This window comes from Schistocerca cancellata, chromosome 6 (assembly GCF_023864275.1).
Source record: "Schistocerca cancellata isolate TAMUIC-IGC-003103 chromosome 6, iqSchCanc2.1, whole genome shotgun sequence".
Classification (NCBI taxonomy): domain Eukaryota; kingdom Metazoa; phylum Arthropoda; class Insecta; order Orthoptera; family Acrididae; genus Schistocerca; species Schistocerca cancellata.
In genome coordinates this window covers 64,306,640-64,594,997 of record NC_064631.1, presented here as the reverse complement: position 1 = coordinate 64,594,997, position 288,358 = coordinate 64,306,640, and the positions used below count along the sequence as shown (strand labels likewise).

The following is a 288,358-nucleotide window of genomic DNA, read 5'->3' as shown; positions in this document are numbered from 1 at the left end:
TATGTGCATTTTCGGTCTTACAAGTGGCTTGTGAGTATCTTTTCACTTCTCTTTCTCATTGATGGGGTCTCAAAATTTATCGCTGAATGTTAGATGGAAGTTTGATGAATGGCTTCACAACAAAATAGCTCGACTCTTAACCCTAAATAAGAAGTGTAAAAGAAAATTCATTTTGTTTCCTATATTGCAGGGCTTCCCAACGTGTGGTCCGCGGACCCCTGAGGGGTCCGCCGGCTCTTTCTAGGGGGTCGGCGGTCACCCTTCACCAAATCGTGTAAAATAATGAGTAAAATTATTAAATAAAAATGTGAAAAAACAAATTCATGACTAATTTTTTTCGTGTGAAAAACAAATGTACTTTTACTTCAGGTCGCATTACCATGCAGCCTTTGCGGTTCCTAAGGGAGAATGCATACACAGCTTAGTGCCGAAGAATGCGGCTTCTCTGATCAACTGTTTCTCAACAATACGGGGTTCATTTGTGCGCCGGCTCATGGCGGTAGATGCGCTGAAACCCTTTCGCATGCGCGGAGCGAGCTTTGGCGACCAATCACAGTGGTCGCTGGTACGTATGCGGCCCCAGGCATCATTAAATGTTAAACTTGCTTTTTCAGTGCACTACCCATTTCATAAGTCGATTTTTGACCTTCAAGTTGTTTTCATTCATCTCTAAACCAAAGGCTATTGATACTTTGGGGAGGGTGGGGGAGGGGGTGGGGGGATCATTGGGAACATGGAATTTGCATTAAGAAGCTTTCAGTTCCCATGGGTTTTGCTCTAAAATTTAAAGTTACTGTGCTCTTGACTGACTAGGGTTCCGCCATGAATTTTCGACTGAAGAAGGGGTCCACCAGCTGAAAAGGTTGGGAAGCCCTGCTATATTGTATGCAAAAATGTTAAAATATGTGTGCATTTCTGAGGGACCAAACTGCAGAGGTCATCGGTCCCTAGACTTCCACACTACTTAAACTAAGCTATGCTAAAGACAAGACACGCACACCCATGCCCGAGGGAGACTCGAACCTCCGGCGGGAGGGGCGCTGCAGTCAGTGATATGACGCCTGTAAGCGCGCGGCCATTCCTCGCAGCCCTATACTGTAGAAGCTGGGAATGAGACCTCTACGGTAGCGGAGGAAACATCTGTGCGAAGATCAGGACGTAAAGCCATCTCCTTACCTGGGGTGTTGGTTGTGCACGGTGGTAACTGGAACTAACTGGCGAATCGCTAGTACCACATCCCTGGTTGAATTATACGTTTATTTATGTTAGCTAGAGACGTGTTGTCGCAGCTGGAGGCCACAGGACGACGTAGTGCGCTGCAGGGCCCAGCGAACCGTCGGCAGCAGGTGATTCTGCAAGGTGGCGCTCGAGCTGTGTCACCTGATTGAGTCAGGTGGATGCTCAGGGCTGGTGGCGACCGCACGTATATGATTGACGGCCCCTCCAGTTACTGACCCGTCCTGGGCCGCGTAATACAGCACACAGAAGGACCGTACTCACACCGTCTCATCCAGCATTCTCGATGCCGAAGGCTTTGGGCGATGATCAGCGGCAAAGTGGTCCACAAGGACTGGAGTGCAGCAACAAGGTAACCAGACCGCTACCATTCGGAATCCAAACAGAAGTCCCACCAGAGTCATGGACGCCCTCAGGCAGTAGTCACCTAGTAGGAGACTCGGCGATGTGAAGACGACAGTTAATCTTCTGTTCAGGTAGATGCCTACAACATCCGGAGACTAAATAGAGAGTGGGGACTGCTTTCATCACCGTGTACTGCGAGCAATATTCCTTCCTTAGTTATGGACTGGCGCTGGTGGTATAGTTCGTCATCACATATAAACCTACAGACTGTATGAGAATATCTTGGAAACTGAGCATGAGAGACAGATTTTTTTGCCGGCCGAAGTGGCCGTGCGGTTAAAGGCGCTGCAGTCTGGAATCGCGAGACCGCTACGGTCGCAAGTTCGAATCCTGCCTCGGGCATGGATGTTTGTGATGTCCTTAGGTTAGTTAGGTTTAACTAGTTCTAAGTTCTAGGGGACTAATGACCTCAGCAGTTGGGTCCCATAGTGCTCAGCGCCATTTGAACCATTTTTTTGAACATATTTTTTTTGGAGGGGGGGGGGGGGAGGTATTTCTGAAAGTGTACTGGCCATTACTTCTCCCACAATAGCATCCCCTCCCCAGGAAAGAAAACAGGTGGCTGTAGATAGATGTCTCTGGTATGGGACGTTGACTTCATATGTTCTGCTGTTCTTGTTTAGTAACCTCCTGAAGTAACCCAGCAAGAGCTGTGATATTGCCCAACATCGCTCTTCTTTAGAGGCACTGACCGGTTTCTTTCGCTTTGTCATCTTATTGAATAAGCGTTCTTGTGCTCTGAATACGTCTTCTTAGTTCGTAGTGCGTGTTCCCCATAATGTAGGAACCTCTTCCCCTATGATATCGTTTTGCTGCACTGGCCCAAGCCTGTTCAGTGTTCCATTCTAAACATTTACACAGTTCTATTCGTTTCCGTGGCTTTCGTCGTTACCAGGAAATGTATCTTCATTTTTAGCCGGCTCCACCAAGTAACTTATTCTGTGGTGTAAAAATAAAGATCACACATCAGCTGGAACTGATTTTTATGTCAGCACCAAGTACCGTTAAGGAGTAAAACTGCTGCTGACTGAGTGTAATAATTTCAAGATACTTAAAACAGCCTCTGCGAGATATGCAGTTACATATTTCACACAAGATTCTCACTGCACACTTCCTCTGATTGAATTAACTACTTTGTGTAGAAAACAACAAAAAAACATAAATATGAAATATACCACGACACGCCTGTGTTTACTTTGCCGAAAAGAGGGATAATTCTAACAAGGAACCCCTCGAGTGCCAGGTTGCAAAATGCCGATGATGTTTACGGCATCCGACGCCCCGCATACTGTCTATCATGCAACACTGGCTGCTAATAGCAACGGGGGTGGGGGGGGGGTACTGTTTGGATCGGATGATGAGCATAGCATGAGGGTGCGGAGCGTAGTTGAACTGCTTACTCTGCGAGTAACTCGCAACACCGCTATACTACTAGTGGAGAGCAGTGGCAACGGTAAACAAAGCAAACACTGCATTATATCTGGAACAACATTTCGTCGGAGTTGACATTTCGTGCCGGCCGAAGTGGCCGAGCGGTTCTACGCGCTTCAGACTGGAACCGCGCGACCGCTACGGTAGCAGGTTCGAATCCTGCCTCGGGCATGGATGTGTGTGATGTCCTTAGTTTAGTTAGGTTTAAGTAGTTCTAAGTTCTAGGGGACTGATGACCTCAGATGTTAAGTCCCATAGTGCTCAGAGCCATTTGAACCATTTGACATTTCGTCTGAGTTGACATTTCATCTGAGAGGACTCCAAGGAATTTCACAGAATAAGAAACAAGTGGTAGACAAAATAGTTGCGTTTCTGCAAAATGAGTCAGTGGAATGTATGGTGTCGTATACGCTCGACTGTGCAGACAACGTATGTGAGGAGTACAACGATGACGATACGTGCTTAACAAGTGAAAGTGATATTGAAACTAGTCTCGAGAGATGTAGTTGATCATCCATTTCGGACCGAGAGCCACAAATCCCATCTCCAGTCAAAAGCACAAAACGCCGGCCACACAGAATGCGATTTGCCCGCGAGGACTGCGACCTTGAGCTGCGGCGGGCAGGCCGTGTCGTCGAAATGGTTGTTGTTGCATCGTCGTATCAGTCGCACAGAGGGTGCCGGTCTGCCTAAACACACAGATTCGCCGCGGCCGGAGGCTGTCAGCGCCTACAGACGCATTTTTAGCTGTTTTCTCGCACCGAAGGGTACGGCATATCCAGCAGCCGCGGCAGGCAGGTCTGTTGTATCGATGAGTGTGCAGTTGCACTCTCTGCATATCACGCAAACAGAAAAACTCACCGAACAGATGAGGTAGTACAACATCCTGTACGGTACAGGCGATGCAGATTAAAAGAACATTTTTAAGAAGGCCGTAGCGTGGAGGAATATACTGATCCATAACGAACTGGTTCAAAACTGTAAATAGATAGATAGATATTCAGCGATCACAGGCCCTATAGACTACGCGGTGTTTCCACAAACTGCCTCCATTTCTTCCTGTTTTGTGACCGGTTCCTCCAGGTGTCTTTGATTCCCAGGGCTGCTAGGTCCTTCGACAGGTCGTCCATTCAGCGCTGCCTTGGTCGTCCAGTGGGGCGTTTGGTGTTTGGTTTCCCCGCTAGTGCCATCTTCGCCTGTCTTCCATCTGGCATACGGGCTACATGGCTCACCCATTGTATTCTTTTGCTCTTTATCTTCTGTAGGATAGTTGGTTGTCGCATCAGAAGGTAGATTTCCTCGTTTTTCCTTCTCCTCCATTCTCCGTTATCTAGAACTGGTCCCCATATCTCCCTCATTACCTTTCTTTCACATATTAGTAGCTTTTCCCTTTCTTGCTTTGTCATGCTCCATGTTTCTGAACCGTACATTATTGTTGGGCATATCACTGTGTTGTAATTTTCATCTTAGTGTTCACTGAGATCGATTTAGAGCCGAGCGTCTCTCTGAGGGTTTGCATGCATTTCATTTCCACTGCTATTCTTTCCTTGATGTCCATTTTTATGTTGTTGTCCGTGGTAAACCAAGATCCCAAGTATCTGAAGAGGTGTACTCTCTTGAACATCTTGCCATCTACGAGGGCAGTTCAATAAGTAATGCAACACATTTTTTTTCTCGGCCAATTTTGGTTGAAAAAACCGGAAATTTCTTGTGGAATATTTTCAAACATTCCCACTTCGTCTCGTATAGTTTCATTGACTTCCGACAGGTGGCAGCGCTGTACGGAGCTGTTAAAATGGAGTCTGTAACGGATGTGCGTTGCAAACAACGGGCAGTGATCGAGATTCTTTTGGCGGAAAACCAGGGCATCTCAGATATTCATAGGCGCTTGCAGAATGTCTACGGTGATCTGGCAGTGGACAAAAGCACGGTGAGTCGTTGGGCAAAGCGTGTGTCATCATCGCCGCAAGGTCAAGCAAGACTGTCTGATCTCCCGCGTGCGGGCCGGCCGTGCACAGCTGTGACTCCTGCAATGGCGGAGCGTGCGAACACACTCGTTCGAGATGATCGACGGATCACCATCAAACAACTCAGTGCTCAACTTGACATCTCTGTTGGTAGTGCTGTCACAATTGTTCACCAGTTGGGATATTCAAAGGTTTGTTCCCGCTGGGTCCCTCGTTGTCTAACCGCACACCATAAAGAGCAAAGGAGAACCATCTGTGCGGAATTGCTTGCACGTCATGTGGCTGAGGGTGACAATTTCTTGTCAAAGATTGTTACAGGCGATGAAACATGGGTTCATCACTTCGAACCTGAAACAAAAAGGCAATCAATGAAGTGGTGCCACACCCTCTCCCCTACCAAGAAAAAGTTTAAAGCCATACCCTCAGCCGGTAAAGTCATGGTTACAGTCTTCTGGGACGCTGAAGGGGTTATTCTGTTCGATGTCCTTCCCCATGGTCAAACGATCAACTCTGAAGTGTATTGTGCTACTCTTCAGAAATTGAAGAAACGACTTCAGCGTGTTCGTAGGCACAAAAATCTGAACGAACTTCTTCTTCATGACAACGCAAGACCTCACACAAGTCTTCCACCCGAGAGGAGCTCACAAAACTTCAGTGGACTGTTCTTCCTCATGCACCCTACAGCCCCAATCTCGCACCGTCGGATTTCCATATGTTTGGCCCAATGAAGGATGCAATCCGTGGGAGGCACTACGCGGATGATGAAGAAGTTATTGATGCAGTACGACGTTGGCTCCGACATCGACCAGTGGAATAGTACTGTGCAGGCATACAGGCCCTCATTTCAAGGTGGCGTAAGGCCGTAGCATTGAATGGAGATTACGTTGAAAAATAGTGTTGTGTAGCTAAAAGATTGGGGAATAACTTGGTGTATTTCAATGCTGAATAAAACAACCCCTGTTTCAGAAAAAAAATGTGTTGCATTACTTATTGAACTGCCCTCGTATCTCAAGAAAATCTTCCTGCTCTTGTCTTCTTCCTAATTGCATGAACTCTGTTTTGTCTCGATTCACATAGAGCCCTACCTTCTGTGCATAACTGTCCATTTTCTGGTATATTTCTTTCAACCCAAACTTTGATTCACTTAGTAGTACTATGTCATCTGCATATGCGAGACAACTGAAGCTACCGTTCATCTCTACTCCAGCCCACTCCTGTTGCCTACACTCTTTTATTACTTTAAGACTATAGTGAACAGAATACATGAGAGAGCACTCCCTCGTCTGAGGCCTATCGCAGTGTCGAATGTTTCAAGCTTGCTCCCTTCTCACTAGTTTCTCAGGGATTCTGAAGCCACGCATCGCATTGTATAGGCTATTCCTGTGGATGCTGTCATATGCACGCTGAAAATCGACGAACAGGCTGTAGATATCTTATCATATTCCCAGTGTTCTTCAAACAATTGTCTTAGTGTGTAAATGTGATCTATTGTCGATCGCTTTGGTCGAAAGATAGCTTGGTACTACTGTAAATTTTATATATTTCTGCAAAAATTTTTATTGTCACACATACAGTACATTACATAAAATGAAGTACAGCACTGGAAATCACGTGGAGTGTATTACATCTTGAGGCATCCAAAAGATATTATAGCTTGTATGTAAGCAACAATGTGATCAAAACGAAAAGCAACACATAGAAAATCGAACTTCCTGTAATAGTGTTACATTCAAATGAAAATTAATTGTCTAGCCTCACATGGTACATCTGATGTCAATTCGAATTATTTCCGTGCTTGTTTCCGACACTAACAATGGAAGATGTTATTCCATACATGAGTTTCTTGATACAATTTAAAGCAATGCCTCCTACCTTACGAGAAAGTGCATGCTTTACAATCAGTACAGAGTTTACCCACTCGTTAAAATTGAAAAAAGCCCAGGACCCGATGGAATCCCTATCAAAGTTTATGTTTCTCCAGAGTTAGCCTCCTCGTTAACTATAATCTGTCGTAGATGCCTCTAACAAAAAACCAGGCTCAGTAATTGGAAGAAAGCGTAGGTCACATCCATCTGCAAGAAGTGTAGCAGAAATCGTCCGCAAAACTACTGTCCAACATCGTTCACGTAAATTTGTTGTAACTTGGAACACATTCTGAACTCAAACACAGAGGTATCTCTAACAGAACCATCTTCTCCATGGCAACCAGCACGGATTTGGAAAACATCGATCATGTGAAACCTCACTTATCTCACATGACGTACGGAAAACCATAAGTTCAGGAGGACGACGGTTCAATCCCGCGTCCGGCCATCCTGATTTAGGTTTTCCGTGATTTCCCTAAATCGCTCCAGGCAAATGCCGGGATGGTTCTTTTCAAAGGGCACGGCCGACTTCCTTTCCCGTCCTTCCCTAATCCGATGAGACCGATGACCTCGCTTTCTGGTCTCCTTCCCCAAAACAACCAACCAACCAAAACCATGTCGGCCCCTCCCGCCGGAGTTTTGAGTCCTCCCTCGGGAAGGGGTGTGTGTATTGTTCTCAGCATAAGTTAGTTTAAGTTACTTTAAGTAGTGTGTAAGACTAGGGACCGATGACCTCAACAATTTGGTCCCTTAGGAATTCACACACATCTGAACATTTGAAAACCATAAATAAAGCCACTCAGGTAAATGTAGTATTTCTCGATATCCGAAAAGCATTTCACTCAGTACCACACTTATGCTTGTTAACAAAAGTATGATCGCATGGGGTATCAAGCAAAATTTGTGACTGCATTGAGGAGTATTCGTTAGCAAAGATGCATCGAGCTATATCGGATGGAGAGTAAAATGGTTAAAATGGCTCTGAGCACTATGGAACTTAACATCTGACGTCATCAGTCCCCTAGAACTTAGAACTACTTAAACCTAACTAACCTAAGGACATCACACACATCCATTCCCGAGGCAGGATTCGAACCTGCGACCGTAGCGGTCGCGCGGTTCCAGACTGAAGCGCCTAGAACCGCTCGGCCACACCGGCCGCCGGATGGAGCGTCATCAAGAGATGTTGACGTAAATTCGGGTGTGCCTCAGGTAGTGTGTTGAGACCCTGCTGTTCATGATGTGCATTTATGAGCAATATTGATAGAAGCCTCATATTTTTGCAGGTGACGCAGTTATCTATAATGAAGTACTTTCTGAAAGAAGCTGCCTAAATATTCATTGAGGTATGCTAAAATTTCAATGAGGTGCACACATTGGTAACCTGCTTTAAATGTTCCGAAATGTAAAATTGTGTCCGTCGCAAAACGAAAACACTGAGTATCCTACGACTCCACTATCAACGAGTCACTGTAGGGATCAGCCAAATCGTACGAATACCTGGTTGTAATACTTTGGAGGGATGTGAAATGGAACGATCACATAGACCCAGTCATGAGTAGGTCAGAGAAAGTTTCAGACCGGTATACTGGTAAAACACTGGGTAACTGCAATCAGTCTACAAAGAAGATCTCTTAGAAAAACACTCATCTGACCCATCCTCGAATGTTGCCCAAGTGTGTGGGATCCATACCAAGCAGAACTAATAGGAATCTTGAACATATACAGAGAAGGCCTGTACGAATGGTCGCAGCTTTGTTTGACCTGCGGGAGAGTGTCACTGAGATGTTGAAAGAACAATATTTGAAGATACACGTAAACTAGACCGAGAAAGCCTACTTACAAAGTTTCAAGAACTGGCTTTAAATGATGGCTCTAGTAATATGCTACAATCCCCAGCGCATCGCTACCATGTGGATCGTGTGGACAAGGTAAAGACTAATTATAGCACGCACAGACGCGTTTAAGGGGAGCCGGAACGATCCATCTCCTCCATGTTAATTTTAGCAAACGGAAGCCGGCAGCAGTGGCCGAGCGGTTCTAGGCGCTTCAGTCCGGAACCGCGCGACTACTACGGTAGCAGGTTCGAATCCCCCCTCGGGCATGGATGTGTGTGATGTCCTTAGGTTAGTTAGGTTTAAGTAGTTCTAAGTTCTTGGCACTGATGACCTCAGATGTTAAGTCCCGAACTGCCCAGAGTCATTTGAACCATTTTTAGCAAATAGAAGGAACATTTTTTCTAAAACCATTAAACAAATTGCTCTCAAGTTTGGCCTACATGTTCAGTGCATATTTCTCTTCAAAGTTATAAGCCATGTTAAGAAATATTTATGAGTTTTTGTTTTACAATTTTCTTAAACAATGCTTATTTTTTCTCTAAAATTTTGCACTTTTTCTTCTATAACTCTTGAATTACACAGTTTTTTTACAATTTCTTATAAAAATGAAGGAAAATAAGTAAACAATATTGTGTATAAATTTGATTAATATACTGTTAGCAGTTTTTGAGAAAATGTTCCCCAAAGACGAAAATTTTAAAGTTACAGGAAATGGCTTCAAAAGTTTTTTAATACATTCTTGCCCCATATGATGGAATTATCAGCATCCTCTTCTTTTTCCAGTGTTAGTTTCCTTTTAACTGGTCTTTTCTTCCCTTTTGCTGCATGTTGTAGGCTTTTGTCTCTTCTTCCTGCATCTCTCAGACTTTCTTCATCAATTAGGCACATTGTGGAAATGGTGTTGCGTCCTTGTTGGAAACCTAAACGTTTCAGCACGTCACATTTGATAATGTTTCCTTCACTGTATGTTGCCACTTCATCATACACTCCAAAATACGACGTTATTATCTGTACAAACACTCTTTTCGGAATCCTAATCCAAATTAAATTATTTACACTTTCATTTGGATTTTGTGTTTTCCCATGCAAACACTTTTCCAATAAACTTGGCTGTGATAAACCTCTGAATATGGGCTTAATTACATCAGATACAGCATTTGGCAAATTGTTTTTATGGCCATATTCCTTTTCTGATTGGTACTTACACCATGAGTGGAGCACAGTGCATGTTGTGGTTGATCATTTGTTGATGCAGTATGAAAAAATAATGCCCATACTGCTCTCCTCTTATGTTCAATGCTTCTTGTATATTGCCTAATTGCACACCCTGTGGTGTCACCGCCAGACACCACACTTGCTAGGTGGTAGCTTTAAATCGGCCGCGGTCCATTAGTACATGTCGGACCCGCGTGTCGCCACTGTCAGTAATTGCAGACCGAGCGCCACCACACGGCAGGTCTAGAGAGACGTACCAGGACTCGCCCCAGTTGTACGCCGACTTTGCTAGCGACTACACTGACGAAGCCTTTCTCTCATTAGCCGAGAGATAGAATAGCCTTCAGCTAAGTCCATGGCTACGACCTAGCAAGGCGCCATTAACCATTTCTAGAGAGAGTCTCACTTGTATCATCCAGAATGCTGTATACAAATGATGGATTAAACTTAAGTATTCCAGCAGCTACGTACTTTTTTTATAGCATTCATTACGTATCCTGTTTCAGACCTAACGCCAGCCGGCGTGTGTAAACGCGTGCCTTTCGGTTACCCGTCACTGTGGACTGGCTGTCTTGTCAGTCCACAACACACCCATAATACCTCTGCAATCTGTCAGTTGCTTCATCTGTCAATCTTCCTCTTCCTCCAAGGGTCTTCCCATCACTAAGTTTCTGGGATCCTAATGTCTGCTTTAGTTTGCGCAAGCGAGCCCCCCGTGCGCCTCTGCACATGTCCAATGCACTCCTGTTTTTTAATGCGATTTTCATTTCCATAAGGTGGAGTTTTGCTATTTGGGGAGCAAAATAACTGATGATGGTCGAAGTAGAGAGGATATAAAATGTAGACTGGCAATGGCAAGGAAAGCGTTTTTGAAGAAGAGAAATTTGTTAACATCAAGTATAGATTTAAGGGTCAGGAAGTCATTTCTGAAATTATTTGTATGGAGTGTAGCTATGTATGGAAGTGAAACATGGACGGTAAATAGTTTGGACAAGAAGAGAATAGAAGCTTTCGAAATGTGGTGCTACAGAAGAATGCTGAAGATTAGATGGGTAGATCACATAACTAATGAGGAAGTATTGAATAGGATTGGGGAGAAGAGAAGTTTGTGGCACCATTTGACCAGAAGAAGGGATCGGTTGGTAGGACATGTTCTGAGGCATCAAGGGATCACCAATTTAGTATTGGAGGGCAGCGTGGAGGGTAAAAATCGTAGGGGGAGACCAAGAGATGAATACACTAAGCAGATTCAGAAGGATGTAGGTTGCAGTAGGTACTGGGAGATGAAGAAGCTTGCACAGGATAGAGTAGCATGGAGAGCTGCATCAAACCAGTCTCAGGACTGAAGACCACAACAACAACAACAAGGTTTGAGTTCCTCTACAGCTTTATATCTCTTAGAATAACCATCTCCTAGATAGTGTATCGTACATTATACCACTCCTGTGATCTGGAAAAAACTGCTTTCACTCCACTTCCATCGCTCCACTCATGCCGTGAAAATTTGCTTCACAACTTTCACTGTGTTCGCCCTTGGTATTGCCCTTATATCTACAATGTTTTGAGAGAATAGCAACATCAATTACTTTGCAACTGTCTCGACTGGTAGCTGTCACAACTCCATTTAGAGATTTATGACCTCTATGTTGCCATGATCCATCTAAAGCAACAGTCAAATCTCTACAATTCCTATTATCTGTCACAGCTTCTTCAACTGCTTTCTTCATTGTTGGTTGAGCAACATCTTCAGCAGAAGATCCCACCAATTCATTATAAAATCCAAACTTGGTTCGTGGTTTCGGCAAGTCCATAATTCCACATAATATTGTCCCTGCAGCACTGTCCTTGCCAATGCAACGCAAGCCATACACTAGCCTAACATTCATATCATACACTTTCCTTCCACTATTACAACTACGAGGAATACTGTTAGAATTAGAAAACGAACTTCTGTTGCACATTTAATTAGAAAACGAAACTTCTGCTATACATTTGTTACACTTCAATAACATTTTACAAGCCAAACCAATATGTGAAGTTATTTTCAATTCCAGTCTTCTATCTTTGCAAACTTGGCATAATACGTTATGGTTCCAAATATTAGAGCGCAAGGGAATGTTCATTACTTCATTCAAATCATTACTGTCACTTTCATAGTTTTCTAATTTTTCTTTGGTGTCACAAAGTTTCTTGCTAGAAATAGTTCTGTCACATTCATTTGGAGTAGTCGGTGAAGCAGTCTGAGCAGAATCTCGCTTCGAAACAACAAAAGATTTCTTCTTCCTGTTATTGTGCCTTTTATTAAACACTAGATTGCTGAAACGGGGCATATTGATATCCATAAACGAAATACATAAAACAAGTACGAGCAAAATTCGTCAAATACGTAAAATTGAACAGCTTAACAACACAAAGCAAATTCCACAAGTCAACACACACGGTGTAGCGTTTATGTTTACCGATATGAACAGTCACTTGTCACAGAGATAAAGAAATACAACGTTGGAAGACAAAACACTGTCTAATTACGCAAAGATACCCTGCTTGCAGCCAGCGAGCAGCGCCGTCAGAGGTGACACACCAAGTCGCTACAACAGTTTAAGAGGCGCGTCAACTTTGAAGCGATAAAAAACACACTTAGAAGGGTGAAACTTGATTTGTTTTATTCAGAAAACTCCAAATAATTTTATAATGAAAAAACCAAAAAACGTTAATTTTGTAATTTTCATCGTTCCAGCTCCCCTTAAATAGTCATTTTTCAGCGCTCCATGCTTGAATAGAACGGAAAAATGCCTTTTCAACTGGTACAATAGGACATACCTACTATGACACACTTCACAGCGATTTGCAGAGTATACATGTAGATGTATGATTATGTCTGGATACACAAAAAAAGAAATTAGATCTTGGGTACAATTTCCAGAAGTGTCGTTCGGTTCTCTTTCCATTAAGGGGTGTACGTATGGTGAAATTGATAAAAAAGTGATATTTTTATCATTATCCCTTAATAATATTTGATCTCTCCTGAATAATTCAATGCGTCATTTGTCGATTAATTTCAATTGGAAGTGCACTTTTTATCATTTCTAAGTTAATAGTGCAAGTGTAAAAATGTCCGGTCTTTCTGCATTGACTTGCTATCTCTGGAACTATTCAATCTACAAGGCTGTGATTTTCAGCTATTATTCCTTGAATTGATGTTAAGAGGTTGGATGCACTGTGTAAACAGAAGTGGCAGTATTGCACATGCATCTTGTGAATTTACTTTGTGGGTGCAGCGTTTCATAGGTGTTGAACTGTAAACATAGTGTTATGGTGTAGTATTACACTTCTTATACCTCTTTTCAACATGACGAATAGAAAGAGTTCTTTTGAGAAGCGACGTTTCTATGGAAATCAGCACACGGCTGGATCTGAACCCAGTGATGATCCTGAAATAGATGATTCACAGACACACGAAAAGGACACACCTACTAGTGCTTCGAGGAGGAAACTTGGGAACCGTTAGGACTTTTTTATTGACAAAGGAGGTCATGTAAATAGTTTAGGTTATGTTTTATTAGATTTGTGTGTGTTAGGACAATTTTACAAGATGTTTTATTTGTGATGGGCAAATTAGTATCTTTGATGACACATCTGCAAGGACTGTACTAGCTAACAAACTTGCTGTTCAGTGCAAAGTTTGCAGGCTCTCTACGTCATTTTGGACTCCTCAAAAGTGCAAGAATGACTTGTTTGAGACCTATGTTAGATTATTGTGTGGAATGAGGTGCATGGGTAAAGGATTGACTGCAGTTCAAGTATTATGTGCGACGCTGAACTTGCCAAACACACGAACCAGACCAAGTAAGTACACAGAAGCAATTGGTGAAAGTGTCAAATCTGTTGCTGTTGCTTCTATGAAAGCCGCTGCTAAAGTAGCAGTAGAATTAAATAACACGACAGACTTACCTGTGGAAATTGATGGTAAATGTCAGAAGAGAGGCAACACATCTAAAATTGAAACAGACAGAAGGAAAAGAGAAGTTATGGGATGGAAAGACTCTAAATCATAAAGGAAGACTCACAGAGGAACTCCAGCAATATTATGGAACAGCAATACGGAACAACACACATGACCTACAAGCAATGAAAATAGCAGGGTGGGCTAGATTCTTCCAAAAATCATCCACTGATGATACACCTATACATGGGGGTATGGAAGCTGCTGTTATGCGATGTCACAGTTCATTCATTGTTGTTGGTGACGGAAGCAAACGGATTTCGGCGGACTCCTTGTGAAACTATAGCGGATGCATTTGACGTCTGTGTCAGACACTAGGGAACGACCCTGCGGTTTGGCATTACACAAACAACCTATTTCTCGTAATTGTCCATGCCATTGTCTAATGCTCTGTGCTGTGGGGGGATCCACGAAAGTCACACTGAACGGTTATTACTGACCCGCATTGCACAAAACGTAGAACACAAAACCCTTTCTGTTGTCCCGACACCATTTTTACAAAAACTAATGTGAGTGCATGCTGCTGCTACCTAGCGGGAAACATGTAAATCTCGAGAGTTTGTTCTTTCCAACACTACGTTTGAAAGGTCCCCTTAGAAAAAATTAATGAATGACTGTGCTCATAAACCTCTTACATTATTTGCTTTCCAAACAGCTGAGCAAAACTGAACGTACTCAGACATTACTCTATTTATTCTGATCAACACTAAACTGACACACAATATTTTTAGCGCAACGCAGTCTGACTTTTAATAATCCCTACAAAAGAATGGCCCTGACTAACAATAACCTATACCTTTCATGAATCACTTGCCTCACAAAAATCTTCGTTACTTAAACTATTGCAATACAGCGAGCGCCAATACTGCCAGCTAAATAAAAGATGCTAACTACTGAAGTCACGAACTACTGATAGGCATCGTTAGCAAATGAAAGATGTTGATAAAGAACAACCAATGTATTTACCTTAATAGTGTTCAAAAGTCATAATATATATATATCAGTTCATGACATCCAATCTTACAAATTTACTGTCTCTGATAGACACACGTCCAGATCATCCGCTCTCAAAACTCCGCCATCTCTCTCCCCACATCCACCACTGCTGGCAGCTCACCTCCAACTGCACAACGCTACGCGCTGTTCACCTCCAACTGCCCAACACTACAATAGCGACTATTTCAACAATGCCCACCAGCCACAGACTGCACACAGCACAGCCAATGATTTTCATACAGAGCGCTAGGTGACATTACCAACATAAAATCCGAAACAGCCTACTTGCATAGCCCCAATGCTCCCCCCAAAAAATTTTACAAATTGTTTTGGGCAGTGGCCAATACATATTTGAATTTTTTTTATAATTACAATAACAAAGAAATCAAATGCACACACTTATTGATACACTGTTCGTCAAAAGCAAAAACTGTTCTCATAAAGACAGTCCTGATCATTCATCACAGTATAGTTTCATTGCACAAAATCTGATCAGTGAAAGAAAATGCACACGGAAGTAATGGGCTTCTATGCTGCCTTGAAGAAGTAGTGTTGTCCTTCCAACGGAAAGACAGTGCTGACTCTGGACATGCAGACAGGTAATGGGCCACAACAGAGCAAACCTACCGCAGAGTCAGTCGAAGTTTTGAAGAATATTGGTAGGTAGGTCATCACAGAGCAGACGCGCTGTAGTCCTGGTAGAGATTGCGGTATTGGTGGGCCACCAGAGGTGCAGACCCACTGCAGTCCTTGTAGAGAGGGCCAGCAGCCATCTGTTGCGACTGTGCAGGTGCACAATCATAATCGAAGAGTCTTGCGGACAGTATAGCAAGTCCATAAAACACCACTTGAGCACTCACAAGGTTTTTGGAATTGTCCTTAGAACCAGCAATGCTGTTAACCAATCAATTGCTGAATTATTAACACGTGTGCAAACAGTAACAGTCCCAACTTCTCACATATTGTGCATATACAATGACCAACAGAAATGTGTGCAGTGAGATGAATACTTACAAGTTACTTAATTTGATGGACTGGTGTCAATTACAATTTTATAGCATGAGAATACAATAACAAAGGTACAAAATACATCATTAAAGAACTTAACAATACAGATAACATTTGTGGTAATACGGGGATTTACAAAAGAATCGAAATAACATATACATCAGTGTTACAGGAATTATGACATAAGTACATACATAAAAGATCAGAATAACTTTTGAAACATCAACTTCACACATGAGCAACAAAACAGAATAAATAATGTCTAAACATCTTTACACAGTAAATAACATATTATTAGAAAAATTCTACAACATAACTCTTATCAGTTAAACACATAAAGACAGGAAGAACACAAATACACAAGGGTACACAAACACATAGCGGAATAACACAAAAGGAAAGGACAGGTTTTGTTTCAGTGTAACATTTGGTACTGCAGTCCAACCCAAAACTTCATTCTATAGATCTTCCCTCTTATTTCACCATTGGTTTCCACCAAAAAAATCCTATCTAACCCTGTTAAATAAATATTTCTCATTGTACAATACCCATTTTTCCCCAAATCTTTTTCATATAATTTCTCAATGCATTATTTCCCTATTCTTCACAGTTAGTTTCTTATATAGTCTACCCCCTCTTAAGCTAACTTAAATCTACTGAGCTCAGATATATATACTAAGGGACGAGGCAATGCAGCAACACAAAAAATTAACACAAACAGGAATGACAAAAAAATGCAAATTGGCAAAGCAAGCAGCAGTATATCTAAATTAGCAGCGCAAATGCAACATTACAACTAATATGAGCCAATGTGCAGCAACAAGAAAAATAAATCTGGCTTAACAGAGTAATGCAAAGTGAAATTCAGTAGCACTATGCCTGGCACACAGCAGCAGCAAATGCAACAACTTATACCTAAATGTGACAAAGCTCAAGCAGAAAAAATATTACAGTAAATATAGGAAATGTCTGATAACTATGTCACATCTTAACAATAGAGTGATGCGTCATGATAACTTACTCTAGCAGACAAGTTACCAAGACATTGACAAAAATTATGTATGCAATTCCTGTGAAGTGGAAAAGTCTTTTTGAGCTCCCTCGTTTTTTTTTTTTTTTTTGAAGTAGATCATAAAATTATTATTTACTCGATCTGTAGACATAAAATGTCTATATTAGTACACCTATTAAATTTTATTTTAACCAATGCTGCTGTGCAACTAGAAACTAGATATTAAGCGAAATGAGAAAAAATATAGAAAGCAATGTGTGAAACGTCATTCACTAGGCAAATGGTGTCTCCAAAGGCAGTAAAAAAAATCTCTCAACTAGAAAGACAATAGATGTAAAAATGTTTCTCATCATTTCATTAGGCATTTTAGTAAATATCATAAACTGAGAGTTCCACAGTGTAATCATATGTTTTCAAGTTTGAGCATGTCGTATTTGTGATGCTTTTTACCGAAATATTTACGACAGCAGTTTGCACTACAGTGACAGTCTCATAAAAACATTTCACAGGTCGAGAATTTGCGTTACAAATGTGTAGAAACAAAATCCTACAAATATAACAGTGTCCAAAAAATTTTCGGTGGCATTGTGATACATTCCTGCATGTACACACATTTCATAATTCTTAAAGTACGAATCTTGGTTTCAGACATCCTTTTCCACAAACCAGAGTCCCTAACCACTACTCATTATTCATATACATATAAACACATAATCACATTCCTCATATACGGTAGCATCATCTTATTGATCATAAACATACATCAACAGCATAATACACATTGTCATCGTAATAATAACATCATAACAGATCAATCACATCTTAAAATCGTTGCAGTTTCTTTCAATTATTTCACGACCTTCAATAAAGTCATCTACCTCAAACGTACTTAAAAAATCATGCTCCCTTACCAAATACGACATTCAAAGCTCTCATAGTATCACAATGGTACAAAAAAATATAAACAGTTCACACAGTGCAGACAAAATACAATTTCATAAGTGTGAAGTTAGCCAACTGTGTAATTGCGTAAACATGTGTCACTGGCGTAGTAAAACAAATGTTTGTTTCTCTGTTAAATAATCAGATAGCTGTGTAATTCTGTGTCAGAGAAATATGGTACCGATGTGTAAAGTTGTATAAGCAAATACCATATTAGCTAATGCTCCTTGTGCTTGCCAAACACATGGTACACAAAGTAAGCGTGTACCCCCTTGAGGATTAATGTAATTATACCCTCAGGTGTTACAGATTAAAGCAATGGAATGAAATGTATCACGGAAAACCTTTATATCATTGTAATTCAAAAATATTTAAACATAAATGTTTTAAGTACAAGATCAATCACTCAAATATGTGTACTGTTGCGCTAAACTGTGCGTCTTGTTGTAAGACAATCTCTGTCATTACTTAAGGGTAGAAAATGTGCCAAGTGTCGTAATTATCGTCGTCCGTAAGCAAAGCTCTGTGGAAGTCAATGCACTTACCTCGTAATAAACAAAAGCGAAATGCTATGCGTATAGATATCGTAGTTATTACGTACAGTACCGTGATCAAGAAAGTACTACACTGTAACGTATTGTTGTGCTACAAAAAAGGCTGTCTCATTGTAGTTATACCACAAAAGTTACTACTAAAATATGTTTTCCTTTCCAGAAGAATTCAGGAAAACTGTGTAGATATAAAACAGATACAAGGCAAAAGCAACAATGTAAATTGTGTCACACATTAGTAGCGTCGTGATATAGTCGTGTAGCTGTCAAATAAAATAACCATTGTGTCATCTGGTATCTCTCAGAAAGCACTTTCAATCCATAATGTATTTTCAAGTAAGCCAAAATGTTGCAGTAAAGTCTCAGAACTGGTATATATTCTAAATACGTAAGCCTTATAGTCGTTACGTAATCGTGCAACTAACAAGCAAGAATGTACACACAACAACACCGTGTCGTCTGTTCACTATAACAATGCATTTGTAATTACTTGTCTAAATAAGTGCCCTAGGTTCTTGACTGGATAGTTAATTTTAAAGCATAGTTGCATGTTAACAGTTTCTAAGTGTGACAAAGAGTACTAGTAACGTGAAGTAAAAAATTTAATAGCAAAGACTAAATTAAAAAAACAAACAGATTATCTCTCAATAAACGGTTTTACGTATGAAATGTGGTGCAATCCTTTACTCTTCCTAGTACGCAGAGTTTCAGCTTCAACGTAATTATCATGTGGTATACGTCGGATTCTGTAAGGTCCATTGTAAATCAGAAGGAATTTGTGACTCAAGTGTTTCTTCTTATGTGACAATGAATGAGCTTTAATGAGAACTTTCTGACCAATATATAATTTCTTTGCATTTGCTTTACCGTGTGGTTTTCTCCTTTTGTCTGCTGCAGATTTTATATTTTTAATAGCCAAATCAATTATGTCTTTGTGGCAAAGTTTACGTATATTCGGAAAAGGTAGAAGCTCTCTGATTCTGTTTGGTGGTTCTTCATTCTTCAGTACAAGAATAGGTGGTAAAGCAGTGGAGTCATGAGGCATTTCATTCAGCACGTTTAGAAATAAGTGTAAATATCTGTCCCAATGCTGATGCTTTCTGTGACAATAAAGTCTGCAAAGCTTATTGATTTCTTTCATAATCCGTTCAGACGAGTTACAATGTGATGAGCACAATGAAATAAAAACAGGTTTGATTTTATGATTCCAAAGCATGCGTGACCAAACAGCAGACCTGAATTGCGGTCCGTTATCTGAAATGACTTTATTAACGTGTCCAACTTCACGTAAGAAATTTTTAACAAACGCGTTGGATACAGACCGTCCAGTGGCTTTACGTAACGGAGTGAAAGAAACAAATTTTGAAGTAAGTTCAACAGTGACTAGAACGTACGAAAATCCATTCGATGTTCTGACAAGGGTTCCCAAGAGATCAACAGCAGCAAATTCTTTTAATTTAGAAGGAATAATAGGAAACAACGGAGCACGATGTGAGATAGTAGATGGTTTCGCCTTTTGACAAAGTTTACAAATAGACAAGACTCTTCGAATTCGCTTTTCCATATTGTTAAAATAACAAGTCGTTCGAAGAATATGATAACATTTTCGTGGGCCAAAATGTGCGTAGCTGAAATGAATGTACCAAATGAGCTTATTAACAAAGTCGTCAGGAATTCAAAGTACCCATAGCTTGTCATCAACAGTGCAGCGTTTGAAGAGTATGTTGTTTCTAACCAGATAATAATGCCGAATTTGTGTGTGTGTCTTTTCATGCCATTTACTTTTGATGTCTTTCCAAATCGGACAACTGGACTCGCATTCGAGAGGACGACGGTTCAATCCCGCGTCCGGCCATCCTGATTTAGGTTTTCCGTGATTTCCTTAAATCACTCCAGGCAAATGCCGGGATGGTTCCTTTGAAAGGGCACGGCCGACTTCCGTCCCCTTCTTTGCCTAATCCAATGAGACCGATGACCTCGCTGTCTGGTCTCCTTCGCCAAACAATCCAATCCAATCCAAATCGGACTTTTACCTTGTTCATGAGCAATATCCTTTAAAGATGTGGTGATGAAGTTTCCAAAGGCGACTTTCTGAATGTAAAGAATACTAAAATTTTTCTCGAGGTTGCCTTCTGTGTTACTTTTCTCAAGCCCAGCCGGTGCGCGTGACAGTGCGTCCGCAACAGTGTTCTCCTTGCCGGGAATGTAGACTATTGTGAAGCGGAATTCTTGCAGAAACAATGCCCAACGTTTTAACCTGTCATGATTTAATTTTGAAGACATAAGAAATTGTAATGCACGATGAACACTGTATACTTTTACGTGCTTACCAGGAAGAAAGAAACGGAATTCGTTAAATGCCCAAATGATAGCTAAAGCTCCTAATTCAGTAACGGAATAATTTTTTTCAGATTTTGTTAGCACTCGGCCAGCAAAAGCAATGGTTTTCTGAAAGGTAGTGTCATTTTCTATTGCTTCTTGAAATAAATGGGCACCAAGACCGACTTTAGAAGAATCCGTGCTAAGGCAGAAACCTTGCGACGGATCTGGACGAGCTAGTATTGGCGCGTTAAGTAGCGCTTCTTTCAAAGAATTGAATTCCAACTGTGCTTGTACGTCCCAGTTCCAAATAGTATTTTTTCCAGTGAAAGAACAAAGATTTGATGTAACTAGAATTTGCATATTCAGAAAACGACGGTAAAAATTTACAAGACCTAGAAAACTGCGGACTTGTTTTTTTGTGGATGGGACTGTAATGGCTCTGATTGCTTCTAACTTTTCAGGATGCGGCTGAATGTCTTCAGAAGAAATAATATGTCCCAAAAACCTCACCTTTGACCTACCGAATTCAGACTTTTCCAAGTTAACTGTAATTCCAGATTCTGCAAAGATACGGAACAAACTGTTGAGGATGCGATTATGTTGTTCCTATGAGGCTTCTGCTATTAGAATATCATCCACATATAAGGTGATGTGACGTTTTAAGAAATCAGGTAATATGGAATTTAGCCTGCGAATGAATGCTGCTGAAGAAATGTTCAAACCAAAAGGAAGTTTCCGAAACTGATAACAAACGCCGAAAAAAAGAAAAGCTGTGTATTTTCCACATTCTGGATGAAGTTCGATCTGATAAAAGCTGGATCTGAGATCAATAGAAGACAACACTTTTACACCATTAAGATTTTGAAGAAGTTCGTCCAACGTTTGCGGCCTGTCTGTTTCAGGAATGATGGTAGTATTGATTTGTCTCGAATCAAGACAAGCCTGATCGATCCATTTTTCAACAACATGTAATGCATTGTTGTATAAGCTAACTGCAGACTCAATAATGCCCTCGTCAAGCATAGATTGTATTTCTGTTCTAACACGGTCCCTATAATGTGTCGGAATTACGTATGGTCTAACACAAAATTTTGTGTGCTCACGAACACGAAATTGGTATTGATCCCTTGATTGTTCCTGTTTTGTGAGTAAAAACTGTGGAATGTGCTTGTAAAATCTCAAAAAGGTCCTGCCTATCAGTGTCATTACAATTCTCAATTGTTTGAATTTTATTCTGAATTAACTCATTAGTATCAAATGCGCCGTCGATATCATCCCTGTCAGTACTTGCAGAGTGATTGTTAGTGTCAAGTTCCGTCGAATATTCCGAACTGTTGTCTAACAGAAGGCAAAGCCGATTAATTTCCTCATCATGGTTTGTCATGTGAGTCATTGCCTATAGTCTCTTTGTTGGCGCGCGTCGTCATTGGGATTTGGAGATATAACTTCTACAAATTCACGTTGTCGAGAGGGCCCTGCCCTGTCTGAATCCAACCAGTTCTGATGAAATTCAGGTCTGTCGTTTTGTCGGTAGTTTACATAGTTTCTTTTTTTTCGGTCATGTGGTAGAGAATTTCTCCCGGAATCATAACTGCACGGTGGACCGTTGCGTCTGAAGTTATTCTATCTCCCTTGATAATAATTATTTTGGTTCCCATATTGTCTGTTTCTCTGATTGTCTCTGTGATAGTCATTACCACAGAGAGGTGATCTTTCCCTGTAATTGTTACTACTGTGCCAACGCTTGTCATACGTGTGGTGTCTGTTTTGGTCACGATTTACGTCGTAAGAATAGCCTTGTCGCACCCAGTTATTAATTCTGTCATCGCGGAAATGTGACGGATGTGACCTGTAATTGTTGTGCTCCTGTTTTCGCGTTCCGTGATTGTCAGTGTCAATTTCCAATTCTTGTAACAGTCCCTTAAAAGCTTCAATGTCGTCTTTGCAACGTCCTGTCAAAATAATATGTCGCAAATGTTCAGGCAATTTGATTGAGCAAATGCTGATGAGTTCTGAGGGGCTGTAGGGGTTTGAAAGATACTGATTCTTATGTAACATGTCTCCGAAATGTTTGACAAGACTGGAAATTTTTCAGATTGTTCGAAATGTTTCATCATTATGATGCTATGTTTTACTCGGTCTTGAGTAGCTTGAGACCAATATGCTGAGAGGAAGGTATGATAAAATTCTCCTTCACTGTGACTATCGTGAATAACCGACAGCATTCTTAAAGCTGGTTAATTCTCTAAGTAGCCACACATAAATTCTAACCTGTGCTTCAATGACCAGTTGGGAGGAAAACAATGAGAGAATTGATGAAGCCATGCTTGTGGATGAATGTCGTTGCCAGAATTCTTGAACGTTTTGAATTTACATGCAGTAATAAACAGCTTATAGTCAAAATCATCATGTCGGCAAGTCGCATATCGGTCATTGTTACTTCGTTTCGGCGGTTCCATCTCAAAATTCGGTGTTCTTTTAAAATTTCTGAAGTGCCCTGTGTTATTATTTTGTGGCTGTTCCGTATTTCTATGTCCCTCTTCCTGTATTGGAGCGCGAGTGTCCTCTGAAACATGTAATTTTGTATCATCTGTGTCAACTGATCTTGTACTTCCCGGATTTCTCTTTTGTACTGTGTATTGATTTGATTTTGATTTTGTTTGAATTTTCTAATTTGTTCATTCTCTTCTGTGTCAGTGAAGGCTACGGGTCTTGTGTCATTCAGATCATCATCTACCTTTGTACATAAGTTAGTGAACTGATTCGAAAGTTCGGCTACTTTCTCCGATAGTGAACTGATATCCTCTTTTCTGAACCAAGTTTCAGAGTGTCCATTTGTGTTGAAATAGTATCTACTGTGTCCTTTAAGTTTTCCTGAGTTTTTTCTAGTTGCGTAAGCGAATCCGTAGATGCAACTGAGTCAATTTTAGCTTGCAAGGTCTCGTGATTTTCATTAACAATAGTTTGCAGTTCTTTTATGGCTCCTTCGTGATTCTGTAATAAATTTTCATGACACCAAAAAACGTTGAAAATGCTCAAAAATTTGTGTTTTTACGTCATTAGAGATTTTTCGACATTTATATTCGATTTTAAGTACCTCTGCAGTTAAATCTTCACGTGTTTGTTCAAGCGTTTGTTCCATTGAGTCTAACTTTTGAAACTGTTGCTGTGTTTGTCTCTGATTTTGTTTAATTTCTTGCATTAATTGGAATAATAATGTACTAGTGTCTGGAATCTGTTTCTCTATGCTTTTTGGCAGTGCATTTTCACCGGCAACATTCACATTTTGACAAGCAGAAAATGTGTCTTGACTCATTTGAGAAAACGGTGAGGACCCAAAACCTGAATCTGCAGTATTTGCAAGATTGTGTCCTGTCATTCCCGATTCCTGAGGCGAGCTGTTGCCGACCGATCGATCGATAATGCTTCCATGTTCACTAATTGTTTCACTGTCTACATCATTATTTGCCGCCCGCTCCATTTCCCTATGCACAATTACCCAATTACTATGTTGAACATAAGTTAATTCATTACACGGTGGCGCTAACACACTGCTTTCGTCTTCACTGTCGTTTCTCAGTTTACTTTGGACCCTAGTATTACGTTTTTCACATGCCATTATTGCCACAATATTTCACACAATAACACAGAAAATCTCAATTTGAAGAGCAAAAATAAGAAAACACATTGACATAGCACTGAAAATAATATCTAGTTAATCGCAAGCGCAGCTTGGTGCAAATCTACATGCCTGCCACAACTGTTTTACTGTACAACAATGAAAGACTACAACTACAAAGGAAATTCTCTCTGTAATTACGCGTTAGCAATAAACAATAGCTACACTAATTACACAAACTAAAAGAAAAAAATCAGAAGATTCCAGCGAGGTATCCTCGGCTAAGGGTCGACATATGAAACCTCCCCTTAGAAACATTTATGAATGACTGTGCTGATAAACCTCTTATATTATTTGCTTTTCAAACAGCTGAGCAAAACTGAACGAACTCAGACATTACTCTCTTTACTTATTCTGATCAACACTAAACTGACACACAATATTTTTAACGCAACGCATTCTGACTTTTAATAATCCCTGCAAAAGAATGGCCCTGACTAACAATAACCTATACCTTTCATGAATCACTTACCTCACAAAAATCTTCGTTACTCCAACTACTGCAATACAGCGAGCGCCAATACTGCCAGCTAAATAAAAGATGCTAACTACTGAAGTCACTAACTACTGACAGGCATAGTTAGCAAATGAAAGATTTTGATAGAGGACAAACAATGTATTTACCTGACTAATGTTCAAAAGTCATCATATATATATCAGTTCATGACATCCAGTCTTACAAATTTACTGTCTCTGATGGACACACGTCCAGGTCATCCGCTGTCAAAATTCCGCCAGTGATTTTCATACAGAGCTCTAGGTGACGTTACCAACATAAAAACCTAAACAGCCTACTCACATGTTGTTCACGCACGTATCTCAAATAACATAATAGCTATGATTTTTTTTAAAAAATCTGGTCGTGCGGTTCTAGGCGTTGCAGTCCGGAACCGCGGGACTGCTACGGTCGCAGGTTCGAATCCTGCCTCGGGCATGGATGTGTGTGATGTCCTTAGGTTAGTTAGGTTTAAGTAGTTCTAAGTTCTAGGGGACTGATGACCTAAGATGTTAAGTCCCATGCTCAAAGCCATTTGAACCATTTTTTTTTAAATCTGATGATTCATTTTGATACATCCTGTAGTTTAATTTATCTTTTTTCCCTGCTGTAGTGAGATATGGCTTCGTTCCAGCTTTAAAAACAATTTCGATATATTAGATACATATCATTCGCAGCAACATACAGCCTAAAAAGAACGAAACGTAATGTAGCCAGAGACCACATTCTTTCACTACACTTCCTTCAAAATTTATGCTCCATAGTATTTGGAAAGTAGGTTCCTCAGTAGCTATGACTCACATCGACAAAATGGACACTTCATCATCAACCTATTATGTAAAACTATAAGATACGCAAGTATCAAAAGTATCAAATTTTCGTACCAATTAGATTCTTCAGAATGGAATAAGAAGTATTTTAACTATATATGACGGTAGTAACTGTTACCGAAATCCCGAAAGAACAGTTACCGTTGATGACCATGCCGCTTTGCTAGAAATGAAATGATAATTAAGTGGACACCCTAGCTTCAAGCAGGCGTTGATGTACTTCATTGGGGAGATGTTGAAAATGTGTGCCCCGACAGGGACTCGAACCGGGGATCTCCTGCTTACATCGCAGACGCTCAATCCATCCTTTTTTTTACGTTGAGCTACCGTGCCGGCTATTGAGCCACCGAGGGCACAGAGGATAGTGCGCCTGCAGGGACTTACCCTTGCACGCTCCCCGTGAGACCCACATTCTCAACACCACTACATTCGTAGTGCGCCTAATAGAAGTATTTTATAGTGATAGAAACTCACACAACGGAAAGAAGTTTTTTTAATTTTTTAAAAGAAGAAGAAAACCTCTACCGAAAATCTAAGTAGAGGAGTTGACGTCCTTTTGCTTCATTTAGACCTACATACAGTACTTTTTACAGCAAGAATATTCGGAAAACTCCTCGTGTACCGCTCGTTATCAGACGCTGTCTGGGAACCGCTTCCCGTGTGACGTCCCTTGCCGCAGAAAGACGCTGCCAGCCGCCGCAATGGCATTAAACCGCGCCGCTAGACTGCTTTCTGTCTGGCCGGGCGGGTGCTGAACGTAATGACATACATGGAAGATCATCCGCAGCATAGTGAACAAACAATTATGAACAGATTTCTAATAAATCCGAGATAATATGACCGTATTGTCCATAAGAAAGACTACGGATATTCGGAGGACAAGCTGCACTGGTGTTCGCGACTTTCAAGGATGCTCGATAGAACCTACAGGATTTGCATGATAGTGACCTACTACATTACGCACATCAAACTCCGCGTGACGTAGATTACAATAATTTCGAGGGAAGTAGCGGATGGTTGCGTAACTTCAAACCGTGCTACAGAATTGGAAGACGTGAGATAAAGAAATTTGAAACAAAGCGTTAATTTCCCAACGCACAGGCAACTGTGGAATCGTCCAGAAAATTTGTATATGAGATAAACAAACTTATCTCATCGTTTAGTCAGGCATTGTAAATTAGAGGCACCAAGAGAATGGTACAAAGACCAACTAAAGTCAATCATTTTACACATTCGCATACACTTATGCCGACTGTTAATCTGCATGGTAAATTGGTTGGAAAGTTCTTTATTGTGCTGCGAGGAGTTGAACGTACTATTCCCTGTACTATTCTTTCTCGTGTGCTTGATATTTCAAGTACACTACCGAATATTTACGTCACAGCGAACAAGTGCGGGAAAATGGGTGGAAGAGAAATACAACTATGGTATGAGCACTGCGTTTGGCCAATAGCTGGTCACACTTTAAAATCAAATGGTTCAAATGGCTCTGAGCACTATGAGACTTAAGGGGCTCCGGAACGCCCTATACTTGCAATGTTAAAATAACGCTTATAAATTACATCTTTCCTCACAAAGTATTTGAGGTAGGATGTTGAACTTTTTACAGATTATTTATTGGAATATGGGCTACAACTTAACACAGGGATTTTACAAAATTTTAGTTCAGTTATTAAAGATGATTTTTTTTCAATTGTAATGAAAATTCACAACATTTTTTTGCAATTTTTTATTTATATATTCAAAAATATACAGTTTTTTTTGGAAAAAGGCTGTGTTAAATTATGCAGAAGGTACTGTGTAACATTTACTGAAAGTTTGAAACAAATATGTTTGGAAGATCCTTAGAAAACATGTAATTAGTATGAGAAAATAAAAGTTTTAGGAATCGAGCGACAAAGATTGGATTAACTTTTTAGTGCATTCCAGGTCCAAAGGATGGATTATCTTCATCCTCTGCAAACTCCTCCTCCAGCTACCTCTTGTTCCTCCTCCTGTTTACTCTTGCTTGTATTTCTAGACTCTTTACACCCCTGTCTGCAGCCCGAAGGCGTTCCTTGTCTAAAGCAAGCATCGCTCGTACCATGTTAGAACCTATCTTGATTCCGATATTTCTAAATACCTTGGACCTTACAATGTTGCCATCATTGAAAGTCGCAACAGCAACTTTACTTTTACTCATTATTATACTTCAACAAAACAGAGACTCAAGAAACAGAATTAATTACGAATATTTTCGAGATAACGACAGAGTAAATAAACACGAAACAATCGACAACCACACCAGTGATATATATTGAACCATCACAGATTAGCCACAACACATACTTTATCTCACATCACTAAAATGTACCTGATGAACACGGACGTTAATAATAACACCATTTGACAGCAGTTTAACAGCGCCACAGTGGGTCACACCCATGTAGAACACATTTCAAAAAAAAATTTAAAAATAGTTGTAGTCTTCGGAATTGAATAAATTATATATCTATTAAAAGGTAATAGTCTGCAGATTCAGAAAACGCAAAAAAGTAAAAATTGAACTTTTCATGATTTTGTGCCTTTCCGGAGCCCCTTAACATCTGAGGACATCAGTCCCCTAGAACTTAGAACTACTTAAACCTTACTAAACTAAGGACATCACACACATCCATTCCCGAGGCAGCATTCGTACCTGCGACCGTAGCGGTCGCGCGGTTCCAGACTGAAGCGCCGAGAACCGCTCGGCCACATGGCCAGCGTCACACTTTAGCCTGATCCCTGTTATGAGTATTAAACCACAATCCTTTAGAGAAAACTGTCCCTCCTGAAAAGTCTGTTACACTGCAATTCATACCAGCTTCGGCGACAGGACAAATTCAGCCTCTGGATGTTTGTTCCTTTCCGTAGGTATAAAACTTATTATCGCACTAGCTGCAGCTGCGCCTTAAAGGATAGCCAGTTTCACGTTAAGCTCCACGGCAATTTCGCGTTCAGTTGCAAGCTATGGGAATTCCGTCAGTTCTCATCACCCCGTTAAAGCAGTATTACTCTACTATATGCATTCTTTAAGAGTGTATACCTAGCTGAACGTCCTGCACTGTTTATAACTCCCAAGGAGTTCGCCTTCGATCTCGATGGCTCGAACCTTTGTGATCACCGTGGTGCGCCATTTTCCATTTCTTTTTCATGGCGTAAGTTAATGATTTGTTTCGAACATTATCTGAATGTGGATCATGTCCATTTTGTGCATACATCCCACAGAATGTTGATCTCTGCACCTCCCAGACATTCATATTCTGTCTACCTCCTGATGCACATGGTGAGTCTATAGCAACTAATACTTTTTTCTGTCATATTTGTTAACACAACATATTCAAATGAGAATTACTAAGATTGAACTTACTATCTCGCAACCAAGACTTGTAAGACTTGAACCGTTTTCCGTGAAGCAGTTGCAGGCCTGTGCATTTATCATCTGGAGTGTAGCCACGATTCTCCGTTAGCCATATTATTGAGACAACAATTGCCGTTACTAAATTACGAATACGAAACATAGGCCCTAATTTCATGAAGAAATTTCTGAGAATGTACGTCTGGAGCAGACCGTTCCATGCTGATGTAGCAAGGACTGTGAGAAAACCGAACAGAAGAGAATCGAACCAATTCGGATGTGGCGCTACAGAAGGATGTTGAAAATTAGGTGGACTGATAAGAAATGACGAGGTTCCCCGCAGGATCGGAGAGGGAGGGAAGATGTGGAAAACACTGACAAGAAGAAGGGAAAGGTTGATACCACATCTGTTAAGACACCAAGGAATAACTTATATGGCGGAGTGGCCGAGCGGTTCTAGGTGCTACAGTCTGGAACCGCGCGACCGCTACGGTCGCAGGTTCGAATCCTGCCTCGGGCATGGATGTGTGTGATGTACTTAAGTTAGTTAGGTTCAAGTAGTTCTAAGTTCTAGGAGACTGATGACCTCAGCAGCTAAGTCCCATAGAGCTCAAAGCCATTTGAACCAATAACTTCTATGGTACTGGAGGAGCTGTAGAGGGTAAAAACTGTAGAGGACGACAGATACTGGAATATACGAGCTAGTAATTGAGGATGTAGGTCGGAAGTGCTACTCCGAGAGGAAAAGGTTGGCACAGGAGAGGAAATCGTGGCGGGCCGCGTCAAACCAGACAGAAGACCGGTAACTCAAAAAAACGGAAATACTTGCTCAAATATTTGTGTTTAAAGTTAATTGCCATTGGTGTTTTGCACGTGAAGACCATTGACAAATGAATTAAACTTGTTTCGTTCGATTAATGTCACACTAACCTAAGCAGTTAATGATACTGCTGTATAGCAGCTCTACGGCTTCCTCCTATGTAATTGTGCTGAATGGACTCTTGTGAATGTGTCTATGATTGTCTGTACTTTCTGCGTTCCCGAACGTTTGATAATACTAATCTGTATCGGATTTAATACGGAACCGTTTCAGTTATTGCGGGGATTGTATTATCGCAAGTAGCTTAGGTTACCTGTTATCGTGTCCATCAAATTGTTTGTTGCAAAGTGTCGATTAGACAGAAGGATTTTTGTCAGCATTATTGAATAATATGACACTGAACATCACTATTGCTTTGCTTTTCATTAAAATATATTGAAATACTCGTAAATGTTTGTGGTTTCTGCTAATAGGCACAGTTCGACTACATTTCTAGATAACTTCTCCGGACGTGAGCCTGCTGACACAATTTACAGATACCGGTTGCTATAATCAACTTATTCTGTATATATGTCACTGCATTGTCGGAATTCGACACATGGTGTAAATGCAGGGATGTGCTGTATGCCGTATATATTGCGACGCGTCTACAGTGCGTTATTACACAATGACCGGAATAATCTTTTTAGAGCACAGAATTATAGGTACTTGCACCATCCTTTGTCATCTGGTGTTCAATACGGTTCACTGCCATGGTGGAAATATACTGGGTGATCAAAAAGTCAGTATAAATTTGAAAACTGAATAAATCACGGAATAATGTAGATAGAGAGGTACAAATTGAGACACATGCTTGGAATGACATGGGGTTTTATTAGAACCGAAAAAAATACAAAATTTAAAAAAATGTCTGACAGATGGCGCTTCATCTGATCAGAATAGCAATAATTAGCATAACAAAGTAAGACAAAGCAAAAATGATGTTCTTTACAGGAAATGCTCAATATGTCCACCATCATTCCTCAACAATAGCTGTAATTGTGGAATAATGTTGTGAACAGCACTGTAAAGCATGTCCGGAGTTATGGTGAATCATTGGCGTCGGATGTTGTCTTTCAGCATCCCTAGAGATGTCGGTCGATCACGATGCACTTGCGACTGCAGGTAACCCCAAAGCCAATAATAGCACGGACTGATGTCTGGGGACCTGGGAGGCCAAACATGACGAAAGTGGCGGCTGAGCACACGATCATCACCAAACGACGCGCGCAAGAGATCTTTCACGCGTCTAGCAATATGGGGTGGAGCGCCATCCTGCATACTCATCGTAAGTTCCAGCAGGTGTTTATCAGCCAGGCTGGGGATGATGCGATTCTATAACATATCGGCGCACCCATCACGGTAACAGTTTTGCTGTCCAGCTCCATCCGTCGGACATTTTGTGAACTTTTTTTTTTGGATCTAATAAAACCCCATGTCATTCCAAGCATGTGTGTCAATTTTTACTTCTCTATCTACATTATCCCGTGATTTACTAAGTTTTCAAATTTATACTGACTTTTTGATCACCTAGTATATTTCCATCATGGCAGTGAACTGTGTTGAACACCAGATGACAAAGGATGGTGCAAGTACCTATAATTCTGTGCTCTAAAAAGATTATTCCGGTCATTGTGTAATCACGCACTGTAAACGCGTCGCAATATATACGGTACATATGTAATACGTAGTCAACACCCACTGGGTAGGCAGCGGCCTGAGCTGGCGAGGCGAGCGCATCGCTGCCGTTGCGCGCTTCGCTTACTCGGCCGTTGAGAGCTCGTGAAGAGGTTTCTGTGCTGTGGGCGCTGCGGAGAGCAAATTGTCGTGCGTTGTTTTCACAACGCTTGCAGATTGTCGTGTTCCGCGCCTCGCAGCATGGGAAAGAAGGGTGCGCAGAGGAAACCTGCCGCTACGAAGGGTCCTTCGGGTGTGCAACTCACTGAGTCTGCCTACCATTCGAGGAACTCCCGTGAAGACGAGTCGCGGCCTGTTCCCCCTTTGTACGTCAAGTGCAAGGGCGGGTGGACAGCGCTGTTCGACACCATCACGAAGTGCGCTCGGAACGAGGTGGTCTACGAGTCTGTCGATACAGACTCGCTGATCTGCGTTCGAGCTGCAAACGTGGCCGACCACAGGGCTATCAAGGTTGCAGTGGCCGACCACGTCGTCGACGCGCCGCCGGCGCGTGATAAGGCACCTTCCGTCGGAAGGACGAAGACGACCGAGGCACTCCTCAGGGGGTTACCTTGGTGCTGTGACGAGGCAGCGGTCCGGGAAGGGCTGCTGCGAGCCGGGTTTGGTTGTGCAACCGCAAGGTTGCACAACCGGACCGACAGGAAGAGGGCGCCGCTCTATGCCGTGACCGTGCAAACGGTCGACGGCGGGAGCGACATCTTCGACTTGCGGAAGTTGCTGGGCTTCCCGGTGACGACGGAAGCTCTCCCCACCGCCACGGACCCTCTGCCCCAGTGCTTCAGGTGCCAGGGCGAGGGCCATGTTGCGAAGTATTGCCGCAACGCAGCGCGGTGCGCCAAGTGCTCAGGCGAGCACGACAGCCGCGCCTGCGACCGCGGCAGCAACGTTCTACCGACCTGTGTCCGGTGTGGCGGCCCGCACGTCGCCAGTTGGCGCGGTTGTGCAGCCTTCTCAAGCCGCAACCGTGCCGGGGGCGGCGAGGCGGCCGCGGCCGTACCGACGCAGCGGCAGAAGCGAAGACGACGTCGGAAACGGCGTAGGGCGCAGAACAGCCCGGCGCAGCTGAGGGACGGCGCAGTAGCAGATCCACCTGCCAGGGGCAGGGACGACCGCTCGGAAACGGGCAGCCAGGACGCAGCTCGCCCTCCCGTGAAGAAGTGTGACCTCGAACTCGGCGCCGTCGTGAAGGAGGCCACAGCAGCCCTCAAAGCCGTCATGGCGGCGGAGAGGGCTGCCTTCGCAGTCGCCGTGGCTGCAGAGAAGGAGGAGGCCTTGAGGCAACTGCGAGCAGTCTTCGCCCAAGGCCCCAGCGCAGTCGTACCTGCGAACACTCCTGCGACCTCGCAGAAGGACGTTCGCGCGCCTGTCCCAGCGGTTGCCCCAGCAGCACCGCAGGTGAAAGGTGCAAAGAAGAAAACCGCCGCCCCAGCGGAACCGGTGGCGACGCCGACCGCTGCTGGAGCGGCCCCTCCAAGGGACCGAGAAGACAGAAAGGCAGCCATCATCGCGCAAGCGCGAGCGAACGGCGTGCATTTCTCCGACGCTGAAGCGGCGCAGCTCGCTGAGCAAGCGGAGCTGATCGAAGCTACAGCGCAGAAGGGCTGCGCCGTGCAGTAGAGGAGGACGCTGAACGGCAGCCGATCGCCGCCGTTCTGCACCAGCCTGATGAAGCTGCACCAAGTCACTGACGACAAGGCGCAGCAGAGTGCCTAACAGCAGCGCATGCGTTGCCGCGCCGAACTTTTATGTTACAGGGAGGAAGCCACTGCGGCCGGCCCAGGAGACTACAAGCGAGCCCAGCCGCAGCAACCGGACTGACCCAGCTAACGACCACGCAGTACATAGGTAACGTTGCACGATACCTCACGCTAACCTTCCCTCACCTTGCATGCTCTGTCGCAGCTAGCAAGCCGCTACTGCCCTTACTACCCGTCCTACTGTCGCAGAGGTTTTTTTCCCTTGGCGCTGGCCTTGGCACTTTTTTTCCTCTGCCCTTGCAACCGCTACCCTTCAATCGTTTTCGACCACTTCTATCTCCTGATGGACCATGTTAATGAGTAATCTTACCCAGACGCATGGATAACATCACAGCCTGCATCCTGTGACGCCTGATTCAAAAACTAACATGTTTACGGAGGTGACAGTAGAACTTTTGGTTTGGTCACCACATTGGTGTGGGCGTCGAGGGGCCCCATCCTTTAAAAAACCCACTGGGTATTCAATTTAAAATATTTTTGCATACAAATACAGTTTAATTTGCTCCCTCTGAAAATGTATTTTCACAACGTTATCAACTGTGCTAACTGTGTTGTGTTGTGTGTAATCAAGAGACGAGATGAATCTACAATTACCTCGCGATGTTTTCTGATACAGCCTACACTGTAGGATACTGTCTTTCTGATAAATTTTGTTATTGCATATGACGTTTTTTGCACATGGGAGGGACTTTACAGGGTTTCCAAATTTTCTGACTTTCTCTGTTGCGTAAGAAACGAATAGTCATGCTGCTGCAGCCTTTTAAACTGCAAACCTGTGATGATTTATGGTTTAGATCAGCTGTGTCTTCCGAATCGTTTGGGTTATCGCAGAGATAAAAGCCGAAGGTCACGTAGACAGCTGTGTCTCAGTTCGCGACGCCACGATAACAGCGTTTGGTTTTGCTATAGCATCAGTGGTAGCGATCACTGTGTACAAAGACGGGAATTTAACGTATTTTTTCTCCTCGTGGCCGCTGGGAAAGAGCACTGGGCCCAGGGCAGGATGCGGGATTAGGCTCCATCTCCAAATATAGTCATTCAGTTTTATTGTTTTCTTAAAGACGATTTGACATGATTTAAACATAACATAATTCGGGGAACACTGGAAATTATTAGGAGGAAATGTATAATAAATATAAGTTCTTACTAGCTGCTTAGCTGCTCCCTACAGTATTACCCGTTGTTAAACTGTTGGGTTGGTTTGGGTTGTTTGGGGGGAGGAGAACAGACAGCGAGGTCATTGGTCTCATCTGATTAGGGAAGGACGGGGAAGCAAGTCGGCCGTGCCCTTTCAAAGGAACCACCCCACCATTTGCCTGGAGCGATTTAGGGAAATCACGGAAAACCTAAATTAGGATGGCCGGACGCGGGATTGAACCGTCGTCCTCCCGAATGCGAGTCCAGGTTAAACAGTTGTTTATTAAGAAATGTTAACGCTGAAACTCACTATCCACGCCTACTGGACATTGCAAAATTTATCTCTTGGACGTGCTGAGGCACTAGCCTCTTGCAGCGCTTCAAATCGCGCGACATGGGAAATAATTCCGAAATTCTGAGACCGTGGGAGAAGCTGACAGAGTACATGTCGTTCACAACAACCCTTCTTACTTAAGGAAAAAAAAACATTACGTGACCGAGTAGAGAATTACAAAACGTTCTAGGAAAGAGAGTACATAATTTCACGATTGTTTGCCAGATGCCTAGTACGGAAACGTTCGTAAATGTCATTGCCTGTATCGAGAGTCAGATATCTATTGTAATACGTCTCCGTAAATAACTTTCAGAGATTGCTTGTTCTCTGCGTGTATGTTTACATTTATGGCTCTCGATACATGCGAGCAGCCAACGTAGGGCTGTGCGTGCAAAAGCATGGTGTGCTCACATCAATACCTGCCACTTTTAGCGTTCGTCCTTGACTCTTATTTACAGTGATCGAGAAGGCCACTATCAAAGGGAACTGCAAGCTTTTGATTTGGAAAGGCAAGTTTTTTGAGATGACAGAAATTGCTAGTATGAATACCGTCATCCTTTGTCTCCGCCGGTGATGAAGGAGAGCTGCATGGGTTCTCAGCTTCGTGATGCGTAACCTGGTGCCACTGCACAGTCTTGGTGCATCCAAGTTGCGCTTCAGTTACTTAGCTGCGGAGTTTAGTGATGCCTTGATCCTGCAGAAATATTTACGCTGTCCTAGATTTATGTACATACCTGTTAAAAACCAATCGCTACGCGAAACATAATGCATTCATTTCATAGTTAACTTTCATGAATGAACTTTTAGTCACATTATCAAAAAAATGGCTCTGAGCACTATGGGACTCAACATCTTAGGTCATAAGTCCCCTAGAACTTAGAACTACTTAAACCTAACTAACCTAAGGACATCACACACACCCATGCCCGAGGCAGGATTCGAACCTGCGACCGTAGTAGTCCCGCGGAGTCACATTATCCATTCCACGGGAACAGTACTCACGTTGCCATCCCATGGGAACAGTGATTCTTTTTCGCAGTAAAAGGTAACCTACGTGTTAATTCTGGGTACAGGCTATCTCCAATCCATCCAAATCTGTCTAGCCGCTTCAGCGTGACGGAGTAACAAACTTACTAAATCAACGAAGAAAGCATTTTCTACTGCGATGCAGCCAAGTTTTACAATAATTGTATTTCCAACCACGTAATCTGCCCTCGTGTGTGTGCCTTTTTCCAGCAGATAATCATACCCAACCTCACTAAAAGTTCACCACGTTCTACATGTAAAGACATTGCCTTTGTCATACAGCACTTAAATGACATCGCCGTTGCGAGCCTTGAAGTATCTCGGAAGCCATAAGATACGCCTTAGGCTCGGCGGTTAGAATGCAACGCTTTTGTATAGGAGGATGAATTAAGTACTTTGAGAATTGTATAAATTTTGTATTCATTGCGTTAAATTGTATTATGCAGGACATATCAAGCAATAAAACAATTTTCACAAATGCCACACAATTCAAAGTCAAAGAGTAAATAGCTTTCTCTAACAGTAGTTATTGTTCCACTTTTCACATTCTTTCTTCAAATCAATAAATATCTTGTTTTATACACTTTTAAAAGTAGCCTACGTGTTATTCAGGGTATAAGCTAATTCCACTGCAAATTTCTTCCAAATTGGTCCAGACATTTCAGCTTGAAGGAGTCACAAACATACTCGCACACAAAATTATAATATGTATATATGGAATTAAACAGTAAGCAAAGGTTCGTTAGGGCTATGTACACTACAGTAGTATACGTTGCACACGACACAAATTTAACTAACACCTATAAATATATTTGCTATTTTCATTTACATTATTTTTAATAATCTTTAAGATCATACTCTAAATTTCACATTTGTTTTGCAGTGAAGTGCTTGCTGCACTTTTATTACAGTGTGCAGTCTTTCCTTAATTCCAATGTAATTCAAAATGACACATTTCTGGACCATTCTTTATTAATGTTTAATTTGGTACCCACTGTTGTTTCAGAGGACTAGCAGTGGTACAGGGGGGCACACGGGATACAGACGGTTTTTAATGAAATAATACTCAGACAACTTTAAAATTAATGCATGTTTATTTACACAAAATAAAAGCTTATTATTTGCCATTTTAGTTAACAAAGTTATTCGTGAAAAATAATGTCATCAAGGTGATGTCCATCATTTTGAATGCAGGACTCAAGTCTCTTCTCAAAATCCTCCATCACACGGACTAAAACCTCTGCAGGGATGGCAGCAATTTCTTGAATGACTGCATTCTTCACCTCGTCCAAATTTCGTGGTTTGTGGTTATAGACACGGTCCTTAAAGTACTCCCACAGAAAAAAGTGACATACTGACATGTCGGGAGACCTGGGTGGCCAAGGAACGTTGCCAAAACGTGAGGAAATCCGGCCAGGAAACATGCGTCTAAGAACTGTCATTGAAGTGTCTGCGGTGTGCGATGGTGCCCCATACTGCTGGAACCAAACGCATTTTAAAAAAGATTCGTCGTCGTCTTTGTTCTGGTTTCAAGAATGTTTGAAGCATACAAATGTAACGAACCGAATTAACAGCAACTGTGCCCTGTTCTCTTCAAAAAATAAGGTCCAGTAATGCCAACAGAGCCTAGAGCACACCAGACTGGTACTTTTTCTGAGTGTACAGGACGCTGGTGGATAAGGTGTGGATGCTCTGGAGCCCAGTAACGTAGGTTTTACTTATTCACGGTCCTGTTTAAATGAAAATGAGCTTCATCGCTCATCAATAAAATTTCATTTTCATTCGATCCCAAAATCACTTGCATTCTGTAAGCGAAGTCTTCTCATACAGCAAAATCAGTTTCCTTAAATTGTGGGACAATGAGCATTTTGTGGGGATGGAATTTTAATTCTTTATGCAAAATTCGTCTAACAGATTCACGATTGATTCGTAACTCACTAGCATGACATCTATCTGACCATCCTGGGCTTCTGACTGCCGCTTGCCTTACCCTTTCAACATTTTCTGGTGTTGTTACTCTGCGTCTCGGGCCAGGATGCTTCTAATCCAGTATGTTTCCAGTTGATCTGAAGTTTTCCACCCATCTGAGGATTGTGTTACGGCTCGGAACAGCTACATGTCGACCGACATTAAACCGCGCACGAAACAATCGCCGCATAGCAATAATAGACTCACCACTTTTCACGAAACTGTCATAGACAAACACTCGACGTTGCAAGTCCCACTGCTCCATAGTGACCAAGTAAATTAAATGGCGTCTTGTGTGGATCAGAACTCTCCCCACCACTACCACCTCCCACCACCGCGTCCTCAGTACTACGCAGTTCAAAACCGCCCGTCTCCCGTGTGTCACCCTGTATTATGATACGGCTTGTACAATGTTCCATTAAAATCAAAGTCATCATGAACATAGTAAACCAAAAAATTGTCGTAAACTAGTTCTGCGCACGCACATGAGGTCTCTGGCAGCTGCTTAAACGAACCTCATCATGTCTTCAATTTCCCACTACAGCACTGAAAGAACTAACATGCCAATCGGATGAAACATGAATAAATGTGTAACAGTTAAACATATCTCGAAATAATACCAACATAAATATTGGACCGAATTAGTGGTCACGAAGACGTCAGCGCCTCAAGACCGCCACAGGTAGGGAACTGGATAATAGCTCGACCGAGACCTACAGAGCAAGAGAGAAAGCTGTACGACTGATGAACCTGATGAACTCACAAATTCGATTTCACATGCTAGCCAATAATGCTTTACTTTAAAATTTCATTTTTCAAATTGCTTTAATTTACTTTCACTTCACTTTAAAAAAGTAGGAAGTATTATGCGGATTTGTACATTGACGAATGATTGGCATCTGTCCCCACGCGTTCTCTGGCGTGCCCCCAGATTTCAGTAAAGAGACATCAGCACACTCGCATGTAAACCGCAATGAGTCTTGCAACGAGTAGCGTATTATAACTTATTTGCTTATAACACTTTCAATGGCGCTTTGCGAGCCATTCGTCCAATGTTTGAATCACATTATGAAAGCCTAGCTCCTTCGACAAATTAGATTTAATTGCCAGGTCCCCAAATGTATAAGATGTGTAGTTGATCTGAGACAGTTTTTAACACGAGCCATAGTACTGAATGACCTTTCTCCTACAGTTACAGTTACTGTAACCGTGCAAAAGTTGCACAAAGCAAGACATACATTCACAAATAAGCTTGAAATTTTAAGCTCAAGTAACTCATTCAAGAAGTATAATGTTCCCAAGGTAATGTTTTCAAAGTTTAAAGTATGATTTGATTTCAAGTATTTAATTTCTCGTTCTAAATCTGTTGTGACATTATTATGGTAAACTGCTGCCTCAGCGACCTTTACGTCAGTGATCTTTGAGTAATTCCATAAAAATCCAGGTCTGTCATTTAAAATATTCACTGATTGATATTGGGTTTTCAGATTATACGCTAGATTGGCTCTAATGCCATAAAAATATCTTCGATAAATCTCCTGAATTCAAAGCTGCTCCTTCATTCCTGTTTTTATTATGAATGATTTCCTCTTTTGAAACGTACCTCCGAAAATTCAGGAGCAATATTAATAACACTGTTAACTACTTCAGACAGAATGCTTCTGAAGTCAGCTGGTATCAACAGTTGCAGCCAAAATGGTGCCATGATTAAACGCTTCAAAAGATGGATACAATCGGAATCATCCCGTACCACAGAACGTGTTTCACGTGAAAAATTTAAAGTACTGAGAGTTCAAACAGCAATGGCAGTCTTATTCAAGCAACGAGTATCAGATGTAGAATACAAAGACATTCCAGCACTCTGTTTCTGAACTGTTACTGAAAAGATTGTAAAGTTCTTGAATCACTCTGGAATAAGTATCTGCTTCATGAGAACTCTCAGCTACATGTACCCCATATAAGGCTAAGACAATCACACACAGAGAATTTTCCAAGAGGTTACTACAGCAGAAAATGTGTCTGAGTTCATACTACTTCCGTTATCATAAACCTGTCGGCGACATTCATTGATAGGAACTGAGTTCTTCACAGGGGTTGATCGAATTAAATGTGCAATAGCAACTCTTGTTTTCTGATCGAAATCTATGAATCCCAAGAACATTTATTTAATACTTATCAGTTCACTTATTGAAGTAAACATGACGCAGGATGAATTTTGTTTGTTCAAGAGGGTTTGAACCAGGAACTGCATCAACAATAACTGAATAATACTTCGCATTTTCTATGTGTTCCAAAATGGCACTTCTGACATGATGGACACAGCTATAAATAAACTCATTCTGGTACCACCAAACAGGTAATGCACTTGTAAATGCTTTCCAGCCTCTTGTCCGTCTCTGACCCTGCTAATGTGCAAGAACAGTATCGTAATAACTGAAGGACCCTAATATTCAGAGTAAATTTCTATTATTTGGATCTCCCAGTTTCAAGGTCAAACCTCTTTCACCAAGAAAGAATGTCACATCAAGTAATGGTATTAGTACCTGCTTCCAAAAAGAGGTTACATTTTCAATCTGCTTCTCGGTTCTTTGGAATACAGTACCGGAGCACTTTAACTGAATCTCAAAGTTTCGCCATTTCAAGTAATATGCTTTATGAAGATCGCTAGACTGATGTTCTTGAATACTAAGAAATAATTTTTTTTCCACTTTAGTGGTACGAATATCCTGATTCTGAACGAACAGTCTGAATTAACCGTCCCAACCCGACTAGAAAAAAGACGGCATGGTAAACAAAATAATGCTAGTTGACTTTCCTTCCTAACTAACCAGTCAGAGGACACAAATTCATCGTTCGGAAATTTACACCGAAGTAGAGATGTAGGATATAGAGGAGAATTATCATCTGCTTGAAAATGCTTGAATAGTTTTACTGCTTCTTCTACTTCCTTAGTTGTAGAATTTAAAATGTTTAAAGTTCTAACATCAAAACCATTATGAGCACTGCTCGATTGTTCATCTGGGGAAAAAGAAAACTTAAACTGCTAGATGCGACTTTAATAAACGACCTAAATCTTAACAAAATGATTATAAAATGAAGAGAATTATCTTACAGCAAATATATGAAAATGGCATCTTAAATCACTTCCTTCAGGAACAAGTTGAATTAGGTTCATCAGAGTAATGATCACAGGCAATCATGACCACAGAAATGTGTTCACTTATTCCAGAGTGTCACGATTAGCTGAAAGCTGATCGAGTGGTGGACAATGGATGGTACGACTAGTGTGGACTAGTCACAAGAATTTCTTCTGGCTGTCCCGAGGATGTTCCAACCCTGCTCTTTGTATTCAGTGTCAAAACTCTGTTCAAGAAAAACCTCAACATTGTGAATATTTAAGACTGTAGTAACCACAACCAACTGCGAGAACGCCTTGGGCTGCGGATCGGAGCCGCCAGGCGGGGAAGCCGCTGGCTGTGGAGCACACACCACCGGGTAAACACAGGACGAGTCGGACGACAGACCAACGACAACCGACAACAACCGACCACGACCGACTATGGGCGACACAACAAGGAAGAGATAAACAACGGAGGTTTGTAGAAACCACAACACCAAACACCAACAGTAAATCCACTCGGAACCAGAGCCAGGCAAAAATCAACAACGAGCAACGACAAAAACACAGTACCACCGAGATAGAAACTCAATCCAGAGCGAGTACGAGACTGACTGGACTAGGTTTTTTTTTGCTTTATTGTAATTTTCATACCGATACATACATTGGTAGGCTGGCAGCAGCATTGTACGTTGCTCTTCAGCCTTCGAGTTTCCAGTGAGAAAAAACATTAAGAAGATACATAATAGATAGAGTGATGGGTAAAAAACAGTAGACACACAAAAATACAAAACACGGAGCCGTTTGCACTCGATGAAAATTACACTGAAACACGTTGGCACGGCGCACAAACACTGATGATTCGACGGCACAGGTGAACGTTGGAGTGTGACGGTGAACACTAACACAAACACGATGGCACACACACGAGAAACTGATGGCGATGATCTCTGGCGCGCGAACGTCCACGTAATGTGTGCGAGTCTGGGGACCTGCCAAGAGGGGAAGAGGGGTGAGGGGGAGGGAGAGGTGAGCGCAAAGATGCCAATGGCGGAGGAGATGGGAGGAGAAGTAGAGGGACGGGGATAGGTGAAGCCCGGGGGACGAGTGGGGAGAAAGGGAGGAGGGAGGGAAGGAGGAGAGAAGGGAGAGAGAAGGTGCCCAAAGGAAAGAAACACAGGAAGAGGGAGGGAGGATCAAAGTTGGTAGGAGGGGTAGATGGAGGTGAGGAGGGCATCATCAGGGAGGGGGAGCTGGCGGAAGCCACTGAAACGTCCCCTTTGAACAATTTTACATGTGAAACGTCCACTTAGAACAATTATACAAGCCTGTGCTTAACCTGACACACAATATTATTTAGCGCAACGCAATCTGACTTTCAATAACCCCTACAAAACAATGGCCCTGACTAACTTTAACCTATACCTTTTACAAATCACTTACCTCACAAAAATCTTCGCTACTCAAGCTACTGCAAAACAGCGAGCGCCACTACTGCCAGCTAAATAAAAGATTCAAACCACTGAAGGTACTAACTACTGATAGGGATAGTTAGCAAATGAAAGATATTAATAGAGAACAAACAATGTATTTACCTTAATATTCATAATTGACAGATTATCAAAACTCCGCCATCTCTCTCCCCACGTCCACCACTGCTGGCGGCTCACCTCCAACTGCCCAACGCTATCTGCTGTTCACATCCAGCTATAGCAGTTCATGACAACAATGGCAGGCAACAACGCAAACTAGCCACATACTGCACACAGCACAGCCAGTGATTTTCATACAGAGAGCGCTACGTAACGTTGCCAATAAGAAAACATAAACAGCAAACTTACATAAAGAAAACATAAACAGCCTACTTACATAGCCCCCATGCTCCCCACAAAAAATTTTACAAATGTTTTTGGCCAGTGGCCAATAATGATTTGATAAAATTTTTCATAATTACAATAACAAAGATATCAAATGCACACACTTATTGATACAATGTTGGTCAACAGCTAAAATTTTTTTCACAGTCAATAAAGACAGTCCAGATTGTTCATCATAATAGTAATTACAGTTTTTGTTTTTCACAAAGTCTCATTAGTAAAAGAAATTGCACATAGAAGTAGTGGATTTCCATGCAGTCTTGAAGAAGTAGTGTTGTCCTTCCAACGGAAAGACAGTGCTGACTCTTGACATGCTGACAGGTAATGGGCCACAACAGAGCAAACCCACAGCAGAGTCAGTCGACGTTTTGAAGAAGATTGGTAGGTAGGTCATCACAGAGCAGACCCACTGTAGTCCTGGTAGAGAGTATGGTATTGGTGAGTCATCAAAGGTGTAGACCCACTGTAGTCCTTGTAGAGATGGCTAGCAGCCATCCGTTGCGACTGTGCAGGTGCACAATCAGCATTGAAGAGTCTTGCGGGTAATATAGCAAGTCCATGAACCACCACTTGTGCACTCACAAAGTTTTTGGAATTGTCCTTAGAACCAGCAATGCTGTTATCCAGTCCCTTGCTGAATTATTAACACACGTGCAAACACTATCAGTCCCTACTTCTCACATATTGTCCATATACTATGACCAACAGAAATGTGTGCAGTGAAATGAATGCTTACAAGTTACTTAATTTGATGAACTGGTGTCAATTACAATTATATAACATAAGAATACAATTACAAAGATACAAAATACATCATTAAAAACATAACAATACAGATAACATTTGTAGTACAGGCTTTACAAAAGAATATAAATAAACATATACATCAGTGTTACAGGAATGATGACATGAGTACAAAAATAAAAGATCAGAATCACTTTTGAAACGTCAACTTCACACATGAGCATTAAAACAAAACAGAATAAATAATGTCTAAGCATCTTTACAAAGAAAATAACAGAGTATTAGAAAAATTCTACAACATAGCTCTCATCAGCTAAACACATAAACACATAAAGACAGGAAAACCACAAATACACAAGGGTACACAAACACATAGTGGGATAACACAAAAGGAAAGGACAGGGTTTGTTTTCAGTGTAACATTTGGTACTGCAGTCCACCCCACAACTTCATTCGATAGATCTTTCGTCTTATTTCAACATTTGTTTCCACCAAAAAAATCCTATCCAAGCATGCTTTCTGTATTTATATGTTCACACATTGCTTACCTCATCATTTATTTCCAAGAAAATCCTACCTATACCTCGTTCCTGTATTCTATCCATATTTCTTTCAAAATAATTATTTCTGATTGTACAATACTCATTGGGGCCCAAATCTTTCTTCGCAATGCATTCTTTACCTATTCTCCATAGTCAGTTTCTTATATAGTCTACCCCCTCTTAAGCTAACTTAAATCTACTGAGCTCAGATATATATACCAAAGGACGAGGCAATGCAGCATCACAACAAATCAACACAAACAGAAATGACAAAGAAATGCAAATTGGCAAAGCTAGCAGCATAAATTAGCAAAAGTCAAATTCAATAACACTATGCCTTGCAAACAGCAGCAACTTATACCTAAACATGACATAGCGCAAGCAGAAAAAATATTACAGTAAAAACAATAATGCAGACAAGGGAAATGCATATTCACATCTTAATGTCTATGTAATTAAAGTGGTGCACCACAACAACTGATTGTAAAAAAATATTACCATGTACTTGAAAAGAAAATTATGTTTTACTGTTACGAGTTCCTTCGTATTGTTCTTTCCTTTCCAAGTGCTCCTTTTTAAAGAATGTGGATCATAAAATAATTATTTAATAGATCTGTTGACAGAAAGAGTTCACATTAGCAAATGCATCTCATTTTATAAAAGCAATGCTGCAACACAGCTGGAAACCAGATATCAAATGAAATAAGCAATTACGCAAACCAAAGCATAAAAATGTCATTCAGTAGTCATGTGACATTTCATTTCATAAGTTAATGGCTCTCAACTCTCGTAGAAAGACACTTGTCGTAATCAGGTGTGCAGATGTACGAATATTTCCCAACAATTCATAAGCATTTCAGTAATTAGCACAAAGTGCGAGTAATCATATGTTTTCAAGTAACGAGGGTGTCGCATTAGCGATGAAAGGCACACCCTAATGGCTTGTTCTCCAGGTGTTTGACCCAGCTGTGTGCCCACAACGCATTACAAAAATCATATGTTTTCAAGTAACGAGCGTGTCGCATTAGCGATGAAAGGCACACCCTAATGGCTTGTTCTCCAGGTGTCTGACACAGCTGTGTGCCGACGTCGCATTATGTGCAGGTGGTCACTTAACTTTCTTACGGAAATATTTACGACAGCAGTTTCCGCTACAGTGACAGTCTCATATACAAAATTTCACAGGTCAAGAATTAGCGTTGCAAATGTGTAGAAACAAAATGCTATTGATATGACAGTGTCCAAAAAATTTTCGTCGGCATTGTGATACATTCACGCATTTACACACACATTTCATAACTCTTAAAGTACGATTCTTTGTTTCCAACATCCTTTTTCACAAGTCTGCGTCCCTAACCACTATTCATTATTCATATACATATAAACAGGTAATCACCTTCCTCATATATGGTAGCATCATCTTATTGACATAAACATACCTCAACAGCATAATACACATCGTCGTCGTAAAAATAACACCATAACACCTCAGTCAAATCTCAAAAACGTCGTAGCTTTCTGCAATTGTTTCAAAACCTAAAGAAAATTCTCTGCTCATTTCAGTAGTGTCATCTACCTCAAACGTACTTTAAAAATCATGATCTCATGCCAAATACATCATTCAAGGCTCTCATAGTATCACAATGGTTCCGAAAAAATATGAACAGTTCACACAGTACAGACAAAATACAATTTCGTAAGTGTGAAGTTACCCAACTGTGCAATTGCGTAAACATCTGTCACTGACGTAGTAAAAAGGTTTGTCTCTCTCAGTTAAATGATCAGATAGCTGTGTAATTTATGTGTTAGAGAAATATGGTACCGATGTGTAAAGTTGTATAAGCAAATACCATATTAGCTAGGGCTCCTTGTGCTTGCCAAACACATGGTACACAAAGTAGGCGTGTACCCCCCTGAGGTTTATTGTAATTATACCCTCAGGTGTTACAGATTACAGCAATGGAATGAAATGTATCACGAAAAACTTTCTTTGTAATTCAAAAATCTTTAACAATAAATGTTTTAAGTACAAAATTAATCACTCAAATACGTGTCCTGTAGCGCTAAATGTGCGTCTTGCTGTAAGATAATCTCTGGGAAGTGTCGTAGTTATTGTCCTCCGAAAGCTAAGTTCTGCAGAAGTCAATGTACTTACCTCATGATACACAAAAGTGAAATGCTTTGCGTATAGATAACTTAGTTATTACGCTTATTGCCGTGATGAAGAAAGTACTGTGCTGTAACGTATTGTTGTGCTACAGAAAAGGTTGTCTCCTTGTAGCTACACCACAAAAGTCACCACTAAAACATGTCTCACTTTATAGAAGAATTCAGAAAAACTGTGCAGATATCAAACAGATACACCGCAAAAGCAACATTGTAAATTGTCACTCATTAGTAACGTCGTGATATAATCGTGTAGCTGTCACACAAACCAACCACTGTGTCATCTGGCATTTCACAGAAAGCACCTCAAATCCAGAATCCACTCGTAAGCAAACCAAAATGTTGCATGAAAATCTCATTAGCAGTGCTGGTATATGTTCTAAGTATGTAAGCCGTATATTCGTTACGTAATCGTGCAACTAACAAGGAGGAATGTATAAATAACAACACTGTGTCGTCTGTTCGCAATAACAATGCATTCGCAGTTACTTGTCTAAGTTACCTATGTTCTTGACTGGATGGTTAGTTAGCTTTAAAACATAGTTGCATGTTAACAGTTTCTCAGTGTGACAAATTGTACAAGTAGCGTGAAGTGAAAATTGCAAAGACTAAGCTAAAAAGCAGATTATCTGTCAATAAATGGTTTTACATGAGAAATGTGGTGTAAACCTTTACTCTTCCTAGTACGCAGAGTTTCAACTTCAACGCAATTATCATGTGGTATACGTCGGATTCTGTAAGGTCCATTGTAAACTAGAAAGAATTTGTGACTCAAGTGTTTCTTCTTATGTGACAATGAATGAGCTTTAATGAGAACTTTCTGACCAATATATAATTTCTTTGCATTTGCTTTACCGTGTAGTTTTCTCCTTTTGTCTGCTGCAGATTTTATATTTTTAAGAGCCAAATCAATTATGTCTTTGTGTCGAAGTTTACGTGTATTCGGGAAAGGTACAAGCTCTCTGATTCTGTTCGGAGGTTCTACATTCTTCAGTACAAGAGTAGGTGGTAAAGCAGTGGAATCATGAGGCATTTCATTCAGCACATTTTGAAATAAATGTAAATATCTGTCCCAATGCTGATGCTTTCTGTGACAATAAAGTCTGCAAAGCTTATTGATTTCTTTCATAATCCGTTCAGACGGGTTACAGTGTGGTGAATACAATGAAATAAAAACAGGTTTGATTTTATGATTCCGAAGCATGCGTAACCAAACAGCAGATCTGAATTGCGGTCCGTTATCTGAAATGACTTTACTAACGTGTCCAACTTCACGTAAGAAATTTTTAACAAAGGCGTTGGATACAGACCGTCCAGTGGCTTTACGTAACGGAGTAAAAGAAACAAATTTTGAAGTAAGTTCAACAGCGACTAGAACGTACGAAAATCCATTCGATGTTCTGACAAGGGGTCCCAAGAGATCAACAGCAGCAAATTCTTTTAATTTGGAAGGAATAATAGGAAACAACGGAGCACGATGTGAGATAGTAGATGGTTTCGCCTTTTGACAAAGTTTACAAATAGACAAGACTCTTCGAATTCGCTTTTCCATATTGTTAAAATAACAAGTCGTTCGAAGAATATGATAACATTTTCGTGGACCAAAATGTGCGTAGCTGAAATGAATGTACCAAATGAGCTTATTAACAAAATCGTCTGGAATGTAAAGTACCCATAGCTTGTCATCAACAGTGCAGCGTTTGAAGAGTATGTTGTTTCTAACTAGGTAATAATGCCGAATCTGAGTGTGTGTCTTTTCATGCCATTTACTTTTGATATCTTTCCAAATCGGATCTTTATCTTGTTCATGAGCAATGTCCTTTAAAGATGTGGTGATGAAGTTTTCAAAGGCGACTTTCTGAATGTAAAGAATACTGAAATTTTTCTCGAGGTTGCCTTCTGTGTTACTTTTCTCAAGCTCAGCCGGTGCGCGTGACAGCGCGTCCGCAACAATGTTCTCCCTGCCGGGAATGTAGACTATTGTGAAGCGGAATTCTTGCAGAAACAATGCCCAACGTTTTAACCTATCATGATTTAATTTTGAAGACATAAGAAACTGTAATGCACGATGATCACTGTATACTTTTACGTGCTTACCAGAAAGAAAGAAACGAAATTTGTTAAATGCCCAAACGATAGCTAAAGCTTCTAATTCAGTAACGGAATAATTTTTTTCAGATTTTGTTAGCACTCGGCTAGCAAAAGCAATGGTTTTCTGAACAGTAATGTCATCTTCTATGGCTTCTTGAAATAAATGGGCACCAAGACCAACTTTGGAAGAATCAGTGCTAAGGCAGAAATCTTGTGACAGATCTGGATGAGCTAGTATTGGCGCGTGAAGTAACGCTTCTTTCAAAGAATTGAATTCCAACTGTGCTTGTTCGTCCCAGTTCCAAATAGTATTTTTTCCAGTGAGAGAACAAAGTTTTGGTGTAACTAGAATTTGCATATTCAGAAAACGACGGTAAAAATTTACGAGACCTAGAAAACTGCGGACTTGTCTTTTTGTGGATGGAACTGGAATGGCTCTGATTGCTTCTAACTTTTCAGCATCCGGCTGAATGCCTTCAGAAGAAATAATATGTCCTAAAAACTTCACCTTTGACCTACCGAATTCAGACTTTTCCAAGTTAACTGTAATTCCAGATTCTGCAAAAATACGTAACAAACTGTTGAGGATGCGGTTATGTTGTTCCCATGAGGCTTCTGCTATTAGAATATCGTCCACATATAAGGTGATGTGACGTTTTAAGAACTCAGGTAATATGGAATTTAACCCGCGAATGAATGCTGCTGAAGAAATGTTCAAACCAAAAGGAAGTTTCCGAAACTGATAACAAACGCCGAAACAAAGGAAAGCTGTGTATTTTCTACATTCTGGATGTAGTTCGATCTGATAAAAGCTGGATCTGAGATCAATGGAAGACAACACTTTTACACCATTAAAATTTTGAAGAAGTTCTTCCATCGTCTGCGGCCTGTCTGTTTCAGGAATAATGATAGTATTGATTTGTCTCGAATCTAAGACAAGTCTGATCGATCCATTTTTCTTCTCAACAACATGTAACGGATTGTTGTATGAGCTTACTGCAGGCTCAATAATGCCCTCGTCAAGCATAGATTGTATTTCTGTTCTAACACGGTCCCTATAATGTGCTGGAATTACGTATGGTCTTACACAAAATTTAGTATGCTCACGAACACGAAATTGGTATTGAAATCCCTTGATTGTTCCTGTTTTGTGAGTAAAAACTGTGGAATGTGCTTGTAAAATCTCAAAAAGGTCCTGCCTATCAGTGTCATTACAATTCTCAATTGTTTGAATTTTATTCTGAATTAACTCATTAATTTCAAATATGCCGTCGATGTCATCCCTGTCAGTACTTGCGGAGTGATTGTTAGTGTCTAGTTCCGTAGAAAATTCCGAACTGTTATCTAACAGAAGGTAAAGCCGATTAATTTCCACATCATGGTTTGAGAGCCAGTCTTCAAATTTCAAAGCTATTGACATACCTTCTTTCTCTAAACTTATTTCAGCATCGTGAAAGCTTAAAATTGCTTTGTATTCATTCAAAAAGTCTACTCCCAGTATAATTTCCGTCGACAATAATGGAACAATAAGAAAGTTCATAGAGAAGCTGTGGCTTTGGCAAAAGAATTCTAAATTGGTTTGTTGGCGTACATCTACACTTTTTCCAAAGATTGCACCTTGTAATTTAATCTTACGTAACGGAAGTGTGGGACAATCGTTCGATTTGTTGCATTTGCTAAAAGCTGTTTCACTAATTACTGAAATGGGACTGCCAGAGTCAAGTACTGCCGTAAATTTTACGTCATTTACAGTAATATGAATCACAGGATATGCAATGTTGTTATGTTTTACGTCGTGTTCCTGGAGTAAGATGTCCCTAATGTCTTCCATTTTTACGTAATTACTAGCTACGGCAGCTGCGTCGTCAGTTTCATAAGTACGTCTTGTGGCTGCCAGTGGTGTGAGTCATCGCCTATTGTCTCTTTGTTGGCGCGCGTCGTTATTGGGATTTGGAGACCTAACTTCTACAAATTCATCGTGACGAGAGTGCTCTGCTCTGTTTAAATCTCGCCAGTTCTGATGCAATTCAGGTCTGTCGTTACGATCATATCGTCTGTCGTCATGTCGGTAGGTTCGATAGTTTCTTTCTTGTCTGTCACGTGGTGGAGAATTTCTGCCTGAGTCGTAACTGCGTGCTGGACCGTTGCGTCTAAAGTTATTCTGTCTCCCTTGATAATAGTTATATTGGTTCCCATATTGTCTGTTTCTCTGATTGTCTCTGTGATAGTCATTACCGCGGAAAGGTGATCTTTCCCTGTAACTATTACTCTGCCAACGGTTGTCATACGGGTGGTGTCTATTTTGGTCACGATTTGTGTGGTGAGAATAGCCTCGGCGCGTCCAGTTATCGTTTCTGTCGTCACGGAATTGTGACGGATGTGACCTGTAGTGATTGTTTTCCTGTTTTCGCATCCCGCGACTTTCTGTGTCAATTTCTAATTCTTGCAACAGTCCCTGAAAAGCTTCAATGTCGTCTTTGCAACGTCCTGCTAAAATAATATGTCGTAAATGTTCAGGCAGTTTGATTAAGCAAATGCGGATGAGTTCTGAGGGGCTGTATGGGTTTGATAGGTACTGATTCTTGTGCAACATGTCTTCAAAATATTTGACAAGACTGGAAAATTCAGATTGTTCAAAGTGTTTCATCATCATGATGCTATGTTTTACGCGATCTTGTGTAGCTTGTGACCAATATGCTGAGAGGAAGGCATGGTAAAACTCTCCTTCACTGTGGCAATCGTGAATGACCGATCGCATTCTTACAGCTGGTTCATTCTCCAAGTAGCCACACATAAATTCTAATCTGTGCTCCAATGACCAGTTGGGAGGGAAACAATGAGAGAATTGATGGAGCCATGCTTGTGGATGAATGTCGTTGCCAGAATTCTTAAATGTTTTGAATTTACGTGTAGTAATGAACAGCTTATAGTCAAAATCATCGTGTCGGCGAGTAGCATGTCGGTCATTGCTACGTCGTGTCGGCGGTTCCATCTCAAAATTCGGTGTACCTTGCCAATTTCTTTCATAATTTCCGAAATGCCCTGTGCTATTATTTTGTGGCTTTTCCGTATTTCTAAGTTCCTCTTCCCGTGTTGGAGCGCGAGTATCCTCTGAAATATGTAATTCTTGTATTACCTGTGTCAACTGATCTTGTACTTCCCGGATTTCTCTTTTGTACTGTGTATTGATTTGATTTTGATTTTGTTTGAATTTTCTAATTTGTTCATACTCTTCTGTGTCAGTGAAGGCTATGGGTCTTGTGTCATTCAGATCATCATCTACCTTTGTAGATAAGTTAGTGACCTGATCCGAAAGTTCGGCTACTTTCTCTGATAATGAACTAATTTCCCCCATGTGTCTTTCTACTGTGTCCTTTAAGTTTTCCTGAGTTTTTGCAAGTTGCGTAACCGAATCGGTAGATGCAACTGAGTCCATTTTAGCTTGCAAGGTCTCATGATTTTCATGAACAATAGTTTGCAGTTCTTTTATGGCTGCTTCGTGATTCTGTAATGCGTTTTCATGCCGCGAAAAAATAGGCTGAAAATGCTCACAAATTTGTGTTTTTACGTCATTACAGACCTTTTGACATTTCGATTCAATGTTATGTAACTCAGTAGTTAAATCTTCACGTGTTTGTTCAAGTGTGGTGTCTAACTTCCGAAGATTTTGTTCCATTGTGTCTAACTTTTGAAGATTTTGTTCCATTGTGTCTAACTTTTGAAGATTTTGTCCCATTTGCCTCTGATTTTGTTCCATTTGTTGCATTAATTGCAATAGTAATGTATTAGTGTCTGGAATCTGTTTCTCTATGCTTTTTAGCAGTGCATTTTCACCGGCAACATTCACATTTTGACAAGCAGAAAATGTGTCTTGACTCATTTGAGAAAACGGTGAGGACGCAAAACCTGAATCTACAGTATTTGCAAAATTGTGTCCTATCATTTCGGATTCCTGAGGTGAGCTGTTGCCGACCGATCGAGCGATAATGCTTCCCTGTTCACTACCTGTTTGACTGTCTACGCCATTGTTTGACGCCCGCTCCATTTCCCTATGCACAGTTACCAAATTACTACTTTGAACATTAGTTAACTCATTACATGGTGGGGCCAACACACTGCTTTCGTCTTCACTGTCGTTTCTTAGTTTACTTTGGAGCCGAGTGTAACGTTTTTCACACGCCATTATTGAGACAATATTTCACACGATAACACACAAAAACACAATTTGAAGACCAAAAATAAGAGAACACATTAACATAGCACTGAAAATAATATCTAGTTAATTGCAGCAGCGAAATACTTGGCGCAAAGCTACATGCATGCCACAACTGTTTTACAGTACAACAATGAAAGGCTGCAACTACAAAGGAGATTCCCTCTACAATTACGCACTAGCAATAAACAAAAAATCTACACTAATTACACAAACTACAAGAAAAAAATCAGAAGATTCCAGTGAGGTATCCTAGGCTAAGGGTCGACATATGAAACGTCCCCTTTGAACAATTTTACATGTGAAACGTCCACTTAGAACAATTATACAAGCCTGTGCTTAACCTGACACACAATATTATTTAGCGCAACGCAATCTGACTTTCAATAACCCCTACAAAACAATGGCCCTGACTAACTTTAACCTATACCTTTTACAAATCACTTACCTCACAAAAATCTTCGCTACTCAAGCTACTGCAAAACAGCGAGCGCCACTACTGCCAGCTAAATAAAAGATTCAAACCACTGAAGGTACTAACTACTGATAGGGATAGTTAGCAAATGAAAGATATTAATAGAGAACAAACAATGTATTTACCTTAATATTCATAATTGACAGATTATCAAAACTCCGCCATCTCTCTCCCCACGTCCACCACTGCTGGCGGCTCACCTCCAACTGCCCAACGCTATCTGCTGTTCACATCCAGCTATAGCAGTTCATGACAACAATGGCAGGCAACAACGCAAACTAGCCACATACTGCACACAGCACAGCCAGTGATTTTCATACAGAGAGCGCTACGTAACGTTGCCAATAAGAAAACATAAACAGCAAACTTACATAAAGAAAACATAAACAGCCTACTTACACCACCTTGGGAGAGGGTGTGGAGAGTGGAGAGATGGAGTGCAGGTGGGACATGGAAGTACAGGCGCGGCAGCGGACGGGGGTGGGAGACGATGGGAGAGACCAGCGAGTGAGGAGGATCGAGTTTGCGGGAGTTGTAGAGGATCCGTATCTGTTCGAGGAAAAGGAGGAGGTGGGGGAAGGGAATGAGGTCGTACAGGATCCGCGTGGGGGAGGGGAGAAGGATGCGATAGGTGAGGCAAAGAGGATGGCGTTCCATGATCTGAAGGGATTTGTAAAAGGTAGGGGGAGTGGAGATCCAGGCAGTGTGGGCATAGCAAAGGATAGGGCGAATGAGGGATTTATTGGTATGGAGGATGGTAGAGGTGTCCAGACCCCAAGTTCGACCGGAGAGGAGTTTGAGGAGACAAAGGCAGGAGCGTGCCTTGGCTTGGATCGCCTGGAGGTGGGGGGTCCAGGAGAGGTGACGGTCAAGGGTGATGGTCAAGGGTGACACCAAGGTACTTAAGGGTGAGGGTGAGGGCGATAGGACGGCCGTAGATGGTGATGTAGAAGTCGAGGAGGCGGAAGGAAGAAGTGGTTTTGCCTACTATGATCGCCTGGGATTCGGCAGGATTGACCTTAAGCAACCACCAGTTGCACCAAGCGGTGAAACGGTCAAGATGGGATTGGAGAAGGTGTTGGGACCGCTGCAGGGTGGGGGCAAGGGCAAGGATGGTAGTGTCATCAGCGCACTGGAGAAGGTGAATGGGGGATGAAGGCAGCGGCATGTCTGCCCTATGCAAGAGGTACAGAAGTGAGGAGAGGACAGAACCCTGGGGCACACCGGCAGAGGGGAAAAGGAGAAAGGAGGTGGCATGGGTACCATTGTCAGGGTGGTGGTAGGTGAAGGGGTGGCCTTCGACCTGGGTGGAGAGGGTATCCCAGTAGGCATTCCTGTCAGCACAGGAATAATCATGGATGTACTTTGGGGGAGGGTCATGATGGGGGTCGGGGTGGGGGCGACGACCTTCTGAAGCGGTGAGGAGATGCGGTGATGGTTACTATCAATGGGGTCCAGGACATCCACCGTTATGCGACCAAGGAGGTTAGGGGAGGAGAGGAGTTGGATTCGGGGCGGGTGTGCTGGGGAATGGGGATGAGGTCGCCTTGGAGGGAGGAGAGGAACCAATGCCACCACCATAACTGGGTGGCGGAATGACTATGGATGTTGAGGTCGGCAGCGATCACATAGGAGGAGAAGGTACGGTCAATGTGGGAGAGGAAGTCAAAAGGAATAGGGGTGTTAGGGCGGACATAGATGTTGGTGCAGGTGATGCTAAGACCAGGAAAGAAGAGACTAAGGATCAGGTGTTCAGTGGGGTCGGGAAGGAGAGGTTGGGGCCAAACTGAGATCTGGCAGTGGTGACCAATGGCAACCCCGCCACGCGCTATTGGGAAGGGATTGTCGGAGCGGTGAAGGAGGCAGGGCAAGGTGTGAACAATGTCATGGGGCTGAAGAAAGGTTTCATTATGGAGGAAGGTGGGTGGCAAGGGTGTGCATGATGAGGTTCTTGTTGGCAGGAAGGGAATGGATGTTGTTGAACAGGATACGGTGCTGTCGCGCCTTGACAGGGATTTAGACGAGGGTGTCAAGTTGGGAGAAGGTGAAATGGGCCTGGTTGTGGGAGTAGGTGGCATACATTTTTAGGTGAAAGACGTAACGGGTGGCGAGGGATATCTGTTGGAGGGTATGAGGGCGCTGGAAAGGGTGGACATTTTGCAATACAATGGTGAGGAACCTGATGATGTCCTCAGCGGTGGAATTGCCAGGAGGGGTGGGGGCGTCCAGAGGATGGACAGGGACGATGAGTTCAGGAGTGGTCAGAGGGGGTAGGGCCTTACATTTTTCGGAGTAGGTGGGATGCGGGAGATTGCAGGTATTACAGGAGGGAGGGGACTGAAGGTTAGGGCACTGCCAGAGGAAGTGCGCTTGCCTACAATGCGGTCAGATGGGGGCCTTGCAGCACTCAGCTGTTGTGTGCGTGTTGTAGTGCAGACACCTCTGGCAGCGGAGGGATTGAAGAGGGGAACGGGAGGGGTTGACCTTGTATCGCTGGTGGAAGAGGAGGGCACCCTCAGAAGGCGGTCAATGGAGGAGGCATCCTCTGAGAAAACCCGGATAAGGCCGGTGGGGCCAGCAGAGTTAAAGATGTGGCGGACCGCACGCACCTACAGTGAGGGATGCGCCTTAAGCTCCAGCAACACCTCCTCCTCCATGGTCGTCGGACTAAGCCGAGTGATCATGGCGGTGAGGGTCGGCCAGCGACGTGGGGGTTGGGGTTGGCTGGTAGGAGACGGAGAAGGCACAGGGGTGAGGGAGGCTTTAGGGCAAAAACGAGTGATGGGGATGCGGGAGAGGATGTCAGTATGGAGGGAGAGGATATGAGAACTGAGTCTCTTCTGGGAGTGAGGAGGGAGATGGGGGCTCCAGGAAAGTGTTGGCAGAGAAGGAGTGAGAGGATCTGAGCCTCGAGGAGGGCAGGATCGGGATGAGAGAGGAGGTATTTGTAGGAAGAGGGAGGGGAGGAGGAGGAGGAGGAGGAGGAGGGGGCGGAGGGATGCAGGGCCAGGCAGGGAGACATCCACGGCATCCTAGGGGGAAGGAGGATGGGGTGGGGCCTTTTTGGGAGCGGAGGTGGTGCCACTAGGGCGTTTAACGGCGACAGAAGGGTGGGTGGTGACATGAGGGACAGGAGCTACAGGGAGGTGGCAGGAATTGGCATGTCCCGGTGTGGACGCAGTAGTCAGCGGCAGAGACGGCGATGGTGAAGGTGACGGTGACGGCGATGACGGTAATGACAAAGGCGATGGGGAGAGCTGGACATGGGCAGTGGCCCGTCGGGCCACCACCCTAGCTGGAGCTGCAGTGACTGGCAGGGGGAGTGGGGGGAAGGGATCAGAGGTAGAGGAGCGGGAGGAAGAAGTGGGGAGGGGGCAACAAAGAGCGAGGGAGAAGGGAGAGTTAGAAGTGGAGGGATGGAAAGAGGGGGAGCGACTGGGCACACCATGTAATGGTGGTGGTGGCGGTGGAAGGCGAAGTATACACTATGGCAGTGGTAGTAGGGGCTGACGTGACTACAGGGAAGAACTAAAACAGTACAGGACGAAAAAGAGAGGAAAAAATCAGGGACAGACGAAGACGGACAAAGACGACGATCAGAGTCCCACGCTGCTGGCGCTGACGATGGCTGGCAGGAACGCCGCAGCTGCTGCTGCCGCAGACGGGGCCAGGGCTGCTTCTGCTGCTGCTGCTGCTGGCTGGACCACTGCGGCTGGCTGGCTGGATGGACTGCTCCTGCTGCTGCTGCTGCTGCTGGCTGGACCGCTGCTGGCTGCTGGCTGGGACCGCTGCTGACTGCTGGCTGCTTGCTGCTGGCTGGCTGGCTGGACCGCTGCTGCTGCTGCTCGGCTGGACCGCTGCTGCTTGGCTGGACCGCTGCTGCTCGGCTGGCTGGCTGGACAGCTGGACAGCTGGACGGTTGGCACCTGCAACCCTAACGCTTCGATTAGTGCATGAAAACACAAATCGAAGGGCGATACTCATAGCGAGGTACCGCCGGAGATGACTGGACTAGGTTTTTTTTTTCTTTATTGATTTTCAATTCCCCCCGAAGGGGGCGGGCTGGCAGCAGCTTAGACACTGCTCTACAGCCTACAGACTCTTTTTAAAAAAACGGAAGAAGAAAAGAAACAAGAAAAACAGGCGATAAAATGGTGACTTAAAGTGTAAAATGGCGGAAAAATGCGGAAAGTTAAAACAGAAAGCAAAAGGGCTTGGCAATGTTAATAAAAGACACAGGAATCAGACAAGTAACATAGTACACACACAATTGAAAAACATGGCGACAGTCTGGTTTCTGTTCACAAGAGATAAAAAGCACACCCAGCGACAGTATGATGGCCGTTCGCAACACTTCCCAAAAAAAACACAACACGGAACATTCACTGTAAAACACTCACTGTAAAACACTGCACGAAAATGGCGGCACAAAGATGACACTCCCAGGCCAGAGGCAGTTGGGGGGGGGGACCTGGAGGAGGGGGAAGAACAAGGAGGGAGGAAGGAAAAAAAGAAAAGTAAGGGAGAGGACTCATAAAGGGGGAGAGGGGCAGGGCAGATGCGAGAGGGGATGAGAAGAGGCAGAGGAGGGAAATGCAAAAGGACTCGGGGGAGAGAAGAGGGCAGAGAGAGGGGAGATGGGAGAAAAAGAGGATGGAAGGGGGGGAGAGGGAGCCCGGGAAATGGACAGAGGAAAGGAGGGGAGTGAGAATCAGAGTTGATAGGAGGGATAAATGGAGGGAGAGAGGGCATCATCCGGGAGGGGGAGTTGATGGAAGCCACCTTGGGAAAGCAGATGAAGGGTGTAGAGATGGAGGGTAGGGGGGACACAATAGTGAAGACGAGGGAGGGGGCGTGGATGGAAGAGGAGAGGAGCAACCAGGGGGTGAGGGGGATCAAGGCGGCGGGAGGTGTAGAGGATGTGGATATGTTCGAGAAATAGGAGCAGATGGGGGAAAGGAATGAGATCATAGAGGAGCCGCGTGGGGGACGGGAGGCATATATGGAAGGCGAGGCGGAGTGCATGACGCTCAAGGATCTGGAGGGACTAATAGAATTTGGGTTGGGGGGGGGGGGGGGTGGACTAGGGTAGAACGGGTCCCTATATACGAAACCGGAGGGAGCGGCTATTGGCCGCTGTCTGCACGTGGCTTAGCGGTGGCGCCCTCGCTGCGCGAGAGCCGCTGCGCGGAATAACCGCCGCAACCGTGGGGCCCCCTATGGGCTGACCATGTCCATTTGTCCTGGTGCGTGTTGACTTCCGCGGCATAAGGTACTAGAAAGCTATGCTAGATGTGTTTCACATGCTATATTTGTTGGTATGAATGACATGAACATATTAACTCGGCTCATTTTAAGGGGGAAGATGGCTTGGGTACCAACAAGCTTGTGGTAGTGTTAACCGCATATTGGTGAAACTCAGCGACATATGCAGATTCGTAACCAGATGGCAAATGACCACATGAAACACAATGGACTCAGATTACGGAGGCCAATGTTCCAAATCTATTCCCACCCATTCGGATTTAGGTTTTCTGCTATTTCCCTAACTGGCTCCAGAAAATGCTGGGTTGTTCCCTTTAAAATGGGCACAGCCAATATTCATCATATCCTTTCGTAATAGCTTGTGCTCCCTGTCTAATGACCTCAATGTGGACGGAACTCTAAATTCTTGTCATCCTTCGTTCCTCGTCTGACTTCACAAATCCAAAAGTTTAGAAGACGTCGGGTGTTTTTGGCAGCCGACTTCAAATTTATTTAAAATTTTTCATTGTTTTGATCATGTAGCGTTTCTTTTTAATTCACTAGCGATCGGACAGCAATTGCAGCAGTGAATGTACTGGATCAAAATCAGAAACTGGATACTAACTTCTTCTTTCTGTGCCTTGTACTAACTGAATTTCCTTGCACATGAGTTGTCTGGATGTATCCTATGCTGATGTTGCTTGCCGTGGAAAGAAACTGAAATCTTCCATGTAGCCGCTTTGCGGAGAGAAACCACCTGGTAACATAGTGTCGTGTCAGCAAGGAGCCGGGCAATTTCAGTGATCTGTAATAATTGTTCGTATCTGCTGCATGGCGCCAGACCGAGATGACGCAACAGGGAAGTTTCTCGAAGGAGATCAGCTAAACTTCCTGGCCAAAAAAGCATGGAGGTGACTGCAAAAGGCCTCTATAGGCCAGGGCATGGATGACAGACTAAAACGATGAACGAGTGCAAGGGAGTCATTGGTACAGAACTTGTGACGTCAATGACTCCAGCACGGACGGCCTGTATTTTTGTAATTTGGGCAATCTCCTCATTAGTTGGACTCAAAAGCCTAATACGACTACCGAGCGAGGTGGCGCAGTGGTAGCACACTGGACTTGCATTCGGGAGGACGACGGTTTAATCCCGCGTCCGGCCATCCTGATTTAGGTTTTCCGTGATTTCCCTAAATCGCTCCACGCAAATGCTGGGATGGTTCCTTTGTAAGGGCACGGCCGACTTCCTTCCCCATCCTTCCCTAGTCCGATGAGACTGATGACCTCGCTGTTTGGTCTCTTCCGACCAACCAACCAACCAACCTAATACGACTATTGGTATATGAAGCGAGGTGGCGCGGAAATATGGAAAAGAGGGAAGAAGACAGAGATCTTTAGGACAGCAGTAGTTAGGCAGTCGGTGTAAGGAGAAGCGATTGCGAAGTCTGCATGTAGCGGAGACATGACAGTGAGTACTGGACGCGGCGGGTTTGAGACAAGCGCTTCCGTGCAGTACTTGAGGTCGAGCGTTTCTTTAGAAGGAGATTAATTTTACTTTAATACTAGTGGTTCGATTCCTGTGGGAGCACCATAATTTGTTCATTGTGTACGTAACTGACAGTGAATGTGAAAGCCAGTCGTGTTGTGTCATATTGTGCACGCACAAGGTAGGTATACAAAGTCCAGGGGCAGGATCATAATTTCTTATTTCAAAGCGGGTACGCAGATCCGCGGTGCACGTAGTTACATTGTAACTGTGCTGCTTCTCATCGAGTGGAGCGGCGGAGGTGGAGCAGTTTCAGCGTCGCACCGGCACCAGCGTCTTGCAGCAGCAGGTAACAGTAAAGTGACACAGCTCCACGCTAATTTGTTAACATGGGAAGTTCCTGCACACTGACAAGCAGCTGGCTTGTTCCAGCTCTGGCGCTACGCTGTGTATGAAATGGTGTATCTCCGATCTGATGTTTTGAGTTAGATAATGGTTGTACGAGGTACATTCAAGTTCTAAGGCCTCCGATTTTTTTTTCTCCGGACTGGAAAGAGATAGAAACATGCGCATTGTTTTATAATGAGGCCGCGTTAATTGTCAATACGTCCCAGACATGGCAGCACCGTACGGCAGATGGAATTTTACCGCCAGCGGCGAGAATGAGAACTGTTTTAAATACTTAAAATGGCGACGTTTTCCTTACTTGAACAGCGTGCAATCATTCGTTTTCTGAATTTGCGTGGTGTGAAACCAATTGAAATTCATCGACAGTTGCAGGAGACATGTGGTGATGGAGTTATGGATGTGTTGAAAGTGCGTTCGTGGGTGCGGCAGTTTAATGAAGGCAGAACATCGTGTGACAACAAACCGAAACAACCTCGGGCTCGCACAAGCCGGTCTGACGACATGATCGAGAAAGTGGAGAGAATTGTTTTGGGGGATCGCCAAATGACTGTTGAACAGATCGCCTCCAGAGTTGGCATTTCTGTGGGTTCTGTGCACATAATCCTGCATGACGACCTGAAAATGCGAAAAGTGTCATCCAGGTGGGTGCCACGAATGCTGACGGACGACCACATGGCTGCCCGTGTGGCATGTTGCCAAGCAATGTTGACGCGCAACGACAGCATGAATGGGACTTTCTTTTCGTCGGTTGTGACAATGGATGAGACGTGGATGCCACTTTTCAATCCAGAAACAAAGCGCTAGTCAGCTCAATGGAAGCACACAGATTCACCGCCACCAAAAAAATTTCGGGTAACCACCAGTGCTGAAAAAATGATGGTGTCCATGTTCTGGGACAGCGAGGGCGTAATCCTTACCCATTGCATTCCAAAGGGCACTACGGTAACAGGTGCATCCTACGAAAATGTTTTGAAGAACAAATTCCTTCCTGCACTGCAACAAAAACGTCCGGGAAGGGCAGCGCGTGTGCTGTTTCACCAAGACAACGCACCCGCACATCGAGCTAACGTTACGCAACAGTTTCTTCGTGATAACAACTTCGAAGTGATTCCTCATGCTCCCTACTCACCTGACCTGGCTCCTAGTGACTTTTGGCTTTTTCCAACAATGAAAAACACTCTCCGTGGCCGCACATTCACCAGCCGTGCTGCTATTGCCTCAGCGATTTTCCAGTGGTCAAAAGAGACTCCAAACAAGCCTTCGCTGCTGCCATGTAATCATGGCGTCAGCGTTGTTAAAAATGTGTACGTCTGCAGGGCGATTACGTCGAGAAGTAACGCCAGTTTCATCGATTTCGGGTGAGTAGTTAATTAGAAAAAAAATCGGAGGCCTTAGAACTTGAATGCACCTCGTATGATAGTCGGTTATGTTGTGATGAGCAGTTCGAGTAAACCAACTTCATATCCAGACACATGCTGCTAAAGTCTATTTTGTTAGTATTGCTAGGAGTTACATGTGAAACACCTTGTTTCTTAATAAAGATTTTGTACAATAAATGTTCTAGGTAAATTCAGCTTTCAGTCTGCACTCATATCCCGTCACCTTTAGAGATAACCAGCACGAGGGGTCCCATTACTTGCATTTTTGGATACTTTGTTCAGACATGACTAAGTGAATAAAATCCCCTACAAACGAACGACCAGTCGAATGCATTTCTGGTCAATATTCTGGAGACTTTGGAGTTAAGGTAACTTCGTCATGTGATAGAGTCTTTTGGGTAATTATAGTATGCACTGCATCATATTCAAATCACTGTACTAAACGACTACGAGCCTTTTAGATGAAAGATGGTACAACGATTCCTCAATTTAAAGTATGGTAAGTGACCTTAGCAGCAGCCACGTGTAATGTAATTTAGCGTTATCCATCACTTGGTAAATGCAATAAATTAGAGTTCATTCAGCACGTAAAAGAGTAATTTTTGTGAGTCATTGAATATACTTTTAACAAACATTCATGGTGTAAGGAGAGTAGGTATTTCGCTGTTTTACCATTGATAGTGGGTTTTGGCAGAGTAAGAAGCAACTAGAAGAATACAAGTAAGTGGTAAAAGGAATAATCATTATCATTATCTCTCTCTGTCTGTTATTATGGAAACTTAAATTCAAATCTTTGAAATAATCCAATAAGCGTCACTAATATTCTTTTCTGGCACTGTTTACAAATAACGATATATTTCCCATTTGACCAAAGAGTCTGAATTTGCTAACATATGAGTTGTGTGGACAGAGAATAAACTTGTGTTGCCTGCCGTGGAAGGAAACAGAAATATTGGTTGCAGCCACTTTCCGGGGACACCAGATAGTATAATGCCTAGTTGTCTAGGAGCTGTACGATAACAAGGGACCTAAAATGCCTTGTTCCAACCTGCTGCAAATTTTAGTTTATAATTTAATACATACTACTACACATTGATCTTGCCAAAAGCCGAGAAGCGATTCTTCTTGGTGTTTTAGCTCTCTGGGGCACTCTGGGATGCTCTCTGGGTCACTCTGGGATGCTTTCTCTGCCAGTCTGAGATTATCTTTATCTTATATAATCATGTGTTTTTTAATTGTTTATAATTTTAAATTTAGCCTTTATTTTATTGTTCAATTTAAAGTTGCGAAGCTTCCTTATATATCCCGTAAGATTTTTTTTTTAAAGTATGTAACTCGGTCCATTTAAAAATCTTATCTTTTAGATCTATTTATTAGTTATTTATTAATCAGAACGTACCGACGGATGCGGGAGTTCCGACTCCTGAGGAGGTTGGTGGGTATTCATGCATGGCTGTGTGCGCCGCCATCTTGGCGGGTGACCTTGAACGAGATTCGCTCCGCCGCCACCAGGGCCGCGGAAGATCGCGCTCTAGCTAGGCGAGTAAGCAGGATAGCTAAACACCCTGGGGGGAAAAAGGCATGGAGGTGGCAGCAAACCGCTGTGTTGCTTCGGGCTTGGTGCATTGACAACTGGAAGCCAGAGCCTGGATGAGAGGCTAAAACGTCGAACGAATGCAAGGGAGTCACTGATGCAGAATTTGTGACATCAATGCTATCAAACACCTAATACATCTGTTCGTACATGAACTGAGGTGGCACGTAAATATCGAAGAGACAGTAGGACAGTAGGAAAGAAGCAGTCAGGGAGTTGGTATAAGAAGAAGTCATTCACAAGATCTGCCTGGACCGGAGATGCCGTTATGATTACTGGAGGCTGCGCGTTTGAGACGAGTGCTTCCACGCAAAACTCGAGGTCGTGATTGTCTTTAGAGGGCGATTACTGTTATTTTGATATTAGTGGTTTTATTCCTGTGGGAACCCCATAATTTGTACATCGTGTGTGTAACTGAGAGTGAGTTCAATGCCAGTGACACTGTGCCACACTGTGCACACAAGGTAGGTATATCGAGTCCAGAGGCGCGATCCCGATTTCTTATTTGAAAGCGGATACGCAAGTCCACGGGGCAAGTGGCTACATTGTAATTGACTGAGTTTCACCTGGTTTGGCATCACTGCAACGGTGGAGATGGAGGAGTTTCAGCGGCGCACCAAAAGCAGCATCTTACAGACAGTAGATCACGGTAAAGTGACTCAGCTCCACGCTAATTTGGTAACGTGGGAAGTCACTGCACGCCAACGAGCAGGTCACTTGTTTCAGCTCTGGCGCTACGCTGTGAATGAAAGTGTATATATCTGATCTAATGTCGTGAGTCACTGATCAATATGGCAGTTAGATAATGGTTGTATGATAATCGGTCATTTTGTGAGTGAGCAGTTTGAGTAAACGAACTTCACATCCAGACACATGTCCATTTTCCCAGTATTGTTAGGAATTAACAAGTGAAACTTTTTGTTTTTTAATGAATATTCTGTAAAATAAATGTTCTAGTTAAATTCAGCAATCTGTTTTGCAATCATATGCTATCATCGTTGGAGCCAATTAGCATGCGGGAATCCAACTGCTTATATTTTGGAATACTTTGTTAAGATATAAATAAATCAACTAAAATACCTCTAATAACGAATGGGCAGTATGATGCTAACATACTGGAAACTTTACAACTGAGATAACTTGCTAATGTGATAGAGTCTTTCGGGTAATTATAATACACACTGGATCTTAGTTTCAATCACTGTATCAAACAATTACGAGATTTTTAGGTGCAAGGGGAGACAATGATTTCTCAGTTTAAATTATGGAAAGTAACCTTAGCAGCAGTCACATATAATGTCATTTAGCGTTATCCACCACTTAGTGCATGTAGTAAATTAGGGTTCATTCAGTACGCAAAAGATTAATTTTTTGAGTAATTCGGCATTTTTTAACAAACAGTGACAGTATAAGGAGAGTAGTTTGTAACCTCCCCCTCACTTATCGACCTTAATGACAGTGAAAAATTAAACCGCGTGTACCTAATGGAAATTTGGGAAAAGCAATAGTCACCGAAGTTAATCTGACGGTAAAGAGGGACGAAAGGGTTACATCTAAATGAAAGGAAAAATGCAAATGAAATCGGTGGAAATTAATTTTTAGAAAAGGGTAAAATTAATAAAGAAAGTAAATGTGCGGTCGTTACATTAACAATTAATTGGCGTTAATTAGATATTTGAGATTTGGGGAAAATTACGGTCGCCAGTCCTATGGACAATTACTATAATAACTGAAAATGAAAGATTAATGCACATATAATTAGCACTAAAAGCGTGGCAACTGAAGGTTGACACGTGTTGTATGAAAACTGAATGTTTGTCAGAAGTAATAAATTTCGCTACATTCTGACTTAAATTTAGCAAAAGAATTAATAAAACCTGAAAATTGAAAGTTAATTTAGTGACTGAAATTAATAGTGCGATTTGTTTCTGAAGCACTACGAAATTCTGTAAAATAAGTTTAGTCTTGGGCTACATCAACAATCATTTCAAAAGCTACTTGAATCTCCGCAATTTAGAAATAAGAGATTTAACTTTGAACTTGAATTAAATGATTCTGGACAATTAACAATAGTAACATTTAGTACGTACCAAGCTGAGCTGCAGTCACAGGTAAGCTAAAATATGTTAACAAAACTCGCACTCTTAATTTGTGCTTGTGTAATCTAAATATTGTAGCCAGCTATGAATCCCTTAACTGAACTTTGAAATTAAAGCAGTGAAATGGAATGATATTACTTCAACGCTGGCGTCTGAATTTCAACGACACTCGGGTTCATTTCGGAAAAGGAAGGGACCCTGCTTGGTAATGCAATTGGGACAATGAGCAACAAAGTTTCATGCTAAGTTGCTGTAATTTTGTGATGCAACAATTTTAAAAGCTGAGGTCTGCCATACTGTTCTAAAACTTTACGTGCTTCCAGTCCTCCTTGTTGGTTGATTGAAGGTTTGCAGTCGTCGGTCGAGCAGGTGGCGACAGTCACTCATTGTCGTCCATCGCTGTTGCAGAAGCTGGATGTTGGCGCGCCTTCTTCTCGACACGGTCACCAGGCGAAACGGGCTCTTGATGTGCGCCAGCTAATGCTTCCCGTCCGCGACACCGTGTCAGAAACTATCATGGCAATTCGAGCGCAATTACATGCTGGCAGACCCCGAAAGCGCGGCATCTCGCGGGAGCGTAACACAACACACCTGCTCCACTGCACTACTCCAGCCAGAATCTCTCTGCCAGCGCTCCACGCGGCCGAGATCCTAAACACTTTGGTTCACCACACGACCTATCGATGTATTCGTTCGATAGCATAGTTTTCCCTAGGCAAGACCCAGCGTACAAATACAAATAATATTTACAAAACAAACCAATTATACATCGACATAAATGCATAAATATATACATATATATACACTCCTGGAAATTGAAATAAGAACACCGTGAATTCATTGTCCCAGGAAGGGGAAACTTTATTGACACATTCCTGGGGTCAGATACATCACATGATCAAACTGACAGAACCACAGGCACATAGACACAGGCAACAGAGCATGCACAATGTCGGCACTAGTACAGTGTATATCCACCTTTCGCAGCAATGCAGGCTGCTATTCTCCCATGGAGACGATCGTAGAAATGCTGGATGTAGTCCTGTGGAACGGCTTGCCATGCCATTTCCACCTGGCGGCTCAGTTGGACCAGCGTTCGTGCTGGACGTGCAGACCGCGTGAGACGACGCTTCATCCAGTCCCAAACATGCTCAATGGGGGACAGATCCGGAGATCTTGCTGGCCAGGGTAGTTGACTTACACCTTCTAGAGCACGTTGGGTGGCACGGGATACATGCGGACGTGCATTGTCCTGTTGGAACAGCAAGTTCCCTTGCCGGTCTAGGAATGGTAGAACGATGGGTTCGATGACGGTTTGGATGTACCGTGCACTATTCAGTGTCCCCTCGACGATCACCAGTGGTGCACGGCCAGTGTAGGAGATCGCTCCCCACACCATGATGCCGGGTGTTGGCCCTGTGTGCCTCGGTCGTATGCAGTCCTGATTGTGGCGCTCACCTGCACGGCGCCAAACACGCATACGACCATCATTGGCACCAAGGCAGAAGCGACTCTCATCGCTGAAGACGACACGTCTCCATTCGTCCCTCCATTCACGCCTGTCGCGACACCACTGGAGGCGGGCTGCACGATGTTGGGGCGTGAGCGGAAGACGGCCTAACGGTGTGCGGGACCCTAGCCCAGCTTCATGGAGACGGTTGCGAATGGTCCTCGCCGATACCCCAAGAGCAACAGTGTCCCTAATTTGCTGGGAAGTGGCGGTGCGGTCCCCTACGGCACTGCGTAGGATCCTACGGTCTTGGCGTGCATCCGTGCGTCGCTGCGGTCCGGTCCCAGGTCGACGGGCACGTGCACCTTCCGCCGACCACTGGCGACAACATCGATGTAATTTGGAGACCTCACGCCCCACGTGTTGAGCAATTCGGCGGTACGTCCACCCGGCCTCCCGCATGCCCACTATACGCCCTCGCTCAAAGTCCGTCAACTGCACATACGGTTCACGTCCACGCTGTCGCGGCGTGCTACCAGTGTTAAAGACTGCGATGGAGCTCCGTATGCCACGGCAAACTGGCTGACACTGACGGCGGCGGTGCACAAATGCTGCGCAGCTAGCGCCATTCGACGGCCAACACCGCGGTTCCTGGTGTGTCCGCTGTGCCGTGCGTGTGATCATTGCTTGTACAGCCCTCTCGCAGTGTCCGGTGCAAGTATGGTGGGTCTGACACACCGGTGTCAATGTGTTCTTTCTTCCATTTCCAGGAGTGTATATACAAGTAGTAAAACAATTACAATATATAATGACACAGAAATGTCATATCTTGACGTAACAAACAAGGAAAAAAATTATAGTACAATAGATGGAAATAGAAGGATATGCATTTCCGGTGTTACAAGCTATTTCACTGTTTGACCATTGATAGCGGATCTCGGCATAACAAGAAATAGCCACTAGAATGCAAGTAAGTGGCAAAAGAAATAATCATTAATATCATCATTAGCCCTATGCATTATTCTGGAAACATAAATCCATATCATTGAAATACTCCAATAACCCCTCTAATACTCTTTTTCTATCATTGCTTAAAAATAACATAGACCTCCCACTTTGCGAACCCTGCCATGGGATCGTTAATGTGACATCTTCTGACATACCTCGAACATATTCAAATAATTCTTGCCGTTGCTTCATACACGCTGGATGTTTCATCACAAGTCCCTGCACCCAGTTCACCTACATGTACAGAGTATTTTCCTTTTTTTTAACACTTTTTATTTACATTAGTATACCGTACCAAGTAACGTGGTGTAGCGATGTGGTAATGGGATCATATTCGAGAGGGTAGTGTTCAAGTTACTGTCTGGCCTCCCCACTTAAATTCCACATCTATTCTTTATAAAAAGACTAGAATAGGAGGAGCTTATGTCCTGCCCCCTCCTCCCCCCTCCCAAACCAGACCACTATCTTATCTGACCAGATGCTCCTGCTGAGATGATCACGTCGTAAACTGGAAACGAAACCAGAAGGTACCTTTCGTTTCTGGAACATGCTCAACTGTGAACACTTGAAACTGATGTACTTTGGAGAAAGGACGTTCGTAATGAGCTAGTTGCAAGTGATAAATACATAGACGACGCAGTGTGTTGCAGGTAATCACTGTCCACTTTGACGATAGGCTTTGTAGCAAAGGTGACAGGCGGTTATCACCTTAACGCTAGCTTCAGTTCAGCGACCGATACAGTCTTCATGTAAAGTATCTGTTTCGCTTTGCTTTTGTCTGTCAGCAAAACCTAGACACCGATCAACCAAAACATTATGACCAACCACGTACTATAGATATAAACCCGTCCACGTGACAGTAGCATCAACTGGCGGGGAAAGACTGTTAATCACACACACGATGCATGTAGCATCCGTGAGCGTGGTATCCGTGTGTAGAATGGGAAGTCGAGCGATCTATTTTAGTATTTTAGTCTGACCGATGAGCCATTGTATTGGCCCAGGAAATGAACGATTTGTCGGGTATTCGAGGAATTCCGCGGATAGTGTCCTCAAAACGTGGCTAGAGCAAGGTAAAAACTCGTCCAGGCGCTGTGGCGTTGTGTGGCAATTCCTCATTAAATATGTCGTACTTCGTGGGTAGGTGGACTGGTAAAACAGATCGGACACGAACTGTACGAGGTGCATTCAAGTTCTAAGGCCTCCGATTTTTTTTCTCCAGACTGGAAAGAGATAGAAACATGCGCATTGTTTTAAAATGATGCCGCGTTCATTGTCAGTACGTCCCAGAGATGGCAGCATCGTACGGCAGATGGAATTTTACCGCCAACGGCGAGAATGGGAACTGTTTTAAATACTTAAAATGGCGACGTTTTCCTTACTTGAGCAGCGTGCAATCATTCGGTTTCTGAATTTGCGTGGTGTGAAACCAATTGAAATTCATCGACAGTTGAAGGAGACATGTGGTGATGGAGTTATGGATGTGTCGAAAGTGTGTTCATGGGTGCGACAGTTTAATGAAGGCAGAACACCGTGTGACAACAAACCGAAACAACCTCGGGCTTGCACAAGCCGGTCTGACGACATGATCGAGAAAGTTGACAGAATTGTTTTGGGGGATCGCCAAATGACTGTTGAACAGATCGCCTCCAGAGTTGGCATTTCTGTGGGTTCTGTGCACACAATCCTGCATGACGACCTGAAAATGCGAAAAGTGTCACCCAGGTGGGTGCCACGAATGCTGACGGACGACCACCCGGCTGCCCGTGTGGCATATTGCCAAGCAATGTTGACGCACAACGACAGCATGAATGGGACATTCTTTTCGTCGGTTGTGACAATGGATGAGACGTGGATGCCATTTTTCAATCCAGAAACAAAGCGCCAGTCAGATAAATGGAAGCACACATATTCACCGCCACCAAAAGAATTTCGGGTAACCGCCAGTGCTGAAAAAATGATGGTGTCCATGTTCTGGGACAGCGAGGGCGTAATCCTTAACCACTGCGTTCCAAAGGGCACTACGGTAACAGGTGCATCCTACGAAAATGTTTTGAACAACAAATTCCTTCCTGCACTGCAAAAAAAAAAAAAAAAAAAAAAAACGTCCAGGAGGGGCCGCGCGTGTGCTGTTTCATCAAGACAACGCACCCGCACATCGAGCTAACGTTACGCAACAGTTTCTTCGTGATAACAACTTTGAAGTGATTCCTAATGGTCCCTACTCACCTAACCTGGCTCCTAGTGACTTTTGGCTTTTTCCAACAATGAAAGACACTCTCTGTGGCTGCATATTCACCAGCCATGCTGCTATTGCCTCAGCGATTTTCCAGTGGTCAAAACAAACTCCTAAAGAAGCCTTCGCCGCTGCCATGGCGTCAGCGTTGTGAGAAATGTGTACGTCTGCAGGGCGATTACGTCGAGAAGTAACGCCAGTTTCTTCGATTTCGGGTGAGTGGTTAAGTAGAAAAAAAAAAATCGGAGGCCTTAGAACTTGAATGCACCTCGTAGCGTAACTAACATCAGACTTTAATGCTGGGCAGAGTACAAGTGTGTCTGAACACACAGTGTCCCGAATAGTCCTAACGATGGGCTTCTGCAGCCGACCCCCATGAATTTGCCAGTGTCAACACAGCGACCTCGGCAGCTACGGCTGAAATGGGCACGTGACCTTCGACAATGGACGATGGCACAGTGACAGAGCCTTGCATGGTCCGATTAATCCCGATACCTTCTGCGTCATGCCGTTGGGAGGGCGCAAATCCGTCGTCTTCCAGGGAGACAGCTCCTTGACACCTGTACTGCAGCAGAGGGGCAAGCTGGCGCAGCTTCCATTATGCTCTCGGGAACAACGTGGGCGTCCATGGGACTACACAAGCTCGTGCAAGACACCATGTCGGCTAAGGAGTATCGTACACTGGCTGCAGACCACGCACTCACGTTCATGACAGTCATGTTTCTCGGTGGCAGTGGCTGTTTTCAACCAGAAAAATGAGGTATTCCACAAGGCCAAGAGTGTGATGGAGTGGTTCGAGGAACAAAGTGACGAATTCCAATTGATATGCTGGCCCCACAGCTCGCTAGATCTTAACGCTGTCAAACATATCTGGAATGAGACTGAAAGTGCATATTACAACTAATATAAGGCAATGTGCAGCAAACAAGAAAAAAAAATCCGTAGTGAAACTGGCTTAACAGAGTAATACAAAGTCAAATTCAGTAACACTATGCCTGGCAAACAGCAGCAGCAAACGCTATAACTTATACCTAAACATGACAAAGCTCAAGCAGAAAAAATATTACAGTAAAAACAACAGTGCAGGAAAGGGAAATGTCTATTCACGTCTTAATGTCTGTGTAATTAAAGTGGTGCACCACAAATTATTCTACAAAAGAAATTACCAAGTACTTGGAAAGAAAATTCTGTATGCAATTCCTGTGAAGGGAAATGTGTTTCTGTGCTCCTTCGTTTTTTTTGAAGTACATCAAAGTTATTCTTTTTTTCTGGATCTGTAGGCATAAAATATTTATATTAGTACATCTATAAAATTTTATGTTAACCAAAGCTGCAGTGCAGCTAGGAACTAGATATTAAACAAAATAGGCAAAGCAAGGAGTGAAACGTGTGCATCAGTGTTACAAGAATTATGACACAAGTACATACATAAAAGATCAGAATAACTTTTGAAACATCAACTTCACACATGAGCATTAAAAGAAAACAGAATAAATAATGTCTAAACATCTTTACAAAGTAAATGACATATTATCAGAAAAATTCTACAACGTAAATCTCATTAGCTAAACACATAAAGACAGGAAATACACAAATTCACAGAGTGTAATAACACAAAAGTACAGGACAGGGTTTGTTTTCAGTGTGACATTTGGTGTACTGCAGTCCAACCCAAAACTTCATTCTGTAGATCTTTCCTCTTATTTCAACATTTGTTCCCACCAAAAAAAATCCTATCCAAGCATGCTTTCTGTATTCTGTTCACATCCCCTATCAAAAATAGTTTTTCGCCACTGTACACTACTTTTTCGGCAAAACCATTTTCTTATAGCTTCTCAATGCAAACATACAGAAGCTCGTGCAAGGTACCATGTCGGCTAAGGAGTATCGTACACTGGCTGCAGACCACGCACTCACGTTCGTGACAGTCATGTTTCTCGGTGGCAGTGGCTGTTTTCAACCAGAAAAATGAGGTATTCCACAAGGCCAAGAGTGTGATGGAGTGGTTCGAGGAACAAAGTGACGAATTCCAATTGATATGCTGACCCCACAGCTCGCTAGATCTTAACGCTGTCGAACGTATCTGGAATGAGACTGAAAATGGCGTCAAAGTTCATCGCACCGTCCTCGGAATTAACGGGAATTAGCTGACTTCCGAATGTGAATGAGGTGCCAACTCCCTCCAGCGACTTACCAAGGCCTCGTAGCTTCCACGCCATGACGTGTCGCCGCTGCTATCCGTGCCAAAGCTGGACATATTGGCTATACTGTAGGTGGTCGTAGTGTTGTGGGTGATCAGTGTAACTCTGCATATATTGTAAGTAGGCTGTTTAGGTTCTTATATTGGTAACGCCGCCGCCACGTAGCGCTCTCTGTATTAAAATCACTGGCTGTGCTGTGTGCAGTCTGTGGCTAGTTTGCATTGTTGTCTGCCATTGTAGTGTTGGGCAGCTGCATGTTAACAGCGCTTAGCGTTGCGCAGTTGGAGGTGAGCCGCCAGCAGTGGTGGATGTGGGGAGAGAGATGGCGGAGTTTTGAAATTTGTAACACTGGATGTCATGAACTACTATATATATTATGACTGTTAAGGTAAATACATTGTTTGTTCTCTGTTAACATCTTTCAATTGCTAACTATGCCTATCAGTAGTTAGTGCCTTCTGTAGTTTGAATCTTTTATTTAGCTGGCAGTATTGGCGCTCGCTGTATTGCAGTAGCTTGAGTAACGAAGATTTTTGTGGGGTAAGTGATTTGTGAAAGGTACAGGTTAATGTTAGTCAGGGCCATTCCTTTGTAGGGATTTCTGAAAGTCAGATTGCGTTGCGCTAAAAATATTGTGTGTCAGTTTAAGCACAGTCATGTATAATTGTTCTAAGGGGACGTTTCAATATATATTGAAAGGTGTCTACACTGAGTCACAGCGCCAGAGATTGGCGCTAAAATTATTGCATTTATTCATTAATATTTCTTTTTTAATTAAGCCCCCATGCAATATCTGCATGACTGCTCTGCAATTGACGCTTAAGTGCCTGGTAGAAGGTTTATCGAATCGCTTTACGATATTTCTCTATTGCTCTACTCTCAAACAGCACGAGGAAAAACGAACCCTTCAATCTTTCCTTGCGAGTTCTGACTTGTCTTATTTCATTACGATGATAATTTCTCCCTTCGTAGGTGGGTGTCAAATATTTTACATTGGGAGGGGAAAGTTAGTGATTGTAACTTCGTGAGAAGATCTCGCCGCAACGAAAAACGCCTTTATCTTAATGATTGGGAGACCAAATCGCGTATCCTTTCGTCCACTGCTTCGTAATAGTACAAAACAAACTGCCCTTCTCTAAGTTGTTTTGATGTCCTCTGTCAAATAAATCTGTTAAGGATGCCATACAAGACAGAAATATTCTAGAAGAGAATGGGAAACTATAGTGAACGCAGTCCGTTTTGTCGATTAGTTGAGGTTGTATATTTATGCCGATTCTGGGCCAAAGATCATATTGGATTAAAAATTCCAGGATATAAACCAAGAATGTAATTAGGCAGTAGTTCCCAACCAAGTCTCGTTTGCCTATATAAAAAAAATCAAAATCTCATTTTCTCATTTAAAAATTTAGAAATCTAATAAATTTTATTCTTTATAAATGAGAAGCATCAAACCTCATCTACCTATACAAAAAAAAAATTTCTTGCTTAAAAATTTACAAATCCAATAAATTTTATTCTTTGCCTATACCGAAAATACCGAATTCTGATTTATTTGAAAAACAACAATCTAATAAATTTTCTCTTAATAAATAAAATCTGTTAAAACTTAGCAATCTACACCATCGATTTAAATTTGAATTAAAAAATCTAAAGGTACCTTTTAACCATAAAGGTTTCAAAGAAATAAAAATCAAATTTCGTTGTATATAAATACAACCAAAAAAATGAACAAAGTAGAGTTATTTGAAAACTTAGAAAATTATAGTGGAGGAAAATATCGATTAAGTTATAGAGATTTAGATAGTTATGGTAAAGGAAACGGTTATTCAAATGTTGCTAGACAAGATGTGATGGAATTTATTGATTATTTTAATAAGAAAGAATTGAAGAAAGATATAAAGAAGAGAGAACTGAAATACAAAACTATAAAAGAACTTTAAGCAATTTGTAAAACAGAAAATTTGAATAATTATGCCAAACTTAATAAACAAAAATTAATCGATTTTATTGTAAATCTTAAGGACAATATTAATAACACCGACAACGACAATGAATTGAACAAAATATCTTTAAAAGAAATTCATCAAATGTTTAAAGCTGCTTACTCCATTTATTTAGTTACGAATGCACTTACCAAGCATTACTGACTATAAGTCAGTTTTGTCACTATTTGTCTTCAATGTAGTCCTCGAGATACTTAACACTGAAAGCATTTGATTCTAATCGCACTACTATAATCCCACGAAATTTGGTTTAGCGTAAATTGGCTTCTGCCGTTTGATCTGTACGGATTGATCACTATCATTTTACTGATAATAATGGTACAATAATCATACGAAAATTGCATTAGCGTAAATCGGCTGTTGCCGTCTGATGTGTATCTAGTAATCACTGTAACGACAAGCTGTTCAAGGAGTTGTTATTTAATCCTAATTTGTTGCTTTTACTAATTGTATCTATATCAGAATTATTGTCTCAAGAGCAAACTTGTGCCTGTTTAGATATCTGGTAACCACCCATTTGGTAAACATTTTTCATCATAATTGTTATTTTAATTTATTGTTTACATGAAAAAAACTTTCTGTGCAGTAAAAGGTGAATGAATTTCTCCCTCCTCCAAAAGGTGCAGCACTTAGTCCCTTATGGGTGTTTTAAGAGGCGACGACGTATCCCCTTATCAATAACTATAAGCGGAATGAATCTGTACAATACAGACACACAGTATCTCGTCATCCTTAATGCCATGACACATAAGTGTAAATCGATTAGAATCAATTGACAAAAATCTTAAGAAGAGAAGACCACCAGATGGCACTTAATGCATGGGAGCTACGACTTATTGTATCTTGGTATCACAAAAATAATTTTCATTTTTTTAACATCATACAGCACTGGCCAGCAGATGTTCTTGCAAAATTTTGCTTTTTTTCATGATATGAGTATAAAAAATTTTAAAGCTCACTGTAAGGAACTTGGTGAGCATATTCCAAAAAATGTCTCTAAAACCTGCACTCTTATATCCATTGTGTATGGTATATTTCCGTACAGGCGCGACATTTTACATGAATGCCGCTTGCCCGGTGTCGGCAGATAAATGCGATATTGTAGTACTGTGTTATTCCGAATTACGATGCTAGACAGATAGTTGACGACGTATGGAAGTTTGATTCTGGCCGTCAGTCGAGTTCGGGTAGCGTAATGGTAAGACGACCGCTCGCTATAAGCGGGAAATCCGTATTCGACTCCCGGCCGTGCACGAATTTTCATTGTTGCCATTCCATTGTACAGCTGATGGCTGCTCACAATCGCAGTTGCGAATACGTTTCCTGTGTTTCACAACGTCTGCAGTCACTCCAGCGCCTGGCCTCTTCCTTTGGACAGACTGATAGGATGCTCTGTGCTCTTCTTACGCTTAGTAAACTTCACGGACTTGTGCGATAAATGGAAACCACTTGCTGGCAGTGATGATACATGGACTGGAAAAAGAATAAACACTGACTTACACAGTATGCACGAGGCACCTTAACGGTTCATTCTCTTCACTCATCCTATAAAATAAGCTACTTTTACGACTTTTTTGGAAAAAGTAACGTGGCAATCAACCAAAATCATTTTGCACCGTATTTATTGATTCTCGTGACACATTTTTTCATTTTTAAAAATAAATCCTGTCAACCATTAAGCCCCCCATCAGAGCTCTGTATAAAATGATATGTGTGAGTGACGGAAGTCTTCAGTCTGCAGATCTTATCTGAAATTAAATAAAAGACAGTTTTTTTTTTATCTATAGCGTACTGTGTGTGGCGTAATAGTAAGGTTTTTTGAAATACCAAAAAATAGTGAAGTGGTGGACGTTTGAAACAAAGATGTAGTTTTGTCATGTGTTCTTTGCCACGTTTTTGCAATAACTAATGAATAAATTAAAATAAAGAGATAGCCTATTTTTTCTAACAGACATGCCCGAGTAGTAAAGCAACCGAATTTCAGAATCTTTATTAGCGCGCCCGCAGTCCATTCCGTCAGTCTCAGTTACAGTGTATATCTGAAATTTGTCTGAATTACTTTCCGGTTATGTCCGCAAGCAGTAGGAGGCTAATATTTTTACTGTAGTTTATTCATTAGTTATTGCAAAAATCGTAACCAGAAACACGCGGTCTTTGCTACAAACGTCCACCGTTTCATTATTTTCTGCAAATTAAAAAAAAAGATGCTATTACTCCGTTAACAATATTCTATAGATTAATAAAATTTATTTTTCGATTTCAGGCAACAGGATTTCCGTCATGGAGGCACCACATTCTGAACAAGGCAACTTAAGCTCCTGTGATGATGGTTGCGGTTGCGATTGAATTTCGTTAAAAAATCGGAAAATGTCGAATACATAACTTGCAAAGAGATTTACATCGATTGCATCATCAGCTTTTCCAAAACAAACAAATTGTAAAAATCGCTTATTTTATACGCTTATATTCATCCATTCACTCATTCACGCTATCAGGCCCAGTGGACCGCGCCCCACAACAGTTAGAGCTCTCCATCTGTCTCTGTCTTCAGCTATCTGTCTCCAGTTTTCCGTGACTCCCAGCTGCAACAAGTCTTCTCTCACTCCATCGATCCACCTCTTTCTAGATCTTCCCACTCGTCTGCCGCCTCACGGGATGCAGTCCATTGCAATTTTGGGGCATCTTGTTGCTTCCATTCTAACTACATAGCCAGCCCATTGCAGTCTTTTGCTTCTCATCACTCCCAAGATGTTAGGCTTCTTGTACAGCTCTTCTAATTCTGTATTACGGCGTCTTCTCCATTCTCCACTAGCCTGATGTCGGATGGTCCAAATATTTTCTTGAGGACCTTCCTTTCAAACGTAAGAAGTCGGTTATGGTCTTGTTTTCGAGTGCTCCAGGTTTGGGAACCATAACGTCCTACTGGCATTATTATTGTGTTATACAATCGTAGCTTTAGTTGTTGAGAGACACCTCTACATTTTAATATAGTGTCTAGAGGGCGATAGCATCTGTTTCCCGCCTGCAGTCATGCTTTTATCTCTGCTTCAGGTGGTGTCACTACTGTAAAAATTGATCCAAGATATTTGAACCCTTTCACATGTTTATACCTGGTGTGGTTGACAATTGAATTTTGAGAGTTTTGGATCTTTCTTCCTATGATCATACACTAATTTGTAGACCGATCCTTGCTGCCAATAACTCCAAGGTCTGGATACTTCTTTTCAGATCTTCTTGTGTGCATGCTAATAGAACAATGTCGTCTGCATAGGCCAGATATGTAATGTGTCCATTGCCAATTTGAATGCCCTGGAAGTTGTCTTGGTTGAAATCTCACATTATCTTTTCAAGTGCCAGATTGAAGAGGACACCTGGATAGCCCATCTCTTTGCCGTAATCCTGTTACGACTTGGAAGCTTTCTGTCATTTTATTGCCTACCTTAACCTTAAGTTTTGTGTCATTTAGGCATACCTCTATGAGTTTGACCAATTTCTTTGGCATGCCAAACTCTGTCATAATTCTAATCAGTCTAGACTTACAGACTTACCGAAGAGAATGGACCCTCAAAGGACACATCTTATTTCATATTTCGAAATATCGCTGAATGATGCCATTTTTTTTTCAAACACATGTCCTATGTCGCTGAAACTTCATTTCTAACCAGCGAAGAGGTTACAAAGCTTCTGAAAATGATGGTTGACTATACTAGCTTTTCTGGAACATACGCTTGTAATAAAGATGCAGAAGAGCCCAAGTAAATATGTGTCATATTTTGGAAAATATTTCCACAGCTATCATCTAAAGTAAGGAACAACCGCCTTGTGAACAACAGTTGACGGGAGTTACTTACATTTACAAAGTACTGTAAGTGCAAATTTCTGCGTAGTGAATTGAGTTTTGTTTATTAAACTTTCCTTCTGAATATTTTTTCTCGTATCACCTGTGGTCGAAATTCGACCAACTGAGTCAGTGGACCTGATCTGTGATGTAAAACGTCATCTATCTCTTATTAGTACACTCGACGTAAAACTGGGAAATTTTAGCCTCAGGAGTGACCATAGCAAATGCTGTAGTGTAATTAGGAGTATTCGTGAAATAATTCTTTGATTTTTCTTTACTTTTTTGAATATTTGGAATGAGTCGTTGACACAGTGAGCTGAAAAATAAAATTTGTATTAACGAAGGCAACCTAACTTATAACAACGCAATGTGAATGCAGGTGTATCGTGAAAAGTAACCTAAGATGCATGATGATTTTCGTTACAAAATCTGGATTGCAAATTTATCAATAGGCAATTACAGCTCTCAAAATTATTTGGAATTACGTTCAGTGCACATTTAAATGCATCATTCAGAACTACTATACGATTGATCAACATCCACATTATTAGTATTATTTTGTCTATGCAAAAATTGGCTATTCAGCTCTTCGTTTTCCAGTCGAACCCCGTTAATGTTCTTCTTCGAGGCATACCGTAATACAAATTAGTTTCCATATAATAGGGAAAGACGTAGAAATTGAAAATTAGGAACACTTCGAGTTTTGTGGTGACGGCCCGCAAACGTACATGTTAATTCTGTGTAGTCTTAGACAAAAGTAAAGGAAGAAGGACGCTAATAAACGTTTGTTATCCCCGACGACTTCTTAACTAAATTTAGTTTTCCATTGATGACAACAAGCACGAAGTAGCAGCTGTGACATTGTAGCTGCCTGCATCTCGTGGTGGTGCGGTAGCGTTCTCGCTTCCCACGCCCGGGTTCCCGGGTTCGATTCCCGGCGGGGTCAGGGATTTTCTCTGCCTCGTGATGGCTGGGTGTTGTGTGCTGTCCTTAGGTTAGTTAGATTTAAGTAGTTCTGAGTTCTAGGGGACTGATGACCATAGATGTTAAGTCCCATAGTGCTCAGAGCCATTTGAACCATTGTAGCTGCCCTTTATGCGTGTATTGGTGCAAATGAATCATCTGCAACATCTAAACTTGAAAGTGCCTAAATTAGATTTTACGAAACATTGTTATTTTTGTGTGTCATTTTCACAATAGCACCTGATCGGTATGCGTGGTAAAAGTTGGTAGCAACTTGAAAGACTTTTCAGATGTTTAAAAAAATGGGTGTGAATTCCTAAGGGACCAAACTGCTTAGATCATCGGTCCCTAGGCTTACACACTACTTGAACTAACTTATACTAACAACAACACACACACACCTGTGCCCGAGGGAGGACTCGAACTCCCGACGGGAGGGGCCACGAAATCGGTGTCATGATCTCTCAAACCGCACGGCCACTCCGCGCGGCAGGAAACTTTTTTGTTTTCTCATGTATACATGCACACTTCCTTTCACCGCTCTTAACGGCTATGTACACACACCTTTCGAACTGTATAAGTTGCATTGGCCTCCTTGTATCATTAATTTTAAAAATCAGCTCTTAAATTTTCGACGTTCAGGTATTAATATCGTGATCGTATACATTACTCTTCCTTTCTCTAAGCAAAAATTGTGTCTGTCTTGCTCTGCATCTTTCACTCCGACATGTTAGCGTACTCCTTCTAGTCATAGCCTAAGACAAACACAGTTTCGGAGTAATAAAGAAAGCCGGCCGGCGTTGCCGAGCGGTTCTAGGCGCTTCAGTCTGGAACCGCGCGACCGCTACGGTCGCAGGTTCGAATCCTGCTTCGGGCATGGATGAGTGTGATGTCCTTAGGTTAGTTAAGTTTAAGTAGTTCTAAGTTTTAGGGGACTGACGACCTCAGATGTTAAGTCCCATAGTGCTCAGAGCCATTTAAGCCATGTGTGATAAGGAAAGTCAAAAGTAATAGTTATTCAAATTGAAGAAATTAAAAATTAGGAACGTACTTCAAATTTTCCGGCGACGGCAGCAAATGAACACAAAGTTACTTTTACAGAAAAATAAATGAAATATAAATATAAAACGTAATTTACAAACTTCGTCAGTACGATTATTTTGATTTCGACCGCTTATCATTGATCTAGCAGTTGTCGCAGTGTTGGTGCCCAGTATGAGTGTATTACTGCAAATGAACCAAATACACACGAACGTCCCTGGAATGCGATTCCATGAAACATTTTTTCTTCCGTATGTCATTTCTGCCGTGGCACCAGAGCGGTACACAGTGCAGAAGTTGGTAGCACTTCAGTTGCCACTGCTCACGTATTGGATATTTTAATGCTAGAGAATGTATCATCAGAGTTATGAATATAGAAAAGCCTACTTCCTTTTACCACTATTAACGGCTACCCGCATACGTGATTTTGTCTTTGTGCACATCTATGGCGAAGTCTCTTTCGATCTATATAAGTTTCATTAGCCTCCTTGTGTAATTAATATTAAAAATCGGTACTTCAATTTTCACGTTCACATATGATGATATACTGACAATGTGGAGGTCTCAGACATGACCAACCCTTTCGGTTCATACGTTTCAGGTCGCTTGTGTACAACATTAAATGAAAATTTTGGTTCAATACATGCACATTTTTAAGAAAACCACTCCAAAATTTCATCTACTCAAAACTGAGCATTTTTATCATCCGCAAACCCACATTTTCCTAAAAATCGAGGAAGGAAACTTTCACAACTGCCGCTTATTCAGCTATAAGGTAACCACTAGTCAACAAAGGCGTCGCTGGTGTAGGGATCTTGGCGACTGGCTGCAGAGTAAAGTCTTCGAATGCTTGCTGTGGTTTATTTCTTTTTTTCATTTGTAGATTTTTTCCAAATGGAAATTGGTAAGAATAGGAAGGTTAATTCGTAAAACAATAAGAAATAATACCGAGGTAGGCAAATAAATTTCTCAAATGACATTACTTACGAAAAACTTAAAGATTTAGTCTTGGTCGCCTTACAGCGGCTCTTTCACTCACTCTGTTACGTGTCCTTACTTCTCTTCGAACAAGTACATGGCTGGTATATGTTATGTAAACATTCGATGCAGATACACTCGCGACAGCAAGAACATCTAATGATTCGACGGAAAACAGACATGGTTTACTTTTGAAATATTACTTTTCCCGGAAGTGATTTTGATGCATACCACACATACGATAACATCGCCTGTAAAATCGGTGCTGACAGTTGATCGTAAATAATGCCATGAATAGTTATTACATCCGCGCTGCTGGGCAATTCCCGCTGGTTTTCCATAAGCATATTCCAATTTTGGAGCCTCGAAATAAAATTCTGTCCCGCGTCTAACTGTAAACGAGAGTCACACAGATTCGTCTCTCTGTGGTCCATCGTGAAGAATTCGCAGAAGTATTACTCGCAAATACTTTTGTACAACGAGGTTTAAAATTTTAATTCTGCCCCAAACAAAGGCTTTTGAGAAATTTATCTACCTACCTTGTAATTTGTTATTGAGTTACTGTTCTTATCAACTCTCCTATTTTCACGAATTTCGATATGAGAAAAGTTCAAAAAAAGAAAATACTGAATGCGTTAGGAGACGGGGCAGGATACATGTGTGTCCTCATCACCATTTCATCATCATCAACACGCAGGTCATCGAAATGTCGTCAAATAAAAGGTCTTGCAACAGTAGACCATATATCCCGGCTGGGGTTTCCCGGCCAATAATGCCACAGGCACATTTCATTTCCTTTCTAGCGCATGGGTTCATAAACGGCAGTAGTGAGAGTTCATTTTCCCGATTTCAAGAAAGTATGCGTTTGCGGGCTCCACCGCACATGTCGATGAAAAATGCTCAGTTTTTAGTTATCTATCGATCACGTCGATTACGAGTCGATTTTAATTTAGTGGTGATTTTCTAATAAACAAGGAAGTGTTCAGCCAAAATACCTTAGATTCTTTCATTTTAGGTTGTACGTAATCGATCTGCCAAAAGTGAAACGAATCGCTTGTCCGTATCTGATACCTCCCCACTGCGGGTGTTATAAAAGCTTTTTGACATTAATGTTCGACTTTCTATTAAATTAACGAAAAAATACCCTCTCGTCTCAGGAAACGGTAGCCGTCGCTTTTCTAATCCAGGGAACAGACTGAATTTTATCGGTTTCGGCGAAGTTAATTGAAGCCACTCAGTTGACTGTTGATACTGCCTTGTTGTGTGATAAAGGCATCTTGTTGTGTGCGGTAGTGAGAGGAAACAAATCTTCTCCATTGACGCGGTGGGTTTCTGGCGCCAGGCGGTATCGATTCTTACTTCCATCCTTGGTCGTTGTGCCTGTGCCTTGTTCTCTTTGCGTCTTTGAGGCAGGCTATTTATGGTGGCGCGCGTGCGCAAGTCGAGGAGAGTGGGTCCGTGCATGAGCCGAGTAAGTCTGTGACGTGACGGGCTTTCGATGTTCTTGTTGGGAGGTGGCGACACCATGTCTCGTGGCACGGCCGTATATCGTGAGGAACAGTTGAGTTGGAGCGACGAAGAAGCATGGGTCGCTGCCGGAAAGTATTAAAGTTGTATTGACACGGCTGGCCAGTGGCGACCAGGATTTGCTAATACCTGGAGAGCTATGTGGATAGATGGCGTGTGAATTTGAAATGAAGAAGAAAAAATTAATCGCCAAGCTTTCGTGGTGGGGTCCTCCTTCTATATATAGTGAATATTATTGTGTACTTAAGGACTGTTGACTGTTGCAGTTGCCGGCCGGTGTGGCCGTGCGGTTAAAGGCGCTGCAGTCTGGAACCGCAAGACCGCTTCGGTCGCAGGTTCGAATCCTGCCTCGGGCATGGATGTTTGTGATGTCCTTAGGTTAGTTAGGTTTAACTAGTTCTAAGTTCTAGGGGACTAATGACCTCAGCAGTTTAGTCCCATAGTGCTCAGAGCCATTTTGAACTGCAGTGGTGGCGAGGCAACTTATGTTCTGGAACAGCCATGAAATTATGTTACTAAAGTGGCTAGAAAAAGCGCCTCGCATTTTAGGTTTGGATTTGGTGCTTAGTGGCTCGCTGAAGGTAGCTGGTTCACTTGAACGTCATTTCTTAATTTAGTTATAGATTTAGAATTTTCTGGTTTTACGAATTCTGTTCATTAGTAACTTATAACATGTTTATATTAAGGTATTGCTTTTCTATATATATAGCCGGCCGGTGTGGCCGTGCGGTTCTAGGCGCTTCAGTATGGAACCGCGCGGCCGCTACGGTCGCAGGTTTGAATCCTGCCTCGGGCATGGATGTGTGTGATGTCCTTAGGTTCGTTAGGTTTAAGTAGTTCTAATTTCTAGGGGACTGATGACCACAGATGTTAAGTCCCATAGTGCTCAGAGCCATTTTAACCATTTTTTCTATATATATATATATATTACCTTGTATATACTACAGTGTGTCTGCCGCTCATGTTTTCCCCTTTTCTGAAACGTGTATAGTGGTCGACGCCAGCAAACCTCGCCCTGCGAGCTTGCAGTGTGACGCAAATCTCAGGATTTGAACTCAGGGCTGTCCGGACTCCGTTAACGCGCGATTTGTCTATTCCATTCAGCGAGAGGCTTGTTTTAGGCATTTTAGGCAGTAGATTTCCCACTGCCCGAAGTTGAATATAAGTTCTCCGTTTGGATCGAGTGTTTGTGAAATCCATCGAGTCCATCACACGTTCATCAAATTGACGTTTTGCTTTAAGCTTGCATAAGTGTAAAACTGAGTGATAATAAAAGAAGTCAGTAAATTTATGAACATAAACACACACAAAGGGCAAATTGTACCTTGGTTGTGCTTATCCCTAAGTTGCATATTTAAGGAAATTTAAGATTTTGTGATACTGCAGTATGGCTGTGGCAAGACTGAGATACGTCCTGTTTGCGAGTTAATTTAAGTTAGTGCCTGCATTGCATCGAAAAGTTTCATTCCTGTATAACATTTTTAAATTACACAGGGCTATTACAAATGATTGAAGCGATTTCATAAATTCACTGTAGCTCCATTCATTGACATATGGTCACGACACACTACAGATACGTACAGAAACTCATAACGTTTTGTTTGGCTGGAGCCGCACTTCAGGTTTCTGCCGCCAGAGCGCTCGAGAGCGCAGTGAGACAAAATGGCAACAGGAGCCGAGAAAGCGTATGTCGTGCTTGAATTGCACTCACATCAGTCAGTCATAACAGTGCAAGGACACTTCAGGACGAACTTCAACAAAGATCAACCAACTGCTAACTCCATTCGGCCATGGTATGCGCAGTTTAAAGCTTCTGGATGCCTCTGTAAGGGGAAATCTACGGGTCGGCCTGCATTGAGCGAAGAAACGGTTGAACGTGTGCGGGCAAGTTTCACGCGTAGCCCGCGGAAGTCGACGAATAAAGCGAGCAGAGAGCTAAACGTACCACAGCCGACAGTTTGGAAAATCTTACGGAAAAGGCTAAAGCAGAAGCCTTACCGTTTACAATTGCTACAAGCCCTGACAGCCGATGACAAAGTCAAACGCTTTGAATTTTCGGCGCGGTTGCAACAGCTCATGGAAGAGGATGCGTTCAGTGCGAAACACACAATGTGCGAATCTGGGCGGTAGAGAATCCTCACGCATTCGTGCAGAAAATTCGCAATTCACCAAAAGTTAACGTGTTCTGTGCAATCTCACGGTTTAAAGTTTACGGCCCCTTTTTCTTCCGCGAAAAAAACGTTACAGGACACGTGTATCTGGACATGCTGGAAAATTGGCTCATACCACAACTGGAGACCGACAGCGCCGACTTCATCTTTCAACAGGATGGTGCTCCACTGCACTTCCATCATGATGTTCGGCATTTCTTAAACAGGAGATTGGAAAACCGATGGATCGGTCGTGGTGGAGATCATGATCAGCAATTCATGTCATGGCCTCCACCCTCTCCCGACTTAACCCCGTGCGATTTCTTTCTGTGGGGTTATGTGAAAGATTCAGTGTTTAAACCTCCTCTACCAAGAAACGTGCCAGAACTGCGAGCTCGCATCAACGATGCTTTCGAACTCATTGATGGGGACATGCTGCGCCGAGTGTGGGAGGAACTTGATTATCGGCTTGATGTCTGCCGAATCACTAAAGGGGCACATATCGAACATTTGTGAATGCCTAAAAAAAACTTTTTGAGTTTTTGTATGTGTGTGCAAAGCTTTGTGAAAATATCTCAAATAATAAAGTTATTGTAGAGCTCTGAAATCGCTTCAATCATTTGTAATAACCCTGTATATTTGAAGCTGTTTCTGTGCTCTACAATTCTTTATACTCATTTTTGTGCTTTTTAAATACTAATTGTGGATAGGGCATTGATATGCAAATGTTGTTAATTGATTATTACTGCTGATGAATTCATGTGTATGTGTAATCAATAAAGAAGTGTTGCAACTACAAACTGGTTGTGCTACTCGTATACAAGGTTAGAGTATGCAATCGCCACACCACCCTTCTTGTCGATAGTGGTCAGAAAACGCTCATCCACCTCACGTTCTTCACTGTTGTTCTGTAAGTATTTTCGGTACTTTTTTAAGTTGCACTCTGTTTCAACTATCCGAATTTTCCCGTAACAATAGTCGACTAGATCACAGGCGTTGGTCGTCTTGTTGCACGTTTTCACCTGTCTGTATACGTGGCCACCCACGTCATTCTACGTCATGTTCATTAAAGTACACACACTTTCAAAGTGTTGTTTGCATTTTCTAACCTTGCCTCTAAGTGGTGTCCGCAGAAATTCTTCGAAACGAGGGCAAAATTCTGAAATAGCCATTTATGATGTATCCGATTCGCTGAGTCTCTAAACGCGCCGTATCCCAGGAGTTAAATTTGGCAAGATGTATACAAAACGTATTGTACCTCAAATGAGTGATCGTTGCGCAATAGGTACTTTTTAAGATAGCTAACCTTGATATCCAAACGGTAAACATATCCAAATGTGTATGTAATGTCATCTTTTTTGTTATTCATATGAACATCGATTACATATTTATGATTCCACTACCTAACATTTCATCTTCTTACGAATAAATCCAACGAGTCATGAAATAAAGCTAGAAAATATCAACAAATAAACTATTTATATTCCTATAATGTGGCATCTGGACAGAAAAAACTCAGAACGATTCAGAAAATCCTGTTGGACATCAACATGAATAACCAACATGAAAAGTCCTCGAAGTGAAGGAACAGGATGTAAACTTTGAAAAAAAAAAGAAAAAGTTTATTAGAGTTCATGTCATCTACAAACCTTTCTTTCGGTGCAAAACGTGTCTGATCACATTAATGGATATATTTAATCACTTTCGTGATGAATATTTTTCAGTATTTACTGACCGAACTAAAACTGAACAAAATGTGTTTCGGAAACGACGTTTTTTGCTTGTTTAAGTAAAGTGTAGCCTAGGACCTGTAGCCAACTAGTTTAACACAAGAAATCTACCAAAATAACCGTCAAACTGAGCACTAGAATCTGCTGTTAACAGCCTAGGACAGAACCAAAATTTGAGAAGCTCCCAATCCATGAAAAAGACGTCTTCTCGACATTAAAATTTTACACTTTCCCTCTCTTCTAACGCGTAGAACAGGATTTTCCGTTTCAAATTATTAAATACAGATGCCTGTGTTTTTCCGAGTCTTCTGCAATATTTCTGCCATACAAATCTGAATCTAGAGTCTTCAAGACGTCAATTCTCTTCTTTATACACAGACGATAGTTAGACTATCGTTGAGTGCAACAAGGGTAGGGGGCTTTCCTGAGGAAGCTGGGAACAAATGACAGGTTTGTCTACTGCTGCCATGCTTAGGTTACACTGGAATCCACGCTTCAGGGTACTGAATCGATTCCTTTCTGCAGCTCGACAAGGTGTGTATGAGGCAGGAAGAGATAGGTGTGACACTGAATCAGATGTGTTCAGTAAACGGTCGCATTCATCTTGACTGCAGAATAGCGTCGAAACTGCCACCGCATAAAAGAATCAGCAAAATTGCAGATGACCGGCGTCAAAAGCATAAATGTTTATAGACAATTAGTCACTGCTAAGGCGCACTATTTCCCGTCACGCTCAGCAGTATTAACTATGCAGTTTAGTAGAATTACACGCAGCCATTGCTAGAAAGTGGTGACAACTATGTACTGAATGAAAAACCCGTACCCCAGATTCGAGGAGGCGTAATGTGGCCCCCTTGCGGGCGCCTATCCTTGTCTTCCTTTATTTCTGTACCCCCCACAACCTAGGTAACACTCCACATGATATGGAGCAGCTGTAAACACTTTTGCACACAAAAGTTGCGGGAGCAGCAACTTTCGAAGCCATTGCTCCTCTGTTCCATTCCCACAATAAAACGACTACTGAATCAAAATGGTGACTTTCATGGTTTCGTAAACAATCCCCTGAGAGCGCTGTATTCGTGTAACTTTGATCGGAATGAACATTCAGATTATCTGATTTCACGTACAGGGTGTTTCAAAAATGACCGGTATATTTGAAACGGCAATAAAAACTAAACGAGCAGCGATAGAAATACACCGTTTGTTGCAATATGCTTGGGACAACAGTACATTTTCAGGCAGACAAACTTTCGAAATTACAGTAGTTACAATTTTCAACAACAGATGGCGCTGCGGTCTGGGAAACTCTATAGTACGATATTTCCCACATATCCACCATGCGTAGCAATAATATGGCGTAGTCTCTGAATGAAATTACCCGAAACCTTTGACAACGTGTCTGGCGGAATGGCTTCACATGTAGATGAGATCTACTGCTTCAGCTGTTCAATTGTTTCTGGATTCTGGCGGTACACCTGGTCTTTCAAGTGTCCCCACAGAAAGAAGTCACAGGGGTTCATGTCTGGCGAATGGGGAGGCCAATCCACGCCGCCTCCTGTATGTTTCGAATAGCCCAAAGCAATCACACGATCATGGAACTATTCATTCAGGAAATTAAAGACGTCGGCCGTGCGATGTGGCCGGGCACCATCTTGCATAAACCACGAGGTGTTCGCAGTGTCGTCTAAGGCAGTTTGTACCGCCACAAATTCACGAAGAATGTCCAGATAGCGTGATGCAGTAATCGTTTCGGATCTGAAAAATGGGCCAATGATTCCTTTGGAAGAAATGGCGGCCCAGACCAGTACTTTTTGAGGATGCAGGGACGATGGGACTGCAACATGGGGCTTTTCGGTTCCCCATATGCGCCAGTTCTGTTTATTGACGAAGCCGTCCAGGTAAAAATAAGCTTCGTCAGTAAACCAAATGCTGCCCACATGCATATCGCCGTCATCAATCCTGTGCACTATATCGTTAGCGAATGTCTCTCGTGCAGCAATGGTAGCAGAGCTGAGGGGTTGCCGCGTTTGAATTTTGTATGGATAGAGGTGTAAACTCTGGCGCATGAGACGATACGTGGACGTTGGCGTCATTTGGACCGCAGCTGCAACACGGCGAACGGAAACCCGAGGCCGCTGTTGGATCACCTGCTGCACTAGCTGCGCGTTGCCCTCTGTGGTTGCCGTACGCGGTCGCCCTACCTTTCCAGCACGTTCATCCGTCATGTTCCCAGTCCATTGAAATTTTTCAAACAGATCGTTTATTGTATCGCTTTTCGGTCCTTTGGTTACATTAAACCTCCATTGAAAACTTCGTCTTGTTGCAACAACACTGTGTTCTAGGCGGTGGAATTCCAACACCAGAAAAATCCTCTGTTCTAAGGAATAAACCATGTTGTCTACAGCACACTTGCACGTTGTGAACAGCACACGCTTACAGCAGAAAGACGACGTACAGAATGGCGCACCCACAGACTGCGTTGTTTTCTATATCTTTCACATCACTTGCAGCGCCATCTGTTGTTGAAAATTGTAACTACTGTAATTTCGAAAGTTTGTCCGCCTGAAAATGTACTGTTGCCCCAAGCATATTGCAACAAACGGTGTATTTCTATCGCTGCTCGTTTAGTTTTTATTGCCGTTTCAAATATACCGGTCATTTTTGAAACACTCTGTATAACCAAGGTGCAAGCTGCTCTGGAGTTGTGTCGTAACCAATACCCCAGTAGGCCTGCTCTGACGACCGCATGAAAGGGATCTCGAAACACCGCCATAGAGGCTGCGGCGGTGGCGCTCTTGGATTCGACTGCTTGAAATTAACGTTAGACTTCCCAAAAATTGTTGATACTACCTTGGCCAACTGCCGACAAATTGCCTCTTGGCTTCTCTCTCGGGTTCTTCGGCCGACGACTGTTTGACGATATTCTGACGTTTCGCCAACACAAGTGGCTGGGATCGTCACCCTCCATTCCTGTTGACGGACAGTAGCCTAGCCAACGGCCCTCTATCACGGGGGAAGACCAGGGAAAAGACCTAACACGTTGGGGCGACAGGTACACACAGTCTCCGGCCGCGGCCTAGACTCCGATCCACCACCAGTAATAGTGGTGAACCTCTGACAATGCCAGACACTCGCACTACCAACAGGAACGCGAGACAAGGCCAAATGTTGATCTTTTCGTAACTTGTAAGTGTGTCAGGGCATATTGGTCCTGCTATGATTGGATCCATCGTAATATTTTAACTCTCTTTTTTCACTCCCTCATCGCATTTTATAACACAACGTAAATAAGAAGGAAAGAATATCCAGAAATACGAGGGGCGTGTAATAATTAATGCTACATATATTTTTCTCAGTTTCTGTTGAAAAAATGCGGAATTTTGTTGTGGGGCATGTGGAATATTCCCGCTTCAGCCCATATAGTTTCATAAGCTTTCTATGGCTGGCGATGCTACAAAAATGGTTCAAATGGCTCTGAGCGCTATGGGACTTAACATCTGAGGTCATCAGTCCCCTAGAACTTATTACTACTTAAACCTAACTAACCTAAGGACATCACACACATCCACGCCCGTGGCAGGATTCGAACCTGCGACCGTAGCGGTCGCGCGGTCCCGGACTGAAGCGCCTAGAACCGCTCGTGACGATGCTACACGTAGGCTTCAGATTACCGTCTGTAATGGAGGAACGTTCCAAGCAGAGACCTGTCGATGAGTTTCTTTTGGCGGAAAAGAGGAGCATTGCAGATATTCATAGGCTCTTGCAGAATGTGTGCGAAGACCTGGCAGTGAACAAAAGCATGGCGAATCGTTGGACTAGACGTCGATCATTATCGCAAAAAGGTAGCGTAGGCCTGTCCGATCTCCATGGTGCAACGTGCGGATACTCTCATTCGATATGTTCGACGGACCACAATCAGACACCTCATAACTGGACGTCTCAGTGTTGACAAACTAATCTACACTCCTGGAAATGGAAAAAAGAACACATTGACACCGGTGTGTCAGACCCACCATACTTGCTCCGGACACTGCGAGAGGGCTGTACAAGCAATGATCACACGCACGGCACAGCGGACACACCAGGAACCGCGGTGTTGGCCGTCGAATGGCGCTAGCTGCGCAGCATTTGTGCACCACCGCCGTCAGTGTCAGCCAGTTTGCCGTGGCATACGGAGCTCCATCGCAGTCTTTAACACTGGTAGCATGCCGCGACAGTGTGGACGTGAACCGTATGTGCAGTTGACGGACTTTGAGCGAGGGCGTATAGTGGCATGCGGGAGGCCGGGTGGACGTACCGCCGAATTGCTCAACACGTGGGGCGTGAGATCTCCAAATTACATCGATGTTGTCGCCAGTGGTCGGCGGAAGGTGCACGTGCCCGTCGACCTGGGACCGGACCGCAGCGACGCACGGATGCACGCCAAGACCGTAGGATCCTACGCAGTGCCGTAGGGGACCGCACCGCCATTTCCCAGCAAATTAGGGACACTGTTGCTCCTGGGGTATCGGCGAGGACCATTCGCAACCGTCTCCATGAAGCTGGGCTACGGTCCCGCACACCGACAGGCCGTCTTCCGCTCACGCCCCAACATCGTGCAGCCCGCCTCCAGTGGTGTCGCGACAGGCGTGAATGGAGGGACGAATGGAGACGTGTCGTCTTCAGCGATGAGAGTCGCTTCTGCCTTGGTGCCAATGATGGTCGTATGCGTGTTTGGCGCCGTGCAGGTGAGCGCCACAATCAGGACTGCATACGACCGAGGCACACAGGGCCAACACCCGGTATCATGGTGTGGGGAGCGATCTCCTACACTGGCCGTACACCACTGGTGATCGTCGAGGGGACACTGAATAGTGCACGGTACATCCAAACCGTCATCGAACCCATCGTTCTACCATTCCTAGACCGGCGAGGGTACTTGCTGTTCCAACAGGACAATGCACGTCGGCATGTATCCCGTGCCACCCAACGTGCTCTAGAAGGTGTACGTCAACTACCCTGGCCAGCAAGATCTTCGGATCTGTCCCCCATTGAGCATGTTTGGGACTGGATGAAGCGTCGTCTCACGCGGTCTGCACGTCCAGCACGAACGCTGGTCCAACTGAGGCGCCAGGTGGAAATGGCATGGCAAGCCGTTCCACAGGACTACATCCAGCATCTCTACGATCGTCTCCATGGGAGAATAGCAGCCTGCATTGCTGCGAAAGGTGGATATACACTGTACTAGTGCCGACATTGTGCATGCTCTGTTGCCTGTGTCTATGTGCCTGTGGTTCTGTCAGTGTGATCATGTGATGTATCTGACCCCAGGAATGTGTCAATAAAGTTTCCCCTTCCTGGGACAACGAATTCACGGTGTTCTTATTTCAATTTCCAGGAGTGTATCAGTTGGAGCACTCAAAGGTATGTGTCCGCTGGGATCCTCGCCACCGCACAGAAGACCTCAAAGAGCAAACAAGGACCATCTGTGCAGAATTACTTGGGTATTATGATGCAGATCGTGAAAATTTCTTGCAGAGCGCAGTCACAGGCAATGATATATTGATTCAGCACCTCCAGCCGGAAGCAAAATGGCAATCCCTGGAATGGCGCCACACCACCTGATCTCCTAAGAAAAAGTTCAAAGCAGTAAACTGAGCCAATGAAGTCCTGGCGACAGTCTCCTGAGATTGTAAATGGGTTATTCTATTTTATTCCCACCATTAAAGTGCAACGATCAACTCTCAAGCATACTGAGCCTCCCTCAGGAAATTGAAGAAACGAGCCTGTCGCTCGCCAAAAAAATGCAAACGAACTTCTCCTTCTCTATGGTACCGCAAGGCCTCACACAAGTCTGTGCACCCAAGAGGAGCTCAAAAAAATTCATCCGCCCTACAGCCCGGATATCGCATCTTCCGATTTCCATCTGTTACTTCAACGAAGGGTGCACTCCACTGGTTGCAGTACGTAGATGATGGGGACGTTATCGATGGAGCAAGGCGTTGGCTCCGACGTCGATCAGCAGAGTAGTGCCACACGGCCGTACAGACCCTCCCAGTAAGGTGGCGTAAGGCTGTCGCATTTAACGGTGATTATGCTGAAAACTAGGACCTCGTAGCGAAAATATTGGGGAATAATATGATGTACTGGTATCATGAATAAAACCAACCTGTTTTCCGAAAGGAATGTGTTTAAGTACTTATTGAACGCCCCTCGTATTGTAAATAAGTTTGTATAAGAATTATTTTTTTCTTTCTTGTTTACGTTCATGCTTATAGATTAAGGATAATTGCAGAATGTCGTGCCACACAACGTGGCACTACACACAACTGGCGCTAATAGCATAGGCAGATAGGGAACACACACGACACAGATTTATAAGTCCACGGTATTGGTGATAACCTGAGAAAACCGTCCCTAAACACATGTGCTACAAAACGCCACTGTTTCCTGCGCATGTACCCCTACTCAGTATGGGATATGACCACCATGCACACGTGTACTAGCCGCACAACGGGTTGGCATACTCTGGGTCAGGTGGTCGATCAGCTGCTGGGGTATAGTCTCCCATTCTGGCACCAGTACCTGTCGGAACTCCTGAAGTGTCCTAGGGGTTTGAAGATGTGCAGTGATACTTCAACGGAGAGCATCCCAGACGTGATCGATGAGCTTTAGGTCTGGAGAACAGGCAGGCCACTCCATTCGCCTGATATCTTAGGTTTCAAGTTAATCCTCCACGATGGCAGCTTTGTGGGGCCGTGCGTTATCATCCATCAGGAGGAAGGTGGGACCCACTGCACCTCTGAAAAGGCAGACATACTGGAGCAAAATGACATCGTGATACACCTGACCTGTTACAGTTCCTCTGTCAAAGACATGCAGCGGTGTATGTGCACCAATCATAGTCCCACCCCACACCATCAAACCACGACCTCGATCTGGTTCTTGGTTCACACCAGATGAAAACCCAGCGTGAATCACTGTTCAGCCTATAACTGGCCTCGTCCATGAACGAAACCTGGGACAACTATCCTAATGACCATGTACTGTGTTCTTGACACCAGGCTTTACAGGCTCTCCTGTGACCAGGCGTCAGAGGAATGCATCTTGCAGGTCTTCTGGCGAATAAACCATATCTGTTCAGTCGTCTGTAGACTGTGTGTCTGGAGACAACAGTTCCAGTGGCTGCAGTAAGGTCCCAAGCAAGGCTACCTGCAGTACTCCATGGCCATCTGTGGGCACTGATGGTGAGATATCAGTGTTCTTGTGGTGTTGTACACTGTGGACATCCCGTACTGTAGCGCCTGGACACGATTCCCGTCTGCTGGAATCGTTTCCATAATCATGAGATCACTTTGTGGTGATTGAGTGCACTTTGTGGTGCACGGAGGGCCCATGCTTCGACCTACTGTGTATGACCAGCCTCCAGTCGCTCTAGTATTCTACCCCTCCTAACGTCATCAATATGTGTTTTTTGAGCCAATTTCAACACACAGTCACTATTAGCATGTCTGAGAATGTCTGCACACTTACTCGCTGCACCGTACTCTGACAGCGCCACTGTGCGACGATCCACAGGCCAAATGCACCGCATGGTCATACCCTGAGGTGATTTAAACCCAGAAACCGCCCACCAGAGCGTTGTTTCAACATGTATCGGTATTATCCTTAATTTATGAGCATGAGTGTAATTGCGCCAGTAGAAGACAAAGTATGTTCTGCCCTATTCTCTATCGTTGCCAACTGTATCCAAGATGGCGGCCTGTAGACTTGGCAACAGTGCATGGCGTCATCCAAGATGGCGGATTTTGGCGGGAAGCTAGATCAATTGGACTATCTCCACTAACCTAACACCCTTTCGCCTCACCACCCACAGAAAATTGGGGGAAGGTCAAATTAATTTAGGATGAGGCAACACACCTCTATTAACATAAGAAAACCGAAGGAAGACAGGTCACTTGGGCTACCTTCACTAACCTAAGTCATTCGACTACTACCTCTTATTAGGAACTGGTGGGAAGTTTGAATTTTGGTGGTAAAGAAAGGCCAGTTCTGCTCTCTCCACTAACCTAAGAAAATGGCAGGAAGAAAAGGAGAGTTAGGCTACCTCCACTAACTTTCGACTGCACCTCTTCCTAGGGATTGACAGGAAGATGAACTTTACATGTGCTGGACATAAGTCTTTATTTTGCATGCACTATTTATTTCAACAATTAGAGATAGTACGACCATCAAGTGTAGTTGTCATGGGGGTCAGGAGTCCAACTAACCTAGTACACAGTACTGTCACAAGACGGTGTGGTCCTCCATTCCATGACATAATCCAAGATGGCGGTCTGGGGTGGGAGAAAATGGTGGGAAACAGTGTGGTCGCCATGGGGTACAAAGCCCAACTGACCAAGTACACAGTACTGTCATCAGAGGGTGCTGTCGTCAATTCTGTGACATAGTCGGCAGTTTCGGGTGAGAAGAAATGGTGGGAAACAATGTTTAAGCCATGCGGTCCAGAGCCCAACTGAACCAGTACACAGTACACAGAGAGCGCTGTCATCAATTATGTGACGTAATCCGAGGGAAACAGTGTGGTCACCATGGGGTATGGAGTACAACTGACCCTGTATGCAGTACTACCACCAGATGACACTGTTGTCAGTTCTGTGAAATAATCTAAGATGGCAGGGGGAAACAGAGGGAAACAGTGTGCTTGGCATGGGGTCAGAAGTCCATCTGACCTAGTACACAGCACCACCACGAGATGGCGTTGTCGTCCATTCTGTGACCTAACCCAAGATGGCTGTCTGGAGGGGAAAATGACTCAGCTTCTGCTGGGCTGCTAGAGAGAGGAAGGAATGTACTACACGTTCTGTCATGCTTGGGGTCATCCCACACGACCTACAGACCTGTAAACTCTTCCTAAATAATGCAGTACACTGATGTGCAGACACAATATCAACTCATAAACTGTCCAAATAACGCATAGCACAGCTTACACCGTTCCTCGCAAAATAATGCAATAGTCACACAAACAATGTGCACAGACACTGCCCACCTCCCCCCATTCTCACTGGACCAAACAGGAGGCTACCGCACACACTCCCAGAAGTCGGGATACAACGACAGCCCCCGCAAAGCGATGCGGCGGTCAGCTGCCAAGCCATGCACAGGTGCATCCCTTTCTTACCTGACACCTGAGAAATTTCCCTTGAAATACATGATCGGCTAGGCGTCTTCGATGACGCGACCAGATGGGAGCAAAGACCTATTTGCAGAGTGTAGACACTCCAAAGGCATTCGTGTCTCAATGCCGCAGTGAGTCGCCACTGGATGCAAGCCAGCACGAGCCATCACTCTCACGCCACTGATACCTACAGTGAGCAGGGCAAAGGTGTGCCTATTTTTCCATATACAGAGTTCTTTGAGTGTTATACTGATGTCACAGAACTACAAATGCCATCACGCTGGTCCCATATGCAAAATGCCTCTGGGCAGTATGTGTGTTTACCATTGCTGACACAATACCTATGGATACTGACGTCACAGAATAGCACATTGTGCATTGTTCCTAACGATCCTAACAGAACATGCGAGCTGCATCTAGCCAACCATGCGTACCCAGCATGGCTGATGCATCATGCAAGATGTTCGTTCTGCTATCAATATACGTCTCAGAAATGTAAATCGTTTTCACCACTAAAAGCCTGTGCACACTCCTAAAAACACCGTTAATCATAAAAGCATTCTTGATGTTTGGAAAGAGAGCACTTTCTAAGCATAGTTGGGGGAAGGTAACCAGAACAATTACACAAACAGAATTAGACGCTCTGTCTTATAGAGAGAAAGAAAGTCTGGAGATGTCCTAATGCCACAGAGGTGGATGGGTTATGGCATCCCCATCAGAGATGGATGGTCTGCTTCAACTTGTTTTTGAACACTTGCTTTCTCAGAACTTTCCATACATACCATGCCTCCATCTTGTTTGAATCAGTTTAGAAATACTCCTACGTCCTGGCACAAAGGATGTCTTGTGAATGAATAGAGCATTATGATTGTACATTGTACAGATCACCATATTGCACTGACAATTAAACCCTGCAAAGAAGCCTACAGATCATCAAATACGGAAAGACTCTTACTCAATTACACTGCTCTCTCACTGTGCACAGGAGCTTGAATACTAGAGCCCGAAACAGATCTCCAACCCAGCAATATATCACTGCATACTGTGTCTATGTAGTAAATGTACAATTCGCATCTGGCTGCCATACAAAATCAGCCCTTTCACATCACTTGTTCATTTACCATGAAGACAGACAGGACTGTATACTCTCCTCGCAACAGTAGATATTTGCCTGCGAGGTCGATGTTCATTCACCCCCGATGGGTGACCAGAACACCCTCAGTGAACCAAAGTCACTCTCAAACTTGTTCTACAAATTCAGGCTCGTTCCCCCACAGCACAAACGAGTTACTGTTTCTGGTCCAGACCTGCTTACTTGCTTGCTTTTCTACACCCATCTCCGGACTCTGGGATTACAAGAACACATGCATTTTTTCATAATATTATACCATTTTCGTGGAACTTTTCGATATGAAGCACACAGTAATATCCTACCGATCGCTCACACAAGATAATTCCGAAGATATAGGCTGGAAATTATTTCTCTACTAAGCCAAAACTTTAGCTAGGTGAGGAATGCTGTAAACCACTGACTAACCAGAAACTTGTCACGCCTGCAAACACATTTTCACGGAAATCCGAAAAGAAACAGAGAAAATAGATATTTCCACTCGCAAATACCGTTGTCAGTGATGTAGCAGTTTCCAAATCGCGTACATGATTGCAATATGAGGAATCAATATGAGGAATCAATCAAATTGGCACATGGAGCCATAAGCTATTCCGTCAATGTGACAGATCAGTTTAAATGTAGAGGTCATCAATCACTTTCGGATAGCCATTTGGAAACTCTACACAATGCCGCCAAAGTCTTCCAGTTTCCTTATGTTGTTACTGTCTTTTATTTAAAATAGTCCAATGTGTGCTGCGTCTTATGGTAGGTGCAGTAATAAAATGATTTACACTGTGCAACGTCTAGTTTTCTGCGAGAAGCAGTGGATCAGAATGTGTTAATGTCAGTTTAGAATCCGACACAGACCTCGAAGAAGTGTCAGAAAAAAATAAAATGTATGGCAGTGTACAAAGCGTGTTACAGCAGAAAGAAAACGATGTTTCAAACAATGTCACAGGGTAATAGGGAGTGACATACAGTATAGACAATGTGATACTGTCATCCTCCTACAGTATAGCCGATGAAACTTTTAATTGGTCTTTGCAGTGGCTCGATACCTGTATATTTAATAGGATCATCACATGTGCCCAAAGCTGGCACACATGCGGTATTTCATTTCGATATAGGGGAGGAGAGATGTGCGGTAAAAATCTCTATCGGATGAAGTCAACGGAGCATTTATAGTTCGCAATTTTTCTCTGGTGGATGGAACAGAACAACGATTGTAGAATGTTGTGGTGATAGACGTGAATGGGCCCTGAGGGATGTAGATTTGTAGTACCTGCTCGTAGTTTGGAGAAGCACCACAACACAGTAGCAAAATCCACATACTTCCCTCAGTTGCCGTACTGTCTTTTATACTACCTCATGTTGCAGGAGCAGGCTTCGTTTCTGTTGAATGCTCAAAGCACAGTTTTGTCACAGTAACTCAGCTTCACCTGTTTCTACATGGGCTGTAGAAGGTGGTAGATATAGCTTTCTCCGACTTCTGCTCAGTTCCGACTTGGAACAATCACATGCACAAAGCCGCAGAGACAGTAGCATCAAGTCTGAGGGGTAGTTGCAAGATGCATAGCGGATACCTAAAACCATGTTGTAATTTTACTGTAGCAGATATATTCGAGAAAGGTGGTTCGTTTCGAGGTATGAGATTGATTGTAATCATTAGAGGAATTCTCCATATTGTCCAACGCAGGAATGGCGTTGAATGGAAAGACTTGATTCAAAATCATAGACGTCATTTCTAGCAGATAGCCTAAAACTAGAGATCTGGAAATCTAGTGTACATTTCTTATGACCTTAATCAGCACACCATCTACTACTGTTTGTGATCCTTCTCAATCAGTCATCGCCTACAACTCAGTGGATATATCGAAGAACCTCTGACATGATATCGAGACAGAATACGTCACAAATACTGGGGAAATATCTAGTGGCGGTGGCGTGGGCGGGTTTCAAACAGCGGTTTCATACCACATTCCTTAGCCGAATCACTTTCAAAATTCAGCAATTTTATGATGAAGTTGCATCATGGGCTACGTGTAACTGGACTGCTGGTCTTATAATATGCACTACTACGATCACTGTCTCGGTATTTGTCTGGAAAAATCACGTGATTCGTAGGTAATGCCATATGTGGATTTATATAGCCGGTATAGCTTTTAACATGGGTACTTGTGTGCACATGTAGAACCAAGACCGCTTGTGACAGTAACATACAGTAGCTGATGGGATCGGGTTTTTTAACATCTGACTGTTTACAAGACTATTAAACATTTCTTCCTAAGACAGGGTGGTGGCATTCGCAAGAAAAACTTATGACATATGTCCACCCATAGTTAATTTTCTGTCAGTATCATTTCGTATCGCCAGCGATCAGTTATTGACGAAGTATTATGTTTGGTAGTAGGGGGTGTGTTATAGGTTTGCCTTGAGCATCAGGCTTGTAAAGTTTCTACTTGTGTTACAACATGTGCAAAGGAAGTGACTATGTCCATTCGTAAGGAAGGAATGGATTTGACGTCGAGTACTGTGATAGCAAAGGGAAGAGTACTGGTATGTTAGTCATAAGAATGGTACTGATATTTCTATTTCCAGAACCACAGCTATCAACAGGGTGTATTTTCGATTCTTCACTCATTGTCGAATGTTGTTCAAGTGAGAGCGCGATCATAACATTTAGTTGCAAGTACAGGGATAAGATGTGATATGTGATAGATTTCTCAGGATGATGATTTTACTCGTGTGTGCTCGGCGTGCAGTGCCGGAGACCTGTGTAGGGAAGATTCACGTTTTCCATTAATTGTAGGAGCTGTCAGAATGGAGAGGCCTGCTGGAGTGTAGGAATCTAAATGGCATAACCGTATTGTCCTCTAGACGACCGAATAGCTAACTGATACTTGGTACGTGTTGGATAGCTTCCGTGATCACATGGAAATTTGACAAGATTAAATATGTCCTCCTTGCTCCATCCGCCATGGGTTATTTTTCTGCCTAGGAACGAGTTTTTCGCTGCTCTCGTTTATGTTACTTCATATTACTTTTCTCTTTTTTCAGGTTACTGTCAATCCATATTCTGTACACATTAGACTTAATTCCATTCATCAGATCTTATAAATATTCACTTTCACTCATGGAATTAATGTCTCAAAGGCTTTACCATACAATCAGGTGCTCAAGATGTGCACTTTCAGAAATTCCTCCGTCAAATTGAGGCCAAGGTTTGCTACTAGTGGGCTTCTGTTGTCCACCAATGCCCTCTTTGCCTGTACTAGTCTCTTTTTATGTTCTGATTTACTTCGTCCGGCATGCGTTACTGTACTTCCAAGGTAGCACAATTCCTTCACTTCGCCGTCACCTATTTTTATGTTAGTTTTGTAGCTAATTTGATTTCTGGCACATCTATTTATTTTCGTCTTTGTTAACTTTATTATCAATGCACACTGCGCGTGCATTGGCTGAGAATTCCGTTGAGAATATCTCGTAATTCTTCTTCACTTTCTCTAAGAATGGGAATTTCATCAACATTCCTTATCACCGATTTCTTTCATCCTGAATTTTAATCCCAGTTCTCAACCTATATTTTACTTCTCTCATGCCTTCTTCGATCCACGGATCGACCAGCAGGGGGGAACAACAGCATCCCTGTCTTAAAGAATTCTTATTATTCCGTTCTTATTGTTCAAATGGTTCGAATGGCTCTGGGTCACTATGGGGCTTAACATTTCAGGTCATCAGTCCCGTAGAACTTAGAACTAGTTAAACCTAACTAATCTATGGATATCACACTCACTCATGCCCGAGGCAGGATTCGAACCTGCGACCGTAGCGGTTGCGCGGTTCCAAACTGAAGCGCCTAGAACTGCTCGTCCACACCGGCTGGCTTGTTATTGTTCCTTCTAGTTTCTTACACATGTTGCTTACTCTTAGTTTGTTGAGAATTTCGAACATCTTGCGCCATTTTTCACTATCGAACGGTTTTTCTAGGTAGACAGATCCTATGAAGGTGCCTAGATTTTTCTTAAGATTTGCTGGTAGTAAGTTCCTATGGGACCAAACTCTAACCTAAACTGACTTACGCTATGGACAACACACACACGCAAGCCCGAGGCAGGACTCGAACCTCTGTAGCTGTGCGAACCGTTGCGGCTACCCCGCGCTTTTATTTTCCTAAAGCCAAACTGATCGACATCGAACAGATCTTCAATTTTCAACTGTTCTGTAGATTATTCTTGGCAGCATCTTTAGTGCAACAGCTGCTGTACTGATTCTACACAAACTTGAATAGTGGTTTAGTTGCCATTGCCCCCTAAGTTTTTAGAGATTCCGAAGGAATGCTATCAATGCTTTCTGTCTTCAACGCTGTATTCGAAGATATTTTAAGCTGTGACTCTAATACAGGATCACCTGTATTATCCATGTTGTTTCCCACTTCTTGTTCTGTGCCTCAGTTAAGATGTACGATTACTGTGTACAGAATCGCCCGCTTTGGCCCTGTGTCCCTACAGTTTGCGTTGCAGGGTAGCGACGCGCGTTTTGCGGCAACTTGCACCTCCTCCCGGCAGGCTGTGCCGAGGGAGGCCTTCCTATTTACACGGCGTGTCCTGCCAACACCGACTCAAAGGAAGGCCTCGGCGCTTGTTGGTGACGTCACGTCAGCTAGGCACGGCGAACGCCAGGACAAAATGTTTGGTATTGTTTTGGATTCTGTAGTTTTATTTAGATGAAAGATTTTCTTAGTATCGTAAAGCTAAAAATGCAGATCATACTTCTGTATTACTGAATTCTGTCGAAACAAACGTAGATCAATATGAGAAGACGCTTTGCCCCATTGCAAGCTTCGGAAATTTTACATTCAAGTAACTATATTTACTTGATCCATTTTGTTATCGAAACGTACCCAAACCCCCTTACAATGAACTCGTTTCTTTTATTTATTTATTGATTGCGTCACTGGAAATGTGAACGAATTTACATGTGTAAATGTCCAACTGTTGCCAGTCATTAGATTACAGTCGTTTTCAACGAAAGGAATTATAAACAGGAAACAAAATAGCTTCATACATCGAAAATATTGCTGAGCTTAAACTTTTTTAAACATGCACATTAGAAACCCCTCTTGCAACTGAAAGGAGAAACTTTATAACATAAAAAAATTTTATTTGATAAAACAAGTATCTCTCTTTTGCTTCTTCTTCTGTCCCCCACCCCCTCCCCCAACGTGTACAATTGCAAGATATTTCATTAACATTCAGTGCTCCTCACCCCATAGTCAACCAAGATACCTAAAGAAGAGCACCAATATGTTCACAGTTTCTTGTAAAAGCAACCCAGTACAAACATAACTTCCTCAGATTTACAAATAAGGTAAAGAAGCACGAATTTTGTTGCTGCTGGACCATAAAGTTGTTTTTGTATGTCAATCCTTAAAACAGGTGGAAATTTAAGTTCAGGAGTACACTATTTGTTAAGAAGTGTATTGAACTGCACAATTAATTGATTGCAGAAATCTCTCAGAACAATGTGTGTTGGTCAACTACCGCCAATAGTTTCACCTTTTCCTGTGTCAGGGAGGGATACATCACCATTATGTGTATGCCTGCAACAGACCTGGCGTTCGCCGTACCTAGCTGGCGTGACGTCACGAACAAGCGCCGAGGCCTTCCTTTGAGTCGGTGTTGGTCCTGCCGAGACAGCAGCGGGGGGCGGCAGGGCGCCGCTTGCTGGTCACGTGCTGGGACAATGGGCCGCCCTTCCCCCTCCCCCACCCCGCATCGCTATGGAAATGCGCCTCTGCCGGACAGCGGCTGGCGGTAAAAGTCCGCCGCCCAACTTTACGCCTCCCCTAAAAACTCTGGATTTATTGTTTTCCTGCTGCTCCGAGGCGGAAGCGGGCGCTGCTGTCAATAGCCGTAACCCTCGAGCCTCGCCCCCAACAACTCATTCTGTCCACGCATCCACTGTCACTGTCAACAGACGCTTATCACGTGTCTGGCTCCATGAGCGCTTCTCAGTGCAATACGCGTAATCCTTGTTGTCTATCTTTAATGACTTTAAGAACACGTTTAATAACGGCGAAGAAAAGATGACACATAACGCCCTGAACCTATTCCCATGAGAAATAACGGAACAGTGCACTGTTTCCTATCTTTGGTGGCACGGTTGGTACTAAAACTATATTAAAAAATTATCTCCTCACAGAAAATGGCTTTTCTCAATTTACAAACCACCTGTGACGAAGGTACATCATTCTACCTCTACTTTCTCTTACTAAATGCCTTCTAAGAGAAAAGGGCAAAGAGAGAAGGGAGCCCGTGAAAAATTTGAACACGCCATACTGAAAATTATAGTTTTTGTAAATGCTACAAGCCTTCACCAGAGAAAAAGAGAATCAAAGCATTTGTGATATGGTCCTACGGCAGGATTATCAAATTAAGTGGATGAGAAGTGAGAAGCTTCTCAACGGAATCGTCAAGTAAAAGAACATGTGGAAATACAAACTAGGATAAGGAACAAGAATAACAGTACATTTTGAAGACTTTGGTTCATAACTTCCATGGTACTAGAGGAAAATGTAGAGACAAATTATTACAGGGAAAGTCAGACATTAAAATTTACACACTAAATACCGGAACACACTCTTTCGGTATATGAAAGCAGAAGGAGTAAAGTTGAGGAAGCGGAAAGTTATCTATAATTTGTACAGAAACCAGTATGCATTCGTAGGAACCGAAGGGTATAGCAGGGAATCAGTACCTGAGAAAGGAGTGGGACGGGGTTGAAGCCTCTATGTTACGTTATTAAATCCATACATTCATCAAACAGCAAAGGAAGACACAATGGAGAAATTTGGTGAGGGAATTAATGTTCAGGGAGAAGGAACAGAAAATTTGAAGGTTTACTGGTGACGTAATTTTGCCAGAGGCAGCAAGGGGCTTGGAAGATCGGTCGAACGTAAAGGAGAGTGATTTGACAAAAGATTTAAGATCAATACAAGTAAAACAATTGCGGTGGAATGTTATCGAAATAAACATGGTGATGCTGATACAATTAGATCATAAAGTGTGATGATCTATGGAATTTGGCAGTTTGACCAGCAAAATAATTAACAATGGGCGTATCTGGCTAACCTGTTTGCCTGGAGAGGTGTACATCATACTCGTCTACGAGTGCATAAAATTTGCATATCTCAGGGAACGGATATTTTGACGCTTGTGCTCTCACTCCGGTACATGTGTTGTAGAAAATACATGAGCAAGGGGTGAAGCGGATAATAACAAACCCGCGGAAGCACAGCTCACCACTGGAGAACAAACAACCTACCAGGCCTGATCAGACTAACCTGGGAGCCCGTGGAGTACTATGACATCGCAGCCCAATCATAACAGAACCCCTCTCATCTTTCACTCGTGGAATATGAACTCAGATAGAAGTTGGAATCAGAGTGAAGCAAGACACATCGGACAAAATTATTCTTCCATTGCTCCATACACTAGGTTTTATAGTTTCGGCATTATGTTTTCCTGTTACGTTTGCTTTACTGATAAGTGTGAAAGGTGGACATTGGAATGAACATTTATTTGCGGATAGTTTCAGAATGAGTGGAAATTTTATGTTGTGGGAGTGAAGCAGTCGCGTGTGACATCTCTGGGATAGTTGACTTACGGCAGTGAGAATAGTATAACTTGTGAATCTTTGGCTCAGTTGAAGAGCGGAGAGTAGTCGGGTGTCGGACATGGAGTTAGCTGGCAGAACTTTGAGCGTAGTGCATATTGGAGCAAGACTTACTGAAGAAAATTGTTAGGAATTATTAATGTGATGGAAGGACTTACAGACGCGACGTTTATGGAACAGAGAGAATGGATTTGCATAATAAATATTTTTTAAGGTAATAATTTTTCTGGCGCGTGCTGATAATGTCAGCGATTCTTGCAACATAACAGTCCACATCCCAACCTCAGCTTAAGTCATTTCAGTTTAATTCATTTCAGCTCGCTAATCGTGAAAGCATCGCCTTGTAAGACTTTTGTAAAGAACGTGAAGTTTTTGGTTTTCTGGTCTTATGCTCTTGTGAAATAAGAGTTTAGCATACAGCATTGTCGTTATAATAAGCGGATTACTATTTTCGTTTCAAGTAAGAAGTTTTTTTTAGTATGAGAAAATCATCCCAATCTTTCTCCCAGTAGTTTAGTAGTGGCCCGATTTCTTCATGCTGTACTGTTACTGCTGATTTTTCTGTAATTTTGCAAGTGAGATTCTTTTCATATTTTGCCGGTTCTTTCATTTCTCATATCACGTTGCCATTGCTCAAATTATAAGCATTTTCCTTGTAATTCAGATTTTTAATGGGCCAGTGAACAGTGTGTGTTTAATAGTGTTGCTACGTAATTTCAGTGTTTCAATTATTTTGGGCAGTGCACAGTTTGATTGTGGTACTGGTTTTTGTGCAACAGTTTTGAATTAATTTCCTGCACACTGAACACCAGTTAGTTTTGTCTTTATGTGAATGCCTGCACTGAGACGCGCTGTTCGCAACAGCAAATTCAATTCAACCCTTTTATGACAGAGGACAGTACATTCAGTTTCGAGTAGAAAGCAGGCAAACATTTTAATACTCATGAATGAACGAACGACCGAGTCAGAGCAAATAGCTTTCATTTGACTTCCGCTGCAGCTGGCACTTTTGAAGGGCAGTCAGATACTATTTTTCTTTTGCTGCAGCACATAGCACAGCGCATGTTTACGTAGTAATAATTTCATGTTTCTTCACCTGGAGTAGAATAAAATTCCGAAGAGAGGGACAGTTGTCAAACCGAACAGGAATCGTTAGACGATTTTTAATACAGAAACCGGACTACAAACAGTGAATAACACAGATATGGATATGCAGTTGAATAACACAGATACATGTTCAGAATAGTTTCCGACAGATTGGACCCTGCCACTACGTCGAACAACACGAATTCAGATGGAAGCGCATGTTTCAAACGCTACTCGAACAGCTTAAGCAGTCGCAACTGCTACCACAGCGAACAAGCGAACAGATGAAACAGACGCAGGGAAAAAAAATGCACAGTTCCAATAGCTGAGAGAAGACGGTAAGCAGTCACAAGAACAAACTAACGTGCAGTTTAAATAGACACAAGAAAAGATACAAAGCTTATCAGGCGAACTCCCGGAAGAAATAAAGAAACATTTCCAGCTAATGTTTGACAGTATTACTAACCGATTACAAGTTTTACATACCGACAATGAGACTATTAAAAACGCACAAAAAGCCGACCGCACAGAAATAATGGCAAGAATTAGCGAGGTCTTCTCCAACGAAGTAGTTACTGAGCTAAAAGAGCAGTCCGCATTATTACAAGATAATGTCAAAGGAATTAGCAAAAAATTCGGAACCTTAGACTTACAACCAGAAGTATGGAAGGAACAAATAAGTAACATCTCCGAATGAATAGATGAACTGTGCACAAAATGGTGAATTTGCCTGCCAACAACACCCGAGATTCCGATTACACACTGCCCGTGCACTACGCAGACATAGTCGAATATAAATGTTTGAAATATTTAAGAGAAAATCAGATGTTGTTGTTGTTGTGGTTATCAGTCCTGAGACTGGTTTGATGCCGCTCTCCATGCTACTCTATCCTGTGCAAGCCTCTTCATCTCCCAGTACGTACTGCAGCCTACATCCTTCTGAATCTGCTTAGTGTATTCATCTCTTGGTCTCCCTCTACGATTTTTACCCTCCATGCTGCCCTCAAAAACTAAATTGGTGATCCCTTGATGCCTCAGAACATGTCCTACCAACCGATCCCTTCTTCTAGTCAAGTTGTGCCACAGACTCCTCTTCTCCCCAATTCTATTCAATACCTCCTCATTAGTTATGCAATCTACCCATCTAATCTTCAGCATTCTTCTGTAGCACCACATTTCGAAAGCTTCTATTCTCTTCTTCTCTAAACTATTTATCGTCCATGTTTCACTTCCATACATGGCTACACTCCATATAATTACTTTCAGAAACGACTTCCTGACACTTAAATTAATACTCGATGTTAACAAATTTCTCTTCTTCAGAAACGCTTTCCTTGCCATTGCCAGTCTACATTCTATATCCTCTCCACTTCGACCATCATCAGTTATTTTTCTCCCCAAACAGCAAAACTCCTTTACTACTTTAAGTGTCTCATTTCCTAATCTAATTCCCGCAGCATCACCCGACTTAATTCGACTACATTCCATTATCCTCGTTTTGCTTTTGTTGATGTTCATCTTATACCCTCCTTTCAAGACACAGTCCATTCCGTTCAACTGCTCTTCTAAGTCCTTTGCTGTCTCTGACAGAATTACAATGTCATCGGCGAACCTCAAAGTTTTTATTTCTTCTCCATGGATTTTAATACCTACTCCGAACATTTCTTTCGTTTCCTTTACTGCTTTCTCAATATACAGATTGAATAACGTCGGGGATAGGCTGCAACCCTGTCTCACTCCCTTCCCAACCACTGCTTCCCTTTAATGTCCCTCGACTCTTATAACTGCCGTCTGGTTTCTGTACAAATTGTAAATAGCCTTTCGCTCCCTGTATTTTGCCCCTGCCACCTTCAGAATTTGAAAGGGAGTATTCAAGTCAATATTGTCAAAAGCTTTCTCTAAGTCTACAAATGCTAGAAACGTAGGTTTGCCTTTCCTTAATCTTTCTTCTAAGATAAGGCGAAAGGTAAGTATTGCCTCACGTGTTCCAACATTTCTACGACATCCAAACTGATCTTCCCCTAGGTCGGATTCTACCAGTTTTTCCATTCGTCTGCAAAGAATTCGCGTTAGTATTTTGCATCCGTGACTTTTTAAACTGATAGTTCGGTAACTTTCACATCTGTCAACACCTGCTTACTTTGGGATTGGAATTATTATATTCTTCTTGAAGTCTGAGGGAATTTCGTCTGTCTCATACATCTTGCTCACCAGATGGTAGAGTTGTGTGAGGACTGGCTCTCCCAAGGCTGTCAGTAGTTCTAATGGAATGTTGTCTACTCCAGAGGCCTTGTTTCGACTTAGGTATTTCAGTGCTCTACCAACTCTTCACGCAGTACCATATCTCCCATTTCATCTTCATCTTCCTCCTCTTCGATTTCCATAATATTGTCCTCAAGAACAACGGATAAATCGGATAAAAATCAATAAACAACAAAAGAATGACATGGTAACGGTACAGTCACAACTTACACGCATTTTAGAAAAAAACTGAATAATAATAATAACCGACGCCCAGAGTTTATACCTCGTAATACAAGTCTTCACTGTAAAAACCTAGACACCAGTAGTAACTTACGGAGTTTTGGAGATTACCAACGTGGACCGTCGAGACGTGATAGCGAACAGAGCTCTTGGCGCTACCGCGAAATCGCCGCGCCAAGGCGCAAAGACACGTTTGATTATAGATACTTCCTCACTGTACGAAAGTTCAAAGTTTTTTGAAATTTCACTGACAAAATTCATCCTAAGGCATGGATTTATCAATTTATCTATGCTTTACCACCAAACTGAGCCCTTGAACACAAGCTAGATTTCATGAACGGATACCTAGAAAATAAACCAGCAGTCAGAATGTGGTCGATTATAAGGGACTCTAAATCAAAAGAGGACTTTTACAAGGTATTTTTAACTGCACACTGGTCTCCATCAAAGCAGGATACAATGAAACACAGTATAATCATGTTGAACAGCTTTGAACAATCGGAATTCTCAAGTCCAGTACAGTATATCGACGACATGATACAGAGGAACGAATACGTGTACCATCTGTCCAGACCCTCACGAAATTAGATACCGATTTACGTCAAATAATCTTTGAAAACATGTGTAAGGATGATTTAGAATAATTTTTGAGTCTTTTGCAAGAGCTCGAGTTAGGTAGTGATCGTGTTCTAACAGGAAAATCAGCTGATGTCAAGTTTGATAGTTACGATTGCTCGTTCTCACGACATGACAATGGGAACAACGGTAGATCATGTAACAAATTTCATGGTAAAAACAATCACAAACGCGATCGTAGGCACCATACTTACGACGCGTTAGTCTGGCACCAAAACAACTACAAAAACAGGGCGATTTCAGAAGCCACGATTCGAATTCTTATTCCGGAAATAAACATCGTTTTGGAGACACTCATAAATAAAAAACAACCACAATAATAATCACGGACATTCGTGTAATCATCAATGTAATGAGTGGGGTGAAACTAACACCTTGCATAACCGTGGAAATTCAGGCAACAACAAATATCAGACTAACAGTCAGCAAAACAAGTCTATATGGCAGAACTCTGGTGAATCGTCACCACAACGGCAGGTAGAGATGGTTGAAGTTACATAATCGACACTTAATGACAGTCAACGATAGGGTAAAATGAATAAACGATGAATTCAGGTCCCGGCAGCTGAACCGGAAAGACAGCGAAGAGATAACTCTCTTGCCGTAACTATAAACTTTATGCAATTCGAAGATATTAGGGACATTCTGCTCCCAAGAAACCAAGTTGGATCAAAGCAAATTGCAATGTGTGCGAATAATAATTTTAGCGCAGTTTTGAACTCAGGTAGCACAATACCAGTTATCAGCGAGTCAGCATATATCAGCGAGTCAGCACATAATAAATGTACAATAACAATACTTTGCCCGACCCTCCCTCATTGGAAAATTGAAATACAAGGTGCCATTTAGGAAAGACCTGTTGATGTTAAACATGCGACCTTTCGGAGTTTTCTTGTCAGGGACATAGTTTTGCTATGGACTTCCTCAATGTGCCGTTACCCTCTACTCAAATAATTTGAGGTATCAATTTCTTTGATCATTATAAAGCAGTAATGAACTTTTATGATGCAGCAATTAATCTAACAATTTTGGATCAACATGTTGTTTTAAAATTTGAAGTTTGCTTAAGTTGACAAGAAAAAAATCAACAGCCTACGTTTCCTTTATAATGATTGTTTTCAACGCTCATCCGATTCTGTTGACAGTAAAACGGTATACCATTGTACAAACGACACTTACGATCAGGTAATCAATTTAAGTACACTGAGTCAGCAAAAGAGCGATGAAGCAGAGAATTGTGATGAACAAGGCAGGACTGATCTTAGCGAAATTTTACGAGAACATGCGGTAGTGTTAACACATAGATTTCATACGATCCAAAGATTTCAATGCCAGTTTCAGGTTAGAGAGCACAACAATTTCTGTGTACAGCCTTAAGTAATACCGGTTCATTTCCGGGAAAAGGTGAAAGCTGAGATACAGTCGATGTCAGAAAACTGTGTTATTGAGCCAGCTGTCAGCTCCTACAAAAGTCCATTGCGCATCGTTGAAAAAAAACATGGTTCAGTTAGGTTCGTCTTGGACTAGCGTCAGATGTATACACTCATTCTTCCGGAAACAGACAGGCCCCAAACACTTGACGAATGTTATAAAATTTCTATGGAATACAAGTTCAGTTATTGCTGACTGCAGCAAGTACACACCTTTTTTATGTTTTGGGACGTGTTCTGTAACTTTTCTTTTAAACATTGCATCAGCAGCATTTCTTCGTGGACTACACACTATTTTTCCAGACCATCTAATGAGACACATCACAGCGATGATAAGTATTTCGACAGCAGAACCAAGCTGGCCAGTAAATTACAAAATCTTAGACATTTTTTGGATCTCTTAGAAGATTCGAGCTTGACAGTAAACATAGGAAAATCACATTTTGGGAAGACGAGTGTAAAATTTCACCAGAAGGTATTGCACCCGAACCTGAAAAACTAGATGCAATCACAGCAGTCCCATAATCTACTACTGAACGACAAGCCATAAGCTTTTTAGAAGTAGTAAATTTTTACTGCAGATTTTTGAAATTGAAAATTTTGACTACCCCAACATTATGTCCTTTTACAGGCAAAAACACTGTTTGGTGCTGGAATCATCAAGTACAATTAGGGTTCGATACGCTGAAAGAGACAGTGCTAACCGCACCTATTTTAGCTCATCCTGCTCTCTCAAAAGATTTCTGCTTATCTTCACATTCTTCCAAAACAGGAGTCGGAGCTCATCTTTCCCAAGAGCACATTGAGAATGGAATCATTGTCCAAAAGAGTAATACGTTTGCCAGTTGAGTGTTCAGTGAATCAGGAAGAAATTACTCAATCACAGAAGTAGAGGCCTTAGTCATTGTTCTGGCGTTACGAAATTTATGTGCTATTTATATGGCAAGTATACAAAAGTTTATTCAGACAACAAAGCTTACAGATTCTAATGAGCGCCAACTTAAACCACGAAGGTTACGTCTTTGGGCACTGACTTTGCAGGAATATAATTTCATTATCTGTTACATTCCAGAAAAAGACTACATTATTGTTGATGCTTTATCTCATACTCCATTGGTTTAGCTGATAATAAAACACATACTTTACAGTACACAAGTCTTAGCTTGCTTTATCTACAAAGAAATAGCTTTCGAAAACTTTATCTCAAATTCATTACTCTACATAGCAGAAGAACAAAATAAAGATCCAGTTTGGAATGGCGTTAAAGGAAAATGGAAAGACAGGAGAAATGCAGCTATCAGATACTTTTATTTGGTCAGAAACGGTATCCTGTTCAAACGTAGTTCTGTAAATGGTACACTTTGGGTGGTAAATATTACAGAGGAATTTGTCAATAACCTGATATGGTACACGCACTTTAGCGCCGCGCATTTCGGACCATGGAAGTGTTTCTACAAATTACGGACCACGTGCCGTTTTAACACCATGGAGAAAAGCATACGAAAAGTACTTTGGAAGTGTAAACTCTGTCAAAAACCAAACATTTCACCATCTTACATTGTATCCCACTGTTTCCAGTCATACCATCCAAGCTAAAGGAATTAACAGGCATAGATTTATTAAGACCACTAGTTAGATCCAGAAATGGCTTTTCTTCTGTTTGCATCGCAGTGGTATTGACGTCTAAATTTGAATCATTCACCCCTTTACCTAAGACTACAGCTGAAACAGTGTCCATAGCTTTCACTGTGAAGTTTTAGGACATGTTGACAAGGTCATATCAGATAACGGTCCTTAGTTTCGATTCAATGTTTGGCTACGTGAATTAAATAGGTACAAGATCCAGTCAATATTTATTTCATTATAGTCTCCACATTCATATCCATCAGAACGTATAATGAAAGAGATTAAGAGGTTGTGTAGACTCTATTCCACAGACATCAGTTAGCTGGTACTGCAAAACTGAGGCTGTTATTCATACTTCATTTACTGCAAAGCGAGAACATGGTACATAATTTTGCCACGTATTGTATTCTCATGCAAATCAACAGCATTGTGTGCAGTTTTGGTATTCATACTTCTTATTTGAGTTGTTTTAAGTCTACATGCAACGCACTGTAGTTGTTTTTGTTGCGTCCATTGCCTCAGAATAATGACAGCTGACGCGTGAATGCACAGGTAGCGCCGGCCAGTGTGGCCGAGCAGTTCTAGGCGCTACAGTCTGGAATCGCGCGACCGCTACGGTCGCAGGTTAGAATCCTGCCTCGGGCATGGATGTGTATGATGTCCTTAGGTTAGTTAGGTTTAAGTAGTTTTAAGTTCTAGGGGACTGATGACCTCAGAAGCTAAGTCCCATAGTGCTCAGACCCATTTGAACTTTTTTATTTTATTTTATTTTTTTCGCAGGTAGCACGTTTCTTTCTGGTGACACAGCGCGATCTTTGCGTGCAGTGACTCTACAAACTGCGTCATTAATGTCAACTTTACTTTCTCTGTTTTCCAGATCACACCACGAATTTGATTTAACAATACTTGTACGTTTACTGACGTCAGTGCTCACAGTTTCGATTAATATTCTGGTAAATTTCTTTACTTTTTCCACAGTGTCTCTCAAATTGACTTGAATCAAAATTGCAAAGTTTACATTGCTCCTCAGGGACTAACACAATGCTGCTGCACTTACTTTGATTATTTGTAACTCAAAGTTCACTGACCTGACTTGTCGTCCCAACAGTTTAATTAGACTTATATTCTAATGGCCCAAAGTCAGCGTGAATTATCTTCGTACCATCTATACTAACAGATTCTATGTTTGCAATGGCAGTGTTAATATCACATAGTTTCTCATAAAATGAAGCAGGTTGTGTCAGCTGCTGTGTGTAGTCTGCGTTACAGATCTCACTGACATTACTTTGTAAATCAACAACACTGCCAATTTCAGAATCTAACTGATTACTACGAGCTGCATTGCTCATTACAGCTGTTTATTAGAAATGTTAGTTTGATTATTTATCTTATCATGCTTTTTATCCTGACATTAGGTGACATTTTCTATCTGCTCTTTCCTCTCTGGCGACAGATTTTGGTTTTGTTTTACTACACTATTATTTTACACACAACTGCTCTCATTTTGCAAAGTGTCAACAGACTCATCATCATGGCTTAATCTGTGTTACAATCCTCTCGGTTCATTTGAAATGTCGAAGTCACATTCTGCATCTCTGGCGTCATGATTCAAATCTTCAACACAGTCATTTGCTACAGACCCCGCAGTTCCGTGCACATTATCCCTAATTATACCACCTGTGGCTTGTAGCTGATGTACGTCACAAATATTACGGATTGGTAACTGCAGGTAAGTGCACAATGAAATGTGTCCGATGGGTCCATCGTTCGGTTTCGTCCCATATTGGATTTGTTGGGACACTTCAAGTAGGTTAATGTTTTTTTTTTTTAATTTCTGCAAACGCCAGCTACCTAGCAGTCGTAGTGTCAAAATTGCGTGGTGAAGATAAACGTTGCAGTTTCTGCTTGTAGCGCCAAGCGCCGGTTACGTCAGCACATCCCTTCACACGTCTCTGCCCACCGCACAGACCAGCCTTGTCACTTACAAGGGAACATCCCCATCGCACCCCCCTCAGATTTAGTTATAAGTTGGCACAGTGGATAGGCCTTGAAAAACTGAACACAGATCGATCGAGAAAACAGGATGAAGTTGTGTGGAACTACGAAAAAATAAGCAAAATATACAAACTGGGTCGTCCATGCGTAAGATAGGCAATATTAAGAGAATTGTATGTCGAGGAGCTGTGTGGTCCTGTGGTTAGCCTGAACAGCTGCGGAACGAGAGGTCCTTGGTTCAAATCTTCCCTCGACCGAAAATTTTAACTTTTTATTTTCAGTTTATGTGAAAAACTCTTATGTTTTAATCACTTTTTTGGAGTGATTATTACATCCACAAGAAAACCTAAATCGGGCAAGGTAGAAGAAACTTTTCACCCATTCGCCAAGTGTACTAGTTAGGTGGGTCGACAACATATTCCTGTCATGTGACGCACATCCTGTCACCAGTGTCATATACAAAATATCAGACGTGTTTTCCTGTGGAGGAATCGGTTGACCTATGACCTTGCGATCAAATGCTTTCGGTTCCCATTAGAGGGGCACGTCCTTTCATCAACTAATCACACGGTTTTGCGGTGCGGTCGCAAAACACAGACACTAAACTTATTACAGTGAACAGAGACGTCAATGAATGAACGGACAGATCATAACTTTGCGAAAATAAAGAAAGCAAAATTTTCAGTGGAGGTCAGATTTGAACCAAGGACCTCTCATTCCGCAGCTGTTCACGCTAACCACGGGACAACGGCGCTCCTCGCCTCACATCGCCCTTAATATTGCCTATGTTTCGCATGGACGACCCAGTTTGTATATTTTGCTTATTTTTTCATAGTTCCACACAACTTCTTCCTGTTTTCTCGATTGATCTGTGTTCAGTTTTTCAAGGCCTATCCATTGTGCCAACTTATAACTAAATCTGAGCGGGTTCGATGGGGATGTTCCCTTGTTAGATCTTTGTTCATCAGTTTCAGCAACTGTATGTGAAGAATGACGATTAGCACACTAGCTGCGTTAAAAGTTGTTTTTTAACGCAAGTGGTGTGTTATTTCTTCACATCGTATATCTTGTTATTCCATTCACATCGCCACCGCCGACTGCAGTCGGCCTTCTCCTTTGTGCCTTCTATACTTGCTTCACACAGTCAAAGAGAAAGACTGGACGTGATGAGAACTCAAAAGGTAGTAAGATCCCTTCAAACAGTGAAACCAAATTATGTTCTGCTACAATTTCAATTGTCATATCGATATCGATAGATCGTTATGTCAGAGAAGGGATTGTGCAGCGTTCATGCCCTGCTGTTATGAGCGATCCTGTCGGACAACTCAGATTTCTGTACCAGAAACCTCATACTAGCTGTTGTTATTACACCAGACGGCCACAGCCAGGGACGTTATGTGACTTCCGAAAATATCAGCCAAATGTTGATGTGCCAGCATGAGCTCCTACCACAAGCAGGTGGATAACAAACATCTTCAGTAATGTTTCCTTACAAAAGCAAAGTAGATGGTCTCAGTGATACCAACTTCTTGTTGCTGCACTGAAATGGTAATCATTTCTCTAACCAAACATGAAGCACACATGTCGCCAATTTTGCGTTTTCTGTATACCGTATTCATGATGTTTCAGTTTTAATTTGTATCTCTGTACTTATTGCTCCGACATTTAATCAAGCCTGTATGTTAATGACGAAAACGGTGAAGGTTCCATGCCCTCTTTTGCATGTCTCCTCTCATTCTCATCAATTTTATTAATGTTCTATGTCATTGCACGGTAGTAACAGACCGAATAAGGTTATTGTAATGAGAGTATTCGTACTGACAAGGGAACCTCCCCATCGCACCGCCATCAGATTTAGTTATAAGTTAGTACAGTGGATAGGCCTTGAAAAACTGAACACAGATCAATCGAGAAAGCAGGAAGAAGTTGTGTGGAAGTATGAAAAAAATAAACAAAATATACACACTGAGTAGTCTATGCAAAAGATATGCAACATCATGGAAAGCATAAACTCGCGAGCGCCGTGGTCTCGTGGTTAGCGTGAGCAACTGCAGTGCGAGAAATCCTTGGTTCAAGTCTTCCCTCGAGTGAAAAAATTAATTTTTTATTTTCAGACAGTTATTATACGTCCGTCCGTCCGATGCGATCACTTTTTTGGGAGTGATTATCACATCCACAAGAAAACCTAAATCGGGCAAGGCAGAAGAATCTTTTTACCCATTCGCCAAGTGTACAAGTTAGGCGGGTCGATAACATATGCCGTCATCAGTGTCGTATAGAATATAGCAGACATGTTTTCCTGTGGAGGAATCGGTTGACTTATGACCTTGCGATCAAAGTTTTTCGGTTCCCATTGGATAGGCACGTCCTTTCGTCTACTAATCGCACTGTTTAGCGGTGCGGTCGCAAAACACAGACACTAAACTTATTATAGTGAACAGAGACGTCAATGAACAAACGAACAGATAATAATTGTCTGAAAATAAAAAATTAAAGTTTTCACTGAATGGATGACTTGAACCAAGGACCCTCCGTTCCGCAGCTGCTCGCGCTAACCACGGGACCACGGCGCTCCTGCACGCAAGTTCTCCTTGATGTTGCTTATCTTTCGCATGGACTACTCAGTTTGCATATTTTGTTTGTTTTTTTCATTCTTCCACACAACTTCTTCCTGTTTTCTCGATTGATCTGTGTTCAGTTTTTCAAGCCCTATCCACTGTGCCAACTTATAACTAAATCTGGGGAGGGGGGGGGGGGTGAGATGGGAAGGTTCCCTTGTGAGAGCTCAAGAAATACATTTCACTTGGTTCCTAAACATGCTGGGCTACTTCCCTGCGTGGTCTGTGCGAGACAAGCATCGCAGAACGCGGCATACGGCACTTCCGGTTGGGGACTGCACTTCCCTGAATTCTGAGGGGTTCGTACAATAAGCTTAAGCGCCTGATGGAACGACTGACATCGGTCAAGTTTCTCCGTTTGTATGCAGGGCGAAACGACCTGCGATACGTCTGTCGCCGCAGTTTATGTGTTTACCGTTCCGGCGCGTCCGGAAGGAAGACTCCTGTCACCGACTGACTGCACTGTCGTCTTGATTCTGACCGTGCCCTGCTGGGCGCGACTGTCCGATGGTGTAGGCAGGTTGGTTTCGTAGCCGGTCAAACATCAAGTACATGCCCTCAGCTGAATAGCAGAGGCATGATTGGTCATCTTAAACTGAGGCTAGTTGACGTCATAAAACCCTGCTCGAAACTGGGGGGAACGGTCACTATTGGCGCGAATGATGTTCACAGACAGTGTGGGGGAATTTTGGAATCAGAACTGAATGCTCATTCGCGGTTTTCGAGGAGAGTAGGGAGTAGAGCAATGTTGGCTTCGCTCTTGCATTGCGCGGGCAGCGGATTCGGGATCTGATCTTCGTCGGAGCCAGACAGTCTTGCTACTTGCTCGCTCTTTTTCAGAAGAACTTAGAATTCTCGGACAGCCTTCGAGGCCAGGGTTGACACAGAGTTGCTGCACGGCACAAGTCGGCGCCTACATCATCACGACGCTGCCTACCGACGACGTGCTGGAGATTTCAGTATCTTGCGGCTCCGCCATTGTAGGACTTTATCAATTTTATACTGAATCCCTCAGCAGCACGAGCGCTCGCTTTGCTACTAGTCCACCTTGCTTGTTTCTCCATGTGATCCCATTTGAGCTCACACTACTAATTGCGATACTGCTATATAGTCAGAAGATTAATATTTGATTCATTAGAACCTCCAGTTATTATTGACAATGTATTGCATCACAGAAAGTAGGAGCTCCTTGTTCTCGAGCCACCTCTTATTCTCATAATACTCCAGTATACCCTATCCTTTAACCTACTGTTTGTGTCGATAATCATGTGCATTTACAGGGCAAATGATTGAAGCGATTTCATAAATTCACTGTAGCTCCATTCATTGACATATGGTCACGACACACTACAGATACGTAGAAAAACTCATAAAGTTTTGTTCGGCTGAAGCCGCACTTCAGGTTTCTGCCATCAGAGCGCTCGAGAGGGCAGTGAGACAAAATGGCGACAGGAGCCGAGAAAGCGTATGTCGTGCTTGAAATGCACTCACATCAGTCAGTCATAACAGTGCAACGACACTTCAGGACGAAGTTCAACAAAGATCCACCAACTGCTAACTCCATTCGGCGATGGTATGCGCAGTTTAAAGCTTCTGGATGCCTCTGTAAGGGGAAATCAACGGGTCGGCCTGCAGTGAGCGAAGAAACGGTTGAACGCGTGCGGGCAAGTTTCACGCGTAGCCCGCGGAAAGTTGACTCATGCCAGAACTGGAGACCGACAGCGCCGACTTCATCTTTCAACAGGATGGTGCTCCACCGCACTTCCATCATGATGTTCGGCATTTCTTAAACAGGAGATTGGAAAACCGATGGATCGGTCGTGGTGGAGATCATGATCAGCAATTCATGTCATGGCCTCCACGCTCTCCCGACTTAACCCCATGCGATTTCTTTCTGTGGGGTTATGTGAAAGATTCAATGTTTAAACCTCCTCTACCAAGAAACGTGCCAGAACTGCGAGCTCGCATCAACGATGCTTTCGAACTCATTGATGGGGACATGCTGCGCCGAGTGTGGGAGGAACTTGATTATCGGCTTGATGTCTGCCGAATCACTAAAGGGGCACATATCGAACATTTGTGAATGCCTAAAAAAACTTTTTGAGTTTTTGTATGTGTGTGCAAAGCATTGTGAAAATATCTCAAATAAGAAAGTTATTGTAGGGCTGTGAAATCGCTTCAATCATTTGTAATAACCCTGTATATTCCGATGTATAATAAATCTCATTGTAATATTTAATTCGCTTATCACTTCGTAGATATATGCAGAATCCCATTTCCTGTTGTTTATTATGATAAAATTCTCTTTTTTCTGAGTAGATTACGATTTTTATAAAATTATTGTGAGTGTGCACTCCTTATTTTACCAACTAGCAGGGCCCACCATCATTTTGTTCCGTAACAGTTGCGCGCATAATTAATTAGCTGGTAGAAAAAGAGGAGGTCGAGTGCATGTCTCGTTCCCATGCAAAATTCGTCTGAATTAAAGAGGTACAAACTCTTTTCCACCCCGGCACCTCGCAATGGGTCTCTGGACGATTTACATGAAATTCAAAAATAGATTATAGTTTCAGATGTGTTGTTGAGTAACCTTTAATAATGTTGGCGCCCAAAATGCCAGAGTGCACTGCACGTGTACAGTAAACTAAATATTAAAGTTTCGAAAACGAGTAGAGTTACAGTATTAAACGGCTCACACACTGCCTCAGAGATGATCGACTTGCATTAACGATACTATAGAACAAGGTTAAGGATAAATGGTATAAAGCAGTCAGCAACTAATAAACTACGACAATCACACCATTAGTCGTCCGAGCAGGGCCATTATTTTTGTGTCAAGAATTATACAACAGATCGTTTCAGTGCAAGTGGCGTGTTATCTGACCGACACTTACGACTATTATTGCATGTACGCTTTATTTGTTCTACTCGTGAAAGTGTTTTAATAACAGAGTGCGCGGGCATAGTAAGTCAGTCCATCTACACTGTGAGATGTTAGACCCACTGTCACACGCTAGCACCAAGTATTTCAGAATACAGGGTGATTGAAAAAGAATACCACAACTTTAGGAATTTAAAACTCTGCAATGACAAAAGGCAGAGCTAAGCACTATCTGTGAGCGAATTAAGGGAGCTATAAAGTTTCATTTAGTTGTACATTTGTACGCTTGAGGCGCTGTTGACTAGGCTTCAGCGTCAGTTGATGCTAAGATGGCGACCGCTCAACAGAAAGCTTTTTGTGTTATTGAGTACGGCAGAAGTGAATTGACGACAGTTGTTCAGCGTGCATTTCGAACGAAGTATGGTGTTAAACCTCCTGATAGATTGTGTATTAAACGTTGGTATAAACAGTTTACAGAGAATGGGTGTTTGTGCAAAGGGAAAAGTTCTGGACAGCCGAGAACGAGTGAAGAAAATGTAGCACGCATCCAGCAAGCATTTGTTCGCAGCCCAGGAAAAGCTGCAAATTCCACAATCAACTGTATGGAGAGTCCTACGAAAAATGTTAGTTATGAAACCTTATCGTCTGAAATTGGTTCAAGCACTGTCTGCAGCTGATAAGATGAAAAGAATCGATTACTGTGATTTTATCCTTGCTCAAATGGAAACAGATGAATCTTTCGTTTCAAATATTGTGTTTAGTGATGAAGCAACTTTCCACACTAACGGGAAAGTCAACCGTCACAATGTCTGTATATGGGGCACTGAGAATCCGCGGGAAACAACTCAGTATGAACGTGACTCGCCTAAGGTGAACGTTTTCTGTGTCATTTCAGGCAATAAAGTTTTTGGTCCCTTTTTCTTCGAAGGTGCTACTGTAACTGGACTACAGTATCTGGAGATGTTAGAGAATTGGCTATTCCCTCAGCTCGAACAAGAAGCACAACAATTCATATTTCAGCAGGATGGAGCGCCACCACATTGGCACTTATCTGTCCGTAACTACCTGAACGTCAACTACCCGAGGCGATGGATCGGCCGCCAGGCAGCCCGTAACAGAGCACTTCATCACTGGCCTCCAAGAAGCCCTGATCTTACCCCCTGCGATTTTTTCTTATGGGGGTATGTTAAGGATATGGTGTTTCGGCCACCACTCCCAGACACCATTGATGATTTGAAACGAGAAATAACAGCAGCTATCCAAACTATTACGCCTGATATGCTACAGAGAGTGTGGAACGAGTTGGAGTATCGGGTTGATATTGCTCGAGTGTCTGGAGGGGGCCATATTGAACATCTCTGAACTTGTTTTTGAGTGAAAAAAACCTTTTTAAATACTCTTTGTAATGATGTATAACAGAAGGTTATATTATGTTTCTTTCATTAAATACACATTTTTAAAGTTGTGGTATTCTTTTTGAATCACCCTGTATTATTGGCAGTGCTCCAGAATGTCATCGGAAAGTGGTTCAAATAAATTAGCACAGTTCTTTTAGCCAGATCTGCTATCTACATCAGTCCCAAATACAGCCTCCTCGAAGATGCGACTGTGGATGGCACATTTAACTGTTATAGTGGCTTGTGGTGTGGATCGCCTCAGTCCCTCTTCTTCCCTTTCGGTACGGGGCGAGAGGTCTCCACCAAGCGGGACGATATCTTGCAAATGATGAGGTACAGTACGAGCAGCGCCGCTGCCAGCGTGGCCACCACGAAGGCAGCGACGTCTAGCAGCAGGTACTGGTACCAGGCCAGGTCCATGGCGGCGGACCTCAGGTGCGGCGCCCCCCGGTGCCTGATGACGTACTCCACCCAGTACACCGCCTCCTCTAGCGGCGGCCGGGGGCGGTCCCGGAACAGCCGAGACAGCTGCTGGGCGCGATCGTAATACCTGTAACGAGAGGAAGGACAGAGCATAGTTAGAACAACATCTGACAACATAGTACTTCGAAGAAATTATCCACTCCCAAGATCCTAAAAACAAAGTGTCCTCACTAAGTAAGATACAGTTGCGTAATTGGACGCAGCTGGTAACGATAAGCATTCAGTATTTGAAGCTTGCGATACACCATACGGCTTACGGCTATTCCTGACTTCTTTAGAGTCCTGTGTGTAACGAACAGAAAGGCCTCTGAGATACAAATAAAACAGGCCTGCTATTTTCAGAAGACAGAAAAAAGGCAATAAGTTTACATTTATTACAGGTATTACAGGTTTACTCTGACTGATTTACATTGATCTGAATGTCTGACTGAAATTGCCGTGTGGATCAGTACATTTATCCCAGCATCTATGGGCCTTCAGGGTCATGGAGGAAAAGGAAACGCTCCACCTTCTTTGTGTATGCGTGAATTGGTGCTGGATGGTGATTACAATTCCACCATCCACCCCAAAGATCATCTGCTGCATCATTCGCCTTCGGCAGGGCTTGCCACGATCTTCGACCATCTCCAACTTGTGGACTCACGAGAACAAGTTTATGACGACCGTCCCAGTTTCACACATTACACCGTTCCCAGTCGTCTTGATTGCTTTTATATCTCGCGCTCGTTGCTGGAACGAAACCAACTGGCTGCGATCTGGCCTGTCACTTTTTCCGACCATGCAGCTTATGTCTGCACAGTCACATTTGACTACCAGAGGTGTAGCATGGAAGGGATTTTTTTAAGATGAATATGTTTCTACTGGCGTCTCCTGACTGTCGGCATCTTATCAAAGTAATTTGGGATTCATGTCGCCACTGCCGTAGCGCTTCTCCGTCTATGCCGTCATGGTAGCTGTATGGTGACAAACCTGCCGTCCACTGGGTCTTGATGGTGTATAGCAGAGACTCTGCAGTTTGAAGGAGGCAATCCACGAAAAATTACCAAATACTGAGGGACTGCTCTACGATGCCTTTCTCACCTGAAAGATGTACAATAGGGAACTGCACTAAGGCAGAAATTGCCGCCCTCACATGCCACCACCTTGAATGGATGGTGATGCTAGCCTGCGGTTGTATGCCTTCTAGCAGACGGGCGACGATGCTGACAGGCCTTGATTCGAACCATCACGGATGACAATGGCAGGCAGCACCCAGTGGCAATGGATGCAGCCTTCATGTCCATTAAGGTACATTGTACACTAACTACCCCATTCACAGCTGTTATTGAAGAAGTGTCTCAGCACATGTTTGTCAGAGCATAAAAAATTTGGGCAGTCCTATGCCACTACACAGACCTGATCGCCCTCACTTGAACTCTACATCCACCTGCAGCTTTGGCATGATTAGCCTTTAGCCCGGCAGTTAACCAGGTCGATCATTCTTTTCTTACAGCTGTCATCCATCGAGGTGGTCAACGTATCCTGCACATTGCGACATCCTTGGCACTGTATAAAGGTTGGTTGATACAACCAATCCTTAACCGGCGTCTGGTGCGACAGGGGTGTCCCCTGTCCACGCTGCTGCACGCCTCCACCCCAGAACAATTGTTACGTGGACTCTGACTACGTGTGATGGGAACGTCCCTAGGTGGACATCGATGTTGTTGCACCGACTATGCAGACGATTTGGTCCTCTGTGCGGACAATACCCGAGTGGTGCTTGCATGGGTGGCGACCTACAGTGAGGTGTCAGGCAGCTCCCTCGATGTAAATAAACTGTGGGCTATGTTTATTGATACAGGCCTGCCTGAGAACCGAGCGAGGTGGCGCAGTGGTTAGCAAACTGGACTCGCATTCGGTAGGACGACGGTTCAATTCCGGGTCCAGCCATCCTGATTTAGGTTTTCCGTGATTTCCCTAGATCACTTCAGGCAAATCCTGGGATGGTTCCTTTGAAAGGGCACGGCCGATTTCTTCCAATTCCTTCCCTAATCCGAGCTTGTCCTCCGTCTCTAATGACCTCTTTGTCGATGGGACGTTAAACACTAATCTCCTCCTCCTCCTCCTGCCTGAGAGAAGTGTTGACCCACTCAGTGTGACCAGTACCTTATGCTGTCTTGGCATGGGTTTTATGGCTGACATGCGGTGCTCTGGAGCCTTCAGTTGCAAATAGCACTGCAACGGATCACGTTTGGACTCACTGAACATCACCTCCATTCCCTTGACTTCCTGCAGTGTATGTGCCGGGTCACTACCTACATAGCATTGCAGATTCCTCACACGGAGCAAACTCTTCCGGCCACGCACACCCTGGCTAGATGCGGGTTAACTGTGATGGGTCCCTTTGTTAACCAGGGGATGACCTCCAAGGTTCACTATGAGTTCCTTACCCTTCTCCAGGCTTGATGGTATGTGGGTCATTGCCACGTTCTGGATAGAGTTCGGACCTTTTGTCAGTTCACAGTCGACGATGTGGTGGTGTTGACTGACATGTCTTACCACATTACTGTTTGATGCATATGCGCCAGCCTTGTTGGTTGTTTCAGCGATGTTTCGGACATCCCAGCGCCTTTATATCACACTGGACGCAATTTTCTGGAACACAGCTACCTAACTGCCTGTCTGCCGCAGGTGCGTTTATTATCGTCGAGTCGGCCGTTGTGGCCGAGTGGTTCTAGGCGCTTCAGTCTGGAACCGCACTGCCGCTACAGTCGCAGGAAAATGCCTCGGGCATGAATGTGTGTGCTGTCCTTAGGTTAGTTAGGCTTAAGTAGTTCTAAGTCTAGGGGACTGATGACCTCAGATGTTAAGTCCCATAGTGAATAGAGCCATTTGAACCATTTTTGGTGCGCAGTGGTTAGACACTGGACTCGCATTCTGAAGGACGACGGTTCAATCCCGCGTCCGGCCATCCTGATTTAGGTTTTCCGTGATTTCCCTAAATCACTCCAGGCAAATGCCGGGATGGTTCCTCTGAAAGGGCACGGCCGACTTCCTTCCCCATCCTTCCCTAATCTGATGAGACCGATGACCACGCTGTCTGGTCTCCTTCCCCAAACCAACCAACCAACCAACGATTTTTGCTGTCGTCGAAGGCAGTCTACACTGAGATGCATGCGGCCTACACCGCCATTGTGATAGAACCGAAGTACCTGCACAACAGGTGGCGAGATGTAGATAGATGGGTAGCAGATGGAATGCGTTGCGGTGGGTTAGCGCCCCTTTTCTTGCCACTGTCGCACATTTCGCGTAGTATGTCACCATCAACTGGAAACAACTGAATCATTCTCATCTCGACCAAGTTCACCTCTCCAACTCCCTGTGCCACATGCGGGGTGCCTGACACGGACGATCATCGCTTGTGGCCTGGCAATAGACGTCTGGTGCTTGGTCTATCAAATTCTGGCATTCGTCACACGAGCTACTCCTGGCCGAATAACAATGAGATCGGTCTTGTTCCTGAATGACATGATATACTCACAGATAAAGACTCACTCTGTGAATTGGTTCTATGGCACTGGAATTCGATATTTTTTTTGCCACTGGTAAGCCAATGAGATCAGTCTTATTCCTGGATGACATGATATACTCTAAAGACTCACTCTGTGAATTGGTTCTATGGCACTGGAATTCGATATTTTTTTTTTTTTTTTTGCCACTGGTAAGAACAGTTTTCCAATTTTTGAAATTATACGAACGAATGACAATGCGCCATTGTCCATAATCCGGAATAGAGATAATAATTTTCCATCGGCCTTTGGTGTAGGAATGTCCCTCCAATGAGCGGTTGATCTCATGCACAGTTTTTAATTTTTTTTACACTGTGGTTCCCAACGGTACTTCCTTCTGTTTCGGGGAGACGCGCATGAATTTCTCCACAGCTACCGGTTTCTTTTATGCAATTCACTCCGCAGGTCAGAGGGAAAAAAGCAGTTCTCTGGTACATACATGTGTAAGCCCTCGCTTCATTTCCTTCCTCCTTTGTTAGTTTAGGTAGGACTGTTGCAATAGGCCGGCCGCGGTGGTCTAGTGGTTCTAGGCGCGCAGTCCGGAACCGCGCGACTGCTACGGTCGCAGGTTCGAATCCTGCCTCGGGCATGGATGTGTCTGATGTCCTTAGGTTAGTTAGGTTTAAGTAGTTCTAAGTTCTAGGGGACTGATGACCACAGTAGTTTAGTCCCATAGTGCTCAGAGCCATTTGAACCATTTTTGTTGCAATAGTCGTAGTTAGGGGCCAATGACGGAAGCGATGCAGATATTTTTGATACACAAAAAAGCGAGGGAGGAAAAAAAAGAGTGTTCTGAAATGACGAAAGAAAGTAAACAGGAACCCCAGGTTCGAATCCTGGTCTGGCACAAATTTTAAGCTTGCCCCAATGATGTAAATCAATGTACACTAGCAGCTAATGTCTCAATTCCTTTATGTCTTGACTCATAGTGGCTGCAGAAACAATATATTTTCTGCTCTTTCGAACATGTCAGAAAGAACGTAGTATACCACACACGTTCTGTACATATATATTCCTTCGCGAGCTCGATGCGCTCCCCATTTTGAAAATCCTCGTCGCCAGTTTTGTAAAGGCCTCGTCGCTACTGTTGTGGAGGCCGAGTTGCCACTGTTGCTACGGTAGACCGAGTGTGTGAGTTCGTGAAACAGCTTCTGGTGCAGTACACGGTTAAGACAATTTCTCCCTGCCACTGGATCCAGCAGTTCAGTCATATTTCGGGAAGTATTCTTAACATCTGCAGTTAATTCCCATAGGCGGGGCCGAGGTTTAGATGTAGTTAGGATAGCAGCGCAGGAGGAAGGATCAGCTTATTTTTGTTTGATAGGGTCACAAGCGGCGTAGCCCCGTAGGACTTGTCTTTCTTCTTTTGTTTTCTTTTGCTAGATACCCTTAACACGCCAATTAAAAGGAAGTGAATAAAAAAAAGCGGGCAAGACATCAAACTACCAAAACCGCTAGTCCGTGTTTGATTCTTGGTCGTCAATCTTTTTCTCATTCGATATTTTTTTCGGTGTATCTGATAACCAGAATACTTTTCTTTGTCTTTTTCTGAAATAAAACTTTGAAAGCTATTTTCTTTGTGATACATGATACTCTGTGATAGAACTTTTGTAGATGAAGGTATTCAGTCAATGTGGAAAAGAAAGATCGGTAGATCACTTGCCCACAAAAGGCAAAAGTCCAGAGTTCGCGTCTCGGTTTAGCAAACAGTTTTAATATTCCAGTAAGATTTATATCAGCGCACACTCTTCTGAAGAGACAAAATTTAATTAAATGATTTGCTCACATTGTTTCTTCAACAACAAGAGAATTGTACTAAGTATCTCTGAGAGACTAGCACTGAGTTAAAAAGAAACAGTCTTTCTAAAAAGACGTTAGAATCTAGAGTGAATTCTGTTATCTACTTTGGTCGTCCTGAAAATACTTTCCTCTTGACGTAAACTTGGTATTAGTGAAACTGCTGGAGAAGCGCTTGTCATGTTGTGAATGTTTGAAACATACAGTATGTGTCGTAACTGATAGTCAACAATGACTTAAGAGAAGATATACGACAGCAGAAAAATGTCCCATTAAATACGGGTCCACAAACACGCATTTGCGTGAAAATCGTGAATGTCTAGTTCTGAGTCCCCACTGACTCCAGCATAGGCCGCCTCCAACCACATCGTTAAACTCTAATCTTGCAATATGAGGTACTGTCCTTGTTAATACAAACTTATTTTGAATGTAAACTTTCAGATGAAAACTTTTTCGGATTTGAGCTGTATTTATTACAGCTACTACTTCCGGGAAGCATTCGATACAGTTCCATTCAGTAAAGAAAATACGAGCTTACCGAACGCAGGATCGAAATTGTGTTTGAATTCAGTCTTTTCTTGCAGGTAAATCTGAACAGTCGTTCTTAACGGAACAAAATTTACAGCTGCAGAGCTAACATTGGGACTTCCACAACTGGCAAGAAGAGGTCACCAGCGGTGGGGTCAATGTTTTGAAACCATCTACGCTGTTATACAGGTTAGAGTCACACGTAGGCGACACTGCAGATTCACCATGGTGGGCCCTCTTATGCGAGCAACTGACAGAAGAAGAATTCCCATTTTACGTGACCGTTAACAGAGCGAAAAATGCTATATTACGGAGACTGGTTGTGTGATGTAATAGATAAGGTAAGGGCTTCACATGGGTTTGAATCTCGTCAGCTGCATTAAGTTTTTCATTTTTACGTCTTTACCGGTATGTCTTCCATCGTCATTGTTATTCAATTAATTAATTTCAATGTAATTTTTTATTTATATTCCTTTGTAACATTACTGTAATTATAATGTCAACTTCTTCATATGCATTTTTTTCCTTCCTATAATCCTTTTTCCACTTGAAATCTTTGTTCATATGTTTTAATTAACTTTATGTATTAATTTAGATTTAATTTCATTTCTTTCATCATCCTCTCTTTTCGTCCACGTTATTGCGTTCATTATACCTATTCGTATTTCTCTTGAATTTCGTTAAAATCTTCATCTGCTTTATTTTGTCCATAGTAAAGTAGGAAATTAGGTTATATTTTAAATGTTTGTTTGAAGATTATCATGCAAAAAGAATTGCACGCTCGTAATAAAAAATACATTTTTCACACCATTCCACAGTCAATATAAATTGATTATTTCGTCCTTTGTTTTTTAACCGGTAAGTCGTAATTTTCAAATAACTGAATACTATCATAGACAAATGTAATTAAATCCACTTTCACAAACATTCCTAGTGGAAAAATAATGATATAAAGAAAGAAATGAAACGAATGAAAAAGTTCATACAATAATTATAAATGATGTGACGAAGGCATAAAAGTAAGAAATCAGATTTAAATCAATTAAATGAATAAAGATTGTAATTAAAGTCATTTCAATAAAGATAAAAAAATAAAAAAATTAATGGCTCTCACAAGGTTTGAACCTTCAACTGCTTGCGTGTAAAGCTCTTATACTATCGATTACACGATGCAACCACTCTGCTTACCATAAAATTTTTAATGCTATTGTGTGTCACGCAAAATTCTGGATTTTTTTCCTTAGTTCCTCGCATATGAGGTTCCACCAGAGTGAACGGTTGCAGAGCGTTATTGCGGGGATCTTAAACTACATCACCGTATATTTGGTTTCAAAAGTCGATCCCACTGCTGAGGACCTCTCCTTGTGAGTGTTTATGGGGCCGTTATGGTTTAAAATTTATGTAAATGACCTAGTGCAGGAACAACCAAGGATTCGGCAGTCAAGCAGGGCTCTGGCTCCCATGACGTAGGGGTATTTTTCTCGCCCGTGGCTGCACACATACCTCACTACCACACCGCGTTGTCTGTATGTGTGTGTGTGTGTGTGTGGGGGGGGGGGGGTCACTTAGAGAAACTGCAAAAGCAATACCGTTAAATGGCAAGGCATTTATAGAACTTGGTAGCGTATTTCATACTACCAAACAACACTGGTCACAAGCAAAGCAAATTTCCAGAATGGCATGATTACTTTTGGTGCACTCAAGGTGTAAAATAATTTTTGTCTGGTACAGACTATCAGTGTACCGACTGACACAGACAGATTCACAGATTTTCGCATTCACGTTTCCATGGAATTGTGAATTATTCAGTTTCGTAATCAGAAAAAAACCTTTCACACAGATATGTTGATCGAAATATTTTACCACGTTTGCAGTATTATTGTAGAGATGCGAAATCTCTTCATGAGGAAAACAACGTAGACCTCCAGGATAGTTGTAATAAAAGAATTTGTCTTTCAAATGTGAATTACACTGCACATCATTCAGTTAGATCTGCTCATGCATGGGGGTGCTTTCAGCTGAAGCAGCATACGGTCTCGAAAACACCTGGAAGATTATTGTAAGATCGGCAGTCTACTCAAAAAGTTAGAAAACTATGCTAGTGATTCTTTCAAGACCAGACTGAATTCGTCAAAGCTAGAATTCTTTAATTCCCGAGAGTTTAGGAAAATGGACGGTCTTTTTGCTAGAATTTATCCCTTCCAGAATGCGGTTTTCATTTTAAATACAACCGCACCAAATCAGAAATAACTTGTTTTTCATCTTGCAGTTCCTTACTGTGGGCAGTGTGCAGTCAGGTTTACCTGAAACATGAGGTCTGTAACCCATTCCGGATCTTCTAATTTTTGTTTTTGGTCTCCGTTTTCCATTGTGACAACAGTGGGTTCCAAACCGAAAAATCGTTCCAGGTATGCCCCTTGACGTAATGAGTGCACTTCACAGTAATATGTCAACTGTCTATATTTTTCATTCACTGTCATAGAAAACTGTTGTAGACGGCAGTGGAATAATGTGTGCGATTTCAGAAAGCTTACTCTTTACATCTCCAGTTTCTTCACATGCTTCATGCCTGCAAATTTAGCACAAAGTGCTTCTTCATGTAAAGAGCAATGAATTCTGTCTGTCATTCGTTGTAACTTTTTGCTATTTCGTCATCAAGTAAATCTTGAAATTATTTTGGCATGACGTTTTAATGTAATTCCATAGCAAATTTTCAGTGCGTGTCAATTATGCAGCTGTATTTCTCGCAATAAAAACCGAGAATTCTTAGACTTCTCTTCTGTCACTACTGTTCATTTTGTAAGGTTTGTGACGATAGACAATTTTCTGCAAACAGCCATTGGACCTGTGAACTTCTTTTACACCACAAACAAATAGCAAAGGGTAAACAACGCTGGCACCACGAAATGCCGAGCTGAAGAAAGTGTGCCGACAGAGAAATGTCGTACCGCGGTGCTGAGTGAAATGTCACGTCGTACTGAAGACCGCTCCACCAATGTGCCCGCAGCCCGCGCATCGGCATCGCGTGTGGTTGGGCACGCAATTACCAATCCTGATCTACTGGATAACGTTGGAGGCCTCATAAGGCTGTTCCTGAGTGGCAGTCAGGTGTGGAGCATCTGTTCCGCTTACTCGCTTACGTTCAACCATTGGCCCCCGCTTGTACTGGCGACATAACAGGAGTCTCTTCCGGCTTTGCTTTTATTAAAGCATTGGCAGGTACTTACATCCAGGTCTCGCAGCATAGCAAAACGGCACTTGGAAAATTTTGCATAGCGTCATCCGATAGTAGAATTGTCGTGTCTTCTCGTGGAGGTGGGATGTCGAGCTTGCATGGTGCCTTGGGGTCGTGGCGGTCTCATTCCGCCGACGACACGAAGCGCGTTCTCTTGTTGCCGCGGGCCGCGCCGCCTGCCTTTTCGAGCATCTCGGCTTCACCCGCCCCCCCCCCCCTCCCCCTCAAGCATAGGGAAAAGTTGGCCAATACCTGGAACCAAAGACAGGTTTTCAGCCGCCTCCGTCCAGAACGCGGCGACTACCCTTGTGCTATTAGGGCCAGCAATGCAACCTGGAAACCCAATGGTGCCAACAAAGGTTGTAACTGGCAGTCCCCTGGCAGCAACCCCCCCTTTCCTCTCCGGACATTGTGACGTCTACACAAAATGCAAATACACACAAAACACGGACAAATAATTACATTGTCAGTATTTGCGATCCCCTTCCTCCCTCCCCTCCCCTGAGTCCGCTCCTGCTTGCCAACGTCCAAAACCGACACACCCTCGACCCAAATGATGGCAAGCAGAAGTCCCGTCAACCGACTAAAATCCTCCCCAAACCCGCAACTACTACACAACCCCAACCCGATTCCAGTTCCTCAAATCCCCCCCCCCCCACTCAGGTGCACCTCCACGAAGCAGCGGCGTGCAAATAAGTAAAGAAAGCACAGACATAAGAAGAGCAGGAATCCCCACCCCCCAAACCCAAATCGCCTCCCCCCTACCCCTGAGGAGCCCGTGGTTCCTGAACCACTGACAGCACCTGTCATAGCCCTGGAAGGGAACCAGGAAACCGATGCACTGGAAGGGAACCATGAAACCAGGAGGATTCGGAGGGCTTTGTGCTGGCGAGGGAAACCTTTCGCCAGCCGAGACTTCCACCTGCTCGGGGAGTGGATCCCAGCCCAAACAGGTTTCAGGCTGTGGCCAATGCATCAGACTAACCACACAAAACAACAGCACAGAATCACGCATCACACCGCCTCCCACCGATCATCGCGGAGTTTCCCTGGAACTACAAAGAACACCACGACATGATCAAAACACAACTCAAGGCGGACACCTTCAAAGTGAAACCAACAGTGGGGGGGGGGGGGGGGGGACAAAATAAAGATCACGCTACACAACATAGAAGACTACAACACCATAAAAAAGGCCCTCACAGACAAAAATATACCACACCACGCATCCCTACCACCAAGACAAGAAACAAAAACATCATCATTAGGGACCTACCCAGACAGCTCTCTGCCCAGGCAGTCAAGACAGACCTTACTGCCCAAGGATTTGTTGTAAGAACTGTCTACCAGATGGGCAAAAATTGGGGCAGAGAGTAAGTCACTCTGCCGGACATATCGCGGAACTGGCGCGAGATCAAAGCTGTCCTGGCAGTCCCTTGTCAAAGCCAGTCCGCCGCAAGAACAAGGAGGTGCAATGCATCATGTGTCAGGGACTGGATGACAGAGCCGCTCATTGCGAGATGTCTGTGCGCTGCAGTAACTGCGCCGAACCCCACGACACCAGGACTTGCAAAATAAACACATGGACCCACAGATAAGGTGCACGCTGTGTTGGAAAAACCACATAGCAGGGTCACAAGGTTGCGAGGTCCACAAAAACACAGAAGGCAAAGGGTGCGAAGGCAGCCCCCACACACACGAAATCAAGACACCACCACGCCATCAAACCACACAGCGAGACAAAACAGGATAACACAAACAGACAAAACTTGAGTAAAACCCAGGCCAGACACACCTAGGGCAACATATGTGGAAGTGGTCTCTCCAGCAAAGACCCACGAAAACGTCGAGAAATCGACGCTAGCCCAGTCACCACAACACCAGACACACACAAGAACACCACCGGGAAAAACACTACAACGACCAGGTCCACCAAGACAGTGGAAGCTCTAGGGAACCCCACACTCTCACCACCCCCTCAGATCAGTTGTTAGGCATTATGGTCCAGATCACGAACCTCATCATGGAAACGATGAAGGAATTCAGCGAGGCCCAGAAACAGAACACTCAGACCCTCTTTCCTCTTCAGGCAGCAGTCCAGCAGTCGCTCCCCTCTGAAACTATCTCAGTAGTTTCAAAACCCCATCATGGATAACTACCAAATATCCAAAGCCTGACAATGTGCGTCTTTAACACAGACAGCATTGATAATCAAGAGGTCTTCAGAGAAATCATGAAGGAGCTCTCCATCGACATATGCATGACAGGGAAAACCACCTAAAACCGGGAATAAAAGCGAGAGTTCCCAACTTCTTTAGGTACCGTAAAGAATGGCCAACCCAAGGCGGAGGAGTGGCCATATACATAAAAAGAGGGATCCCCACCACCAGGTATTCTTACCAGCTACCAATAAAATAGAAGCAGTGGCGGTGGATGTAACCACTGCCACTGGAACCCTAACAATTGTTGCAATCTACCGACCCCCACGAGACGAGATAGACGAGGGAGGCATAACTGCTCTAGGGCAAATCTAAGGCGTCTTCAGTGCCAAACACCCCGATTGGAACTCTAATCTCCAGAACAGGCGCGTAACTGCAACAACTAGCGCCCTACCACCATTTCGAAACACGGGGTCTGCTCGAGCCCACACGTTTTCCAAAAAATGGAGGTAGGCCCGACGTGTTAGACATAGTACTCACTAGGAGGATCGCGGGATTTGTGGCCGCAAGGACAATCAACAGAATGTCACCTGACGACAACCCAGTGATTCTAGAGGTCGATGTGGAAGAATGGGTAGCACTCCCACGGTACCAGACGTCTTACAAACGTACAAACTGGGAGTGATACCGAGAAACTGTTGCCTCTGATATCGCTCGCGCTCCGCCACCCACTGCCGAAACAGCAGAAGAAGCGCCACAAGACCTAACGGGTACCATCTTGCAGTCAGCGGAAGATGCCACTCCTCCACAACGGGACGCCCCCCCCCCCCCCCCAAGTACAACTCCCGGAACATTTGCTAGCTCAAATCCGACACAAGAACAGTGGTAAAAGAGTGGAAGATGACCAGAAATCAGGCCACCAGGAGAGACACATTAGGACGCCGCCACAGCACGGCGAGCAGGGTCTGGCCTACAGCCATACTGAAAAGGCCAACGCCCTCGCCGACACCTTTCAGAAGCAGTTTCAAGCGGCAGAACCCGAGGTTAACGAACACAAAGAGGTAGTCCGTCGTCAACTGGCTGTCTTCCTCAATGCTGTGGAGGACCCAGAGGACGAACCACCACTTTTCACCCTTGAAGACGTGGCAAAAGTAATTAGGTCCCTGCCTAGAAAAAAGGCGCCAGGAGACGACAGTGTCACCAACCAGCTAGTTAAAAACCTTCCATCCTCGGCCATCGAACACCTCACGAACTTCAACGAGATTATTCGGACCCGTGAGTTCCCAGCTTACTGGAAACACTCGTAAGAGGTCGCGATACACAAACCAGGGAAAGGCCCTTTGTTCCCGCAGCACTACAGGCCGATTAGCCTCTTGCCAAATCTCAGCAAGATCTGTGAGCGCCTCCTGCTTATTCCGATACGAGACCACATCACCAACGAGCGACTTCTGCCGGATTTCCAACTCGCATTCCGACAGAAGGATTCCACCCCACAGCAGATCATGAGACTGGTGGAAGCAGCCACAGAGGTCTTCAACCACAGAAGCTACTGCGGGATAGTGCTACTTGATGGAGCCAAAGCCTTCGACTCAGTATGGCATATTTTTTTTTTTGTCATCGGTCTACTGACTGGTTTGATGCGGCCCGCCACGAATTCCTTTCCTGTCCTAACCTCTTCATCTCAGAGTAGCACTTGCAACATACGTCCTCAATTATTTGCTTGACGTATTCCAATCTCTGTCTTCCTCTACAGTTTTTGTCCTCTACAGCTCCCTCAAGTACCATGGAAGTCATTGCCTCATGTCTTAGCAGATGTCCTATCATCCTGTCCCTTCTCCTTATCAGTGTTTTCCACATATTCCTTTCCTCTCTGATTCTGCGTAGAACCTCCTCATTCCTTACCTTATCAGTCCACCTAATTTTCAACATTCGTCTATAGCACCACATCTCAAATGCTTCGATTCTCTTCTGTTCCGGTTTTCCCACAGTCCATGTTTCACTACCATACAATGCTGTACTCCAGACGTACATCCTCAGAAATTTCTTCCTCAAATTATTTGATATTAGTGGACTTCTCTTGGCCAGAAATGCCTTTTTTGCCATAGTGAGATTGCTTTTGATGTCCTCCTTGCTCCGTCCGTCATTGGTTATTTTACTGCCTAGGTAGCAGAATTCCTTAACTTCATTGACTTCGTGACCATCAATCCTGATGTTAAGTTTCTCGCTCTTCTCCTTTCTACTACTTCTCATTACCTTCGTCTTTCTCCAATTTACTCTCAGACCATACTGTGTACTCATTAGACTGTTCATTCCGTTCAGTAGATCATTTAATTCTTCTTCACTTTCACTCAGGGTAGCAATGTCATCAGCGAATCGTATCATTGATATCCTTTCACCTTGTATTTTAATTCCACTCCTGAACCTTTCTTTTATTTCCATCATTGCTTCCTCGATGTACAGATTGAAGAGTAGGGGCGAAAGGCTACAGCCTTGTTTTACACCCTTCTTAATACGAGCACTTCGTTCTTGATTGTCCACTCTTATTATTCCCTCTTGGTTGTTGTACATATTGTATATCTTGCACCACTTTATATTGTCGAACGCTTTTTCCAGGTCGACAAATCCTATGAAAGTGTCTTGATTTTTCTTTAGCCTTGCTTCCATTATTAGCCGTAACGTCAGAATTGCCTCTCTCGTCCCTTTACTTTTCCTAAAGCCAAACTGATCGTCACCTAGCGCATTCTCAATTTTCTTTTCCATTCTTCTGTATATTATTGTTGTAAGCAGCTTCGATGCATGAGCTGTTAAGCTGATTGTGCGATGATTCTCGCACTTGTCAGCTCTTGCCGTCTTCGGAATTGTGTGGATGATGCTTTTCCGAAAGTCAGATGGTATATCGCCAGACTCATATATTCTACACACCAACGTGAATAGTCGTTTTGTTGCCACTTCTCCCAAGGTTTTTAGAAATTCTGATGGAATGTTATCTATCCCTTCTGCCTTATTTGACCGTAAGTCCTCCAAAGCTCTTTTAAATTCCGATTCTAATACTGGATCCCCTATCTCTTATAAATCGACTCCTGTTTCTTCTTCTATCACATCAGACAAATCTTCACCCTCATAGAGGCTTTCAATGTATTCTTTCCACCTATCTGCTCTCTCTTCTGCATTTAACAGTGGAATTCCCGTTGCACTCTTAATGTTACCACCGTTGCTTTTAATGTCACCAAAGGTTGTTTTGACTTTCCCGTATGCTGAGTCTGTCCTTCCGACAATCATATCTTTTTCGATGTCTTCACATTTTTCCTGCAGCCATTTCGTCTTAGTTTCCCTGCACTTCCTATTTATTTCATTCCTCAGCGACTTGTATTTCTGTATTCCTGATTTTCCCGGAACATGTTTGTACTTCCTCCTTTCATCAATCAACTGAAGTATTTCTTCTGTTACCCATGGTTTCTTCGCAGCTACCTTCTTTGTATCTATGTTTTCCTTCCCAACTTCTGTGATGGCCCTTTTTAGAGATGTCCATTCCTCTTCAACTGTACTGCCTACTGCGCTATTCCTTATTGCTATATCTATAGCGTTAGAGAACTTCAAACGTATCTCGTCATTCCTTAGTACTTCCGTATCCCACTTCTTTGCGTATTGATTCTTCCTGACTAATGTCTTGAACTTCAGCCTACTCTTCATCACTACTATATTGTGATACGAGTCTATATCTGCTCCTGGGTACGCCTTACAATCCCGTATCTGATTTCGGAATCTCTGTCTGACCATGATGTAATCTAATTGAAATCTTCCCCCTATCTCCCGGCCTTTTCCAAGTATACCTCCTCCTCTTGTGATTCTTGAACAAGGTATTCGCTATTACTAGCTGAAACTTGTTATAGAACTCAATTAGTCTTTCTCCTCTTTCATTCCTTGTCCCAAGCCCATATTCTCCTGTAACCTTTTCATCTACTCCTTCCCCTACAACTGCATTCCAGTCGCCCATGACTATTAGATTTTCGTCCCCCTTTACATACTGCATTACCCTTTCAATATCCTCATACACTTTCTCTATCTGTTCATCTTCAGCTTGCGACGTCGGCATGTATACCTGAACTATCGTTGTCGGTGATGGTCTGCTGTCGATTCTGATTAGAACAACCCGGTCACTGAACTGTTCACAGTAACACACCCTCTGCCCTACCTTCCTCTTCATAACGAATCCTACACCTGTTATACCATTTTATGCTGCTGTTGATATTACCCGATACTCATCTGACCAGAAATCCTTGTTTTCCTTCCACTTCACTTCACTGACCCCTACTATATCTAGATTGAGCCTTTACATCTCCCTTTTCAGATTTTCTAGTTTCCCTACCACGTTCAAGCTTCTCACATTCCACGCCCCGACTCGTAGAACGTTATACTTTCGTAGATTATTGAATCTTTTTCTCATGGTAACCTTCCCTTGGCAGTCCCCTCCCGGAGATCAGAATGGGGGACTATTCAGGAATCTTTTGCCAATGGAGAGATCATCATGACACTTCTTCAATTACAAGCCACATATCCTGTGGATACACGTTACGTGTCTTTAATGCAGTGGTTTCCATTGCCTTCTGCATCCTCATGTCGTTGATCATTGCTGATTCCTCCGCCTTTAGGGGCAGTTTCCCACCCCTAGGACAAGAGAGTGCCCTGAACCTCTATCCGCACCTCCGCCCTCTTTGACAAGGCCGTTGGCAGAATGAGGCTGACTTCTTATGTCGGAAGTCTTCGGCCGCCAATGCTGATTATTTATCAAAATTTAGGCAGTGGCGGGGATCGAACCCAGGACCGAAGACGTTTTGATTATGAATCAAAGACGCTACCCCTAGACTATGGGTCTGGCATAAAAAGCTATTATACAAGTTATATAGGCAGGGGTTCCCTGGGAGCACAGTCAGGTTAATCAAAAGCTATCTCACGAACAGAAGTTACTCTGTCAACGTAGAAACAGCTACCTCCACCAAAAGGCGTATTCGTGCTGGGGAGCCACAGGGATCTGTCCTGGGGCCCGTTTTGTACAGTCTCTACGCTGCAGACAATCCCACAGCCCCACTGGTGCACACTGCACAGTATGCTGACGACATAGCCTTTTACACTCGTAATGCGAATGTGTACCTGGTCATTCGTAGGCCACAAAGGGTTTTAGATAACTCAGAAACCTGGGCCCATCGCTGGCGCATTACCATCAACCCTGAAAAGACACAGGCTATGGTGATCACCTGGAGACTCGAGAGATGTGGACCCCCTCAACGTCACCCCCTTCACCTGCACCTACACGGATTCCGACTCCCCTGGCGCGTAACCTTGGATTCGAGACTAATGTGGAAAACCCACATAGACGATGTCCACAGGAAGGTCTGCGCCAGAATGTCAGTCCTATACCCAGTACTCAACACAAACCAGCTCCCTTCCCTACTGTGTAGGAGTAAATGTCTGTCAGGCCCTTATACAGCCAGTATCGGAACATGTGTGCCCTGTCTGGGGATACTTGGCGAAGCAGCATCTGGACAAACTCCAGAGGCTGCAGAACCGCACCCTCAGGAGGGCACTGCATCTACCCCATGGGATTCCCCATCGACGATCTGCGCGCAGCTGCCGAAAACCCCCTCCTCAAAGAAAGATTCCAATATTTGGCAATGGCTTTCTATGAGAGCTCTACCAGATCTGGAAATAACCTTATCCACTTCCTAGGTCGGTATGACATGTCCAGTGATAAGCACAAACGCCCTATAACGATCACCGACGACTAAATCGAAGAGAGAAATCCCAAAAATCCCAAAGTCCTAATAACAATCCTTAAACCTTAACATAACCAACATCGTGCAAGTAGAAGACACCACCAGAACACCACTATAATACACAGACAGCCAAAACAATCAAAGATAATCACACACACACAACACACATTGTGGAGTAAAAGCCAACAGGCTATAAACTCCTTCATACACTTCCCTAAGTAGGGGAAAGTAAAAGGTGAGAGAGAGAGAGAGTTGTCTGTACCAACGTTTCCCCTCCAGACGACTGTGGCGGGATGCAGGAAGACCTGCAGAGCGTTGACAGATGCTGCAAGGACTGCCAATTGACTCTGAATGTAAGTAAATGTAACTTATTGCGCATAAAAAGACGAAGAGATCTTCTGTCGTCCGATTACTCCCCCAGCGACGAATCACTGGGAACAGTAACTATCATAGAAATACTGAGGAATAAGAGTTTGAAGCGATCGGAAGTGAAATGACCACCTAATGTTTTGGAAAAACAGATGCCGGACTGAGATTAATTGGGAGGATACTGAAGAAAAAGCAGTTTTAACAGTGAAAGGGCCAGCCGGTGTGGCCGAGCGGTTCTAGGCGCTTCAGTCTGGTATCGCGCGACCGCTACGGTCGCAGGTTCGAATCCTGCCTCGGGCATGGGTATGTGTGATGTCCTTAGGTTAGTTAGGTTTAAGTAGTTATATGTCTAGAGGTCTGATGACCTCTGACGTTAAGTCCCACAGTGCTCAGAGCCATTTGAACCATTTCTGAACCAATGAAGAATACGCTTACAAAATTCTGTTCCTACCGATTCTTGAATACTGTTCTTCAGTCCTGGAGGCTTACCATGTAGGATTAATAGAGCGCGAGCATTATTTAGATGCTCAAACAACTCCGGTGGCTCATGCTACAAGAGAGGGATTGTCTAGTTCGGAGAGGTTTATTATTGATCCGAAAGAGTACCTCCTCCCCCCACATACATCTCGTGAAATGATCACGACGTGAAAATCAGCCAAATTAGATGTCACATAGGACTGTACCAACAGTCATTCTTCACTAACAATCTTGCCGACTTGTGAACAGGAAAGAGATGAAAAGCGAGCAGTAGCACGAGTGTCCTCCGCCACACACTGTATGGTGGCTTCTGGCGTGTGGAGGTGTATGTAGATATCCAGATCTCATAAAGTTACCGCACGAGGGAGGATGGTCGTCGTTAAGCCCCATTTTCTAAGCACTGTTCCGTCACTACCTGCTTCTGTGTTCCCGCGGTGTTACTTATTTCGACTTTGGGAACAGGAAACTCGTACAGAATTAGGAAATATTTCGTTACAGAGAAGTGTGAAGGGGTGCCAGAGTGGAGGCGGCTCACCTCGGGTCGTTGAGCAGCTGGTGGAGGGCGGCGGCCAGCGTGCCTCGGCTGAGGTCTCGGTAGAGCAGCTTGAGGCCGCTGCCGCCGGCCACGACGCGGTCCGCGTTCAGGAACTGGTCGCCGAACATGGGCGTGGCGAGCATGGGCACGCCCGCCGCCACCGCCTCCTGCGTGCCCATCAGGCCGGAGTGCGTGATGAAGACGCGCACGTGCGGGTGGTCTGCAAGCGGGAACACGTTCACTGGCCAACTGGACCAAGTTACGAGTAATGCTACTTAAAATCCGTCTTGATTGCAAATTTTTTATTCATATGACCGGTTTCGGTTCATTCAGAACCATCTTCAGATCTGATATTTCAGTTACAGGAGTAACCCGTCCAAATCCAGCAATTTTCACATGCTACGTCACATCAGCAACTTTCACATGCTACGTCACATCTATGTGACGTAGCATGTGAAAATTGCTGGATTTGGACGGGTTACTCCTGTAACTGAAATATCAGATCTGAAGATGGTTTTGAATGAACCGAAACCGGTCATATGAATAAAAAATTTGCAATCAAAACGGATTTTAAGTAGTATTATAAAATCACTGATTGCTGTTATCCCATTAGACATTATGTCTGTTTTTGCAAGTTACGAGTGCTTTTAACAGACTTCCTAAATGCATTAATACAATATGCTCTTATATTATAGGGGTTATAGGGTGCAGTTGGAGAAGCAAGAGAACATATTAAATATGTTATTCCATAAAGTTTTAAGCAACTAGAACTAGCACCAGTATCCTCCACCGAAATTAATAAATCTCTAAAAGTCAAAAGCTCTTGTGATGTTTATGGAATTTCAGACAGTATTATGAAAACTTCATTGAACTTAATGAATAATGTACTTCATAATATACGTAATACATTACTGGCAAAAGGAATTTTTCCAGATACCTTTAAGTATTCCATTTTCAAATCACTTCATAATAAAGATTGAAAGAAAGGCAGTTACCGTCCCGTTTTCTTACTGACGTCTTTTTCCAATAATTTAAAAAAGTAATTTACTCAAGAGTAGGCTAACAGTTAATTAGAAACAATTTACTTAGCATATCACAGTTTAGATTGCTCGACTGAGAAAGCTATTTATACATTCACTCTTCAAATAGTACAAGCCTTAAATAATAAAATGTCCTCAGTTGCTATCTTTTGTTGTGTTTCCAGATACTGTTACAGAGACTGCGGCCTAATATGCTCTGTACCATGCAGCCACAGCCACAGTTACAGAATGTGTTGAAAATGGTTTCCATGTGCCTCAATGCAGTCATGTACACGCCACAGCGTGTTTTGTCTCATAGATTCATGTTGGCCAGGCTGCATGTGAACAGTGTGAAAGGCAGCTTGAATACGCTGCTCCAGTGTCTCCACATCTGAAATGGGCTCTGCATACACGATAGTTTTGAGACAAAGTATGATTCAATAAATGGTCTCTAGCATGGAAACCATGCATTTCCGGCCTTAAGTTCATTAGACATTTTTTGTTCCGCATCGTCTTATCGATCAACCCCTAGGGTTTGTACACGATGGCGAAAATCACCGTATATATGTTAATGGTCTTCTACCTAACATAAAATATATATTTTTTTCAGACGATACTAGTGCTACGATAAACCCCACTGGAGGGACAGCAACAGTGGAATTATGAACTGGTTCTCAGAAAAGATACTCTCTCCAAATTGAAAAAAATAAACACTATATTCAGTTCTGTATAGCAAATACAGTCATACCAAAATTGATGAAGCATATGAGCAGAAGTCAGTAAATATGGTAGGGCGCTCAAAAATTTTGGGTGTATGTGTTGATTCTAACTTGAACTGGAAAAAGTATGTTACTAAGGTTGTGAAATAGTTCAGTTAAGTACTTTTGTTTTTTTTTTTTACAATTCCTAATCTCGGATACAAATGAATTAATTTCGTATATCAAAACTAGACATGATTGTCTCACTGGGAACTCCGCGATCGTTCATTAAGTAAAATATGGCGTTTCAGTCAGTCGTGTGTTCTGTACGGACAAGTTACTCTGTAATTACAACATATGATCTGAAGATGGGCAGCTAGCCCGAAACCGGTAATTGAAAATAAAGAATAGCGATCGAAGACTGAAACGCCATATTTTTTTAATTAATTTCGTGACATATCTTGCAAGGTACTGATTGCACAAAAGCGAGCAATAAGAATAATATGTGGTGTTCACTCACAGACATCATGTAGCTATCTTTTCCAGGATCTAAGCATTTTGATTGTGACTTCACAGCACACACATTCGCTAAACACATTCATCATAAATAATCCACCACAATTTAAGAACAACAGTGAGGTCCATACCTACAAAACTTGATGAAAAAATGACCTTTATTATCTATTATTAAAGCTGTCAGTGGCTCAGAAAGTAGCTCAATGTCCAGCAACAAACATCTTTGCCCACTGACATAAAATTTTCAAATCTAACCTTAAACCATTTTTCCACGAAAACACATATTCCATGGGTACATTGTTGTTTAAAAACTGGTGGCTTATGTGGATAAATAACCTTAGCATAGAAACTGAACTGGCTCAAGCCAGTCTGAACTCACATCATGTAAGAATTTAAAAGTCGATCAGAACTGGGCTCCTGCACCCAAAATTATTCTTAAACCAACTTCGAGGTCGCAATCTGCTTTGTCAGTATCAGCTCTTGAAAACAATTAGACTGTTATCCCTGAGGTAAATTAATCTTACGATCGTAACTTATGGATCATGATAACAAATATAAATCAATTACTTAATAATGATGAGTTTATTTATATGCTTGCAGTACTAACAGTTGGATTGAGTAACTCCTAAGTGCTGCTGCCAGTCCCAAGCCTGGATAAAGGAGGAGGATTGGCACCCAAATAAGCCGTAAAAGAGAAGCCAGGTGACATCTCAAGGAACCTCTGAGGCTACGTATCCCAGTTGTAGCCCTGTCAACGCCTAGGTGTTGACCGCAACACAAATCATTCGATTCAGCATGAATCTAAAGCACCACCCCAGGTGATAACCAATCCCCCGTTGTCAATGACAACGTTAGTGAACCAACGGATTCTGGGGAGCTTACACGAGCATGTGAGAGACAGAAAAGTAAGAAAGTGTCAAGCTTTGCTACCTTCAATGACAACTCACTCCTCAAAACTGGAAAACTGAAACATCTTACTGATACTTTGGTCAAGCAAAGAATCATGGTAACTGCATTACAAGCACTAGAAACAGTAGACTTTCCACACTTACCTTTAGGGTAGCAAATATATGTACCGTGGTCAATGTACATGCTCCCACAAACGAGACTATTAGCAGCTACCCAGAGAAAGTAGAAGAATTTTGGAGGAAACACTGTCCAAGATTCGAATTAAGAATGTCATCATACTACTTGGAGATTTAAATGCTCAGCTTGGGAATGAGAGAAAGTTCAGAAATATAATTGGTAACTATCCAGCCCACAACAGGACTAACCGGAATAGCGAACGACTAGTGGAAATTTGTAACACCTTTGACCTGATAATGAAATCAACGGCGTTTAAACGCCTTTTAAGAAAACAGAAAACATGAGTATCTCCCAATCCGTTACTAGGAGAGTTTTAGCTTGACCATGTAGCGATATCAAGACATGCAGAGTAGTCAATTCAAAATGTCAAAGTCCTCAGGTGTGAAAATTTAGACTCAGATCACTTACTATCAAAAATAAAAGTAAAAATTCTTCCAAGAGCCCATCAGACTCCCATATTGTGAAGTATGATACAGAGAAACGTAGAACTAGCAAATGTTTTAAGGTGAGCTTGAATTAGAAGAACTATCAAAGTTGGGAACAGTTGAAGGATGCACTAATTGACAGCGCAAAGGAAACAGTTTGCCTGGAGAAGAGGAAGAAACATGCATGGTGCTCGGTAGAAGGAGATAAAGCGATCGAAAAGCGTTGGAAGGCATGCGTTGGTTGGTGCTCTAATAAAACACCAGAAAATCTAAAGAACTTCCAAGAAGTGAGGAAAACCACTGCTAAAACTATCAGAAACCTCAAGAGGAAATATTTGCAAAAAGTGCAACTAAAATAGAAGAAGACTGCTGTAAGAACAGCATTCGAGACTTCAATAGAACATTCAAGACCAACTTCAGTAGCTGTGATCCTTCAAGCCTCAACTTTAAGAATAAAGAAGGAAAGACAGTGTATGGAGATATGGAAAACAGCCAGATCTTGGCGGAATACTCTGAAGACCTCTTGAATTGTGAAGCGCCACCTGAGACATTTAGTTACGATGAGAAAGACCCAAACCCCGACTCGGAACTATCAACTATAGAGTAGGTTAAGAACTTTATAAGAATATTGAAAAATAACAAAGCACCAGGGAATGACGGGATCGTCCAGAACTCTTAAAGTATGCAAACGAGAATGTGATCATAGAACTAACACAAATTGTACGAAAAATCTGGTAAGAAGAGCAGCTTCTATAAGGTTCGACGTCGGCACTAATACATCCTATACACAAGAAAGGCGATAAGACGGTACCTGGGAACTACAGGGGAATTTCTTTAACACCTGTGACCTATAAGGTATTTTCAACAGGGTGCTAAATAGAGTGGAAGAACAATTAAATCCACCAACTGATCAGTACCAAGGAGGCTTTAGAAAGGAGAGATCATGAGCAGAACAGATCCTGAATCTAAAACTGATAATCGCTTATCAAAAACAGAAGAGCAAAAAGTTAGTGCTTACATTCATAGACTTCGAGAAAGTCTATGATTCTGTAGACAGACACACACTGTTCCAAATTTTAGGGGAGATGAGTTTGGATAGAAAATCCAGTGAACTGGTTAAAGGCGCTGTAGTCATGGACTGTGCGGCTGGTCCCAGCAGAGGTTCGAGTCCTCCCTCGGGCATGGGTGTGTGTGTGTTTGTCCTAAGGATAATTTAGGTTAAGTAGTGTGTAAGCTTAGGAACTGATGACCATAGCAGTTAAGTCCCATAACATTTGAACACTTTTGAACTGGTTAAACAGACCCTAAGCAACACAACATCCAAGGTCAAGTTCAGAGGAAAGCTGTCAGAGGCCTTTAAGATTAAAACCGGGGTGAGACAGGGAGACGGACTCTGCCCTTTGCTTTTTAATTGTGTCCTCGATAAGGTGATCAGAGAGTGGCGACAAGGAATGAAAGGACTGGGGAGAAGACGACTGGGTTTTAAGAATAAAGGAGTACAGGTAGATTGTCTAGCATTCGCAGATGACACTGTGATCTTGTCCGAACCACTAGAAGAGGCAGTTAACCAAACCACAGAACTGCAGAGACAGGCAGCTAAAGCAGGCCAATAGATCTCTATCTAGAAGACGCACTATATGACAAGCATCACGGCAGCTCCTAGGAGGATGACAACAGAAGGAAGGAAAATTAAGAAGGTGGAGGGACTCAAATACCTTCGAGAAGGGATAGACATTGGACTGACCGAAAAAGAAACAATGGTAGCACAATGAACATAGCATATAAACTATGAACACCTACAATAAGAAGAATATTTCGACAAATCCAAAACTGAAACATTACCAAACAGTGATCCAATCTGAAGCTCTATACACAGCAGAAACGAAAGATTCTCAGGAAAATATTAGGACCTCGAGAACAGAAGGTGGTCAATTTAGAAATCAAGCCAACCAGGAACTGTATACTAAGATAGAAAAAATTTCTGACGTCATCAGGGAAAGAAGGAGCACGTTCTTCGGATACATCCTCAGAATGGACCAGGAGAGGTTAATCACACAATTTCTGATGAACAAGAAAACCAAAATACAGTGGATGCAAAAGATACGAAGAGATCTGGAAGAAATGAGAATACAGGAACCAGAGATATACAACAGGGTAATTTTTAAATTAAAAATTCAAGGCTTCAAAGCTTTCGAGGACAGAACGTGACCCAGAGCAAAATCACATAGAAGAACGAAGAAGGTTGAAAAGTACGAGAATGAAACAATATTGGGAAAGAACAAAGACCAGAAGAAACGAAGCTGAAGCGAATTAACGTGGTCCTAAGACTGTCAAAACGAAAGAAGAACAAAAAAAAGATTTTATTTTTTTTTCACCTCAACTAAACAAAACATTATCATTAATATAGAAAGACCAACCAAAAAGTCTATAAAAGTAAAATGTTAAGCTCTACAGGGTCTTCTCGTCCTAATGGTAAAACTACGCCTTTTGACTTAAAACTTAAACTCAAAAATTTATTAAGAGACAGTTGATTTCTCATCATGCCACTGATTAAGAGACTAATCATTATTCTACCTTAGCATGGTCAAAATACCATAGCTGTTTAAAAAATTCCAAAGTGAGCAGCCTAAAACTCAAAATAGTATCAAGAGGACATGATTTTGACAAACAGGCAGATATCTATTTTGCCTAGTTCCTTACAACAAGTTAACAGTAGCAAATATTAAATACAAGTAAATATACTAAAAGCATCATTGTTACAAACATTATGAAATTAAATCTAAAATCTTAATTAAACACCAAAATTTATTATCGAATCAGATTTTAAAACAATGAACTGAAACATAATCTTAAAGATAGCTAGTTTAAAGCTTACTATTATATTCTAAAATAAGTACGTTATAGGGTAATAATTTTAAAACTTATCTGTTAAAGAATAAATAACTTAATATTTGTATTTAAAAATTAATTATACATAAATATATTATATTTAAAAAATTAATTTTTTTCTTAACAAACTAGATATCTTAGGAAACGATTAACTTATCATTTCTACAAATAACTTAACAATAATTATGAGATATTAACTATAAGTTATTTGTAAATCAACCTAAATTGAGACAAGCAAAGTAATTGCTAAAATTTTTATAAACCCTGGTACCAAAGGTACAACAAATTAAGTCTACTTTGAGACATTTAATTTAATGCTTCATAAATCACTTACATCACCAATAAACTATGATGTAAATAAATAATAATACAATTTCACCATTGCTCTTTATTACTCTTTAATATCATTCTTGAAAAAATTATCAGGACATGGGAAAAAGAAGTCAAAGGAACCCAAATTGGCATTAGAAAAGATAATAGATTCAATGTGAAGTGGTTAGCTTTTGCAGATGACCTTGCAATCCTCACAAATAGTAGAAAAGAAGTCACTAACGCCATAGAGAAGTTACACGATATTGCACAAACAACTGGCCTGCAAATCTCATATGAGAAAACCCAGAACATAGAAAGAGTGCCACAAGACAAATTGCCTATTGTGACAACAAAGGGACAATCGTACAAGTACCACATTTGAAGTACCTGGGAGAAATCATCCAGCCATCAGGGATCAACCTAAAGGCCAATGAGGAAAGAATAAAAAAACTACAGAAAGCATATAAACTCACGTGGAACCATTATAACAATAAGTCCATATCCATTAACGCAAAATTGAGGCACTACAACACTGTCGTACTTCCGGAGGCACTGTATGCAACTGAAACAACACAAATCGGTGGGCAAACTAAAATCAAAGAAATAGAGAAACAAGAAAGGAAAATTCTCAGGAAATTTTTGTCCTGATACAAGAGCAAGAAATCTGGAAGAATTATATAAATACACAGACAAGATTACCGATACAATAAGGAAAAGAAGAATGCAGTTCTATGGACACATCCACAGGATGAATGAAAACAGAATTTCAAAGAGAATTCTTAAAGTCATCAACTCAGGCAGGGGAAAAACAAAATGGATAAAAGAAGTTGAAGAGGACCTCAGACAAGCACACATAACAGTAAATGATGCGGAAAATAGAACTGAATTCAGGAACATCATCAAAAAACATAAATTGGACACCACAACACAGAAGAGACCAGGATGCAAATGGACAGCGGAGCGAAAGAAACAACACAGTGAACACATGAAGAAAATTTGGGCTCAGAAAAAACGTAAACAAACATCATAAAGGAATTCAAGTTCAAACGCTCTCTTAAATGGGAATAATCAAAAATAATAATAATAATAATAATAATAATAATGAAATAATTCAATACAATACAGTCTATAATCAAGATGTTCTGATCTTCAAAGAAAAATTTTCAGTGTAACTAAAATACTGCACTAATATATTATGTCTTGAACCTCTTCCTAGATAAAGTTTCCAATAGCTCTACTACATTACAGTTTATCTCATCTAAGCTGAAACTATTTTTAAAAATTCTAATAGAGTAATCAATAATGAGAGTGATGGGTGATGTGTAAGCACCTCAGAGCCAATATCAATCAAATTAATTAAATTACATTACTATCAAATCCACAAGCATTAACAGTATTTCACATCAAATCCATTATAAATAAAAATCTGTATCGTTTTTAAGTGTAATTTTTTGAGTAGGAACAAAACATACTGTGTTTATTATGTTAAGACAAACCATGCACACATGTCCTGTAAATTGAGTCGTTACACATTGTTTCAATGAAAGAGTCGTTCAAGTCATCTATGTAATATGTAATTAAATAACTAGCTAAAATGTACTTAAGAGATCTGACGAAGCATGACGTGCCTTGCCATATAAATATGTTGACAGACTGAAGTTTGCAGTCTGCCAAGTTGCCTTGTACAGAGCACAGCGTGAGTCCGCAATGGAAGGAACAGAGTAAAGCATTGCTGTTATGGAAACCAAGGAGCTTCGGTGGATGTGTGCCCTAGAAAATCATTATCATATCACTAATGATGAAATCTCCAGTATGGAGTTGTACCTATAATTGAAAAACCAAAGGGAAATTATTGGTATCGAGACGCACTTAGGGCAGATCAAGAAACAATAGCAACTCGAGGATTTTCTCCGGACGACGACTGTAAACGACGTATCGGGAGACTGAAGGAACGTTCCGTAGATACCCTTCATATTGACCTCAGGAGCCCAGGTTTCCAGCCCTAAGAAGCACAAAATGCACCATGTAGAAACTGAGAAGCAGAGGGGCATATCCTGCTACAGTGTGAGAGAAACAATTAAGAAGAAGAAACGTAACTGACGAAGGTACGTGTCTCTAATACTACACATATACCTATGATACACTCCACTTTTTCTTTATATAGCGGGAGAGCTTCGATTCGTAATAACACAGATCAACAACGAGCGATATCATTTGATAAAATTGACTCACTTGTGAATGTAGCATAATGACACCATGGTAACAGGAGGATAAGGTAATAATGGTGACTGCAGAGAGTGTCACAGAAATCATAGATCAATTGTAAGAGCAACTATTCTTTTACTGACGCAAGAGAAAGAAATGTCTGAAAGGTATAGTTGAGAAATCATCTAGCAACCAATAGAGCTAACCAAATGGGAAAACCAGGATGCATGATGTCATTGTTGCCTCAATGTACCAGAGGGCACAAGCGCACCAACCAGAGACACTACTGCTGTCTTGGTGGAATTTTATCCAGCTGCTGTGGTCCAATCAAGAGGGGAGGTTTCTGTTGATCGACACTCTACAAGACTAGTCTCCTTCAAATTACCGTGAAGCACCATGTGCTGTTGGAGAGACGTTTTCTGCTGTGAGCTGCAAAGCTGCAGTGAAGCCTACTGAGACTGACAAGATGCTGTGACTTTCACCACCCAGCTGGCCTTCTAGAGGCCTGACCGCTAGGGCCCAGTAGCAGATCGTCATCTGTCATCTTGAGGGTGAGCCACTGCCGCTATTGTACCTGGTGTCTGCAGCAGGCACCAATGCTGCCAGCATCTCTGTCCTCAAGGGAGGCTGCAGCCTTCCTCTGCACAGCTGCACACATACCAAGCAGGGCTAGAGAGTGCCACTCCTGGGCGTTGATCTTTGTTCTGTAGATCACTTAGCGGAGCTGCAGGCTGCCACCCTGCCTGAGTTTGTGGCACTACTGGGATCAAAGTCCACCTGTGACGCCACAGTTGCCATTCCGAGGCTGCAAAGTATGCATGGATCGTCATCTGCTGGCCTGGCATGTGCTCCACCGGCATACATAAGGTTTCCGAGGGAAGACCTCTGTATACTTCTGATGAATACATGTACACTCCTGGAAATGGAAAAAAGAACACATTGACACCGGTGTGTCAGACCAACCATACTTGCTCCGGACACTGCGAGAGGGCTGTACAAGCAATGATCACACGCACGGCACAGCGGACACACCAGGAACCGCGGTGTTGGCCGTCGAATGGCGCTAGCTGCGCAGCATTTGTGCACCGCCGCCGTCAGTGTCAGCCAGTTTGCCGTGGCATACGGAGCTCCATCGCAGTCTTTAACACTGGTAGCATGCAGCGACAGCGTGGACGTGAACCGTATGTGCAGTTGACGGACTTTGAGCGAGGGCGTATAGTGGGCATGCGGGAGGCCGGGTGGACGTACCGCCGAATTGCTCAACACGTGGGGCGTGAGGTCTCCACAGTACATCGATGTTGTCGCCAGTGGTCGGCGGAAGGTGCACGTGCCCGTCGACCTGGGACCGGACCGCAGCGACGCACGGATGCACGCCAAGACCGTAGGATCCTACGCAGTGCCGTATGGGACCGCACCGCCACTTCCCAGCAAATTAGGGACACTGTTGCTCCTGGGGTATCGGCGAGGACCATTCGCAACCGTCTCCATGAAGCTGGGCTACGGTCCCGCACACCGTTAGGCCGTCTTCCGCTCACGCCCCAACATCGTGCAGCCCGCCTCCAGTGGTGTCGCGACAGGCGTGAATGGAGGGACGAATGGAGACGTGTCGTCTTCAGCGATGAGAGTCGCTTCTGCCTTGGTGCCAATGATGGTCGTATGCGTGTTTGGCGCCGTGCAGGTGAGCGCCACAATTAGGACTGCATATGACCGAGGCACACAGGGCCAACACCCGGCATCATGGTGTGGGGAGCGATCTCCTACACTGGCCGTACACCACTGGTGATCGTCGAGGGGACACTGAATAGTGCACGGTACATCCAAACCGTCATCGAACCCATCGTTCTACCATTCCTAGTCCGGCAAGGGAACTTGCTGTTCCAACAGGACAATGCACGTCCGCATGTATCCCGTGCCACCCAACGTGCTCTAGAAGGTGTAAGTCAACTACCCTGGCCAGCAAGATCTCCGGATCTGTCCCCCATTGAGCATGTTTGGGACTGGATGAAGCGTCGTCTCACGCGGTCTGCACGTCCAGCACGAACGCTGGTCCAACTGAGGCGCCAGGTGGAAATGGCATGGCAAGCCGTTCCACAGGACTACATCCAGCATCTCTACGATCGTCTCCATGGGAGAATAGCAGCCTGCATTGCTGCGAAAGGTGGATATACACTGTACTATTGCCGACATTGTGCATGCTCTGTTGCCTGTGTCTATGTGCCTGTGGTTCTGTCAGTGTGATCATGTGATGTATCTGACCCCAGGAATGTGCCAATAAAGTTTCCCCTTCCTGGGACAATGAATTCACGGTGTTCTTATTTCAATTTCCAGGAGTGTATAACTGACAGTAAGTAATGAATTCTTAATGTTTTCTAGCGTCTGGGAGATCGTCACCACAATGCCACACAGCAAAAGCCCGACGACTGTAGGTTACATGCACTGGCCCGCTACAGTATATAAACGTGCAAGGGTGTAGCAATAATGTTCACCTCTCTGCGAACAAGTCCATTTCCTGAATCTATGTACATGACATGACTGTACGACCCTAAATGGCCTAGTGAACAGCCTATCTGCCCTCTAGCACTGTGCTGGTTGGTATGTCATCGCCTATCCACAGGTTTCTGGCAGTCGATGGGCTCCTTGTCGTGTCCACTGGGAAGATGGAGGCGGCAGCTAGGATTTTTGTTACATGGGGAATTGCAAAGTGGTAACAAGGAAGTGCAGGCTCATGTGTGGCAGGATGTAACAGAACGTGTGTGTAACAGGTGGGGCTACAGCAGTCGATCTGTGACGTCAGTGGTTATCATGGTTAGTCTATGGAGATTTTGAGTCCCTGCATTCAGAGGGGAACGAGGCCCGTATACCAGAGAGGAAGGAGGCCCGTATACCATGGACATGATGGTATGCTGCTTTTCATGGAATGAGACAGGAACTGATACTGTGCATTGCTTGTTTCCGCTGTATTTTACCGCAGACCTGTGGGCGGTATAGTTGGTCTTTCCTTGTCGCCCCCTAAGTATAACTCACACATACGGGAGAGGCGTTATTGCTGATTGATTGCCTACTGGGTTGATGCATGTGCTGTCGTGCGCGTATAAAGACCACAGAACAGTGATGTGAAAACTGATTCATAGTGCATTTCTGATGTCAAATCGTTTTCACCTAACTGCGGAATGCTAACTGTGTCATTTGACCTCACATTGATTTTTCTATATCCTGGTGGAGAGCAGGAGCCTTATTGTAGAGTATCTACGAGGTGTGGCTAGAAAAAAACCGGACTAGTACTGGTGAAACAGTAAAACGAATGCAATAAGGCTGAAAGTCGCGTGGCCTGTCACGTGACTCTCGCTCCGCCTACTGCTCGAGTTTCATCTGCCTCCTGCACTCAGTCTGCCCGTGGCGTCTGTTTTAAGTAGTTGACGTTTTGTCTGTGCGTCGGAAAATGTTGAATGTACAGAAAGAACAGCGTGTTAACATCAAATTTTGTTTCAAACTAGGAAATTCTGCAAGTGAAACGTTTGTAATGTTACAACAAGTGTACGGCGATGATTGTTTATCGCGAACACAATTGTTTGAGTGGTTTAAACGATTTAAAGATGGCCACGAAGACACCAGTGATGACACTCGCACTGGCAGACCATTGTCAGCAAAAACTGATGCAAACATTGAAAAAATCGGTAAACTTGTTCGACAAGATCGCCGTTTAAGAATCAGAGCAGTGTCTCAGTTAACAGGAGCTGACAAGGAAAGTGTTAGGCAGATTCTTCATGAAAGTTTCAACATGAACAAAGTGTGCGAGTGTCATCACTAGTGTCTTCGCGGCCATCTTTAAATTGTTTAAACCACTCAAACACTTGTGTTCGCGATAAACAATCATCGCCGTACACTTGTTGTAACATTACAAACGTTTCACTTGCAGATTTTCCTAGTTTGAAACAAAATTTGATGTTAACACGCTGTTCTTTCTGTACACTCAACATTTTCCGACGCACAGACAAAACGTCAACTACTTAAAACAGACGCCACGGGCAGACTGAGTGCAGGAGGCAGATGAAACTCGAGCAGTAGGCGGAGCGAGAGTCATTTGACAGGCCACGCGACTTTCAGCCTTATTGCATTCGTTTTATTGTTTCACCAGTACTAGTCCGGTTTTTTTCTAGCCACACCTCGTACCTGTTATCTGTGTGGACAATAAACAGAAAGGTCCGAACAAGTAACGGCAGCTAGCCAAGTGGAACTGTACCATATGTGATAGAAGACGGTCTTTACATTCTAAATGTGCTTTTCAATTTATTGTTGTATGAAGAAGTAATTTTGAATTTTAGTAGTGCTACTGGTGGTTTCAGATTTTAGTAACACAATTCCTGGTCTTAAGTGAAAATTTTCAAATAGTTGTGTAGGGAGCCGTATGTAGAAAATTATAAGATTGAGGTGTGTGGATGTAGAAAGACTGCGAGTACCTGAAAGGTTCACTCTAAAATATGTGTTGGAATAATTCTGACCTGGGTTCGATATGGAGCCGTATTTCTTCTGTCAGTATTAGCGGTGTTTTTCACACATCAAAAAAAGTTTTGCATCACCTCGGTTCCGAGAGTACCGGAACATCCACAGAAAATTGAAATAGAGATCAACATAAAATTCATTTCCGCTCTTTTTATTGCTCATGAAAACCACACATTGCGTGTTGTACCACCATACAGCGAGACCTTCAGAGGTGGTGGTCCAGATTGGTGTACACACAGGTATCTCTAGTACCTAGTAACACGTCCTCTTGCATTGATTCATGCCTGTATTCGTCGTGGCACACTATCCACAAGTTCATCAAGGCACTGTTGGTCCAGATTGTCCTTCTCCTCAGCGGTGATTCGGCGTAGATCCCAGTCATGTTCGATAGGGTTCCTGTCTGGAGAACATGCTGGCCTCTCTAGTCGAGTGATGTCGTTATCCTAAAGGAAGTCATTCACAAGATGTACTCGATGGGGGCGCGTATTGTCATCGATGAAGACGAATACCTTGCCAATTTGCTGCAGATACGGTTGCACTATCGGTAGGAGGATAGCATTCACGTATCGTACATCCGTTACGGCGCCTTCCATAACCACCAGCGGCGTACGTCGGCCCAACATAATGCCATCCCAAAACAGCATTGAACCCAACCTTGCTGCACTCGCTGGACAGTGTGTCTAAGGCGTTGAGCCTGACCGTGTTGCCTCCAAACACGTCTCCGACGATTGTCTGGTTGAAGGTATATGCGCCACTCATCGGTGAAGAAGCCGGCCGCGGTGGTCTAGCGGTTCTGGCGCTGCAGTCCGGAACCGCGGGACTGCTACGGTCGCAGGTTCGAATCCCGCCTCGGGCATGGGTGTGTGTGATGTCCTTAGGTTAGTTAGGTTTAAATAGTTCTAAGTTCTAGGGGACTTATGACCTAAGATGTTGAGTCCCATAGTGCTCAGAGCCATTTGAACCATTTTTCATCGGTGAAGAGAACGCGATGCCAATCCAGAGCGGCCCATTCGGCATGTTGCTTGGCCCATCTGTACCGCGCTGCATCGTGTAGTGGTTTCAAAGATAGACTTCGCCATGGACGCCGGGAGTGAAGCTGCGCATCATGCAGTCTACTGCTCACAGTTTGAGTCGTAACACGACGTCCTGTGGCTGCACGAAAAACATTATTCAACATGGTGGCATTGCTGGCAGGGTTCCTGCGAGCCATAATCTGTAGGTAGCGGTCATCCAATGCAATAGTAGCCCTTGGCCGGCCTGAGCGAGGCATGTGATCGACAATTCCTGTCTCTCTGTATCTTCTCCATGTGCGAACTACATTGGTTTGGTTCACTCCAAGACGCCTGGACACTTCCCTTGTTGGGAGCCCTTCCTATCACGAAGTAATAATGCGGACGCGATCGAACCGTGGTATTGACCGTCTAGGCATGGTTGAACTATAGACAAACGAGCCTTGTACCTCCTTCCTGGTGGAATGACTGCAACTGATCGGCTATGGGAACTCCTCCGTCTAATACGTGCTGCTCATGCATGGTTGTTTCCATCTTTGGGCGTGTGTAGTGACATCTCTGAACAATCAAAGGAACAGTGTCTGTGATACAATATCCACAGTCAACGTCTATCTTCAGGAGCTCTGGAAACCAGGGTGATGCAAAACTCCTATTGATGTGTGCGTTATCGCTGTGAAACCTGGGATATCTTCTATGTCTGCAATTAATGTTAGGAAACCCGTGTGGTATTACTTTCGAAGTGAAGTGGGGCTCAATCATCACGAACTTTCTGTCACAGCTTATTGTTCATAAATTGATCATGCTCCGTAACCTAATCATGTAATTTTTTTTCTATGAAGGTTTTGTTATGGGGAGTTTGGTAACATACAACATATTTGTAATGTTAATGTTTTAATAGATGTGACTCTGCAGGCTTTTTTCCGAGTTCAGTTTGAATAGCTCAAGTTCCACGGCACAGTACGCAAGTCTCGTGGGGCCATTATGTTCCTACTTGGCGTTGAGTATGGTCCTCCTTATCATCGATTTAACATTTTGTAATTAGGATTCCAAAAACGCTGCTAAGTCAGGCCATTTTAATCATTACAACAGGCCCGTCGACAAATAGTTATCGTCAGGTTATCTGTAAGGAATTCGGGTACAATATTTGTAATATTACACGTAAATAATAACTAGAAAATATTTCTATACAATTTGTTACATAGTTCAGTTTGGTTTGACATTCATACGTTATCGTGGTTCCGTCACTGTGTCTTTATTTTAATTACGGTCTATTGGAGTAATAACGGTTGGTTGTACTAAATTTGACTTGTCATCAGATAGAATTTTCAAATTGCCTTTCTTTTCTTTAGTGGCGTATCAAGACAGCCACGCCACTCGGAAGTAGCCGAAATGCACGCGTTAAATTCAAGCAGGCTTGCTGAGGTCTGAAACAAGATACGTAATGAATGTTATAAAGAAAAGTACGTAGCTGCTGGAATACTTAACTTTAATCCATCATTTGTATACAGCATTCTTGATGATACAAGTGAGACTCTCTCTAGATATGGTTAATGGTGTCTTGCTAGGTCGTAGCCATGGACTTAGCTGAAGGCTATTCTAACTATCTCTCGGCAAATGAGAGAAAGGCTTCGTCAATGTAGTCGCTAGCAACGTCGTCGTACAACTGGGGACGAGTGCTCGTACGTCTCTCTAGACCTGCCGTGTGGTGGCGCTCGGTCTGCAATTACTGACAGTGGCGACACGCGGGTCCGACATGTACTAATGGACCGCGGCCGATTTAAAGCTACCACCTAGCAAGTGTGGTGTCTGGCGGTGACACCACAGTAATAGTTTATTTGACAGATGTATGGTTGCCATCAGTTTAGCTTATCAAGCTGTAATTTCGGTTGTGTTTGCGAGTAGTATCGTTGGTGCACAGACATACACTAGTAGGCTGCCATTGCAGCATCTTTTACTGAAACCTCACGTTTATTTTTTTAAGTAAGAGCGCGCCATCAGGAAGTTTGTTTGTGGTACTACTACTATTTTCTGAAACGAAATTACGATGTGAGCTTTACGAGGTGATCTAAATAAGTTCTGTAGTTGAGTAAATATCTGCGTAACAGTTTATTTCCTTAAAACAATGTATGTGTTTAAGTTACACGTTCACACTTTTAAATCAAACAGTAGTTCTCGTAAGAACACTCAGTTGAATTAACACACTTGTTATCAACGACAAATAGCACGCTCTGCTTATAGGAAACTTTTATAATGAGCATACTATTCGAAGAACAGCCGAAGTTGATCAGAACTGGTTAAGAACATCACTGAGCTACATTTCTTGAAATCCATTAAAAATGTATAAATTATTTCAACATTGCCGGTATTTCGGATAAGACAAACTGTATTATAATTGTGTTACTTCCGCCAGTACCTCGTCTCCTACCTTCCAAACTTTACAGAAGCTCTCCTGCGAACCTTCCAGAGCTAGCACTCCTGAAAGGCAAAGGTTCCGAGTTCGAGTCTCGGTCCGGCACACAGTTTTAATCTGCCAGGAAGTTTCGTATCGGCGCACACTCCGCTGCAGAGTGAAAATCTCATTCTGTATTACAATTATTTATGGTTACATACAATACAAAAACAAAAATATGGAACTTGTTTCTAGTTATTCTTACATTGAGACATGTTCGTTCTCTTGTGTCATCCGTCTGCTGTACGATAAATTACAGCCCAAAACGACGCATTTTTCTAGATGTTACGAAACTCGAAAAATGGTTCAAACGGCTCTCAGCACTACAGCACTATGAGACTTAACATCTGAGGCCATCAGTCACCTAGACTTAGAGCTACTTACACCTAACTAACCTAAGGACATTACACACATTCATGCCGGAGGCAGGATTCGAACCTGCGGCAGTAGCAGCAGCGCGGTTCCGGACTGAAGTGCGTAGAACCGCTCTGTCACAGCGGCCAGCGACGAAACTCGAAACGTAACGTAGTTATATCAGTTTGTCCCCATTTTGACGACTGTCTTATCAGTAAATAAATAGCTGTTTACACGTCCTTTGTATTGGCCTTCACACGGCAATTCTTCGGTGACACCAGTGGTACTGTATAGGGTAATGCCTGTATACTAATGTACACTCCTGGAAATTGAAATAAGAACACCGTGAATTCATTGTCCCAGGAAGGGGAAACTTTATTGACACATTCCTGGGGTCAGATACATCACATGATCACACTGACAGAACCACAGGCACATAGACACAGGCAACAGAGCATGCACAATGTCGGCACTAGTACAGTGTATATCCACCTTTCGCAGCAATGCAGGCTGCTATTCTCCCATGGAGACGACCGTAGACATGCTGGATGTAGTCCTGTGGAATGGCTTGCCATGCCATTTCCACCTGGCGCCTCAGTTGGACCAGCGTTCGTGCTGCACGTGCAGACCGCGTGAGACGACGCTTCATCCAGTCCCAAACATGCTCAATGGGGGACAGATCCGGAGATCTTGCTGGCCAGGGTAGTTGACTTACACCTTCTAGAGCACGTTGGGTGGCACGGGATATATGCGGACGTGCATTGTCCTGTTGGAACAACAAGTTCCCTTGCCGGTCTAGGAATGGTAGAACGATGGGTTCGATGACGGTTTGGATGTACCGTGCACTATTCAGTGTCCCCTCGACGATCACCAGTGGTGTACGGCCAGTGTAGGAGATCGCTCCCCACACCATGATGCCGGGTGTTGGCCCTGTGTGCCTCGGTCGTATGCAGTCCTGATTGTGGCGCTCACCTGCACGGCGCCAAACACGCATACGACCATCATTGGCACCAAGGCAGAAGCGACTCTCATCGCTGAAGACGACACGTCTCCATTCGTCCCTCCATTCACGCCTGTCGCGACACCACTGGAGGCGGGCTGCACGATGTTGGGGCGTGAGCGGAAGACGGCCTAACGGTGTGCGGGACCGTAGCCCAGCTTCATGGAGACGGTTGCGAATGGTCCTCGCCGATACCCCAGGAGCAACAGTGTCCCTAATTTGCTGGGAAGTGGCGGTGCGCTCCCCTACGGCACTGCGTAGGATCCTACGGTCTTGGCGTGCATCCGTGCGTCGCTGCGGTCCGGTCCCAGGTCGACGGGCACGTGCACCTTCCGCCGACCACTGGCGACAACATCGATGTACTGTGGAGACCTCACGCCCCACGTGTTGAGCAATTCGGCGGTACGTCCACCCGGCCTCCCGCATGCCCACTATACGCCCTCGCTCAAAGTCCGTCAACTGCACATACGGTTCACGTCCACGCTGTCGCGGCATGCTACCAGTGTTAAAGACTGCGATGGAGCTCCGTATGCCACGGCAAACTGGCTGACACTGACGGCGGCGGTGCACAAATGCTGCGCAGCTAGCGCCATTCGACGGCCAACACCGCGGTTCCTGGTGTGTCCGCTGTGCCGTGCGTGTGATCATTGCTTGTACAGCCCTCTCGCAGTGTCCAGAGCAAGTATGGTGGGTCTGACACACCGGTGTCAATGTGTTCTTTTTTCCATTTCCAGGAGTGTATGTCTGTGCGTTGGTGGTCTTGCGTAATCTATGATTGTTTCGTAATATTTTGTCTCTCTATCCGTTTTATTGTCTGATAATTTGAATGAAGTCGTCGGATCCCTATCAGCGGGAGCAGCAATATCGCGGAACGATAGAGCGTTATCTCAACAGGGCCACTTGCTGCCATTGCGAAATTCGGACACGTGCTGCTTTACGCATCTCCTACATACACGAGACGTAACACGACCTTCTAGCAAGCAAACGACAATCAAAGGGCCTTTCTGAACACGAAAACCGCTGCGTAATGTTCCCTTATATGCAAAATGTAGACAGTGCCACTCCCACCTACTGCGTGCAGTTACTAATCATTTGCATATCAAAACATGAAGTACACAGGGTGGTGCCAGTTCGACTTTTCTTGCATGACTCTTCTGTGCTGTAGCAACTGTCTTTGCTAGCTTTGCATACAGAGGTAGGGAAGGAGGGGAGAGGGAGAGATGGAGGGAGGGAGGGAGAGAGAGAGAGAGAGAGAGAGTTAGGCGGGAGGGGGGAAAAGAGAGAGGGATAGAAGTTCCGAAAGAATACTATATGATGATGAATACTAAACACATGTTAGTACCTCATAATGTACCAGTTAACGCGAAAATGACACAGCAATAGAATGGAACTGACCTTTCAACAGTTAAAAGAGTGTGTTGAACTTAATATCTTCATTCTGTCGATTTTACTAGGGCAGTGGTCGCCAAACTGCGGCTGGCTAGCCACGTGTAGCTCTCCGGCCCACGGAGAGTGGCTGTTCCACAAAGTACAACGTGAGGGCGTGCGGCTGAAACTTGCTGGCCCATGTGCAGAAGTAGATTTTCGGCCTGAGCGAGTCCATTTACTTCGTTGTAGACGTTACGTCTAATCTAAATCAGCTTAACAGCAACCCGCAGGAGAAAGTAAACACAATTTTGTTGTTAACAAATTGTCTGTTGGCTTCTGTCTCGGGCTCTTCGGCCGACGTTTGTATGACGATTTTTCTTACACTTCGGCAGCAAGAGTGGCTCGCATTTTCAAATTCCACTCGCCATTGCTGGCGAAGAGTGCCTGGCGTTGGTAAAACTTCACCTCCAGTGCTGGTGGTGGGTTAGCGTCGAGCTCGCTGCCGCAGATTATGCCAACGCCCAACGGGCTTTTCCGTGGTCATTACTGCTGCGGTTCTCCCCCTCCTACCTTCATCGCTCGTTTGTTGCAGCACTGGAATTCAGGATCTGTTCACCTGAAGATTTCTTCTTTCTTGTTTGAGGTATTGTCGTGTTTGTGTTTTTGCATGGCTTCCCTGAACAAGCAGGTGTGACTGCTCTTCTCTACACGAGGAAATTCCTTGTCGGCGAATTTTATTACGTGGCCAGCCTCATTCAGCGCGTGCTCCGCCACGGCCGATTTGGCCATCACTTGTAATGCCGTTTACCTTAGGTGATGACTGATCGTCCAGTCACACCAACACAGATTTTTCCACATGTACATGGTATGCGGGATATTCCCGACATCGCAAGTGGGGTCTTCTCTCTTTCCAATCTGAGACACTTTTTGGAATTGTTTATAAATAGCCTTTACGCTGTGTTTCCACAATACATATCCGATTCTGTCGGTCACCCTGGGAATGTACGACAGAAAGGCTGTACCCGACATGTCTTTTCCCGATGTGTCACGTGGCCCAGTTCTTGATTTTATGACGCTTTTTATGTAACGAGTTGTGCTCACAGAATTAAACAGGGAAGCAATGCAGATACCCAAGCATGACAGTTGCTTCAACAAGAAGGGAGCAAGCCTCAGGGTGAACGGATTCTGGATTCCTGTGCTATAGCGAACGTGGCAAGGGGAGAACCGCAGTGGTAATGACTACGGAATAGCCCTTGCACTTTGACGTGCCAGGTACGTACAGTCTGCGGCCGCGAGCTCGATATCAGTCCACCACCAGCAGTGGAGGGTGAAGCTTTGACAATGGCAGCCTTTAGTGCTGGCCAAACGTCACGAAAATCATAAAACAGACGTTGGGCGAAGAGTCCGTGACGAAAGCCAACAGGCAGTTTGTTAACAGGTGGCTACGAAAGCCTTGACATCTTTGCAATTTTGTTGATGTTAGAAGCTATTTCGTCGGCCGCTGTGGCCGAGCGGGTCTACGCGCTTCCGTCCGAAACCGCGCTGCTGCTACGGTCGCAGGTTCGAATCCTGCCTCGCGCATGGATGTGTGTGATATCCTTAAGTTAGTTAGGGTTATGTAGGTCTAAGTCTAGGGGACTGATGACCTCACATGTTAGGTCCCATAGTGCTTTGAACCATTGGAAACATTTAGTAGTTTTTTCATTCTAAAATAAATTATCTCTTTTTGTTTATGATTTAGAAAGAGAAACTTTGATTCATTTTGTAGTCCTTTCGAAACATCGTCTTGAAAATAATTCGGATATTGACATTTGCTAACTGAAAACAACACTTTTAAATATGAGTGCTACTTTTCTCATCAGCTTTCAAAAATTCCGAAGCAGCAAACCGATGTTAGCCTTTGTTTAAAAAAACCACTGTTGCTACTGTAACAAAATTAAATTTTTTTCCCTTGAAATTGACATTGGAACTTTGAAATGCAGTTTCTGGATTTAAAAGACATTTATTTGTGAAGCACTATATTTGGAAGTCTTTGTGCTAATATAGAAATAGAAGGGAAACTGAAATGTGAATTTAGTTTACAAACGGTCTGTTTTCAAAGACCTGGAAAAGAAGACATGTTCATTTTTAATCCTTGGAGCACCACATAATTAAAATCCGTTGGAAAAGCTAGTGTCTGCTATTCTTTCCTCATTCCCAACTGCACGTTCACCTTAAAAAATCATTTTTAACCATAAACATTTAGGTTGTAACAATGGAAAATTGTACTGAAATGCAGGAGGATCTGCAGCAAATTGACGCATGGTGCAGGGAATGGCAATTGAATCTCAATGTAGACAAGTGTAATGTGCTGCGAATACACAGAAAGATAGATCCTTTATCATTTAGCTACAAAATAGCAGGTCAGCAACTGGAAGCAGTTAATACCATAAATTATCTGGGAGTACGCATTAGGAGTGATTTAAAATGGAATGATCATATAATGTTGATCGTCGATAAAGCAGATGCCAGACTGAGATTCATTGGAAGAATCCTAAGGAAATGCAATCCGAAAACAAAGGAAGTAGGTTACAGTACGCTTGTTCGCCCACTGCTTGAATACTGCTCAGCAGTGTGGGATCCGTACCAGACAGGGTTGATACAAGACATAGAGAAGATCCAACGGAGAGCAGCGCGCTTCGTTACAGGATCATTTAGTAATCGCGAAAGCGTTACGGAGATGATAGATAAACTCCAGTGGAAGACTCTGCAGGAGAGACGCTCAGTAGCTCGGTACGGGCTTTTGTCAAAGTTTCGAGAACATACCTTCACCGAAGAGTCAAGCAGTATATTGCTCCCTCCTACGTATATCTCGCGAAGAGACCATGAGGATAAAATCAGAGAGATTAGAGCCCACACAGAGGCATACCGACAATCCTTCTTTCCACGAACAATACGAGATTGGAATAGAAGGGAGAACCGATAGAGGTACTGAAGGTACCCTCCGCCACACACCGTCAGGTGGCTTGCGGAGTATGGATGTAGATGTAGATGTAGATGTAGAAACATAATGAAGAGTAAATTGAGAAGTCGTATTACGCATAAGATCCTAAGAATCGTGTATAAATTTAAAACCAACAACACTCAGTTTGACTTACCCGAACTTTCCAAGGAGGAATTTTTAAATTTCACGTTCATGAAACGTTCACGCAGGAGAACCGTACAAACATATCGTCATTTGACCATAGGACACACTTCCGCATGAACGACATAGAAATAAACATACCTGGCGTAGAGAAGCAACTTAAAGATTTGAAAATAAATAAATCACCAGGTCCGGACGGAATCCGAGTTCGACTTCACAAAGAGTACTCTACGGCGTTGGTCCTTTACCTAGCCTGCATTTGTCGTGAATCTCTCGCTCAGCACGAAGTGGAAAAGAGCGCAGGTGACTTCAGTATATAAGAAAGGTAAGAGAACGGACGCGCAAAAATTACAGACTAAAATCCCAAACTTTTGTTTGTTGCAGAATCCTCGAACACATTCTTAGCTGCAATTATAAATTTTCTTGAGGCTAAGCAGCTTATGTCCATGGTTTAAAAAGCATCGCTCGTACGAATCTCAGCTTTTCTCGTATGGTATACTGAGAACTATGGATGAAAGGCATCAGGCAGAGTACATAGTTCTAGATTTCCGGAAAGCGCGGTGCCTCATTGCAGGCTGTTAACGAAAGTACGAGCATATGGAGTAAGTTCAGAGATATGTGAATAATAAAAGAATCCAGTATGTTGTCCTCAACGGCGAGTGTTCATCAGAGACAAGTGTACGGTCAAGAGTTCCCCAGTGTTGTGTGTTAGGATCGCTATTATTTTCTGTTTACCTAAATGATTTGGCGGACAGGGTGAGCATCAGTCTGCGGTTGTTTGCTGATGATGATGTGGTGTACGGTAAGGTGTCGCTGTTGAGTGACTGTACGGAGATATAAGATGACTTAGACAACATTTCCATTTGGTGTGATGAATGGCAGATGGCCCTAAATGTGGAAAAATGTAAGTTAATACCGTTGAGCAGGAAGAACAAACCTGTGATGTTCGGGTATGATATTACTAATGCCCAGATTCACACAGTCAAGTCGTTTCAATATATCGGCGTAACGCTGCAAAGCAGTATGAGGTGAAACGAGCATGTGAAAATTGTGATAGGGAAGGCAAATGGTTGACTTGGGTTTGTTGGGAGAATTTTGGGGAAGTGTGGTCCAGCTGTAAAGGAGACCGCATATAGGACTCTTGTGCGACCTATTCCTGGGTAATGCTCGAATGTTTGGGATCCTTACCAGATCTGATTGAAGGAAGACATTGAAGCAATTCAGAGACGGGCTGCTAGATTTGTTACCGGTAGGTTCCAACAAAACGTAAGTGTTGCGAAGATGCTTCGAAAACTCATATCAGAATCCCTGGAGGGAAGGCGGCGTTCTTTCCGGGAAACAGTATTAAGGTAATTTAGAGAACCGGTATTTGAAGCTGAGGGCTGAATGATTGTGCTACCGCCAGTACACTTCGCGCGTAAGGACCACGAAGATAAGATACGAGAAATTAGGGCTCATACGGAGATGTAGAGACAGTCGTTTCTTCCTCGCTCTATTTGCAAGTGGAACACGAGGGGAAATGACGAGTAGTGGTTCAGGGTAGTCTCCGCCACGCACATTACGGTGGCTTGAGGAGTATCTACGTAGATGCAGATGTAGATGTAGACGCAAGGCCGTTCTTCACAATGGTGTTTCTCAGTATTGTCATGATTCAATATTACTGGGTAACTTAGGATTTGATTTTAACAATAAATAATATAGTAGCAATTTTGTGATATGATGACATGGTTGGAGACTGTGGCTGTTATTTGAAGACAAATGTTGATGGTGTTGGAAATTTGAACAAATCTGCATTTGCAGCCCATATTGCTGAAGAAAACCATTCAGTGAGAAACTTTGAGAAGAACTTAAAAATTTTACATCTAGCAGAAAAAGGAGCCACTATGCATATACTAGAAGAAATAGAAATACACACACACAAAAACAGCACCCCAGACTATATCCTTAATGAATACACAGAGTTAGCTGACAACCCTTTCCTCAAAAATTTCCAAAAATTATTTTCCAACTTCCAAAGCAAATAATATTCCTACGCCTATCTGCAGATCAAGCAGCTAATTTATATGTGACTATAATTCTCATGACGCTAAATGAAATTAAATAATGTACTGCTTTACCTATACAGTTCTAAAAAAATGGAACAACTTTATAATTAATATAACAGTATCCGCTAAAAAAACTAAAAAAATCAATGTCTCTCTGTACTAGTGTAAAAGGCGTTTCAGTTGCATAAGTGAATATATGGTATTTTTCCAAACATAGGACATCTTCAAATTTTACGATATATAATAGCATCTTTGATACTCATATGTTTGTATGCTCTTTGTTTGTATCAAAACATGTGGTGCGTAGTAGAAATCTTTTCAGTGACAAATCTAAAGTGTCTAGTGAGAAAAAATTTACGTGTGCAACAGTAAGAATGCAGTGGGAATGTATTCACATCTGTTGGACGAATGTTATGAAAACAAACACTCCAAACCGACATTTCACTTAAGTCACATCCAATGAAAATCTGTAACGCAACCATCTGTGTATGGCTGGCTTATAATTATGTATTATTTATATTTTAGGACAATTAATCAGTAAGAAATTTACCACATATTCTAAGGAAAACATGTAAACGGTCTGAACATGAATCATAACGATTCGAAACCGGTAACGGTACCCTTTAAATAAAGGAACTGAAAGTAAATTTGTGGCTGGTTGCTGTTACAACACCATCAATAATACAGTTGTTGCATGTGATATCAAGTTTTATTCAACGTACGTGAAAATGAACTACAACTTCAACTTTTAAGGTAATTTTTTGAATTTAATTTTTGTGTCGTGATGTAAAAGAATCTGTAGTGTCGAGAGCTGAGGAAGGTATGTTGATATGGTTCCAACATGTAGAGAGCATGGACAAATGGACACAGACTAAACAAGTATGCAAGATAAGTGTGGAAGGGAAAGTTGATGGGGACGTTTCTAGCATAGGCCAGCTTAAGAGTATCCTAGTTGATTCAATAACAATCTACCTACCACCTACCTATGTAGTTTAAGTTTAAAAGCTTTTGCTCTCAAAAGAAATTTCAGTCCTTGTATTGTTGATATTTGGCTCTGGTAACAAACGATCTTTCCGGACAATGGGCTAAGCTAGCACTATCACAGTAACGATTTACTATTCGACTTTTCATTCTCATCGTAGACCACCATCCACGTCGGCAGAAAGACGTGGCACTTATGTGAGACTCAGGAGTTATAGTCGTGCGGGCAGGGCTTCAAATTCGCTTCTAGCTATCCAGATTCATATTTTATGCGATTTCTGTAAATCGCTTAAGGCGAGCTCGTCGGCAGAGTTCCCTTCTTCGCATGTATCCCGAGCCCGAGCTAGTGTTCCTTCTATAACGACAGCATCGTTGACGTCACGTTTAACGCTAAACTTCTTCCATTTTTACCAAGTACGTCATACACGTTGCAGATTTACCTGTAACAGAAAAAAACTACCCTCACTTCGCAGATTAAAGAAAAAAAAAAAGATTCCAATAGTGCCGAAACTCTGATCAGCCTCTAAATTCGCACACAAAATCGGGAAGTTTCCCGTTTACCGTCTACAGCAACCGCTGAAAAATATTGGTACTAGACCATGGGATACTCATTGAGAGATACGTTCGTGGACATAGATAACTTTACAAGATATTTGTCACTAACTATTTTGAAAGACCCCACGAACCATGTGGCGCGCCAAGTTGAGGTGACATGCGCACTTCAACCATACGCAAGTACACTGAGATGACGAAAGTCATGGGATAGCGATACGCACGTATACAGACGGCAGCAGCATCGCGTACACAAGGTGTAGAAGAGTAGTGCATTTGCGGAGCTGTCACTTGTACTCAGATGATTCATGTGAAAACATTTCCGGCGTGATTATGGTCGTACTATGGAAATTAACAGACGTTGAACGTGGAGTGGTAGGTCGAGGTAGATGCCTGGGACATTCCATTATGGAAATCGGTAGGAAATTCAATATTCCGGGATCCACAGATTCAAGAGTGTGCCAAGAACACCAAATTTCAGACATTACATCTCACCACGGACAACACAGTGGCCGACGGCAGCGACGTTTGTGTACAATTGTCAGTGCTAACAGACAAACAACACTGCCTGTAATTACTGCACATACACTCCTGGAAATGGGAAAAAGAACACATTGACACCGGTGTGTCAGACCCACCATACTTGCTCCGGACACTGCGAGAGGGCTGTACAAGCAATGATCACACGCACGGCACAGCGGACACACCAGGAACCGCGGTGTTGGCCCTCGAATGGCGCTAGCTGCGCAGCATTTGTGCACCGCCGCCGTCAGTGTCAGCCAGTTTGCCGTGGCATACGGAGCTCCATCGCAGTCTTTAACACTGGTAGCATGCCGCGACAGCGTGGACGTGAACCGTATGTGCAGTTGACGGACTTTGAGCGAGGGCGTATAGTGGGCATGCGGGAGGCCGGGTGGACGTACCGCCGAATTGCTCAACACGTGGGGCGTGAGGTCTCCACAGTACATCGATGTTGTCGCCAGTGGTCGGCGGAAGGTGCACGTGCCCGTCGACCTGGGACCGGACCGCAGCGACGCACGGATGCACGCCAAGACCGTAGGATCCTACGCAGTGCCGTAGGGGACCGCACCGCCACTTCCCAGCAAATTAGGGACACTGTTGCTCCTGGGGTATCGGCGAGGACCATTCGCAACCGTCTCCATGAAGCTGGGCTACGGTCCCGCACACCGTTAGGCCGTCTTCCGCTCACGCCCCAACATCGTGCAGCCCGCCTCCAGTGGTGTCGCGACAGGCGTGAATGGAGGGACGAATGGAGACGTGTCGTCTTCAGCGACGAGAGTCGCTTCTGCCTTTGGTGCCAATGATGGTCGTATGCGTGTTTGGCGCCGTGCAGGTGAGCGCCACAATCAGGACTGTATACGACCGAGGCACACAGGGCCAACACTCGGCATCATGGTGTGGGGAGCGATCTCCTACACTGGCCGTACACCACTGGTGATCGTCGAGGGGACACTGAATAGTGCACGGTACATCCAAACCGTCATCGAACCCATCGTTCTAGCATTCCTAGACCGGCAAGGGAACTTGTTGTTCCAACAGGACAATGCACGTCCGCATGTATCCCGTGCCACCCAACGTGCTCTAGAAGGTGTAAGTCAACTACCCTGGCCAGCAAGATCTCCGGATCTGTCCCCCATTGAGCATGTTTGGGACTGCATGAAGCGTCGTCTCACGCGGTCTGCACGTCCAGCACGAACGCTGGTCCAACTGAGGCGCCAGGTGGAAATGGCATGGCAAGCCGTTCCACAGGACTACATCCAGCATCTCTACGATCGTCTCCATGGGAGAATAGCAGCCTGCATTGCTGCGAAAGGTCGATATACACTGTACTAGTGCCGACATTGTGCATGCTCTGTTGCCTGTGTCTATGTGCCTGTGGTTCTGTCAGTGTGATCATGTGATGTATCTGACCCCAGGAATGTGTCAATAAAGTTTCCCCTTCCTGGGACAATGAATTCACGGTGTTCTTATTTCAATTTCCAGGAGTGTATCAATGTGGAACGTACGACTAACGTATCCGTCAGGAATGTGCGCCGAAATACGACCGACGCTAGTGCCTTTGCTAACAGCACGACATCGCCTGCAGCGCCTCTCCTGGACTGCTGATCATATCGGTTGGACCCTAGACGACTGGAAAACCGTGGCCTGGTCAGATGAATTCCCGACTTCGTACGATAAGAACTGATGGTTGGGTTCGAGCGTGGCGAAGAACCGACGGAGCCAAGTTGTCGACAAGGCACTGAGGGAGCTGATGGTGGGTCCAGAATGCTGTGAGCTGTGTTTGCATGGAACGGACTGGATCCTCTGGTCCAAATGAACCTCACTGATTGGAAACGGTTATGCGTGGTTAACTGGGGACCATATGCAGACATTCATGGATTTCACATCCCCAAACATCTATGTAATTTTTATGGATGACAGTGCGCCATGTTACCGGGCCGCTACTGTTTGCGAATGGTTCGAGGAAAATTCTGGAGAATTCGAGCGGATAATTTGGCCACCCACAACGCCTGACACGAATCCCATAGAACAACCACAAAGTCCCACGTGTACAACCACGACATATCTCTGGAGAGGCAGACATTCACGTATTTCCTGAACAGCGGAAGCAGCCCCTTCAGCAGTTGTAGACGCAATGGTCTTGCTGATTGTGTGATCTGGCCTTGTTAGATTCGCCGAGAAGGTTTCGCTGTGCTGGTACTGAGAATGGCGGAAACCAACGGGAAACTTCCCAAGAGCATGCAGCTTTACTGTATGGCTAAATGTATTTGGTTCTCAGGACGTCGTTATCAGGAAATATATTTCTCTGGAGTGTAGCGTTGTATGGCAGTGAAATGCGAACGATAAGTAGTTCAGTCAAGAGAGAATACAAAAACGCGTTCTGCACCAAAGTAGCGTCATAGTGCCATCTTTGTCTGAGATTTAAGAGTAACGATTAGCCACAACTTTTTAACACAAAAATCTTCAATTATGCTGCCGATCTGGCGCTAATGCCTCCAGTCAAATATTCCGACTTCACACTCTCGCAGGGGGACTACTAAAATAAATACGCGAAACCGAAACCGTCTAAAACTAAAGTATGCGCTTTTCATCTACGAAAAAAAGACGAAAATAGAAAATTAAAAGAAGTATGGGATGGCATGGAGCTGGAGTACTGTCATAATCCAAAATACCTGGGGGTCACTCTGGACCGTGTGCTGAAGTTCAGGCAGCAGTGTCCACACTTTGAACAAAAACTATGCGCCCGCAATAACATAATCAGTAGGTTCACAAGCAATGGATGAAGTGGCCAACCGACAGTACTCAGAACATCGGCACTTGCATTACGTTACTTTGCCGCTGAATACCCCTGCCGTCTTTGGTACAGTTGTACCATGTGGATGTTGCCGTCAACGAGACATATAGAATGACATCAGAATGCTTGAGGGCCACTGCTACCTACAAACTCTGCAGTCTGGTGGGGATAGCCTCGCCAGATATAAAGACGGTAAGTTACCGCTAACACAGAGAGATGCAAAATGGAACTGAAAGCTGCTCACCCATTGCGTGGACACTAATTTCCGCTAAGCAGGCTGAAACCTAGGAAGAGCTTACCAGAAACTTCCGTCCACGAGAGAGCATCACCGTCAATGGCACGACAAAACCTGTGGTCAACCAGAAACGCAGATATCGCATCATGGATGCCAGCTTCGGAGGCCCTACCCTCAGTAGAAAATCTGCAATGTAAAACGTGGAAGTCCCTCAACAGACTGAGGTGTGTAGAACAAAGGATAATATGGCCAAATGGAACGAAGTGGGGGTGCATAGAACACAGGATAATATGGCCAAATGGAACTATCTTGGGGACCTGTCAAACCACCTAGCCCCTCTGCAGCTGTGGCAACTTTCCTCTCGGCTGGAGGATTTACTGTGGGCCAGAGACAATGCCGTCGAAGTCGCTAATTTTTGGTCTGACTATACTTAGAGTTTGTAATGTATTTACTTACAACTATTATTATATGGCTCTAATTGTCTCAAAGTATATATATATATATTCTCTTTATGTATTAATTTTATATATTTAGTCTGTTTTTTCTCTTTCTGTCTATTTTGTATGCAACGCTTTTGACACAAATAAGTAAATAACTTCCCTCCGCCGTGGAAACAGTTCCAGCAGTATAGCTCCAAGCACGGGCTATTTATAGCGGCGCAACTACACCCATTGGCAGATTTCCGCCTATGCTATGGGCCAACTAATGTGCCGGCTAATCCTAAACCTTCAGTCAGAGACCGGTAGGAGCCACCAACGCAGGACTTTGCACCTATCCAACGTCACCTCCGGGAAGTATCATCGGCCAGTTGTTGCCAAGTACACTCTCCTTCCTTCCAGTGAGGAACTTCGTTGAATTAGTCTTTACTTTCTTAATCTTAAATAACTTTAAGTCATACATGAATGACTGAGATTGATTGCGAGTGGGTATTAATGTAAATCAAAGGGGAAAAGATGAAAATGTGTGCCAGACCAGGATTCGAGACCGGGTCTCGTGCTTACCAGACAGTTGCTCTGACCAATAAGGCATCCGGTCACAGTGGTTAATGCATCTGCACGGCCTACCCTGGTACTCCTCCCGTCAGACCCAAATTTTCAACTTATCCACACACTACGAATACAGTGCCCATTGCCCACCGTCCTTATTACTCATGGCATTTCCGTGCTTCTCGTAATAGTTGGAGCCTGGTGTGCATGCGAACCGAAGAGATCATTGTCCGTTTCGTCTTAATTATATACAGGGTGATTCAAAAAGAATACCACAACTTTAGGAATTTAAAACTCTGCAACGACAAAAGGCAGAGCTAAGCACTATCTGTCGGCGAATTAAGGGAGCTATAAAGTTTCATTTAGTTGTACATTTGTTTGCTTGAGGCGCTGTTGACTAGGCGTCAGCGTCAGTTGATGCTAAGATGGCGACCGCTCAACAGAAAGCTTTTTGTGTTATTGAGTACGGCAGAAGTGAATCGACGAGAATCCGCGAGAAACAACTCAGTATGAACGTGACTCACCTAAGGTGAACGTTTTCTGTGCCATTTCAGCCAATAAAGTTTTTGGTCCCTTTTTCTTCGAAGGTGCTACTGTAACTGGACTACAGTATCTGGAGATGTTAGAGAATTGGCTGTTCCCTCAGCTCGAACAAGAAGCACAACAATTCATATTTCAGCAGGATGGAGCGCCACCACATTGGCACTTATCTGCCCGTAACTACCTGAACGTCAACTACCCGAGGCGATAGAACGGCTGCCAGGCAGCCCGTGACAGAGCACTTCATCACTAGCCTCCAAGAAGCCCTGATCTTACCCCCTGCGATTTTTTCTTATGGGGGTATGTTAAGGACATGGTGTTTCGGCCACCTCTCCCAGCCACCATTGATGATTTGAAACGAGAAATAACAGCAGCTATCCAAACTGTTACGCCTGATATGCTACAGAGAGTGTGGAACGAGTTGGAGTATCGGGTTGATATTGCTCGAGTGTCTGGAGGGGGGGGCCATATTGAACATCTCTGAACTTGTTTTTGAGTGAAAAAAAACTTTTTAGATGCTCTTTGTAATGATGTATAACAGAAGGTTATATTATGTTTCTCTCATTAAATACACATTTTTAAATTTGTGGTATTCTTTTTGAATCACCCTGTATATGTGTCTTCTATCCGAAAGAACAGACACTAAATATATTTAAGTAACTTTTTAGTTTTCCAGGCGAACGCCTGATAGAAGTCTGTGAGAGTTCGGTATTAAGTATTGTAAGCAAATATTTTTTGTTTAGCTGATATCCTATTGTGTCGTAATAAACATTGCTCTAGTTGACTTGGAACGTGTGGTTTCTCAGGCATCTAACTACGTGAGATTTACCAGACAAAAGTGTGGAGAATACACCAGAGTGGGTCCAAGGCTTGAGAACAGAAAGCAGATTCAAATGGATGTAGGTTGCGACAGTTACGCAGAGGTGAACGGGGTTGCGCAGGATAGAGCAGCACAGAGAACTGCATGAAACTAGTCCTCGGGCTAAAAACTACGACCAAATTTTCAAGGAAGTGGACTACTACTGCAAACCAGCGTTTCTCACGACTGAAAAGGATTTCCCAAAAAGGTGAAGCGTATAGCTGCGTAGCAGCTTTCAGCGCCCATGGAAGCGGAGTTGAGACAAGCAGGAACGTACTGAGGACGTCGTTCTGCGGCAGCCACTTGCTGGCCATCACGTTGGGCGGCAGGCGCGGCACCTTGGCGGGGTCCACCTTCCAGAGCACCCTCTGCGGCAGCTCGGCGAAGACGTCCAGCAGCGCCTGGAGCTTGTCCGGCGCGAACGTGTCTGGCCGCACCATGGTGCCCAGGCTGAAGTACACCACGCCCTGCGGGCTGCCGTCCAGGAACTCCTGCAGCTCCTGCAGACGAGTACCAGCCACGTAGGTGAGTGGGGAAGGCGCCGAGCTCTCGCCAGAGTACAGTGGGTCAGTGGTGACTTCATATAAATTACTAATGAACAGAGTGGGCGAACTAAAAAGGTCCCGGAAAGTATTTCATGCACCTTAAGAGAGGCAACCCAACGTACATAATCTGCTCTGGGTTAGGATGATGTCGGTTGGGTCGCCTGTCTTAAGCTGCGTGAAATACGTTCCGGGACATTTTTATTTTGAGCACCCTGTACAAAAAACATATTACGGTGCCAAACATGGTGACATTTAACCAGCTTTGCATTTGAGTCGAACTGAAATATTTGCTTCACGATGATACCATCTGTGTCACATTAGCATGTCACATTGCTTCAGTTTGGCTAAATTAAAATCGTACTTTCTCATTTCTCTCTCCGATACAACTAAAATTCTACGATACATATTTATTCCGAGCTTGTCTGCAGTAAAGACGGTTTACAAGAAATTCTGTTTCCAAACAGTCTCCTCATACTTCGAGAATCTCTCTCTGTCTCTCTCTCTCTCTCTCTCTCACTATTGTGAATTTGAGTAGGTTCAAAAAATGTTCAAATGTGGGTGATGTCTTATGGGACTTAACTGCTAAGGCCATCAGTCCCCAAGCTTATACACCACTTAACCTAAATTATCCTAAGGACAAGGACACACCCATGCCCGAGGGAGGACTCGAATCTCCGCCGGGACCAGCCGCACAGTCCATGACTGCAGTGCCCCTGACCGCTCGGCTAATCCCGCGCGGCATTTGAGTAGGTTTTCTATCTACTTGATGTAATGCATGCAATTACAACAAGTAAGTTTAATCCCCTTTTATGTCTGTATGACTTAGGATATTGCACCATACTGCATGTTCTACATCTACACCACACTCCGCAAGGCACCTAATGGTGTGTGGCGGAGGGAACTTTCGGTACCACTATCTGATCCCTCCACACCTGTTCCACTCGCGGATAGTGCGTGGGAAGTATGATTGTCGGTAAGCCTCTGCATTGGCTGTAACTTCTCAAATTTTCTCCTCGTGGTCAATACGCGAGATGTATGTGGGGGGGGAAATAATACACTCCTGGAAATTGAAATAAGAACACCGTGAATTCATTGTCCCAGGAAGGGGAAACTTTATTGACACATTCCTGGGGTCAGATACATCACATGATCACACTGACAGAACCACAGGCACATAGACACAGGCAACAGAGCATGCACAATGTCGGCACTAGTACAGTGTATATCCACCTTTCGCAGCAATGCAGGCTGCTATTCTCCCATGGAGACGATCGTAGAGATGCTGGATGTAGTCCTGTGGAATGGCTTGCCATGCCATTTCCACCTGGCGCCTCAGTTGGACCAGCGTTCGTGCTGGACGTGCAGACCGCGTGAGACGCTTCATCCAGTCCCAAACATGCTCAATGGGGGACAGATCCGGAGATCTTGCTGGCCAGGGTAGTTGACTTACACCTTCTAGAGCACGTTCGGTAGCACGGGATACATGCGGACGTGCATTGTCCTGTTGGAACAGCAAGTTCCCTTGCCGGTCTAGGAATGGTAGAACGATGGGTTCGATGACGGTTTGGATGTACCGTGCACTATTCAGTGTCCCCTCGACGATCACCAGTGGTGTACGGCCAGTGTAGGAGATCGCTCCCCACACCATGATGTCGGGTGTTGGCCCTGTGTGCCTCGGTCGTATGCAGTCCTGATTGTGGCGCTCACCTGCACGGCGCCAAACACGCATACGACCATCATTGGCACCAAGGCAGAAGCGACTCTCATCGCTGAACACGACACGTCTCCATTCGTCCGTCCATTCACGCCTGTCGCGACACCACTAGAGGCGGGCTGCACGATGTTGGGGCGTGAGCGGAAGACGGCCTAACGGTGTGCGGGACCGTAGCCCAGCTCCATGGAGACGGTTGCGAATGGTCCTCGCCGATACCCCAGGAGCAACAGTGTCCCTAATTTGCTGGGAAGTGGCGGTGCGGTCCCCTACGGCACTGCGTAGGATCCTACGGTCTTGGCGTGCATCCGTGCGTCGCTGCGGTCCGGTCCCAGGTCGACGGGCACGTGCACCTTCCGCCGACCACTGGCGACAACATCGATGTACTGTGGAGACCTCACGCCCCACGTGTTGAGCAATTCGGCGGTACGTCCACCCGGCCTCCCGCATGCCCACTATACGCCCTCGCTCAAAGTCCGTCAACTGCACATACGGTTCACGTCCACGCTGTCGCGGCATGCTACCAGTGTTAAAGACTGCGATGGAGCTCCGTATGCCACGGCAAACTGACTGACACTGACGGCGACGGTGCACAAATGCTGCGCAGCTAGCGCCATTTGACGGCCAACACCGCGGTTCCTGGTGTGTCCGCTGTGCAGTGCGTGTGATCATTGCTTGTACAGCCCTCTCGCAGTGTCCGGAGCAAGTATGGTGGGTCTGACACACCGGTGTCAATGTGTTCTTTTTTCCATTTCCAGGAGTGTATGTTGTCTGACTCCTCCTGAAAAGTGCTGTCAAGAAATTTCAATAGTAAATCTCTCCGTGATTCACAACGCCACTCTTGTAACGTCTGCCAGTGGAGTTTGTTTAGCATCTCCGTAACGCTCTCTCACTAGCTAAGCGATGCCGTGACGAAACGCGACGCTCTACGTTGGATCTTCTCTATCTCCTCTATCAGTCCTACCTGATGGGGATCGCCGATAGATGAACAATACTCAAGATTCTGGTGAGCAAGCGCCTTATAAGCCACGTCTTTCGTGGAGGAGTTACATTTCCTTAAGATTAATTCTATGAAGCTGAGTCTGGCCTCTGCTTTTCCCACTATTTGTTTTGTATGGTGATTCCACTTAAGGTCACTCTGGATAGTTACGTCTACATATTTTACGACAGACGTTGTCTAAAGCTGTTTGTGGTGAATAATGTAGCTGTACAGTTGTGGATTTGTTTCCCTATGTATGCACAATATTTTACATTTATTTTATCGCTAGCTTTTTGGGAGTAGTAATTTTCTTAAGTTCTCAGTTAGCTTTGTTTTTGAAATATTCCACGTAAAATTTGACAAGTGAACAGCTAAAGTTTTGTATTAGTCTACAAGCAAATACAAGAACTAATTACTTCAGTTAAAAGTCACCCATATTAAAATCGCTATTCAGTATTAAAAGTAACTGAATAAAACAGTGATCATAAAAAGTGGTTGTACGACATTAAGTTTAAAGGCCCATATGATTAATGACCTGTATCACATGTACATAAAAGTGTTTATTTTCATATATTTGTGTTTAAAAAGTGTTTCCATATTCTGTCTAGCCGGCCGGAGTGGCCGAGCGGCTCTACGCGCCACAATATGGAACTGCGCGACCGCGACGGTCACAGGTTCGAATCCTGCCTCGGGCATGGATGTGTGTGATGTCCTTAGGTTAGTTAGGTTTAAGTAGTTCTAAGTTCTAGGGGACTGATGACCTCAGAAGTTAAGTCCCATAGCGCTTAGAGCCATTTGAACCCTTATTCTGCTTTTCAGAAGTGTTAAGTTCCGATCTCAGTCAACTGATATAGTTTCTGGGTCCCCATATTAAGAGCCAATGTTACTATGATTTCTTATAGTGAAAGTACTTAGGAAGTGCAGCAGTTATTTTAAGAGATTTTGTGATATTAAAAGATGTACTGCCCAAGACTGTTCAGTCTGTAACAGATTCAGGCACCTCAAGTTTCATTTAATCTCTCTTTAATGCAAAGAAGTATACTGTACCAAACATAACATATAGTGATCATATCAGTTAACATACAAGTTTAAGGATCTGTTACTTGTCAGTGTTTTCGCAGAGTTACTAGTCAAAAGCACTTCATGTCCATATTAGTTATGCTGCTCCCTTGTTGAATGATTTTGTGTAACGAGCCTTAGCTTGTTTGAGTTGAATATAGAAAACAGACGTTAATGAGAGCCAGTGTACTGCCAGAACCTTTTCAGTTTCAGTCTGTGCTGCTCATAGAAAAATTAGTGTTCCAAGAATTGCTATATTGTGGTACTGTTTCGCCTCCTACTTGCAAAACAGACTCTAGTGCCAAGTAAAGCCATGCACAATGGTCAATTTTCTTAATGAACAGTATAATCTCATGGTACCGTTTTGTCTAATTGAGCTGGGAGCCATTTTTCTTTCCCTTAGCTACAGTTTACCTTATGTCCACCAGAACCTTGGTCCCATTCACATTACTTCAAATGTGTCTCGCTGTCGAAACATAACGAAGCATAGTCCGATACCTTAACCATCAGCACAGTTACATGGTAATGGGAGTAATATTATTTGTGAATTGCTGTAATAGTAGTAGCCAGCTGTGATATACCGGGTGATCAAAAAGTCAGTATGAATTTGGAAACCTAAGAAACCACGGAATAATGTAGATAGAGAGGTAAAAATTGACACACATGCTTGGAATGGCATGGGGTTTTATTAGAACAAAAAAAAGTATTGCTAGATCTCTTGCGCGCGTCGATTGATGATGATCGTGTGCTCAGCCGCCACTTTCGTCATGCTTGGCCTCCCAGGTCCCCAGACTTCAGTCCGGGCGATTATTGGCTTTGGGGTTACCTGAGGTGCCAAGTGTATGGTGATCGACCGGCATCTCTAGGTATGCTGAAAGACAACATCCGACGCCAATGCCTCGCCATAACTCCGGACATGCTTTATAGTGCTGTTCACAACACTATTCCTCGACTACAGCTATTGTTGAGGAATGATGGTGGACATATTGGGCATTTGCTGTAAAGAACATAATTTTTGCTTTGTCTTACTTTGTTATGCTAATTATTGCTATTCTGATTAGATGAAGCGCCATCTGTCAGACATTTTTTTAACTTCTGCATTTTTTTTGCTTCTAATAAAACACCATGTCATTCCAAGCTTGGGTGTCAATTTTTACCTCTCTATCTACATTATTCCGTAATTTATTCAGTTTTCAAATTTATACTGACTTTTTGATCACCCAGTAAATTTTCTCATATAATAATTTTTATATACAATTATCATTGATTTAAGACCTATCAGAGGTTAAAAAAAAAGAAGAAACTGCCCTCGTGTATTGGAGCACCCACTAAAATGTGTGCTCTTTCAATTACACAATTAGGAGTATGAGGAAGGAGGGAGGAACATAGGTGCAAGTACTTCCCATCATATCATTACTTCAGGTAATATGTGGAACAAGGAGAATAAAGTTTAATATATAGGTGATATTGGCGAAAAGGTTGCCTTTGGCTGACAATTTCCACAATAGATGCGTTCTTTATCGTCCATTTTCAGTATTGTATCAGTGACGTAGCCAACTATGCTATATTTTTAACATATGATTAGTTTTGGTTTTATAAGATTTCCTTGTGATGGTTTGTGGTTCGATTTGTTTTGCCATGGTAAATACTTGGTTTCTATGATTGTCTTTTCTTCGGTACTCTAGTGAGAAACTACTGACTTTGGACATCGATATTAATCGAATTGTTGATCACAGTGCAATATGACTGTTTGTTGACATGTTAGCAGTAGCTTACATGTTACGCAATATATGAGTGTTGATCTCAGCTGTCGAGCAGCCGTTCGCCTGCGGCACGGTGGCCGTCCACAGCGGAGCCCCCACCATACCGCTGTCCCTTCCCCTACTTCGCTGGCTGTGAATGTGCGCGCCAAGTTATTTTGCGCGCCCCATACCTGTGGCAGAGGCCTCGGCTCCTTGACGTGCAGGCCGCCCACCTCGACGAGGCCCGGCACCGTGGGCATAGGGTGGCCAGCGCTCCAGTGGCTGTTGACGAGCAGCAGGCTCGTGTTGCGCACCATCTCCCTGATCGGGGGCACCGCATCGCTGAACACCTCGCCCAGCAGCTGGTCCATCCCTCGCTCTGAGAACCACCAGTCGCAGAAGCGGGCCGCGACGTGCAGGAACGAGTTTTGCACCCTCTGCCAGAAGGTGAAGGGCGCCGAGTGGGGAGAGAAGTACGAGTCCATGTAGGCTGGATGGTCTGGGTTTCCCATCTGCAACGGCGTTAAGAAAAAGTTGTAAAAGGTATTTCTTTTCATTATTTAAATTAACGTTTACAGTACAACAAAGGGACTAATTACATCTGGTAATCTACTGGCATCTAATCTAGTCCAGACTCACAATACTGTTCGTTGGATGATGTAACAACATGTGTCATGTTGCGACATCTGCATCACAGAGTCTGCACCGTTTTGATGCTTTAGGTTACGGGTTTTATTTGAACAGTGGTCGCAAGGTTATCATTAAGCCAAAGAAATAGTTATTTCTCCATATACAGCCAAAGTGCTGCTTTGAAACATGGTTCTGCTGCAACTAGCTTCAACTATTACATCATACGGCCGACTTTAAGCTCACAATGGTATGCTACTACTACTGCTACTACTACTACTACTACGTGATCAGGCCCAGTGGACTGCACGCATCTACAAGTTTCCTCCTCCACTGTATTCTGTCTATTGCTACTATCCGCCATCCGTTCACATCTATTGACACTTGGTTTAAATCTTCATGGAGTCCATCCCTCCAACGCTTCTTGGGTCTCCCTGGCGGTCTCTTTCCTGTAGGTGTGAAATCCAGGAGCTTCCGCGGCCATTTGTGATCCTCTATCCGGGCCACATGGCTGGCCCACTGCATTCGTTTGGCTTTGACAGTTCCTGCTATGTTGGGCTGCTGGTATAGTTCCTCAAGCTCTTGGTTGTATCTCATCCTCCATTCCCCTGTATCTGCATCCAGAACTGGACCGAAGATCTTCCAAAGCATGCGTGTGTTAATATATGTATCATGCATCATGTGTTAATAACTCCAATAACTAACGCAGCGCTTTCTTTCTAGGGCAATTTCCGTTGAAAAAAGGGCGGAATTTGCCGTGGGACATCCATCGTGGAATATAACCACTTGAGCCGCTATAGTTCATGAAGTCCCCGTACGTGGCAGCACTATATGTAGCCTTCAAAATGGCGTCTGTAACGAAGGTGCATTCCAAGCAGCCAGCTGTCACTGAGTTCCTTTCGGCGGAAAACCAGAGCAGCACAGACAATAATTGAATGTCTACAGAGACCTCGGAGTGAAGTAAGGCGTGGTCAGTCGTTGGACGAGACGTCTGTCATCATCGCGAGGAGGTCGCGTAAACTTTTCCAGTCTCCCGTGTGCTGGCCGGCCGCACACTGCTATGACGCCTGAAATGTTGGAGCGTGCGGACACTCTCATCAGAGATGACCTGCAGATCAAAATCAAACACTTCGCTGCTCAGTTGGACGACTCTGCTGCTATTACTGACACTCTCTTCCACCTGTTGGGGCACTGAAAGGTGTGTGCTCTCTGGATTCTTCGCCGCAGACCATAAACAGCAGCGAAGGACCATCTTTGAGGAGTTGCTTGCACGTGACAAGGCAAATCGTGACAATTTTTTGTCGAACATCTTCACAGGCCATGAAACATGGGTTCATCATTCCGAAACAGAAACAAAACAGCAATCCACTTAGTGGTGCCACACTCTCTTCCGAAGAATGTCAAAGCCACGCCCTCAGCCTGTCGTGTAAAGTCATGGTGACCGTCATCTAGAGCTCCAAAGGGGTCATTGTAGGCCATGAAATTTGGGTTCATCATTCCGAAACAGAAACAAAACACTTAGCTGTGCCACACTCTCTTCCAAAGGAGGTCAAAGCTTCATCCTCAGCCAGTGAAGTCATGGTGACGGTCTTCTGGGACTCCAAAGGGGTCATTCTGTTTTATGTCTTCTTTCATGGTGTAATGATCAACTTTGAAGTGTACTGTCCTACCCTTAGGAAATCGAAAAAACGATTTCAGCATGTTCGTCAGCACAAAATTGGGAACTTTTCATTCTACTTAACAACGCGATTTCTCACAGACGTCTGAGAGGACCTCACAAAACTTTATCGGACTGTTCTTCATCCACCCTACGGCCCGGATCTCGCACCTTTCGACTTCCATGTTTTTGGCCCAATGACGGTTGCACTGCACGGGGAACAGTACATGAACGATGGGGAGGTTATTGATGCACCCAGACGTCGGCTCTAGCGTCGATCAGTAGTGTGATACGGCACGGGCATAAAGGCGCGCCCAGTAAGATGGCGTAAGACTATCGCTCTGAACGGAGATTGTTTTGAAGAATCGGATTTTGTAACTAAAAGAGTGGGGAATTTTGTGGCATATTGGCATCCTGAATGAAACCAATCTTCTTTTTTAAAAAAAAGTGTTGCTTTACTTATTGTACGCCCCTAGTATGTTAAATGTATCGTTAATGCAGTGGAAGTGAGGAGGTCTGGTCTGCGACATCATCAAGTACGCCTAACAAATTGTACAAAAAGATATAAATGTGCCTGGGTGATCACTGCTCTGAGCCAACAAGAACTAGGTACAAAGAAACTAAAACATTCATTCTAAAAACCAAGCTAGAGTTCAGACACAACACAAACTTCAAATTTTTATCTTCTTCATCATCTAAAACCCACGGTAGGGCTTCACTTAAATTTTCTTTCTATGTTCTAGTGAAAATATAGAAATGCACACAGTTCAGTTGCGTAGCTCAGTGATTTATACAACACCAGCGTCATACAAGACAAAAGGGCAGGTAGGGGTAGACGAAGATGGATAGGAAGGGAGAGAGAGTGTACAGCTGTGTATTAATGGACAGCGTCCTTACCAGAGGAGTGCCTTCGTGACGTCATCCTGTCGAGTTACTGATATAAAGTAATCCACAGCCAACGACTGTAGCCGAAGTGGAGAGGATACTATATTCAGACTGGCAATAGTAATATACGAGGGCAGTTCAATAACTAATGCAACTCATTTTTTTTCTGAAACAGGGGTTGTTTTATTCAGCATTGAAATACACCAGGTTATTCCCCAATCTTTTAGCTACACAGCACTACTTTTCAACGTAATCTCCATTCAATGCTACGGCCTTACGCCACCTTGAAATGAGGGCCTGTATGCCTGCACGGTACCATTCCACTGGTCGATGTCGGAGCCAACGTCGTATTGCATCAATAACTTCTTCATCATCCGCGTAGTGCCTCCCACGGATTGCGTCCTTCATTGGGCCAAACATATGGAAATCCGACGGTGCGAGATCGGGGCTGTAGGGTGCATGAGGAAGAACAGTCCACTGAAGTTTTGTGAGCTCCTCTCGGGTGCGAAGACTTGTGTGAGGTCTTGCGTTGTCATGAAGAAGGAGAAGTTTGTTCAGATTTTTGTGCCTACGAACACGCTGAAGTCGTTTCTTCAATTTCTGAAGAGTAGTACAATACACTTCAGAGTTGATCGTTTGACCATGGGGAAGGACATCGAACAGAATAACCCCGTCAGCGTCCCAGAAGACTGTAACCATGACTTTACCGGCTTGGTAGGGGAGTAGGTGTGGCGCCACTCCTTGATTACCGTTTTGTTTCAGGTTCGAAGTGATGAACCCATGTTTCATCGCCTGTAACAATCTTTGACAAGAAATTGTCACCCTCAGCCACATGACGAGCAAGCAGTTCCGCACAGATGGTTCTCCTTTGCTCTTTATGGTGTTCGGTTAGACAACGAGGGACCCAGCGGGAACAAACCTTTGAATATCCCAACTGGTGAACAATTGTGACAGCACTACCAACAGCGATGTCAAGTTGAGCACTGAGTTGTTTGATGGTGATCCGTCGATCATCTCGAACGAGTGTGTTCGCACGCTCCGCCATTGCAGGAGTCACAGCTGTGCACGGCCGGCCCGCACGCGGGAGATCAGACAGTCTTGCTTGACCTTGCGGCGATGATTACACACGCTTTGCCCAACGACTCACCGTGCTTTTGTCCACTGCCAGATCACCGTAGACATTCTGCAAGCGCCTATGAATATCTGAGATGCCCTGGTTTTCCGCCAAAAGAAACTCGATCACTGCCCGTTGTTTGCAACGCACATCCGTTACAGACGCCATTTTAACAGCTCCGTACAGCGCTGCCACCTGTCGGAAGTCAATGAAACTATACGAGACGAAGCGGGAATGTTTGAAAATATCCCACAAGAAAATTCTGGTTTTTTCAACCAAAATTGGCCGAGAAAAAAAATGTGTTGCATTACTTATTGAACTGCCCTCGTAATTGAATAAAACGATCTCGGCTTTCAAGCCACGTCAGTTCGAATAAAATCCTCGAGCTTTCGATGGATATCTCCACCATCGTCGTCAGAAGTTCACTGACTACCGGGGCTGCTATGGTTACTCGCTTGTATAGGCATGATGACATCATCAGCAGCCAATCAGATAGACCCAATGTGGCGCGCGCGCGTAATTCGGCCCGGGCAGCTAGCGGAGCTACTGCCTGTGGCAGCACCGGTGATGTCAGGTAGCGCCAGGGGCAGGCGCCACGTTTGAAACTGCCGCTCCCGCGTCACGCATCTGTCTCTGCTTTCATTCTATGTCCAACGCCCGCCTCCATGCCCTTATGAGTATGTACCCCTGGTCTCTGTTGAAACTGTTGTTGTTTAAACGAATCTCGGTCCCTTCCTTTATAACGGAGTCCCAATATGTAAATGCATGAGCCAACACTTTTGTATTTTCGAACTGTATTTCATGCCCGTTTTCTAGGCAATGCTTCGCCATGGCCTACTTGTCAAGCTCCCTTTGTTTTATAGGGCGCTTGTGCTCACCACAACGCTCAGAAACACTGCGAATTGTTTGCCCAATATACCTGCTGCCACATTCAAAGGGTACACCATACACGACAGACTCTCGAAGAGCAATGTCGTCTTTAACAGGGCGCAGCATATCTCGTATCTTGAGGGCGGGCCGAAACACTGGTCTTAGCCCATGTTTCTGCAGCAGACGTCCTAACTTGCTGCTAGTTGCTCCACAGTGAAGACACTCTCATTCGACATGATCGACGGCTCACGATCAAACACCTTGTGGTTCAACTCGCCGTCTCTGCTGCCAATGTTGACACACTCATCTACCTGCTGGGGTACTCAACGGTGAAGTAACTCCTTCAATGTTGGAACGTGCGTACACTCTCACTTGAGGTGACAGACAGCTCACGATCAAAACACCTTGTTGCTCAACTTGCCGTCTCTGCTTGTAGTGTTAACGCACTCTTCTACCAGTTGGGGTACTGAAAGGTATGTGCCAGCTGGGTTCCTCACACCCTAACAAAAAATGTTTCAAATGGCTCTGAGCACTATGGGACTTAACAGCTGTGGTCATCAGTCCCCTAGAACTTAGAACTACTTAAACCTAACTAACCTAAGGACATCACACACATCAATGCCCGAGGCACGATTCGAACCTGCGACCGTAGCAGTCGCGCGGTTCCGGACTGCGCGCCTAGAACCGCGAGACCACTAAGCCGGCAACAGCGTAACACTAGACTATGAAGAGCAATGTGCGTTACAAAGCAAAACGTGACAATTTTTTGTCGAACATCTTCACAGGCTATGAAGCATGGGTTCAGCAGTCAGAAACAGAAACAAAAGCGTAATCCAGTGAATGGTGCCACGGAACCTCTCCTCCGAAGGAAAAGTTCAAAGCCGCACCCTCAGCCGGTATTCTGTTCGATGTGCTGCCTCATGGTGACACGATCAGCTCTGAAGCGTACAGTGCTACCATCAAGAAACGGATGAAACGATTTGAGCGTGTTCGTCGACACAAAAATGCAAATGAATTTCTCAGTTTCCGTGACACCGGAAGGCCTCGCACAAGTACGCACACACCCGAGAGGAGCTGACAAGGCTTCGTTGGCTTGTTCTTCCTACAGCCCGGATATCGCAACTTCCGCATTCTATGTTTTTGGCGCGATGAAGAATGCACTCCACGGCAGCCATTACTTGACTATTGGGGATGTTATTAATGCAGCAAGACTTTAGATCCAACGTCGACCTGCGAGCGTAAAGGGTCTCCCAGTAAGGTAACGCAATGCCGTCTTATTGAACGGAAATTATGTTCACAAATACGGTTTTGTAGCCAGAATAATGGCGAATGATATTGTGTACTGGAATCCTGAACGGAAACAACCTGCTTTCAGGAAAAAATAGTGCTGCATTAGTTTTTGAACGCCGTCCGTATTTAGGCGCAAGTCATTCATTTTCCATCTCCCTCCTATTCATCCTTCACCAGTGTTAACTTCGTGTTTAAATGGAACGTTTTCAACGGCTTTGTCGCTGGCATATCTTCTGCACTTCCACGTTGGATGCAAGAACTTCTCTGTATCTGGTTGCACAAATAAACCACGGTTAACGATATACGAAGCACAGCTCCGCGTGCTAGCCCTGTCGGGCCATTTGGTACCGACCGACCGACTGCCGTGTCGTCCTCTGACAAATGAGGCATGAAGGGGCGAGGATTCAGCACACCGCTCTCCCAGCCGCTGTCGGCTCTCTTGGCCCTGGAGCCACTGATTCTCACTCAGGTAGCTCCTTAGTCGACACGATGCTCACTCCGCCCCGTTCCTGTCCTCTCACAAGGAAAAATCCCTGGCACTACTAGGATTCGAGCCCGGGTCTGCCACATAACGGCAGTGCTGACTATTGAGTTGGAAAATAGGGTATGTAGTTGTAAGGTGGCTATAATTTCGCACCTTACAAGCACTCATCTACATAATGAGAGTTTCACTCTGCAGCGGAGTGTGCACTGACATGAAACTTCCTGACAGATCAAAACTGTGTGCCAGACCGAGACTCGATCGAGCTCGGGAACTTTGTCTTCCGCGGGCAAGTGCTCTAGCAGCTGAGCTACCCAAGCACGACTCATGCCCCACGAAAGGCAAAGGTTCCGAGATCGAGTCTCGGTCCGGCACACAGTTTTGATCTGCCAGGAAGTTTCACATACTTTGCCGTGATTTACAACCGCAATTAGGTATCATTTGATAGGTGGTATATCGTATACAGGGTGGTCCATTGATCGTGACCGGGCCAAATATCTCACGAAATAAGCGTCAAACGAAAAAACTACAACGAACGAAACTTGTCTACCTTGAAGGGGGAAAGCAGATGGCGCTATGGTTGGCCCGCTAGATGGCGCTGCCATAGGTCAAACGGATATCAACTGCGTTTTTTAAAATAGAAACCTCCATTTTTTATTACATACTCGTGTAGTACGTAAAGAAATACGAATGTTTTAGTTGGACCACTTTTTTCGCTTTGTGATAGATGGCACTGTAACAGTCACAAACATATGGCTCACAATTTTAGACGAACACTTGGTAACAGGTAGGTTTTTTAAATTAAAATACAGAACGTAGGTACGTTTGAACATTTTATTTCGGTTGTTCCAATGTGATACACGTACCTTTGTGAACTTATCATTTCTGAGAACGCATGATGTTACAGCGTGATTACCTGTAAATACCATTAATGCAATAAATGCTCAAAATCATGTCCGTCAACCTCAACGCATTTGGCAATACGTGTAACGACATTCCTCTCAACAGCGAGTAGTTCGCCTTCCGTAATGTTCGCACATACATTGACAATGCACTGACGCATGTTGTCAGGTGTTGTCGGTGGATCACGATTGCTAATATCCTTCAACTTTCCCCACAGAAAGAAATCCGGGGTCGTCAGATCCGGTGAACGTGCGGGCCATGGTATGGTGCTTCGACGACCAATCCAGCTGTCATGAAATATGCTATTCAATACCGCTTCAACCACACGCGAGCTATGTGCCAGACATCCATCATGTTGCAGTGAAACATCTTTTAGTAACATCGGTAGAACATTACGTAGGAAATCAGCACACATTGCACCATTTAGATTGCCATCCGTACAATTGGGGGCCAATTATCCTTCCTCCCATAATGCCGCACCATACATTAACCCGCCAAGGTCGCTGATGTTCCACTTGTCGCAGCCATCGTGGATTTTCCGTTGCCCAGTAGTGCATATTATGCCGGTTTACGTTACCGCTGTTGGTGAATGACGCTTCGTCGCTAAATAGAACGCGTGCAAAAAATCTGTCATCGTCCAGTAATTTCTCTTGTGTCCAGTGGCAGAACTGTATACTACGTTCAAAGTTGGCGCCATGCAATTCCTGGTGCATAGAAATTCATGGTGCAATCTATGTTGATGTAGCATTCTCAACACCGACGTTTTTGAGATTCCCGACTCTCGCGCAATTTGTCTGCTACTGATGTGAGGATTAGCAGCGACAGCAGCTAAAACACCTACTTGAGCATCATCATTTGTTGCAGGTCGTGGTTGACGTTTCACATGTGGCTGAACACTTCCTGTTTCCTTAAATAACGTAACTATCCGGCGAACGGTCCGGACACTTGGATGACCTCGTCCAAGATACCGAGCAGTATACATAGCACACCCCCGTTGACATCAACACGATATCGACCTTTTCCGCAATTGGTAAACTGTCCGTTTTAACACGGGTAATGTATCACGAAGCAAATACCGTCCACACTGGCGGAATGTTACGTGATATCATGTAGTTGTACGTTTGTGACTATTACAGCGCCATCTATCACAAAGCGAAAAAAGTGGTCCAGTTAAAGCATTCATATTTCTTTACGTACTACACGAATATGTAATAAAACTGGGGCTTCCTATTTTAAAAAAACGCAGTTGATATCCGTTTGACCTATGGCAGGGCCATCTAGCGCGCCAACCATAGCGCCATCTGGTTGCCCCCTTCCAGCTAGACGAGTTTCGTTCTTTGTAGTTTCTTCGTTTGATGCTTATTTCGTGAGATATTTGTGTCGGTCACTATCAATGGACCACCCTGTACATGAATATTTAAAGAAGATTGACATTGTCACGTACACCTTGTACATAGTTCTTAACGCTTATTGCAGGAAAGCTGATGGAGTGTCTTTATTACCAAAACCACGTCATGAATGATTGCCTATACTAGTAGAGGTTGGAACGCCAGTAGAAATGAAACAGCAGGAGTAACTCAAGCCCTCGGTGGGAAAGCCCGCACAGGTGTGTTGGTCCTGCTTCACACAGGAAGTTCCAAGACGGACGGTCTGGGCACCTGGGTGCGGAAGCACAATACAGCGGCGGCTGGCTGATATGTAGTAGGGCCGGAAGGATAACAGGATAATACTTCGGAAACACTGAAAGTCTTGGACGCAGCAGAGAGGAAAGATGAAACGTTACCCACCACACTGGATTATTTCCGAGGATTTTTTACTCTGAGAAGGGTACCAATGTTTGAGTATAGGTATTTCCTCGCAAACTTTCCATGTTCTACGACAAAAGACTAAAACATGGTTGGTCGGAGTTCGGAAGAATCTGTAGAGGGAGAATATTCCGTGGTTTCGAGTATATGATTCACCTGAGTTACGAGAGAGAGGAGCAGGGCTTTGCTGGGAAGCCAGCAGTGGAGAGAAGCAGTCTTCCGTTTGGAGCACTCGGGAAGAAATGCCGATGAAAAACTACACTCCTGGAAATTGAAATAAGAACACCGTGAAATCATTGTCCCAGGAAGGGGAAACTTTATTGACACATTCCTGGGGTCAGATACATCACATGATCACACTGACAGAACCACAGGCACATAGACACAGGCAACAGAGCATGCACAATGTCGGCACTAGTACAGTGTATATCCACCTTTCGCAGCAATGCAGGCTGCTATTCTCCCATGGAGACGATCGTAGAGATGCTGGATGTAGTCCTGTGGAACGGCTTGCCATGCCATTTCCACCTGGCGCCTCAGTTGGACCAGCGTTCGTGCTGGACGTGCAGACCGCGTGAGACGACGCTTCATCCAGTCCCAAACATGCTCAATGGGGGACAGATCCGGAGATCTTGCTGGCCAGGGTAGTTAACTTACACCTTCTAGAGCACGTTGGGTGGCACGGGATACATGCGGACGTGCATTGTCCTGTTGGAACAGCAGGATCCCTTGCCAGTCTACGAATGGTCGAACGATGGGTTCGATGACGGTTCGGATGTACCGTGCACTATTCAGTGTCCCCTCGACGATCACCAGTGGTGTACGGCCAGTGTAAGAGATCGCTCCCCACACCATGACGCCGGGTGTTGGCCCTGTGTGCCTCGGTCGTATGCAGTCCTGATTGTGGCGCTCACCTGCACGGCGCCAAACACGCATACGACCATCATTGGCACCAAGGCAGAAGCGACTCTCATCGCTGAAGACGACACGTCTCCATTCGTCCCTCCATTCACGCCTGTCGCGACACCACTGGAGGCGGGCTGCACGATGTTGGGGCGTGAGCGGAAGACGGCCTAACGGTGTGCGGGACCGTAGCCCAGCTTCATGGAGACGGTTGCGAATGGTCCTCGCCGATACCCCAGGAGCAACAGTGTCCCTAATTTGCTGGGAAGTGGCGGTGCGGTCCCCTACGGCACTGTGTAGGATCCTACGGTCTTGGCGTGCATCCGTGCGTCGCTGCGGTCCGGTCCCAGGTCGACGGGCACGTGCACCTTCCGCCGACCACTGGCGACAACATCGATGTACTGTGGCGGCCTCACGCCCCACGTGTTGAGCAATTCGGCGGTACGTCCACCCGGCCTCCCGCATGCCCACTATACGCCCTCGCTCAAAGTCCGTCAACTGCACATACGGTTCACGTCCACGCTGTCGCGGCATGCTACCAGTGTTAAAGACTGCGATGGAGCTCCGTATGCCACGGCAAACTGGCTGACACTGACGGCGGCGGTGCACAAATGCTGCGGAGCTAGCTCCATTCGACGGCCAACACCGCGGTTCCTGGTGTGTCCGCTGTGCCGTGCGTGTGATCATTGCTTGTACAGCCCTCTCGCAGTGTCCGGAGCAAGTATGGTGGGTCTGACACACCGGTGTCAATGTGTTCTTTTTTCCATTTCCAGGAGTGTAGTATTCATTGGACAAATATATTACACTAGAACTGATATATGATTACATTTTCACTCAATTTGGGGCATAGATCCTTATAAATCTGTACCCAGAACAACCACCTCTGGCCGTAATAACGGCCTTCATACGGCTGGGCATTGAGTCAAACAGAGCTTGGATGGCGTGTACAGGTACAGCTGCCCATGCAGCTTCAACACGATACCGCAGTTCATCAAGAGTAGTGACTGGAATATTGTGACGAGGCAGTTGCTCGGCCACCATTTACCAGACGTCTTCAATTGCTGAGAGATCTGGAAAATATGCTGGCCCCCGCAGCAGTCGAACATTTTCTGCATCCAGAAAGGCCAGTGCAGGACCTGCAACATGCGGTCGTGCAGTATCCTGCTGAAATGTAGGGTTTCACAGAGATCGAATGAAGGGTAGAGCCACGTGTCGTAACATATCTGAAATGTAACGTCCACTGTTCAAAGTGCCGTCAGTGCGAACAAGAGGTGACCGAGACGTGTAACCAATGGCACCCCATACCATCACGCCGGCTGATACGCCAGTATGGTGATGACGAATACACGCTTGCAATGTGCGTTCACCGCGATGTCGCAAAACATGGATGCGACCATCATGATGCTGTAAACAGAACCTGGATTCATCCGAAAAAATTACGTTTTGCCATTCGTGCACCCAGGTTCGTCGTTGAGTACACCATCGCAGGCGCTCCTGTCTGTGATGCAGCGTCAAGGGTAACCGCAGCCATTGTCTCCGTGCTGATAGTACATGCTGCTGCAAACGTCGTCGAACTGTTCATGCAGATGGTTGTTGTCTTGCAAACGTCCCCATCTGTTGACTCAGGGATCGAGACGTGGCTGCACGATGCATTACAGCATGCGGATAAGATGTCCATTATCTCGACTGCTAGTGATACGAGGCCGTTGGGATCCAACACGGCGTTCCGTATTACCGTCCTGAACCCACCGATTCCATATTCTGCTAACAGTCATTGGATCTCGACCAACGCGAGCAGCAATGTGGCGACACGATAAACTGCAATCGCGATAGGCTACAATCCGACCTTTATCAAAGTCGGAAACATGATGGTACGCGTTTCTCCTCCTTACACGAGGCATCACAGCAACGTTTCACCAGGCAACGCCGGTCAACTGCTGTTTGTGTATGAGAAATCCTTTGGAAACTTTCCTCATGCCAGCACGTTGTAGGTGTCGCCACCGGCGCCAACCTTGTGTGAATGTTCTGAAAAGCTGATCACTTGCATATCACAGCATCTTCTTTCTGTCGGTAAAATTTCGCGTCTGTAGCACGTCATCTCCGTGGTGTAGCAATTTTAATTGCCAGTAATCTATATCAGACTCGGTTCAGCTCCCTGTTCTTGCTGTTGCTGTTCCTTATTACTATGTCTGGCCAGGCGAATTGAGGTTTATATTGCTCGTATCAAAACACCGTGGTAACTGCCATGGAGTACTCATTTGATTACGTGTTTCAGATTATCTGGATTTTGTAAATCTCTTTTATGTTCAAAGTGTCATTATTCATGACATCCAAATTATTCTTTTTTTGCGTGGTACATTGTGCATTAAATTGCCAAGTTGCTTTCTTTAGTTTTTTAGAGCCGTTTCCGCCTCGGGTCGTGACTTGAAGCTGAGTCTCTGCTGCTGTACATCTATATCTACATTTACATCCATACTCCGCAAGCCACCTGACGGTATGTGGCGGAGGGTACCTTGAGTACCTCAATCGGTTCTCCCTTCTATTTCAGTCTCGTATTGTTCGTGGAAAGAAAGATTGTCGGTATGCCTCTGTGTGGGCTCTAATCTCTCTGATTTTATCCTCATGGTCTCTTCGCGAGATATACGTAGGAGGGAGCATTATATTGCTTGAGTCCTCGGTGAAGGTATGCTCTCGAAACTTCAACAAAAGCCCGTACCGAGCTACTGAGCGTCTCTCCTGCAGAGTCTTCCTCTGGAGTTCATCTGTCATCTCCGTTACGCTTTCGCGATTACTAAATGATCCTGTAAGGAAGCGCGCTGCTCTCCGTTGGATCTTCTCTATCTCTTCTATCAACCCTATCTGGTACGGATCCCACACTGGTGAGCAGTATTCAAGCAGTGGGCGAACAAGTGTACTGTAACCTACTTCCTTTGTTTTCGGACTGCATTTCCTTAGGATTCTTCCAATGAACCTCAGTCTGGCACCTGCATTACCGACGATTAATTTTATATGGTCGTTCCATTTTAAATCACTCCTAATGCCTACTCTCAGATAATTTATGGCATTAGCTGCTTCCAGTTGCTGACCTGCTATATTGTAGCTAAATGATAAAGGATCTTTCTTTCTATGTATTCGCAGCACATTACACTTGTCTACATTGAGATTCTACTGCCATTCCCTGCATCATGCATCAATTCGTTGCAGATTCTCCTGTATTTCAGTACAATTTTCCATTGTTAAAATCTCTCGATATACCACAGCATCATCCGCAAAAAGCCTCAGTGAACTTCCGATGTTATCCACAAGGTCATTTATGTATATTGTGAATAGCAACGGTCCTACGACACTCCCCTGCGGCACACCTGAAATCACACTTACTTCGGAAGACTTCTCTCCATTGAGAATGACATGCTGTGTTCTGTTATCTAGGAACTCTTCAATCCAATCACACAATTGGTCTGATAGTCCATATGCTCTTAGTTTGTTCATTAAGCGACTGTGGGGAACTGTATCGAACGCCTTGCGGAAGTCAAGAAACACGGCATCTACCTGTGAACCCGTGTCTATGGCCGTCTGAGTCTCGTGGACGAATAGCGCGAGGTGGGTTTCACACGATCGTCTTTTTCGAAACCTATGCTAATTCCTACAGAGTAGATTTCTAGTCTCCAGAAAAGTCATTATACTCGAACGTAATACGTGTTCCAAAATTCTACAACTAATCGACGTTAGAGACATAGACCTATAGTTCTGCACATCTGTTCGACGTCCCTTCTTGAAAACGGGGATGACCTGTGCCCTTTTCCAATCTTTTGGAACGCTACGCTCTTCTAGAGACCTACAGTACACCGCTGCAAGAAGGGGGGCAAGTTCTTTCGCGTGCTCTGTGTAAAATCGAACTGGTATCCCATCAGGTCCAGCAGCCTTTTCTCTTTTGAGAGATTTTAATTGTTTCTCTATCCCTCTGTCATCTATTTCGATATCTACCATTTTGTCATCTGTGCGACAATCTAGAGAAGGGACTACAGTGCAGTCTTCCTCTGTGAAACAGCTTTGGAAAAGGTCAATTAGTATTTCTGTCTTTAGTCTGTCATCCTCTGCTTCAGTACCATTTTGGTCATAGAGTGTCTGGACATTTTGTTTTGATCCACCTATCGCTTTGACATCAGACCAAAATTTCTTAGGATTTTCTAGCAAGTCAGTGCATAGAACTTTACTTTCGAATTCGTTTAATGCCTCCCGCATAGCCCTCCTCACACTACATTTCGCTTCGTGTAATTTTTGTTTGTCTGCAAGGTTTTGGCTATGTTTATGTTTGCTGTGAAGTTCCCTTTGCTTCCGCAGCAGTTTTCTAACTCGGTTGTTGTACCACGGTGGCTCTTTTCCGTCTCTTACGATCTTGCTTGGCACATACTCATCTAATGCATATGGTACGATGGTTTTGAACTTTGTCCACTGATCCTCAACACTATCTTTACTTGAGATAAAACTTATGTGTTGAGCCGTCAAGTACGCTGAAATATGCTTTTTGTCACTTTTGCTAAACAGAAAAATCTTCCTACCTTTTTTAATATTTCTATTTACGGCTGAAATCACCGATGCTGTAACCGCTTTATGATCGCTGATTCCCTGTTCTGCGTTAACTGTTTCAAACAGTTAGGGTCTGTTTGTCACCAGAAGGTCTAATATGCTATCGCCACGAGTCAGTTCTCTGTTTAATTGCTGAAGCTAATTTTCAGATAACGCACTCAAAAAAATTTCACTGGATTCTTCGTCCCTGCCACCCGTTATAAGCGTTTGAGTCTCCCCGTCTATATCTGGTAAATTAAAATCTCCTCCCGAAACTATAACATTGTATGGAAATCTACTCGAAATATTTTCCTTCAGGTGTTCTGCCACAACAGCTGCTGAGCCAGGGGGCCCAAAGAGACATCCAATTACCATGTTTGAGCCTGCTTTAACTGTGTCGGTCCTAGGGAGGGAATGCTCTAATCTAAAAAACCCACATGTGCACTCCACACGTACTCCGCTACCCTTGTAGCCGCTTCCTGCGTGTAGTGCATGCCTGACCTATTCAGGGGGACCCTACATTTCTCCACCCGATTGCAGAGGTCGAGAAATTTGCTCCCCAGATCTCCGCAGAATCGTCTGAACCTCTGGTTTAAGCCTTCCACTCGGCTCCAAACCAGAGGACCGCTATCGGTTCTGGGACGACACTGCAAATAGTTAGTTCAGATTCCACCCCGCGAGAGAGGCTTTCCGCCTTCGCCAACTCCGCCAACCGCCTGTATGAACTGAGGATGACATCTGAACTCCGACGGCAGGAGTCATTGGTGCCGACATGAGCAACAATTTGCAGTGCGGTGCACCCAGTGCTCTTTCCGCTATTTCCAAAAGGGGCTCCATCACCTGCCTAACATTGGAGCTCCCAATCACTAATAAACCCCTCCCCCCGTGTGCCTGCTCGTACCTTGCTATAAATGGAGGTGGTTATCGTTTAGCAACTTGTAACAACACTAACGCTATACTATTGTACTTATAATAAATTTTTCCCCTGAATTTCAATAAATTAGCCTAATCGATGTTCAGATTTCGTTTCTTTTTTGTTTCATGCCATTATGTTGAAGAAGCTATAAACAATTTTCGATGTAAATTTTAATATTTATGTCAAATTTCAAGCAATGTGTAATCAAAGTGAAGTGTAACTAATGTTGGAAATATTGTAAGATGTGAAAGTTGTAATTGTACGCCTGGTCCATACGTAGACAATGTATTAGAATATGTGGAATGCAAAACCTTTGGTGAATACCCTGTCTGTAGGGGAGCAGGAAAAGGTGGAGGCAGGCGAGCGCGGGAAAATGCACACTGGCGCTGCACGGCATAACGGGCTCAGCAGAGTTAGTCGGAGTTGGGCATCGATCTGAGAAACACGTGCTGGATCGAGGAGGCTCTCCTGGAAAAAGTGGTTTCGTTGAGCCTCGTATGCGCTGTTTCCGACGTCTATACAGCATGGCAATATTCCATAGGCACTAAATGGAAAAGAATTGCGACGCTATGAAGAAGTAAAGTGCCGATATTTCATGAGCCATTGCTGTAATTGCACGTGTGCTTTGTGCCTCGCTGTCTCGCCGCCTGCCGACCGCCTCATCAATACGAACAGGTTGAAACTGTATTCGTGTGGACCAGGGTCACTTTTGCTACATACTGTTCAATTATAACTTAAATTTTACCAGAACTGTCCTATCAATTAATTATCCTCACAACTAACCTAGACAGGATCCTTTCCACATGTTGTGGAATCCGAGTATCCCAATATGAAGATTTAAAGTTTATGTTAATAATAATTACCTGCAGACCTATCTATGTTAGAATGATGTTTAAAGAACTTTGTTGTTAATGAAATACTGGACGAATAATATAGGTCTGACCAAGTTGGAAGATAATATTGAAATTGGTTTAGTATTGAAGTTTATTTAAACTGAGACCAAAATAACGGTAGTTAAATGAGCAGGAAATAAGACAAATAGAGTGGTAAATCATATATTGGAAATCTAGAATGCTTAAGGCTCTCAATGATCAAACTTTCACTACAGTGATCATAATAGTTTCAGGGTCCCCCCCCCCCTTCTTCTTTCTTTCTTTTCTATTCATTTGAATCCTGAAGTGTGCTGAACTGCTTTGACCAGCAAAGTTAAAGTCAATATAAAACCTAAATTTATCAGTGTTTTACCCTTCTTAAAATTGACATTGTATTTGAGTTTCAAAAGTGCTATTTCTAGGGTAACCTATGCCCGATTTCAGTCGGATCAAAAGACAAAACGCAGGTTGTAGTAAACATTATAGTGTATTGTTGTGTATTTATGGTGTGTCCATATTAGTACAGAAAGTGAGATTCTTAGTTCAGTAGATTTTTCTGGTTCTAAAATTTACCATATAATGCAGTATTACTACGTGTTGTTATGCTTGCACGTACATCCACTTGTACAAGGAAAAAACTCACTTAATGCCTAATTAGGCTGGCGACCGTATTATTAACAATTGGTAGCATCTGCTGTGTATGTTTCTTGTCCGTCCTAACGTGCAGTTGCACTTTAGACTTGCTTGACGTATCATTGTTGTTACTGAGTGGGTGTAAGTCTGATTTTGCCTCCATTCAGGTACACGCAGTCAACATATTTACTAAAATCCTTTCTTATAAGGTGAAGCCCGTCAACTTACCATAGTACAGGCTTTAAAGAGTTAACGTATGCGAGAGCGTACACGTTACAAACTCTTCACAAAGTAATCTGATTACTTAAGTTTTTAATCGTTTTACTCAAAAATTACTTCTCTGTACATCAGGCTATCACTGTTTGTTTGTGTCCTGGGGCACGTTCCCACTGGTTGCTTAGAAAGGAAGGAGTATATAGTGTGCAGTTTATCGGGCCTGATATAAGTAATTTCTGGTCCATTCGACTGGACCACACTGCCCCACACACAGTGGTTTCATATCAAGCAGTTTTAATTGTTTTTGAATCCTTTTAAAGAATTCCATTTAAGGTAAGCCTCAATTATTTGTTGTGTTTTACTCAAACACATTCTTGGATCTTTGTTGCCTGCCTCTTTTGAGGACTGTTTCCTTAGAACCTTTGAAGTGACAATAAGTGAAATATTATCTTGATTCTCTTATTGAAATTTGCTGTAAATATTTTAGCACCAGAAAACAGTGGCATACTAAGTATTTATAATTTTGGAAAGAGAATAACATTTGTTGTAAATTTAAACTTTCATACTTCATGGTCCTATGAATGACTTTTGGAGAGTTGAGAGCAAGTATTAGAATTAATACTATAATCTTTTTGCTATTTGGTCTCACTTAAATATTTGATAACATTGTTGATCGATTGTCAGTAATTGCTCTTCAATGATTCTATCTAACTGCGTAGTTTTGTCTTAATGTGTCAAGATCCTGTAGACGAAAATTGGTAAGGTTATTTTTCTTGAGGAGTTTTAATAAAGATCTTGATAAAAATGATGTTCAGTCCTTATTTTGCCCAGCCTTCCTAGACAACCTTACTCCAGTTATGCATACCACAAGTAATATCTAATACGTTCTTATTTTATGCCTTAGACATATATACACGGTGTAATTGGCACATATGCAGATATTTTTATATGTGGTACCTTAATACATATACATGTTAGTGTGCTGAAAGTTTTATCGCTGTATGAAGCTGTCTTCCCACAAATACAACAGAGACTTTATGACGTGATATTTTCTGCACAGTCGTAAATGTGCCACAAAGAGAACTACACCTGTCAGTATCTGTTAACCGTTTCACGTCTGTGCTTCCACACTTCAACACCTGATCTGCTACCCAGGGGAAAATAAACATTAATGGCTTGCTCTTGCCACGTGTACTTGGAGGTACTAAGCAACCTAAAAACATACTATTCTTAACAGATATAATACTGGTTTAATGTTGTTGAGTACACTGACCCCAATCACCAATAGAAATATCTGCATTTACACTGTTATACACTGTATAAACCATTTAAGCTACTCATACATAGAAATTTGGGAATGGTAAGTGGTACTTCTATGGTGCTATTTCCAGCGTGAATGTTAACAAACCTTCAGAATCAGATAACATATCGTCACAGCCTGATTCACATATAAAAGAAAAGAAAAATATCGATTCGATGTGCCTCAGAGATAGAGGGAAGCAACTCATGTGTATTTATACTGCTTCTGATCATTTTCTGGTTAATTATGTCTCTCATTGTAAGTAAGCTAGAGACAGATGTAAGGCGACTTGTTGGAAAGTAGCAGGCGTAATTCTACAATACCGGAATACGTCTCAGAATTTTATCAGTATACTCAGTACTGTACCCTGTCGTAGGCGGTTGGGAAGGCCATGCTCGTAACGATGCCAACAAGAGGAGCACGGAACTTGTGCGCGAACACGGCCATGCAGTCGACGTAGAAGATCTCCGCGATCACCAGGTCGTAGTGGTCTTGCGAGTGCACCAACTTCTCCACTTCTGGGTGTGCGTAGACGGTGCGGCAAGCGTCCATACAGAAGTGCCAGTTGTACAGGAGCCCAAACGGGCCGGACACCATCTCCACAAGGTCCATAGTGAGCTAAAACGCCAAAAAAAAAAAAAACATCGCTGTAAACTCGCAGAAACTTCATTGCATCGTTATTATTTCTTTGAGCGTTATGAATAAATCCATTCGACGTGACGAACAAAAACGGTCCGTGTTTCTCAAGTGAACATGAAAGTAGAGTGAAACTTCCTGGCAGATTAAAACTGTGTGCCCGACCGAGACTCGAACTCGGGACCTTTGCCTTTCGCGGGCAAGTGCTCTACCATCTGAGCTACCGAAGCACGACTCACGCCCGGTACTCACAGCTTTACTTCTTCCAGTACCTCGTCTCCTACCTTCCAAACGTTACAGAAGTTCTCCTGCGAACCTTGCAGAACTAGCACTCCTGAAAGAAAGGATATTGCGGAGACATGGCTTAGCCACAGCCTGGGAGATGTTCCCAGAATGAGATTTTCATTCTGCAGCGGAGTGTGCGCTGATATGAAACTTCCTGGCAGATTAAAACTGTGTGCCCGACCGAGACTCGAACTCGGGACCTTTGCATTTCGCGGGCAAGTGCTCTACCATCTGAGCTACCGAAGCACGACTCACGCCCGGTACTCACAGCTTTACTTCTGCCAGTACCTCGTCTCCTACCTTCCAAACGTTACAGAAGTTCTTCTGCGAACTTTGCAGAACTAGCACTCCTGAAAGAAAGGATATTGCGGAGACATGGCTTAGCCACAGCCTGGGAGATGTTTCCAGAATGAGATTTTCATTCTGCAGCGGAGTGTGCGCTGATATGAAACTTCCTGGCAGATTAAAACTGTGTGCCCGACCGAGACTCGAACTCGGGACCTTTGCCTTTCACGGGCAAGTGCTCTACCATCTGAGCTACCGAAGCACGACTCACGCCCGGTACTCACAGCTTTACTTCTGCCAGTACCTCGTCTCCTACCTTCCAAACGTTACAGAAGTTCTTCTGCGAACCTTGCAGAACTAGCACTCCTGAAAGAAAGGATATTGCGGAGACATGGCTTAGCCACAGCCTGGGAGATGTTTCCAGAATGAGATTTTCATTCTGCAGCGGAGTGTGCGCTGATATGAAACTTCCTGGCAGATTAAAACTGTGTGCCCGACTGAGACTCGAACTCGGGACCTTTGCCTTTCGCGGCAAGTGCTCTACCATCTGAGCTACCGAAGCACGACTCACGCCCGGTACTCACAGCTTTACTTCTGCCAGTACCTGCGAACCTTGCAGAACTAGCACTCCTGAAAGAAAGGATATTGCGGAGACATGGCTTAGCCACAGCCTGGGGGATGTTTCCAGACTGAGATTTTTCACTCTGCAGTGGAGTGTGCGCTGATATGAAACTTCCTGGCAGATTAAAACTGTGTGCCCGACCGAGACTCGAACTCGGGACCTTTGCCTTTCGCGGGCAAGTGTTCTATACTGGAATCCAATTTGCATGTACCAGTTATCTATCACCCGTTTGTTCTCCCCAAGTACCTACAGGACTCTCACATGCGGGTAAAAAAGTGAGATCTATGAGTAGCCACTACAGGAATTCAACGAAATTGTAGGGGGTATGAACAAAATTCGTAATCTGGCAGACCCCTTACGTAAAACGTCTGTAATTTAGTGAAAGTGAAACAGAAACGTGCTATCCAGACGGTAATTAGAAACTGATGCATTGAGTTGTAAGGATCACATAAAGGATCTCCAGAAAGGCATACAACATGAATGCTGCTGTCAGTCGATATTTATCTCGATTCTTAAGAGTCAGATGAGCCTGGTACATTAAGAGCTTCGTCTAAGCGCCGCCCTCGCAGAGAGGATGCGCTACATGACAGATTTTATTATTAGTATTTTCTGTCTTCTGATTGTTTTGATGTGGCCTGCTATGGAATCGTCTCCTGTGTCAAATTTTTCATCTCAGAGCAGCACTTGCAAGCTAAATCCTCAATTATTTGCTGGATGTATTCCAGTCTCTGCCTTCCTCTACTTTTTTTACCCTCTACATTTTCCTTTACTACCATGGAAGCCACTCCCTGATGTCGCAACAGATGTCTTATCATCCTGTCACCTCATCTTATTAGTGTATTCCATACATTGCGATCCTCGCCGATCCTGCTGAGAACCACCTCATTCGTTAGCCTATTAGTTACCCAATTTTCAACCTACGTCTGTAACACCACATCTCAGATGCTTAGATTCTCTTCAATTCCGGTATCCGCACAGTCCATGTTTCACTGTCATACGATGCTGTGCTACAAACGCACATTCTCAGAAATTTCGTCTTCAAATTAAAGCGTACGTTTGATGCCACTGGACTTCTCTTGATCATGAATGTCCTTTGTGCTAGTATTAGACCGCTTTTTATGTCCTCGTTACACCGTCCATCATCGCTATTTTACTGCTTAGGTAGGGGAATTACCTAATTTCGTTAACTTCTTGATCCTCAGGTTTGATGTTAAGTTTTCTCTATTTTCTTTTCTGCTACTTCTCATTGCCCTCGTCTTTCTTCGATTTACTCTAAATTTATATCCTGTACTCATTAGACTGTTTATTTCTTAAAAACACATCCTGTAAATCTTTTTCACTTTCACTGAGGATAGCAATATCATCGGCGAACTTTTTAATTGATGTCCTTTCGCCTTGAATTTTAATTTCACCCCTGAGCCTTTCTTTGATTTATGTCATTGCTTCTTTGATATATAGACTGAAAAGTAGGGGTAAGGGCTACATCACTGTGTTACACCCTTTTTAATCAGTGCACTTCGTTTTTGATCTTCCAGTCTTACAAGGGAACCTCCCCATCGCACCCCCCTCAGATTTAGTTATAAGTTGGCACAGTGGATAAGCCTTGAAAAACTGAACACAGATCAATCGAGAAAACAGGAAGACGTTGTGTGAAACTATGAAAAAAATAAGCAAAATATACAAACTTAGTAGTCCATGTGCTAGATATCCAACGTCAAGGACAAGGCGAGCTCACGAGCGCCGTGGTCCTGCGGTTAGCGTGAGCAGCGGCGGAACGAGAGGTCCTTGGTTCAAGTCTTCCCAAGAGTAAAAAATTTATTTTTTTATTTTCAGACATTTACTATCTGTCCGTTCGTTCATTGACGTCTCTGTTCACTGTAATAAGTTTAGTGTCTGTGTTTTGCGACCGCACCGCAAACTTGCAGTTCGGAAAATATTCATTGACCTTGTTATTGAAGTCGCGAGCTATATTTGCTGGATTCATATTGCCCACGGAATACATGTTACGTATTTATTGCACTCTCATACAAAGTAGCGAACAGTCAACTGCCAGCCAGGGAGCCTCGTTAGCAGGAATACTCTCTCTTCCGTGCGCTGTAGTCGATTGTTTCGATGTTTGTTTAGGTTTAGCGTTCCCAAACTACGGCGCAGTTACCTCGCATCGGACGGACAGATAACAATTGTCTGAAAATAAAAAATTAAACTTTTCACTTGGAGAAGACTTGAAACAAGCACCTTTTGTTCCGCAGCCGCTCACGCTAACCACGGGACCACGGCGCTCGTGTGCTCGCACTATCCTTGAAGTTAACTATCTTCCACATGGACTACTCAGTTTGTATATTTTGCTTATTTTTTCATAGTTCCACACAACTTCTTCCTGTTTTCTCCATTGTCCTGTGTTCAGTTTTTAAAGGCTTATCCACTGTGCCAACATATAACTAAATCTGAGGGGGGTGCGATGGAGAGGTTCCCTTGTTAGTGTTACTTCTCGGATCTTGTATATATTCTTCGTTACCCGCATTTCCCTACAGCTTACCACTAATTTCCTAAGAATTTCGAACCTCTCGTAGATTTTGACATTGTCTATCGACTTTTGCAGGTCAGCAGATCCTGCGAGAGTGTCATGATTGCTTTCACCATCAACCACGACGTCAGAACTTCGTCTCTCTTACCTTTACTTTTCCTAAAGCCAAACTGATCGCCCTCTAACATACCCTTAATTTTCTCTTCCACTCTTGTGTTTCTTGTCGTTAACTTGCATGCATGAGCTGTTAAGCGGATTGCACGATGTTTCTCGCGCTTGTCGGTTCTTGTTAACTTCGGAATAGTGTCGATAGTATTAATTTGAATGTTTGATGGTATATCGACAGTCCCATACATTCTAGAGACCAACGGAAATAATCACTTTGTTGTCCCTTCTCAGGTGGATCTGGAAATGTCGCGTGGTTGTTATCCATCTCCTCTGCCATCTTTGATCTTACACCGTCCAAAGCTCATTTACGTTCTGTGTCTAATACCCGATCCTCCATCTGTTCCTTGTCGAATCGTGTATCTTCTTCCATCACGACATCACACGACTACTCCCTCACAAAGAGGCCTTCAATGTACTCTTCCCTCCCGTCCCCCTTCCCCTCCGCATTCAACAGTGGAATTCCCATTGCATTATTAAGAAGAGGTTACGAGGAATTTAACTGAACAGGAATATAATAAATGCACCATTCCAATTGTATAGCTGCACGTATTCAGCTCCCTTTTATCTGTAATTTTCTCAGAGAGAAAGCTACTTTGTTTCTCTAAATTAAATTTTACGGCTGAGAAATAGATTATATTTTCTCATAACAAAACAAAAGAAGACAAACTAAAATGAAAGAAGGCAGTTCTTAAAAGAACAAGCGACATTTCCAAACAAATGACAGCAGCAATATATTATTCTTGGAATGAACTAAATTATGCGGAAATGGGGAAATGTCTGTGAGAGGAACCGAATTTAACTATTTGGGAAAGTTTTTGATTGCATATGAGAAGTTGCAGTGAAAATTTAATAGAGAAACAATTATGAGCAGTGAAAATATTCAAAAATTAAAGTTTAAAATTAATAATGTTTTAATAGCTGCTGTTATTCATCCTCAGTTGGTACTGCAATTAGGTTTGTTAAACAGATAGCACAAAATCTATTCGTTTCTTTTTTTTTATCTGAAAGTTTATTTTCCTTTTAGAAGACTTAGTTGCCTGTCCTATATAAAGCGCCCTTGCAGATCAATAAAATAAAATATAAATATTTAACAATACATTAATAATTTTTTTTCGGAAAGAAGCAGTAAGAATAATGGTGATCATAGTGGTACGTTTGTAGAGAGCTACAATAGAGATATAGCAAGGACTCGTGATAAAATGAATATTTTATAAGAAGCCTGTTTAGGTTTTAATGTTGGTAACGCCACGTAGCGCTCTATATGAAAATCACTGACTGTGCTGTGTGAAGGCTGTGGTTGGTTTGCATTGTTGGAGTATATGCTATTGTAGTGTTGGGCAGTTGACTGTTAACAGCGCGTAGCGTTGCGCAGTTGGAGGTGAGCCGCCAGCAGTGGTGGATTTGGGGAGAGGGATGGCGGAATTTTGAGAGCGGACGATCTGGGCGTGTGTCCGTCAGAGCGAGTAAATTTGTAATATTGGATATCATGGACTGATATATACATTATGACTTTTGAACACTATAAAGGTAAATACATTGTTTGTTCTCTATCAAAATCTTTCATTTGCTAACTATGCCTATCAGTAGTTAGTGCCTCCAGTAGTTTGAATCTTTTATTTAGCTGACATTAGTGGCGCTCGCTGCATTACAGTAGTTCGAGTAACGAAGATTTTTGTGTGGTAAGTGATTTGTGAAAGGTATAGTTTAATGTTAGTCAGGGCCATTCTCTTGTAGGGATTATTGAAAGTCAGATTGAATTGCGCAAAATATATTGGCTGTCAGTTTAGTGTTGGTCAGAATAGGGAATGAGCGAAATGTCTGAGTACGTTCAGTTCTGCTCAGCTGTTTGAAAATCAAATAATGTAAGAGGTTTATCAGCAAAGTAATTCATTAATTTTTCTATGGCGACGTTTCATATGTCGACCCTTAGCCTAGGATGCCTCACTGGAATCTTCTGATTTTTTCTTCTAGTTTGTGTAATTAGTGTAGCTACTGTTTATTGCTAGCGCGTAATTATACAGAGAATTTTCTTTGTAGTTGTAGTTTTTCATTGTTGTACAGCAAGACAGTTGTGGCATGCATGTAGATTTGCACCAAGTATTTCGCAGCTGCGCTTGCAATTAACGAGATATTATTTTCAATGCTATGTTAATGTATTTTCTTATTTTTCTCTTCAAATTGTACTTTTCTGTGTTATCGTGTGAAATATTGTGACAATAATGGCGTGTGAAAAACGTAATACTAAGCTCCAAAGTAAACTAAGAAATGACAGTGAAGACGAAAGCAGTGTGTTAGCGCCACCGTGTAATTAATTAACTAATGTTCAAAGTAGTGTTTTGATAATTGTGCATAGGGAAATGGAGCGGGCTGCAAATATTGATGTAGACAGTGAAACAATTAGTGAACAGGGAAGCAATATCGATCGATCGGTTAGCAACAGCTCGCCTCAGGAATCGGGAATGACAGGACACAATCTTGCAAATACTGTAGATTCAGGTTTTGCGTCCTCACTGTTTTCTCAAATAAGACACATTTTCTGCTTTTCAAAATGCGAATATTGCCGGTTCAAATGCACTGCTGATTAGCAGTGATGAACATGTTTCAGACACCAGTGCATTGTTATTATAGTTAATGCAACAAATGGGACAAAGGCTACAAAAGTTAGACACAACGCTTGAACAAAATCAGGAACAAATGGGACAAAATTTTCAAAAGTTAGACACAATGGAACAAAATCAGAGACAAACACAGCAAAAGCTTCAAAAGTTAGACACAATGGAACAAAACCTTCGGAAGTTAGACACAATGGAACAAAATCTTCAAACGTTAGACACCACGCTTGATCAAACACGTGAATATTTAACTACTGAGTTACATAACATTGAATCGAAATGTCAAAAAGTCTGTAATGTCATAAAAACACAAATTTGTGAGCATTTTCAACCTATTTTTTCGCGGCATGAAAATGCATTACAGAATCACGAAGCAACCATAAAAGAACTGCAAACTATTGTTCATGAAAATCATGACACCTTGCAAGCTAAAATTGACTCAGTTGCATCCACCGATTCGGTTGGACACAGTAGATACTCTGAAAATTGCTTTAGAAAGACACATGGAGGAAATTAGTTCATTATCAGAGAAAGTAGTCGAACTTTCGAATCAGCTAAATAATTTATCTACGAAGGTAGATGATAATCTGAATGACACAAGACCGGTAGTCTTTAATGACACAGAAGAGTACGAACAAATTAGGAAATTCAAACAAAATCAGAATCAAATTAATACGCAACACCAAAGAGAAATACGGGAAGTACAAGGTCAGTTGACACAGGTAATACAAGAATTACGTATTTCAGAGGACACTCGCACTCCAATACGGGAAGAGGGACATAAAAATACGGAACAGCCACAAAATAATAACACGGGCACTTCGGAAATTATGAAAGAAATTGGCAAGGTACACTGAATTTTGAGATGGAACCGCCGAAACGAAGTAACAATGACCGATATGCGACTTGCCGACATGATGATTTTGACTATAAGCAGTTTATTACTACATGTAAATTCAAAACATTTAAGAATTCCGGCAACGACATTCATCCAAAAGCATGGCTTCATCAATTCTCTCATTGTTTTCCTCCCAATTGGTCATTAGAGCACAGATTAGAATTTATGTGTGGCTACATAGAGAATGAACCAGCTGTAAGAATGCGATCGGTAGTTAACGATTGTCACAGTGAAGGAGAATTTTATCGTGCCTTCCTGTCAGCATATTGGTCTCAAGCTACACAAGACCGAGTAAAGCATAGCATCAGAATGATGAAACGTTCTGAACAATCTGAATTTTCCAGTCTTGTCAAATATTTCGAAGACATGTTACATAAGAATCAGTATCTTTCAAACCCATACAGTCCCGCATTTGCTTAATCAAACTGCCTGAACATTTACGACATATTATTTTGGCAGGACGTTGCAAAGACGACATTGAGGCTTTTCAGGGACACTTACAAGAATTGGAAATCGACACTGACAATTGCGGGACGTGAAAACAGGAACACAACAATTACAGGTCACATCCATCACAATTCCGTGATGAAAGAAATGATAACTGGAGACAACAAGGCTATTCTCACACCGAAAATCGTGACCAAAACAGACACCTCTCATATGACAACCGTTGCAGAATAATAGTTACAGAGAAAGATCACACTTCCATAATAATGAATATGACAAAGATAACCATAGAAACAGACAATATGGGAACCAAAATAATTATTACGTAGAGAGACAGAATAACTTCAGACGCAACAGTTCAGCATCCAGTTACGATTCAGGGAGAAATTCTCCACCACGTGACGGACAAGAAAGAAACTATAGAATCTACCGACATGACAACAGACGATATAATCGTAACGACGGACCTGAATTGCATCAGAACTGGCGGGATTGAAACAGGGCAGAGCCCTCTCGACAAGGTGAATTTGTAGAAGTTCCAAATCCCAATAACGACGTGCGCCAGCAAAGCGACAATAGGCAGTGACTCATACCGCTGGCAGCCACAAAACGTACTTATGAAGCTGACGACGTAGCTGCCGTGGCTAGTAATTACGTAAAAATGGAAGACATTAGAGACATCTTACTCCAGGAACATGACGTAAAACATAACAATGTTGCATATCCTGTGATCCACATTACAGTAAATGACGTAAAATTTACGGCAGTACTTCACTCTGGCAGTCCAATTTCAGTAATTAGTGAAACAGCCTTTAGCAAATGCAACAAATCGAACGATTGCCCCACACTTCCGTTACATAAGATTAAATTACAAGGTGCAATCGCTGAAAAAAGTGTAGATGTACGCCAACAAACCAACTTCGAACTCTTTTGTCAAAGCCACAGGTTCTCTATGAACTTTCTTATTGTCCCATTATTGTCGACGGAAATTATATTGCGAGTAGACTTTTTGAAGGAGTACAAAGCAACCTTAAACTTTCATGATGCTGAAATAAGTTTAGAGAAAGAAGGTAAGTCAATAGCTTTGAAATTTGAAGATTGGCTCTCAAACCATGTCGAGGAAATTAATCGGCTTTACCTTCTGTTAGACAACAGTACGGAAGTTTCGTCGGAACTATACACTAACAATCACTCTGCAATTACTGACATGGATGATATCGACAGCATATTTGATACTAATGATTTAATTCAGAATAAAATTCAAACAATTGAGAACTGTAAAGACACTGATAGGCAGGATCTTTTTGAGATTTTACAAGCACATTCCACAGTTTTTACTCAAAACAGGAACAATCAAGGGGTTTCAATACCAATTTCGTGTTCGTGAGCATATTAAATTTTGTGTTAGACCACACGTAATTCCGGCACATTATAGGGACCGTGTTAGAACAGAAATACAATCTATGGTTGACGAGGGCCTGCAGTTAGCTCATACAACAATCCATTACATGTTGTTGAGAAGAAAAATGGATCGATCACGCTTGTCTTAGATTCGAAGCAAATCAATATTATCATCATTCCTGAAACAGACAGGCAGCAAACGTTGGAAGAACTTTTTCAAAATTTTAATGGTGTAAAAGTGTTGTCTTCTATTGATCTCAGATCCAGCTTTTATCAGATAGAACTTCATCCAGAATGTAGAAAATACACAGCTCTTTTTTGTTTCGGCGTTTGTTATCAGTTTCGGAAACTTCCTTTTGGTTTGAACATTTCTTTGGCAGCATTCATTCGTGGGCTAAATTCCATATTACCTGATTTCTTAAAACGTCACATCATCTTATATGGGAATGATATTCAAATAGCAGAAGCCTCATGGGAACAACATAATCGCACCCTCAACAGTTTGTTACGTATTTTTGAAGAATCTGGAATTACAGTTAACTTGGAAAAGTCTGAATTCGGTAGGTCAAAGGTGAGGTTTTTGGGACATATTATTTCTTCTGAAGGCATTCAGCCGGATCCTGAAAAGTTAGAAGCAATCAGAGCCATTCCAGTTCCATCCACAAAAAGACAAATCCGCAGTTTTCTAGGTCTCGTAAATTTTTACCGTCGTTTTCTGAATATGCAAATTCTAGTTACACCAAAACTTTGTTCTCTCACTGGAAAAATACTATTTGGAACTGGGACGAACAAGCACAGTTGGAATTCATTTCTTTAAAAGAATCGCTACTTAACGCGCCAATACTAGCTCATCCAGATCGGTCACAAGATTTCTGTCTTAGCACGGATTCTTCTAAAGTCGGTCTTGGTGCCCATTTATTTCAAGAAGCCATAGAAAATGACACTACTGTTCAGAAAACCATTGCTTTTGCTAGCCGAGAGCTAACAAAATCTAAAAAATTTCTTATGTCTTCAAAATTAAATCATGACAGGTTAAAAAGTTGGGCATTGTTTCTGCAAGAATTCCACTTCACAATAGTCTACATTCCCGGCAAGGAGAACATTGTTGCGGACGCACTGTCATGCGCACCGGCTGGGCTTGAGAAAAGTAACACAGAAGGCAACCTCGAGAAAAATTTCACTATTCTTTACATTCAGAAAGTCGCCTTTGAAAACTTCATCACCACATCTTTAAAGGACATTGCTCAAGAACAAGATAAAGATCTGATTTGGAAACACATCAAAAGTAAATGGCATGAAAAGACACACACTCAGATTCCGCATTATTATCTGGTTAGAAACATCATACTCTTCAAACGCTGCACTGTTGATGACAAGCTATGGGTACTTTGCATTCCAGACGATTTTGTTAATAAGATCATTTGGTACATTCATTTCAGCTACGCACATTTTGGTCCACGATAATGTTATCATATTCTTCGGACGATTTGTTATTTTAACAATATGGAAAAGAGAATTCGAAGAGTCTTGTCTTTTTGCAAACTTTGTCAAATGGCTAAACCATCTACTGTCTCACATCGTGCTCCGTTGTTTCCTATTATTCCTTATAAATTAAAAGAATTTGCTGCTGTTGATCTCTTGTGACCCCTTGTCAGAACATCTAATGGATTTTCGTACGTTCTAGTCGCTGTTGAACTTACTTCAAAATTTGTTTCTTTCACTCCGTTACGTAAAGCCTCTGGACGGTCTGTATCCAACGCGTTTGTTAAAAATTTCTTACGTGAAGTTGGACACGTTAATAAAGTCATTTCAGATAACGGACCGCAATTCAGGTCTGCTGTTTGGTCACGCATACTTCGGAATCATAAAATCAAACCTGTTTTTATTTCATTGTACTCACCACATTATAACCCGTCTCAACGGATTATGAGAGAAATCAATAAGCTTTGCAGACTTTATTGCCACAGAAAGCATCAGCATTGGGACAGATATTTACACTTATTTCTAAACGTGCTGAATGAAGTGCCTCATGACTCCATTGCTTTACCACCTATTCGTGTACTGAAGAATGAAGAACCACCGAACAGAATCTGAGAGCTTGTACCTTCCCCGAATACACGTAAACTTCGACACAAAGACAATTGATTTGGCTATTAAAAATATAAAATCTGCAGCAGACAAAAGGAGAAATGTACACGGTAAAGCAAATGCCAAGAAATTATATATTGGTCAGAAAGTTCTCATTAAAGCTCATTCATTTTCACATCAGAAGAAACACTTGAGTCACAAATTCTTTCTGATTTACAATGGATCTTACAGAATCCGACGTATAACACATGATAATTGCGTTGAAGTTGAAACTCTGCATACTAGGAAGAGTAAAGGATTGCACCACATTTCACATGTAAAACCGTTTATTGAAAGAGAATCTGCTTTTTAACTTAGTCTTTGCCATAAAATTTTTCACTTCACGCTACTAGTACAATCTGTCACACTGAGAAACTGTTAACATGCAACAATGTTTTGAAGTTAACTATCCAGCCTAGAACCTACGGAACATACTTAGACAGTATTTACGAGTGCATTGTTATAGTGAACAGACGACACAGTGTTGTTGTGTGTCTACATTCTTGCTTGTTAGTTGCACGATTACATAACGACTATAAGGCTCACATACTTAGAACATATACCGGTACTGCTAATGAGATTTTAATGCAACATTTTGGTTTACTTGAAAATACATTCTGGATTTAAAGTACTTTCTGAGAGATACCAGGTGACACAGTGGTTAGTTTCTTTGACAGCTACTCGATTATGTCGCGACGCTACTAATGTGTGACACAATTTACATTGCTGCTTTTGTGCTGTATCTGCTTTATATCTGCACGGTTTTTCTGAATTCTTCTGGATGTAAACCATGCTTTAGTAGTAACTTTTGTGGTATAGCGACAATGAGATAGCCTTCTTTGTAGCACAACAATACATTAGAGTGTAGTGACAACTTCTTTGTAGTACAACAATACACTACAGTGTAGACAGTATTTACGAGTGCATTGTTATAGTGAACAGACGGCACAGTGTTGTTGTGTGTGTACATTCTTGCTTGTTAGTTGCACGATTACGTAACGATTATAAGCCTCATATAATTAGAAGATATACCGGTACTGCTAATGAGATTTTAATGCAACATTTTGGTTTACTTGAAAATACATTCTGGATTTAAAGTACTTTCTGAGAGATACCAGGTGACACAGTGGTTAGTTTCTTTGACAGTTACTCGATTATATCACGACGCTACTAATGTGTGACACAATTTACATTGTTGCTTTTGTGCTATATCTGCTTTATATCTGCACAGTTTTTCTGAATTCTTCTGGATGTAAAACATGTTTTAGTAGTAACTTTTGTGGTATAGCTACAATGAGACAGCCTTTTTTGTAGCACAACAATACGTTACAGTGTAGAGACATCCTTTTTTGTAGCACAACAATACATTACAGTGTAGTACTTTCTTGCTCATGGTACTGTACGTAATAACTACGATATCTATATGCATAACATTTCGCTTTTGTTTATTACGAGATAAGGACACTGACTTCCACAGAACTTTGCTTACGGACGACGATAATTACGACTTTCGGCACATTTTTTTACGCTTAAGTAATGACAGAGACTATGTTACAAGAAGACACACAACTTAGTGCGGCAGTACAGGTATTTGAGTGATTAATTTTGTACTTAAAACATTTATTTTTAAAGATTTTTGAATTACAAAGAATGTTTTCCGTGATACATCTCATTCCATTGCCATAATCTGTAACACCTGAGGGTATAATTACATTAATCCTCAGGGGGTACACACCTACTTCGTGTACCATGTGTGTAGCAAGCACAAGGAGCCCTAGATAATATGGTATTTGCTTACACAACTTTACACATCGGTATCATATTTCTCTAACACATAATTACACAGCTACCTGATCATTTAACTGAGAGAGACAAACATTTTTTTTTTACTGCATCAGTGACAGATATTTCTGTAATTACAAAGCGGGATAACTTCACACTTATGAAATTGTATTTTCTCTGTACTTTGTGAACCGTTTATATATTTTTCGCAACCATTGTGATAATATGAGAGCTTTGAATGACGTATTTGGTATGGGATCATGATTTTTAAAGTACGTTTGAGGTAGATGACACTACTGAAATGAGCAGAGAATTTTTTTTAGGTTTTGAAATTATTGCAGAAAGCTATGACGTTTTTGAGATTTCACTGAGGTGTTATGATATTATTACGATGACGATGTGTATTATGCTGTTGAGGCATGTTTATGATCAACAAGATGATGCTATATGAGGAATTTGATTATGCTACGTATTTATTATGATGAAATATTGAAGAAATGTCAACGAATATGTATATGTGCTATAAGGTAAGGAATAATGAGTAGTGGTTAGGCACTCTGACTTGTGAAAAAGAATGTTGGAAACCAAGAATCGTACTTTAAGAGTTATGAAATGTGTGTAAATGTGTGAATGTATCACAACGCTGGTGAAAATTTTTTGAACACTTATATTTTTAGGATTTTGTTTCTACACGTTTGTAACGCAAATTCTCGACCTGTGAAATTTTTTATGTGAGACTGTCACTTGTTGTAAACATTTCGGTAAGAAAGCTAAATAACCTTGATGTAATATGTTGTGGATGCCCAGCTGTGCCAGTCACCTGGAAAAAAAAGCCATTAGTGTGTGCCTTTCGGAGGCACAGGAGGAGAAAAAGGACGCCATTATCCTCGCTATTGACATTTCTTTGTAGAAAGCATCGCAAATACGATACGCTCAAACTTGAAAACATATGATTACACAGTGGAACTCTTAATTTATGATATTTGCTTAAATGCATAATGAAATGATGAGCAACATTTTGCATCTATTGTCTGTCTACTGAGAGATTTTTTTACTGCCTTTGGAGATGCCATTTGCCTAGTGAATGACGTTTCATGCCTTGCTCTATATAGGCTATACATATTTGCTCATTTCGTTTAATAACTAGTTTCTAGCTGCACTGCAGCATTGGTTAAAATAAAATTTAATAGATGTACTAATATAGATATTTTAGGCCTACATATCCAGTAAATAATAATTTTATGATCTACTTCCAAAAAAAAAAAAAAACGAGGGAGCACAAAAGACATTTCCACTTCACAGGAATTGCATACATAATTTTTGTCAATGACTTGGTAACTTGTCTGCTAGAGTAAGTTATCGTGATGCATCACTCTAGTGTTAAGATGTGACATAGGTATTAGACATGGCCATCTTTAGTATAATATTTTTTCTCCTTGAGCTATGTCATATTTAGGTATAAGTTATTGCATTTGCTGCTGCTGTGTGCCAGGCATAGTCCTACTGAATTTCACTTTGTAATACTCTGTTAAGCCAGTTTTACTACTGATTTATTTTTCTTGTTGCTGCACATTGGCCCATATTAGTTGTAATGTTGTGTTTGCTCTGCTAATTTAGATTTACTGCTGCTAGCTTTGTCGATTTGCATTTTTTGTCACTGTTGTTTGTCTTAATTGTTTCATGCTGCTGCATTGCCTCGTCCCTTAGTTTAGCATCTGAGCTCAGTAGATTTAAGTTACCTTAAGAGGGGGTAGGCTATATAAGAGAATGAGTTGTGATGAATTGGAAGAAATCCATTGAGAAGCTATAAGAAAATGGTTTGGCCAAAAAATTAGTGTACAGTGGAGAAAAACTATTTTTGAAAGAGGATATGAACAGAGTACAGAAAGCATGCTTGGATAGAATTTTTTTGGTGGAAACATATGTTGAAATAAGAGGAAAGATCTATGGAATGAAGTTTTGGGTTGGACTGCAGTACCAAATGTTACACTGAAAACAAACCCTGTCCTTTCCTTTTGTGTTATTCCACTATGTGTTTGTGTACTCTTGTGTATTTGTGTTTATCCTGTCTTAATATGTTTATCTGATAAGAGTTATATTGTAGAATTTTTCTCATAATATGTTATTTACTTTGTAAAGATGTTTAGACATTATTTATTCTGTTTTGTTTTAAAGCTCTTATGTGAAATTAATGTTTCGAAAACTATTCTCATTATTTTATTTATTTACTTACGTCATAATTCCTGTAACACTGATGTATATGTTTATTTTTATTCTTATGTAAACCCTGTACTACTACAAATGTTTATCTGTATTGTTACGTTCTTTAATGATGTATTTTGTACTTTTGTAATTGTATTCTTATGTTGTAAATTTATAATTGTATAGACACCAGTTCTTCAAATTAAGTTTCATTTCAGTGCACACTTTTCTGTTGGTCATAGTATATGCACAATATGTAAAAAAAAATGGACTGTTAGTGTTTGCACGTGTGTTAATAATTCAGCAAGGGACTGGTTAACAGCATTGCTGGTTCTCAGGACGATTCCAAAAACTTTGTGAGTACACAAGTAGTGGTTTATGGACTTGCTATATTGTCCGCAAGACTCTTCGATGGTGATTGTGCACCTGCACAGTCGCAGAAGATGGCTGCTGGCCATCTCTACAAGGGCTGCAGTGGGTTTGCACCTTTGATGAACCACCAATACCATTATTTCTACAAGGACTGCAGTGGGTCTGCACCTTTGATGCCCCACCAATACCATACTCTCTACCAGGACTACAGTGGGTGTGCTCTGTGATGAGCTACCTACCAATATTCTTCAAAACTTCGACTGACTCTGCTGTGAGTTTGCTCTGTTGTGGCCCAATACCTGTCTGCATGTCAAGAGTGAGCAGTGTCTTTCTGTTGGAAGGACAACACCACTTCTTCAAGACAGCATGTAGCTCCACTACTTCCGTGTGCATTTTCTTTTACTGCTCAAACTTTGAGAAAAACACTGCAATTTTACTGTGATGAATGATCAGGACTGTCTTTATGGAATGTGAAATTTTTTGTGGGGAGCATGGGAGCCATATAAATAGGCTGTTTAGGTTTTAATGTTGGTAACACCACGTAGCGCTCTATATGAATATCACTGACTGCTGTGTGAAGGCTGTGGTAGGTTTTCATTGTTGGAGTATATGCTATTACAGTGTTGGGCAGTTGGCTGTTAACAGCGCGTAGCGTTGCGCAGTTGGAGGTGAGCCGCCAGCAGTGGTGGATGTGGGGAGAGAGATGGCGGAATTTTGAGAGCGGACGATATGGACGTGTGTCCATCAAAAAGAGTAAATTTGTAATATTGGATATCATGGACTTATATATATAATGACTTTTGAACACTATTAAGGTAAATGCATTGTTCGTTCTCTACCAAAATCTTTCATTTGCTAACTATACCTATCAGTAGTTAGTGCCTTCAGTAGTTTGAATCTTTTATTTAGCTGGTAGTAGTGGCGCTCGCTGTACTGCAGTAGTTCGAGTAACAAAGATTTTTGAGTAGTAAGTGATTTGTGAAAGGTATAGTTTAATGTTAGTCAGGGACAATCTGTTGTAGGGAGTATTGAAAGTCAGATTGCGTTGCGCTAAAAATATTGGCTGTCAGTTTAGTGTTGATCAGAATAGGTGAAGAGAGATATGTCTGAGTACGTTCAGTTCTACTCAGCTGTCTGAAAATCAAATAATGTAAGCGGTTTATCAGCACAGTAATTCATTAATTTTTCTAAGGGGACGTTTCAATTTATCTACACGTTTATGTGCGGATCAAAACATTGCTGTAGTTTAGTCATTTCACATATAATTCCTCGTTATATTTTGTAGGCCGTCAGCGTTTTTGGGTGGTAGCCATCATAAAATCATGAGATATACACTATGTGATCAAAAGTATCCGGACAGCCCCAAAACATACTTTTTTCATATTAGGTGAATTGTGCTGCCACCTACTGCCAGGTACTCCATATTAGCGACCTCAGTAGCCATTAGATATCGCGAGAGAGCAGAATGGAGCGCTCTGCGGAACTCACGGTCTTCGAACGTGGTCAGGTGATTGGTTGTCACTTGTGTCATACGTCTGTAAGCGAGATTTACACACTCCTAAGCATCCCTAGGTCCACTGTGATAGTGAAGTGGAAATGGGAAGAGACACGTACAGCACAAAAGCGTACAGGCCGACCTCGTCTGTTGACTGACAGAGACCGCCGACAGTTGAAGGCCGTAGTGTGTAATAGTCAGACATCCATCCAGATCATCACACAGGAATTCCAAAGTGTATCAGCATCGAGTACAAGTACTGTGACAGTTAGGTGGGAGGTGAGAAAACTTGGATTTCGTGCTCGAGCGGCTGCTCATAAGCCATACATCAAGCCGGTAAATGCCAAACGACGCCTCCCTTGGTGTATTTAACAGTGGAAAAAGATTGTGTGGAGTGATGAATCACGGTACACAATATGGTGATCCGATGGCAGGGTGTGGGTATGGCGAATGCCCGATGAACATCATCTACCATCGTGTGTAGTGCCAACAGTAAAATTCAGAGGCGGTGGTATTATGGTGTGGTCGTGTTTTTAATGGAGGTGGCTTGCACCTCTTGTGGTTTTGCGTGGCACTACCACAGCACAGGCCTATACTGGTGTTTTAAGCACCTTCTTGCTTCCCACTGTTGAAGAGCAATTCGGGGATGGCGATTGAATCTTTCAACACGATCGAGCACCTGTTTATAACGCAGGGCCTGTGGCGGAGTGGTTACACGACAATAACATCCCTGTAATGGACTGGCCTGCACAGAGTTCTGACCTGAATCCTACAGAACACCTTTGCGATGTTTTGGAATGTCAACTTCGTGCCAGGCATCACCGACCGACATCGATAGCTCTCCTCAGTGCAGCACTACATGAAGAATGACCTGCCATTCCCCAAGAAATCTTCCAGCACCTGACTGAACGTATGACTGCAAGAGTGGAAGCTGTGGTCAAGGCTAAGGGTGGGCCGACACCATAGTGAATTCAAGCATTACCGACGGAGGGCGCCATTTTCGGCCAGGTGTCCGGATACTTTTGATCACGTGGTGTATAATGCAGACTTACACAAAGTACATTTTATTGATGTCACTTTTCGGCACGAATACTTTATTTTTAATAATGTTACCAGAAAAACATCTCATTAACACTTTGAAATAAGTTTTGACGTAAACCACGCGTATGTCACCATAGATATAGGCAATTCACCCTAAATACTGAAAAGAGTGAGGTCGTCCACATGACTGCTAAAAGAAATCCGTTAAACTTCTGCTACACCATAAATCTGTTGAATCTAAAGGCCGTAAATTCTAATGAATACCTAGTACTTACAGTTATGAATAACTTAAACTGAAAGGCACACATAGAAAATCTTGCGGGTAAGGCAAACCAAAGACTGCGTTTAATGGCCAGGACACTTAGAAAATGTAACAGATCTACTAAAAAGACTGCTTACACTACGCTTGTCCGTCCTGTTTTGGAGTACTGCTGCGCTGTCTAGGATACTTACCAGATTGGATTAAAGGAGTACATCGAAAAAGTTCAAAGAGGAGTAGAACGTTTTGTATTATCGTGATAGTGGCACTGACATGATACAGGTGTTGGCGTGAACATCCTTAAAACAAAGGCGTTTTTCTATCGAAATTTCAAATACCAACTTTCTCCTTTGAAAGCGAAAATGTTTTGTTGACGCCGAGATACACAGAGTGAAACGATCATCATAATAAAATGAAGCAAATCAGAGCTCGCACGGAAAAATACGGGTGTTCGTTTTTACACTCGCCCTTCGAGATTGAATGATAGAGAATTATTTGAAGGTGGTTCGATGAACCCTTTGGCAGGCACTTAAGGGTGTTGTGCAGAGTATCCTTGTAGATACAAATGAGGTAGGAATTCGAAAATGTCAACAGTTGCAGTGCTATGGAGTGAAAAAAAAAGTTTTCAGTATCAGGTAATTCTTTCTGGCCCTTCAGCGATACAGAAGCATTCTGCAGTATGTACATCAAACTTAGGAAATACCAGTATGATTGTCGTTATTACTGTTGGTTCCTTCCGAAGAAAAATGATTCGCCTTAGCGATACAGATGTGTGTTCGGTGGGTAGAAAAAATTGATGAGAGTCGAATGCAGTATGAGGAGACTTACAAGGGAATGGTCCAATCCGACATATCAAAATATGCCCTGAATTCTTTTTGTGTGGGAAGAATATACCTTAAGAAACATCATGTCAAAATTTTAGCTGCTAAGACGCAATGCAAGTTTTTGAAAAGAATGTTGAAAATTGTCAAATCCTAAGCTAGCCAGCCAGCTAGAGGTACACCCCTACCGGAGCTGTATAAAACTGCACACGGTAGGCGCATATCCTTGGTTAACAGCTAACAGGATGCGACGCGATCGTAATTTGCAAGGCGAATTTCAGTTTTTGTTAATAATTTCTCTGATGCAATTGTCCATAGTTAATGTTAATTCATATTTGCAACACTTTTAATGTCCAAAACAATTAGCACTTGTTTTTGTGGTAGTATAAGCGTTAACAATGGAGGTAAAACTGAATTAACAGATTGGTCCATAAATTCGTAGCGTTTTTGTTTCGCATGTGGTATTCCGGTTGCGATGGGTTTATTTATCAATTGTCCTTTTTTATTTGTAGTTAACGTTGTCATTTTGTCATATGGAGATATTAAGTTGAGCTGAGGACGCTAGAAAAATGGAGTTCCCAGTGAGGAAATTGGGAAAATTTCCGACATTTTGCTCTGTTTGAGTTCAGTAGAAGGGTGACAGCAGCGGAAGCAGTCAGAGACATTTGCGCTGTGCGTGGGGATAATGCCACTGAACACAGCACGGCAAGAAAATAGCTTTCTCGCTTTAAGGAAGCTCGTTTTGACATTAGTGACTCTCTACATTCAGGTTGACCTTCGGGGTTTGGTAAAGATCGTTTAAACGCATAAATCCACAGTCATCCACGTCATCACTCTCGAGAGTTGGCAAATGTTATGAATCGCAGTGATTCCACCAATGTGCGATATTTTCCTGTAATGTGCGAAGTTCAAAAATCGGATGCATGGTTATCACGTGCTCAAAGCCAAAATCACAAAAATCAGCAGATGGCCACTTTGTAACAACAACGACCCTGTACTATTGTACATATAAATAATTCTTTTCATCTGATTTTACGATAAACTTGTGTAATTGATGTTCTGATTTCATTTCGTTTTGTTTCATGCCATTACGTTAAGAAAACTGTAAATAAGTTTCAATGGGAATATTAATGTTTATGTCAAATGTCAAGTAATATTGTAATAGAATTGAAATGTAACAAATGTTGAAATTGTTGTAAGATGTTTAAAATTGTAACTGTGCGTCTGGTCCATACGTAGGCAATGTGTTACGATATGTAGAATGCAAAATCTCGGGTGAATACCCGGTCTGTCAGGGAGCGGTAAAAGGTGGATGGCAGGCGAGAGCGGGAAAATGCGCGCGGGCACTGCACGGCACAACGGGCACAGTAGTAGTTGGAGTTTGGCACTGGTTTGAGCAACACCTTCTGGAGCGAGGAGGCTCTCCTGGAAGACATAGCTTCACTGAGCCTCGGGTATGCCGTTCCAACGCCCACACAGCATGGCAAAATTCCAAAGGCACTAAATGGAAAAGTATTTTGACGCTAAGAAGAATTAAAGTGCCGATATGTCAAGAGCCAAAGCTGTGGTTGTATGTGTGCTCCGGGCCTCGCCGTCTTGCCGCCCGCCAACCGCCGCATCGATACTAGCAGGGTGGAACTTTTAGTACTGTATTCGTATGGATCAGAGAGTGAACTGTGTTTGTTTGGTGCAATAATAACCTAAATTTTACCAGAACTTTTCCATCATTTAATTATCCTCGCAACTAACCTAGACAGGGTCCTTTCCAAACGTTGTGGATTCCGAGTGTCCCGAAATAAAAATTAAAAATTGTGTTAATAATAATTATTTGCAGAACTAGCTATATTAGAATGTTATTTAAAGAAATGTTTTGTTAATGAACCAGTAAATAAATAGCGACGTTCTAACGAAGTCGAAAGATAACTTTAATATTGATATAGTAATGAAGTTTATTATTTCGAGACAGATTTAAAGGCATTTAAATGAGCAGTAAATAAGATGAAAAGAGTAGTAACTTATATACTGCAAATATTAAATGAATAATAAATTCAGTAATCATTTTTTTTAAATACAGCGATCATGACAGTTTCAGGGTCCCCCCTTCATTCATTTGAATTCTGAAGTGTTCTAAATTGGTTTGACCAGCAAAGGTTAAAGTCAGTATAAAAGTCAAAATTTATCAGTGTTTTATCTTTATCAGAATTGACATTTTGTGTGAGGCATGAAAGTACAATTCCTAGGGTAACCTATGCCCGATTTTAATCAGATTAATAGACAGTATACAGTTTTGTAGTAAACAATACAGTGTAGTGTTATGTATTGATGATTTTCCATATCAGTACAGAACGTGTAACTATCACTTCAATAGATTTTCTGGTTCCAAAATTCTACTATATTATACAGTGTTACAACTTCTTCTTTTGCATGAATATATACCAACTTGTACTGGGAAGAAACTCTGTTAATGCCTCTTTAGGCTGGCGACCGTATTATTGTCACATTGATAGCATCTTCTGGTTTGATTTTGATCCATCCTGACGTGTGATTGCATTTCGAACTTACTTGACGGATCATTGTTATTACAGAGTGGATGTAAGTCTAATTTGCCACCATTCAGGTACACGTGGTCGATGTTGTTGTTGTTGTGGTCTTCAGTCGTGAGACTGGTTTGATGCAGCTCTCCATGCTACTCTATCCTGTGCTAGCTTCTTCATCTCCCAGTACCTACTGCAACCTACATCCTTCAGAATCTGCTTAGTGTATTCATCTCTTGGTCTGCCCCTACGATTTTTACCCTCCACGCTGCCCTCCAATACTAAATTGGTGATCCCTTGATGCCTCAGAACATGTCCTACCAACCGATCCTTTCTTCTGGTCAAGTTGTGCCACAAACTTCTCTTCTCCCCAATCCTATTCAATACATCCTCATTAGTTATGTGATCTACCCATCTAATCTTCAGCATTGTTCTGTAGCACCACATTTCGAAAGCTTCTATTCTCTTCTTGTCCAAACTATTTACCGTCCATGTTTCACTTCCATACATGGCTACACTCCATACAAATACCTTCAGAAATGACTTCCTGATACTTAAATCCATACTCGATGTTAACAAATCCTTCTTCTTCAGAAACGCTTTCCTTGCCATTGCCAGTCTACATTTTATATCCTCTCTACTTCGACCATCATCAGTAATTTTGCTCCCCAAATAGCAAAACTCCTTTACTACTTTAAGGGTCTCATTTCCTAATCTAATTCCCTCAGCATCACCCGACTTAATTCGACTACATTCCATTATCCTCGTTTTGCTTTTGTTGATGTTCATCTTATATCCCCCCTTCAAGATACCATCCATTCCGTTCAACTGCTCTTCTAAGTCCTTTGCTGTCTCTGACAGAATTACAATGTCATCGGCGAACCTCAAAGTTTTTATTTCTTCTCCATGGATTTTAATACCTACTCCGAATTTTTCTTTTGTTTCCTTTACTGCTTGCTCAATATACAGATTGAATAACATCGGGGAGAGGCTACAACCCTGTCTTACTCCCTTCCCCAAAGCTGCTTCCCTTTCATGTCCCTCGACTCTTATAACTGCCATCTGGTTTCTGTACAAATTGTAAATAGCCTTTCGCTCCCTGTATTTTACCCCTGCCACCTTTAGAATTTGAAAGAGAGTATTCCAGTCAACATTGTCAAAAGCTTTCTCTAAGTCTACAAATGCTAGAAACGTAGGTTTGCCTTTCCTTAATCTTTCTTCTAAGATAAGTCGTAAGGTCAGTATTGCCTCACGTGTTCCAGTATTTCTACGGAATCCAAACTGATCTTCCCCGAGGTCGGCTTCTACTAGTTTTTCCATTCGTCTGTAAAGAATTCGTGTTAGTATTCTGCAGCTGTGGCTTATTAAACTGATTGTTCGGTAATTTTCACATCTGTCAACACCTGCTTTCTTTGGGATTGGAATTATTATATTCTTCTTGAAGTCTGAGGGTATTTCACCTGTCTCATACATCTTGCTCACCAGATGGTAGAGTTTTGTCAGGACTGGCTCTCCCAAGGCCGTCAGAAGTTCCAGTGGAATGTTGTCTACTCCGGGGGCCTTGTTTCGACTCAGGTCTTTCAGTGCTCTGTCAAACTCTTCACGCAGTATCATATCTCCCATTTTATCTTCATCTACATCCTCATCCATTTCCATAATATTGTCCTCAAGTACATCGCCCTTGTATAGACCCTCTATATACTCCTTCCACCTTTCTGCTCTCCCTTCTTTGCTTAGAACTGGGTTTCCATCTGAGCTCTTGATGTTAATACAAGTGGTTCTCTTATCTCCAAAGGTCTCTTTAATTTTCCTGTAGGCTGTATCTATCTTACCCCTAGTGAGATAAGCCTCTACATCCTTGCATTTGTCCTCTAGCCATGCCTGCTTAGCCATTTTGCACTTCCTGTCGATCTCATTTTTGAGACGTTTGTATTCCTTTTTGCCTGCTTCACTTACTGCATTTTTATATTTTCTCCTTTCATCAATTAAATTCAATATTTCTTCTGTTACCCAAGGATTTCTACTAGCCCTCGTCTTTTTACCTACTTGATCCTCTGCTGCCTTCACTACTTCATCCCTCAAAGCTACCCATTCTTCTTCTACTGTATTTCTTTCCCCCATTCCTGTCAATTGTTCCCTTATGCTCTCCCTGAAACTCTGTACAACCTCTGGTTCTTTCAGTTTATCCAGGTCCCATCTCCTTAAATTGCCACCTTTTTGCAGTTTCTTCAGTTTTAATCTACAGGTCATAACCAATAGATTGTGGTCAGAGTCCACATCTGCCCCTGGAAATGTCTTACAATTTAAAACCTGGTTCCTAAATCTCTGTCTTACCATTATATAATCTATCTGATACCTTTTAGTATCTCCAGGGTTCTTCCATGTATACAACCTTCTATCATGATTCTTAAACCAAGTGTTAGCTATGATTAAGTTGTGCTCTGTGCAAAATTCTACCAGGCGGCTTCCTCTTTCATTTCGTAGCCCCAATCCATATTCACCTACTACATTTCCTTCTCTCCCTTTTCCTACACTCGAATTCCAGTCACCCATGACTATTAAATTTTCGTCTCCCTTCACTATCTGAATAATTTCTTTTATCTCATCATATATTTCATCAATTTCTTCGTCATCTGCAGAGCTAGTTGGCATATAAACTTGTACTACTGTAGTAGGTGTGGGCTTCGTATCTATCTTGGCCACAATAATGCGTTCATTATGCTGTTTGTAGTAGCTTACCCGCATTCCTATTTTCCTATTCATTATTAAACCTACTCCTGCATTACCCCTATTTGACTTTGTGTTTATAACCCTGTAGTCACCTGACCAGAAGTCTTGTTCCTCCTGCCACCGAACTTCACTAATTCCCACTATATATAACTTTAACCTATCCATTTCCCTTTTTAAATTTTCTAACCTACCTGCCCGATTAAGGGATCTGACATTCCACGCTCCGATCCGTAGAACGCCAGTTTTCTTTCTCCTGATAACGACATCCTCTTGAGTAGTCCCCGCCCGGAGATCCGAATGGGGGACTATTTTACCTCCGGAATATTTTACCCAAGAGGACGCCATCATCGTTTAATCATACAGTAAAGCTGCATGTCCTCGGGAAAAATTACGGCCGTAGTTTCCCCTTGCTTTCAGCCGTTCGCAGTACCAGCACAGCAAGGCCGTTTTGGTTATTATTACAAGGCCAGATCAGTCAATCATCCAGACTGTTGCCCTTGCAACTACTGAAAAGGCTGCTGCCCCTCTTCAGGAACCACACGTTTGTCTGGCCTCTCAACAGATACCCCTCCGTTGTGGTTGCACCTACGGTACGGCTATCTGTATCACTGAGGCACGCAAGCCTCCCCACCAACGGCAAAGTCCATGGTTCATGGGGGGGGGGGGGGGGGGGGGGGACGTGGTCGATATCTATGCGAAAATCCTTTCTCATAAGGTGAATCCCTCTCACTTACCATGGCACAGGCTTTAACGAGTACTGTGTCAGGGATTACAACTCGTGCATATCTGCATGCCCGTCATCTGTTGGCTTGTGAGCAACACCGTCCACTCGTATCCTGTACCGTTACTGATGACCAGACATTGTGTCTCTATGGTAGCGTAAGGAAACAAAGGAATGATTGAGGCCAAACTAAGCAGCAACTTCCCGTGCAAAGACTTGCGAGCATCTGCAAAAGATAATGTTATGCATCTGGTGGAAGTCCGCCCCAGTAGCTGAGTGGTCAGCGTGACGGATTGCCGTCCTCCGGGCCCGGGTTCGATTCCCGGCTGGGTCGGAGATTTTCTCCGCTCAGGGACTGGGTGTTGTGTTGTGTTCATCATCATTTCATCCCCATCCGGCGTGCAGGTCGCCCAATGTGGCGCCGAATGTAATAAGACCTGCGCCAAGGCGGCCGGACCTGCCCCGCGAGGGGCCTCCCGGCCAATGACGCCAAACGCTCATCATCATCATCTGGTGGAACAGCCACGGTGTAGTGTACTATGAATTGCTTCGTCGGGATGTAACCATCACTGCTGACATGAGTTGTCAATGACTGAGACGTATTGCAGACGCAGTTCAAGGACAACGAACAGGAAGACTGCGCATTCTGCTAGACTGACAAAAAACACAATACGGGAGTTGGGTTGGGAGGTCATTCCGCACCCACGTTATTCACCTGATCATACGCCCTCGGATTTTCACTTTTTCCAGTCTCTGTCTGACAACCCTCAAGAAAGTTACTTTCCTGAAGAAAATGTGCTCAAAAATGGCTCGACGGGTTCGTCGCCTCAAAACCACGCGATTTCTACAGTCGCGGGATCGGAAAGTCACCCCAGGTTTGGCAGCCTGTTACAAATTGTGGTTTTCTTTTCCATTCCTCTATACGTTATTCTTGTAAGAAACTTGGATGCATTAGCTGCTAAGCTGATTGTGAGATGTTTCTCGCACATTTCAGCTCTTGCGATCCTCGGAATTGTGTGGATGGTGTTTTTCCGAATATCGCCAGGCTGGTACATTCTACACACCAACGTGAATAGTCGTTCTGTTGTCCCTTTCCCAAATGATTTTAGAAATTGTAATGAAACGTTATCTATGCTTCTGCCTTATTTGATTTTAAACCGCTCAAAGCTCTTTTAAATTCTCATTATAATACTGGTTCCCCTACCTCTTCCATATCGCCTGCTGTTTCTATTTCTGTCACATCAGACAAGTCTTATCCCTCATACAGGCCTTCAGTACACTCTCTCCACCTATCTGGTCTGTCCTCACCATTTAACAGTGGAATTCAAATTGCACTCTTGGTATTACAACCCTTGCTTTTAAAATCACCGAAAGTGATTCTGACTTTTCTGTACGCTGAGTTAGTCCTTCGAAAATCAATTCCCATTGCACTCTTAATATTACTACTTTTGCATTTAAATTCACCGAAATTGATTTTGACTTTTGCATGCGCTGACTCAGTCCTTCGAAAATCATTTCTTTTTGCAATTTTTTTCAGTTTTATGCAGCCACTTCGCCTTACCTTCCCTGCGCTTCTCATTTATTTCATTTCTACGTGACTTGTAGCGCTGTATTCCTAAATTTCCCTGAACATTTTTGTATTTTCTTATTTCATCAATCCATTGATGTATCCCATCTCTTACCCACCTTCACTTCGCAGTTACCTTCTTTGTATCTAATGTTTTTTTTTCCAACTTCTGTGATTGCCGTTTTTGGAGATGTCAGATTCTCTTCAACTGATCTGCCTACTGAGATTTCCGTTATAGCAGTATCTATAGCCATATAGAACTTGAAGCGTATCTCTTCATTACTTAGAACTTCTGTATTCCACATCTTTGCACACTGATTCTTCCTGCCTAGTCTCTTAAACTTTAGCCTACTCTTCATCACTACTAAATTGTGATCTGAGTCCACATCTGCTCTTGGGTACACCTTAAATCCAGTACCAGCTTTCGGATCTCTGCCTGACTATCATATAATATAACTGAAATTTTCCTGCATCTCCCGGGAGGTCTTCTCCAAGTATACATCTTCCTTTTATGATTCTCGAACAGTGTTCTCGATTACAAACTGAAATCTATTGCAAAACTCAATTAGTCTTTCTTCTCTCTCATTCGTAGTACCAAGCCCACACTCTCCTGTAAGCCTTTCTGCTATTCCTTCCCATACAAGAGCATTCCATGCCCTATGACTGTTAGAATTTCATCTCCCTTCACATGCTCAATTACCTGTTCAGTATCCTCATTTACTTTCTCTGTCTCTTCATCTTCAGCTTGCGGCGTCGTCATGTACGCTTAACGATCGTTGTCGATATTGGCTTGCTGCCGATTCATGAGAACAACCATATCAGTGAACTGTTCGCAGTAACACACTCCTTGCCATGCCTTCCTATTCATAACGAATTCTACTCCCCTTATACAATTTTCTGCCGCTGTTGATATCACCCCTACTCATCTATAATAACCCATACTCATCTGACCAGTAATCCTTGTCTTCTCTAGATTTCACTTCACTAGCCCCCACTCTATCTAGATTGAACATTAACATTTCCCTTTTCAAATTTTCTACCCCCCCCCCCCCCCTCCCACCATGTTCAGACACCTGAGATTCCACGATCTATTTCGTAGAACGTCACCCTTTCGTTGGTTATTCAGCCTTTTTCTCATGTCACCTCTGAAGTTATCCTTCCGTTGGAGGTACAGTCTTTTTATGGTCACCCATCACTTGGCAGTCTTCTCTCGGATACCCGATTGGGGGACTAGCCGGGAACGTTTCTCCACTGGCGAGATTATCATGACACTTTTTTCAACTACAGACACGTGTCCCCTGGATGCACGTTATATGCCTTTAACACAGTGGTTTCCGTTGCCTTCTGCAACCTCATGCCGTCGCTCATTGCTGATTCTTTCGCCTTCAGGGCAGTTCCCCATCCGAAGGGCAAAAGAGTGAGCTAAACCTTTGTCCGCTCCTCCGCCCTCTTTGACAAGGCTTTTGGATGAATGAGGATGCCTTCTTATGCCGAAAGTCTTCAATCGGCATTGCTGATGATTTTTGTTCAAAATTTAGGCGGACGCGGGCTTCGAAGCCGCCCGGACCGAGGACGTTTTCATTACTAATCGAAGACGCTATCCAATTTTTACCATATTAAATTACGTTCTTTTTATTTACATGTAGGAAGGACGCCAGTACCGATGAAAGCACAAAGGAGACTCCTTTAATGCCAAGCTGAAATCACAATACAGAAACAGAAAGAAATGAGGCAAGACTGACGGTGTAGACGTAAAGTTGAGCGTTCGAGTCCATTACATCCTTAGTTATATACTTAGGAATACTTTAAATTTAGGAGTACTTTATATTTCTCGTCGTCCTCCTAAACTAATTTACCACGAATCAAAATTCATGAAAGGACAGGATTCGAACCCCCTACCTGTAGAGTCTCTCTCTCTCTCTCTCCCCCTCTCTCTCTCTCTCTCTCCCTTTCTCTCCCTAGATCTCTTCCACTTCAGGTGTTGGCTCGTAACACTCATACTACCCCCAAAATCTATCTAACCTACAAATGCCACCGCCACTTTCAGCCTAAAAGCTAACTAGAACGGATTTTTGCCACCATTTCAGGTTCTGGTCGTGAACACAAACAAAATACGTCTCAGATTGGTGAGTTAAAACATAAGGAGTGATCGTCGAGGGTTAAACACCATATAATTACCGTTGATACCTCAAGTCCATACCCTGCTAGATTTTCAATCTCTTCTCACAGCCGGCAATGCTCTAGAGGATGCATAAACAGTGATACCAAGTAATTTACAAGGAGCGAACTATACGACGCCTTGGGCCGTAGAAGCGTGTAGTTGCTCGTTAAGTCGTGCCAAAACTGTAACAGTTCTGCAACGCCCTCACTAAGAAGGTATGACAACGCCATACCTGGGCCGTGTGCGGCTCGCGTTCTTGCCGTTCAGAACTTGATGTCGTGTAATAGCGGTAGTGGCGTCTCGATTCATTCTTGAGTTAATGGTGCCAGTGAGTTGCTAGTATTGTTTGTCCACGAGTGGCAGCAGCAGCGGTTATTGATAGCTAGTACTGTGGTACTATCTTTGTTTCCACAGCTAGCATTCCGGGTTGTCGTATGTGTCAGGCAGTTCGGCCTCGGACGGCGCAACGAGGAGATACGCAGCGAGAGGGAAGGCCGGGACCGCTGGCAGCGTGCAGCCACTGTCGGACCGAGGGGCTGTAGCCGACGACCGAACCCAGGACGTTTGAAACTGAGTGAACCATGTCCAATACTGAAGCCTCCACTGTTTGAGATCTCCCTGTTGTTTGTGTGTTGCTGCTCCCAGGCTCGGTGAGACCAAGTGCAGTCTGTCAGGTTGGTGGAAGCTATTAGCCGCCTTCTACTCCTTGATGTTAGTTTGGATTTTGTATTATTCCTATTAGTAAAGTGCAACTAGCCATATTTTCTGCCTTGTGGCTGCTAACGCTCCAGTTACCTGCCCTGGAGGTTAGCGTACTTTTCTAGCAGTGTACGACGGCAGTTCAATAAGTAATGCAACACCTGCGTGTTTTCTCGGCCAATTTTGGTTGAAAAAACCGGAAATTTCTTGTGGAATATTTTCAAACATTCCCGCTTCGTCTCGTATAGTTTCATAGTTAAAATGGCGTCTGTAACGGATGTGCGTTGCGAACAACGGGCAGTGATCGAGTTTCTTTTGGCGGAAAACCGGGGCATCTCAGATATTCATAGGCGCTTGCAGAATGTCTACGGTGATTTGGCAGTGGACAAAAGCACGGTGAGTCGTTGGGCAAAGCGTGTGTCATCATCGCCGCAAGGTCAAGCAAGACTGATCTCCCGCGTGCGGGCCGGCCGTGCACAGCTGTGACTCCTGCAATGGCGGAGCGTGCGAACACACTCGTTCGAGATGTGTTCTGAAGTGTATTGTGCTACTCTTCAGAAATTGAAGAAACGACTTCAGCGTGTCCGTAGGCACAGAAATCTGAATGAACTTCTCCTTCTTCATGACAACGCAAGACCTCACACAAGTCTTCGCACCCGAGAGGAGCTCACAAAACTTCAGTGGACTGTTCTTCTTCACGCACCCTACAGCCCCGATCTCGCACCGTCGGATTTCCATATGTTTGGCCCAATGAAGGACGCAATCCGTTGGAGGCACTACGCGGATGATGAAGAAGTTATTGATGCAGTACGAAGTTGGCTCCGACATCGACCAGTGGAATGGTACCGTGCAGGCATACAGGCCCTCATTTGAAGGTGGCGTAAGGCCGTAGCATTGAATGGAGATTACGTTGAAAAATAATGTTGTGTAGCTAAAAGATTGGGGAATAAGCTGGTGTATTTCAATGCTGAATGAAACAACCCCTGTTTCAGAAGAAAAATGTGTTGTATTACTTATTGAACTGCCCTCGTACCTTTCCTCGTCATGTTAATGCTGTCCGACACAGCTTGTAGTTCGACAGCCTCTTAAATTGTACAGTGCATATGTTTTTGGAAGGTCTACCTTGGTTCTAGTGTTTCCTTCGGCTTCGGGTGTGTTTCTGAAGACGTGTTGCTGTCCGTCTCTTCGCCCTTGTCTAAAAATATTCCATCGTTATTCCGGTGATCATACGTTAGGCGGATTGATTAGTCGGTCGTTAGGCGCTTAAGCTACCCCTAGTGTGAGTTGCCATCCTGTTACGTGAGTACAACTCTTGGCTGCCTGTCTCACCACTTACACACCTGTAGTCACCTATCTCTGGTCGATCCAGGGAGCACTGCCTGTGGATCACTCCATCGTATATGGACTAGTTGTCACAATTGTTTAAAATTTACCCTAATATTTTAAACTGTTATTGACTTCTGATGTGTTGGCAAATGTGCCAACACCTTGTAGATAGAGGAGGCCTAAATGCACGCTATAATCTAACGCAGACGGGCGTGAAGTCTGGAACAGGATACGTATTGAATGCTATAAAGAAAAGTACGTAGCTCCACGAATACTTAACTTTAATTCATCCTTGTGGTACATCGCTATTGTTAATACAAGTGAGACTCTCTCCAGATATGGTTAATGGCGCCTTCCTAGGTCGTGGTCACGGACTTAGCTGAAGGCTATTCTAACTATCTCTCGGCAAATGAGAGAAAGGCTTCGTCAGTGTAGTCGCTAGCAAAGTCATCGTACAACTGGGCGAGTGCTAGTCCGTCTTTCTAGACCTGCCGTGTGGTGGTGCTCGGTCTAAAATTACTGACAGTGGCGACACGCGGGTCCGACATGTACTAATGGACCGCGGCCGATTTAAAGCTACCACCTAGCAAGTGTGGTGTCTGGCGGTGACACCACAACTTCCGCACTTGTAATTTTGGTCTTCAACTGTTAACTGTTTGTAACACTGCTTGTGGCCTTCAGACGAAAAATTATTTTCAATTTTTTATTTATAAGGCCTTCAGCCGTCACTATAGCTTGTTACTGTTTCGATTGTTAAGAAGAAAATATCTTAGTATTTGTTAATATTTAACTGTCTTCCTCACTTGTAATTCTGGCCTTCAGCCGACGAACAATTTTGAATCTTCTTAATCAGACCTTCAGCCGTTGATTGTGTGTAACATTGCTTGTGGCCTTCAGCCAACAATAACTTCCGATCCTTCTAATAAGGCTTTCAGTCGTCAGTGTAGTAAAAATCTTTTAAAAAAGATTGTTCAGAGCTTTGTTTTTTAAAAATAATGTGTTTTATGTGCTACCAACGGTAACTGGTTAGGCCGCGTCCACACCTTTCCTGCTTCCCCTAAGTCCCACGTCTCAATACCTTTAACCCACAACTTGAGATTGTGTGGAATAGCACGGAAGTAAGTGTCCTAAGGCTGAATCAGTTTGATGGCCTCTACGAACTGCGTCGTCCGTCGCAATAACAACGCCACAATGTTAACACGTGGGTTGTGCTGCCAACTGTCGGCAGCCGTATCACAAACGAAACGATGCATGTCGGAGCCGACAGGGGCGCATGTGGGCCAGAGAGCGTCCTTGGCAAGATTTACTGTGTAGTGTACAGAAGTTGGTAAGTGGGGAATTATTCAGTCGCTATCACATAGCACAGCGCCCGCGTTCCAGTGGAACGAAAGATTAGTGTATGTTACTCCACACACGCTTCCAACCAACCACCCTACGACGGCGTACAGACACATTAGCAGGCAATGTGTGCTGAAAGTAACGCTAAAAGTTCCCAGTTCTAGGCGCCCGTGTGATCGGTTGGACATCCAACATACAGCTTACGAGGTGCATTCAAGTTCTAAGACCTCCGATTTTTTTTCTCCAGACTAGAAAGAGATAGAAACATGCGCATTGTTTTAAAATGAGGCCGCGTTCATTGTCAATACGTCCCAGAGATGGCAGCACCGTACGGCAGATGGAATTTTACCGCCGGCGGCGAGAATGAGAACTGTTTTAAATACTTAAAATGGCGACGTTTTCCTTACTTGAACAGCGTGCAGTCATTCGTTTTCTGAATTTGTGTGGTGTGAAACCAATTGAAATTCGTCGACAGTTGAAGGAGACATGTGGTGATGGAGTTATGGATGTGTCGAAAGTGTGTTCGTGGGTGCGACAGTTGAATGAAGGCAGAACATTGTGTGACAACAAACCGAAACAACCTCGGGCTCGCACAAGCCAGTCTTACGACATGATTGAGAAAGTGGAGAGAATTGTTTTGGGGGATCGCCGAATGACTGTTGAGCAGATTGCCTCCAGAGTTGGCATTTCTGTGGGTTCTGTGCACACAATCCCGCATGACGACCTGAAAATGCGAAAAGTGTCATCCAGGTGGATGCCACGAATGCTGATGGACGGCCACATGGCTGCCCGTGTGGCATGTTGCCAAGCAACGTTGACGCACAACGACAGCATGAATGGGACTTTCTTTTCGTCGGTTGTGACAATGGATGAAACGTGGATGCCATTTTTCAATCCAGAAACAAAGCGCCAGTCATCTCAATGGAAGCACACAGATTCACCGCCACCAAAAAAATTTCTGGTAACCGCCAGTGCTGAAAAAATGATGGTGTCCATGTTCTGGGACGGCGAGGGCGTAATCCTTACCCATTGCGTTCCAAAGGGCACTACGGTAACAGGTGCATCCTACTAAAATGTTTTGAAGAACAAATTCCTTCCGGCACTGCAACAAAAACGTCCGGGAAGGGCTGTGCGTGTGCTGTTTCACCAAGACAACGCACCCGCACATCGAGCTACGGTTACGCAACAGTTTCTTCGTGATAACAGCTTTGAAGTGATTCCTCATGCTCCCTACTCACCTGACCTGGCTCCTAGTGACTTTCGGCTTTTTCCAACAATGAAAGACACTCTCCGTGGCCGCACATTCACCAGCCGTGCTGCTATTGCCTCAGCGATTTTCCAGTGGTCAAAACAGACTCCTAAAGAAGCCTTCGCCGCTGCCATGGAATCATGGCGTCAGCGTTGTGAAAAATTTTTACGTCTGCGGGGCGATTACTTCGAGAAGTAACGCCAGTTTCATCGATTTCGGGTGAGTAGTTAATTAGAAAAAAAATCGAAGGCCTTAGAACTTGAATGCACCTCGTACATCAACCAGCTAAGTGCGAATGTGACATAGTGACAGTGCGATATGTCCAACAGGAACTGGTGGCCTGAGGGATTCAGGTGCCACCTCTATAGTGTCCTGGTGAGGGGGTCCCTGTCCAAAACATATAGATGATGCATCATACGCAGAAAGAGATCACGCACACTTTTTTGCACATATATCATTCCCGTGCCATCCGCATATGTAGGCAGCGTCAGTGTGTCGTAATAGGTATTGAACACCCTACCATCGCTTAATAATGACCAAAGGTCGCCTGGTAGTTGGCAGCCACCGCTGCAGGCAACGGAGACTGTATCTGTAATGATTATGTTTGAAGGTGAGATAGGCCTTTACAAAATCTACCTGCATGATCAAGTCAAGCATTCGAAAGTTATGGAGATGATCTTGCGTGTAGATCATATTAAGTAGGCCACGATACCTTGCCATATGCTACACGTTCCCACAGAGGATGACTCCCAAACATCTTATCATTCGTGCCTTATTGAGGGCACTGGCATGATGTTGATCAGTGCTCTGGCCATGTCCATGTAGTGCGACTACTGCAGGACGATATGGCTGCTCGCCACCTTGTGAAGCTTCAAGCCACGCGATCGCCGTACATATGTGTCCTGCTTACGTTGTCAAGAAAATAAGATTGTCAGTTGAGCCGTGGTAAAAAATTGCTGTTTTGAAGAGCGGGCCGCAGCGCGTTGTGTGAAGCAGTCGCCCTCCGTTTCTGGCGGTGGCGCCACTGTGGTAATCGCAGCTTTGGTGTCTCCCTCTGGTGGGAAAGCGGTAAGGTTGCCTGTTCACGTGCATTTAAGGGGCGCTATCAACTCAGCAGGGGGTTGCTGGTCTGCATTTGTGCGGCAGTTAGTGTCTGTCTGTCATCGGAGTGCTAGTATGTCTGTCGTTTGGATCAAACCTTAAAGCCAGAAAATGAGAGTCTTGCCACTCCGCCAGTAACAGAACTCAGCTAGTGGTCGCCCAGTCGGGGCTGAGTTCCTGCATCTGAGTCTGCGCATTAGGCCGCCAGTCTGCTCGAGTTGCTCGGGCAACGGTCATTGGCGGTTGGATCGGTCGGTTGGTCGGTCGCGCTCTGAGACACGAAATTACTTGCCCACCTTGAGCGTTGGCGCATGTGAGGTCCCCACGTGAGTCCAGTGGGCAGCGCCGTGTAGAAAGGGGTAGTGGCTTCGCGGTTCACACGAGAGCAACAGGAGCAAAACCACGACATCGGGCTGGCCGGGACGAGCTGCGACGCCGTGAGACGGGAGATCGGCGTGCCTTCCTGCGTCCGTTGAAGCGGCTGGCAGCGAACGGTTCAGGAGAGCGTTGGGCGTGCTGCGCCAGGTCTTCTCCAGAAATCGCAGTTTATTAGAAGTTAAGTGATTGGAGATATGTTGTTTCATTTACTTGTTAAATTCTACTTGTTTTCCTGGTGAGGTCACCAGCCGCTTTGTTTTGGGGTCGTCCCACCATTCTTCCCCGTTTGCCCACCCGCGGGAAGGTGGTTATTTGTGAATTGGGTCGTCCGTTTTTTTCCTTTGTGGAATTTATTGCTTAAAGGCCGAATTCTTGAAATATGTTTTTATAACAATTCCAACCCTTGTTCACTCAAGTACGAGCAGCCCTTAGTGGCTCGCCATCTTATTTACAACTATTCATGACGTCGCCTTTCAGGCTTAGATTTTTTAAAATGGGACTTGTAAGTACTGCATCTACTTCCAATCAGTACAAACTTTAATTTTATTAATGTATTATACACCTAATATGTTTTAGAACAGTTAGTTTAATTCTGAAGACGATGCTCATAGTAGCGTCTAAACCTAGTCAATTTTGAGTTAATATTTGTAACCAAGGGCTTATTTGTTCTAATCTTATATACGTTGGATAGGCGAAGTAATGGTGATAAACTGTTCGCTTTGACCCTGTACCAACAGTTGTGTTGTACTAATGGAGAAGATGTCTTAATTATTGAAGACGTCTTTGGCACAATTGTTTTATTAATCTCCATTGCATGATGTAATTTTAGATTATTTACTTCTGATGAAGGTATATTTATATTGACCGAAACCTTGGTCAAGAATTTTAATAAATTTTTATCCTGCAACTGTTTTTGGCTGTCATCCTTTATCATACTGTAAATATTGTTCTTTTTGCCTCTAAATAAAATTGTAACTTGATATTTCGAGGGTGCTTTTCTGCTTATAATTTTAAATCTGTTTTTGAAAAAGCTTTTAGGAATAAAATTCACATTTGTTAAAAGTAATTTCATTTTTCATCAGTTACTTCCTGGCAACTACTTCCACGCTCACCTTATAAGGTGTCAGGCAAATACAACACCTTCCATGAAAACCCTGACATGATAGCAAATCCGGCAATATGTCACATAGCTCCGAATAAATCCTGACATTAAATTGACCAAAGTAATACGATCAACGAGTGAGCAAATGGAATACCACAGACTAATACAAGAATGTCTAAATGCATGTCATACCTTCCCACCGTGAAACAGACGCAGTTCCGAGGGGACAAACGAGAACAGAAGCCGAGGGCAGAGCCGTGTGGGCTAGAAGGCCCTACGATAAGAGCGGGACAATGGGACCCTCACATCACCAGCCGACCGCTGGGAGGTCTATCCCCCAGCCCATGTTAAAAGACAGAGCCATCCAGAAGAACGGGATAGATCTTACGAAGACATTAAAAGGGCCACACCAGCTGCAAGTTTTAGTGTGAGACTATACACATCTCTGTTATGTAGCGAACATTAAAAACATTGCCCCGCTACGAAAAGTATAATGTTTCTCATTGGATAGACAGAATTTTTGTAGGCATAGCTTAAGGTTAACATTGAGACGCTGATTTGTCAGTTGAAAACACAGACAGATACCTTTTTCTTAAACCAACTTCGGTAAACAGTAGTAAGGATAAGTTCGAAGGAGTTGCTACCAAGACGGCGAGGTGTGTGGAGCTGCGCCGCCCGCCGCCCCCTGACGCTGACTAACCACCGACAAGGTAATGAACGCAAGTGATGCCGCATAAGAGCACATAAGGCTTCACTCATAACTGCAGAAGTCTCATCTGTTACATCCACTTTTTACATAACACTAGTGTCGATCGTCAATTAAACTTTGTGGTATTCACATTTGCTACTTGAAGTTAAAATCTGGAACGCGATGATTTTTCTGTTATATAATTATTGAGAAGCCACATCAGCCACTGTAATTTACGACAAGTTAAATAAGGAATGAAAGATAATTGAGGGTCACTGTAGACCATTTTTGATAGTTTTCTCTTTTATGAAACTTAATTTAAACGTACATTATAGATGTGATATGGAATAGGTCATCCTTCGATCCATTATAGAAGTTGGAAACCCATTCAGGGAATATTCGTTCACATTTTTGTTGAACGCAGCTGGTTTTTATCATCCTGTATTAAAATATTTCCTTTTATCAATAGTACGATTTATAAACAATGATTTGTGAGTAGAATAAAAATGCCAGTGGTAAACTTAACTGCTTCTTCGACGTTATTTTACCAGCTAAGTAAAAATAGGAAAGCCTTGAACCCCTTCCACTAAATTTAGTTAGTATTAAGATTCTTTTAAATGGAGCGCGGTGGAGCTGACGCTGAAATCATTAAGTATTTGATTATATCATCGCTAGTCTCACTGAACTCTTCTGAACTCTGCATGTCATGTGTGGTCTGGCGTCTCCTTACCAGCAACAGGTCCCAGGTTCAAATTAGTCAATTCCCTAAAAAACACGCTCAGAGCGTCGTTGCGCGAAAGTGGTAGGGAGACACGACTTGGAACAGACAGACACCACGCAGACTGTTAGAACCTAGTGTGATTAAATGTGTTAATGTTCTTGATGAATCGCTAGTAAATAAAGTATATTTTTTAAGAAAAGATTTTGAAAGTAAATTTACGATTCATTACTGGTAGCAGAGCGTGGTTAGCGTTCTGGCTACTACTCTTTGAGTAACTGATGGAATTATAGTTGTACTTATTGTATAATTTAGTAATATTTCGCTTTAGCCAAGTGACTGTTTGGCTGCATGTTTCAGGTTGTCATGGCGGCCAGAGAATGTCCAGGATTCGGCCTGCTGCGCAAACAGCAAATATTATATGAGTTGCGCATTCGTAATATAAACAAACAAGGCACTGTTCCTGAGTTGCTTGTGCATTTGAAAGATGCCTTGCTCAGTCCGGTCCAAATTTCACCGGAAGTTATTGGTTCATTTCCAACAGCCATGGCAGCGGCGGCAGGAGAGGTCTGTGAGTTCCCACAACATTTAAACTGGTTTTGTGTTGATCAACCGAGTCGCATGCAATTAGCTAGACTACGCGCGCATATGGTGTACGTCTTTAACCGGTCTCTGATTTAGAACAACTTGTTGTAAACGAGGCTGATCGTAAGGAAGTGGTTGAGTTACAGCGAAAGATGGCTGCGTTGCAGATTAGGTTAATCGGGTTAGAGTCTAGCTCCGAAGAATCTAGTGGGCACGTCCAAGTTGATACGGCACGGGCAGGAAGCGAACTAAATGGCCCAAACGGCGGAACTGAGTCTAACTCGGAGTTTTTCGCAAAGCTACCTAACCCGATTGCGCTTCTGTTAAAGGATGTAGGAGAATTAAGTGTAGAATCATTGGCGAAGATACCGGAAATTTTGTGGTGACTGGTTTATTCTGAGCAGCATTCGTGTGCTTTTCAAATCTCTCACTCCACCCTTTTAGCTTTGCTATAACCGTTAGCAAAGGGGAAGTGTAACGAATTAATTTCTAGAGCTCTTTCGGAGGGGTTCTCGTTACGACAATTTAGGCAACTGATTATCGCTGAGAGACTTACAGAGGGCTTTAGGAAACATCTAGAATGATGATGATGATGTTTGGTTTGTGGGGCGCTCAACTGCGTGGTTATCAGCACCCGTACTATTACCCAATCTTTGCTCAGTCCAATTTCGCCACTTTCCTGGATGATGATGAAATGATGAGGACAACACAAACACCCAGTCATCTCGAGGCAGGTGAAAATCCCTGACCCCGCCGGGAATCGAACCCGGGACCCCGTGCTCGGGAAGCGAGAACGCTACCGCGAGACCACGAGCGGCGGACGAAACATCTAGAATGTCAATATATTTTGAAGGTGCAGGCCGCTAGTGAAAATTTGTCAATGTATGTGGAAAGTGTAAGGGTGGCTTCGCAGGTCTTGCTAAGTGATTTATCAGAAGATCGATTAGTTGCAGTAGTTTTGGAAGGTATGGCGGCTGCTGACAAAATAAATTTTATTTTCAAGTCACCCCCGAAGACCTGAGAACAGCTCTCGGTTGTTGTTACTTCTGCACCTGCGCTAAAGTTAAGCGAGGACTCTAGGAATGTTAGTGTGTCGGGACAAGCGAAGGAAAATTTTGGAGTTGAGGGCGATCGGCCAGGTAGTAATTATCAAGGCGTACACAGGAAATGTTTTCGGTGTGGGGCTAGTACGCATTTGGTTAGGAGTTGTCCGGTTTTACGTGGGGCAAGAAGTACTGAGTGACATAAGGGCAGGCGGCACGTCTCCAGCAGTAACTTATTGTTTAGTGAGGGGCGTGCCGTAGCTGCTGATTCCCGGTTCTGTCTACCTTTTATTTGTCTTAATTTGAATCAGGAACCTCTGTGCGCTTTATTAGATACTGGTAGCACGTACTCCTTGCTTAATGAGGCTTGGTTTCTGCAATTTGGCAATCTTGCCAAACTGAAACCTAAAAAAATCCCTCTTCGGATATGTGGTGTGGCCAATGGTCAGGTGTTGCCTCTGGCGGGGTGGGTTTAGGGTAGTGTTACCGTAGGGCAGTTTTCGTGGCCAATGACCTTTCCTCTCGTTGCTAGCTTGCCGGTAAATATGGTGCTGGGTTGTGATTTCATTTCTAAAGCTCAACTAGTTTTGGATTATTCCGGGAGTAAGTTTTCTTTTAAGTTTCCGCCGAATCAGAAGTTTGGATTTTGTGAATGTCGAGCGGCGTTAACATCCACGCCTCATTCCTTGTCAGTCACTCCTAGTAATTATATTGATCTCTGCCATCTTTCTCCGCGGCAGGGCCAACAGGTCCATGAGTTGTTGGATGCGTTTTTCGGCTTATTTAGTGATAAACTTGGGGTGACGAATAAATTAGAATATGATATTCGTTTGACTGACAGTATTCCGATTAGACAGTCCCCATATCGTCTCTCACCACCTAAGATGAAAATATTGCGGGAAAGGTACAGAAGATGTTAGATCAAGGGGTTATCCGTCCCTCGACTTCTCCGTATGCCTCTCCGATATCCTTGGTACCGAAGATGAGGGTAGTGATTTCAGGGCGGTGGTAGATTACCGTCGTTTAAATGAAAAGGTGATTTTGTAATCAGTCCCATTGCCTGATCTACACAATTCCTTTACTTGGTTTTCAGGCGCGTCTTGGTTCACGGTTCTTGATTTAAATTAGTCTTAATACCAGATCCCGTTGACAGAGGAGTGTAAACATGTCACAGCGTTTTGCACCGATTGGAATCTATTTGAATTCAACCGGGTGCCCTTTGGCCCGGCCACCGGAGCTGCTGTTTCGACTCGTTTGTTAGACAGTATACTGGGTGAATTTAAACTACGCTTTGTCTGTAATTACCTGGCTGACCTTGTGGTATACAGTAAATTGTCTGAAGAGCATTTGAGTCAATTGCACCAAGTATTTACTAAACTTCAGCAGGCTGGTCTAACCGTTAAACTCTCCAAGGTCACACTTGCGAGGCCCCAGTTTTCCTTCTTAGGCCATATTGTTTCAGGCGATGCGGTTCGGATCGATCGAGATCGTACTAAAGCCTTGCGCGCGCTTCCACCTCCGACTGATAAGCGGGGAGTCGCTATGTTTATTGGTATGGCAAATTACACTCCTGGAAATGGAAAAAAGAACACATTGACACCGGTGTGTCAGACCCACCATACTTGCTCCGGACACTGCGAGAGGGCTGTACAAGCAATGATCACACGCACGGCACAGCGGACACACCAGGAACCGCGGTGTTGGCCGTCGAATGGCGCTAGCTGCGCAGCATTTGTGCACCGCCGCCGTCAGTGTCAGCCAGTTTGCCGTGGCATACGGAGCTCCATCGCAGTCTTTAACACTGGTAGCATGCCGCGACAGCGTGGACGTGAACCGTATGTGCAGTTGACGGACTTTGAGCGAGGGCGTATAGTGGGCATGCGGGAGGCCGGGTGGACGTACCGCCGAATTGCTCAACACGTGGGGCGTGAGGTCTCCACAGTACATCGATGTTGTCGCCAGTGGTCGGCGGAAGGTGCACGTGCCCGTCGACCTGGGACCGGACCGCAGCGACGCACGGATGCACGCCAAGACCGTAGGATCCTAAGCAGTGTCGTAGGGGACCGCACCGCCACTTCCCAGCAAATTAGGGACACTGTTGCTCCTGGGGTATCGGCGAGGACCATTCGCAACCGTCTCCATGAAGCTGGGCTACGGTCCCGCACACCGTTAGGCCGTCTTCCGCTCACGCCCCAACATCGTGCAGCCCGCCTCCAGTGGTGTCGGGACAGGCGTGAATGGAGGGACGAATGGAGACGTGTCGTCTTCAGCGATGAGAGTCGCTTCTGCCTTGGTGCCAATGATGGTCGTATGCGTGTTTGGCGCCGTGCAGGTGAGCGCCACAATCAGGACTGCATACGACCGAGGCACACAGGGCCAACACCCGGCTTCATGGTGTGGGGAGCGATCTCCTACACTCGCCGTACACCACTGGTGATCGTCGAGGGGACACTGAATAGTGCACGGTACATCCAAACCGTCATCGAACCCATCGTTCTACCGTTCCTAAACCGGCAAGGGAACTTGCTGTTCCAACAGGACAATGCACGTCCGCCTGTATCCCGTGCCACCCAACGTGCTCTAGAAGGTCTAAGTCAACTACCCTGGCCAGCAAGATCTCCGGATCTGTCCCCCATTGAGCATGTTTGGGACTGGATGAAGCGTCGTCTCACGCGGTCTGCACGTCCAGCACGAACGCTGGTCCAACTGAGGCGCCAGGTGGAAATGGCATGGCAAGCCGTTCCACAGGACTACATCCAGCATCTCTACGATCGTCTCCATGGGAGAATAGCAGCCTGCATTGCTGCGAAAGGTGGATATACACTGTACTAGTGCCGACATTGTGCATGCTCTGTTGCCTGTGTCTATGTGCCTGTGGTTCTGTCAGTGTGATCATGTGATGTATCTGACCCCAGGAATGTGTCAATAAAGTTTCCCCTTCCTGGGACAATCAATTCACAGTGTTCTTATTTCAATTTCCAGGAGTGTATTTCAGGAGGTTCGTTTCGAATTTTGCGGCCTTAGCTGCCCCTTAGAATCAGCTTCGTAAAAAAGGAGTTGAATTTACTTGGGGTCACACACAGCAGGCGGCCTTCGAACAGATCAAAACCGCCATCGCTAATCCACCGGTGCGTGGGGTGCCTGATTCTGATAAGCCTTTTGTAGTTCAGACGGACGCGTTGGGTGCGGGTGTGTCAGCCGTCCTATTACAAGAATGGCATGGTCAGCGGTAACCCTTGGCCTATGACAAATTCTTTAAAAAATTATTTTGAAAGTAAATTTACGGTTCATCAGTGTAGGCACAACACGCAAAACGCAAGTTGCGTAGGCGAATGCCCTCCAAACGCTGGCACAGTTCATGAAGTGCAGGCTCGTGCGCGACCCCGAAGAGGTGGGCTGACAAAGGGCAGCCTTGTCTCACTCTGCACTCAAAAGTGAGTGGTAAAAAGTGGTGTCCAATAAACAGGACCGTCAAAGGGGCCCCTTAGAGGAGACAGAGAACTACAGCAGCTGATACCGGGGACAGACTCATCTTCTCTAACTCAGCCCGCCAGAAACTGTGTTCAAGTCGGTTGAACGCGTGATTTGCGTCAACGCCATGAGGGCATCTTGTGAACGACACGCAGACATGAGCGCCACCACATCTGTACAAAAGCTTGTATCAGCGTGTATATTACTGTTACTTCCGAGACATGTTTCGTCAGCGTGAGGGGTATCCTTGATAGTAGTGAGCAGGAGCATGAAGTATCAGTGCAAACAGCATGTAATCCAAATTCATTAACGTCAGCGGATAGCAGTCTTGAGGTCTGCACCTTGCTTTTGGTTTTGAACATGGATTACCATGCCTTACAAAAATTCGCGGGGTATGCGAATGTCCAGATCCAGATGTTCGCTGCATATCTGTCACCAAACTTGAAACGTCCCCTTTGAAAATTTATACAGGACTGTGCTTAAACTGACACACAATATTTTTTTAGCGCAACGTAATCTGACTTTCAGAAATCCCTACAAAGGAATGGCCCAGACTAACATTAACCTGTACCTTTCACAAATCACTTACCTCACCAAAAATCTTCGTTACTCGCACTACTGCAATACAGCGAGCGCCACTACTGCCAGCTAAATAAAAGATTCAAACTACGGAAGGCACTAACTGCTGATAGGCATAGTTAGCAAATGAAAGATTTTAATAGAGAACAAACAATGTATTTACCTTAATAATCATAATATATATGCCATCCAGTCTTACAAATTTCAAATCTCCGCCATTTCTCTCCCCACATCCACCTCCAACTGCGCAACGCTACGCGCTGTTCACATCCAGCTGCCGCTGCCCAACACTACAATGGCAGACAACAATGCAAACTAGCCACAGACTGCACACAGCACAGCCAGTGATTTTCATACAGAGAGCGCTACGTGGCGGCGGCGTTACCAATATAAGTACCTAAACAGCCTACTTACATAGCCTACTTACATAGCCCCCATGCCCCCACAAAAAATTTTACAAATTGTTTTGGGCAGTGGCCAATAATGATTTGATAAAATTTTTCATAATCGTAATTACAATAACAAAGAAATCAAATGCACACACTTATTGATACAATGTTGGTCAAAAGCTAAAATTTTCTCACAGTCCATAAAGATGATAGGCATAGTTAGCAAATGAAAGATTTTAATAGAGAACAAACAATGTATTTACCTTAATAATCATAATATATATGCCATCCAGTCTTACAAATTTCAAATCTCCGCCATTTCTCTCCACACATCCACCACTGCTGGCGGCTCACCTCCAACTGCGCAACGCTACGCGCTGTTCACATCCAGCTGCCGCTGCCCAACACTACAATGGCAGACAACAATGCAAACTAGCCACAGACTGCACACAGCACAGCCAGTGATTTTCATACAGAGAGCGCTACGTGGCGGCGGCGTTACCAATATAAGAACCTAAACAGCCTACTTACATAGCCTACTTACAAACTTCCACCAGCAGGTCAGAAAACGTCAAGCGGGAGACCATCAGGACCAGAAGATTTTCTTCTAGCGCCCTGCAACAGGGCGACACCACGTATTCAGCGTGACGGCCTCCAAGAATGTCGTCTTGTAGTGCCCATCCCAAAGGCGGTAGGTCAGGGAGGACGTCCTCATCGTCACTGACCCGCCAGATAGAGAGCGCGGTAAAAGTATGTGATGACAAGGGAGATGGCGATCTCTGTCTCAGCACGTTGCCTGCCCACCATAATAACTGCCGTGATGAGGCACCTTTCACGATGTCTCCGTTCCTTGACGACGTGACGCAGCCCGGTCAAACTTGCATGCCTTCCAGTCTGACTGCTGTGATATGCAGGAGCTGCGCCTGTGTCTGGTGGACGGTCGTTTGCCGCTCCGACAATGCTGGTTGGCACACTAATTCCCTCCAGAACTCAGAGGTCGACCGTCGTCAAGGCTCTCTGTTATTCCCACATAGCATGAGCGTGTAACAAATAGCTGGTTCGGCATAATAAGTTCACCACCGTATCGCAGAATCATAGGTATGACGTCGTCCTTCACATTTGTGCCAGATATCGGTGACGACTACCCGACAAGCCTCTTCCCGGAGAATGTTGGTGTTAAGAGTCCACGATCCTCTGCTACAGCTTGTCCTTTGTCGAGGCCGGGCCATGGCGCTGATGGAGGCCTGATGGTCAGTGAATGCAGTGGACACTGACAGTCCCTGCCTGAAGACCTCGGGAAACGTAACTCTTGTCCAAACTGATGGTTAAGCGCAAATATGCGCGTCATTCACCGTGGATGAGAATTCATGTATGGTGCAATGCGAGATTTACGACCATCGCTTGAAGGACCGGACACGGGACATGGTGATGGAGCTGATCCTCAGGGCGTAAGAAGCTGTCAAAAAAAATGGTTCAAATGGCTCTGAGCACTATGAGACTCAACATCTTAGGTCATAAGTCCCCTAGAACTTAGAACTACTTAAACCTAACTAACCTAAGGACATCACACACACCCATGCCCGAGGCAGGATTCGAACCTGCGACCGTAGCAGTCCCGAGGTTCCGGACTTCAGCGCCAGAACCGCACGGCCACCGCGGCCGGCAAGAAGCTGTCAAATTCCCCGCCCACCACTAAATGCTCCGTGGCACCGTGAAAAAACAGAGCTACCTCGGTAAACAGGCTGTTCACTCTCTAAGCGCTGTCGTCGGTTGCGTTGTAAGTGTCATGTCAGCACGAGGTATCTGGACGAGGCGTCTCTGCAGGCATTTCAAGTGAACATGCCCTCCTGCCAGCAATCCGAGCGAGTCCGCGATTGATCGTCATTCATAGCGATCGCTCGACAGCCATTCCCGCGATCGCTATCCATCACGGGATGCGTTCGCACTGTTCAGTTCGCTCCTGGTGATGATGTTTGGTTTGTGGGGCGCTCAACTGCGTGGTTATCAGCGCCCGTACCCAGTTCGCTCCTGATGCACTCTATTCAGAACAGGATACATCTCGAACGTGAGCCACTTTTCTTCCACATGACTTAATGTCTCCACATGAGGGCCTAGCGAGTCCACAACAAGTGATGGTGCAACTTCAAACGGCAGCTCGAAGATACGTATGGTCCGAACCTCGAGTCCTGTATAGTCGTCAGTCACTAAACCGATATTGAATGCCAATACGATACTATCGGCCGAACGGCGAATAAGCCGTTCGCACGTTGCTTCATCGACAAATTTCAGGTAAACAGTGCTGGAGACGATGGAGATACATACTCTGAGGAGATCCTATGGATCGGCATGCATTACTTCACTCAGAAATAGCTCTACTTTGCATGCCTTAGGTCGTGCGTACCGGACATGGAGCGTTGCTTTTATCGTGGTCTTATCATCGGTCGAGGTGATCTGTCGACACTATTGTACCACTGTTCGCGCTAGTAAACAATGGCCCGTACAGAGCGCCGCGCGCATCCGCTTCGGAACACGTCTGAGAACCGACTGTTCCCCAGACCACGGCTGTAGACTGCCTCTCATTCTAAACATCAGTGATACATCGTATTAGGTGTACAGTTCAGGTGCTTAGAGTTGACTTGTGCCAATTCGAATATTAGCAGTGCTGCGCTCTCTTGTCACGGGTGATAGAGCACTAGGCAGAAGGGCTGTACAAAACGCTGTAAAGAGCGGTTCTTTCTGCGACAAAAACTATTAACTTCAACAATTTAAAAAAAATACTTGGAGTAATTCTTAGCATCTAAAACTTGGATAGTGGAGTTATCTCGTTGTGTTCTTCCTGCACGAAAAATTTCAAGGTGGGTTTCGACATATAGATCTGAACCATTCCCTTGTTAGTCTCCCATCTTAGGTGGTTGCTCTTATCACCGTTGCTCAACTACTGGTGCCTTCACGCGGCATCCAATAGGGAGACGAAAGTTTCAACCTCGATGTCCCCTAAACGCCGGAAAAGCATATCCTATTGAATTAGCATTGGTACGTATACGTTTGAGGGCGTAATCGTGTGAAATGGGGTCAAAATCAGTTACGTGTTACACATATGCACCTCTTCTTAAGCCTGCTTTGCACCGGAGCGAATGGAAGCGAACACTGGTGAATGAGAATTCGCAGAAAATTCACCAGTGTGCACTACCGTCCGCTTGTATGTGCGAACGAGCATTTACGTTAGAGGCTCCGCCAGGGAACAGAAGATGTAGGAGTATAACCTACACTGACGTGACAAAAGTGATGGAATAGCGACGTGCACATATACAGATGGCGGTAGTATTACGAACAGAAAGTATTTCGTACTGACATGAAAAAGTTGCCGACGTCATTAGAGCCGAACGACGGGAATTGAAAGACTTTGCACACGGAATGGTAGTTGTGGCTAGAAACATGGGACATTCTATTTCGGAAATCGTTAGGAAATTCAATATTCCGAGAGCCGCAGTGTCAAGAGTGTGCAGAGAATACCAGATGTAAGGCATTACCTCTCACCACAGACAACTCAGTGTCCGACGACCTTCACTTAACGACCGAGAACAGCGTCGTTTGTGTAGAGCTGTCAGTACTAACAGACAAGCAAGGCTACGTGAAGTAACTATCGAAATGAACGTGGGATGTACGACAAACGTATCCGAAGTGGCGACATCTGTCGTTAATATACTATGGCACCGGCACGACTTGGCCTGCGCGCTCTCCTGGGCTCGTGACCATATCAGTTGGTCCGTCAAAGACTGGAAAACCGCGGCCTGGTCAGGTGACTCCCGATTTCAGTTGGTAAGAGCTGACGGCAGGGTTCGAATGTGGCGGAGACCCCACGAAGCCACGGACCCAAGTTACCAACAAGGCACTGTGCAAGCTGGTGGTAGCTCCATAGTGGTGTAGACTGTTTTTACATGGAATGGACTGCATCTTCTAGTCCAACTGAAAGCGCCATTGAGTGAAAATGGTTACGTTAGGCTACTTAGAGGCCATTTGCAGCTACACATGTTCCCAAACAACGATGTCATGTCACTGGGAAACAAGTCTTCGTAATTTGTTTGAAAAAGTTTCTGGACAATTCGAGTGAATGATCTGGCCACCCATATCGCTCGACATGAATCCCATCGAACATTTATGGGACAAAATCGAGATGTCAGTTCGTGCACAACAACCTTCGTCAGCAACACTTCGGCAATTGTGGACTGCTATGGAGGCAACATGGCTCTATGCGTCTGCAGGGGATTTAAAGCGACATATTGAATCGATGCCATGACGAGTTGCAACACCAACCCCAGAAAAAAGGAGGTCCGATATGGGGAAGTGTTGCAGCGACTTTTGTCACTTCTATATATAAACGCTGCAGTACTGTTTGTTGAAGCTAATAATCAGCACAGGAGATAGAACACTACACATTTAGAGTCGCATTGCAAAATTTTGATATTCTGAGAGGGCTACTTTGCATGGCGAGAGTACTGTTTTGGACGAAACAAGGGAAACGGTGTAGGCAAGGAAAAATTACGTGACTGAATTTGTACGTAAGCGTGATATACGAGGAGGTAGTGCACTTAACCCTGAATTTGCGACTCCTTAGTATTACTTCAAAAGTTTCCACAGATGTCGGTTGATGCTTTTCACTGGCTTCTCCTTATAACCGAGGAGATAATTTAAAAAAAAAAAAGAACACTAATTACCGACTACCAACATAACCTCAAGAAAGGCTAGCATTTACACTCTGGCAGTTAGGAACTTGGGACATTTCCGTCACTGCAGTGCTTGTACTGCATTTTAGTAGCTGTTGTATCAAAGATGTCTGCAGTAGCATACGTGAAGCAGTCCAAGGATTTTATTACAGTGCATGTAAAGAAGATGGTATCAATAAAATGTGAATAATGGAATGTGACATATACACACGACCTGTTACATAAAGTACTTGATAAAACCTGCTATATATTTTTCAAGAGGGCAAATTGCATCATTTCAGATAAATCATTTTCATTTGTCTTCAGAAATTTCTGACATGACAGTGACAAGTAAGCCATGTAATTACAGGTAGCAAGAGCGTAAACAACGAGAAATAACAGGTCTTTCGTATACTTTCAATTTTAATTAGCATAATAGATACATATTTACACTTGTTGACTTTCAATTAAATTTATCGTACAACTCCTTTTCAACCCTCGAGCGGCGCGCCTATTTGTAAAGTGCGGCAACCAAAAAATAACATTATTTTGTATTGTTCCATTGTTGTACACTCCTGGAAATGGAAAAAAGAACACACTGACACCGGTGTGTCAGACCCACCATACTTGCTCCGGACACTGCGAGAGGGCTGTACAAGCAATGATCACCCGCACGGCACAGCGGACACACCAGGAACCACGGTGTTGGCTGTCGAATGGCGCTAGCTGCGCAGCATTTGTGCACCGCCGCCGTCAGTGTCAGCCAGTTTGCCGTGGCATACGGAGCTCCATCGCAGTCTTTAACACTGGTAGCATGCCGCGACAGCGTGGACGTGAACCGTATGTGCAGTTGACGGACTTTGAGCGAGGGCGTATAGTGGGCATGCGGGAGGCCGGGTGGACGTACCGCCGAATTGCTCAACACGTGGGGCGTGAGGTCTCCACAGTACATCGATGTCGTCGCCAGTGGTCGGCGGAAGGTGCACGTGCCCGTCGACCTGGGACCGGACCGCAGCGACGCACGGATGCACGCCAAGACCGTAGGATCCTACGCAGTGCCGTAGGGGACCGCACCGCCACTTCCCAGCAAATTAGGGACACTGTTGCTCCTGGGGTATCGGCGAGGACCATTCGCAACCGTCTCCATGAAGCTGGGCTACGGTCCCGCACACCGTTAGGCCGTCTTCCGCTCACGCCCCAACATCGTGCAGCCCGCCTCCAGTGGTGTCGCGACAGGCGTGAATGGAGGGACGAATGGAGACGTGTCGTCTTCAGCGATGAGAGTCGCTTCTGCCTTGGTGCCAATGATGGTCGTATGCGTGTTTGGCGCCGTGCAGGTGAGCGCCACAATCAGGACTGCATACGACCGAGGCACACAGGGCCAACACCCGGCATCATGGTGTGGGGAGCGATCTCCTACACTGGCCGTACACCACTGGTGATCGTCGAGGGGACACTGAATAGTGCACGGTACATCCAAACCGTCATCGAACCCATCGTTCTACCATGCCTAGACCGGCAAGGGAACTTGCTGTTCCAACAGGACAATGCACGTCCGCATGTATCCCGTGCCACCCAACGTGCTCTAGAAGGTGTAAGTCAACTACCCTGGCCAGCAAGATCTCCGGATCTGTCCCCCATTGAGCATGTTTGGGACTGGATGAAGCGTCGTCTCACGCGGTCTGCACGTCCAGCACGAACGCTGGTCCAACTGAGGCGCCAGGTGGAAATGGCATGGCAAGCCGTTCCACAGGACTACATCCAGCATCTCTATGATCGTCTCCATGGGAGAATAGCAGCCTGCATTGCTGCGAAAGGTGGATATACACTGTACTAGTGCCGACATTGTGCATGCTCTGTTGCCTGTGTCTATGTGCCTGTGGTTCTGTCAGTGTGATCATGTGATGTATCTGACCCCAGGAATGTGTCAATAAAGTTTCCCCTTCCTGGGACAATGAATTCACGGTGTTCTTATTTCAATTTCCAGGAGTGTATTTCAGTTGTGAGACTGCTTCTATTTCTTCATTATTCCTAATACAGTGATAAGCTCCGTTGTTATACATCCATGTGAACAACACCGAGTCAGATGAGAAAAGAATTACGATCCTTTCAAGAAAATAATCCAGACTGCGCTGTTTCATGCTCGGTGTGGCTCATTACTGTCTGGTAGCACATGTACATCGCAACAGAGTGATACAGTGAAAGGTTTCTTTATAACTGTTTGATTAAACAGTGATTTAGCTCACATAATATAAGTTTATTTTGTCGTTGTTTAATTAAACTAAGATTAAACTGTGATTTTGCCCATACACGTTCACCTTGGTAACACAAAGACAGATATGCTTTGCAAGTATGTGAAGAACGCCGCGTGCCCACTCGTGACAAGAAGATAGGCGCTCCCGGTCCAGGATTAATAAAGTTAAATACAAAGCATGTGGTCATTAACTCTGTTTCCCGCTGAAGTAAGCCTATAATGAATTTATCGTTTTTGTCATATCCCCAGTTGCACCTCTGAGTGTTTCGGGGGAATCTTCTACCAATCATTTTCCTTTTCTTTCGGCACTTGTGCTGCGGATCTCTTGGATCCCAGGAACGCGTATGACTCTACAATTTTTTTTTCTGTCTGCAACATAACATTTTCTTCGGACCATTGCATCGCTCACGCAACTCATGTCAGCACCAGGAGCAGACAAGACAGCAGACGAAAGTTTCCAGAACTCCTGGCGCCGATGTGTAGAGGACGAGCAAACATGGATGAACGCGAGCCACACAGGACCGAATGTTGTTCGCTCGCGCTCGCCTACCGTTTACACTAGAGAAAATCGTCGTTCGGTGATGCTCGTTCTTTTGTGTTCGCTCCTGTTTAAAGCAGGCTTTAGGAGGGTTTCTATTCTCCAGGTATCCTCCAGGAACGTCTGCAGTCTTCCGTTGGAGGAACCAACGGCATGTAACACTTAATCAGCACCACAGAAACAAACAGATAGTAATAAAGCTGCAAATAGACGGTAACTCCTGCGGAATTACAATATCGATGTAAATTATAAAAACTGATCCACGTATGCACAGGTATGTATGTATGTATGTTCCACATATCATCCTAAACTAATCGACCAGTTTCAACCAAACTTGGTAAACATATCATTTGAAGTCTGAAAATAATGTATGGGGGTAGAACAACCCTGTATCAAAGTGGTAGGGGTGGGGGTCAAAAATCAGTGTAGCCCACGACGTGAGAATAGCCATATACGAGGATTGACCAGAAAGTAACTCACCGCATTTTTTTTCTTCAATAATTCTTTATTGGACGTAATGAGAATTTATCTACACACCTATTTTTCCATTTAATCTCCATCCCGTTCTATGGCCTTCCTCCAGCGCGAAACAAGGGCTTGTATGCCCTGTCGGTACCAATCCTTGGCCTGTTGGGGGAGTCAGTGCTTCACTGTGTGAATCACCTCCTCATCGAGCCGGCCGGAGTGGCCGTGCGGTTCTAGGCGCTGCAGTCTGGAGTCGAGCGACCGCTACGGTCGCAGGTTCGAATCCTGCCTCGGGCATTGATATGTGTGATGCCCTAAGGTTAGTTAGGTTTAATTAGTTCTAAGTTCTAGGCGATTGATGACCTCAGAAGTTAAGTCGCATAGTGCTCAGAGCCATTTGAACCATTTGAACTTCCTCATCGTCCTCAAAATGTCTTCCACGAATTGTATCCTTTGATGGCCCAAAACAAGTGGAAGTCTGAGGGGGCTAGGGCAGGGCTGTCAGTGTAACAGCCGTGGATGGTCCCCCGTACCGCTGCAAATCGTGGAGCTCCGTGGAACCCCATTCTGATGACCTCACCCTCCGTGCCCAGCGACTAACTGTACTTCTGTCGACAGCATATGCTCCATAGAGTTTGCGCAAGCGTTTGTGAATATTCCCCACAGTTTCTTTGCAGTGAGAAATTCAATGACGGCACGTTGTTTGTTACGTATATCATATACAGACCCCAATTTGAAACTGTCCTGCAGCTACGCTATCTGTCGGAAGTGAGAAAAACATCATAATGCGATACATAGTTCAGAAGATATCACATCATATGCTGAGATGCCAGAAAAACTGCCGCATTTCGTTTTAATTGATTGCTTCTTTGCTAGTAATTCTATTAGTAAGACCATTCGCAAACAGTATCCACATACGATGCTGAATGTACCTACAAGAGTATATTACTGCACGACACGGGAAATATGAGGCCACAAACGGTGAGATGTGTGAGAGACTGCCGCCGCATGACAACATTTTCGTTTATTATTTCTTCAATACCTATTCAACTCACAACACATTTCGCAGACCATAGACACATGCACCAATAAGTGTACCTGCAAAGTTCTATCACTGTACAGCACATGTTGACAAGGTACGTCGTCATAAACATTGAGCTACGTGAAAATAAAACTACAGGATGAAATTCGCTAGATATACGATGAAATATGTGTATAGTACTCCTGAACTATTTTAAATGTGTGTGAAACCACAGTCGACATGTGCCTATGCGGACGAGGCCACGGGTTAAAAGCTCATCTAAATCCCTGCAACGATTTCAATCACATTTGGACAAATATTAGTCACATTCTGGAAAGAAGTACTGTAGGAGTAAGAACTTCTATTGCGGTGAATGTGACAGTTTGGAGAGGGAAGGGAGATTGAGGAGATGGATATATAGGTGATGGGAAGGAAAAGATAAGGAGAGATAGGAGGATGGGGAGATGGACATGTTAACGGAGGGGACAATGGACAGAGAAGGGAGATAGAGAAGGAAGGAGTTGGACAGAGACAGGTGGAAGAACAGATAGGCAGGGACATGGAGGGGAGAAGATGACTTGACAGAGGGGGAGAAGCAAATGGAAAGAGAAAGAGATGAGGAAGAGATAGATATAGAGTCGGAAAAGGGGGGAGATGAAAAGCGGGAGAGGAAGAAAGAGACAGACAGAGAGAGATGGAGAAGAAGACTGACAAAGAGAGGGGCAAGAGGATATTGACAAACAGGGGAGGAGGAGGAGATGTACATAGGTTGAAGGAGCAGACAGAGGGGGAGCAACAGAATGGAGGAGAGATAGGTAGGAGAAAATGAACAAAGTGTGGGGCAGGAGGAAATGGACAGAGAATGGGGGGTGGAAGGCCTAGACACGGAGTTGTCGTGACGGACAAAAAGAGGGGAAAGGAGATGGACTAATAGAAGATTGGAGTAAATGTATACCCGGACGACGTCGAGTGCTCAGTTAGCAGAGAAATGAAAACAACTGAAAGTGTCCACTACAGTGGGCTACGCACCTTGTCGGCGTAAGAGGGCAGACTGCCGGCGATGCTGATGTCGGTGTAGTTGGGCTGGGGCGCCTGCCGCGGGAAGTGGCTCAGCACGGTGATGTTGTGGCCCCTGGCGGCCAGCTCCGAGAACAGCCGGCCCAGCATGACGAAGTGGCTGGGCGAGACGAACCACACGACCGCCAGGATGTTGGCGGCGCCGGCGACCGGCGCGTTCTGCAGTAGCGGCGGCAGCAGCAGCAGCGCGGCCCACAGAGGGCCTCCGGCCTTCATGGTTGCAGGACGCTAGTCTCGTCCGCGAGTGAGTGCGGCCTCTGAGACAGACAGGCAGAGGTCGCCGACTACAGAGATAACCTACCGAGATAAGCTCTCCCGCCTCTTATATCGTTGTCAGTGTGATAAGCTGTCCGGACGCCCAGTCGGTCCCACATCGAGCGTAAAGGCAGTGTACCGTTACAACGGTACCAACACATCTGTGGTACATTGCGCCTCCCTGACAAATGCTGCGGAATCTTTTACTGAAAATACACTACTGGCCATTAAAATTGCTACACCACGAAGATGACGTGCTACAGACGCGAAATTTAACCGACAGGAAGAAGATGCTGTGATATGTAAATGATTAGCTTTTCAGAGCATTCACACAAGGTTGGCGCCGGTGGCGACACCTGCAACGTGCTGACACTAGGAAAGTTTCCAACGGATTTCTCATACACAAACATCAGTTGACCGGCCTTGCCTCGTGAAACGTTGTTGTGATGCCTCGTGTAAGGAGGAGAAATGCGTACCATCACGTTTCCGACTTTGATAAAGGTCGGATTGTAGCCTATCGCGATTGCGGTTTATCGTATCGCGACATCGCTGCTCGCGTTGGTCGAGATCCAATTACTGTTAGCAGAACATGGAATCGGTGGGTTCAGGAGGGTAATGCGGAACGCCGTGATGGATACCAACGGCCTCGTATCACTAGCAGTCGAGATGACAGGCATCTTATCCGCATGGCTGTAACGGTTCGTGCAGCCACGTCTAGATCCCTGAGTCAACAGATGGAGACGTTTGTAAGACAACCACCATCTGCACGAACAGTTCGACGTCGTTTGCAGCAGCACGGACTATCAGCTCGGAGACCATGGCTGCTGTCATCCTTGACGCTCCATCACAGACAGGAGCGCCTGTGATGGTGTACTCAACGACGAACCTGGGTGCACGAATGGCAAAACGTCATTTTTTCGGATGAATCCAGGTTCTGTTTACAGCATCATGATGGTCGCATCCGTGTTTAGGGTCATCGCGGTGAACGCACATTGGAAGCGCGTATTCGTCATCGCCATACTGGCGTATCACCCGGCGTGATGGTACGAGGTGCCATTGGTTACACGTCTCGGTCACCTGTTGTTCGCATTGACGGCACTTTGAACTGTGGACTTTATGTTTCAGATATGTTACGACACGTGGCTCCACCCTTCATTCGATTCCTGCGAAACTCTACATTTCAGCAGGATAATGCACGACCGCATGTTGCAGGTCCTGTACGGGCCTTTCTGGATACAGAAAATGTTCGACTGCTGCCCTGGCCAGCACATTCTCCAGATCTCTTACCAACTGAAAACATCTGGTCAATGGTGGCCGAGCAACTGGCTTGTCGCAATACGCCAGTCAGTACTCTTGATGAACTGTGGTGTCATGTTGAAACTGCTTGGGCAGCTGTACCTGTACACGCCATCCAAGCTCTGTTTGACTCAATGGTCTGGCGTATCAAGGCCGTTATTACGGCCAGAGGTGGTTCTTCTGGGTACTGATCTCTCAGGATCTATGCACCCAAATTGAGTGAAAATGTAATCACATGTCAGTTCTAGTATAATATATTTGTCCAATCAATACCCGCTTTTCATCTGCAATTCTTCTTCGTGTAGCAATTTTAATGGCCAGTAGTGTACCCTACAAACTAACCGTTATCTTGCAACTTTGACCTTAATGTTTATATAATATTGTGAAACAAATTGCTAATAATAATGTAGTACAGTTCGAAAAAGGCATATAGCCCGCGAAAAATGACTTTACTACTCAAATTGCTCACTTGACGCGTTTAGGATTTATTTCCATCACCAGATATCTAAATTGTAAGATGTCAACAAATTTGTACATAGAATATGAAAAATGTAACAGACATTAACAAAGTGCAAAATGCATACACGGAAACCTACTCAATTGGACAGAGGGCCACAGGGTACCGGTGTTTCTAGAAGTATGTATAACATAAGCTGACAGATTTCTAGTTCTCGTAGAGACACGGAGGGGCAAGGAAGACAAGGTTGGCTACTAGAGTGCAGGAAATACAAGATGGCGCCATGAGGTAATATCTGAGTTTTTGTATGCAAAAATGTCAAACTATTTTTCTTTCAAAGGTTACGAACTATATTGTAACTATAAGCATGAAATGTACAAATACCAACTGAAAATCTCGTGACTGGTAGGCTGTACATAATCATACATGACAATCGTGAAGAAATGTTAGACTCCATAGAGTAAGGCTGCACGGAGCATGTAAACCTATAGTATACAGAAAAATAAGCGGTGGCAAATATTGTAAAGACAACTGTGATTCATAAGTAACTGATATCTAGGATCATTACAAGGTAACTGGTTCACAAAAATACACAAGGGGAAAAAAAAGAAAAAGGAGACTTGAAATCCACAGAAGCGCTATCCGAACAGGCCGCATATTCTTAGTAACAATACTTAAAATATATTTACGTGGACTACACGCTTGGAGTACAATAACGAAGTGAAATCGAATGAAATGGAATGATTTAACTACAAATTTATTGTGAGAGGTGAAGGTATTGTGATGTCGTGGCGTGCAGGTAAGAAATAGGGTGGTATCAGACTCAGGTGGGGGGGAGGAGGGAGGAGATGACGCGAAGAGGACCGGGGAGAGGAAGCGGAAACGGGATTCAGTGAACGTCGAAGCGACCTATTTGGCTCCAATACAGTACTACATTATCGGTAGTAATACAACCATGGTCGATTGTTTCCTACGAGATTTCATGTCTCAACCAACTTACCTTCGTAACCAATGCACCGACATGAACCAAACTTCGAACACATATGACTTATTGTCTGAAAAGAACCGCTGAGGTAAGAACAACTTATCTATGGAAGCGGTTAGTGGTGGAGGCGGAAAATAAGTGTAGCCCACGACCTGTGAATATCCAGACTTTATACGAGTATTTCAGAATGAGAGCAGTTAGTGATTTGCAACGAACTTTATACATCATTACAAACCTCTAAGAACCTTTTCTTACTGACAACCTACATTTTCGATGTTCTCAGTCGACCTGTTGCAACAGGATTGACATTTTAATTTATTACTTCTTTACTACGAATTTTACTAGTTTCGTATTTCGCAGACAGGATCCACGTATGCCGCTGAATTTACGTACAAAATAATATCGTTGTACGACACATAGCTCAGGAAGTATGACGTCATAAAGATAGAACTGCTTGAAAATTAAACTGCAGGGCAAAATTCGCTGAAGATTCAGGTGAAATGTGTGTACAGATATGTGTGAGATGCGCTAAATATTTGTGAAATATATGTGATATCTGCGTGCTCTGTCAGACCCATAGGAAAAATGTTCCTCCTAAACCTTTGGATCGATCTCAACCAAACTTGGTACACTTATTACTCAATGTTTTACTGTGGCGATAAGAATCACCATCCTGCAGTTATGGTGGGGATGGTAACTTGGAGACGGAAAGAGAAGATGTGGAGGAGGAGAGAAACAGAGCAGGCGGAGATGGACACAGATAAGAGGAGGTGGAGGTGAACAGACGAGGAAAAAATGGACAGAGAAAGGGAAAAGGATGAGATGAATGGAGAGAAGAGGAGGAAGACAAGGACAGAGACAGTGGGAATACGGACAGAGAGAGGGGGTAGAGGAGATTGCCAAAGGGAAGAGATGGACAAAGAGGGAGGAGGGAGGATATTGACAAAGGGGGAAGGACGAAGTAGACTGACCGGAGACTGGAACAAATACGTGCTTCGTCAACGCCGTGTGCTAGGCCTGTTAGTTAATACTAACAAGGAAGATTTGCAAAGGTAATAGATTCTTAATGCAAAGAGGTTCATCTTAGAGCCAAACACTCGTACAGTGAATATGTATATCTCAACTAGCATTTAAATCAAAATTATTCGCCAGAAAAATATTAACCTGTAACTACTAGTGACTTTCGACAAACTTATTTGGAGATATGATCTGAAAAACAGAGCTGTTGGCGGAACTGCGTTCATCTACAAACTAAAACACATATAATTACTGAAAGGGTGAAAGACTGCGTAAATCAAGACAGTGATGTGTGGCACAAAGAGGGGAGTGTATCGCTTGTTTAAACAGAGCTGACATGTGAACAGGAAAAGGAGTCAGGATATGACCAAAGATGGTCGTGAACATGATTAACCACTTGTTTGTTCCAAGAACAAATGGAGTTTCAACGCAGTAAACAGACGAATGTCTACACTGTTGTTAAATCAGTCTAGTGTTTGCTATTTGAGATACATAATCAGCAACTCTCGACAGGAAACTACATCCAGTCTCAGATAGTACACAAAAGAGCATCGTTTACCACGTTTATCCATAAATTAACTCACCAAATCTGTTTGCTCCGTATTACTCAATGAGATAGATACTGTAAGCTACGAATGCTCACGGATGAATGAAGAACCACTTTATACCATTATCCACGTTCCCACACAACTCTGTACTTAACACAATGGAGAGCTAAGTTCTATTTCAGTTTGAATTGGTACGCTGCACAAAAATTTACTTCAGTTAACCATGATATCGAGAAACGAATCCTTTTACGTGCATGTGCAAGGACACCCGTCAAAAGCTGGCTTAATAAAAGAACTACGTTCCGATTTCACCCAGCACGTATAATGTTGCATGGTAAAGCCCAAACTCAGCAACCACACCTCACAGGATGGAATTATGCTCGAGATAGATCCGATCGAACAAGAATTCAGCGGGATAATGTATTTTCCGGCTGGCCAGCAAACAATCCAAATTCCGCTGCCAAACACCTGATTAGTTCGTGTTAACCTATATCTCTGATCATCTCAAGATACACTGATGAGCCAAAGTGTTATGACCACCTGAGAAATACACTCCTGGAAATTGAAATAAGAACACCGTGAATTCATTGTCCCAGGAAGGGGAAACTTTATTGACACATTCCTGGGGTCAGATACATCACATGACCACACTGACAGAACCACAGGCACATAGACACAGGCAACAGAGCATGCACAATGTCGGCACTAGTACAGTGTATATCCACCTTTCGCAGCAATGCAGGCTGCTATTCTCCCATGGAGACGATCGTAGAGATGCTGGATGTAGTCCTGTGGAACGGCTTGCCATGCGGTTTCCACCTGGCGCCTGAGTTGGACCAGCGTTCGTGCTGGACGTGCAGACCGCGTGAGACGACGCTTCATCCAGTCCCAAACATGCTCAATGATCCGGAGATCTTGCTGGCCAGGGTAGTTGACTTACACCTTCTAGAGCACGTTGGGTGGCACGGGATACATGCGGACATGCATTGTCCTGTTGGAACAGCAAGTTCCCTTGCCGGTCTAGGAATGGTAGAACGATGGGTTCAATGACGGTTTGGATGTACCGTGCACTATTCAGTGTCCCCTCGACGATCACCAGTGGTGTACGGCCAGTGTAGGAGATCGCTCCCCACACCATGATGCCGGGTGTTGGCCCTGTGTGCCTCGGTCGTATGCAGTCCTGATTGTGGCGCTCACCTGCACGGCGCCAAACACGCATACGACCATCATTGGCACCAAGGCAGAAGCGACTCTCATCGCTGAAGACGACACGTCTCCATTCGTCCCTCCATTCACGCCTGTCGCGACACCACTGGAGGCGGGCTGCACGATGTTGGGGCGTGAGCGGAAGACGGCCTGACGGTGTGCGGGACCGTAGCCCAGCTTCATGGAGACGGTTGCGAATGGTCCTCGCCGATACCCCAGGAGCAACAGTGTCCCTAATTTGCTGGGAAGTGGCGGTGCGGTCCCCTACGGCACTGCGTAGGATCCTACGGTCTTGGCGTGCATCCGTGCGTCGCTTCGGTCCGGTCCCAGGTCGACGGGCACGTGCACCTTCCGCCGACCACTGGCGACAACATCGATGTACTGTGGAGACCTCACGCCCCACGTGTTGAGCAATTCGGCGGGACGTTCACCCGGCCTCCCGCATGCCCACTATACGCCCTCGCTCAAAGTCCGTCAACTGCACATACGGTTCACGACCACGCTGTCGCGGCATGCTACCAGTGTTAAAGACTGCGATGGAGCTCCGTATGCCACGGCAAACTGGCTGACACTGACGGCGGCGGTGCACAAATGCTGCGCAGCTAGCGCCATTCGACGGCCAACACCGCGGTTCCTGGTGTGTCCGCTGTGCCGTGCGTGTGATCATTGCTTGTACAGCCCTCTCGCAGTGTCCGGAGCAAGTATGGTGGGTCTGACACACCGGTGTCAATGTGTTCTTTATTCCATTTCCAGGAGTGTAGATCATTTGTCCAGCTTTGGAACGAAATACATCACTGATTTCGCGTATCAGCGATCGGAGAGTTCGCGGGTAGTTTAGGGAGGTATGTGTCATCAGGTATTTACTTAGAGGTCATGTAATTAGCGTAAATGACGGGCCCCTGATTTGGGTACGTGGTGATGGCTTCCGACAGCGACCCAGACGTCTTGCATACGATTTACATCAGGCGAAACGGATCGACGAGACATCAACGTGACTTCACTATAACGCACCTCAAATCACTGTAGCGGGGTGCTGCCTCCAAGACACAGAGAATTATACTACTGAAAGAGGACGTGGTCGTCGGGGAAGACATCAACTATCAAGTTCTACAGGTACTTCGCAGGTGTCAGCGTGTTTTCGATTTCTACGACAGGTCCCACCATCCTGCGTCCGTGGCGTGCTGCACATTTCGAGCCGTATTTAATCGTGGAGAAGACCAATGACCAATTGTAGGAAAAATGTGATTCAGCCAAAGAACCTACAATTTTCCATTGATCGACGGTCGAATCCCTTTGGTCCTGTGCCTTCTGCATTCGCAACTGACGATGTCGTTGGGTCAACATGTGAACACATACGGGTGGTCTGCTGCGGAGTTCCATGTTCAACAATGTATGATGGGAGGTGTGCTCCAAAACACTTTTGCGTGCACCAGCAGTACGCTGTTTCGGTAGAGATGCCACGGATCATCACCTATACTACTTTACTGAACAAACAAGGCTCAGAAACCCACGATCTGTGAAGAGTCGTGGTCGTCCAACATTTAGCGCCCAGTCGTAGTTTCACTGTCCTTCTACAGGGTGTTTCAAAAATGACCGGTATATTTGAAACGGCAATAAAAACTAAACGAGCAGCGATAGAAATACACCGTTTGTTGCAATATGCTTGAGACAACAGTACATTTTCAGGCAGACAAACTTTCGAAATTACAATAGTTACAATTTTCAACAACAGATGGCGCTGTGGTCTGGGAATCTCTATAGTACGATATTTTCCACATATCCACCATGCGTAGCAATAATATGGCGTAGTCTCTGAATGAATTTACCCGAAACCTTTGACAACGTGTCTGGCGGAATGGCTTCACATGCAGATGAGATGTACTGCTTCAGCTGTTCAATTGTTTCTGGATTCTGGCGGTACACCTGGTCTTTCAAGTGTCCCCACAGAAAGAAGTCACAGGGGTTCATGTCTGCGCGTTGCCCTCTGTGGTTGCCGTACGCGGTCGCCCTACCTTTCCAGCACGTTCATCTGCCTCGTTCCCAGTCCGTTGAAATTTTTCAAACAGATCCTTTATTGTATCGCTTTTCGGTCCTTTGGTTACATTAAACCTCCGTTGAAAACTTCGTCTTGTGCAGCTAGTGCAGCAGGTGATCCAACAGCGGCCTCGGGTTTCCGTTCGCCGTGTTGCAGCTGCGGTCCAAATGACGCCAACGTCCACGTATCGTCTCATGCACCAGAGTTTATACCTCCATCCATACAAAATTCAAACGCGGCAACCCCTCAGCGCCGCTACCATTGCTGCACGAGAGACATTCGCTAACGATATAGTGCACAGGATTGATGACGGCGATATGCATGTGTGCAGCATTTGGTTTACTGACGAAGCTTATTTTTACCTGGACGGCTTCGTCAATAAACAGAACTGGCGCATATGGGGAACCGAAAAGCCCCATGTTGCAGTCCCATCGTCCCTGCATCCTCAAAAAGTACTGGTCTGGGCCGCCATTTCTTCCAAAGGAATCATTGGCCCATTTTTCAGATCCGAATAGATTACTGCATCTCGCTATCTGGACATTCTTCGTGAATTTGTGGCGGTACAAACTGCCTTAGACGACACTGCTAACACCTCGTGGTTTATGCAAGATGGTGCCCGGCCACATCACACGGCCGACGTCTTTAATTTCCTGAATGAATATTTCGATGATCGTGTGATTGCTTTGGGTTATCCGAAACATACAGGAGGCGGCGTGGATTGGCCTCCCTATTCGCCAGACATGAACCCCTGTGACTTCTTTCTGTGGGGACACTTGAAAGACCAGGTGTACCGCCAGAATCCAGAAACAATTGAACAGCTGAAGCAGTACACCTCATCTGCATGTGAAGCCATTCCGCCAGACACGTTGTCAAAGGTTTCGGGTAATTTCATTCAGAAACTACGCCATATTATTGCTACGCATGATGGATATGTGGAAAATATCGTACTATAGAGTTTCCCAGACCGCAGCGCCATCTGTTGTTGACAACTGTAACTACTGTAATTTCGAAAGTTTGTCTGCCTGAAAATGTACTGTTGTACCAAGCATATTGCAACAAACGGTGTATTTCTATCGATGCTCGTTTAGTTTGTATTGCCGTTTCAAATATACCGGTCATTTTTGAAACACCCTGTAATTGCCTGTCAGAATAAATTCATGTTCTGGCTCTGATCTTGTGCAGCATGTCTGTCCCGTGTTTTTGTTGCCATCACGTCCGGTACTGCACTCCAGTAGACTCCGAGAGATTTGTGTTGCGACCTCCTTGCACACCAGTCGAGATGGGTAGCATCACCAATGTCTCCTCCTACATGGAGCAATGTCCTCTTTCTCTTGTTTAATTTCGCACCCACGGACGTGATGAAGTCGTTGACGAGGTTCTCCACTTCCGTCAGATTTGCTATGGAGCGTACTGCTAAGAAGACGTGGTCGGCACAAGTAACGCAAACCACTTTCTCTGTTCCGATGTTGATTCGCAGAGATTGCAGGGTTATGCGTTCAAATAAGGGTTCTACCGCAATGGCGTACAACGGCATTCATTGATCTAATTACTATTTTGTCGGACAGGTGGCCATTAATCAAGAACATGATGTGGCATTGCAGATGAAGTGCTGCAGTAGTTTGACGAATTGTTGGTCGAAACCAGTCTTCATTGGTACCTTAATCAGATTTTCATGGTTTGTGCGATGTAAGTTTAAAAATAGTAGCGCGCCGGGGTCTTTATTGTCCGCCAGTGTACAGATGACACCCCTTAGATCGCAGGCAGCTGATATTACAATGCGTCCAGGTACCGCAAAATATTAGTGTTTTCCTAGTATTTTTATGTGATACCGGTTGCATTCGCTGTTTCACAGTCCGTGTTATGATTTTAAAGTCTGTGTTAAGTAAGGTGATAGGGCGCATTTCATGTATCCTTTTGCAGTTTCGTTTTTTTGGGTACAGGCACAACGAAGCCACCTTTGAGTTCCTCTGCTACAGATTCGGGCTGCCACATTTCATTAGTAAGTTGAGTTAATGCTGGGGCCACGATATTCCGGTAGTATTGATAAAATTCAGCATGGAGACCTTCGGGTCCAGGAGATTTTCACTTCGTGGCGCTGAACACGGCCTGTTTTACATCGTCTTCACTGAACAGGGCCTCAAGCGTATCATTTTCGTCACGAGACAATATGGAAACTATTTCATATACGAGGGCAGTTCAATAAGTAATGCAAAATTTTTTTTCTGAAACAGGGGTTGTTTTATTCAGCATTGAAATACACCAGGTTATTCCCCAATCTTTTAGCTACACAACACTATTTTTCAACGTAATCTCGATTCAATGCTACGGCCTTACGCCACCTTGAAATGAGGGCCTGTATGCCTGCACGGTACCATTCCACTGGTCGATGTCGGTGCCAACGTCGTACTGCATCAATAACTTCTTCATCATCCGCGTAGTGCCTCCCACGGATTGCGTCCTTCATTGGGCCAAACATATGGAAATCCGACGGTGCGAGATCGGGGCTGTAGGGTGCATGAGGAAGAACAGTCCACTGAAGTTTTGTGAGCTCCTCTCGGGTGCGAAGACTTGTGTGAGGTGTTGCGTTGTCATGAAGAAGGATAAGTTCGTTCAGATTTTTGTGCCTACGAACACGCTGAAGTCGTTTCTTCAATTTCTGAAGAGTAGCACAATACACTTCAGAGTTGATCGTTTGACCATGGGGAAGGACATCGAACAGAATAATCCCTTCAGCGTCCCAGAAGACTGTAACCATGACTTTACCGGCCGAGGGTATGGCTTTAAACTTTTTCTTGGTAGGGGAGTGGGTGTGGCGCCACTCCATTGATTGCCGTTTTGTTTCGGGTTCGAAATGATGAACCCATGTTTCATCGCCTGTAACAATCTTTGACAAGAAATTGTCACCCTCAGCCACATGACGAGCAAGCAATTCCGCACAGATGGTTCTCCTTTGCTCTTTATGGTGTTCGGTCAGACAACGAGGGACCCAGCGGGAACAAACCTTTGAATATCCCAACTGGTGAACAATTGTGACAGCACTACCAACAGAGATGTCACGTTGAGCACTGAGTTGTTTGATGGTGATCCGTCGATCATCTCGAACGAGTGTGTTCGCACGCTCCGCCATTGCAGGAGTCACAGCTGTGCACGGCCGGCCCGCACGCGGGAGATCAGACAGTCTTGCTTGACCTTGCGGCGATGATTACACACGCTTTGCCCAACGACTCATCGTGCTTTTGTCCACTGCCAGATCACCGTAGACATTCTGCAAGCGCCTATGAAGATCTGAGATGCCCTGGTTTTCCGCCAAAAGAAACTCGATCACTGCTCGTTGTTTACAACGCACATCCGTTACAGACGCCATTTTAACAGCTCCGTACAGCGCTGCCACCTGTCGGAAGTCAATGAAACTATACGAGACGAAGCGGGAATGTTTGAAAATATTCCACAAGAAATTTCCGGTTTTTTCAACCAAAATTGGCCGAGAAAAAAAATGTGTTGCGTTACTTATTGAACTGCCCTCGTAGTACTTCGGTTCAAAGTGCGTCTCTGATCTGCTACCTGTCATGAAGTTCTGCGTCGTAGTTACACACTTGTGACAAGATACCGCGTTGTAACGACAGTCCCTGTTCCAACAACAACCTCTTCAATTACTGTCACTTTCTGCCGCCGCACTGTTCGTAAAGTGTGATACAGTGAGGCTTTTTCCTCTGACGCGATATCTTTTGGTTGAGATCGCGTTATCGTGCCTTCCGTTTGTTTGCGAAACAGGTTTGTAATTTTCGCCTAATACTTCTTTACACAGCGGTAAGCCACATCAGCTGTGATGTCTGTGACGTGGTACAGTTCACGGAGACTTAAGAAATAAAATTTTATTATTTGTCTGTCCTAATAGACGAATAACGTACTGTTTTTCTAAGTTTCGGTTCGGCTCTATGTTGTTGTTGTGGTCTTCAGTCCTGAGACTGGTTTGATGCAGCTCTCCATGCTACTCTATCCTGTGCAAGCTTCTTCATCTCCCAGTACCTACTGCAACCTACATCCTTCTGAATCTGCTTAGTGTATTCATCTCTTGGTCTCCCCCTACGATTTTTACCCTCCACGCTGCCCTCCAATATTAAATTGGTGATCCCTTGATGCCTCAGAACATGTCCTACCAACCGATCCCTTCTTCTGGTCAAGTTGTGCCACAAACTACTCTTCTCCCCAATCATATTCAATACTTCCTCATTAGTTATGTGGTCTACCCATCTAATCTTCAGCATTCTTCTGTAGCACCACATTTCGAAAGCTCCTATTCTCTTCTTGTCCAAACTGTTTACTGTCCATGTTTCTCTTCCAAACATGGCTACACTCCATACAAATACTTTCAGAAATGACTTCCTGACACTTAAATCTATACTCGATGTTAACAAATTTCTCTTCTTCAGAAACGCTTTCCTTGCCATTGCCAGTCTACATTTTATATCCTCTCTACTTCGACCATCATCAGTTATTTTGCTCCCCAAATAGCAAAACTCCTTTACTACTTTAAGTGTCTCATTTCCTAATCTAATTCCCTCAGTATCACCGGACTTAATTCGACTACATTCCATAATCCTCGTTTTGCTTTTGTTGATGTTCATCTTATATCCTCCTTTCAAGACACTGTCCATTCCGTTCAACTGCTCTTCCAGGTCCTTTGCTGTCTCTGACAGAATTACAATGTCATCGGCAAATCTCAAGGTTTTTATTTCTTCTCCATGGATTTTAATACCTACTCCGAATTTTCGGCTCTATGTAGCCACCATTTAATAGTCGATCTGTATTGGGTTTTGGAGCGCTTTACTTAGTCCCACGACCGTTGGAGGTCTGCACCCAGTTGTTTGTCTTGCAACAGGCTGATGTTCGTCTCCAGTAGCCTCTCCCGTGAAACACTTCTGGCCGTTGGAGGTTCATATAGCATTGATGGGCACTGTAGTGAGAAAAGCCAACTGGAGCAGTATCGCTGTTCACTTCAGCGGCAGAGACGCACATGCGGTCTGTTCGGCTGGCCCAATTGCAGGCTATGTGTGTGAATGCGACGCGGTTCCCGTATATTTTTTTCCCAGGTGTCAAGTAGTTTCAATCCAGAGACGAAGTAGTCGGGTTCTGTACATTTATTAAAGTTCCGTGTTCGGTCTTTTGCTGAGATAATACAGTTAAAAGCTCCGCTTTCGATACAATTCACGGCATACTCATTAATCAAAGAAGGCACGTCATTTTAATAAAAATAAGAACGTTCCTCTCGGGGGTTACTGCAGGATGCTGCGTATAAGCTGACAACTTGAATGCCATTGATTCGACAGGATATGCCCCGTCCATTTGTCAGCCGTATTATGTTCGAGTGATGGATACCATCTCGTAGTAGGATTGCGGTTCCTATGTGATCCTCTTTGCTGATGTTCGTTATGGTTACTAATCCTGTTACGTTCAGTTCTACGCAGACTTCCTGTAATAGCGCAACGTCTACAAACGTGATGTATACGAAGTCTGTAAGCGATCTGAATATTACATCAGTCAGAATTTAGTTAATGTTAATCGTTGTTAAGTTGTACGTGAAAGTATCGGTCATTGAGAAGGAGATATACCCGAGCCACTAAATGCTGCTCTGTCCACACATACACATTCACACGCACAATTCCACATAAAAATACGGTTGGCACCCATTTCTGTCTGTTTCACCGCCCGTCCTCCAAGGATCAAAAAAATGGCTCTGAGCACTATGGGACTCAACATCTGAGGTCATCAGTCCCCTAGACTTAGAACTACTTAAACCTGACTAACCTATGGACATCACACACACCCATGCCCGAGGCGGGATTCGAACCTGCGACCGTAAGAGTAGCGCGGTTCCGGACTGAAGCGCCTAGAACCGCTTGGCCACATCGGCCGGCTTCCAAGGATCACCCGGTGCTAAGTTTCGATTGTCGTCGAGTTCTAAGGTGGCAGTTGCGGATGTTGCCTGTGCTCAAGTTTGGCTGTTTTTCAGTTTTTCGGCCACTTGTTGGGCTAACGGCCTCAATTGTTGTGTGCCTGAGTGGCTGCTCCGCGAGCAATGCAAAGTTTCTTTTTGTCAGGTGAGGATCGGCCTTGGAAATCTTTCTGGGACTCAGATATGGATGCTTCAGATTTTTTTGAAGTAGGAACTGCTTGTTCTGTGGCATCCGAATGTTCGTGACACGTTACAGTGTGATCTGTGCCATTGTCTGTAAGCTGTGGTGTCATTTGTCGGTCGTTGTCGTTTGTGCTGTTACATTTATTCAAAGAGTCGGTTGCAGGAGCGCTGGATGTGACAGTAGTGTTGTGCGACGGTTCACAAGGCGGCCTTCTTCCCGTGCAACAGGTTCTTTCAAAACTGAATCATCTATGAATTGCATGAAGGCGAACTGACTAACAAGGGGACCCCCCATACTGTAAATCATGGATTTTGATGCTCTTCGAATACGTTGTAGAGACATTTACCCTGAGTGTCTGGCTTTTGAGTAAATCGATTTTGAAGTTCATTGTGCGCTTTGTATACTCGTAACATTACATACAGGGCTATTACAAATGATTGAAGCGATTTCATAAATTCACTGTAGCTCCATTGATTGACATATGGTCACGACACTCTACAGATACGTAAAAAAACTCATAAAGTTTTGTACGGCTGAATCCGCACTTCAGGTTTCTGCCGCCAGAGCGCTCGAGAGCACAGTGAGACAAAATGGCGACAGGAGCCGAGAAAGCGTATGTCGTGCTTGAAATGCACTCACATCAGTCAGTCATAACAGTGCAACGACACTTCAGGACGAAGTTCAACAAAGATCCACCAACTGCTAACTCCATTCGGCGATGGTATGCGCAGTTTAAAGCTTCTGGATGCGTCTGTAAGGGGAAATCAACGGGTCGGCCTGCAGTGAGCGAAGACACGGTTGAACGCGTGCGGGCAAGTTTCACGCGTAGCCCGCGGAAAATTGGCTCATGCCACAACTGGAGACCGACAGCGCCGACTTCATCTTTCAACAGGATGGTGCTCCACCGCACTTCCATCATGATGTTCGGCATTTCTTAAACAGGAGATTGGAAAACCGATGGATCGGTCGTGGTGGAGATCATGATCAGCAATTCATGTCATGGCCTCCACGCTCTCCCGACTTAACCCCGTGCCATTTCTTTCTGTGGGATTATGTGAAAGATTCAGTGTTTAAACGTCCTCTACCAAGAAACGTGCCAGAACTGCGAGCTCGCATCAACGATGCTTTCGAACTCATTGATGGGGACATGCTGCGCCGAGTGTGGGAGGAACTTGATTATCGGCTTGATGTCTGCCGAATCACTAAAGGGGCACATATCGAACATTTGTGAATGCCTAAAAAAACTTTTTGAGTTTTTGTATGTGTTTACAAAGCATTGTGAAAATATCTCAAATAATAAAGTTATTGTAGAGCTGTGAAACCGCTTCAATCATTTGTAATAACCCTGTACATTCCGAGCAAGTCAGCGTAGCGCAGTGTGAAGGTTCACGTCTACCGCGCTAGAGGTGCAGTGTTAGAAAACTGTTCCCGTATGTTTCTTTTTATGTATGCAAGAACCGTCCAGAAAATTTAGTCCCAATGTTCAAAAAGGAGTAGACGAATTAACTGGGAAATACAGAAATGTAGTCGTGTTGTAAGTAGGCTGTTTATGTTTTCTTAGGCTGTTTATGTTTTCTTATTGGCAACGTTACGTAGCGCTCTGTACGAAAATCACTGGCTGTGCTGTGTGCAGTCTGTGGCTGGTTTGCATTGTTGTCTGCCATTGTAGTGTTGGGCAGCGGCAGCTGGATGTGAACAGCGCGTAGCGTTGCGCAGTTGGAGGTGAGCCGCCAGCAGTGGTGGATGTGGGGAGAGAGATGGCGGAAGTTTTGAAATTGAACTGCTATATATATTATGAGTATTAAGGTAAATACATTGTTTGTTCTCTATTAATATCTTTCATTTGATAACTATCCCTATCAGTAGTTAGTGCCTTCCGTAGTTTGAATCTTTTATTTAGCTGGCAGTAGTGGCGCTCGCTGTATTGCAGTAGTTCGAGTAATGAAGATTTTTGTGAGGTAAGTGATTTGTGAAAGGTATAGTTTAATGTTACTCAGGGCCATTCTTTTGCAGGGATCTTTGATAGTCAGATTGCGTTGCGCTAAATAATATTGTGTGTCAGGTTAAGCACAGTCGTGTACAAATTGTTCTAAAGGGGACGTTTCAGTGTCCTGCACGAAATCCGGGAAGTTCACGAAACTAGTGTAGAAGAATTTTTGCGTTCTGTAATTCTTCCGTACGTGGGACGGATTCTACATTATCAATTCGTGGGGAGGACAAACCGATTAAACTTTACACGATCATCTATTTACTGATGGATGGAAAGCGAGCATGTGCACCCTAATAGTGGTCCCACCAAAGTGCTCTCCTTATTGCCAGCCTGCGATGTTTATTTTTACCGACAGGTGGAAATCGTCATGAAAATTATTCAGAATGCTTCCGACTTGATGAAAGACAATAGAGAGATCACTTCTAGGGAAGATTCGATAAAATTACATTCGCGAACCCTGCATCAATTCAGCGCACCTAATTTTGAATGCGTGATTAGATACGCATCGTTCGCATCGAAATTAGCGGATGAAAGAGAAATATTTTTGAGTGCAAAAGAATTGTGTTTCCCGGTACCGCTCATGAAGAAACCGTGCGCCTGCAAGACGGTTGCTTTCATAAAATGCGCGTAGAGCTGCGAAAAAGTGTGCTTCGGTTGTTTCTATGATAAGTATCACCCACAATGTTGTTCTGGCACATCAGGCAATGTGGACGACGAAAAATAAGATTTCGTAATAGTATTTTAAACATAGCTGCGCAACAGCAACGGTTCCACGTAATAAGACTAAAAACAGCCGACCAGTTGCAATGGATAAAGTAAGTTTTTAGTCTTATTAGATTTCGTAATATTGTATGACAGAAAAAAAAATAACTGAATATATCTTTATAATTTCGCACACCTTATACTGTTTGTTGATATTCTTTGAATTAAAATTGAAAAATTCGGTCGATTTTTAAAAAAAAAGGAAAAAAGTAGACTAGCAGGATTCGAACACGGCACTTCAAGCACGGTAGCCGTGAACCTTTGCCGTTAGATATTCTTTGAAATAAAATTGAAAAATTCGGTCGATTTTTTTTAAAAAAAGAAGAAAGTAGACTAGCAGGATTCGAACACGGCACTTCCAGCAAGGTAGCCGTGAACCTTTGCCGTTACGCTACGCTCAGTTGCTCGGCATAAGGGTAATGTTACGGGTATACAAACATGTAATGAAATTCAAAATCGATTTTCTCAAAAACCAAGGCCCGTCGCTAAAAAACCGGATAGCCAGACAGTCAGGGTAAGCGCCTCTACAACATATTTGAAGCGCATCAAAATCCGTGATTTACATTATGGAGGGTCCCCTTGTGCGTTCAGGAACATTAGATTGAAGGGTTACTGCGAAGTTTGCTTGAACGTCGGACAATTCCACGTCAGCGCTCACAGGGAGGACATTGGTTTGCGACACAGTTACGAAACCTTTGAAACCACACATATTGATAAAGGACGGTATGTGAGACTGTAAATCATTTTCAACAATTCTCACACCATTATCCAGTTTGTAGTTTGTGTCACCGCCCCACCGGTCGGCATTTACTATGTACACGGTTCTAAATTCAGAAAGGGCCTGTTTAGTGTACACCAGGTCTAGTTCTGAGACGTAAATCAGCGCAACTAATGGTAACGTGACTCATCTCGCCTGTGCTTGTACTCGGCATCCCCATTCGTCATTTTCATAATCCTTTGGCAGATTTCGTCGTTCCTTAATTTCGTGGTGTATACCTCACTCAGGAAATCCTGTGCCATTCCAAAAACGTCTTTTACATCTAACTTTATACTCCGAAAGCCACCCAACAGTGTGTGGTGGAGGGCACTTTACGTGCCACTGTCATTACCTCCCTATCCTGTTCCAGTCACGTATGGTTCGCGGGAAAGCCTCCGTGCGCGCTCGAATCTCTCTAATTTTACATTCGTGATCACCTCGGGAGGTATAAGTCGGGGGAAGCAATATATTCGATACCTCATCCAGAAACGCACCCTCTCGAAACCTGGACAGCAAGCGACACCGCGATGCAGAGCGCCTCTCTTGCAGAGTCTGTCACTTGAGTTTGCTAAACATCTCCGTAACGCTATCACGCTTACCAAATAACCCTGTGACGAAACGCGCCGCTCTTCTTTGGATCTTCTCTATCTGCTCCGTCAACCCGACCTGGTACGGATCCCACACTGATGAGAAATACTCAAGTGTAGGTCGGACGAGTGTTTTGTAAGCCACCTCCTTTTGATGGACTACATTTTCTAAGGACTCTCCCAATGAATCTCAACCTGGTACCCGCCTCACCAACAATTAATTTTATATGATCATTCCACTTCAAATCGTTCCGTACGCATACTCCCAGATATTTTACAGAAGTAACTACTACCAGTGTTTGTTCCGCTATCATATAATCATACAATAAAGGATCCTTCTTTCTATGTATTCGCAATACATTACATTTGTCTATGTTAAGGGTCAGTTGCCACTCCCTGCACCAAGTGCCTATCCGCTGCAGATCTTCCTGCATTTCGCTACAATTTTCTAATGCTGCAACTTCTCTGTATACTACAGCATCATCCGCGAAAAGCCGCATGGAACTTCCGACGCTATCTACTAAGTCATTTATATTTATTGTGAAAAGGAATGGTCCCATAACACTCCCCTGTGGCACGCCAGAGGTTACTTTAACGTCTGTAGACGTCTCTCCATTGAGAACAACGTGCTGTGTTCTGTCTGCTAAAAACTCTTCAATCCAGCCACACAGCTTCTTGCGGTACCTGAAACGCTCCGAAGAACCATTGGTCAGTTTTTTTTAAATTTTGGACGCTGAGTACCAGAACTGAAACTGAACTTCGATGTATACTTTCGCATTTGAGATTCCATTTCATATCGGACGTAAATATCAAAACACGTGCAGAAATAAACGCCAATAAGCAGCGCTGGAGGGAGAACTGTGCACTCACAGTCAACAGGTACGGCGGCGTGGCCGCGGCTAAGGGGTTATAAAGAGTTTATTTCGTGATTCAGCAAATTATTTATTTTCTCATCCTTTAGCCTAATCAAGTTACATCAGAGTAATAATTGTCACCGACAATGGTACATAAAACGTGAGAACGAAATAAGTTTAGCGTCATGTGTCACTGCCAAGTAACATACACTCCTGGAAATTGAAATAAGAACACCGTGAATTCATTGTCCCAGGAAGGGGAAACTTTATTGACACATTCCTGGGGTCAGATACATCACATGATCACACTGACAGAACCACAGGCACATAGACACAGGCAACGGAGCATGCACAATGTCGGCACTAGTACAGTGCATATCCACCTTTCGCAGCAATTCAGGCTGCTATTCTCCCATGGAGACGATCGTAGAGATGCTGGATGTAGTCCTGTGGAACGGCTTGCCATGCCATTTCCACCTGGCGCCTCAGTTGGACCAGCGTTCGTGCTGGACGTGCAGACCGCGTGAGACGACGCTTCATCCAGTCCCAAACATGCTCAATGGGGGACAGATCCGGAGATCTTGCTGGCCAGGGTAGTTGACTTACACCTTCTAGAGCACGTTGGGTGGCACGGGATACATGTGGTCGTGCACTGTCCTGTTGGAACAGCAAGTTCCCTTGCCGGTCTAGGAATGGTAGAACGATGGGTTCGATGACGGTTTGGATGTACCGTGCACTATTCAGTGTCCCCTCGACTAACACCAGTGGTGTACGGCCAGTGTAGGAGATCGCTCCCCACACCATGATGCTGGGTGTTGGCCCTGTGTGCCTCGGTCGTATGCAGTCCTGATTGTGGCGCTCACCTGCACGGCGCCAAACACGCATACGACCATCATTGGCACCAAGGCAGAAGCGACTCTCATCGCTGAAGACGACACGTCTCCATTCGTCCCTCCATTCACGCCTGTCGCGACACCACTGGAGGCGGGCTGCACGATGTTGGGGCGTGAGCGGAAGACGGCCTAACGGTGTGCGGGACCGTAGCCCAGCTTCATGGAGACGGTTGCGAATGGTCCTCGCCGATACCCCAGGAGCAACAGTGTCCCTAATTTGCTGGGAAGTGGCGGTGCGGTCCCCTACGGCCCTGCGTAGGATCCTACGGTCTTGGCGTGCATCCGTGCGTCGCTGCGGTCCGGTCCCAGGTCGACGGGCACGTGCACCTTCCGCCGACCACTGGCGACAACATCGATGTACTGTGGAGACCTCACGCCCCACGTGTTGAGCAATTCGGCGGTACGTCCACCCGGCCTCCCGCATGCCCACTATACGCCCTCGCTCAAAGTCCGTCAGCTGCACATACGGTTCACGTCCACGCTGTCGCGGCATGCTACCAGTGTTAAAGACTGCGATGGAGCTCCGTATGCCACGGCAAACTGGCTGACACTGACGGCGGCGGTGCACAAATGCTGCGCAGCTAGGGCCATTCGACGGCCAACACCGCGGTTCCTGGTGTGTCCGCTGTGCCGTGCGTGTGATCATTGCTTGTACAGCCCTCTCGCAGTGTCCGGAGCAAGTATGGTGGGTCTGACACACCGGTGTCAATGTGTTCTTTTTTCCATTTCCAGGAGTGTAGTTGAAATGAAAGACAGACGACTCATAGAAAGAACTGCCACTGTGCAGTACAGAATGTAACAGGAAGAAATCCTAGAAGATAACTGAAGGAAATACGCAGTGAGACGAGTGACACTTTTATTCAAAGACGGCAATCACAGTGAAGTCAGTGGAATTTATGATTGTCCCCATGGACATTAGAAAAGGTGAGACGTGGTTTTCAATAGGGCTTGTGATCATCGCGGACGGCAATAATGCGCTCCCACGCTCGCCACTAGTTTGGTGAGGAGTTCTCGAGGTATGGTGTTGCAGTCCTCCAAGAGCGCAGTTGACAACTGTTGGACGAACGTCGGCGTATATGGAAGTGCAACAATACGTCTCTCCAGCGCATCCCACAGATGCTCGATGGCATTTAAGGCAGGGGAAGCGCAGGCCAGTCAATTTGACGAATATGCTCTGGTTGCCAGAACTACTCCACCTGCGCACAGTTCGACAGGGCCGGGCTTTGTCAGCCAAAAACATCGAGTCAGCCTCCAATGCACCCGTGAAAAGACGTACATGGGGCAGTAGTACATGTAATGGTACTTGAATTACGTAGCCATTATGGCACCTCACCTCAACCTCTCGATACCAGCAATATTCTACTGTGTTTCTCTAAAATAGTTAACATATTTCTGTGACAACATTCAGATTTGATTTCACTAATGTAGAGGTGCTTTGATACATCGATATGTTTATATTGCAATGATATTATTCATATGTGTATTCTTTCTTTTGTCACTATGATCTTTGACGTACTTGTAACTCTGATTTTTGGGCGCGTAAGCGGTTATTAGAGAGTCAAGTCTTGGTCGTCATGTTGAAAAGACGCAAATTGTAGTGAGTTTATGAAATGTGAACTTGAGGAAGATATTTTCAAGTATGTTTTATACTGTGAAGTTATGTTGCAACAAAAGTAATAAAAAAGAACTGTAACTTAAATTCGGAGTGCTGATTATTTTTTTTCATCACCATTGTGCTAACTTTCAAAAGTTTAATATTCAAGGATGGTTTATGAAACACGTCTCTAAAACTTTTGAATATCGCAGAATAATACCTAGTCCTCTTTTCATCCGAGCTTGGAATCATCACTACCTAGATTTTCGACGATTGAGCCATGAGTTCACAATGAGACCAGCGTGAGAAACACGAAAAGATGAGTGCCTAGTGTATCCATTATTTCATGAAATGACTTTATTAACTGTGCTCTAATGACACCTGCCACATAATATAACTTTGTTGTTGACTGAAAATGCAATATTTAGCAGCGTGAACAACACTACAATCATAATTAATTTTTGACCTTTGTTGTGGTAGGGTTGTTAGATACAGTATCACCATAATGCTGACCGGTGAGTGTAAGGTGTTCAAAAACTGGAGGTCAGTACCCCCACGCAACATTGTGCCTCCCTACACCACGACACCTGGACCACCAAGACGATTACACTGGACGCTGTTCCTAGGTGTATCACCTGTTCCCACCTCTCGCCATATGAGGGTGCCTCCAGCATTTATGTTTCAAAACATACAAATACATCGAAAATGTTCAAAGCATGTTGTTTTGTGAAACTGCTTTTTACATTTGTATGTTATCTTTTATTGCATATTACACGATACCTACTGAAATGTATAGCATTATCGTGTCTCTTAATTGTTGATTTCATGATTTATTTCATTTTATTTTAGGATACAGGAATCTCTTTGACGCTCTTTTGATCAACTGGCTTGGTTCAAATGGTTCAAATGGCTCTGAGCACTATGGGACTTAACATCCGAGGTCATCAGTCCCCTAGAACTTAGAACTACTTAAACCTATGGACGTCACACACATCCATGTCCGAGGCAGGATTCGAACCTGCGACCGTAGCAGTCGCGTGATTCCAGACTGAAGCGCCTAGTACCGCTCGGCCACATCGGCCGGCGATCAACTGGCCTATGGCATATTATGCACATGTAACGGGGCTATACAAAACTTTTTACTCTACCTACAACTTTTGTATTTTACGTTAATCGACAAATTGCACTTTTCCGGGCCCAGAGTAGTGTGGGTTCTAGTAACATTTTGTTGTTAATTATGCAGCCTGTGATAACTGTGTTTGTAACATTCGAATTTTGTGATTTTCTATTCTGACTAGACCTAAGGACGATGTGCATTGCCCCCCTTAATGTAGCGACCGGTTTTCAGTCCGCTCTGCCACCATCCCATCTGGTTATAGGTTGAACTGAACAGGCCTCTCAAGTGCGTTGCATCTTGAACGCACTCAGTGAAACATGTTTTTAGCACTGTCTTGTTTACTTACGGGGTAGCCGGCTCGTGGAAAGCGACAGGCGCAGTCACCAGTAACACGAGTCAGCACAGCACTTGCAGCTGCCCGCCCGGCACAGGTCGCAGAGAGCACTGCGCAGGCGCGGCGACTGGGAGCCCCGCACGGCTCACTGCCCTCCCTTCACGACGCTGCACTCATTTAATCAGTGGCTGAGTTCCTCCATTAGCGTGTGCACGCTCACACACACACACACGAACGACCTACGCTTCTATGGCGCGACTCCCATTGGTACGGGCTCTGTGAGCAAGTTTTGCACAGCCGCAGCCCTGACGTAGCAATCAAGCTGACATTGCTGGGATGGTGTTCGTTCTGAGACAATTTCTTAGTGCGGGTTACATACATTTAGGGGCAAACTTAATTGATTTGTGACTCCCTGGGGACAATCCGTCCTTCTAAGAAACCCCTACCCCTTCTCCTCCCCTTACACATCCCTCACCCCCTGAGAAATCCGTTGCTCAGCCTCCTCTGGCACGATTGTTTCATAACCGGCAACGTGCGACGCAGCCCTATGGGATTCGCGCACAGGATTGCCTCGGTGCGATGTCTATGGCTGGTCTTCGTGTTTCACGTCGCGGTTGGAGCAGATCTCCACCTTGGCTCCTCCGGAGACCCAAACTTATTTTAAATTTGACTAATTTTAAGAAAGCTGGCACACCAGATTTTACGTTCCAATCTCTGTTTTTTAACATTTTAGATGTGCATCACGGTTTCAGGGCGTTTATACTGATGGCTCCAAACAGGAGACTTTCCTTGGCTGTTCTGTGGTGTTCCCTTATCATGTTACCCGGATTCGCCTCCCTGCTGAATATACCGTTTTCGCAGCGGAGCTCCACGCGATCCTGACGGCACTGGAGCAGATGCATCGTGTTCGGGGCGATCGATTTCTTCTCTGCTCCGATTCTCTTAGTGCCTTACAGTCACTGCAGAACCTGTACCTGACTGAAGAGATGGTCCAGCTGATACATGACCGACTGTACTTGCTCCAACGGCGGGGTAAAGAGGTATCCTTCTGCTGGGTGCCTGGTCATGTCGGCATATGGGGCAATGAACAGGCTGATCGGGCTGCCAAGGAGGCCTGCAGAGAGCAGGATGTGGTCCAGTGTCCTATCCCCTTGCAGTCAGTCATCGCTGCACTCCACAGGAAGTGCATGGAGTTGTGGGAGGACGAATGGCTGGCGGTGACGGCCAATAAACTGCGGACGGTAAAGTCGACCACTCGGCCGTGGCGTTCCTCCTGCCGGCTGCTCAGGCGGGAAGAGGTAGCGCTCACACGTCTTCGGATCGGGCACTGTCCTCTGACACATAGCTATTTATTACGGCGGGAGGATCCTCCGTTTTGTGATGCTTGTGGTGTGCACATCTCTGTCCGGCACATTTTAACAGACTGCGTTTTATACCGTGATGCAAGGGCAGAAGCACAAGTTGATGGGGATCTGCCCTGTGTTTTAGCTAACGATGAGACGTGTGTGTCTAGGGTTTTTAAGTTTTGTGATGTGTCTGGTCTCTGGCCTAAACTTTTAGGCTGGCGGTTTTAGTGTACTGCAGAGTGGCTGACTCCTCCCTTTTTTCCTTGCGGTCAGCCAGCCACTTCCATCTGCTCCATTGTTTTAGCTCCCTCTACCTTTTTCTTCCTGTGTTGTCCATGTTTTACTGCTGACGCCCTGCTTCATCCCACGCTTCGGTGTGGGTGAGCACATATTTTTCCATGATTGTTCCCGTGTTTTATGTTCCGTTTGATGTAAATGTTCTGAGTTTCTTTCTTGACCCCCGTCTCACTATGATACTGAACGGGCGCTGGAGACCTTGCTGTCGTGCGCCCACAAAACCCTTCTACTTCTACTACTACTACTATGAGAAATCTACTTGCCGATACAATAACATCTTCGGTATCAAATTAATTGACTAATTAATTAAATCGAAAAATTAATCAACCTCTTCCACTCTAAACACTAATGGCCTTGCCGCAGTGGTAATTCCGGTTCCCGTCAGATTACCGAAGTTAAGTGCTGTCGGGCTGGGCTAGTACTTGGGTGGGTGACCATCCGGTCTGCCGAGCACTGTTGGTAAGCGGCGTGCACTCAGCCCTTGTGAGGCAAACTGAGGAGCTACTGGACTGAGAAGTTGCAGCTCCAGTCTTGGGAACTGACATACGACTGGGACAGCGGTGTGCTGATCGCGTGCCCCTCCATATCCGACTCTGGTGACGCCTGTCGGCTGAGGATGACACGGCGGCCGGTCGGTTCCGTTGGGCTTTCATGGCCTGTTCGGAAGGAGAGAGTTTCCTCTGGTAAATCCCCCAGCTCCCCTACTCTCCCGCACTTGAAAACTGGCGGGAAAAAGACTCAGTCCGTGCTGGAGAGAAAGGATCTCATGACAGGACATTCAAATCAACGTCATTTAGATAGCGAAAGATATACTGTGTACTTATCAAATTAAGGGGCTCCGGAAAGGCTCAAAATCATGAAAAGTTCAATTTTTACTTTTTTGCGTTTTCTGAATCTGCAGACTATTACCTTTTAATAGATATATAATTTATTCAATTCCGAAGACTACAACTATTTTTAATTTTTTTTTGAAATGTGTTCTACATGGGCGTGGCCCAGTGTGGCGCTGTTAAACTGCTGTCAAATGGTGTTATTATTAACGTCCGTGTTCATCAGGTACATTTTAGTGATGTGAGATAAAGTATGTGTTGTAGCTAACCTGTGATGGTTCAATATATATCGCTGGTGTGATTGTCGATTGTTTCATGTTTATTTACTGTGCCGTTATCTCGAAAATATTCGTAATTAATTCTGTTTCTTGAGTCTCTGTTTTGTGAATAGAAACACTTCACTTTGGTGTGTATGATGCTGTTGCGACTTTCAATGATGGCAACATTGTAAGGTGCAAGGTATTTAGAAATATGGGAATGAAGATAGGTTCTAACATGGTACGAGCGATGCTTGCTTTAGACAAGGAACGCCTTCGGGCTGCAGACAGGGCTATAAAGAGTCTAGAAATACAAGCAAGAGTAAACAGGAGGAGGAACAAGAGGAAGCTGGAGGAGGAGTTTGTAGAGGATGAAGATAATCCATCCTAAGGACCTGGAATGCACTAAAAAGTTAATCCAATCTTTGTCGCTCGATTCCCAAAACTTTTATTTTCTCATACTAATTACATGTTTTATAAGGATCTTCCAAACATATTTGTTTCAAACTTTCAGTAAATGTTACACAGTACCTTCTGCATAATTTAACACAGCCTTTTTCCAAAAAACTGTATATTTTTGAGTATATAAATAAAAAATTGCAAAAAAATGTTGTGAATTTTCATTACAATTGAAAAAAAATCATCTTTAACAACTGAACTAAAATTTTGTAAAATCCCTGTGTTAAGTTGTAGCCCATATTCCAATAAATAATCTGTAAAAAGTTCAACTTCCTACCTCAAATACTTTGTGAGGAAAGATTTAATTTATAAGCGTTATTTTAACATTGCAAGTATAGGGCGTTCCGGAGCCCCTTAAAATCACAAGGGTTGGATCTCTCTTTTATTTGGTGGGGAGAGCTGATCATTCTCTGCTGTTTAGGAAAATGCAGGTCTTGTAAAATACACCAAAAAGAAGTAATTAAATAAATCGCTTCATTTTCAATCAAACAATGAATATAGTCACGAAAGCGATGTCAACGTAACTCGCCGCACATAATTACACTGTTAGCCGGCCTGGGTGGCCGAGCACTTCTAGGCGCTACAGTCTGAAACCGCGCGACCACTACGGTCGCAGGTTCAAATTCTGCCTCGGGCATAGATGTGTGTGATGTCCTAAGGTTGGTTAGGTTTAAATAGTTCTAAGTTCTAGGGGACTGATGACCTCAGAAGTTAAGTCCCGTAGTGCTCAGAGCCATTTGAATCGTTACACTGTTAAAAATCTTCCAATCTTGTCTTTGGATAGACAGTAGAGCAGATGTGCCATGAGCTGTGCCAGCCAGGACTTAGCACGCCTCAAGTGCCCACATCCTGTTGTGTGCAAATGCATGGCAGAATTCCGTCCAGCCAGTCCAGACGAGCAGACCATGGTGTCTCAGAATAATGTGCTCATTTTTAATGACGTTCTCGTAGCCAGATCAACCCACAGACAGAGTTCTCTGTGTGTGCGGCGACGTCCTTTACCACCTCATGTGGCTACTTCTATGGGTGCATGTGTGAACCAAACCATCCAAACATGTCGACCAAGGTATCCCCGAATACTGCAATATGATTGGTTCCCACCAAATTAGTGGGCAGAGCTTGAGTCTATATAGCCTACCCCTTCCTACCCTGGCCTCATTCTGCTATCATTCACGGTCTCGTCAGCTTCATTCAATTCCTCCATAGTGTGTTACTACTCTGTTTGGTTCGTCTTCATCTCCTCTGAACCAACGTGAAGTGTTCTGCAGGGGCATCAGGCAATACCAATGCCAATACCAGTGGTGACCAATACCCGAGAAAATAGGAATTACGTGCTAAGCTAATCAGTCACTGTAACTTTTTATTCCACTACGAACTTCATAGTAGCTATATTAAACACATTTCATCCTATTGTTTCAGTATGAGTCCTACGAATTGTTGACGAGTTGGAGGTGGAGGGGTTTCAGTGGCAGCAACAGCAGCAACAGCATTGTAAGTAGTATATATATATTTACACTCCTGGAAATGAAAAAAAGAACACATTGACACCGGTGTGTCAGACCCACCATACTAGCTCCGGACACTGCGAGAGGGCTGTACAAGCAATGATCACACGCACGGCACAGCGGACACACCAGGAACCGCGGTGTTGGCCGTCGAATGGCGCTAGCTGCGCAGCATTTGTGCACCGCCGCCGTCAGTGTCAGCCAGTTTGCCGTGGCATACGGAGCTCCATCGCAGTCTTTAACACTGGTAGCATGCCGCGACAGCGTGGACGTGAACCGTATGTGCAGTTGACGGACTTTGAGCGAGGGCGTATAGTGGGCATGCGGGAGGCCGGGTGAACGTACCGCCGAATTGCTCAACACGTGGGGCGTGAGGTCTCCACAGTACATCGATGTTGTCGCCAGTGGTCGGCGGAAGGTGCACGTGCCCGTCGACCTGGGACCGGACCGCAGCGACGCACGGATGCACGCCAAGACCGTAGGATCCTACGCAATGCCGTAGGGGACCGCACCGCCACTTCCCAGCAAATTAGGGACACTGTTGCTCCTGGGGTATCAGCGAGGACCATTCGCAACCGTCTCCATGAAGCTGGGCTACGGTCCCGCACACCGTTAGGCCGTCTTCCGCTCACGCCCCAACATCGTGCAGCCCGCCTCCAGTGGTGTCGCGACAGGCGTGAATGGAGGGACGAATGGAGACGTGTCGTCTTCAGCGATGAGAGTCGCTTCTGCCTTGGTGCCAATGATGGTCGTATGCGTGTTTGGCGCCGTGCAGGTGAGCGCCACAATCAGGACTGCATACGACCGAGGCACACAGGGCCAACACCCGGCATCATGGTGTGGGGAGCGATCTACTACACTGGCCGTACACCACTGGTGATCGTCGAGGGGACACTGAATAGTGCACGGTACATCCAAACCGTCATCGAACCCATCGTTCTACCATTCCTAGACCGGCAAGGGAACTTGCTGTTCCAACAGGACAATGCACGTCCGCATGTATCCCGTGCCACCCAACGTGCTCTAGAAGGTTAAGTCAGCTACCCTGGCCAGCAAGATCTCCGGATCTGTCCCCCATTGAGCATGTTTGGGACTGGATGAAGCGTCGTCTCACGCGGTCTGCACGTCCAGCACGAACGCTGGTCCAACTGAGGCGCCAGGTGGAAATGGCATGGCAAGCCGTTCCACAGGACTACATCCAGCATCTCTACGATCGTCTCCATGGGAGAATAGCAGCCTGCATTGCTGCGAAAGGTGGATATACACTGTACTAGTGCCGACATTGTGCATGCTCTGTTGCCTGTGTCTATGTGCCTGTGGTTCTGTCAGTGTGATCATGTGATGTATCTGACCCCAGGAATGTGTCAATAAAGTTTCCTCTTCCTGGGACAATGAATTCACGGTGTTCTTATTTCAATTTCCAGGAGTGTATATTTGTAAATAATATACTGCTGTTATTTAGAAGTCAGTCTGTGAGTCTTTGCTGGTGTACATGATTTCGAGCAAAAAATCGATAAATGTAACTTTTTCACTAATAATTTCGTAGTATTGAATATTGTTTCAGTACATCTCAAATCAGCAACAGCATCAGCACAGTAAATGGTATACATATATTTCTTCTTAGTAGTGCTGTGTATGTGTAATATGTTACTATTTCACAAACATTTTTTTGTATATATAATATGGTGCATAATTTTTGTTATTTTTGTAGACAATTTCTTGGCAGAAAAAGAGGAACAAGAAGGCGGATGTGTTTTCTCGCAGTTTTTTGTGTGTGTATGTTTTTATTAGTAAAAAAGTTAATTTGTTGTTTTAGGTGATATCAGTGAGGTGGATAAATGTCTCTCCGCAATTCAGGTGAGGACGAAATGCCAGTGAGTGGAATAGATGGAGAGAGACCTTCATTTTCATGAGGAGCTGTTGGACAGCCTGAACGAGATGTTAAGGAGACAGAACGAAATGCTAAGAAGGGAGAACGAGGTAGGTGATTTATAAACATGTACTCATTCTACTTACAAGTTATAATAATCTCCTTTCTTTCTTACCTTGCAGCAGCAGCTGGCGATGTCTGGAACGTCATACCTAAGTTTCGTTATTACCTCTCTCTTCTACAGTGGCTGCATGAGGGGAAAATTTCCCGCAATATGCCGTGGAGCGGGTACCGGGGGCAAAGTGTTGCCCAGTGAGGCATACCTCGCTCGCAAGGGCGCCTCTGGTCACCGTGCGGGAAGCTGTGGGTGCTGCCGCCACCACCACCACCACCACCACCATCGGCGCTGCTGCCCCCGCTGCGCCACATCAGCACTGCTATGGCCTCCATGGGCCACCCTCAATCTGGTAAGCAGGTAAGGGCTGTAGCATCCACAGCGGGGCTCCTCGCACCAGCCCAGTACTGTAGCATCTCCTACTCCTCCTCCTCCTTCTGATCTTCACTGATCTCGCAAGGTACAGCACATACCTCTCTGCTCGACTCTGCAAGCAACTTCACCATCGTCGTCAAATCGTTGTAGTTACAGTATTAGTAACAGCAACGATCCTGCGGCTAGCGGTAGTTCCCTCTAGTGAAGGACATCAGGTCAGTGACACCATACCACAGTTAGAATACTCAGTGACTGCCAACGAGGAGCGAATCTCGTTTACTAGGATCGAATGGGAGGATACCAAAATCCTGTTGGATTTCTAAGGGCATACCTTCCTGTTGTGGAAACAGAGCTCCTCAAGATTGTTATTGATCTGTGGTATCCCGCCATTAAAATGCGGTGGAGTGCTGTGTACTGAACTGTCGTAACCCCCATAGTAGCCCCTGGCGTTAGACAAGTTTTCACCACCTTTTGGGGGGAGGGGGTTAAAACGGCATGATAACGCGGAGCTCATCAATCACCGAATAATTTCTTGAATCCACCATGAGAGCCGTACCGGCCTGGTTTTCCGAGATGGAAGTTGGGGGGCTGGTAAAGCACTCAGCGAAATACCACACCTGGACATCCATACGCACATCTATCATCGAGTAATCCATCAGCATCAGCACTTCATTATTTCCAAGACTATATCAGGAATCATGACATGTGACTATGTGCCACGACCAGAGAGTGTACATGAAGGAAGTGGGACACTATTATGTCATATCAACATCAGCACATCCTTATCTCCAAGGCCATTCCAGGAACCATGACATCAGCATCATCACATCTGCCCACATGCTAAAGCCATAGAAGAGGGAAGTGCCCTCACTCCTCAACTGCCCACAATCAGCAGCCAAGTACGATAAAATATTTGATTTTCCAAATAATTTGTTAGTTATGTTTGCATTTCTGACTGCCAAAAATTCGTGTAAGGACTGGCTCTTCAGCCACGCTGGCAAACTTAATTTGAGGCTATAAATCATTCACCATGTAATACTGGAACGAAAGATAGCAAATTTCTCTACAAACAGATAAAAACTAACATTTAATTGTAAAATATATGTAATGAATTAGGGATTATTCTGTGTTGTCAGTGAGTTTTTAACCATCAAGTGAAACATGAAAACACGAGAAACAACTCCTGCTTCGCATCTTGCTTGCTCCAGTCACAATCAGATGGTTGGACTATGGGAAAAAAGTGTTTACTGCCATCGGCAGGTGGCTGCACTGTACAATTGAAGGACGTTAGATCATTTCTTACTGCCACCAACAGATTTCCACACAGTTAATAAAGTGAACAAAGTCGTAATTTAATTAGGATACTGGAAACATTCTTAAACGTTTGCAAATTACGTCAGCGTCAGAAGTGCAATGTCTACATTGCTTGTTGAGGTTAATACACGAAAAAAACTCTGTAAGATTCAAATCAGTTAATGTGAAGTCACGTGCATCTGCAATATGAAAGAAAGCATGAGTTAATTTCTACATATATAAGTTTTTGCCAAATTAGTGTCCAAAACTCTGAAGTATGTACCTCTATGTTAGATTACGTCATTAATAACACTTGTATTTCAGAATGTAGACAATAATCTGACGTCAGAAACAAACCTGACGAGACTTGTAACTCCACAAAAAACTATGTTAACCCAGAACACTACTCTAAGCAGGCAAACAGACAGGCAGAACATAACTAATATACATCACAATATGTGCTATAATTAAATATTACGACACTTAAATTGTCCTAAAGCTCCACTTTAGAGGGGAGAAAGATAATGCATTGTGGTATTCACTAGAAAAGGTGCTATGCCAGTGATTGCTAATTATTGCTATTACTAAAAATGACACAGGCCTGCTAAAGGCTATGTAAAATAACAGCAGTTTGCAGTCAGATCTATGGTAGCAAAACACAACAAAGTCGTAAATTAATTATTTTCCACATCTAAGATATTGAAAAATTCTAAAATGTCTGAAAAATACATAGAAAGCACACTAAGTATGAAAAATACATGAAAAAGCGCTTTAAGACTCAAATCAATTACTGTAAAGGTTGGGTATGTTTGCAGTGTAAAAGAAGGTGTGAGTTTCACCTATACACTGGTTCGCCAAATTAGTTTCCAAAGTTCTAAGGTATGTACCCCAATGCTAGATTTCCATGTCTGATAACAGCTGACACTTTAGGATATGGGCTTAATAATTCGATGTCGGAATACATCACATGTTGTCCTTTTGTGAGTGAGCCATCGTACTGTAATCTTGCTACGTTTTTTCACTTATATTGCCAATTACGGTTTCCAGAAGTACCGTATGTCAAAGCACGTATGACATGTGATAAATCAGCTATGAGTTTTCTGCCTTTGAAGGTGATTTAAGACAGAAACTGGTAGCAAAATAAACATCATTATCACATACGGCACAGTGTAATGGTGTTGACCAGCGCCTAAACAAGAGATATAAGGATCACTGGCATCCTTATACAGTTAATATTAAAAATCGGTACATTAATATTCGCGCTCACATATTAATTTTATGGTAACGGAGTAGTTGAAAAATTTATTAGTCATAGTTTAGATACTTCAGATGCCTTGTACAAGTATGAAACACACGATACATACTGTACAGGTCAGCAACCTCGTACTAACATGTTCTTTCGCCAATGAAGATGTGAAAAGTTTACTGTAGGCACATGTCTGGATACTTTATAAAACCTGTAAGGTGGTTGCCAATAACATCGCCCAACAGCTGCAGATCATTAACCACTCAACCCCATCTGTCTTATCGTATAGTGTAGCCTTAGGTTTCGCTGTATATGCGAGATGTCACCTCCAAGCGAACATTACGCTCCAGCTACGAAAAACTTGATAGGACCACCGTTAATGATGCTTTACAGTGCAGATTCATGAGGTAGAATAGTGTCTGAATCAACGATGCATTTGCATTAATTAATGATATCATAGTATATTCTGCAAAAAAAGGGTCGATGAATAACAATGGAGCAGGATAACGTAATAGTACATCCCGCGATTTCTATGTGACAGAGTACCAAATCGCGATAGACAGACTGTAGCACTGATAGTATTATGGAGACCACCCTAATTTTAATACAGCACTTCTGCAGTGTATTTAGCTTACTAACGCCACAAATAGCACACAAGAAAAAAGCTAAAATGCAACATAGCTACAAAATAATTATTAGTAGTAAGGTCTTTCTATAGCTCTCCCATAGTCACAAAAGAATCAAAAGTCAATAAACTTCTATAGTTACTAACTGTGTGTATACAGAAACAAAATACAGTGACCTACTGGACTCCCTGTTACCATTAGGTATGTTAACAGTAACAGAGTAATATATTACTGTATACATTAAAGTGGATACTAAATCTAATTTTTGGCTAATGTTCACATTTATGCAGTAATGACGATCAACTAATGAACTGCTGGTATATCTTTACAATGCCTTAAATGCTTCATTGAATAATCTTTGACCCCCCTCTCTTCATGCATGATTAAATCACACACAAAAGCCTATGAGGTTAAATGGACACATATCCTATGTATACACAACTGCCATTAATGATCAGCAATGTTCATCTGATATTGAAATTTCAATTCCACAATTGCATAGCTAAGGAGATCTCTAAAAAATATACTAACACAGCTGTGTATTGCAGAATGTGTTTGTTTATATTTACATGACCACCACTACATACTACTTATGCGACATAAACTGGCAGGCTTACTAAACTGATATATTAACATGCACACACACACACACACACACATACACACACATACAGTGGATCACAGTTGATCACCTAAAACGTGGCCTGCAAATGCTGTGGAAATGGAAAGAGCTGTTGACATGCTGTTTTCACAGAATGGTTTGGTAATCAGGGGCTCACATTGGTAGCCAATAAACAGATTGTAACAATACTTGTAAAGCATATTTTTGTGCAAGCAAACACTTTTTCAAATTTAACTTTGGCTATTGACATTAAAAAACTAAGAGGGTAGTTTGGAATGTCAGCGATGTTTGTTGCAGGATCCTAGTGTCAATCGTTTACGAAATATTGTATTCTGCATTGTTTCCACACTGGCACTTGTCTGCGCCATTCAACCTGCATAGTTGTTAGGCCCAATGTTCTTATATTTGCTTACACTTTGCCTGTGTGTTCCTTAAGTGCACTGCGCATTGCTAGTCAGTGTATGAGAGTCCAAACAATAGGTCGTGAGTGGACGATGGGATTTACCAATGCAGGAAAAGCCAGTGCTCATGGTGTACGGAGAATGTGGCAAGAATGCAGTTCGCTCTTATACAGTGTATACGGGAAAATACCCACAATACATGTCAACCATCTCAGCAATTATTTATCACCTTCTTCAACCGTTTACCTGAAACACAAGGAAACAAGTGACGACAGAAGAGAGGGAAATTAGCGTTCTTGCTGCTGTTGCAGTTGATCCACACATTAGCTCCTGTGCACTCGAATGAGGAAGTGATGTGAGTCAGCCAAGTGTCTATGCAATCTCCTTTGACATACGCCCCATCACTACCGCATCTCTCTCTATCAACAGTTGCATGAAAACGATTATGAGAATAGTGTTAACCTCTGTAAATGCGTGTTAAGACAGGATACTACGGATGTATCATTTTGCTCGGCTAGTGATGGAGCCACATTTACCAGTCACGGCCATGCAAACTGCCAAATAATGCAGTATGGGTCTGTTGATAATTCCTGTTGGCATTGTCAGCTGGAACAGCAGCATCCATGGAGTATGAACGTGTGGTGTGGATAGTGAACCGTTACCTCAAAGGCCTGTTTTTCATAAGCGGAACGCTGAACACACACAAGTATTGCAGCCTTCTAATAGACCATCTCCCAATGCTGAAATGCTAGTACATGTGTAGCAGTCGTTCCATACCAGAATGGAAGCGTGTATTGCCTCTGCCGACGGTTATTTTGAAAGAACCTTTGATGGAAAGTTGTTTCGCTACTGATCACAATCTACGTAAGTAGCGTATGCACTTGTGATGTTGTTTAGTGTGTGCTACCAAAGGTGCTGTACAAGTTTCTGTGTGGGAACTTTTCAAAATACGATGTCTCAGAAACGGCTCGCACTAGAATCCTGCAACAAACACCACTGACATTCTAATACCCTACTTTTTGGTAATGTCAATAATCTTTGTTCCATTTCAAAAAGTGTATGTTTGCACAAAAATATATTTCCTAAGTGTTACTATAATCAGTTTTTGGCTAACAAAACGAGCTTCTGACTCCCAACCCATTGCGTGAAAACTGCACATCAGTAGCACTTTCCATTTCTGCAGTACTTGCAGGATAGCTGTAGGTGAATCTTCGAACAGCATGGTGTAGGAGCACGGTGTTAGATTTTTGATGATCGCTAAAAGCGCTGCAGATTCACCTTTCTGCTGCAGTCAAATCGTTTACAAGACATGAGAACTGGTTATCAGATGACAGTTAACTGCTACTCGGTTATGACAGGTGCAACTCATTGCATTCAAGCACCCAGTCCGGTAATGTGTTTCCTGCACTTCTATTCTGTGACTGTATTAGTTCTGCTAGTACTGCACTGGAAACCCCTAGCGCTCCAATTGTTCAGGCAGTTATTTGTTCATGAAACTACACTACAAATCTATAGTAACGGAACAAGTTTTTCCTATATGGGGCGCTATATTGGCTTGGAGGTGACATCTCGCATATACAGCGACACCTAGGGTTATACTATACGATAACACAGAAGGATTGACTGTTTAAAGTTGATAACGTCCAACTGTCTAGTAAAATATATATAATATTATTTTTTATGCCAAATCGTAAGTGCAGCAGTGGGCAATATTTTTGGTAAATAGCTTGTAGATTTTTATGAAGTATCCAGATATGTGACGACAGGAAAACTTTTCCTCTTCTTTGTTTGCAGAAAATGGTACTACCAAACTGGAGGCCACTGCAGAATGGATCGCGTGTGTGGTCTCTGTGCAAGTGTGTTTAGGCATGTAAACAGTGACTTGCATCTGTCTTTTCAACTAATTCGTCTCTTCAAACAGGTATTGTCATGCTGTCACACTGCAGTGTTGAGGTATCACATCTCGTAATATTTCCAGCCGTTTGCTTTAAGCTTTGCTTACTGGAAATCCGAATATGAACACAGTGGTTGAGGGCTTGATATTAAGCGTATACACTGAGGTGAAAAAAAAAAAGGCCATGGGATAGCCATATGTAGATATACAGATTTCTATGCCATCAGTGTTTGCAAAAGTTATTGAAAAGGCTGTGTATGTAAGGATAATTTATCATTTTATATCACACCATTTGCTATCAAATGTACAGTTCGGCTTTAGAAGTCGTTTAACGACTGAAAATGCTGTATTCTCTTTTCTCTGTGAGGCACTGGATCGGTTAAACAGAAGGTTTCGAGCGCTTGTGATATTTTTTTATTTAACTAAGGTATTTGATTGTGGTGATCACAAAATATTGCTCCAGAAGTTGGACCATTATGGAATACGGGGAGTAGCTCACTATTGGTTCACCTCTTACTTTAGCAACAGACAGCTAAAGCTCATTATTCACAGTGTTGAGACTGGCTGTGATGTCGGGTCTGAGTGGGGTACAGTCAAATTGGGAGTGCCCCAGGGATCAGTGTTGGGGCCACTACTGCTCCTTATTTATATAAATGATTTCCCCTCTTGTATTATGGATAACTCTAAAATATTTCTGTTTGCTGATGACACTAGCTTGGTAGTAAAGGCTGTTGTATGCAACAATGGCTCGGTTCAAATAGTCCAGTACATGGCGTAAGTTCATGGCTTGTAGAAAATAAACCAATGCTAAATGGCAGTAAGACTTAGTCTTGACAGTTTCTAATACATGATTCAACAAAACCTGATGTTTTAATTTCACAGAACTGGCATATGATTAGTGAAACTGAACAGTTCAAATTTCTAGGTGT

At 43.7% G+C, this 288,358-nt stretch overlaps 1 protein-coding gene across 1 annotated transcript; it reads right to left on the bottom strand.

Moving 5' to 3' along the window:
• Positions 1-120,143: 120,143 nt before the first annotated feature.
• LOC126088614 (UDP-glycosyltransferase UGT5-like) lies at positions 120,144-274,408 on the bottom strand. Its single transcript, XM_049906842.1, has 7 exons — positions 274,306-274,408; positions 251,422-251,726; positions 197,422-197,673; positions 178,209-178,529; positions 172,259-172,481; positions 139,513-139,732; positions 120,144-121,160 (listed from the first exon to the last, which is right to left on the bottom strand). The coding sequence occupies exons 2-7, from the start codon at positions 251,683-251,685 to the stop codon at positions 120,869-120,871; spliced, it is 1,572 nt and encodes a 523-aa protein (XP_049762799.1). The 5' UTR covers positions 251,686-251,726; positions 274,306-274,408; the 3' UTR covers positions 120,144-120,868.
• Between the last annotated feature and the right edge of the window lie 13,950 nt (positions 274,409-288,358).

Excerpts from the sequence above, each read along its gene's own strand:
- LOC126088614 (XM_049906842.1), bottom strand. The coding sequence starts at position 251,685 with ATGAAGGCCGGAGGCCCTCTGTGGGCCGCGCTGCTGCTGCTGCCGCCG. Across the intron at positions 178,530-197,421 it reads TCCCAACCGCCTACGACAGG|ATGGGAAACCCAGACCATCC; the intron begins GTACAGTACTGA and ends ACGCCGTTGCAG. Across the intron at positions 139,733-172,258 it reads GCCGCAGAACGACGTCCTCA|ACCACCCGCACGTGCGCGTC; the intron begins GTACGTTCCTGC and ends TCCCGCTTGCAG.